The sequence below is a fragment of the Papio anubis genome, chromosome 6 (assembly GCF_008728515.1).
Source record: "Papio anubis isolate 15944 chromosome 6, Panubis1.0, whole genome shotgun sequence".
Lineage (NCBI taxonomy): Eukaryota > Metazoa > Chordata > Mammalia > Primates > Cercopithecidae > Papio > Papio anubis.
This window is the reverse complement of record NC_044981.1, coordinates 145,721,550-146,009,907: the sequence shown is the minus strand read 5'-3', so window position 1 is coordinate 146,009,907 and position 288,358 is coordinate 145,721,550. Positions and strand designations below refer to the sequence as shown.

At 38.0% G+C, this 288,358-nt stretch overlaps 2 protein-coding genes, 1 non-coding gene and 2 pseudogenes across 8 annotated transcripts; 3 read left to right on the top strand and 2 right to left on the bottom strand.

Annotated features, from left to right (window-relative positions):
- The first annotated feature begins 73,054 nt into the window (after positions 1 to 73,054).
- On the top strand, positions 73,055 to 81,156 carry VGLL2 (vestigial like family member 2). Its single transcript, XM_003898265.3, has 4 exons — positions 73,055 to 73,380; positions 75,682 to 75,991; positions 78,039 to 78,560; positions 80,036 to 81,156. The coding sequence occupies exons 1-4, from the start codon at positions 73,300 to 73,302 to the stop codon at positions 80,074 to 80,076; spliced, it is 954 nt and encodes a 317-aa protein (XP_003898314.1). The 5' UTR covers positions 73,055 to 73,299; the 3' UTR covers positions 80,077 to 81,156.
- Positions 81,157 to 95,817: 14,661 nt separating this feature from the next.
- On the bottom strand, positions 95,818 to 238,336 carry ROS1 (ROS proto-oncogene 1, receptor tyrosine kinase). 5 transcript variants are annotated; one of them, XM_017958385.3, is made up of 44 exons: positions 237,492 to 238,336; positions 230,652 to 230,696; positions 228,424 to 228,483; positions 226,683 to 226,709; positions 221,460 to 221,520; positions 217,794 to 217,942; positions 216,935 to 217,073; positions 210,693 to 210,894; positions 209,985 to 210,061; positions 208,395 to 208,517; positions 207,944 to 208,128; positions 206,981 to 207,078; positions 199,368 to 199,864; positions 197,795 to 198,049; positions 196,908 to 197,018; positions 195,686 to 195,864; positions 193,298 to 193,489; positions 189,002 to 189,102; positions 174,118 to 174,332; positions 173,623 to 173,783; positions 173,102 to 173,246; positions 170,450 to 170,712; positions 168,426 to 168,489; positions 167,897 to 168,099; positions 165,875 to 166,080; positions 164,699 to 164,985; positions 161,056 to 161,232; positions 152,363 to 152,565; positions 150,712 to 150,856; positions 149,703 to 149,935; positions 149,438 to 149,614; positions 145,470 to 145,638; positions 137,612 to 137,729; positions 134,532 to 134,719; positions 132,647 to 132,730; positions 129,554 to 129,689; positions 128,183 to 128,345; positions 126,515 to 126,579; positions 125,471 to 125,600; positions 119,356 to 119,453; positions 118,423 to 118,623; positions 117,497 to 117,631; positions 110,117 to 110,280; positions 95,818 to 96,735 (listed from the first exon to the last, which is right to left on the bottom strand). In XM_017958385.3, the coding sequence occupies exons 1-44, from the start codon at positions 237,612 to 237,614 to the stop codon at positions 96,425 to 96,427; spliced, it is 7,065 nt and encodes a 2,354-aa protein (XP_017813874.2). In that variant the 5' UTR covers positions 237,615 to 238,336; the 3' UTR covers positions 95,818 to 96,424. The 5 variants fall into 5 exon arrangements, with proteins under 5 accessions (XP_017813874.2, XP_009204479.2, XP_009204477.2 ...); XM_009206215.4 differs by having other exon boundaries at positions 174,118 to 174,335; positions 197,795 to 198,007; XM_009206213.3 differs by lacking the exon at positions 237,492 to 238,336 and having other exon boundaries at positions 174,118 to 174,335; positions 197,795 to 198,007; positions 230,652 to 231,114.
- Positions 238,337 to 243,665: 5,329 nt separating this feature from the next.
- LOC108585618 lies at positions 243,666 to 246,161 on the top strand (annotated as a pseudogene).
- Positions 246,162 to 246,249: 88 nt separating this feature from the next.
- On the top strand, positions 246,250 to 246,929 carry LOC101011635 (annotated as a pseudogene). Its single transcript, XR_004184432.1, has one exon. The product of XR_004184432.1 is annotated as a peptidyl-prolyl cis-trans isomerase A pseudogene (transcript).
- Positions 246,930 to 268,255: 21,326 nt separating this feature from the next.
- On the bottom strand, positions 268,256 to 268,364 carry LOC116275481. The gene has a single exon (XR_004184614.1). It is a non-coding gene; the product is annotated as a U6 spliceosomal RNA (small nuclear RNA).
- Positions 268,365 to 288,358: the final 19,994 nt, after the last annotated feature.

Below are 288,358 nucleotides of genomic sequence, written 5' to 3'. Positions count from 1 at the left end.
AAAAAAAAAAAAATTCCAGTATAGGGGCATCCTACACATTTTCTGACCCATAATCTTCAAAACTGTCAAAATCATCAATATCAAGAGAAATCTGAGAAACTGTCTCAGCCAAGAGGAGCCTAAGGAGACATAACTACTAAATGTAATGTAGTATCCTGGATGACATCCTAGAACAGAAAAAGGGCATTAAGTAAAGCCTAAGAGATCTAAATAAATTATGGACTTTGATTAATAATCATGTATTGATATTGGCACATTGTAGCAAATATACCATACTAGTGTAAGATGTTGATAATGGGGAAACTGGGTACAGGGTTAAGGGGCTCTATGTACTATCTTTGCAATGTATCTGTAAATCTAAAGCTGATCTAAAAATGAAGTTTATTTTTTAAAATTCTCATTGTATAGCAATAAATACTGAAGCATTTACATGTGAAAGAAAAACATGGTATCTTGGATTCACTTAAAACATATTCAGTCAAAAAAGTGTGGGTGTATTTGGTGATTAATTTCATGTGTCATCTTGACTGAATCATGAGGTGTCCAGACATGTGGTAAAATATTATTCTGGATATGTCTGTGAGGGTGTGACTAGATGAGATTAACATTTGAACCAGTAGACTGCGCAAAGCCAATTGCCCTCTTTCAGTGTGGGCCTAACCCAATCATTTGAAGTCCTAAATCGAACAGAAAGGCTGAGCAAGAGGAAACACCTCCCACATGACTGCTTGAACTGCTACATCGGTTTTTTCCTACTTTTGGACTCTTTATTATGAACCAAAGGACAATAAAAAGAAAATAAAAGAAACACAGAGAAAGTCACCAGCACTGATTTCTACAAAGCAGAGATTCACATTATTAGGTAACTACAATCTGGTCACAGACAAGCTGGTATAAAAATGCCTTACCTCAGGAGCAGCCCAGTCAGGGGCTTATAGATAAAACTCCCAACTCCCTGGGATAGAGCACCTGGGGGAAGGGGAGGCTGTGGGCACAACTTCAGCAGACTTAAATGTTCTTGGCTGCCAGCTCTGAAGAGAGCAGCAGATCTCCCAGCACAGCACTTGAGATCTGCTAAGGGACAGACTGCCCCCTCAAGTGGGTCCCTGACTCCCGTGCCTCCTGACTGGGAGACACCTCCCAGCAGGAGTCGACAGACACCTCATACAGGAGAGCTCAGCTGGTGTCTGGTGGGTTCCTCTCTGGGATGAAGCTTCCAAAGGAAAGGGCAGGCAGCAAACTTTCCTGTTCTGCAGCCTCTGCTATTGATACCTGGGCAACCAGGGTCTGGAGTAGACCTCCAGCAAACTCCAGTAGACCTGCAGCAGAGGGGCCTGAATGTTAGAAGGAAAACTAACAAGCAGAAAGCAAAAACATCAACATCCACAAAAATGACGTCCACGCAAAAACACCATCTGAAGGTCACCAACATCAAAGACCAAAGGGTAGATAAATCCACAAAGATGAGGAAAAACCAGAGCAAAAAGGTGGAAAATTCCAAAAACCAGAATGCCTCTTCTCCTCCAAAGGATCACAGCTCCTCACCAGCAAGGGAACAAAACCGGATGGAGAATGAGTTTCACGAACTGACAGAAGTAGGCTTCAAAGGGGGGTAATAACAAACTCCTTCTAGCTAAATGAGCATGTTCTAACCCAATGCAAGGAAGCTAAGAACACTGGTAAAAGGTTACAGGAACTGCTAGCAAGAATAACCAATTTGGAGAAGAACATAAATGACCTGATGGAGCTGAAAATCTCAACACAAGAACTTCGTGACGCATACACAAGTATAAATAGCCAAATCGATTGATCAAGCAGAGGAAAGGATATCAGAGAATGAAGATCAACTTAATGAAACAAAGCATGAAGAGAAGATTACAGAAAAAAGAATGAAAATGAACAAACTAAACCTCCAAGAAATATGGGACTATGTGGAAAGACCAAACTTATGTTTGATTTGTGTACCTGAAAGTGATGGGGAGAACACAACCAAGTTGGAAAACACTCTTCAGGTCATTATACAGAACTTCCCCAACCTAGCGTGACAGGCCAACATTCAAATTCAGGAAATACAGAGAACACCATAAAGATACTCCTCGAGTAGAGCAACCCCAAGACACATAATAATCAGATTCACCAAGGTTGAAATGAAGGAAAAAATGTTAAGGCAACCAGAGAGAAAGGTCAGGTTACCCACAAAGGGAAGCCCATCAGACTAACAGTGAATCTCTCAGCAGAAACCCCACAAGCCAGAAGATAGTGGGGGCCAATATTCAACATTCTTAAAGAAAAGAATTTTCAACCAAGAATTTCATAACCAGGAGAACTAAGCTTCATAAACGAAGGAGAAATAAAATCCTTTGCAGACAAGCAAATGCTGAGGGATTTTGTCACCACCAGGAGTGCATTATAAGAGCTCCTTAAGGAAGCACTAAACATGGAAAGGAAAAACCAGTATCAGCCACTGCAAAACCTTACCAAAATGTAAAGACCATTGACACCATGAAGAAACTACATCAACTAACGGGCAAAATAACCAGCTAACATCATAATGACAGGATCAAATTCATACATAACAATACTAACCTTAAATGTAAATGGGCTAAATGCCCCAATTAAAAGACACAGACTGGCAAATTGGATAAACAGTCAAGATCCATTGATGTGCTGTATTCAGGAGACACATCTCATGTGCAAAGACACACATAGGCTCAAAATAAAAGGAGGGAGGAATATTTACCAAGTCAATGGAAAGAAAAAAAAAAAAGCAGGGGCTGCAATCCTAGTCTATGAGAAAACAGACTTAAATCCAACAAAGATAAAAAAAAAAAAAAAACAAAGAAGGGCATTACATAATGGTGAAGATTTCAATGCAACAAGAAGAGCTAAATATCCTAAGTATATATGAACCCAATACAGGAACACCCAGATTCATAAAGCAAGTTCTTAGATACCTACAAAGAGACTTAGACTCCCACACAATAATAGTGAGAGATTTTAACACCCCACTGTCAATGCTGGACAGATCAACAAGACAGAAAATTAACAAAGATATTCAGGACTTGAACTCAGCTCTGGCCCCAGCAGACTCAACACGCATCTACAGAATTCTTCACCCCAAATCAACAGAATGTACATTCTTCTCAGCACCACATTACACTTATTCTAAAATTGATTATATAATTGAAGTAAAACACTCTGCAGAAAATGCAAAGAACAGAAATCATAACAGTCTCTCAGACCACAGTGCAATCAAATTAGAACTCAGGACTAGGAAACTCACTAAAAACCGCACAACTACATGGAAACTGAACAACCTGCTCCTGAATGACTACTGGATAAACAAGAAATTAAGGCAGAAATAAGTAAGTTATTTGAAACCAATGAGAACAAAGACACAACATACCAGAAACTGTGGGACACAGCTAAAGCAGTGTTTAGAGGGAAATTTATAGCACTAAATGCCCACAGAAGAAAGCAGGAAAGATCTAAAATCAATACTCTAACATCACAATTAAAAGAACTGGGGAAGCAAGAGCAAACAAATTCAAAAGCTAGCAGAAGACAAGAAATAACTAAGATCAGAGTAGAGCTGAAGGAGATAGAGACATGAAAAACCCTTCAAAACAATCAATGCATCCAGAAGCTGGTTTTTTGAAAAGAGTAACAAAATACATTGACCACTAACCAGACAAATAAAAAAGAAAAGAGAGAAGAATCAAGTAGACAAAATGATAAAGGGAATATCACTGTTCATCCAACAGAAATACGAACTACCATCAGAGAATACTATAAACACTTCTATGCAAATAAACTTGAAAATCTAGAAGAAATGGATGAATTCCTGGACACATACACTTTCACAAGACTAAACCAGGAAGAAGTCGAACCCCTGTACAGACCAATAACAAGTTCTGAAATTGAGCCAGTAATTAACAGCGTACCAACCAAAAAAAGTCCAGGACCAGACGGATTCACAGTCGAATTCTACCAAAGGTACAAAGAGGAGCTGGTACCATCCTTTCTGAAACTATTCCAAACAATAGAAAAAGAGAGACTCCTCCCTAACTCGTTTTTTGAGGCCAGCATCATCCTGATACCAAAACCTGGCAGTGACACAACAAAAAAAGAAAATTTCAGGCCAGTATCCCTGAAGAACATCCATGCAAATATCCTCAATAAAATACTGGCAAACTGAATCCAGTAGCACATCAAAAAGCTTATCCACCACGGTCGAGTCAGCTTCATACCTGGGATGCAAGGCTGGTTCAACATACACAAATCAATAAACATAATCAATCACATAATCAGAAACAATGACAAAAACCACATGATTATCTCAATAGATGCAGAAAAGGCCTTTGATAAAATTCAAGACTGTTTCATGCTGAAAACACTGAACTAGGTATTGATGGATCATATCTCAAAATAGTAAGAGCTATTTATGAAAAACCAGCAGCCAATATCATACTGAATGGGCAAAAGCTGGAAGCATTCCCTTTGAAAACTAGCAGAAGACAAGGGTGCCCTCACTTACCACTCTTTTTCAACATAGTGTTGGAAGTTCTGAGCAGGGTAGTTAGGCAAGAGAAAGAAATAAAGCCTATTCAAATAGGAAGAGAGGAAGTCTAATTGTCTCTGTTTTCAGATACTATGATTGTATATTTAGAAAATCCCATTGTCTCAGTGCAAAAACTCCTTAGGCTGATAAGCAACTTCAGCAAAGTCTCAGGATACAAAATTAATGTGCAAAATCACAGTCTTTCCTATACACCAGTAATAGACAAACAGAGAGTCAAATCATGAGTGAACTCCCATTCACAATTGCTACAAAGAGAATGAAATACCTAAGAATACAACTTACGAGAAATGTGAAGGACCTCTTCAAGAACTACAAACCACTGCTCAAGGAAATAAGAGAAGACACAAACAAATGAAAAAACATTCCATGCTCATGGATAGGGAGAATCAGTATCATGAAACTGGCCATACTGCCCAAAGTAATTTATAGATTTTTTGGTATATCAAGCTACCATTGACTTTCTTCACAAAATTAGAAGAAGCTAATTTAAATTTCATATGGAACCAAAAAAGAGCCTGTATAGCCAAGACAATCCTAAGCAAAAAGAACAAATCTGAAGGGATCATGCTACCTGACTTCAAACTATACTACAAGGCTACAGTAACCAAAACAGCATGATATTTGTAGCAAAACAGACATATAGACCAATGGAACAGAATAGAGGCCTCAGAAATAACACCACACATCTACAACCATCTGATCTTTGATAAACCTGACAAAAACAAGTAATGGGGAAAGGATTCCTTATTTAATAAACGGTTTTGGGAAAATTGGTAGCCATAGGCAGAAAACTGAAACTGGACCCCTTGCTTAAACCTTATACAAAAATTAACTCAAGATTGATTAAAGACTTAAACGTAAGACCTAAAATCATAAAAACCCTAAAAGAAAACCTAGGCAATACCATTCAGGACATAGGCATGGGCAAAAACTTCATGACTAACACACCAAAAGCAGTGGTAACAAAAGCCAGAAATGACAAATGAGATCTAATTAAACTAAATAGCTTCTGCCCAGCAAAAGAAACTATCAGAGTGAATAGGTAACCTACAGAATGGGAGAAAACTTTGCCATCTTTCCATTGGACAAACAGCTAATATCCAGAATCTATAAAAAACTTAAACAAATTTACAATTTAAAAAAACCATCAAAAAGTGGGTGAAGGATATGAACAGACAATTCTCAAAAGAAGACATTTATATGGCTAACAAGCATGTGAAAAAAAAGCTCATCATCACTAGTCATTAGAGAAATGCTAATCAAAACCACAATGAGATACCATTTCATGTCAGAATGACGATCATTAAAAAGTCAGGAAACAACAGATGCTGGAGAGGATGTGGAGAAATAGGAATGCTTTTAAACTGTTGGTGGGAATGTAAATTAGTCCAATCGTTGTGGAAGACATTGTGATGATTCCTCAAGGATCTAGAACCAGAAATACCATTTGACCCAGCAATCCCATTGCTGGGTATATATCCAAAGGATTATAAATCATTCTACTATAAAGACACATGCACACGTATGTTTAATGCAGCACTATTCACAATAGCAAAGACTTGGAACCAACCCAAATGCCCATCAATGATAGAGTGGATAAAGATAATGTGGCACATATACACCATGGAATGCTATGCAGTCATGAAAAATGATGAGTTCATGTCCTTTGCAGGGACATGGATGAAGCTGGAAACCATCATTCTCAGCAAACTAACACAGCAACAGACAACCAAACACTGCGTGTTCTCATTCGTGACAGTGGAACAATGAGAATATGTGGACACAAGGAGATGAACATTAACACCAGGGCCTGTCGGGGGTGAGGGGCTTGGGGAGGGATAACATTAGGAGAAATACCTAATGTAGATGACGGATTGATGGGTGCAGCAAACCCCCACAGCACATATATATCTATGTAACAAACCAGCACATTCTGCACGTGTATCCCAGAACTTAAAGTATAATAAAAAAATAAAAAGAAAAAAGAATCCCTTGCCTCATCCCATTCAAGTTATTCCCCCAAAGAATTTCCCCATCTCTTCCAATATTTGACACTTCTCCCTTACACATTTTTGTCATTTATGAATTCACTCAACAAACAGTTGAATGTCCACCCTGTTCTAGGCCTTGGAGAATCAACAGAAATCAAAAGCAGCCAATCCTTGACCAGTGAGACTTCTAAAAGGGAAAACAAACAATAAAACAATCTAAAAAGAAATGTAAAACTGTTATTGTGAATTATGCTACGAAAATAATACATATGGTGCTAACAAAGGAGTTACTTGGCCTAATGTGGAGTTCAAAACAAACAAATAAACAAACAAACAATGTCTACAGTCCAAAAATTAAAAAGTAGCAGTGAAAGTGTATCATTTAGAGTCTTGGTGGTAAATATCAAAGTAATCACCTAAAAGAAATGAAAATGGAAGAAGGAAATGGGAGAAAGGAGGCAGAGTACTACTGTTTTTTGAAAACTGGTTTTGTTTTTTTTTTTTAACTATTTTACTCTCTTAATTGCATACTCAAAAATTTTTGATAAAAAATTATTTTAAAGGAAGAAAACGAATATATACTTTGGCAACCTTTACCAAGGGGAAAGCAAACATCAAAATTACTTGTATGAAACACACTCCTACTAAAAAAGAAAACACAGCCACAGATACAGAAGAGATTAAAAAGATAAGAAACTACTACAAACAAATTTATTCCTATAAATTTGAAAGGTAAGATAAATGGCTAGATTTCTCTCTTGAAAAACTTATCAAAATCAACTCTGAAGAAAATCGAAGTCATAAGTAGGTATTTCACAAATGCCCGATAAGCATATAAAATATTTTCAACTTCAATTGAAATTAAAGAAATATATATAAGATCGCAATAGTATAACATTTTAAAGCCAATCAATTGGTAAAAGTTAAAGACATGGAAAAACCAAGCATTGGCAAGGTAGAACAACAGAAACTCTTGTTCACTCCTGGTACAAACATTGAAATAAAATTGGGATTGTTGTTTTAATGCAAGCACATGCATAATCTTCATTCCAAGGGATTCACGTTAACCTAGGGAAACTCCTGGGAATTTGCACCATACAACATTGAATGAAAATGTACACAGTATTCATTAAAAACAAAAGGAAAAAAGAAAATTTAAGTATAGGTAAGCAGAAGAACAAATGAATACCTGTGAAATAGCCAAAAATGGAATGTTACATAGCAGTGAAAATAACTATAGCTTCATGCACAACTTGAATGGATTTTGTAAACATAATATTGGGGAGGAAGGCTCAGAAGACTAAATAAAAGCAATTTTATAGAGCTCAATAATATTCTTTGAACACATACATATGTGATAAAATTATTATGTTTTTACAACCAATAATAAACACAAAATCCAGGATAGCGTTTACCTCTTGTTGAAGAGAAGGAGGTAGGAAGAGGGCATTTGGAAAATATACCTTTGTATTTCAAGAGTACTGGGAAAGTTGTGCCTATATTAGGAATTAGAATAAAAAAAGCTTTTTTATTACTATGCCTGATTAATTACAGATATGTTACATTTATTCATTTATATAAAATATTATATACTATAATAATGTTTTATAATATCATTACCTCTGTTTCTCCTATCATACTGAAATTCAAATTCTAACAATTCTCAGTTAAATAAATGCACAGAAGATTTCTTTCTGAAAATGTATACCTCCTTAGTCTCTAATCCACTGATAAGAGAATCTCACACACACACACACACACACCCTAAATTTTGTGGCAATGTAGAGTTGATGCTCTTTTTGATGCTTTTCTTTCCTCACTATGTAATATTGTTAATACACCTTTTGAAATGATCTTGAAAGAAGGTAATAACTGCCATTAAATTACTCACATTGATGGATATATAAAAGTGGATAAAATAGCCTATTAAAGAAAATACAGAAATCTTTGCCTCTTTTCAGCACCCCCATGTGGTCATTAGAGAAAAAGGCAAGCATTGTTGCTAATAACATAAATTATGGGTCCCCTGTATCAGTATCATGCTGTGTTTATTTGATATGTTAGCAAATGCCTTATTAACAAACTAAGAGAAAGTTTTTATTTTGCTTACATTTTAATAGAGTATCCAAGAAGAAAAAAAACAAAGCGTATTCTACAAGACCAAAAACCAGAAAGTAACACTCATGTAAAGCAGCAGTGCTACGTATGTTTCAGTGAACAGGAGTGCATAAGTTGTTCCTTGGGGGAGGAAAAAGTATATCGTGGTAAAATAACTAAGAAATTCAGTATGCTATCCCCACTGGGATATTAACAGTGATCATCAGCTTACTAACACTCTAAAAAGTCCTAGAGTAAAAAATCTGTTTAACTCTGTTTCACTTATCATTACTTTTAGTTCTGTGAAACTAAAATGAAATAGTTAGATATTTCATTTTAAGACATGCTGAAATAAAACTTTAAATTCTCATAGATTTTTTAAACTTACTTAGGAAATTCATAATGACTGGCATTGTAACAGCCATCACACAAGTATAGAATTATGTTGTTGATATGGTTTGGCTTTGTGTCCTCACTCAAATCTCACGTTGAATTATGATCTTCATTGTTGAAGGAGGGGCCTATTGGAGGTGACTGGACCATGGGAGTGGTTTCTAATGGTTTAGCACCATCCCCCGAGTGCTGTCTCATGCCAGAGTTCCCACGAGACCTGGTTGTTTAAAAGCGTGTGGCACCTTCCCCTTCACGCGCTCTCTCTCTCTCTCTTTCTCCACCATGCAAAGATTGTGCCTGTTTCCCCTTCACCTTCCACCATGTTTGTAAGTTTCCTGAGGCCTCCTGTACAGCCTGTGGAACTGTGAGTCAATTAAACCTCTTTTCTCCATGAATTACCCAGTCTCGAATATGTCTTTATAGCAATGTGACAATGGACTAATACAGCTGTTTATGAGTATTTGATATCAGGTGCTCAGTTGAGTGGATTGTGGTTAAATGAATAAATGAATGACTCAATCGAGTGCAGAGAATAATAAAAATTATTCATTAGAATCCAAGTTACTTTCAGACAGCATTTTTAATTGGTTGTGTTTGTTTTTGCTAAGAACAATATTTCAGTCTAGCCTCACCTCTGCTGTAGTAGTTATCAGTTAAGCACATCAATAGTGATCTATTTCAGATATTCTTTGGATTAGACGGAATGAGTGGCATCAAGGAAAGCTTATGTTTGCAATGATTGGGAGTTTCTATTTGTTCCTGACTGTCACTGTTTAAAACTGCTATCACACATATGCCAAAGAAATGATCATGCATCTATTAGTGACTTTTTGTAAGGACAAGCAATACAATGCCCGTCTTAGGCTCATCACTTTTCTCCCAAAGTCGTGCTTTCAAAATAGTCTCTGAGAGTCTTACTATTAAGAATTCTTCATTGGTGTGACCTGTGAGAGAGGTACTTATTCAAAAAGTACAGTGGATTTAGTTCCTGCCTTGATAAGTAAAATTTTAGTTATTAATAGCAAGAATTGGCCCTAGATCAATAACATCAAAGAATAGTAAGGAATAGTAATATTAGCAGCTTCTTACAAACCTACCTTCTTTTTTCGGGCATATGTAAATGTTCTCTCTCTCTATCTCTTTCTCTCTCTCTCTTTCTCCCTCTCTGTCTCTCCACAAACAGATGTTTCTCACCTTAGATAAGGTTATAACCCAACAGATTCATTATAAGTTCAAAATATCCTAACTTGAAAATGCATATAATAAACAGAAAACTATAGTTTAGCTTAGCCCTTAAACATGCTCAGACACTTGCATTAGCACTGCTAGCTGGGAGCTGCAGCTCACTGCCCCTGCTTGACTTTGCAAAAGCATTGTATAACGTATCTCTGGCCCAGAAGAAGACCAAAATTTAAAGTTTGGAGTACAGTTTCTACTGAACACATATTGTTTTTGCATCATAGTAAAACTGAAAAATCAGAAGTTGAAAAATCGTAAGTCAGAGACTTAGGGAGATACATATGTATATCTCCCACTAAAGGTTTTTGTTAGAGGATAAACATTCTCAATCATCACAACATTTCATAAGAGGTAATCCCACTCCAACCATTCTTTGGAAGTATGAACTTAAAGGTGTGTTGGCCACATTCAGACAGTGAGAAGTCAGTTACTGCATAAAACACTGACATTGCATTTTTTACATATTTTTAATGCACTAAAACTTATTTTTTATTGCTTTTAATGTCACAAAGTTACTGTATTAATTAGCATTCTCCAGAGAAACAGAACCAATAGGATATAAAGAGATATGTATACAAGAGATTTATTTTGAGAATTGGTTCACATGATTAGGGAAGCCAATAAGTCCCAGGATACGTCATCTGCAAGCTGGAGAACCAGCGGTATAATTCAGTCATAGTCTGGAGGCCCAAGAACCAGGAGCTCTGCTGCCCAAGGACAGAAGCTTGATATGTCAGCTCAGGAAGAGAGAGACGGTCTTCATCCTTTCTTTACCAAATCTACTGATTCAAGTGCTAATCTCTTCCAGAAACACCCTAACAGACACACCCATAAATGTTTTGCCAGCTATCTGGGCATCCTGTATGTAGCCTAGTCAAGTTGACACATAAAATTAACCATAATAATAATACAGACCTATTGTAGAAAGTTCAAATAAAAGTAAGCTTGAGAACTTAGCCCAGACAAGTAGGATACAACCCAACCAGCAGTTTCACCAGAACAGGCTGCCCTCACTCAAGGAATATATGTACACCTGACAACACATCTAGCTGTACCCAATAATCTGTTTTACACAGAACTAGGCTTCCTGTCCATATAAACGAGAATTTTCAAATACATATTTGAGTACAAAACAAGGAAGAAACAAGTGTCTGAAGAAAACAGAAAGAATTAATAACCAAAGAAGAAAGGTATTATAATAAATAGACTTTTAATAAAATAGGAAAATCATAAATAATGTAAAATAAGTATAACTGACATGCTCAAAGCGGTTCTCAAAAATAGGGCATCCTTGGGCCAGGCACAGTGGCTCACATCTGTAATCCCAGCACTTTGGGAGGCCGAGGTGGGTGGATCACTTGAGGTCAGGAGTTCAAGACCGGCCTGATCAACATAGTGAAACCCCATCTCTACTAAATATATATATATATATTTATTAATATATTAATTTATATATATAAATTAATAGCAATTCCCTAATGTTATCTAATACCCAGTCGATATTTAAAATTTCCCCAATTATCTTAAACGTTTTCTGTGTAGTTGGTGTGCCTTTGTACAGTTAACCCAAAGAAGTTCTTCATAATTTATATATGTATAAAAGCTGGACATGGTGGTGCACACCTGTAATACCAGGTATTTGGGAGGCTGAGGCAGGAGAATCGATTGAACCCAGGAGGCAGAGGTTGTAGTGAGCCTAGATTGTGCCACTGGGCAACAGAACAAGACTTCATCTCAAAAACAAACCAACAAAAAGAATAGGGCATCTTTGATAAAGAAATTACTAATGAGTTTGGAAATCTAAAATCAGATTGTTGCCCCTTAAAAATAGTCAATGCATAGTTGACGAGCAAAACAACTATACATGAAAAGCAAATCAGCAAGTTGGCCCATGAATCAGGATCATTATGCCAGAATAGCATGCAAAAATCAAAGAGAAATTAAAATAGAAGAAAAGAGATACAAAGACAGATCCAGAAGTTCCATTATCTGTAATTTTTAAATTAAAAATGTTTTCCTTCTTTTGAGACAGGGTCTCCCTCTGTGGTCCATGCTGGAGTGGAGTGGTGCGATCGGTTACATGCCTCCATTTTTTATGCAATTGCAAAGATAGATTAGATGATGGTGGTTATAATGAATTTAGATGACTGCTGGATAGATAGACTGATAGATAATAGAGATGGCTTTTCCTGTTTTTTCTTTTTTTCCTTCTAAAAAGCTTGATCTAGTGCTTTTTTAGAAATGCATTATGGAGATGTTCACACATTCTCTACTGAAGACAATGATATAAGAAATCCGTATACACCTATTACCCATCTCCAACAATTATCACCGTTTTGTCACTCTTGCTTTCTCTATCCTGCACCACATATTTTTTATTCTGGAGAATTTTTAAGCAAATCCTAAACCATTCACCATTTCACTTACACCCACCTCATTTTGCTTTTTCTCTAACTGATATGAACTTCGCTTTATAATATAAACCTGCATCATACCTAACAAAATTAATAGCAATTCCCTAATGTTATCTAATACTCAGTCTATATTTAAAATTTCCCCAATTATCTTAAAGATTTTCTGTATAGTTGGTGTGCCTTTGTACCGTTAACCCAAAGAAGTTCTTCATAATATATTTTGTTGTTTTTCCAGACCCTCTGCAACACTGGTGTATTAATGCTTGCCACACAACAGGCAAAAAATTGCCTTTTGTTTTTTATTGGAATTTCCACATGAGAGGAAACTTCAATTACCAGCGAGGTTAGACATATTTTAACATACTTATTTGCCTTTTAGTATGCTTTTGTGCTTGTGTGAATTATATGGCCATATTCTTTGTCCATTTTAGTGTTCTTTTCTTATGTATTTGTGGGAGCTTATTATTAGGTTGGTGCAAAAGTAATTGCAGTTTTTCCATTTATTTTAATAGAAAACCGCAATTACTTTTGCAGCAAACTAATAAATTCAGGTATCTTTTCTGTATTTTTGTTACATTGTAAGTGTTTTCTTTGAACCTGTTTTGTCATGTTGAGAACTTTTTAACTTTCATATGTTTGCCAATCTCTATAATGACCTCTGAAGTTTATATTCAATATTACATTCAATAGTTGTCTGAAACTTTTTCCTGAGTTTTGTCACCAGTTAGAATTAAAAATATTGATTAATAAACTCTCCCTAGTTTGGCGTTTAGCCTAATTTATAGCCTGAGCCTTAAGAAGATATTTTGCAAATGATCTCAGTTAGGCATACAAAGTTTTACCTTCTACAGAAAACATGAAAAAAATCATACAAATGAAAAAATTAAAATAGAATTCCTATCCCAACTTTCTATCTTCAAAATCACTAAAAGACTTTCTTTCCCAGAAAACTAGTTCACTTATTATGAGCAGGAATGGAAATGATAAAATTCCAGAACAGCCAAAAACAATTTTAAGCAGGTTATTGAATACTCTCCAAAATGGAATGTTGGTTTTTCAGGAATATTCACAATGACCTCATGCTCTTTTATCAGAATACCATTTCGAGGAGATTATTTTAAATGTATCCTTGAAATCTTACCTCATGAAACCTAGAGCTCTAAAACTAAGCTTGAGTACTCTCTAGCTATCAGTGTGAGCAGGAGGAAAATAGCATGACAATTTTGATGCATATTTGTAGAATACTCTTTTTATGCATATTATTTCCAGTGTGGGTAGAACAGCTGCAGGAGAGAGAGAGAGAATGCACACTGGGAAGTAGAGAGGAGAGGATCTTGTAGACCTTGTTATAAAAAATCAAAACTCATTTCAAAGTAATATAAATGAGAATTTATGTATTTGTCTTTTCTCTGGCTTTAAGGAATAATCTATTAGCATTTCTTCTTCTCATTTTTTTAAATGTTTTATAGATATTGGGGGTCTCAATATGTTGCCCAGGCTGGTCTTGAACTCCTGATCTCAAGTGATCCTCCTGCCTCAGCCTCCCAAAGCACTGGGATTACAAGCACAAACCACTATTCCTGGCCTTCTTCCTCTCTATTTACTCAATCATTCCATTGTTTTCCAGTCCCAATATATGTAGGTCAAGAGTTATATCCACACATCGTGGGATTTCAAGATAAAACATAACACTAATGAAAATGGCAGTGTCTCAAATTAGTAAGTGTCTGTCTGCTTTTTAGCCACCTTTGGTTTGTGCAGAAATCTCTCCACCTCTCTTTTTCTGCACATTCAGTGTCATAAGCCTTGAATCCTTGAAGCTACTCTCTCAATGCATGTCATATATCCCGTGTCCAAGTATGGCCAGTATGAGGTAGCTGTCACTGAGAGCCCTTGTGGAAAATTAATGGCTGACTACAGAGGGCAAAATGCTAGGACAGATGGCTCTGTCACCACAGCCAGCCTGGAGGCTGAAAGAAACTCAGAGTCTGGGCAAATACCACTGTGTTTCATACACTTGCTCCTTTGTTAATCCCGTCTCCCTGTCAGCAGCTGTCCTTCATTGTTTGGTTGAGTGGAAAGGTTGTTTCATTTTCTACAGGCGTTTTCTCCTTTTTTTCCCAATTTGTTAATGATTCAAAGAACACATTTCAGAAATTCTTTGAGACCCCCTCCACAGCAGAAAGGAGTCTTCTCTGTCATTTATTTAAAGAAAAGCAGTAAATTTATTTTGTACAATGCCAAGAAAATATTGGTCTGTATCCTGTTATGGATTGCTGAATTTAAATGCTTTTAAGACATTCTGGAAAAAAAAAAAAAATCAGCTAAGGACACTTAATATCCTAAGGTTACATCAAGCTAATACCAGCACATAATTAGGTTAATACAGAGAATGAGGGGAAAAGGTCAATATTGTAAAAGTTAGTCACATTAGCATGACTGGATGATTCATAAATTTTGCACTTTTCAACAATGTCTCAAAGTCATTAATTATTCTTTGTTTTCCAGTTGAACTTCCAGGCCAGAAAAAGTCAACATGAAATGAAGTTTCAAGAAGTTCACAAAACCTTTTCCCTTTTCCTCCATCGTCTTGGCCAGTCTTAAATCTCATTTTCCCTTTGTCAGGACACCTCTGGTGCTAACAGCTAGCTTCAGAAAAGAAGCAGAGTGGTTTAGCTTCTCCAGTGTCAAGGTCATTCCCAAATTGAGAAACTCAAGGCGATGACTCAGCTTACCTGCATTCTACTTCCTTTAAAAAGGCCAAATATGCATTCTGACCAAGGAAATTCTCTGACATGTAAATCCTTAAAAGTTCTCATCAGTGTCTAACACTTCTCCCCTTCTTCCCCTTCCTATTACTGATGTCTGATTTTTAACCAAAGAATTACAGTAACCCTGCACAAAAGCAGACCATCAATTTCACTGCAAACGTTATTGATGCCTTAGTCTTTCTCTTTAGTCTGTTCTGATGTTTTTCTAAAGAAACAGTCCTAAAGCTCTGAAGAGTCAATTGGTACTTTTATAGACTTTTTGAAGGTCTTCTTAAGGAAGATCTTTTCATTCACATGCCCTTCCTACAGACCAATCCATGACTTAAAGTTGTCACATACTCCATAAAATACTAAGGAACTTTTCATTCCTATTTATAGGAATTTAGGAAAAGTGCCCTCAAAGTAACCCATCCAGTTAGCAAGTCTTTCATCTGGCTTGTGAGAAGTTCATGTGGGAAATTTCTGGGCACAGCTCTTACAGTCAAATCTGTCATTTCCCTCTGATTATGTGATTCTCTTTTATTAACAAATCTGATTCATAAGCTCTTCTGCAAAGGCCATTTGTAAGAAGATTCAGGAGTACTCAATTACACAGCATCTCTATATCTTTTACTAAACTTTATTAGATATTATATCCATGCCATAAAAAGTCTGAAAGTACTTTAATAGCAAGCCAAGTCATTTGAGATTTATACATGATTAGAAAGAAAATTACTCTCTACAAGTTTCCATTCTAGCCTTGCAAGTGGGTTTTCCACAACCAATTAGATCTTGCAAACTCCCACTCCACACTCTTGAGCATTACTATCACATTGACTGAGCACTTCTTGTATTAACAGACCAAGCCCTGACCCCAAATCCACTCCTCTCTGTACCCTCTCAGGTTCCTGAAATTCCTGCAGTCCCAGCTTTCTCCCTTTGAAGTATGCAAGGCTATCCTCACATGACAATGCAATGTATGTGTTCCATATTTCCCCCATCCCTCCACATACATTGATCATTTCACAAAGTAAACCATAATAATTCTAAATTGGCTGGAAACTGATGGGTTTCTACATCTTCTTAAGTACAGGAATAACCAAATTACAAGCAGAAAAAATTAAACCACATTTTGATTTCTATAGGTAGCTAAGTACACACTGAGCATCTACTTTGGGCCCAACACTATGAGAGAAATCAGAAAAGTATGAGGAAATGGTTCTCAAAATGTGCTTCTGGTGACCCTAGGGCTCTCTGTAACATTTTAGGGGACTCCATGAAGCCAAAACTATTTTCATACTGTGACTAACATGCTATTTGTCTTTTTCGCTCTTACTCTTGTATGAATAAACAGTGGGGTTTGCTAGAGAGTGTACAACATGTGATATTAGAACAGATTGAATGCTGAAGCAGGCATGAGAATCCAGCTGTCCTTTGTTAAGTCAGGTACTAAAGAGACTTGGAAAAATGTAGAACAATCCCACTCTACTAAAATAATATTGTCTTGGAAAATCTAGTTATATTTTATAAAATATGTGACTTATATTAGTGTATAATGGATGAATTACTTTTAATAAATTAATAAATGAACATTTTATTTTGTCAGTGTTAATATCTAAAATGATAAATATCAGTAGATATAACTACATAAACAAAAGCTCTTTGGTGTTCTCAATAGCAATTGAGAATGTAAAGCCATCCTGATTCCAACACTTTTTGCTAGAGGTTGGCAAAACCAAGTTCTGCCTCCATGCTGGGATGGTAATATTGGATCCTGGTATTTCTCAGACTACAGAATCTGCCATATAAACACATCTTTATCTTCCATTGCTCCCTCCCAGAGTGTAACTTTGGTATAATTATGCTAGCTCTCTTTATCTCACCAGCTATGAGGATTAGAAGTGACAAGGAGTCAACAGGACAAAAGCTCCATCCTGATGCAGGGATGTAGGCAGCTGGTGGGATGGTGGTGCAATGTGCAGATTGAAGGTGCACTGGAAGAAGGGCAGAGATGGTAGCCAGTGGGGGTCTATAGCTAGGTGCTCGTGAAAATTCCAAACAGAATTTTGGATGTAGAGAGTAGACTTTTCGATGTAGAAGTAGAAAGTTGAATACATGAATGAATTATGTAAGGAAGTCATGGGCATAGAAAAGTTAATTTAAACAATGGAAACAGATGGATTTTTTCAAGGAGAGATTACAGAATTATAAGACAAAATGCACGGGCCACAACTCCAAATGATCCCAATATTTAAGGCACAGGTAATAGAAGAGAACCCTGCAAAGGACACTGAAAGAAAGGGGTCAAAGTGGAAGGAATACTGAGTGTGGTGTTATAGCTGCCAATGAAAAAGAACATTTCAGAAAGAAGAGAGTGTCATCACTGGAATGCTGCTAAGAGATCACATAAAATCAGCATCGAAGTGTGCCTGTTAGTTTTAACAACAAGGTCACTGCAATCTTGGCAAAAGCCATTTCATGGAATAAACATCTTTTTGTTTCAGTCTGGTTATAAAATCAAACTAAGAAATTTTGATTATGAAAGAGGCTTAGCAAAACCTTTTTCAATTTCCTATTTTCTTATTCGTACAAAAACATAGTACTTTTTAAAACATGATATCTTTTGAACCCAACATATTTAAATGTCTTTTGTCCTTGTTGGTCACTACTGAGAATGAATTAAATCTTCTAAATAGTGAAGTGTTGAAATAATTTATTATAGATAGGAAGTATCTCCAGCCTGAAAATTCCTGTGTAACAGAAGTGTTGGGCATCTACAGGAAGGTGCCCATTCTAGAAATCTAGTCATAAACTGTGTTTGAGCTCTGAAGGTGTCAAGAGAGATGGGATGGGTCACAGCTATAAACAAGGAAGGATGGATCCTTTAACTCTGAAGTGATTACATTTGGAGGGGAGGTGTTATTTGGTTGATTCTATTTAGTTTTTTGCTTATTTATGTTTTGGCTGTGATTTTAAGTATTGTGTGATGGAAAGAGTAGCAGCCTGAGTCTGGTTGCCCAGACTTGAGTTCCTTCCAGAGTTACAGCAAGCTCTCTGTCTTCAGGCTTCCTCTGGACTTAGCAAAGCTTAATCTCTCAAGTAAATATAAAGGTGCACACCTGCTATAGGCATGTCCAGTGTGAAGACAGCTAATTCCCTACGTAAGCTTCCATCAAAAGAATGTACCCACCATTATCTGCAACCTTTCTTCTAGTCTCCCTGTTTTCTTTGCATCATTATCTCCACAGATCTCTATATATTCTTGGAAATCCTTCCTCCATAATCAATGAAAACGGAAGTTATTATTTTCCTCTAAATTCCACTATGGAAGGCATGTGGCAGTTAAACGGTTAATGATTACTACTTTTTAAATAGCTCTTCTACTATGAGCTCAAATTGCCATTGAATTATTTTGTTGTGTTAAATTTTTCCTGCATTTATTTCTTGCCTCTAAAAACAGATCTTATGCTCCTTGATGGGAGAGAAAATGTTTGATTCATCTCTGATTTCTCCCATGATACCATTTATGGTAACACCCATAAAGTGGGCAATCAAAAGATATTTAGTGAGAAGTTTGAAAAACTAAGTGTAAAAATATTTTAAAAGGTAAAAATATTACACATATATAAAGAATTGTTGTTACTGTCCTTTGCTATAATTTCAACGACAATTCCACTTCTGTAAGACACCAGTCAAATGAAAAAGAATGCCTTGATTCTCAAGCCCCAACACATTCTTCCTATGATATAAAAGGTTTCCAAACTTTGAAATCATAAAATTACATTCATCTAAAATATATGGTTATATCTGCTTGCTCTGCTTTTCATCATTCATGTCAATAGTTCATTATTTTGCTTTTATTCCCTAAACTCTCCTACAGCGAGATAGGACCTTTAGCAACAGAATTGGGCTACTCTGGCAATATTAGATGGCTAAAAGCCAGAATGCAGCCACTCTAGTTAGCTGGTCTATTTTAATTTTGTTTCTGCACAATGCAAACAGTCTGCTAAGATGCATGTGACTTATATTGACCCACGGATAGATCCATTTTTTTAATAGACGTCTCTTCTTTATTGAAGACAAGTATGTCTTGTCACAATTTGACTGCCTAATTTTAGCTCCAGTGGGGTTTACTTAGCCACCAAGCTCCAAATCCAGGCCAGAAATAGGCAGAAGAGTGATGGTCATGTGTTTAACAAGATCCCAGGCAACGGGCCAACACCCATTGGAGCTAGGTCGGAATTTCTTGCCCTGTGAAAATGCAGTGCTAAATCTTCCTCTCCCTCTTCTCTCTTTCTCTACAAGTGGATCTCCCCTGTACAGTGAGCTGTCACCTGAAACTAACGAGGAGGATGTGACTCCCAGCAATCTGAGCTACAGTGAAAAGTGCATGACCTACCAGCCTTGACGTGCCAACTTGGACTATCATTTCTGGAATGGTTGAAAAAAAAATATTTTAATGTAGTTCACCTCGATATATGATTTCATTAAAAACTTCTAAAATTGGTACATCTTTACAGGCCTTTGACACTCTCAGCATGTAACACATAGTAGTTCTCTCTCTTTCTCTCTCTCTCTGTCTCTCTCTCACTGTAGAAAATTGCTGCTTATTCTTGTTTCACTCTTTCTTTCTCATTAGGGTTTTTAAAATAAATATATCTATAAAGAGTGAACTCCTACACTCCCCACTCTCATCCTTTTGATTATTATTTATAGTAGATTTACTGAGAAAATTATTTTTAAGCTTATAAGTACACCTTGTTGTTTTTAAGATATCTAAATTTGGTTGTATGTCCATGATTCCCCAACTTTATAGGGCCTTCATATCCTCTTTCATAGGAACTTTGCCATATGTTAAGATAGTCTATGGAGCCAAAAATAAAAGTAGCACATTTATAAATGTGTTTGTCTTTTCTATGACTGACTCTCTAGGATACCTAAGAAGGAACATATAAGAACGAAACAGTCTCTATCAGAAAAGATAGAGAAGCCTGCAACCTCAAACAGCATAAAATCTTTGGGTAATTTTCTGAAGATTTTTTGAACAGTTATTAGCTACTTACAGTTGCTAAAATCAAAGAATCAACATATATTACAACAAATCACCATATTTAAATATTTAATTAAAGTTCCGAACTCTAGTAAAACCATTTTACCCCAGGGAAACTCTTAGGGTGTATTAACTGTGTCCCACTCAAGGGGAAATGTGAGTTTCACATTGGAGCTAGAAAACCAGACTTGGGTTCCTCTTGGTATAAAGGGGGCATGGGCTTTAAGAAGTTTTTTTCCAGCAGTGGTAGAAATGGATATGCTGTGATCTTTCCTTCTTACCTATATCTTATTGTGACCTAAACATGGAAGGTAGGGAAACCATCTCTGATTATAGACCTAAGTCACACCCCCTACCACATACCCAGAAAAGAACATCTGTTACACCAGCTGATTAATTCAGTGAACTATCCAATAAGACCAACAGCATCACTGCTTAGCTAATGAGCTAATAGATGGAGATGAGCCAGGGACTTATATAATGATCCAAACTTTAATGATAAAGGAAAGTTCTAAGCATGATGTTAAATATTTTGTCTTTGAAATATCTCACTGTCATTATTATTGATCTAGAGATGGGTCTTAAAAAGCTTATTTGGAGGTCCTGGGAGGAAAAAACAGCTAACCCTATATTCTTAGACACAAAACCCTTCTGTCTGTCTCTGTGAAGACCTTCCTCTGGGAACAAGGATGCCCCTTGAGGAGGAAAACCCCTTCAGTTCCTGGGACTCACTGTGCTCTCTCCTGCTTCTGGGCCATTGCACTTGGCACCCCTTTTGATGCTGCACTCTTCTCGTCAGTCCCCCTTTGCTGACTAACAATGTATCCTTCAGGTCTTAGGTTCTTCTGTCACTTCTTCAGGAGTAAGGCAATAAGAGGACAGGGACACTTGCTAAGTCAACCAGACACACTGGAGAAACCCTGCTCAATGCCTTCGCCAACTTATCTGCATCTCCTCATTATCAGTTTTGTTGACTGTTGTTCTCCTCAATACTCTATACTTAATTGTATTCATTAAACTCCTAAAATAAGAAAAGCACAGTACTAAGGTACTAAGAAATAGTAACTATTAAAGAGGTAGAGTAATTGCTCTCAAAGAGGTCAAAGTCTAGCTAAAGGGAGAAACATACAAATAGATCATAATAGCACAAAACAGTAAGACTATACAGAATGTGTGGTCGAAGTGCTATAGCTTTTTTTTTTTTTTTTTTTTTTGTGATGGAGTCTCGCTCTGGTGCCCAGGTTGGAGTGCAACGGCAAGATCTCGGCTCACTGCAAGCTTCGCCTCCAGGGTTCACGCCATTCTCCTGCCTCAGCCTCCCCAGTAGGTGGGACCACAGCCGCCCGCCACCACGCCTGACTAATTTTTTGCATTTTTAATAGAGACGGGGTTTCACCGTATTAGCCAGGATGATCTTGATCTCCTGACCTCGTGATCCACCCGCCTCGGCCTCCCAATGTGCTGGGATTACAGGCATGAGTCACCGCGCCCTGCCATGGTATAGTATTTTTATAGGTGGAGCTGAATAGAAGGTTGAGATATATATAAGAATCCTACAGGTAAGGAGGCAGGAAGAACATAGTAAGCAGGATACAAAACATAACCAAAAGAAAGACATCACTGGCAGTAGAAAGGTGTGTATGAGGTGCCTACTTATAGGAGATGAGCTATGCTAGAGAGACTGGGCAGGATCAGTTATATAATTTGTAGGACCTGGTGCAAAATGAAAATGTGAAGCCTATGGTTCAAAAAGTAGGGGGAGAAGTTCAGTTAAAGATATACCGACATATAAAACTTTCTCCTTTTTAACAAAAAGGAATGGAGTGATTGTGATACAGGACTACAACATAAACTTGTAAACTGCAAAAAATATATATATTTTGGAGGGATCATCATTTTATGTAATATAGTGAATAATAATATCTTATTAACATGCTATCTTGGTTGATCATATGATTTTCTGGTCATTTTTCTACAAATCTATTTATAAGTTCAAAATATTGACATGTTTAGCAACTTCATTTTCAAACAATATAATTAAAAGCAAGTCACTATTGGCAAATGCAAAATTGCAAACAAATTTTGATTTGTTTTAAACTTGATTTTGAACTTCAGAGTGATCTTTCCACTGTTTCAAACTTAATAGAATTGTTAAGGTTATTTTGCAGGCTGTGGCAACATTGGGATACATTTCTGATAAATTGTTTCATAATATAAATGTTGGTATACCTAGAGGTGATGATCCTTGCAGAACCACTTTTTAAAGATTTGACTCTTCATACAAATCAATTTCATGTATGTCTTAATTTAACTTTTTAAATGTAATTTCAAATGTAAATGTATGCAATGACATTTTTGTTTTCTCTATCACTTCTTGAAACTTGTGGCAATTATACAAGAAACTGAAAGCAATTTCACAATTTACATATAATTCAAAATACTTGTTTATGCATTTCACCTCTGTATCGTCCATTATAAGGAAAAATTAATTTTAAAATTATCTTTCCAATTAATGGTTCACGTGCAGTTTCATATGAAAACATTAGTTTCTGTCAAATGTGACAATTATTTAATTTTTATTTCCAAGCCTGTGGATATTTGCTTTGCAATGTTGCAGCAGTTTTCAAAACCAGAAATTCAAAATTCTTTGGAGAATTCTAATAATTACCTGAGACACTTTTATCCTATGTCTTATGTATGCCTCTACTTTGTAATAATTTACTGACAGTGTTCCTAATCATTGATCTCCAGAGTTCCTGACCCTTCACTTAGGCCAGAGAATTCCTATTTGCACAGATGCACAGGGATGGACTCCGGGGATCAGCAGGCAAGCCTGGCACTGGCCTCATGCAAAACCCTTCTTCTCTACCAGAGCCATAGTCCCTGCTGCCATGGCAGCCACTGCTATTGCTTCTGCTTCTACTCTGCCATTGCCACCTCTAATCTGGGCCCAGGTTCTAGCCTTGGCCACCCCCTTGGGGCCAATGACTCCCAGGGTACCCCAGGCACATGTGTACCAGTAGGCCAGGCCAACTGCCCAACTGTTGCTGCCACAGACCTGAGCCCACACATGTACAGTCTGCTGCCTGGCATGCCACTGCTGCTCCTAGCTACACTCTGTTGTTTCATGTGACATCACTTACAAAACACAAAATCAAAGATAAAATCATTAAGAATTTCAAGAAGTCCATAGCAGAGGATTAAGTTGAGCATGGGGCCTCATCAGAGGGCAGGAACTCTGTGATTGCACTGCCATTTGCCCATAAAGCCTGCCTTGGGGATGGGGAATACCATCTAGGAAAGGGAGTTTTAAAGTGTTCTGGGGACAGGTTTTAAAGTTATTTCAATGACTTAAGGAAAGAGCTCGTGATGTCCTTTAGGTACAAAAGATTTTGACATGGGGAAGGACATTAAATTTGTTTTTTAAAAAGTTCACTCTGGTGTCTAATCATGTAGAAAGACTAGCAGATAAGTCAACTAAAAAACTGTTGGAGAGTCTAGGAAAGTGGTTTTGAAAGACTGAATTTAGGGACAGTAACAGATTCAAGAAATAACCATAGTATTTTGAGTAACAAATGTGTAGCAGGCACTTTAAAAACATTTCGGCCAGGCACAGTGGCTCACGCCTGTAATCCCAGCACTTTGGGAGGCCAAGGTGGGTGCATCATGAGATCAGGAGATCAAGACCAGCCTGGCCAACATGGTGAAACCCCATCTCTGCTAAAAATACAAAAATTACCCGGGCATGGTGGTGCTTGCCTGTAATCCCAGCTACTCAGGAGGTTGAGGCAGGAGAATCACTTGAACCCAGGAGGCGGAGGTTGCAGTGAGCTGAGATCTTGCCACTGTACTCCAGCCTGGGCGACAGAGCGAGACTCCGTCTCAAAAAGAAAAAATAACCCAAAACATTATTTCTCATCTTCAAACAACCCTCTAAGGGAGTTGTTATCCCTGATAATATCCCAGATAGTCAACTGAGGCAGTTGACAACCTCAGGGTGTAGTTTCTCAAGGTTACAAAGTAGGTAGAGCAGAGCCACCTTTAGGCCCTGGGCTTTCCCCCACTTCCCCCACCCCCACTGCATACCACTTCTTTTCAGCTCAAGGAAGACACCCCACAATGTGGTGACTGATCTATGCAAAGTGTCAGGGAGAAGAAAGAGTCTAAGGTTTCTTTAACATTTTCCCTCCCTGTCCTACCCCTCCAAAGTCCTTCAGCTTGTCCATATTTATTTCACTTGTATTTGTAAAATGAGTAAGTTCTGGAAGTATAATGTACAGCACGGTGACTACAGTTAACAATACTACATTGCACATATATTTAAAACTGGAGAAGAGGTTGAATCGTAAGTGTTCTCTCTACATCAATAAAAGAAAATGGTGATTATGTGAGGTGATCAATATGTTAATTAGCTTGATTGCGTTCATCACTAATGTGTACAAATATCAAAACATCAAGTTGTATACTTTAAATATATATAATTTTGTCAATTATCCCTCAATAAGGCTGGAAAAAATGTCCTTTGAGCTAAAAAGGGCCAAATTCTGAAAGGAGAAACACTGCAGTAGGCCCTTTCAAGGTCACATATGTACAGTCAACATTATATACACTCCTTTCCTTTCCTCACTACTTCTCTAGTCACGTCGCACAGTGCTCAAGTTTGATCTGGTTTGGTTTAGTTTTTATTTTTCTTCCCCTAAACTGATACCCCACCTATCCCCCTGCCCCAACTCCAATAATTGTAAATTGCCCAAAAGTCCACATGAAGTGTGTGTGTTTTCCAAGCTATGGAGACACTGCCCTCCCTCATTTAGTTCAGGAATAGTCCATGGGGAGTCTTGGTTGGGAGAAATGAAAGAGATAAGGATGTAAATGAGTGAGGTGATTAGCACCCAGGCAGCATCCGATAAATGTCAACAGCCCGTCAGCCACAAGAGAAAGATTTCTAATGGGCTCTTCTATTACCTACCACAGAGAAGTTGAGAATTCTTCCGCAATGAATGTCCCCAGGCTGCACACACAGGGCAGCAGAGTCCCAACCTCCATTCTGAAAATCACCATGCATTCATCATTCAACAAAATGTATTGAATGTCTACTATGATAAAGACATCATGCTTCGTATTTTAAAAAATCTGATCTTTCCTATTCATTTAACCAATAAGACCTTGGAAATTGATAGCATCAGCATATATTGTATTTGGTCAAAAGAGATAAAAACACAGAGAATTATTTCATCAGGTCTTGGGCCAACTTTCCACAACCAATTACATTCAGTTATCAGTTTGAGTAAATCAGAAATGATTTTAGAACACAAAGTTCCAAATGACCATTTCATTTCCCTTTGTGGCATAATTCCTTGTCGTATTGTCCTTAAGAAATGAGTATAAACTAATTTAGCCATTTTTCAAGATTGAAATGAAGTTCAACTATATACTCAAGTCCATGTAACACATATTTATTGGTGGGGCGAGTATTCACATTTACTAAGCAATTACTTTGTTGTATAAACTGAGAGGCCCCTTTGCATATATGTTCTCGTTTATGTTCATGTTGACTGTTACCACATCCATTTTACAGATGAAGAAATTAAAACTCAGGAAAGTGAAGCAACTAAGCATATATCACAGCACTAGTACAAGGTAAAACCAGAACGTGATTGTACCTCTATTTGATTTCAAGCCACCTCCATGTGTCAGAAGTCATAACTTGTACAGGCAAACACAGTTGATCTCAGGTCACTTGATTAAGTACTACAAAAAGCTGGCACCGGACAAACCTGCCCCAATCCATATCTGTGCCTTACTGTATAAGACAGTTCCAATGCCCTCTATTTCTTTTGTTACTTCCTACTACTCGGCAGAGCTAATCATTCTCCTGCAAATGTTATAGACTGAATATTATTTTGCATCTCAGAATTTTAGTAAAATTAAGGTCATAGAACATAGCTATCATTTTTACAGCAGGTCATCAAGGAACAACAGCTTGTGTAGTAAACTGAAAAATCATTGCTTCCTCGATTCATAATCCAGGCAAATGGAGAAATACCATGAATAGGCTTGAGTTAGACAGTTGGCTACAGTTGTGCCTTGTATATTCTGCCTAGCAACAACCGTCTGGTCTTCCAAAGATGACAGAGCCCTGGGAGCTGGGTACTGACCCCGTGGAATGTGTGGAGCGCTGGGTGTGCAGGTTGCTGGAAGGCAGGGATTAAGGGAGGGCTGGCAAGCATGGGCTGGACTCTGAGGGCAGCACTGAAAGATGTGTGTGTGTCCTATGTGTGGAAGAGAGTTGGACCACACAGAGGGAGCTGAAAAACCAAGCAGAGGCAAGGGAGACCTTGTTGACATTTTTAAAGGAAGACCAGAGGTTTTTGGGAGATATCCGACCCCCTAAACCACACATCCAGGTGCATACCTTCTTTTCACCTCTGCCCACTCCTCATTTCTCACCAGACTTTGTGAAACCTATACAGGGATCATGTTCTTGCATATTGGATGCCACGCGTCATTGTGTCATAATTATGCCTGCTGACGTGTTACTGCCCTAAAGAGCAACAGTCATCCCTTACCCTCTGCTCTTCTGTCTCCTTCCTTTCCTCTGTTTTCCTCATCTCTCCAACGTTTCCCTCAGTCACAGAGATACAGCTGACAGCAACAGGACTCAAGTAGGGCTTAAGAGGTGACCACAGGCAGCATTGGTGAGGCTTCATTTCAGAGGGTACTGTCTTCAAATCAGAGCCTGAAAAAAATGACCTCCTAACGCCAAGGAATGAGTTCAATGAAAAAGACTAAAAATTATCTGTAATCTCATCTCCAAAAGAGACAGCCACTCTTCATATTTTGGTAATTTCCTTCCAGCAGTTTTTACCTAGAACTTTTCTTTTATAAAATTGGCACTATATGTGTGTGTGTGTATATTTCTCAATAATTATATATAACCTATAATATTAATATATGATATATTGTTTATATTATAACCTATGGAAATCATCTTAATATATCATTGAGATTACAAATATAGTACATATGTATATATGTATGCAGATATAGATATTTGCTATAGATATAAATATAGAAACAGGTTTAGATATACATAAATAGTTCAATAGCATATTCTTTCATTTAAGATATAATCAGCATGTTCTCAAGTCAATGAATATTCTTTTTCTTTTAATTTTTGTGGGTACATGGTAGGTGTATATATTTATGGGGTACATGAGGTATTTTGATACAGGCATATAATACATAATAATCAAATCAGGATAAATGGGGTATTCATCACCTCAACCATTTATCCTTTCTTTGTGTTATAAACAATCTAATTATACACTTTGTTTTTAAATGTACAATAAATTATTTTACATATAAGCACCCTGTTGTGCTATCAAATACTAGATCTTATTCATTCAACATAATCATATTTTTGTACCCATTAACCATCCCCACTTTCAACTCCAGCCTTCTAACTACCTTTTCCAGCCTCTGGTAACCATCCTTCTACCCACCCCTCTAACCACCCTTTCCAGCCCTGGTAACCATCTTTCTACTCTCTATAACCATGAGTTCAATTGTTTTAATATTTTTAGCTCCCACAAATAAGTGAGAAAATGTGGTTTGTCTTTCTGTGTTTGGCTTATTTCACGTAACATGATGACCGTTTATCTATGTTGTTGCAAACGAAAGGATCTCATTTTTGTTTATGACTGAATAGTACTCCATTGTGTATATGTACCACATTTTCTTTATCCATTCACCTGCAGATGGAAACTTAAGTTGCCTCCAAATCTTAGCTATTGTGAATAGTGCTGCAATAAACATGAGAGTGCAGATATCTCTTCAATATACAAATTTCCTTTCCTTTGGGTAAATGCCTATTAGTGGGATGGCTAGATATATAGTAATTCTATTTTTGGTGTTTTGAGGAACCTCCAAACTGTTCTTCATAGTAGTTGTACTAATTTATGTTCCCACCAGCAGTGTACGAGCGTTTCCCTTTCTCCACATCCTCATCAGCATTTGTTATTGCCTATCTTTTGAATATAAGCTATTTTAATTGGCATTAGATTATATCTCATTGTAGTTCGGATTTACATTACTCTGATGATCAGTGATGTCAAGCACCTTTTCATATACCTGTCTGCCATTATATGTCTTCTTTTGAGAATTGTCTATTCAGGTTTTTTGCCCATTTTTTAAACAAATTATTAGATTTTTTTTCCCTATAGAGTCGTTTGAGCTCCTTATATATTTTGGTTATTAATCCTTTATCAGATAGTGAGTTTGCAAATATTTTCTCTCATTCTGTAGATTGCCTTTTCACTTTGTTGATTGTTCCCTTGGCCATGCAGAAGTTTTTTAACTCAACGTGATCCCATTTGTCTATTTTTGCTTTGGTTATTTGTGCTTGCGAGGTATTACTTGAGAAACCTTTGTCCATTACAATGTCCTGGAGGGTTTATTCAATGTTTTCTTGTAGTAGTTTCACAGTTTGAGGTCTTAGATTTAAGTCTTTAATACATTTTGACTTGATTTTTGTATACAGCAAAAGATAGGGGTCTAGTTTCATTCTTCTGCATATGGATTTCCAGCATTCTCTATTCTGTTCCATTGGTCTATGTGTCTGTTTTTATGCCAGTATAATGCTGCTTTGGTTACTATAGCTCTATAGCATAATTTGAAGTCAATTAATGTGATTCCTCCAGTTTTGTTACTTTTGCTCACGATAACTTTGGCTATTTTAGTTTTTTTATGATTCCATATGAATTTTAGAATTGCTTTTTCTATTTCTGTGAAGAATGTCATTAGTATTTTCATAGAGGTTGCACTGAGTCTGTAGACTGCTTTGGGTAGTATGGACAGTTTAACAATATTGATTCTTCCAATCCATGAATATGGAATATGTTTACATTTTTTGTATCGTTTTCATTTCTTGCATCAATGCTTTATACTTTTAATTCTAGAGATCTTTCACTTCTTTGGTTAATCTAATTCCTTGGTATTTAATTTATCTGTAGCATTATAAGTGGGATTAGTTTCTTGATTTTCATATTCTTCCCTGGTGGCATATAGAAATGCTACTGATTTTTGCTTGTTGGTTTTGTATCCTGCAACTTAACTGAATTCATTTATCAGTTCTAATACTTTTCTGTTAGAATCTTTAGGTTTATCCAAATATAAGATCAAACAAGGATAATTTGACTGCTTCTTTCCAATTTGGATGCCCTTTATTTTTTTCTCTTGTCTGATTGCTCTAGCTAGGACTTCCAGCACTGTTGAATAGCAGTGGTGACAGTGGTCATCCTTGTCGTGCTCCGTATCTTAGAGAAAAGGCTTTCAGTTTTCCCCTGTTTGGTATGGTGCTAGCTGTGGGTCTGTCATAGATTTTTTTTTTTATTACATTGAGGTATATTCCTTCTATATCCAGTTGTTGGAGGATTTTTATAATGAAGACATGTTTAATTTTATAAAATGCTTTTTCAGCATCAATTGAACTGATTATATGATTTTTTGTCCTTTTTTCTGTTGATATGATGCATCACAATGATTAATTTGCATATGTTGAACTATCCTTGCATCTCTGAGATGCATCCCACTTGGTCACCAAGGATGACCTTTTTAATGTGTGAATTTCAGTTGGTTAGTATTTTGTTAAGAATGTTTGCATCAATGTTCATCGAGAATATTGACCTGTATCTTTCTTTTTTTTGATGTGTCTTTGTCTGGTTTTGGTATCATGGTAATACTGGCCTTGCCAAATGAGTTTGGAAGTATTCCCTCTCCTCCTTTGTTTATTCAGAATAGGTTGAATAGAATTAGCATTAGTTCTCCTTTAATATTTGGTAAACTTCATCAGTGAAGCTATCAGGTCCTAGGGTTGTCTTTACTGGGAGATTTTTTTTTTTTTTTTTGAGACGGAGTCTTGGTCTGTCACCAGGCTGGAGTGCAGTGGCATAATCTCAGCCCACTGAAACCTCTGCCTCCCAGGTTCAAGTGATTCTCCTGTCTCAGCCTCTCAAGTAGCTGGGACTACAGGCACGCGCCACCATGCCCAGCTAATTTTTTGTATTTTTAGTGGAGACAGGGTTTCACCATGTTAACCAGGATGGTCTTGATCTCCTGACCTCATGGTCCACCCACCTTGGCCTCCCAAAGTGCTGGGATTACAGGCATAAGCCACTACACCCAGCCTGGGAGACTTTTAATTACAGGTCCAATCTCATGACTAATTGGTCTGTTCAGGTTTTGAATTTCTTCATGGTTCAATTTTTTTGTAGGTTGGATGTGTCCAGGAGTTTATCCATTTTTCTAAGTTTTCCAATTTATTGGCATATACTTGCTCATAGTAATCCTAATGATCCTTTGAATTTCTACAGTATCAGTTGTAATGCCTCATTTTTCATCTCTGATTTTAGTTACTGGGCCTTCCCTTTTTTACTTAGACTAAAGGTTTGTTATGTTGTTTATCTTTTCAAAACACCAACTATTTGTTTAATTGATCTTTTGTATTATTTTCTTCATTTCAATTTCATTTGTTTCTGCTCTGATCTTTCTTATTTTCCTCTACTAATTTTGGGTTTGGTTTACTCTTGCTTTTCTATTTCTTTAAGATGCATTGTTAGAATGTTTATTTGAAGTTTTTCTACTTTTTGATGTAGGCACTTATTTCTATAAACTTCCCTGTACTACCACTTTCACTGTGTGTTAGTCTTCTCTTGTGTTCCTATGAAGAAATACCTGAGACTAGCAATTTATAAACAAAAGAGGTTTAATTGGCTCACAGTTCTGCAGGCTGTACAGGAAGCATAATATCAGCATCTCCTAGGCTTCTAGGAAGGTCTAAGGGAACTTTAACTAATGGCAGAAGGCAAAGAAGGAACAAGCACATCACATGGCAAAAGCAAGAGCAAGGAGGAGGTGCCACACACTTTTAAGCTAGATCTTGTGAGAGCTCACCCACTATCACAAAGACAGCACCAAACTATCAGGGATTCACCTTCATCACCCAAACACCTTCCACCAGGTCCTATCTCCAACACTAGGGATTACAATTTAACATTAGATATGAGTGGGAACAAATATCCAAATGATATCACTCTGTATTATATAGGTTCTGGTATGTTGAGTTTCCATTTTCATTGGCTTCAAGAATTTTTAAAATTTCCTTCTTAATTTCTTCACTGACCCACTGGTCATTCAGAAGCAAACTGTTTAATTTCTATGTGTCTGTATAATTTCCAAAATTCTTGTTATTAGTTTCTAGTTTTATTCTATTGTAGTCAGAGAAGATACTTGACATAATTTCAATGTTTGTGAAAATTTAAAGACTTGTTTTGTGGCTAACATATGGTCTATTCTTGAAAATAATCCATGTACTAAAGAGAGTAACACGTATTCTGCAGCCATTGAATGAAATGTTTTGTAAATATCTATTAGGTCCATGTGGTATATGGTGCAGATTAAGTCCAATGTTTCTTTGTTGATTTTCTGTTTGGAAGATCTGTCCAATGCTGAAAGTGGGATATTGAACTCTCCAGCAATTATTGTGTTAGGGTCTATTTTCACATTAGCTGTAATCACATTTGCTTTATATGTCTAGGTTCTCCAGTGTTGGGTGCATTTATATTTACAATTGTTATATGTATGTTATATTTACAAATGTTATATGTATATACATGTTTTGCTGAATTGACCTCTTTATAATTATATTATGATCTTATTTGTCTCTTTTTATAGTTTTTGTCTTGAAATCTATTTTTTCTAAGAATTAGCTATCCTCGATCTTTTTATGGTTTTCATTTGCATGGAATATCTTTTTCCATTGTTTTATTTTTCAGTCTATGTCTGTCTTTATAGACAAAGTGTGTTTCTTGTAGGCAACAAATTTTTGGATGTTGTTTTTTATCCATTCAGTCACTCTGTGTCTTTTGATTGGAGAGTTTAGTCCACTTATATCCAATGCTATAAGTAAGGACTTACTCCTTCCATTTTAAAATTTGTTTTCTGGCTGTTTTTTGGTCTTCTCTTCCTTCTTTCCATCCTTCCTGTCTTCCTTTTAGTGTAGATGATTTTCTCAGGTGGTATGTTTTAATTTCTTGCTTTTTATTTTTTGTGTATCTATTGTATGTTTTTAGACTTGAGGTTACCATAGGGCTGGCAAATAATATCATATAACCCATTATTTTAAAATCATGATAACTTAACACTGATTGCATAAACAAACAAGAAAGCAAGCAAAGAGGAAACTAATAAAAGGTCTATACTTTAAGTTCATCCCTCTACTTCTTAACTTTTTGTTGTTTCTATTTATGTCTTATTTTACTATCTATGTCTTGAAAAGTTGTTGTAGCTATTATTTTTGATAGGCTCAGTGTTTAGCCTTTCTTCCAAGATGTGAGTAGTTTGCACATCACAATTACAGTGTTATAATATCCTGTGTTTTCCTGTGTGCTTATGATTACCAGTGAGTTTTGTGCCTGTAGATGATTTCTTACTGCTCATCAATGTCCTTTCCTTTCAGATTGAAGAACTCCCTTTAGAATTTATTGTAGAACAGGTCTGGTGCTGATGAAATCTCTCAGATTTTACTTTTCTGGGAAAGTTTTTATTTCCACTTCATGTTGAAGGATATTTTTGCTAGACATACTGTTCTAGGATAAAAGTATTTTCCTTCAGCACTTTAAATATGTTGTACCACCCTCCTCTGGCCTGTAAAGTTCCCACAGAGAAGTTTGATGCCAGATATATTGGAGCTCCATATGTCATTGAAGCTCTCTTTCTTTTCTCTCGCTGCTTTTAGGAACCTTTCTTTATCTTTGACATTTATAAGTCTGACTATTACATTCCTTGAGATAGTCTTCTTTGGATTAAATCTGCTTGTCTTCTAGAACATCATCTAGTACTTGAATATTAATAGCTTTCTCTAGGTTTGGGAAGTTCTCTTTTACTATCCCTTTGAATAACTTTGAATAAACTTTCACCCCAATCTCTTGCTCCCTATTCTTTAAGGCCAATGCCTCTTATATTTGCCCTTTTGAAGCTATTTTTGAGATCTTACAAGTGTGTTTTGTTCTTTTTTATTCTCTTTTCTTCCTCTCCTCTGACTGTGTATTTTCAAATAACCTGATTTCAAGTTCACAAATTCTTTCTTCTGCTGGATAAATTCTGCTCTTAGGAGAATCTGATGCATTCTTCAGTATATCAATTTCATTTTTCAGCGGCAGAATTTCTTCTTGATTCTTTTTAATTATTTCAATCTCTTCATTTAATTCATCTAATGGAGATCTGAATTCCTTCTCCATGTTATCCTGAGCTTCCTCAAAAGAGCTATTTTGAATTTTCTGTCTGAAAGAACACATACTTCTGTCTCTCCAGGATTGGTCCCTGGTACCTTATTTAGTTCATTTGGAGGTCATGTTTTCCTGGATGGCCCTGATGCTTGTGAATGTTCTTTGGTGTGTAGGCATTGAAGAGTCACATGCTTATTGTAATCGTCACAGTCTGGGCTTATTTGTACCAATCCTTTTTGGGGAGACTTTTCAAGTATTCAAAGGGACATAGGTGTTGTGATTTAAGTCTTTGGTCACTGTAGCTATATCTGCTGTAGGGGGCATCCCAAGTCTAATAATGCTATGGCTCTTGCAGACTCATAGAAATACCATCTTGATGGTCTTGGGTAAGATCTGGAAGAATTCCGTGGATTACCAGGTAGAGAGCCTTCTTCTCTTTCATTACTTCCCCTAAACAAATAAAGTCTCCCTTTCTGTGCTAAGCTGCCTGGAGCTGGGGAATGGGTGACACAAGGACCCCTGCGGCTACAACCACTGGGACTGCACTGGGCCAGATCCAAAGCTAGCACAGCACTGTGTCTCTCCCAAGACCCACAGTGACCACTGCCTGGCTACTGCCTATGTACAATGAAAAATAGTAACATTAGTTGAGGACAGAAGAACTTCATAGGAAGCAAGTTTATTAACAGAGTAATGTTGGGTATGTGGCTTCTGTTCCAAATTTAAACACATTTCCTCCATTTGAGAAAAGGAAATATGTGCATTGTGAACTTCCAAAATATCTCTGCCTAAAATATGTATGGAAGCCATGGGAAGAAGAAAGAAATGAAAAGCCATTGAGTGAGACTACCTGTAATTCTAATCGTTTGTACTTTTATACAATCATAGGTTGATTAGATGCATCTACCATTTGTACAGTTTTATTGCTCTGAGAAAGGGGAAAATTTAAAGAGGTAGGACTGAGAATGAAGAGAGTAACTCCAGTGCCTACATGGGCACATATCTGTTCTCCATTCATGAAAATTTCCATTTCTCCTAAGATATTAGTTAGGAGAAATTGGAAAGCACCCTTTTGATCCTAGAAGCAATCCTATTCTTCTTGTGGGGTTCTATATTTTTGTTGGCCCTGCTGTCATTTAAGTTTTCTGCAATCTTTTTTGAGATGGCCAAGCTATTTACAATAGAAGCAAATACCCCTTCTATCATTAGAAGGAGGAACCTGTCCTTTCTTAAAAGGCCTGGTTTGACAAATCAATTGTTATAGTTGTCAATTAATAATCTTTGAGGCCCTAGTGGTTTCTTCTTTCTGAATAGTTTTAGAAAGTTTATCTGCCAGACTTACTAACTCACAGGTTCGTATAGTCACTTTGTCTCTGGTTGCCCCCCGGAACTTCTATTTTCACAGTCTCTTTCAGGGTAAAACCCACAGCAAGAGGTGAGCCTGTTACTATATATTCCCCTTGGACAAAGATTGAACTTAAGAATACCATGAAAGACTTGCCAGGTCCATTCCAAGATCCTATAGGGTTTGCAAAAGAATTTTCTTTAATTGGCCGGGTGCGGTGGCTTGTATCTTTTAACTAAGATAACCAAGTCATCATTTAAGCCATCAAGGGAAGAAGAATTTATAAGGAAATCATTCTGATGATCTTGGAGGCTAGCAGCAGCCATTTGGAAAATTGTTTAAAGGTTTTTTCAAACTGTTCAAAATAATCAAGCATAGATTTGTCTGGCCTTTGAGTACGTTGTTGAATTCTTCTTTAATCTACGTATTTAGATTGCAGACCTGGAGAATGAAATCATAAAGAGCCTTGGCCAAAGTGTGGACCCTTTCAAGGTCAGTTTCAGTCTGTTTTTTGAAAATCCTCTAAAGGATTATTTTAGCTTCCTTTTTTCAATTGTTCAGTGGCCATGCCTTCTGATACCAGCATGTGAACTAATTGATAGATCTCAGAACATCCAGGCTCATAATTCCAGACAATTAAATCAAATTCTTTCTTTTTTTTTTTGAGACCGAGTTTTGCTCTTGTTGCCCAGGCTGGAGTGCAATGGCACGATCTTGGCTCACCACAACCTCCGCCTCCTGGGTTCAAGCAATTCTCCTGCCTCAGCCCCACAAGTAGCTGGGATTACAGGCATGCACCACCATGCCTGGCTAATTTTGTATTTTTAGCATTTTTAGCAGAAGTAGGGTTTCTCCATGTTTGGCAGGCTCGTCTCAAACTCCCGACCTCAGGTGATTCACCCACCTCGGCCTCCCAAAGTGCTGGGATTACAGGCATGAGCCACCGTGCCTGGCCGATGAAATCAAATTCTATTGCAAACCCTATGGGATCTTGGAATGGGTCTGGGAAGTCTTTCGTGGTATTCTTAAGTTCGGTCTTTGTCCAAAGGGTATATATAATAACAGGCTCACCTCTTGGTGTGGGTTTTACACTGAAAGAGACTGCAAAAATAAAAGTTTCAGGGAGGGAACCAGAGATCAGGGGAGTTTCCTCAAGTGATGGTAGTAGAAGGGGAGGTAAGTCAGGGCAGGAAGTTTGGATAAGACAGGATATAAAAGCGCAGGGTTAGGAGGAGGAGGAGGAGTTGGAGATGGAAGGGAGAAGACCTCCATCATCTTTTTAAATTCAGAAATAGTATCAGATATCCTTTTGTTTACCTCCTGAATGCAGGCAATTTTGTTACAATTTCTTTTAGAAGCTTCTAGGTGCTATTGAATGGGTGCTCCCATTCAATTTGTCGGGTTCTAAAACTAGTTTTTTTTTCAATTGTGCATACAAGTAAATTATTTTAGGACTTTCAAAGGACCTCTATTTCAGCCATTGCTGCTTATGACCATCCTGGATTACGTGGGTTCATTTTCTATAGGTATTTATAAGAAGATGCCCCGTAAGTGTTATACACAGAACCAACTTGTATTTCTAAAGGAGACTATCCTTTAAAAGAGTGCTCAGATTCTGAAGGCCGATTTCCTGTAATTTAGGAACTTTTCAAAAGTGACCAAGGCCAGAAATGTGTTTTGGGTCAAAGTGTGCTGCTTATGAGCATCACTCCTCCAAGTGTTATCAGAGAGTCTTGGATCACTCTCTTACGTGTGTCAAAACATCTGATTGCCGGCCGGGCGCGGTGGCTCACGCCTGTAATCCCAGCACTTTGGGAGGCCGAGGCGGGCGGATCACAAGGTCAGGAGATCGAGACCATGGTGAAACCCCGTCTCTACTAAAAATAGAAAAAATTAGCCGGGCGCAGTGGCGGGCGCCTGTAGTCCCAGCTACTCGGGAGGCTGAGGCAGGAGAATGGCGTGACCCCGGGAGGCGGAGCTTGCAGTGAGCCCAGATTGCGCCACTGCACTCCAGCCTGGGCGACAGAGCAAGACTCCGTCTCAAAAACAAAAAAAAACAAAAAAAAACAAAAAAAAAACATCTGATTGCCTTGTGGTGGCAGTGTGTTCAAAGTGCCAGGTGACCAACCCTTGTGTGCACCTTCTGGTTGAACTGAAAGTTGCAATAGGTGTTCTTGTGGGGAGGCCTTATAAAACCACTACATGTCATGGACAAACAACCTATAACCTTCAAAATCTCTCTTGCCACCAGATGCCAGTGGAATTAAATAGTTGATTAATTGGAGGGAGCAAGTGTCTTTTAATTTTGGGGTGAGAGAATTCACTCTCATGCACCTTTTGAGTTGAAACTAATAAAAATTGGTCGCAACTGAAAAGACACATTTGAATTATAATTAAGAGGAAGCAGCTGTAATTTTTAAAACATGCTATGTAATTTTAGACCAAAAGTAGTGCAACCACCAGTGCTAGACTGCAAATACTGTGACCCAGACCTTCTGCTATGAGACAGAGGCAGAGAAGGTAAAAGTTCTCTTTTACCCTGAAATCCAAATCTCCTGACCTTAGACAGAGATGGAAAATCCCATTCTTGGAAGGGAGATCTGAGAAAAACAGCTCACGCAAACACTAGACCTCAGCCTCAGGGTAGGAAGATCCGAATTCAGGACTCATATGCATGTGACAGTGCTCTTAGATCTGGAAAAACACAAGAGGCTCCAGCTGACCAGGTGCTGAATCCAAGAGGACTGTCAAATTGTGGGGGTCGGGGGTTGCTCTGAATTCTGCTCATACTGCCAGGAATGTTGACTTAAAGGAAAAAAAGTGAGGCACAAAGTATAATTTTAAAGAGTTTACTTGAGACAAAATGAGACAGCTGCATGGAAGACTCAGACCCAAGTAACCTTGGATATGAGCTCCATTTGGCCTTTGTTTTACAAGCAGGTTTTTAAAGGCAAAAATCAGGGACAAAGAGTTGGCTAATACAAAATTTTGTCAGGAATTCTCGTTGGTTTAAAGAAATAACACTGATTAATGATACTGGCTATATGTTGTATAAGTTATGGTGTCTAGCATTCATAGATTAATGTATAACTACTTGTGATTTTAACAAGTAGTTTCAAGAGCAGATTACTTAGCCTAAAAGGGATAATAGGACATGACCACTGTCTCATTCCAATGCCTCTCTGGCCTGATAATTTAGAGGAGCCTGGCATTCCTCAAATAAAAGAGGTTTTTTTTTTTTTTTTTTTCTCAATACTTCTGACACCAAACATGATGGGGAGATTTCTCCCACACCAACCAATTATATGACACGAGCTGAGTGTTCAAAAATTTAATTCAATTCTAACAAAAACTACCTGAGTTAGTGTCAGATTCACAAATTTAAGGGTTCAGTCCCACAAGACTGCCCCAACCTCAGATGCTAGTCACAAGTCCTGGGTCACCTGTACTTCTAAACAACTGGCTATATATTAGAGATTCTTATGACTCCCCTCTCAGGTTAATATTTTGCTAGAATGGCTCACTGAACTCAAGGAAATACTTTACTATTATAAAAGATAAAACTAAGGAACAACCAGATGAAAGAGGTGCTTAGGGCAATGTATGGGGAGGAGATGTGATGCTTCCATGCCTGCTCCAGGAGTACCACCCTCCCAGAACCTTGATATGTTCACCAACCTGGAAGCTTATCAAATCTCCTTGTTCAAGAGTTTTTGTAGAGTTCAATACTGAGCCTCCCCTATTCTCCTCTTCCAGAAAGTCAGTGGATGGGACATGAAGTTTCAACCCTTGAATTACTTGGGCTTTTCCTTAATTATTTGGGCTATAGCTCATAGTAAGGCTATTTAGTGGTCTCACTCTAAGTCACTAAGTTAGCATAAACTGAGGTATGATCAAAGGAACTTACTATGAATAACAAAAAAGACACTCCTATAACTCAGAAAATCCCAAGGGTTTTAGGAGCTCTGTGTCAGAAACAAGAGATGAAAACCAAATATATATTTGTTATATCACACTATCACATTCACTAATTGGGCTCCTCAGGAAGGAGCACTCTGATATGAAGATGAGTATGCAGAAAGTTTATCATAGAATGTTTGCTAGATGAACACCTGTGGAAGAGAAGTGAAGGAAAAGAAACTAGATAAGACAAAGAAAGAAATTAAAATGTGATGGATGCATCCCAACAAAGACCTTACTCAGCAAAGGCATGAGGAATTTATACACCCCATTTACAAGCATCGACTGTAGGATGTTCCAGAATCTGGGTGTTTTGACCCTGTACAAGGCAGCTTTTTTCAACCAGGAGCAAGTTCTAAGGAGGGATTCGGCTGAGTAATAATTTCAGTCACCAACACTCCTAGAATCTAGAAGAATGAGTGAATGGCACATTATGAGATCTACTACTGGCTATGCCTTACACTATTCACATCTACTTGTTTCACATAATGCTTTTTTTTCTTTCAGCCTGTTGACCAGGATTTTTTCCCCACATAATACATTTTAGAAGCAGCTACTCCAAAATTACATTGGGCCTCATTTCCTGGAAGAAGGTTACACATGGGAAGTTAGTGGGATAAGATACAATCTCCACTACTGCAACTGATGTCCAGGCTGAAACTGATCCTCATAATCCTCCTTCTTCACCATACACTTTAGATTCTCTTTCCCTTGGTTAACATTTCCCTTGGTGAACACTTCTATCTTTTCTAGTAATGTGACCTAGAACTTCATCCTTGAGGGATATAAGCTCCTTGTCACCATACCCTTATCAGACCATCTAAATAGAGCAGGGAAGTGCCAAGAAATGCAAATGTATTACTTGAGTGCCTACATATTCAGCCCTGTCCCCATTGTGTAACAGCAGCCCTATCTCCTGATGATCAGTGTCAGCCCTGTCAGTATGATGACCCTCTTCCATGCCTGTTGGCCTCTTTAACTACTACAGAGAATCTAAAGGGAACAGGAAACAGCCATAACTTGAAGTTCAAAGGGATTATAGTTATGTCTTCTTTTAGAAGTCTTACTGCTGCTATCTTCTGAATGTGTTTCCCAAAATTTGTGTGTTGGAAATTTAATCTTCAATGCAACACTGTTGGGAGGTGGTGCTGTTAGAGTAAACAGATAGCCAGACATGAGCAGGAGGCAGAGTTCTTGAGAAAGGAAAAGTCTGAGAAGTCTCAGGCCTGAGGGACCACCCAAAATTTGGGTGTTAATAGCATCTCTAATGCTGGAGTTGGTGGGCAATTAGTCAACTGTGAGTAGGAAGGAAGAAAGAAATTCCCTGAAACACCTCTTAAGATGGCCCAATAATCATTTACTCTGCAGTTACAGTATCAGAAAGTTGCTATGTACATCCTGATAAGGAAGAAAAGAGGACAAAAGGGAAAATTCCTAAAAGATATGCAGGCTTGATAAGTATAGATTTGACTGCTAGACAACCTTCCTTGGGTGGCAGTAATGAGCAATGCTTCCATTAGGCAAGATTTGTATTGATTGCTGGCCAGCACAATGCATTAATTAACACCAAGGGGCGGGGGAGGTGTGTGCCACAAGCCTGAGCAGGAATTAGGTGGGGACAAAGGCAGGAACCAAAGGCAGAAGCAGTAAAACTAGACAAAGAAAAATGGTGGAGACTTGAGACAAGAAGCAGGAACTTGAAGAGGGAGCTAACATGATAAAACTCACAGTCAGGACCCTCAGAGCTGTTTTCTTGCAGGATCAGCCCACTTCTCTCTTACAGTGTACTTGTTTTTTTTCCTACCATAAGCTCTTTTGTCCCTATCTCTCTTCAACAAAGCTCTCTGCTATCTTTGAAACTTCTCTTGACAGAAATCTTTTCCCCAAGTTAGACAAGAACTGGGGACTTCTGCACTTGACTGTAACAGTTCCTTTTGAAAGGTTTTTAGACCATGAGGGCCCTGCCCCTGTGAATGGGTTAATGCCATTATAAAAGAGTTTGACAGAAGGAGTTTCTCCTTTTTTGCCCTTCCACCATCTGCCATATGAGAACACAGCATTTCTCCCCTCTGGATGACCCAGCGGTCAAGGTGCCATCTTGGAAACACAGAGTGAACTCTCAACAGATGACAAACCTGCTGGTGCCTTGATCTTGGACATCCAGACTACAGATTGATGAGAAATAAATTTCTGTTCCTTATAAACTACCCAGTCTATTTTTTTCTACATCAACACAGATGCTAAAACAACCTCTCTAGGAAATGGGCCCTTAAACTTGCATAATTCAGAATCGTGGGGACAGAAAACACAAATTCCCCAAGTGGGTCACTAGAACTGATGATAGCTAGCTCACTCCTGTACCCATCACTTGGGTCCTGGATCAATATATTCTGCCTACTGGGGACAAATAGCCATAAAATGGCCATTGATTGAGGATGTATGCCTACTTCTGAAGTACAGTGCCACATGCTCATTGGGTATTCTCTCTAAGCCAGCATCTCAGGTGTCTTCAACAAGCTATTCCATTGTTATCTCAGTCCAGCAACTCCTGGATCATGCAATATGTGATTGCACCAGTGAATTCCTATATACTGCATCTCCTTTGTTGAAGAATGAGCTTCTTTGTTGCATTAGATGTTATAAAAGGTCCTGCTCCCTAGGCCCATTCACATGCTTCTTCTCAGAACTCCTGGCCTCTAATATTCCAGTCTTCCTCCTTTCAGGCACCTCACCAATGTGACCAAGCTACTCACCACTGCCCATAATTTCATATAAATACTAACCTTGGGTCACTTATGTTTCCGAAAGACAAAGTAGATGACCCAATGCTCTTCCCATTGAGATTTACCCTTACTGTTGTTTTTCATAACCACCTCTGAATAGAGCTACAGTGCAACTATGGTTCTTTTTTAGCTTGCACCCACATAGTCATGAACTAAGTCCAGCCATTTCTGAGTATCTGCCATCCAACTTCCAGCCATATTTGTGAACAAAAAGAAAGTTGAACCAGTGCGAAAATGTTGAATTATATGTACTTGGAGGCCACCTAGTTTGTGGCTTCTTTATGCCTTCTATCCCTGCTCGTGACCAATTCCAGATGTACGGGTTCATTTTACAATGAATTCTGCTAGGGATTTCAAACCGTATAATTTGGCAAATTTGGCAAAACTCAGATCATGGTAGGCAGTCCTGGGCACCTAGCCATTTAAAGTCCCATGGTCAGGTGCTCCATCTCTACCAGGTCTCAGTAGCCATCAGACGCTGTTTTTCAAAGATGCATAATTCTCCACTGCCAATGGCATGGTCTCATGCCAGAATGCTATGGGTCTGTGTTGTGATTCTCCTATTGAGCTTTGCCATAAACTGCACATGCTGTTTGTCATAATCCATTTTGTGCTGCCATAAACAGAGTATCACAGACTGGGTAACTTATAAAGAACAAAGCTTTATTCTCACAGCTCTGGAGGCTGAGAAGTTCTCAAGGCATAGGCAGGTTAAGGCCTGCGTTTCTCTTCTTGCAAGATGGTGCCTCGAACACTGCATCTTCCAGAGAAGAGAAACACTATATCCCCACATGGCAGAAGAGCAGAAAAAAGAGAAAACTTACTTCCACAAGCCGTCTTTATAGCAGCATTAATCCATTCATGACGATAGAGCCCTCATGAACAAACATTTCACATTAGATCTCACCCCCCAACACTGTTGCATTAGGGATTAAAATTTTAACACTTAAATTTTGAAGGACAGGTTCAGACTATCACAGTACTTTTACTTACTACAGATACATCTAATACCACAGAGTCTGCTAGGTCATATGTCCAAATAAGCAGAGCTTCTTGTAATATGGTCTGGACCTGCTGAAATATAATATGGTCTGGACCTACTGAAAGCCCTTTTCTGCTCTTGATCCCACTCAAATTTGGGAGCTTTTGTGTTGCCAATAGTGTTTTAGAGCAGTATTATCAAGTATGGAACACCTGAATTTCCATAAGGTTTATTGTTAACCAAATTCTGGGGTACATGTTACTTATTAATGCCTTCAGTGTGATTGCCACTGATGATCTGGCCTAAATTAACTTGGTATCACCAATATTGCAAACCAATGTGATATTCTGTGGGATTTTTAGATGGTACGGGTCTCCTCAAGCTATATAACAGAGAACAGAGAATTAACATAGTCCTGAGGTTAGACCATAAATATATATATACAGTTGTCTTTCCTAATCCTAAAGGTAGAAAAGTTCACACTTACCATATCAATGACCACATTCCTTGTACCTAAGGCTATGTTTATCTGCTCTGAGAAAGACATCACCTCTGATATTGCTGCTACAATGGAGACCACTAATTGGAGAAGTTTTAGGTAGTTCACTATCATCTTCCAGGATTCATGTGATTTTAGGAAAAAAGAAAAAAAAAAAAAAAAAAAACATGGCCTGTAAATTAAATGAGAACATTATGGATACCACCACCCTTTGAACTTTTAGGTCTTTAAGAGTGGCAATAATCTTTGCCATTTCCCCTAAATCCGATATTGGTTTTAATCCACCCTCTTGACCAGAGGTTTCTTCTTAGCCTGTTTCATTATGATAGCTCTTATTCCACAGGCCAGGGATCAATTTCACAATTGAATAGACAGATTAGTTGTATATCATGGGACTGGAGTTACTACTGGGCCTCCACTCTAACAAGAGATTCATGAGAGTGCTACTGGTTTCCTAGCATCAACGCCATCTTGGAACCTCTGCCAACAGTTCTGAGGAAATGTACGTACTTCTCTTTGCCCAGTGTATGGTTACGTAAGTAAATGGTCGTAGATTCCTTTAAGGAAGGACTGAGAAACCACTTGCTGTAATGTTGCAGTCTTTCCTCCTAGAGACTTGCCCTTTCCTTCAGTCTAAGGGATCCCAGTCTGTAACATGGCCCATGGCCAGAAAAAAAGGCAAAGGATCATGATATTTTATTGGGGCAGTTTCCCTACCTCATGATCATCCATCCTTGATTTATTTTTGTTGTATAAATTGAGCAATACTCTTGTTGGCTGTCCAACTATCTTGTGACTAGGAACACTGTGTTTTATTAACCATCTTCCTACTTCTCTGCATGTTGGCCCCCTCTGGCTGCCAGTGTGCACTTGTAGATCATTATAATAACTGCACTCACCTTATTTCTGATGACTAAGTGCTACCACCTGGCTTCTATCACTCTGGCATCCTGTTGTCTCCATTGTATCATTCTGATACAGCATCTTCTACTGTTCATGTTGGCCTACAAAGTACTGCCATAATTGACTTATCTTTAATGCTGGTGACCCTCTCACCAGTGCATGCCTTATAGTTTTGGTGGTATCTTACATTGGTCAATAAAAGAGTGTAAAAGACACAGCTCCTCCTCCAAAATTTGGAACAATTGTGAAGGGCTATCCTAGCTCCAGAGCTGCTCTAGAATTTGCTGAGGTCTTTATTACAACTGCATCCCTCCTCACTTTTTTTCTCTGCAGTCCTGCTTCCCTTACTCCCCTAAAGGCATTGACCCCAAGAGGCCTCCCCAGTAATTTCCTGAATGCATATATCTAGCTTAGAGTCTTCTTCCCAGAAATGGAGAGAGCAGGACCTAAAATGAGATTTTGGAGCTGAATCACCAGCTGATTGGCTAGCAAAGATGACCCCAATATGATTCTGGGCCAGGTGGCTCTCTTCAGCTAAGGCAAGGCTCAAAGAATAACTTAGCTGGGAGTTGTTGGCTGTCAACAATCCCAACAGCTGGAGGAATAAATGTTTCCATCCTAGAAGAAGGAACCTGGTCAGTGCACCAACAGTATCTACTGCAATTATGCTATCTGGTTACTCTTTTTTCATAGTAGCCTATTCTTTCTGTTGTTGTTGTTTGAGACAGGATCTCACTATGTTGCCCAGGCTAGAGTGAAGTGGCATGATCTTGACTCACTGCAACCTCTGCCTCTTGGGTTCAAGCAATTCTTGTGCCTCAGCCACCACACCATTGCATTACAGGTACATTACAGGTGTGCACCACCACACCCAGTTAATTTTTGTATTTCCAGTAGAGACAGGGTTTTGCCAATGACAATGTTGGCCAAGGCTGGTCTTGAACATCTGGCCTCACATGATCTGCCTGTTTTGGCCTCCCAAAGTGCTAGGATTACAGGTATGAGCCACTGTGCCCAGCCCATAATAGCCTATTCTTGTTTCATGTTGCAATATCTGCTTGAACTTTCTAATAGGATAATAAACTTTGTGAAACATTCTTGCTATTTCTTAAATCAACAGTTTTTTTAAGGTCAGTGATTCTATGATCCATTTTGATTTTTGGTTTTTCTGTATTGTTAGTTTCCCTCAAAATATCGTGCCTTTTGGTTGTTTGAGGATGAAAGGCTATGTTGATTATTATGGGAGTCTACTGATCTTCTACGGGTCTGTTTCCCCAACATGCTTTTCTCCTAATTGGGGGTGTTGACCACAAACCAGAGGTAGTATTAGCTGGCAGGCTTTTCTTCAAGGTGCTCTGGAAAAGTCCACACAGGCAGTCTGTATGCCTTTATCCTAAATGTCAAAATGAGAGAACTTCCTCTGAAACACTACCTCCCACTTTAAACCTTAAACTTTTTCATATATAGCAATCAGATCCTTTAAAGGACAGTCTTCTTTTTTTTAGCATGGGAGGTAAATGGTGTTGCTACTAGTCAATATATATGTGCAGGGGGGTGCCAAATATTTTTGAGGATTTTGGTGCTTACTGTTCAACTGTTGTGTTAGTCCATTCTCACACTGCTATAAATAGTGAGACTGGGCAATTTACAAGAAAAGAGGTTTAATTGGCTTATGGTTCTGCAAACCTGCCTGTACAGGAAACATGGCAGTATCTGTTTCTGAGGAGACATCAGAGAGCTTTTATTCATGGCAGAGGCAAAGCCAAAGCAGGCCTCTTCACATGGATGGAGCAGGAGGAAGACAGAGAGCAGGGAGGTTGCTACACACTTTTATTTTTAAATTTTTTTTACTTTTGTTTAACATTTGTGGGTACATTGCAGGCTTGTTATATGGGTAAACTTGTATCACAGGGGTTTGTTGTACAGTTTATTTCATCACACAGGTCCTAAGCCTGTACCCAATATTTTTTTTCTGCCCCCCTCTCTCCGCTCACCCTCCACCCTCAAGTCGGCCCCTGTGTCTGTTGTTCCCTTCTTTGTGTTCATGAATTCTCATCATTTAGCTCCCAACTATAAGTGGGAACATGTGGTATTTGGTTTTCCACTACTTTGTTAGTTTCTTAAGGATAATAGCCTCCAGCTCCATCCACATTCCCACAAAAGACATAATCTCATTCTTCTTATGGCCGTATAGTATTCCATGATGTATATGTACCACATTTGCTTTATCCAATCTATCACTAATGGGCATTTAAGTTGATTCTATGTCTTTGCTATTGGCTACACAATTTAAACCACCAGATCTCATGGTAACTCACTCACTCACTGTCACAAGAACAGCACTGAGAGGATGGTTTTAAACCATTTATGAAAAATCACCACCATGATCCAATCACCTCCCACCAGACCCCCACCCCCAGTACTGAGGATTACAATTGAACATGAGATTTGGGTGGCACACAGATCCAAACCATATCATTCTATTCTTAGCCCCTCCCAAAACTCATGTCCTTCTCAAGTTGCAAAATACAATCATGCTCTCCCAACAGTCCCCCAAAGTCTTAACTCACTCTGGAATTAACTCAAAAATCCGAAGTCCATTCTCGCACTCTATAAAGAAATGCCTGAGACTGGGTAATTTATAAGAAAAGAGGTTTAATTGGCTCACAGTTAAAGGCTGTACAGGAAGCATGGCAGCATCTGCTTCTGAGGGTACTTCAGGGAGCTTTTACTCACAGCAGAAGGCAAAGCCAGAACAGGCATGTTCATATGGCTGGAGCAGGAGGAAGAGAGGCAGGGAGGTGCTCCACACTTTTAAACAACTGAATCTCATCATAACTCACTTGCTCACTATCATAAGATATCATGAGAAACCACATCCATGATCCAATTGCCTCCCACCAGACTCCACTTTCAACATTGGAGATTACAATTGAACATTAAATTTGGATGAGAACATAAATCCAAACCATATCAGCCGTCCTACATACAAATTTTGGCAATTTATTCCCATCATTTCACCACACTCTTGAAAGTGCAAAGTATTATTGTTTTTAAAATGTTCGCCAGTTGTATAAGCAAAAATATTACATTATCATTTGCATTTTCATCAAACTTTGTTTCATGTATTTATGCTCATAATTTTTAAGCCTATAGGAAAAGTAAGAGAAGAAGACAAACAGAAATTCATGTCACTGCTTTTTTTTATTTACCTTTACATTCTAGAAAGGTTACTGCTTGAGAGGAAAAATGAAATGTTTTATTGCTATGCCATTTTAAAAATATTTACTTCTTAGACTTCTTATAATCTATTAAAGGATACATTAACTCTGTACTGTTTTTACCAGTTGGATTTAATTTGTAATAATCAATTTTTCAAATTTCAACTCCTCAACATTAATAATTTATTTAGACAGCCCTATGAGCTATGTCATTTTGCCCAAAATAACACACTCACCCTAAACCACGCGCTCAGATAATAAGTTAAGAAATTACTATGCAATAATACACTGTAAATAGACATTCTGAGTCTGAGAAGTATTTGACCTAACAAAGGACTGATATATTCATATATTCCATCATGACATTATGAGGTTTTCTTGCGAGCCTGAGTAATGATTACTTCATTTAACAGTTAGCAGTCAGCCTCTCCTACCCACAGGCAGGTCCTAGTACACTCTCCTTATTGGCCAGGGAGAGAGTGATGGATGGCAGCAGCTGCTGTCCTCAGTCAGTTGTGGGCTCTACCTTCAGTCTAAAAAGATCATTGACTGAAATGTATCAGAGACCACTCAGCTGTTCAGTGAAGAACCCACATATAGGGCTGGCGTCTTATGTACCTATGCATGAAATGAATCTATGTCCAGTTTATAGAATAAACAGTGTCCAGTCCCATCCTCACCTCCGCACAAGCCATAAACCTAAAGCACAAACTAGGTCCTAGTGCTGCATGGATTTGTATGCAAACTTGTAACTAGTAGGCCAGCCCTCATTTCTGGATGAAATTCTTTTGCTAGCTAGCAAAAGCTAGGCAAAATGGAAAGGGTTCAACTAGGCATCCTGTAACCAGGTCAATAATGTGAATAGTGTTGCACAAACTGGTGTTTACAACTCTTGCCAGGTGTGTCTTAGAAACACTGAATTCACTGAATCTGTGAAATAGAGTGTGAGTAATAAAGAAGAAGTGAGACAGGAAAGAGGCAACATCCCATTGGTGCTAGGACCTCTTAGAGTCTCTGGAACGGGGAGATGAATAAATTTTGCACAGCTGCTTTTCTGAGAGTGCAGACTTTTGGGGGCATACTTAGCCTCAAGTTTTGATTTGATTACTATGTGTACACCAACGTATTTTCCTGGATTTGGGACCCATGTTGACCCTAGGGCACCTCCACTGAGCAGCTGACTGGTCTCCAGTGGGTATCAATAATCTCCAGAGGTTGAGCAAAGGAGCTGGGCTGACAGCAGCATCTGCCGTTCATCCATCATCTCTTCTGGCCAATAGAAATAGGGCATGGCTGGTGTGGCCTGGGAAGGCCCTCATTCTCCCTCTTCAGTGGCTGTGCCGGATGAAGAAGTCATTTCTATTCAGGGCAGGAAAAGAAACGGAGGATGTCTGGAGGGAATAAAAGAATGAGAGAACAAGATACAGTCAGCCAGTTGGTCACCGAGACACATTACATCCTCTGGGCACTTTTTCCAGATGCCTTGCATTTTTCAGTGTGCAGCCACTTTCCCAGTCCCTTCACTAGGGGAGTTCAAGGTTTCAACATCCTTGCACAATGCAGTCTTTGGGAAAGTGATAGGGATGTCCTCAGAGAGGGAAATCAATGTGGCAGCCCTGGAAGAAATTCAGTTTCCTCATTTTCTTGAGATTAATGCTGAACACCCAGTGAGAAACACTGGCCCTCAGGAGCCCCAAAATGTCATTTAGAGAAAAAGAAAAATTGTGACACAAGCAAGCATTCAATGTTTTTTTCGTTTTGTTTTGTTTTGTTTTGTTTTTTTATGAAGTCTCACTCTGTCACCCAGGCTGGAGTACGGTAGTACAATCTCAGCTCACTGCAACCTCCGCCTCCCCCGGGTTCAAGTGATTCTTCTGCCTCAGCCTCCTGAGTAGCTGGGATTACAGGCATGCGCCACCACTCCCCGCTAATTTTTTGTATTTTTAGTAGAGACGGTGTTTCACCATGTTGGCCAGGCTGCTCTCGAACTCCTGACTTCGTGATCCGCCCGCCTCGGCCTCCCAAAGTGCTGGGATTACAGGAGTGAGGCACTGCACCCAGCCTCAATGCTTCTTAAAATGCTGTCAACCTTACCGCAATTCTCTCTGCACTCAGGATGTGTGGGTGTCTTTCAGGGTTGCTCCTCACCACTATTTTCATAGTCTTATTTCTCAAAAACCTGTGGTTATTAATAGTGATAATAATACTAACAATATCTTCCCTCTGAACCATGCACAGCATTTACATAGCATTTTCCACATTCACAACCACATCTGAAACTCTAGGAAATAAGAATAATATGCGGTGGCATCCCCATTTCAGAGATGAAAACACAGAAGGTCAAAAGAGGTCCCAGGTAGCAGAGCTGAAAAGAAGGCCAAGGTGAAACTTGTCCTGAGATGTTATGTTTCCAAGCCCAGGGTTCTTGCTATATTCATGGCTGATATTCAGCCCAGTCTGTAACTCAAGTGACACCAGTCAGCTGTGATCCAGAACTGGGGTCAAGGTGAAATACATAGAATGGGAGAAGTTCGTCTGGGGTGTCATGCCATCACTTCTGTGAAGGAAGTCACATCCATGTGCATGTGACTGTGTGTAACAAAATTATAATTATAATCTTTCTATTCATCAGCTCACTGACTACCGAAATAGGGTATCTGGAAAATCTCAGCCCTTTTATGAACAACATCCCTCGCACTTGAGACTTGGTGTCCTTTTCTCAGATCTTTCATAACTTGATTTATGCTGAGAAGATATGAAAGGTAGAGTTCTGTGCTTGCTCACACATGTGTGTGTGTGCGCGTGTGTGTGTGCGTTTGTGTGTGTGTTTTAAAAAGCAATAGAATTCACTTTACTAGACCATAGAGAACAATTCTTAACATTTAATAGTAGTATTATGGGAGAAAAGCATTAAATATGGCAAAGCAGAAAGAGCAGAAAGCTAGCTGTCCTCAAACTATTGCCAACTTCCAATAAATGCCATCTTTTCACTTTCCCTCCCTCAGGAGCCATACCTTTAAGTGATCCTTTTTAAAAACCTTTTTCTCTTTGTATAAAAATGGAATATCTGACAATAAAACATTTTCCCCACTCTCTCAAAAATATGCAAGATAAAAGGACTCCATTGCTAGCTTAAACCAAACAAAGTGAAACAACATGACTAAACAGTATCTCATTATTTTGAGGATAATTGTTTTGCTGTTTTACTTTCCACACCAATTAAGAGCTTTGGATTAGACACTGAAGCTTGGACAGTTTTGCAGGCACTCAGAGTAACTCTTAGTAAACTTTAATTCCTAAACCCAAGAGTGCATGATACACCATAAAAACCAACTCACAAAGCACACTAGTTAAGAAAGAATAATAATAATTCTTGATCTTTTTTAGATTAACTACCAGACAGATTAGGGATATTGAATGAGATCATTAAGAATGCATAAAATGGAAATTCCACTAAGATCCTAATTATTCTCCCTATGAGAAGGGCAATGGAAGCTTTGGTTCTTTCCCTAACTTGGCCCAGTTAATTAGTTCTTTCCCTAACTAATTAATATCACAGTTAATTAGTATTTCCTTGGTTCCGAATTATGTGAAGAATAAGAAAATAAATTTAGAGATCAATTTTTAAAGTTTTAGAGGGGAAGCCTAAGATAATGACACTAACGTTGCTGGTGAAAAAAATGTGTAGAAACCAGAATCTTAGCTGAAAATCAGAAAACATTCTTTCTGTCAGGTACAATGCATAGTTTGAATTTGTTACTAGGAGACATAAACTCTACTGTGAAGATAATAAATTTGGGGAATAGTTTTAACAACTACATACAATATTTTCTGGATCTGCTCAAAGATAGAACATATTGATTAAATGAATGTGACTTTTAAACCACTCTCAAATACATGACAGGAATTTTGACAAAATGTTGTTAAAGCAATTAAACTTAATTTAGCCAAGATATGAGATGCATGAGGAGAGGTAAGCCAAACCACAGAAGATCCTCAAAGAGTGAGTCATGGACATTGGCAGGAAGTGAAACTAATTTTGAATTTGTGATAGCCATAGCTATTGGTATGAACTGTTGCTTGCTATTAATAATATTAGCAAAATTTATCTTAAAAAAGATATAAATTTAGTAGATCCACTTTTTAATAAATTTTATTTTTTTAATTTAAAGGCAATTGTTAAATTTAAAAATATAAAATACGTTCCAAAAGTAATATTCCAATAAACTACAAGGAAATTCAAACATGGGGGAGTCTACGTGACTATGAAATTGATGATTCACATACAAATAATTCTGAAACAAATTTCTATTTGTACTATTTTCTGGCCAATATAGATCAAGTTATCGTTGATCAATGTACTGCTGTTTTTAAATTTTCTTTACAATATATTGCCATTAAAATTTCTTAAGGAAAAAGAACTTAGTAAGTAGAGTTTGAGATCTAGATACTGCCATAAGAGATGATGACTGTCACAATCTAAGTGCTAGCAATTCATGTGGTGAAATTAAAAGTATCATGTAATATTATCTGTAATAATTTTTCATATGCTAACCCATAACAATGTTTAACCTGATTCATAAAGTACATGGTTCATTTTCAAATCTAATTATTCTTTCAAGTTAAAACTAGTAAAAACTATGAAAGAACTACAATGACTTAAGAAAAGTTGTGTAGTTTGACATTATTAATAGAAAATAAATGACGTTAAAATCTTCATAACAACCTAATTAGCAATTTTACTGAAATAAAGGCAAGAAAAATCCATTTTGTCATTTTTGGCTATACTGTTACTCATCCGAACATCAACAGAGTTCTTAAATGTGTGCAATAACAATGAAACCCAGTTGTCTTTTATTTTTTGACAAATGTGAGTCCCATAAATATAGCTTCACATGTTGTGTTGTATTTATTGTTATGAAGTATATTTTCGAAGTAGGAAGTAGAACCTATTCTGTTGAGCAGTTTCTTAGCTTGATTTTTAATTGTGAAATATTCAGACAAACGGTCCATGGGCTGCCATTGGCACTCCCGTCCCAGTCCCCATACATGCTTTCACTCAACAGAGTGAGGAGACTCAGGCTTCAGATTCTTCCACCTCTGTAGTTGCTTTAGACTGAGGAATTTCATAACTAATCTTCCCAGGTCTTTGTATCCTTTTTGTCCTCCAGATGCTGCTTCTCAGATCATCTAACGCACATCCTTTCCTGTATTCCTACCAACACTCCAACTTATCCCAGGCCCTGGAGCTTTTAAGTCTCCACCAGCTGGCTGCCTGAGAGGGGAAGGCAGTCAGACAGGACAGTAATACAAAGTGATGACTCCTAGAAGATGGAGTACCACATGTTTCCAGGATGAAGGGAAGCAGTAAATAGAGGAAGAGGAGAAAAAAGAGAGAAAAAGAGAATATTGGCATGATTTATATGACAAGGTACTGAAGGATTTAGGGAGAGTGGTAAGAATGATAGTAAGGAGATTAGTAATAGTTACAGTGGTAGAATAGTAAGGGGTTAGCCATGAAGGAAATGATAGGCATTTCTTCTTCTAAGAAAAATATAAATAGACAGAGAGGCAGACAGATAGATAGAAGAAAGATAGATAAATGAATTATTTTGAGATGTGGAAGATGAGATGGACTCAGAAATGCACTAAGGGAAATAATTTGCTTAGACTAATAGTGTAAGCATTCATGCCTTCCACAAATACTTATTGAGAGCCTACTATGGGCTCTGTGTTGTGTAAGGTCCTAGGGTAATAGTGGTTGGTAAAAGGAGATAGGGCGTCCTTCCTATGGAGCTTAAAATCAATTGGGAAGTATAGAAATTGATCAAATATTCAAACCACTGAATATATTATTGTAACTTGAGTTCTGAGATAAGGTCATGCTTCCATGAGAGGAAGATCAGTGTGGAAAGGTTTGAAAATGCAGTTTCAAGCACGTCATAAGACAGAAACTCTAGAACTTAATAGGCAAGCAAAAGGAAAGCACAGGTAAGAGAAAGGATCAGCAGTGTATCTGAAGGCAGCACACATTCACTATGTGACTGGGAAATAACCTGTCACATACTTTTATTCATTTATAAATTGTGGCTTAATTTTAAATCTTAGAAAATGAAAAATATAATACAAAGGAAATATGCAAAAATCGAAAAAAAAAAACCAAATGTTCTTCATCTGGCAAATGGATAAGCAAATTGTGGCACATCATTACAATAGAATACTACTCAACAATAAAAAGGAAAAAACGGTTAATTCACACAACAACTTAAATGAATGTCAAATATATATTGCTAGTTGAAAGCAGCTACATCAAGAAAAGCTAGACATTGTATTCCATTTATATGGCATCCTAGAAAAAGCAAAACTACAATGACAGAGAATTGCCAAGGTGGTTGCCAAGGTCTGGGAATGAGAGGTGGTAGGTTTAACTACAGGCATACTTCATTTTATTGAACTTTGCTTTATTGTACTTTGCAGATATTACATTTTCTTTTAAACAAATTGAAGGTTTCTGGTGGCAACCCTGCATCAAGCAAATCTACCATTACCATTTTTCCAACAGCACGTGTCTCTGTGTCACATTTTTGTAATTCTCTCAGTATTTCAAACTTTTTTATTATTATTATATCTGTTAGGGAAATCTGTAATCAGTGATCTTTTTGATGTTGTTTTATTATTATTATATCTGTTAGGGAATCTTTTGTAATCAAAGATCCTTTTGATAAATGTTTTGCTGTCATTTCATGTTCTGTTGTGTCTGCAACCCCATCCCTTTATAAAGAAATATTTGTAACTGCTTTTGGGGTGCTACAACCATGCCTCTATACAATGGGTGCAAAACTTACTTAGTTAAAAGATGTTCTGATTCCGTTCTGAATGACTAGCCTATCTCCATCTCCTCCCTTTTCCTTTCAAGTCTCCTATTATCTGGAGACACAACAATATTGAATTAGGGTTAATTAATAAATCTTACATTAGTTCCCTTTGGCGTTCAAGTGAAAGGAGGAGTCACATGTCTTTCACTTTTAATCAAAAGCTAGAAATGATTAAGTTTAGTGAAAAAAACCCAAAAGACATCTAGGCCCTTTGCATCAAGCAGTTAGCCAAGTTATAAATGCAAAGGAAAAATTCCTCTAGGAATTTAAAAGTGCTAGTCCAGTGAACACATGAATGAGAACAAAAAGAAACAGCCTTACTGCAAAGATGGAGAAAGTTTTGGTGATCTGGATAGAAGATCAAACCAACCACAACTTTCCCTGAGGTCAAAGCCTAATCCAGAGCAAAGACCTAACTTTCTTCAGTTTTGTGAAAACTGAGAGAGGTGAAGAAAACACAGAAGAAAAGTTTTAAGCTATCAAAGAATGGTTCATGAGGTTTAAGAAAAGAATCTGTCTCCTTGTAACATAAAAGTACAAGGAGAAGCAGCAAGTGCTGATGCAAAAGATGCAGCGAGTTATCCAGAACATCTAGCTCAGATCATTGATAAAATGGCCGCATGAAACAACAGACTTTCATTGTAAACAAAACAGCCTTGTATTGGAAGAAAATGTCATCTAGGACTTTAATAGCTAGATGAGTCAATGCCTGGCTTTAAAGTTTCAAAGGACAGTCTGACTCCCTTGTTAGGTGCTAATGCAGCTGGTGGCTTTACGTTGAAGGCAATGTTCATTTACCATTCCAAAAATCCTGGAGCCCTTAAGAATTATGCTACATCTAGTCTGCCTGTGTCCTATAAGTGGAACAGCAAAGCCTCGATTACAGCATATCTGTTTACAGCATGGTTTACTGAATATGTTAGGCCCATTGATGAGACCTACTGCTCAGAAAAAAAAAAAAAAAAAAAATTCTTTCAAAATATTACTGCTCATTAACAATACATCTGGTCACCCAAGAGCTCTGATGAAGATGTACAAGGAGATTAATGCTGTTTACATGCCCACTAATACAACATCCATTCCATAGTCCATGAATCAAGGAATAATTGTGAGTTTCAAGTCATTAATTAAGAAAAACATTTTGTGGATAAGTGTGGTGGCTCACGCCTGTAATCTCAGCACTTTGGGAGGTCGAGGCAGGTGGATCACAAGGTCAGGAGATCGAGACCATCCTGGTTACCAAGGTGAAACCCCGTCTCTACTAAAAATACAAAAAATAAAATAAAATTAGCCAGGCGTGATGGCGGCCGCCCGTAGTCCCAGCGACTCGGGAGGCTGAGGCAGAAGAATGGCATGAACCCAGGAGACGGAGCTTGCAGTGAGCCGAGATCTTGCCACTGCACTCCAGCCTGAGTGAAAGAGCGAGACTCTGTCTAAAAAATAAATAAATAAATAAAAGTAAAACATTTTGTAAAGCTATAGCTACCATAGAGAGTGATTCCTCTGATGGATCTGGGCAAAGTAAATTCAAAACCTTCTAGAAAGGATTCACCATTCTAGATGCCATTAAGAACATCCATGAATCTAGGAACAGGTCAAAATGTGGTCAAAATAGGTGACTTTGAGGGGTTCAAGACTTCAATAGGAGAGGAAACCGAAGATGTGGTGGAAATAGCAAGGGAACTAGAATTAGAAGCGGAGCCTGAAGATGTTACTGAATTGCTGCAATGTCATGATGAAACTTGAATGGATTTGGAGTTGCTTCTTAAGTGTGAGAAAAGGATGTCTTGAGATGGAATGTTACTCCTGATGAAGATGCTGTGAACGTTGTTAAAGTGATAACAAAGGATTTTGAATATTACAGTCACCCAATGGATGAATCAGCAGCAGGGGTTGAGTGGGTTGACTCTAATTTTGAAAAAAGTTCTACTATGGGTAAAATGCTATCAACAGCATTGCATGCTATGGAGAAATCTTTTGTGAAAGAAAGAGTCAACTGATATGGCAAACTTCATTGTTTCCTTATTTTAAGAAATTGCCACAGATACCCCAAACCTTCATTAATCACTGCCTTGACCATTGAACAGCCATCAGCATCAAGGCAAGACTCTCTACCAGCAAAAAGATTAGATTATGATGGCTCAATAGATCATTAGCATTTTCAGCAACAAAATATTTTGAAATCAAGGCATGTACATTTTCTAGACATAATGTTATTGCACACTTTATAGTATAGTGTAAACATAACTTTTATATATACTGGGAAATCAGAAAATTTGTGTGACTCTCTTTATTGCAGTATTCATTTATTGCAGTGATCTGGAACCAAATCTATCATATCTCTGAATTATGCCTGTACAAAGGAGGGTGAGGGTTCTGTGTTTGTTTTGTTTTGTTTTGTTTTTTTGAGTGATGAAATTGTTCTACATCTTGATTGTGGTAAGGGTTATACTTTTGTATGGCTTTGTCAAAATTAACTATACACTGAAAAGAGCGAACTTTTCTGTATGCAAGCTATACCTTAATTTAAAAATTATTTTAATACACCAAAAGAAAAAGGGAGAGAAAGAAAATATTTTAAAATGTTGCAATACTACAACATGGTAGGTAATTTTTCTCCAACTTCTTACATCTTCTATTTTTGACACTCTATTCACTGCCTATATTTAGATAGGTCTTAACTGCAAGTTGGAAATCAAGAGTAGGTATCAGTAATTGGTGTATTTTCAGACTCTCCTGACAAACTTCAACAGTTAGTCTGAAAATGCAGATGCAGGTGAGGTCACTCTCACATGCTTCACTTATTTATTCTACTACATTTAAATTCTGAAGTGCACTTATGTCTCAAATTTAACCCAGACAAGAAAAGCATCTCACTTGAAGCCTATCTTGTTTATGTAGAGATGGAATGTGTTAAGTAAAATGTTTTGAAAGTCCTTGTTATGAGACTGAAGAACGTAAGTGAGCAGTTACTAGAAGCGGTAACCTAATCCTCTAACAATTGTAAAGGAGCTGAACTTTTACAATAATGGTTATATGGGAAATGTTTCTCTGAATTGGTTGCAATGATAATCCACTGGAATAAATTGGTATGGGGACCCAATCTAACAACTGTGAGCTTCAACCATGTAATAGTTAAACAAGGAACACTTGTTCCTGAAGAAGATGCTGCGTCCCCTGAGTTTCTGAGGACAATGTATTTGATGAGCTACTGTAAAGGAGATCTTCCTTTTCTATCAGCTGAGGATTGGAACACTTGAGGTATAATTGTAGTTCCCCTGCCTAAAACTTAAAAACCTAAAACCTCACCCTCCTCAGCAAGAAAATCCGAAAATTTTAACAAGCAGAATTTTTTTCTCAAATTGCTGGATACTTTCCGAGACTACTGATGAGTTAGAAAATGGTAAATTAATACCTCCCTTTTTCTCTGTATCTAACTGTTATAAGACTTCATACACAATCAGACCTCACTGTAAAGATGTGAATTACTTCCATCATAAAGAAGATTATAGGTGACAGAGGCTAGGAAAAGATGAATATACTTTCTCTGCTGCTATAATAACCCCAAAATCTAATCTCTTAAAATGCCAATATTTAAATTTCCTAAAAACAGGCAAATACAATGTCTTTAAAAATGACTCCAGGAATAGGATCAGCTGCTTTGGTGTTGACCCCTGCAAGCAATAGTGCTAGAACATCCATCATAAGCAACTTCTTTCAGAAAATAAGTAAGGGAAAACATTCCCAACTCTTTACTTGAGGCTTGCATTTGGGTAACAAAGCAATCTAAGGGTACTATAAGAAATGAGAATAACAATACAATTTCACTCATAAACATAGATGAAAAAAATCCTATAAAAGACATTAGCAACCAAATCAAAAATGTATGGAAACTACACTAATTAAGACAGTATGGCATTGGTAAAGGAAGAAATAATCAATGTAATTCTAATGAAAACTCATAAAGATACATTAGCAAACTAAATCAAAAACGTATGGAAACCACACCACCAATATTATCATACGGCATTGGTAAGGAAGAATTAATCAATGTAATCATTAGAAGATAGAGTCAGGAAACAAAACTCCATGCATATATAAAACTTGTACCGCTCAGAATTCCAGCATCTCTTTGGGAGGCCGAGATGTATGATCAATGCAGGTCAGGAGATCGAGACCATCCCGGATGTCAATAAGTGAACCCCGCCTCTACTAAGAAATACAAAAATAGCCGGGCGAGATGGCGGGCGCCTGCAGTCCCAGCTACTCGGGAGGCTGAGGCCGGAGAATGGCGTGAACCCGGGAGGCGGAGCTTGCAGTGAGCTGAGATCCGGCCACTGCACTCCAGCCTGGGCTACAGAGCGAGACTCCGTCTCAAAAAAAAAAAAAACAAAACAAAAAAAAAAAAAAAAAAAAACTTGGTTTTTCTCAGACAGTAAATCGCTGGGAAAAGAGTAAACTAGTCAATTAATGCTGGGATGATAGATTATATAGAAAAATATGAATCTCTACCTCACACTCTAATAAAAACCACTATAAATTAATTTCTGGTAAGTTAGAGAAATAAATGTGAAAGGGAAAATTTAAAATGTTTAAAAGACAACATATAACAATATTTTGTTTTGACTTCAGGAAGGCGAAGAATTTAATAAGCAAAACATGACAACAAAACAACAAAGGAATAAATGATAATTTTTCAACATTAAAATTAAGAGCTTCTGTTCATCAAAAGAAACCATGAAAGAGTGGAAAGGCGAGTCATCAGAGAAGATATTTACAGCACATATAACAAAAGATTAGTATCCAATATATATGTAAAACTCCTATAAATCTATAAGAAAAAGATAAGCAACCAATTAGAAAAAAAATGAGCAAAATAGATAACAGACATTTCACAGAAGTAGAAACATTAATGGCTTATTGTCATCAGGAATCAAGGAAATGAAAATGAAAATAAGATTTCAATATATATAACACATATTGGCCAATTTAAGAATTGACAAGGCAGTGTACTGGAAAAAAATACTTAGAAATAGGAATTCTCTCATCCTTTATCAGTAGAAATATAAATGAGTACAATCAGAAAAACATGGTGGTATTACTTAGTAAAGTTAAACCTGCATAAACCCTATGACTAGCAATTTCACTATCAGGTATATAATTTAGAGAACTTCTTGTACAAATATGTACCAGGAGACATATTCAAAGCTGCATTTTTTAATATCAAAAAATTAAATAGATCGAAAAACCTTAACTATAAAATGAATAAACTATAATGTTATTGATATGATTTGGCTCTGTGTCCCCACCAAAATCTCATCTTGTAGCTCCCATAATTCCCACGTGTTGTGGGAGGCCCCGTGGAAATGATTGAATCAAGGGGGTGGGTCTTTCCCGTGCTGTTCTCGTGACAGTGAATAAGTATGGTGAGATCTAATGGTTTTAAAAACGAGAGTTTCCCAGCGTAAGTTTTCTCTTTGCCTGGGGCCATCCACGTAAGATGTGACTTGCTCCTCCTTGCCTTCCACCATGATTGTGAGGCTTCCCAAGCCACATGGAACTCTGAGTTCTCCATTAAACCTGTTTCTTTTGTAAATTGCCCAGTCTCAGATATGTCTTTATCAGCAACATGAAAACGAACTAGTATTAGTATACAGTAAATTTTTGCAATAGACTATTAAACAGTAGCGAATAGAGTACAATTTATATATCAACACGGATAAATGTCAAAAACCCAAATTTGAGTGTAAGAAGCAGGTCACAGAACACCACATGCAGTATGAATCAATTTACATGTAATTAATAAAAGACAAAACTACACAATCTATTATTTAAGAATATTTATCACAAATGATAAAACTAGGAAAAATATGTAAGGTGATGTTCATTTAAAAATTCAGCTAGGCACAGTGACTCATACCCGTAATCCCAGCTGCTAAGGAAGCTGAGAAGGAGAGATTCCTTTAGCCCAGGACTTTGAGACCAGCCTGGGCAACATAACAAGACCCTGTCCTCTAGATAGTGAGTTCTGTCCTCACGATAGTGAGTGAGTTCTCAAGAGATCTAGCCATTTAAAAGTGTGTGGCACCTGCCCATCTCTCTCTCTTATTCTTGCTTTCGCCCTGAGATGTTCCTGCTGCCCCTTCACCTTCCGCCATGATTGTAACATTCCTGAAGCCTCCCTAGAAGCTGAGTAGGGGTCAGCGCCATGCTTTCTATGAAGCCTGCAGAACCGTGAATCAATTAAACCTCTTTTCCTTATAAATTACCCAGTCTCAGGTATTTTTTTCTAGCAATACAAGAGCAGAGTAATACGTGGGGTACATGTGATGTTTTGATACAAGCATAAATATGTAATCATCAAATGAGGGTAATTGAGATATCCACCACCTCAAATATTTATCATTTCTTTGTGTTAGGAGCATTCCAGTTCCACTCTCTTAATTATGTGGAAATACGCAGTAAGTTATTCTTAACCATAGTCACCCTATTGTGTTACCAAACACTAGACCTTATTCCTTCTACACAACTGTATTTTTGTGCCTCTTAGGCATCTCCTCTTTATCCTCCACCTCCACCACCCTTCTCAGCCTCTGGTAACCATCATTCTACTCTCTATCTCCATGAATTCCAATTTTTTTAATGCTTTCACAGGACAGTGAGAACATGGAATATATTTGGGTTTTGCTATTACAAATAATGCTTCAAAGGAATTTCTTGTACTTATTTTCCTATGCACATGTGTGTGAAATTCTCCAGAGTATATACTACCTAGAAATGAAATTGCTGGCTTGAAGAATATGTGAATCTTTGTAGTAATACTACACATTTTCAAAGTTCTTTCAAATTTGACTGTAACAATTTACATTTCTATCAAGTGTTTGAAATTTTCCTTTGCTCCATATCTTTGCCAAATTTTGGTATTGTTCAAATTCATGTCATTTTTTTCCAATCCAGTGGTTGTAAAAGTTATCTTATTGGTTTCACTTTCATTACTCTGGTTACCACTATTAGTAAGATTTTTATATTTAATAATTATCTAGTTTTTCTTCTGCAAATTAATGGTTCATATTCCTTACTATTTTTTCTAGTAGACTGTCTTTTTGATTTATCTATAGGAATTCTTATAAAGTCTGGATTCTAATTATTTATTGGCCATATGCTTCACAAATATCTTCTCACAACACAACTTGTATTTCCATTTTTGTTGTGTATTTTATTAAACTGAAGTTTTAATTTTAACAAAGTCAAATTTACTAATTTTTTCCAATATGGCTCACCCTTTCTCTGATGTATTTTTAAAAGTATGTTCTTTACTTTGGGAGGCTGATGCGGGTAGATCATGAGGTCAGGAGTTTGAGACAAGCCTGGCCAACATAGTGAAATCCCCGTCTCTGCTAAAAATACAAAAAAAGTTGGCCTGGTGTGGTGGCAGGCACCTGTAATCCCAGCTACTCGAGAGGCTGAGGCAGGATAATTGCTTGAACCTGGGAGGCAGGCTTGCAGTGAGCCAAGATCGCGACACTGCACTCCACCCTGGGCAACAGAGCAAGACTCCATCTCAGAAAAATAAAAAAACAAAAAGTATGTTCCTACAGCATGTTGATAAAGATATATCCTTTATTTTCTTCAAGGTTTCTTCAAGGTTTAATTTGCATTAAAATAAGTCTGATGAGTATATTTTTTGCACATGTTGTAAGTTAAACATCAAATTTTATTTTTAAATATGGAAAAGGAATCATCCTAGCACCATGTATTTGACAGCCTAACCTATTTCTGCATCTTTTAATATTACCTCTGCCATTTATTGTTTCTACATTTATACAGATCTGTTTCTAGGTTGTATATTCTTATTTCATTGGTCTATAATATGAATATCATTTTGTAAAAATTACTATGACTTTATAAATGTCTCAATCTCTTTGACTTTATAAATATCTCAATCTCTAAGACAATTAAGAAACACAAAGAAGATACTTCATGCTTCTTAATTGTCTTAATTATTCTTAAGTCTTTGTTCTACTAAAGAAATTTTAGAATCACCTTGTCAAATCTGACGAAAAACCTCTTGTTGGGATGTTGACTGAAATTAGATTGGATTTTTAAATTGTTGATGGAAAAATCGCTATTTTTATAATGTTAACTGTTTCCATCCATAATGTGATATCTGTTTATACTTATTCAGGTCATTTATGTGGCCCTATATAATATTTCATAATTCTACTTCATAATCTTGAACATATTTTATCTCTGCATACATTGTAGTATTTGATTGGGATCTTTTCCTATTACATTTTCTAAGTTATTATTACTTAGTATATTAAGGTTACTAATTGTTTTAAGTTGATCTCTTGAGTCTAGCAATCTTGCTGATCTCTGTTAGTAGTTTTATTTCAACGTCTACAAATTCTTTTAAGGTTTCTAAGTATATAATCATACGGCTAATAAATAAGTATATTTGGCCTCTTCCTTTCAAATGCTCATGACTTTTTCTCCCCTTTAGTCTTGTTAGATTGGCTAGGACCAACAAAATAATGTTTGTGAGGAGTAACTATAGTAGACATCTTTATCTTGTTTTAGTCTTCAGTGGGAAAGCTTCTAAAATTTATCCATTGTGTATGTTTATGCAGATTTTTGATGACTACACTTAATCAAATTAAGGAAGATTCCATCTATTTGGATTTTCTTTTTTTTTTTTCAATTATTTTACTTTAGGTTCCAGGTGCAAGTTCAGAACATGTAGGTTTGTTACATATGTACATGTGTCCATTGGTTATTTTGATTTTCACAATGAATGAGGGTGAAATTTTATTGAATGCTTTTTCTACATCCATTGAGATCATCATGTATTTTTTTTCTCCCTTTATCTGCTAAGGTGGTATGTTTTAATTGACAGACCTTAACTTCAATTCTAGGACAAATCCCTCCTACCTGTAACTTTTTTCTAAATTATACTGTGATATGGTTTGGCTCTGTGTCCCCACCCAAATCTCATCTCAAACTGTAATCCCCAAGTGTGGACGCACCTGGCAGGAGCTGACTGGAATATGGGGGCAGTTAGTTTCCCCTTTGTTGTTCTCATGATAGTGAGTGAATTCTTATGAGAGCTGATGGTTTAAAAGTGTGTGGCAGTTCCGCCCCCAACTCCTGCCGCCATGTTAAGACGTGCCTGGCTTCCTCTTCGCCTTCTGCCATGATTGTAAGTTACCTGAGGCTTCTCCAGTCATGTAGACTTGTGAGTCAATTAAACCTTTTTTCTTTGTAAATTACCCAATCTCAGTAGTTTCTTATAGCAGTATGCAAATGGACTAATATAGACTGAAATATATTGAAGATTTTTTTCATCTGTGTTTCCAAATGATCTGGTCAATAACCTCATTTTCTTATCATATCTTTGTCCAGTTTTGTTAGTAAGGTCATCTAGTCTCTCAAACACTCTGTTAAAAAAAGGATTTGATAAAATTTCTCCGTGGAACAATATGTATATGTTGTATTTTGAATGAAATACTATGATTTTTTAAATGCCTCATTATTTTGTATAAGATACTTCTAGTTGTCTACCCAATATCATTCTCCCTTCTTTCTTGTTGACAGAACCCTGATTTGACATATATTTGTTTTGGGAAGTATCCTGACTTCCATGGTGAATTCTGACTAAATAATAACAATGTATTTTAGTATATAAGCAATTACTCCCTTATCTTCCCTGCTAACACTTTTCCATTTGCACCTGTCCCTCCCATCACCACATGCACACGTCTCAGTCCACTGCCTGTTCTTGTGTGTTTCAGAGCTCCTGCTCTGCTGTGATAGCAGAGATTATGCAAATCCCAGTACAAAGTCAGAGGACCATCTAGCCCAGTTCTTGGTCATGAGTCTATAGCTTTTTCCTCCTGCTTGGTCAGGGCAAAAGCTTTAATAAAGTTATAATCAGGGCAGCAAGTCAACAGTAATCATTTTCACTTTCCTGTGTAGGCATGAGATCCGCAGACAAGCCTTTCACTAAGTGAGCCCAGCTCAGGACTTTTAGTCATATTCCCCTGTAAGAGTCCAAAGCCTTATGGCCATCTTCCAGCCCAGAGCCCAGCAAGCCCATGGTACCAGCTCTGCTTATCACTTTGTGTCTTTTTATTATGGTTTGAATGTGTTCATGTGTGTTGGAAACTTAATCCCCAAAGCAACAGTGCTGAGAGATGGGAACTCTGAAAGGTGATTAGGTCATGAGGGCTCTGTATGCCTCACACCATGTCATGCCTCCTACATGACATGGTGGGAGGCATCATATGGTGAGAAAACATGTGAGAGCTGAGCTCATCCTTCATAAGGACATTTCTTCCATAACAGACTAATGACATTAATCTATTCATGAGTGCAGAACCCCTGTGAATAGATTAATGCCATTATCAAGGGAGTAACGTCCTTACGAAGGAGGAGTTCAGCTCTCACATGTTTTCTCACCATGTGATGCCTCTTGCTATGTCATGACACAACAGGAAGGCCCTCACCAGATGTGTCCCCTCAACCTTGGACTTTCCAGCCTCCAGAACCATGAGCAAAATAAATTTCTGTTCATTATAAATTACTCAGTCTGTGTTACTCTGTTATAGCAGCCTAAAATGGGCTTTTAAACTTTTTGCCTCAAAATGCTTACCTAGTTTGGGGGGTCTAGTCATGTTTTCTAGTTGTCTCTTTCTACATTTTATTTATTTCCACAGGTTTGAAACAAAATGGGTGAGTCTAATAGTAAATTTACTGTCAGCTCTGCAAAAAGTGATTTTCAAATATTCTTTAGAATAAACAAAGTAACAACATTTTTGACTAAGCTAAGAACCCTAGCAAAATATGTATTATTGCTCATTTTCTTCCAGAAATCTATTATTTAAGCATTCACCTATCCTAGGCAGAAGGGTTTGGGGATCCTAATCACCAAAAAGGATGCTGTAATTAATAATGCTAGTAATCTCCTCTATTAAATAGGCTATTTATTACTGCACATTGAAATATACATGAACTATATAATAGATGAACATGAAAAAGTTCTAGTTTTGAAGCCCCAACTTTACTAAATATAAGAATGGGTATCTTTTGTTCTTAGTCTCATGAAAGTTAGAAAGGTTGAACTTTTATTTCTCAAGGAGCAGCCACTAGATATACATACCATGTTGACTCAAGCCCACATAAAACACATGGATACTTTGGCTTCTGAAAATGGATATGAGAGATCTCAACTTCATTCTCTGAAGCTTGGAAAACATGGCTCCTTTTTGAGTTACACTTCCCTGGAATTCTAAAGAATCTCTGGCTATTACTGCCAGGCCTTTAATAATATGCCCCACAGAATTACTGGTTTTCCAGTAAAGTTTATAATATGCTATTCTTCAAGAAAGATCTCAGGTTGAAAATATAGCTCATGTCAGAAATGTTTGCAAACATTATATTCCACTTTCAAATTTCCAGTTTCAGAGTCTGGTGCCATAAACATCTGTAGAGATCATCTAGTACTGTTTCCTTGTTGCACAGATGAATAAACTGAGGGCTAAAAGGGTGACTCCGCTTCTCACCATGGGTTCGAACCGAGGGTACTGATATCCAGTTCATCATACTTTCCACCGTACTCTTCAGGCTCCTACATTCTTAAGAAAGTAGCTGGCCGGGCGCGGTGGCTCAAGCCTGTAATCCCAGCACTTTGGGAGGCCGAGGCGGGTGGATCACGAGGTCAGGAGATCGAGACTATCCTGGCTAACATGGTGAAACCCCGTCTCTACTAAACATACAAAAAACTAGCTGGGCGTGGTGGCGGGCGCCTGTAGTCCCAGCTACTTGGGAGGCTGAGGCGGGAGAATGGCGTGAACCTGGGAGGCGGAGCTTGCAGTGAGCCCAGATCACGCCACTGCACTCCAGCCTGGGAGACACAGCGAGACTCCGTCTCAAAAAAAAAAAAAAAAAAAAAAAAAGAAACTAGCTAAGATAATTTCATCTGGTTGAAGCCGTAGGGCTTTCCCAGAGAAGGTAGGGCAATGTCCCATGAAATGAGACCAGTAGGCTGAGTTCCCAAAATATGTGACCTTTAGAGCTCTGGGCATCCAGGGATCAGGTCTGCCACTTTGTGTGCTTCAAAGGTGGCAATCAGCACCAGGTTTCCCTCTTTCCATTCCACTTTTAAAACCTGGGGGTTCTCTCCAGTTCTCCAGTTACTCGCCTACATAACTATTTGACAACATGTGCTTTGACACGTCTTCTTTTTAACACCTACTATTGGGACTTCCTTTCTGCTGAGGTAATTCTCCATAGCTTTGAGGTCTGCTACCCAAGGTAAAAAAGCGTAGTTGTTTCTTTTGAATTTGTTGGTACGGTTGCCTCAATTTAGCACTTCGTTTTATTATATTTTAATTACCAAATAAAAATTGTATATATTTATGTGTGTATACTAGTGGAATAACGAAGTCTAGCTAATTAACATATATATCAATCCCCTCACATGCTTATGAATTTTTTAGAGGGTGAAAACACTTAACATCCACTCCCTTAGCAATTTTTCAGTACAATTTATGAACTATAGTCACCATGACATACAATAGATTTCTTGAACTTATAGCTCCTGTCAGTGGATTTTTGTGTCCTTTGACCAACATTTCTCAATCTCCCACCCCCATAGCACTTCACTTTAAATGCACAGATACAGCCTGTTTTTCTAAAGACAATAGTTGTTTCATAATTGAGCTATTATGTTGTATTACTGAAAAGATGTTTTACCACATTCATTACCAAAAATAATAAAAGGCATTAATTGCCTGGTAATAGACACTCCCTCATAAACACAGGGGCAAAGTTGCATAAATTGATACAGATTACAGTGTTAATTTATTTTGCCACTGAATATCCACAGAGAAAAAGACAGCTCAGGGGTAAAAATATGTAGTCGTTTTGAAGCACTTGAGAATCACTGTCTTCTTAAAATATTTCCAAATACCAATAAACACGACTAAGGTCATGGCTATATTCTGAGCACATGTATGTTTGAAGAAAGAATTAGCTATGCTTAGGAGGATAGGCAATAATTTACTGAATGGGAAGAACTTTTCTTAGTGAAAGCCTACTCTGAGACCTGAGTTGTTCAGTATTATTTATTATATGGTCATATTTAGCTGTTTTGTTTTTCGAATTATCTGGACAACTGCCAAATTTCCACTCTGATTCACTGTGACAGTACACTGCATGAGCCATATAAAATGACATACAATTTTTTTAAATTTACATTGCAATATTTTAAATTTGTTGGATAATACTGTGAGTTTAATTACTTTAAAAATTGGTTGTCTCATCCTTCTCCTAAAGAAAGATGAAACAATAACACCACCTGGGGAGGTTTAATTTCATAGTCCACAACTGAACTTTCATCTTCAAATATGATGTGAAGCATTTATAGTATGAAGTTAAGAACAAAAACTAAAAGTACCTTAATTGACAACTACTATTTGCACTTCCTTTGTGCCGGGGTAACTCTCCATAGCTTTGAGGTCTGCTTTCCAATGTAAAAAGGACCTTTGTTTCTTTTTTTTTTTTAATTAATTAATTAATTTATTTATTTATTTGAGATGGAATCTTGCTCTGTCACCCAGGTTGGAGTGCAGTGGAGCGATCTCGGCTCACTGCATCCTCTGCCTCCCAGGTTCAAGCAATTCTCCTGCCTCAGCCTTTCTAATGTGTATGGTTGCCTCCATTCAGCACTTCTTTTTATTATGTTTTAAGTGCCAAATAAATAAAATAAACAATGACAGTGTAGCAGTCCATGCTAAAAATTATTCCATGCATGCAAAGAAAAACTTCCTATGAGAATTTTTCAAAAGCTGTTTTAAGAGCTTTTGATACAAGTAACAGGTCACCACACTCAGATGGATGTCTTCACCTTCGGTCTGTTATTGCTGTGGTCTCCTTTTAATCCCTTCAGCATCCTGCTGAAATCAAGTTTATAAACAGAAGTTTGAGAATGGATCAACACCAACACTGTCAAATATCTAAGTCAACAGTTTAAATCCTTTAGTCTACTTCAACTTTCTGAATCCATAAATTCCTCTATATCCCTATATTTTACAAAAGCAGTTTCACAGTATGTTAGTTATGCGGTTTTCTCCAAACTGTGTATCTTTAAAGAAAAGCAAATGATAGCATCAGAAATTATAAGCAATTAGAGTTACTTTTCCAGGCAAAGCAGAGATGAAAGGCAATTTCTTCCTATTAAGAAATAATTGATATGTGCTCTCAGACTTAGTTATGAATGTCCAAGTATATCTTATATAATGTAAATTTCCTTCTAATTTTTTCTCTCTTGTAAAAAATGACAAGGCAAAATATTTGACACACATCTATTTTAAGTGTCCCTTTTTTGCTATTTGTATGTTACCATTATTAAAGGATTAGGTCATATGAATTGAATTTGTACAATCTTATCTTTATATAACCATTTCATAAAGACTCATTAAAAAGAACTCATTTCTAAAAGATGAATATGGTTTTAGTCATATTCCCGTCTTAGAAATGGGCACAAATGTTAACGTGAACACAAGATAAACTAAATTCAAAAGATTGTAATTATTTCACCAAAGCTAAAGTTGACATGTACATAACATAAAAATAGGGTTTTAAATATGTAAAGAAGGAAAAGTTCAACATTCTTTTAATAATCATCTATATGTCAATAAAAGTAGCTTTATCTATTCATTTGAACTGACTATGGAAGATTTTTACCTGGAAGCACTGTTAAGACCTACTTAAAGTTGTATGAAAATAACTGAACCATCTTTTACTTATTTTTTTTCACTAAGTCAAATTGTAATTCCTCCCCACTTAGCTTTTTAGTGAGGCTTCAGGATATGTAGATTTCTCTATTTCCTCCTTTTTTTCTTTAAAATTAAATCACCATGCAGTCCATTACTAGAGTATTATTCCTAAGTAACAGATCATGCCTGAAAACCCCACCTTTTACAGAAATGTTTTTAACTAATATTATTAACAGCTTGAATCCACAAAATCTTCTCAGCTACTCTCCCAAATCCAAACACAACTCCTGTCAGTAAAACATGAAAAAATGAGTTTGTGGGGGAAAATCTCTGAGGTTACCATTGTGTTTATCCCCTTTGGTTGGCAGAATAAGGTAGCATGAAATGCCAACTCATGATTTAAATAAACCACTGGCAAGGAAAGCCCTGGCTGGCTGCAAGTCAGTTCTCCAAATCAGCTCTATTCATATATCCTTGCTAAGCAGTGTCTTTGCAGTTTTCAGAATAAGATGACACAAATGACAGATTCAGAGATAATGAAATCAGCTAGTTTACGAAAGTGACAGGTAAACCTTTCTGAAGAGAAAACAATTATTTCATTGAGATTCTATCTTGAAACATTTACTAGTGCTAAAGTGATTTAATTTCACTTATTAACTTCAAGACTAAAGGTGTCTTTATTTTCACAGTATAGATACTGTTAGAATTGCAGAATAAAACTAGGATATTAAAAAGAAATTTTGGTGGAATTTACTTTCATGCAGCTCCTTCCTAGCAGTTCAGTAAATTGCCATTAATCGATCATAAAGTGAAATTCATTTCAAAGAGAAGTTTTGATACTACCTCTGCCCAATTAAGGAGTTAAAAGCCAATTCCACGCAATTGGGAACAGTTTATCTCACTGGGGGCTTGGGGCCCAAATTCAGGGACATCTCACTGTTTTTTCAGCCTCTTCTTGAGGAAGAGGACTCCAGTGGGAAGGAAAGAGAATTTTCTCAACCTGTAGCCCATTCCCAAGGCTCTGAATCAAAATCTAACTTCTTCAACCTTGTTAATGTGCTGGTGGTTTGAATGGCCGGGAGAGTAAAGGGGATCAAATTTAGCTGTGTTTTACTTTCTGCTTCAGCGTAGAAACAAGAGGCAATCTCAGGCGATTGAGAAGTACCACCCTCCTGTAAATGACAACTTTTCAGACATAGAGAAAAGACAAAACATTCTCCAATCTTTGGAACGTGTTTTAAAACTCTGGGATGTTTGTTTTTCTTCCTTCACTGTGGATTTAGGGGGAATAAAATGGTTTCCTTCCTAAATTTTAGATTGATGCTCACCGACCCAATTCCTTGTGTTCCTTCCAACTCCTGTGCAGTCCATACCCTCGCTTAGTTTCAGTGAGATTTTTAAAATTGTTTCAAATAAGAGGAGATTGAGCAATGTGAATATAAAGCAGCCTTAGGCAACTAGAATAACATTCTCTTCAATTTGTTCGTCTAAAATATGCAAAATCATTCTTCCTGTAATCCTTTTCGAAAATAACTTTCTGCTGGACCTTGTTGGACTTGGAGAGGTTGTTGTGATTTTCTCTGGAAATTGGGGGGGGGAAAAAAAAGTGAAAGTCTTCCAGTACTATAGCCATAGTAAAATTTGAAAATGTCAAAGTGACCAGGTACAGGGAATAGGAGGTAGCTACTGGAAGGTGAGCGAGGACAAGAGCAAGGTTTCCATGCATTGGCTGGACATGCTAGTGGAGCTTGCCTCTGGCCGCTTTCCGCCCACCAACCCCCACTCCCCCCGCACAACACTGCCAAGCCCAGGCTGCTCGAAAAGGAGCGGGCTTCAGCGACGGATGCTCACGCCCAGAGATGCCCAAAGCGGAACCTCTATGTCCAAGGAGGTACTGCGGGACTTGCGCGAAAGTGGGGTAAGGGAACCCCCGGGGCCTCACCCACCCGCCGCGCGGCGTCCCTGGCGCGATGGTTGCGTTGGCACCTGTACTCCTGCGGGCCTGGGTGGAGCCGACCCAGCAGAAAGGGTGCGCAGCAGTGGCCAGCGAGACTGGGACCTGAAGTCCCCATCTCCCGCACACAGAAGAGAGCACCGTGGCTCTTCGGATAAGGGTTTCCCCTCTTGCCCCAAAGAAAATGCTCATAGGCGGTTGTACCTATCTTCAGAAACTCCTAGGGAGGGCGCATTGGGGTGGAGGTGGGATGGATGTTCTGCTTCACCCTTGCGCCTGGATAATCAGAAGCTAAAGAAGCCGGCGGAGTTCATCCAAGAGGCAGCTTGGCCCCTAAAAAGAGGTTTGCATGGAAATGTCTACACTACAAGAGTGTCTTTATTTTAACTTTTCATTGATTACATAACTTTACATAGATTATATTGTAGTTAATTAATGAAATTGTCGAATCTCTCAAGATGGCTCACCAGTTACACAGAGTCATTTCCCATCTATGAATTGGGCAAAATCAAAACTGCAACCCTAAAACAATTTGGCTTAAAATACTTACTTTTAAAACACAAATAGATCTTCAAGGGTTCATTTATTCACAGTCTTATAGCTTGACAATCTGTAAAGACTTTCTGTTGTATTTAAGGTGGGGAATAACTAAGGTTTGAAATCTATGCTGCCTTTTTCTTGAGTCTAGACTCTTAATACTCCCAACCTGTTCCCTTGGTCCCCTGAGTCTGGCCCGCCACTATTCTCGTAATGCCCCTACCGCCACCTGACCCAGCCATGGAGATAGCCTTGTCTCAATGCATTCCTAAACTTATAGAACTGAAGACTCCACTGTTACACCCCCCTTTCCAGAGGGCTTGGTGGGGAGTAGGCTTGAGAAGGATGGGGAGAGTCGCAGGAAGGAGGGCGAAGCCAGCAGAGCTCTCCAGGAGGGCCTGAGAGACAAAGGGGTGAAGGTTTTATAGTTGGAGTGCACATATTTCCAGCTCTCCAAAATGAAACATACCATCGCAGCTGGTATTACCGGCTGAATAGGCAGCAAAAGACCTCTCTCTGTGCGGGTCCTAGCGTGCTGCTTCTTAGCGCCAACGAGTCCTTGTCCCCAAAGTTGCCAAAACTTTAAAGGACGCCGGCCAAGGAGTCCCCAGCATGGAAAGCCAGGCGTCCGGGGCCGGGTAAAGCCTCCTGGACTCCTCGAAAGCAGCTCACACCTGGAGCAGCCGGAGGCGGGGCGAGATCTATGCGAAGCTAACGGGTTCGGGTGAAGAACATCAAAGAGAAAGGAGCAGGATCGAACTTTAGAGGGACTGAAGGGCATGGCCCAAGAGAGCAGAATTGGGCTGTGGGACAGGCTGCGGGAGGACCAGGTTAGAGGGAGCGAAAGGAAGTGGATTAGAGGACAGCGGTTACAGGTTTCAGTCACTGCCATTTCCCCGCAGAGGGAGCTGCTCCATGCCCTGGAGAAGTACCCGGACTCCCACATCCTGTCTGCAACGACCCGGACTCCCTAGGGGATTCCAAGGGACAGCACCGTCCTCCCCACAAATCATCAGGAACCGAAAGCAGAGAACTTGCCCTACCTGGGCACTTCTGGAAGCGCCCACTCAACTCTACAGTATGAGACAAAGGCTCTCCTAAGAGACCTTTCTCCAACTTTCTTTCTCTGCATGTATGAGCCCGGATCCCTCCGTCCCCGCCGCCTTCTCTCTCTCTCTTTCTCTCTGTCTCCTATTTTGTCCTGGGAGATTCCTACTCGAGGTGCGAAGCCTCGGATCCGCTGAGAACCGCATAGTCTCCTGCACCCTTGGCCTCATGCTTGTCAGAGGGGGGCCCCGGGAAACACACCGGCTGCCCCGCCAACAGGCGTCCCTGGCTCCCCATTGGCCCCCCGGTCCCCGCCCCCCACCACCCCCTCCAGCTCCGCGGCCCCCGAGTGGCGTCAGCACGCCCGCCGGGCGTGGGCTTTAAATGCCCACTAGCGGGAGCTCAGGCGCTTCTGCCCTGGAGCGCGGTCTGTAGTAAAATCGCTGTAGTGGGAGGGGAGTGAGCCAGCGGGATTTCGAGCCGCGGAGCGCGCTGACCTCGCTCCGCCTGATGACTCCGGAGCTCGGGTCCAAGCACCGCCCATGCAGCACCCCTGAGCTCCGGGGAAGGAGAGTTAATGAAAAAACACTTAACCTTCTCCGCTGCGGAGAGTCATGAGCTGTCTGGATGTTATGTACCAAGTCTATGGTCCTCCGCAGCCCTACTTCGCAGCCGCCTACACCCCCTACCACCAGGTACGTGTCTCCTCCGGGGATTTTGGGGAAGAGTGGCGCGCCCCTGACTTGCGGCGGCACGGCCTATACGGGAAGGTCCGCTGCGCCTCCGCGCGTCTCGGGCGTCCGACCAGGGCGGGCGCGGCCGGGATGCGGGGATTGCCGGAGCCGCCCCCAGTTGGTAGTGCAATTAGCTAACCCCTTTAGCTCGCCTGTTTGCTCTCGGGAAGCAGCTAAGCCCTGCTAATGTGAGCCTAGGTCTTCCCTGGAATAATCAGAGGAAGATGGCACGGGCTGGATTTTCTTCTTAGGGTCTGCCGGACTCCAGATTCTTCCAAGCCAGGTGCAGGTACCAGGAAATGCAGGCAAAGCCGACGCAAGGAAAACCAAACTTTGGTCCCAATGGTGAAAGTAACAACAAAACCAAAAGCAAAGGTCAGCCTCTTTCTGAGATGCAAGGGCCAGTGTTCTCATCCTTGCAAGTTCGTCTCAGGAATAATTTCTTCCGTTTCAATTCTCTGGCGACCAGGGCAATTAATTCCAGATCCAGCGAAATCGTTTCAAAGAGCACCACGCAGTTTTATAATTTTTCCTTTGCGAAGTTCTGGGAGTATTTTCCGGAGTGCGATTAACCCAGCAGAGGCGAGCTTGATAGACAATACTTTGCCTTTGTCCAGCCTGAGTAGCTGAATGGGGAAGTCCTGCTCCCAACTAACACTTTAAGAAGACCACTCAACCCGGCTTCTGCAAACTCTTCAAGTTCCATTTAATTCTGCCAATTTCTCTTTTCTTCAGGCAGCGTCTGTTTGAACCATTTTCCTTCCATTTCCTCAGCTGAGGTAGCAGAAACTGAGGACAGTAGTGCAGGAAAAGAATGAAATCATACACCTGGGAGGCAGTAGGGGGTCCCCTCAGGGTTGGAAACCTACTTTGGGGAAATTGAAATACACCCCAATGCCCCAGTGGATGCTTTTGCTAATTTTGTCTGCAAATTTAGAATGTCTATTCGGAAATTTCCCGATGAATTAATGATGGACCGGGTAGGGTTTTTTTTTTTTTTTTACCTCCTCTTCTCCTCTTTTAAACTTCACAACTTGCAGTTTGTTTTGCCTCCGTGTTAATTTTAGGAATCACCAGAGTTACTCATTGTAGGGAAAGATGGCATTTAGGAAGTGGTGATATTGCTAAATCTTACATCGTTTTGGCCCCAAATAACTCAAACGTTTTGGCTCCAGCTTCTGAAATGTACTTCTTCCCAGGGTGGGACTATGGCAAGCCAAGAGGAGAGAGGTGGATTGGTTTTCTGACTGACCCTTTCTCCTCCCAGACCCTGAACCAATCTATTGCATGAAGATCTCTGTTCATTTTTGTATGATTCGGGCCGCCTCTTCAAGGCCATCTCTGCCTGCAGAATGTTTTAACACTTCTTTCAGTCCGTTGCTCATTTCTAAGAAAATGTTCACAGAAGCTGCGCTTGCTTTTTAAAATCACTATCAGACCTGACGATTTACACCACCTCACAGCCAGGATCTTAACTTTCTTCTGTCTGCTCCTTTTTATCATTTCCTCAATGTGTATGGAGATGATGGGGTGGAAATACTCATAATCCACTGGTCTTTCCTTATTAAAGAGAAGATCTGTTTAAAAACTGATGTAGGGGTAATCAAACAAATATCAACTTGCATTTATTAAAATGACCCGTATTTCCCCAGTCATGTTACCCCAGATTTTTACCCCACACAATTCATTACTAAATGTAAAATTTCTTCCTTTATATTTCTGGTTGCCTTCCTTCACACATCCGCAGTTGCAGGGAGTGGATTTTGTCGGGGTAGGGGGTTGCCCCCGCTCCTGTTTCCTCAGGAGGATGTTTATCCTGTATCCTGTGCTTCTGCCCTGGATTCTCAGGCACGGAACAGTCAGGTTCTAACTGGACTTGGGTGCCCTTTACCCTTGGAGTCTGATTTTAAAAATATATCTGCCCTGAGCCCAGCTATGAGGTCAAACTCAGCTCCAAACCTATCTGCTTAGGCGTCTCCTGAGACCTTCACCCAGACATTTTAGGAGAAATTTTCCAGGAGTCAGAGGGACCAAGGACAGCAATCTTCCTTTAAGGAAGCTCGCCCTTGCTTGGGTGCAGGTTGGGAGGCCTGCTAACTAAGTTGCCCCACTATTGCTAGTTTTATACGAACAGCACAAGGCTTAGGCCCATATGCCAGTTTCCCCATGAATACCTTAGGGATTAGGTTGAGGGAGTTAGTCTGAACCGAATTTGCCATCGCTTTTGAAACTGACATCTCTGTTCATTCTCTCTCTGAACAGAAACTAGCCTATTACTCCAAAATGCAGGAAGCCCAGGAGTGCAATGCCAGCCCCGGCAGCAGTGGCAGCGGCAGCTCCTCATTTTCCAGCCAAACCCCAGCCAGTATAAAAGAGGAAGAAGGCAGCCCAGAGAAAGAGCGCCCACCAGAGGCAGAGTACATCAACTCCCGCTGCGTCCTCTTCACTTATTTCCAGGGTGACATCAGCTCCGTGGTAGATGAACATTTCAGCAGGGCCCTGAGTCAACCCAGCAGCTACTCTCCCAGCTGTACCAGCAGCAAAACACCAAGGAGCTCTGGGCCCTGGCGAGGTGAGTATGGGGCTCTGCTGGGAACGACCCATAGAGGGTCCTTTCAGCCTGGGGTTCACCTACAGGAGCCTAAAGATATGCAGCTGAAAGAATATTAGGTGTCAGCGAAGGTGTGCAGAGGAGCATTTGGAAAGGGTAAGGAAAACGCAGGGGTAAAGGGCATGGGTATAAGAAAAAAACTCCTTGAAGAAAACACTATGCTTGGAATTGGAACACCTAGGTTTGTGTGTTGGTTCCACCACTTCCTAGCAATATAACCTTGGACAAGTCTTTTAACCTCTTTGAGGTCACTTTATTTACTGCTTTCTTTAATTAGAATAACACTTACCCTCCTAACGATCCCCAGAGAAGGCTGTAAGACCAACAAGAAAATGGATGTAAATATGCTGTCAAAAATGTGAGGTTTCCAGCACCCTCCCAAACCAGTGAGCAAAGGAGCTTCATCGCCAAGAACACTTTCCCAATTTGCAAACATTTTCCCAGAGGAAACAGTTCTAGAGCTCCATACGGACAAAACCTGCTTGAGAATGTCTCCAAAAACCTACCTTTGCCTTTCACCAGGCTCCAATTACTTGAGAACTCTTGAAGCAGAAGCGTCTCAATAGCAAGTAAAATAACAAAGAAACAAAAATTTAGATACAGCCAAAACACTTCTAAGAGTTTTCCCAAAACACATCCCCTTTTTATTTTTCTACCTTCCCCCACAAAACACTGCTTTTTCTACCCTAGGACAATTATTTGTTGGACAACTCAACTAAATCTGCCTTCTATTCTGAAATCTCAACTTCCCTTTATTACCAACAAGACAAAGTGGGGGAACCATTAAGTAAACTTGGCTCACTAAGCGGTATTTGATGTGTACCAAGGGGAGAAAGGAGGACTTTGTTGTAAAAACCAAAACATTTTCATTTGTCTTTGGGAGGGAAATGACAACCTTCACCCTCTTTTTTTTTCCTTAGGAGACTCTGGCAGTTTGCATAAGCCTTGCCCTTAGACAAGATCCAAAAAGCATTCATTTTAAATACAGAACATTCTTTTTATTCTCTGTCTAAATATGTTTAACAGGAAGATTCTTCACTACTTAGAATGCATTTTCAAATCATTTAAATTCTCTAGTATATAGTGCAGATGCCTTCTACAGAGGAGGTGTTCCATAAAGGCTCCATGAATTACATATCTGTCTTTCTCTCCCTTCTTACTAATGGCAACAAATTTGATCTAAATGCTGTTCTCTTAAAATGCTATCACGGGCTAGGAACCAACAGTGAAACTGACAATAGTAATAATGATTATTATTATCCCTGGCGTCCTTGCTTTGATGCAGAGAGTTAATGAAAACTTAGGATAAAAGACCTGTCTATTCGTGTCCTTCTGTGCAAATAATAGAGCTGCCCTTTAAGGTGACTAGTTTACTCTTTTGCTTGAGTTCTTGGAGAAAAATATGTGAAAGAAGGTTTCTAGAAAGAAAACTAATAATAGCAGGACTTCAAAATATGTCGATAGACTTTCAGTCTGTCAGAGACGTTGTGGGGGGGGCACATTTTCTCGAGCAAGACGGCTGAAACGCGAGAGGGGGTAGTGAGATCACTAGGCGGCCGACCAAGAGTGGGAAGAGGTATCTTTAGCTTGAGGAGACGTTAAGGCTGGGAAAGGGAGACCGTGTCTGCGCTGAGTCTCGGGAAGCTCGTTGAGCTTCAAGGACTTGAGTCGGGGAAGGAGTCTCTCCTCTGTTACTACTCTCCCCGCCACTTGGTTTCCGCACTGAGGACCAGGCTGCGAAATGGGAGAAAGCAGGCCTCCTCCTCAGAGGGTTCCCAGAAGCCCCCATTTTGCAGTTCCCCCATCTCGCTTTCACAGGCTGCAGCCCCCTTAGAAAAATGCCGCTGCAGAGGCGGGGGCGGCCCATCCGCCCCCGACCATGGCTAGCTAGCCCTGTGCCCGCCTGGCGCCTTCGGCTCTCGGGCGGGGCGTGCAGGTCGGCCCTGATTCCAGCCGCAGTGACACGCACCTCTCTTCCTTTCCTCCAATCCGCCTCCCCGGCCTACAGACTGCTCCTTCCCGATGAGCCAGCGCAGCTTCCCTGCCTCCTTCTGGAACAGCGCGTACCAGGCGCCGGTGCCCGCGCCGCTGGGTAGCCCTCTGGCCACCGCGCACTCGGAGCTGCCCTTCGCCGCCGCCGACCCCTACTCGCCCGCCGCGCTGCATGGCCACCTGCACCAGGGCGCCACCGAGCCCTGGCACCACGCGCACCCGCACCACGCGCACCCGCATCACCCCTACGCCCTGGGCGGCGCCCTCGGCGCCCAGGCCGCCCCCTACCCGCGCCCCGCCGCGGTGCACGAAGTCTACGCGCCGCACTTCGACCCGCGCTATGGGCCGCTACTGATGCCAGCCGCCTCGGGGCGCCCGGCCCGCCTCGCACCCGCCCCAGCGCCCGCGCCCGGTAGTCCTCCCTGCGAGCTCTCCGGCAAGGGCGAGCCGGCGGGCGCCGCGTGGGCCGGGCCTGGGGGGCCCTTCTCGAGCTCCTCGGGGGACGTGGCCCAGGGTCTGGGCCTCAGCGTGGACTCAGGTAAGCAGAGGAAGAAGTTTGGTCTCCGCGGAGCCCCTCGGCCCCGTACCCGACCCTGGGCTGTACCTAGACCCCCTTAATCCTCCTTGGACACCTTTAATTCTGTGACTCAAGGATCTACATGCCACGGTCGTGTTTCCACTGATAGATGGCCGTGTGCCATGCGTGTAGTAGGACCCTACCCTAACCTGGCTGGTAAATGTTACAGAGTACTTTTAAAATAATAATAATAATAATAATAATAATAATAAAATTTAGTGGAAAAGTTCTAGCTCTGCGCTGTTCAATACTGTAGCCGCTAGCCACATGGGGCTACTGAGCACTTGGCACGTGGTGAGGCCGAATTAAGATGTGCTGTCAGTGTATGATACACACTGGATTTCCAAATCTTCGTGCAGAAAGAGAATGTAAGCTTCATCTCGTTAATACTTTTATGTTGATTACATGTTGAAATATTTTCGACACATTGCATATCGATTATAAAAATTAATTTTCATCTCTTTTTACTTTTTTTCCAATTGTGGCTACTAGAATATTTAGAATTATGCTTATGGCTCCCGTTGTATTTCTATTGGACAGCGCTGATCTAGAATAGCTGCTGAGAGTACAATTTAAAATCTTCTGTGTCTTGGGGGATCTTGTCACGTAGTGACAGTTGTAAGGAAAGAAAAATGCGATACTGATATCAAGTTAATTGCCAAATAAAATAGATCTCTTAAAAATGTAAATCTTAAAGAATATTTTTAAATGACAATCCTAAGTCTTTGGCTTAAAGTATTTGAAACGTACAGTCTAATAAGGGTTTGCTTTTTTGCTGTCCTTTCTTATTTTTAGGGCAAATGAAAGAAATAGTTATATAATAAGTGAGATCGCTGGGTTTATAGTCTGCCCACTGCCCCTTTCCTCACGTGATTTGACTTTTCTGTTTGCTTTGCTTTTACTTTCAGTCACCACCCGCCCATACAGGTGAAGTCTGTGACTTTCACAGTAAAACAGTGGTGTTTTGTCTTTCTTTCCTTAAATATCTTGTGCCTTCCCTCCCCCATTCCTTCTTTCTCCCTCCCTTTCTTCCTCCTCCTCCTCCTCCTCCTCCTCTTCTTCTTCTTCTTCTTCTTCTTCTTCTTCTTCTTCTTCTTCTTCTTCTTCTTCTTCTTCTTCTTCTTCTTTTTCTTCTTCTTCTTCTTCTTCTTCTTCTTTTCTTCTTCTTCTTCTTCTTCTTCCCTCCTCCTCCTCCTCCTTCTTCTTTCTCTCTCTCTCTCCCTCTCTCTCTCTCTCTCCCTCTCCTTCCCTCCCTCTCCACCTCCTCTCTCTATCTTCTCTCTGTTTTCAGGTTTGCAGCCTCAGGACAAAAGCAAGGATGTGTACTGGTTTTAGACCGCCCACCTTCTTCCCTGTAGGTCTCTGCATAGTGCAATTGATGGCACTCAGAGCTGAAATGGAGTGGGTTTGTAACAGCTTCTGATCTTGGTTTGCAGCTCGTCGTTATTCCCTCTGTGGTGCATCCCTCCTGAGCTGATCTGCTGACCCAGGGTTTCCCCTTCCCCTTCCCTTCTGACCAGACTTGGAGGCTCAGCATCTGTGCCTCTCACTCCGTGGATGAGGACATGGGGGAAGGCAGAGACTTCAGACTTCTCAGTGTATTGGGAAAACCAAAAACCACAATTACAGAAATTCATCTAAAAATAAGTCCTGCTGCTGAAAGAGCAAATCCAAAGACTCCGAGTTATGTTTAATGACTTTTGGCCGAATCACTGGAAATATCTGTGGTGAGATTGCTGAGTCAGGTGATATGATATCATAAGCTTTCTTGGAAAGGGGGAAAGAAAATGAAACTTTTTGGTGTGAATATTTTTTATGCTGATGTGAATTATTTGGTTAGGTAGTGTGATTATAGCACTACTACTGTCAGATTTTAAATTGTATGTGTACTTGCATTTAAGACTGTGGTAGAGAAGTAAAGAGAAGTCAATTCCTTCTTCCTCGCCTCTCAGCCTCCAGATCCCTTCCTGCCCATCCTTTCCCTACAATGCCCACTCCAGACGCAAAGATACATTTTTTTCCTTTGGACTGTGAACATGGAAGCCTCAGCCTGAATGTGAGTGGCAAGTGGCTTATCTGGAACCACCTGCCCAAGTCTTACTAAAATGCAGCTGTTGTTAGACAACTGTTTAAAACTCCAGAAATACATCACCCAAGGTGGCACTTCTCAGTATTTGGCAGAACAATTGCAATTGCACTGGATATATTATATATATATATATATATGTATGCATATATATCATGTTTTTTACAAGGAACATTTTACGATGAAAGAAGAAATGCTTCTCTGCCTTCTCTCCCACGAATTCTGTCCCTGTATCCTCTGGATGTAAAAAGCGAGGAAAGACCCCAACTGTCTCCATGGAGAAGAACTAGGAATCACCACAAGGGGAAGAAATGTACATGAAGTCTCCATTACCTCGAATTTTTTTCTCAGCCTCTCTGGTTGCGATTTGGTCACTTTAGTGTTGGGGCAGGGGAAAGGGTCTGTGCGTGGGCAAAGCTGAAGGTGATAAGGAAGAAGAGATGAACATTAAAGATGTCTATTTACTATGAGTTCACTGTGTTGTTTCATAAAAAGAAAGTAAATAACTTAGTTTTTTTCTAGTAGAATAAAATAACACAGTAGTATGATTTGATGTCAGCAGTATTACATATGTATAGATATAGATAGATGTAGATAGATAGATAGATAGATCTTTACGTGTTTCCATCGTGTTTGCTGTGCTATGAATATGTTAGCTGTTCCCATCTCACATCAACCTTGGAGAATGAGAAGTTAGGTACCCCTGTCTGTTTTACAGATAAGAAAATTGTGGCCTACAGAGGCCAAGGGCTTGCCTGTTAGCATTCAGAAGTTAGAAGCAAAGATGGTACAAAAAGCACTACCTGTAGACCATTCAGTCAAGTACAGATTTATTATTTTCCAGAAAAGAATTATTGTTACATGTTTAATTCTAGACTCAAGACAGTAGAGTCATCAGTTAAAAGTGTTTTTGAAATATTGGCTATTTTATATTTTAATAAACTAGGCTAAGAAACCAAATCTCTCACTAGGCAAAGAAGATGCTTAAGAAAGAAACTGGTAGTTTTTCCCCTTGTTTCCTCTTGATGCCAAAGTTCTTTCTGTTCTTTCACAAAAGTGTCTGGTAGAGAGATTTTGTGTGCTGCTCAAATTGCCCTTGTACCTCGTTAATGCATAAAAATATTAGTCCAAATCTTGATCTTCATTATAACATGAGAGGCAAATATAATTTATCTTGGATAAGTCTCAAGAATTGGAAGCAGTTAAGGGATCTAACTCACAGCATGAGCTTGGCAGAGCTCCCCATACCCTCTTTCTGTCATTTGGCTACCTGTGAAGTACACATGATCATTCCAGAAATATGGTTTGCACTCTGATGGAAGATACTCTATGATTACGTACATCACATGTGAAAGCAATAATCATAACTAATGTTAATTGTTTATTATGCACTGGGCACTGATCTCTATAGATTAACTCATTTAAACCTCACAACAATTCTATATGGTATTTATTGTGATGTTCTCCTTCTTACCTATTAGAAAACTAAGGCACACAGAGGAGAAATAATTTGCCTAGTTATGAAGCTCATCAGTGGCAAAGTTAGGCTGAAAACCCGGGTAGCCCCCGTGCAGGGCTGCACTGTTATTCACTGCATGACTGCTTGTCTAGTTCTGATTTGTCTCTTTGCTTTTCAACGTTGGGCTTATTTTCTCCACAATAGATGTATAAAGAAAGGAAAAAAGTCAGAGAAGCACAGATTGATGATGCTTTGGTAGAACTTACAGAATCCCAATTCTCAAAAGAACTGTCATAAGACATTGTCCAAACTCCATCAAATGACACTACTTAGACCATTCAGTAAGGTACAGCTCTCTGTTCTCCAGGAGGGAATTATTATTGCTTCTCTTATTCACTTCAGTGTTTAACAGCCTTCACCACTCTGAAATTCTTCACACCCAACCTGATCAAGCTGTGTAAGAGTTAGCCTGAGGTTTGGACATTGAAGCAATAACTAAAATTAACTTTGGACTTCTCTGTGGATTTTTTTAATCCATGTTCCACTGGCATGAATCCCTGGTATATACAAGTGTAAATAAAATGCATTAAGTCCCAGTGCGCTTTTCAGAATTTCCTACTAAATATACTGTTGAAGAAAGCATGGCAGTGCGTTATCTGCTGGATATCTCCATGTATTCCCCATTGGAAGAGGCTGTTTACCTGTACCCCACCTGCGTTAACACTCACAAGATCTGTGATCAGAACCCACAGGGAACATTTTCCCACCCACAAGGTTCTGATTACTGAAACTTCTCTCCTAAGCTACATCTGACCCGAATATCAGGTTGCTGGTGAGGAGACTCATTCACTGGAACTGGCCTTTGGGGCGGTCCTGAACAGACCGTCCAGACTGCTGAGCCAGTCCAGGCTCCAGCGACCTGGCACGTATGACACACGAACCACAGCATTTCTCTCCATTCCACACCTTCATAAGGTAGAAATGCAAGATGACCTAGATCCATAATGATTCGGTTCTGTGTGATAAGAGCATCAAAGAGAACTTTGGAGAAATGGTAGCCCCAACTGACATTCTTCGGGCTTACTTCAAGTCACACAAAATGTGTGTCATGAAGTCAAACCATGCAGATTCGATAACGTTCCAGCAGTTGAAAAAAGACATTCAAGGAAACGAGGGATGGCATAAGGAAAGGCAAACATGACTTTTTTACATATGTTATACCTGGTCAGGGGGCTCAGAGAAAGGTTACATTCTCCTCTAATCACCCGCTTTGGCACTAGTGTCCTCCTTGCCCACAGCTTTCTCTTTGCACTTGGCCTTGGTCGAAGGAGAGGTGATGAAAAGGAAAGAGACGGCTCTCCACCACCAAGTAATCCTTTTGCCGATTGCCCTCTGGCTGAGAATTTGGTCACCCAGCTACAGGGAATTCTATCTGTTCTATTCCTTCAGTGTAAAAAGAGTTGCTATCCCGTCTCATTTCCCCTTTGAAGTTCTATTTAAATGCATGGCAAATTCTAGCAATATCTTAAGATTGATTTGGGTCTGGATGGGAGATGGCGGATGTTGAGACTCAGAAACCCTGCTGAGCACTTCTGTTTTCGCTCTTTCTGGGTAAGTACTGTATTTTCTGTGCCCTTCTACATCTGGAAAAAACAACTCTTCAGGTAACTTTAATTTTCATTTTGCTTAGAATCAAAAAGCCTGCATTTCTGTGCAGGCGTGCACATATTCTGTCAAAATAAAGAAGCTCCTTTTTTAAGCACTTAGTGATCAATTACTTTGGAGTTGGAGGGGATAAAAAATAAATAGAATTAAACAAACTGCTTTCATGTAAATGCTATGTCCATACATTGAATTTATTAATGTAATTAATTAGGATGTCATCTAAACATGGAAGAAAAATGGAAAGATATGTGAAAATATTTTAAAAATAAATGAAACTGAAAAACCTAAGATCACTTTGTAAAATTGCTTTAACAGTTTGTTGACAATTCGCATGCAAATAGTTCACATTTTTATGGTACTCGCCAAGCTGTTTTCTCTGTATATTTCATTTTTTCTTACTAGATTTTTAGGATTTATTATATATTCCTAAAATCTGGAGTAAAGGAATAAATATAAAACAGTGTCATTATTACCGTTGCTGTCTGTATGTAACTGAAATTGTGACATTTATAAAAGCAGCAGGGTTAAGCAAACATAAATTTCACATTTCCTAAATACCAACTTTTGCTTATTGCCTATAAATATAAAGCTTTAGTAATACAAATATGGTGTCTGCACAATAGAATCTATCCACAAATATACACACACATGCGCGCGCGCGCGCACACACACACACACATACACACACACATACACACAGATGCAGACCTAAAGAGAAATCAGAGACATTATGCCCTCAGACAGGCACAGGCACAAATGATTATTCTCACTTGACAGACCAACTGTACTGCTCTTTCCTTGTATTTCACTCCAGCCCCAGAGGGCTGGATCAGGAAAGAGACACTTGATAGCTGCTGTTTCCGTGGTTGAAATATTTGTGAAGTTAACGCATAATCTGAAAGCAGAAGCTAATAAATTATAGGGTGCTAATTGGAGCTAGAATGGAGCTGTCAATCATGTTATCCTAAACACAGAGAGACCCTCATAACCTAAAAAGGCAATGTAGCCTCCAAAAACAGCTCCCATTTGTTTCCAGCCATGACCTCCAAATATCACGTCCAGGCAAGGAGCGGCCACTGACAAGTGTCAGCAGAGGTGATTCTGCTAATCCAATTTGACTTTAAGAGACAGGCAGATTTTCTTTTCTAGGGAAAAGAGTAAGATATTTTGCTGAATAATTAGCTTTTAATCTTTAGAGAAATACATACATTATGTATGTGTATGTATGTGTGTGTATATATATGTGTATATATATATACACACACCTTATTAGAATGTGTGTCTATATATGTACCTCACTAGAATAATTATTACTTTGGTAAAGCATGTGACCCTTCATTTGGAATTTTTCACTTTAAAATTACTGAGTTAACTCAGTAGGAGAAAACCTGAAGTTCTCCACAACACAGTGTCAGATCTACCTCAAATTATAGTATTTCTGTGAGTTTCTGGTGTATTCTTGTGAAACTAAGCTCCTCTAAAACAAAAATGGAGACATCCGAATTTGCTCTGTCTTACTGGAATTCAGTTATTTCACTTAGAAAAGCAGCAGCAGCACGTTTCCCATTCCTTTGTTTTGTCCTTAGACTCAGTAAGCTTTACTTCTGCTTATCTCCAAGTGTTTCAAAATGGCTACAATGGCTTTGCTCAAACTATCCTCTCATAATTGTTTCCACTTTCTATCAAAAATGTATAAATGAATAAATATATTATTATTACATGTAAGAAATTTAGGTTAAAGGTAAACTAAACTTTCAAAAATGAAATTAAAGAATTAGAACTTTTTTTATTCCTAATCAATATTTGCACCACTCTAAATGATCTAGTAGGCAATTAGAAACTTTTACTAATGTGTATTTTTGGAGTACATACTTTAATCTCTACTATATTTACAACTAGGAAAATATTCCATTTACATTGTAATTTGGAAGCTTCTTTAGAATACTTTAAATAAAAATTATTTTCACTCAGAAAAAAAATTAAGGATCTTAAAATTCTTAGCACGCACTTGCTAGAAACAACAATTATGATTGAGATCATTGATGGGAATGTCCCGAACTCATTTCTTTTCCTGCTAATTCTCAAACTATAGTGTTGCTCTTATTTTTGGCAACTATGTTATTGGCCCTTTGGCAATAATGGTATTATCAAGAAATTGGATTAAAAATGATTTATTTTTAAATTTATTTTTACCGGTACAATCCTATTTCATGTTTTCTTTTTCTAAGAGTATTTTACCCAATGTATAATCTGTTATTCCCAATGTATACAATGTATAAGCAATTGGATTTTTTCCCTCTAGTATCAAACGACTTTTTATTCATTGTAACAGCTTTTTGATGGGATTTTCTGATATCTTTAGAAGCACTACCTAAAGGTACTGTATTAGTAATATTCCAAGTAGTATTCCACCTTGCTTTGAAATCGAGCGTGAAATCCCATTTTTACCTCAGGCAGTTTCTTCTCTACACTCAGAAACTGACAAAGGTCGCTGATGGACAGATACTGGTAAGAAACGTAGAGAACAGGGCTTATGATGTTTGTTCTTCCTTGTTCAAATACTTCTTTTAAAAACATATTCTTCACTTATACTTTTTTAAAGACATAACAAATGATCCGGGGAAAAGGCCTACACCCTGAGGGAAAACAACTATGAGGTTATATTCAATTGGAATTGGTGAGATGAAGAATTATTCATAATTTTATACTTAACAGTTCCAAACTAGTTAATAAATTAAGACAGTAATACCAGACACCATCATCTCACATTGAAACTTGGGATGTCTGGTCATTCAATGTTTAAGGAATGGTATATAGATAAGACTAGAAATTTTATAAATTTATCATGGAATACTGCCATCTCTTAATTTTGCTTGAGATATAAAGTATTGAAACTAAAAAAGAAAAATAAACAATGTTTCACAATCATAATATATACTCATGCTGCCAATTAATGCAAGCATTGGGTCTTACAGATCCAAATGAGGCAGAAAGTACAAGTACCACTGAATCTTCCTGTGTCACAGAACAGCAACAAGGGCAACACATTAACTATTAAAATAAAATAAATTATACAATTTAACAGTATGTATTTTTCACATCATAAAATCTTCTGGCTACATTTTCTAGTGTTACTTTAGGGTGCATATTTAGTTTTTCTTCTTTATCAGAGGAAGTTCTAATTTGAACTCAATTACACACCCTTAATTCTCATTGTCCTTATTGTAAACAGAAAAACTCTAGAAGTGACACTAAAAAATGTTTCACATGATAGCTTTTAGTTTACTGATCTATTTATTGTGCTTGCCTATCCTGTGTCTCCATGTCAATTATCAGAATTAACTTAGCGTTATCTTGTCTAAGTTTTCAGGAGGATATCAAGGTCATCACTGGGAAAGAACTCAGCCCACGGGTACACAAGAAGTTACCAGAGTACCTAAACACAATTGTTCTGGTTGACTGTTCCCCTGAGTAGTCTGCAACATTTTCTCTTATATTCCACAGAAGGTCCTTGTGAATTCCTACCTCCCAGCAGGTTAGAAAACCTTCACCCTCACTGTCATCTTAATCAAATGCAATCTGTTCTTCAAGTCTAGATTAGTTCTGTCTCTTCTACGAAACCTTGTCTCCCCACCACACCACAGTATATGGTCTCACCCTTAGGGAACTCTTACCACCTAATGGCTACACCACTTATTTGGCACTTATGTAGCAATAACATTTCATGACACAAGTTTAGGAGTTCTGAGATTGCAGTAGTCCTACAGATCATTCTGTTGACCCTTGACTTACAATATTCATTAACCTTAGCTAGATATTAAGTACACTGAGCAAGTATCACCAATTATTATGAAAAAACAGTGTATTAAAATATTTTACTGTATTGAAACAAATTTTAAAATATAGGTTGATCTGAAGTTTGGAATACAAGTTAGAAAAAGAAAAACTGGCTGGAAGCCTGTTTCATTAAAGAAAATCCTCTTATTAAAAGGAGTGGAGAGAGATTCTATCACATTTCATAGGAGCCAATTAGTATCAGATATCCTTTTCCTGCCCTTATATCCTGAGCCTCAATCTCTGTCTTCTGCTCAAAGATATCATTTCAACAATTATCTTCTCTTCATCCTGCATCATTTCTTTTCCCTCTCTATTAAAGTACTCCCATTAATAAACACAAGCTGTAATATTTCCTGTCTTTAAAAACACACACAAACCCAAGACAAAACCTCCCTTGACCCATCTTCTTCCAATTGCTACCTCACTTCTCTGTTCCCTTTAAATGGAAAAATGCCTTAAATGAGTCATCTTTGTTCTCTCCATTTACTTTTTCATTTTCTCCTGCACCTATTTTAATTTAGCTTCCCCTACACACAAACTTGTCAAGGGCAACCATTAGCTCCATGTGTTTAAACTTTAAGAGCAGTTATCCTAAGTAGTCTTTTAAATTGTCCCATCAATAGGATGATATATAAGTTTGGATCCTCTAAGAAGCAAATGCCAAGACACATACCATGCACTTGAAGTTTTATTAATATGTTCTAGCAAATATACTACATAAGGCATAGCAACTGTAACTGAGGCCATTATTGGAGTTAACTTACGGTATTCTACACTCCTTCTCCAAGATCTATCCAGTTTTGGCAGGAGCCCTAGTGAATTAAATGGAGATATGATAGAAGCCATGAACCCTGAAACCTTTAGATCTTTAATAGTGGCACTAATCACTGTCATCCACCTGAGATTTGTGTTGTTTTTGATTTACAATTTGGGCTGAGGGAGGGGAAGGAAAAGGGGGCCAGTTTCAAAGGTTTCCACTTGGACTTCCACACTATGGTATCTTTTGTCACACAGGCCGTAGATTCAGTGAGGGGGTTACGCCAGCCACAAAATATGTTGATCCCAATTACACATTTAAAGAGTAGGAAAATGACCACTGGGTGGGGCTGTGGACCGAGTGGACACATCGTAAGTTAGATTTTAGCCAGAATGTAATTTAACACCTGCTCCCATAAGCCCCACTTTAACAGAAGGACTAAGATAATGCATCAGGTTTCTGGATACCCATATCAACTCAGACCCGGTATCCAACTGTCTGAAATGTCTGGGAATTCCCCCTTCCTTCAGTGTACAGTCACTGGAGCACATGGCCATAGTTCCCATTGCAGTATATGCCTGTGATGATGTTGCAGGGTCCTTCCACTGTCAGTTGACAAGTTGAAAACCCAAAAATTGCCTCAGGTCTGGGCATTGGGCAAGGATCACAATTTTTATCAGAAACACCACTATAGCCCCGTGTTTCTTCAATTTTGCTTTTGTGATCATTAACCTTAGGTGTCACATTTTTGCCTTTGTGATAGTTAATTTTAGGTGTCAACTTAACTGGATTAAGAGATACCCAGATAGCTGGTAACACATTGTTTCTGTATATGTCTGAAAGTGTGTTTCTGAAAGAAATTGACATTTGAATTAGTGGACTAAGTAAGAAACATCTTTCTGTATTGAATGTGGATAGGCATCATCTGGTTGGCTGGGTGCCTGGATAGAATAAAAAGGCAGAGGAAAAGCTAATTTGCTCTTATTCTTTCTTCTGCAGCTGAGACACCCATATTCTCCTTCCCTTGGCCGTTAGAACTCCAGGTTCGCTGGCCCTCAGATTCAGGAACTTGCACTAGTTGCTCCCTGCAGGTTCTCAGACTTTTGCCTTGGAAAGAGCATTACACCATTGGCTCCCCTGGTTCTCAGGCCTTCAGACTTGGACTGAGTCAGGCTACTAAATTCCCTGGATTTCCAGCTTGCAGGTGGCAAATCGCAGGACTTCTCTACCTCCATAATCATGAGAACCAATCCCCTTAGTAAGTCCCATCTCATCTATCTATCTATCTATCTATCTATCTATCTATCTATCTATCATATATCTATCTACCATCTATTTATATATCCCATCAGTTGTGTTTATCTTAAGAACCTGATTAATAAAGCCTTCTACTGATTTTGGATGTTAAGGACTGGCTGTTCATTTATTTTGCCCTACAGATAACATGCTTTGATACGGTTTGCCTGTATCCCCCACCCAGATCTCATCTTGAATTGTAGTTCCCATAATCCCCATGTGTCACGGAAGGGACTTGGTGGGAAGTAATTGAGTCATAGGGATGGTTATCCTAATGCTGTTCTCATGATAGTGAGTGAGTTCTCATGAGATCTGACAGTTTTATAAGGGACTTTTCCCCCTTTGCTCAGCACTTCTCCTTCCTGCCATTGTGTGAAGGACATGTTTTGTTTCCACTTCTGCCATGATTGTTAAGTTTCCTGAAGCCTCCCCAGCTCTGCAGAACTGTGAGTCAATTAAACCTCTTTCCTTTATAAATTACCCAGTCTCAGGTATTTCTTCATAGCAGTGTGAGAAGAAACTAACACATGCTTTATTAACTATCTCCACAATATCTAGGCTCAAGCCCCTTTGGTGTCCTCTCTGTCATTAGTGATGAGGGTCCCTGGCTTCTGGTGGTCAAGTGCAGCCATCTGGCCTCTATTACTTTAGGCCCACGTCATGACCATGGATGTTAACAAGCTCAGCTCTGGATCTGCCTCTCCTGCCAAAAGCTCTGCCTGCAGAGGAGACCATCACTGAGCTTCTTCATGATGCTTGTGAGGCCCCTTTCATCAGCACATTCCTGATGATCTTGATGAATGTTGCATCTTCTGGTGGGTCTTCTGGCTTCACATTATATGTCTACTTAAGCATTCCCACTCCTCAGCCTTTTGATTCCTTCCTCTACCTTTTGACAGGGAAACTCAAGGGTCTTTGTTTTCTCCCGGCTTCTGAAGCCACCCTAGCTACAAATTTGCCTCATCTCCATTGGTCTGTCCCAGAATGTTAAATCTCATGTCCCAGTAAAGTCTCACCCAGTGAATGAATTCTTGCTTACCCAGTCTTATCTTCCCATCTCCTTGACCTTCAGAATGCAATCCCAGCATTAGCCCCCTCACCCCTTCCAGTGCATGTTAGCTAATTCTTGGAACTCCTATGGGATGTAATCTCTTTCCTTCCTTATCAGACTCAGCATATCCCTAGTCAAGTTATACTGGGATTTATCCAGCATAGTTATCAACCTGGCTGTCAGGAAAGATGAATGTGGTTCCTGAGGGCACACCAGTTGCCTGGATGAGAAGAGGCCTCTGTCACATTTTCTCTACAGAGAAAGTGCTGGCTCTTACTTTGGAGGAGTGGGCCACCTCTACAAGCTCTGAGGGATCAGAAAGGTCTACTGAGCCAAAATCTTTGAGGTGTTTATCTAAATATCTTTATTCTGTGTTTCAGGGCACCAGCTTTTCTCAACAGACCCACCTTGAATGAGCACTTAAAAATCTCAAGCTCTGCAACACTATGGAATGCTGAGTTTGCTCCACACCTGTATGTGCATTTTTTATTTATTATGTCTCCTCCTCCAACTATAATGCTGGAATTGTAGCCTCCATCAAGACGGAGACTGCTTTATTTAATGCTCTATTTTTAGCACCTATAAGAATATTTTCTGCATTTTAGGTGCTCAATATTTATTAAATGAGTAAATGAATGAATGTGAAGATCTACAAAGGAGGCGTAAATGATAGTAGATCCACCCTAAGGGATTTTATGCAGTCATCAGAAACACTCCCAAAATATTTTTAATAATTAGAGGGAAAGCTTACGTAATAATGTTAAGTGAAAAAAACTAGGAGAGGTACAACTACAACTATTCCAGCCACGAAAATAAGCTCATATTGGGGAGAAAAAACTGGAAGGAAATATCCTAAGTTATTCACAATAGTGTTTGGGGGGTATATTTTGGCCCCTTAATTCTTCTGGTTGTGTGTGAAGAAGCCTGAAAGGATCAGGATAGGTCATCTGATTCAGGCTCCCTGCAACCCTGACCAGCTGCCAAAAGGAAAGTTGGACAGGCTTCCTTTCACCAAGGAGTATCAAAGAGAAGTCAAGGACACTCTAACACTCATCCTACATTCATAGGGGCTATTCTGAGGGTAAAAGGTGGGTTTGGGACAGGTTAGAAACTGAGAGTGATAAAATAAATGTTTGCTTCCTTTAGCGTGTGTTCACTATTACTTCAAGGGCTTCAAGAAGAAGTTTGGGCCTTACTTATGATTGAAATGAACTTCAAGGCAGTTCCCCAACTTCTATAATCTGTCTGGGTCTCAAATGATAACTCATTATTGAAAGAATCCTCATGAGTCCCCAGTGGCATTAGATCAATTTTCTGGTATCCCTGGTATGAGCCATAAGCAAGGACTTGTCCTGAAATAGGCTGGAAGAAGATGATGAGAAAATTAGTTTATCAATTCATTAAAAACAAATACCTACTTTGGCACAGAGACTACATAAAGGAATAAAATACACCATCCTATCTTTATAAAGCTTGCAATTTATTTGATTAGGTAAAATGCATAGAAATAGAATGGAAAAAACTTGCAGTTACTGCCAAATGAGATTTAAAGACAATAAGGGCAAGAGTCATTCTGAGAAGGGAGAGGATTAGGGGCAGGCCTTTCCAAAAAGTTGGAATATGAGCTGGTTATAAAGGTTGAGTGAGATTTAGTAAGCAGGAAAGAATAGGCCAGGAGAGTCCAATAGGAAAGTGAAAGCCAACATAGGTAAGCAATGTAGAGTGCATCTGGGTCCAGAAACAGACTTTTCTCAAGAACATTTGGAGTAAAGCATTTTCATCAGAATTATATCAACATATTAATTTTATCTAGATAAATGTTTCCTCAATTGTCAGTTGTAAACCACAAACAACATAGCATTTGCTTCCAACCCTATATTGCATTTCAACTTATTTAAATATTTTTCTTATGGATTATTTCTTTTCCTTGAACAATTTTAAATGAAGGTTAGATTCATTGATCAGCTTTTTCATATAAACTCTTTCCAGCTATAGCTTCTGTCTTTGTGAGTCATTACTTCTCTCAAGTCTTCCTAGATCACATTTGCAGATTTAAAAAAATTATCAGCAGGGTGCAGTGGCTCACGCCTGTAATCCTAGCACTTTTGGGAGGCCAAGGCAGGCAGATTACCTGAGGTTGGGATTTCGAGACCAGCCTGACCAACATGGAAAACCCCATCTCTACTAAAAATACAAAATTGCCAGGTGTAGCAGTGCACACCTGTAATCCCAGCAACTCAGGAGGCTGAGACAGGAGAGAATCGCTTGAATCCGGGGGGCGGAGGTAGCGTTGAGCCATGATCATGCCATTGCACTTCAGCCTGGGCAACAAGAATGAAACTCCGTCTCAAAAAAAAAATTATCAATAAGATTTTGTTCTTACGCTAATTTTTAGTGAATAACATATTTAAACAAGTGCCATTTTTAGCCACTGTCAATTTTTCCTTTTGATTTTAAGATCTAATTTTTCTGGAATTAACTTCCAATTGTAGTACTACAATTTCAGAATTAACCAACTAACTACACTTTATCAAATTATTTTTATCTATAATACATTTTACACACAACATTTTTAGCCACTATTTTATTTTGAATTAAATATTTCTACCACTGTTATTCATCTTGAATTATAAAAACTACTGCTGCTAATTTGCACTTATTTCTTAGCTGAAACATGAAAATTTTGTAGGCCCTTCCCCTCAGATATCCTATGCATTCTCTATTGCTCAAATTGTAATGCAAGTGTATTATACTGCAAATCTAATTCTTTTATACACTTCTGATGTCTTTTTGTACCTTCCCAAGTTAAAAGTCTATACCACTGTCAGAGCAAAAACCTTACTGCAAGCAACAGAAACTGACTCTGGCTGGTTTAAAAGGTAAGTGTTTATTAAAAGGATATGGAGGCCGGGCGCGGTGGCTCAAGCCTGTAATCCCAGCACTTTGGGAGGCCGAGACGGGCGGATCACGAGGTCAGGAGATCGAGACCATCCTGGCTAACACTGTGAAACTCCGTCTCTACTAAAAAATACAAAAAACTAGCCGGGCGAGGTGGCAGGCGCCTGTAGTCCCAGCTACTCGGGAGGCTGAGGCAGGAGAATGGCGGGAACCCGGGAGGCGGAGCTTGCAGTGAGCTGAGATCCGGCCACAGCACTCCAGCCTGGGCGACAGAGCGAGACTCAGTCTCAAAAAAAAATAAAAATAAAAATAAAAATAAATAAATAAATAAAAGCATATGGAGATAACTCTGAGAACCTTGGAGAGGACTTGAGAGCAGACAGCAGAATGGGTCTACCCTGGCTGCCCAAGCTATCTGAGGCACCAGGCTCCAGCCTAGCTCTGCTGACTCTCCTGGCCTTGGACTCTAGATGCCACCTCTAGCACCAGTGTCCCCTTTGTGCCAGGAGCCAGACTGATATGGGTTGGCTGTGTCCCCACCCAAATTTTATCTCAAATTGTAGCTGTCATAATCCCCATGTGTGTGGGAGGGACGAAGTGGGAGGTAATTGAATCAGGGTGGGTTTTCCTGTGCTGTTCTTGTGACAGTGAATAAGTCTCAGGAGATCTGCTGGTTTTATAAAGGGCAGTTCCGTTGCACATGCTCTCTGCCTGCTGCCATGTAAGACATGCCTTTACTCCTCCTCCATCTTCCACCATGATTGTGAGGCCTCGCCAGCCATGTGGAACTGTGATTCCATTAAACCTCTTTTTCTTTATAAATTACCCAGTCTCAGGTATTCCTTCATAGCAGTATGAAAATGGACTAACACACAGACTATTGCAGCTGGCACCATCACCAGAGAAGACTTCCCATGGTCTCTGATTCTTTGCATCCCTAGGTCTCAATTAGCAGCCTGGAGCAGGTGGGTGGGTGGGTCTTAGTGGTGAGGGCTGGGTCACATGCCTGCCTTCTTGCTGCAAGAGGCACTGGGGGAGCAAATGGAACACAGTTCCCACCCAGATTATAAAGGCAGAGTAATTACCCAGCACAGGAAGGGGCTTCATACCATGGCATAGCAAAAAGAATGGCAAATGCCCATTAGAGGGTGAGAAGATCAGAAACAAAATATCCTGCCTTATTCAGCAGCATATCAGACGTGGCAGAGTGACCACAAATCCTGGACTTTAACTTGGGGGCTGTTCATCATAGAACTAACACATTCACTTCTCTGTGTTCCTTGCCGATCATCTGTGCAGGCTCTCAGGTAGTAGGCAAATTACAAGATTAACTGAATTATCCAAGGTGGAAGTATCCAAGGATACATGACCTTCTTCCACAACAGATTTTAGCAAATGCTATAATCAAAATGTTCTTCTCTATATCTAGCAAACTTCCTAAATACTGCATCTGAATAACACAGAGAATGGCTTCATTGGTGTTACTGTTAGAGCAATTGTGGCTTTAAGATTTAAATGGACAACTGCAAAATATATATATTGGTTTTAAGGTGTTTTGCTGAACAGCTTTTTTAAATAATAGCTTTCATTTAGGTATTTATTTTTTCATGTGGCTGTTAAAAATCACACAGCTTGAATTAATATTGTATAATCACTTATATTTAATTTTAAGCATAATTCGATATAAAATGTAATCTTAAGTATTTTATGTATAAAATAGATATGGCAAATAGCAACCCTTATACTAGTTAATTTCCATAATAGCACACAAGTCAGAATGATTTTTATACAACTGAAGATTACAGGATGCAAAACTTCAGGACTTAAAGATCTTCATAGTCTTATTTTCAATATGACTGAATCTACTGTTGTAAGCCTCAAAGATACAAAATATTTTACAGTAGTGATTAAAGACAATATATATTGGCCAGGCGCAGTGGCTCACACCTGTAATCCCAGCACTTTGGGAGGCCAAGGTGGGTGGATCATGAGGTCAGGAGTTCTAGACCAGCCTGGCCAATATGGTGAGACCTCGTCTCTACTAAAAATACAAAAATTAGCTAGGTGTGGTGGCACACGCCTGTAATCCCAGCTACTTAGGAGGCTGAGGCACCAGAATTGCTTGATCCCAGGAGGCGGAGGTTGCAGTGAGCCGAGATCGTGCCTTTGAACTCCAGCCTGGGCAACACAGTGAGACTCCGTCTCAAAAATAAAAACATAAAAAATAAGAAAAAGATAATATATATCATTGCAGTAATAGCTTTCCAAGTGATTTCTCATGTCACAGGTGCTGGTTTCTTCTGTATGTGTCGAATTATTTCTCATTTCCTCGGTCCCATTTGAGATTATCTGTAGTTCAATTGACCCCCTGAGCCTACACTTAGCCTCTTCTTCAGATCCCTGAACACACCTATTCTGTCTCTAAACATGTGGCCAAGATAATTTTATTACAGCCCAAACTGAAAGGTGGGTAAGAATCTAAAGCACCTCAAGGGAGAGGGAGAGCAGTGTTTCCCTTCCAGACTTCTGAGTCTTCCTAAGCTTTCCACATGCTTAGTGTTCATCTCATAATTCTACTGAAAGTCAGGCAGCTGATATGGGGATTGCTACAACTGAAACCAAATGGCTCTCAGAACCAAGATAAGAACCCAGGAATGTTGCACTGTTTATTTGGAGTTATAGACCACCATGTCATTTATCATTCTAGTAGAGTTTTCTTTCAGTAACTACTGAATGAGAGTGTTTATCTCATCTCTGTATTTCCCAAACAACGCTATTAATCAGCCCCATCTCCATATCCAGTGTGAGAGAGACAGGCATAGTTCAGGCCTTCAGGCTTGCCAGGAGGGCAGTAAGCCACTTGTTTTTCTTGGCAGAAATCTTTGTCTGCATGTGGTTCCTTCTCTTCTTTCCTCAGACCACAAGATTTAGATTCCTGGGAGCCTAGGGGACCCTCAGACTTTTCTTCACCTTGGCCGCATTCTGTAGCAAGTACCATATAGTTTAACCCTTCTCGGTTCTTGGTTTCCATTAAAGCAACTGGCATAATGTCATCTGAATTCAAACAAATCACATCGCCATCTTCACCTGTGAAAAAAATATGAATGTTATTCTAGCATGTGTTTAAGTATTTATTGTAATAATATAAGGCTATATCAGAATTATAGCAACACCAACCTTATACATTTGTTCAGCAAACATTTATGAGAACTACTAAGTGTTGCGAATACAAAGATAAATAAAACATGCTTCTTGTCCTTGAGGCTGCTGCAGTCTAGTAGGGAAGCAGATCAATTACTATAGAAGGTGACATGCACTTTAATAAAGGAATATTTTAAAATGTAGTAGGAGCACAGGTGTGATCAACTCTGCCTTAATAAGCGGAGCAAGTCATGGTCTTTGTGATAGGACTTAATTGGCCCTAAGAGGGCCCTTTTTGTCTATTTACTTTTCATACTTCCACAGCAACTGAAATATCTACTTTTAAAGATTGGTTTTTTTAGATTTAGTAATTTTGCTAAATTAATTGCTTAATATAACATTTACTGATGACTACTATATTCCAAGCCTGTATTCTAGTTATTGATGGATATAGCAATGAATGAAACAACATTTCTATGTTCAGCCCTGACTCACACCCGGGTCTGATGTATTTGTAATGAACTTAAATTGAAATATGAGGAAAATAACATAATTTAAAAAGACTAAGGGAGGTACCAGTGTACCTATTTTTCCCAACAAAAATTTAATGGATCTACCTATTTATTAAGTTTAACTGAACTACAAAGCTTATTTTATAAGAGCATATGAACTACATCCCTTCTCCCCATATCATTAGGTATGCATTTCCTTTGTGCGGACCCTCCAAACTGCTGAAGAACAAGATAGCCAAGCTACAGGTATCATCTAATTTTCCTCTTCATTGTTCAAACATCATTATAGCATAGTTCAAAACACATGAATAGTTAGATGTGTTGTAAAATTATCTCCCTAATAGAAAGAACTTTACCAGATGCCAAGTTTGGTTAGTACCTGGGTATTGAACACCTGTGGAAGCTATTCAACACCTGTGGAAGGTATTCAACTGTTATGATTATTGCCAATATGCACTAATAGCCATTAAGATGCCCATAAGAATAACTTGGTATATGTAATAATAGCGATGGAAAATGTTTTTAAATGTTAGGAAAAAATAAGATATTTAACTTTAAGTAGTACACTAATCCAATAATTGGGGAAAGTAGGAGGTTCTTAACAGGCTTAAAGAAATCAGGCTAAAGGAAAGTTTAAAATTTCAACAAAAACTTAAATCTACAATATAGTCTACCCACTCATATCAGCTATTTCATTGTCATACCTTTAATCCATGAATAAGCATATTGGAAAACTTCCTACTAAAAAATGATTTTAATTTTTTAAACTTTTTGCTTGTTGAGTTGTCTGAAAAATAATATTTTATATGAGGCAAATAAATTCTTTTTGCAAATTCTGTTGTCATGTGGCAAAGAAAAATCATTAGCTAACTACTTTATTGGTTTATAGTACTTGTAGCAATATTTAGTAACTTGACCCTGGCAAGCTTTCAGCAATTAGTACATCTTCTTGTTGCAAAAAGAGCTTACAAGAGATTGCGATAGTAGAGATAAGTTGTCTTATTTGTTTGTTTTTGTTTAAAAATTATTTAATAAGTAGTCTATGGGTCAGATCTTAAAGCAGGTATCCTGAACAAAGATAGCATGCACTCGGCAACCTCTTTAAGAGAGAAATATTAAAATAAAGACTTCCAAGTAAGACGGGGTATTTACAGACTAGACATATGCCGGCTGACTGGCTATGTTTAGAACAGCAGAGGAGCATTTAGATTTGTTTCCTGTAGAACTCTCCGGGACTGATGAGGTGATGTTTACACAAATGTTTGGATGAAGTCACTGGGATATTTTTACTAGATGCCCAGATATGTTACTAATCTTCTCTCTCTATCCCCTTTCCACCCCATTAGGTCAGTAGGACCATAGGGTAGGCATGGTATTATTGCTCCCTGTTTTCCTAAGCACCCCCACTTTTTTGCTTAAAAAAGTCCTTTCAATAGCTTTTCTTATCTACTTACATATCTCCAACAACAACAATGAAGATACTCATTTTATTGCTTTGCTAAATATGCCCACCAGTCCACAAAGCAGTAAGCTATTATTAAACACATTCTTTTTTATTGAAAATATAATTAAGTTTAGGTTTGCCTTGAAGGGTCTGTTCCACTATTTCTATCCTTTGCAGATATGCAAACTCTGCTTTAGTTCAATTTCTTCTCTCTTCCCTGCCTCTCTTGTTCGGTCACAAACTCAATTATTAATTTAGTGATTTCCACATCTCTTTTCATTCCTTTTCTTCAGGATTTACATTCATTGTAAATAATACAATAGTAATTTCTCTTTTCCTAAAATTTTATTTCTGTCATGGCCCAGAAATGCTTCTTTCTAAATTGTAATAGTTCGATGATATTCCCTGTTAAATTCTTCCTGCATCATTACTTTTAATATTTGTCTGCTTCTCTATTGTTATGAATATTATTTAGAATTTTAATTCTTTCTGCCAACAAGTTGGTACCTAAATAGATTTGGTATAATCCTAAAAAATGGTGTATATTTTCTAGCAGGTCATAAGTAATCATTGCTTTCATTATACCTAGCTGTGCAGTACACTATTGATAACATAACTGGGGATATCATGTGGGTCATTTCCCTACTACAGCCAGGGATTTGTGAAGGCTGAGAGGAAAGGCTCAACAATGGAGACAAATTCTAGCCCTATTTCAGCAGTATGATTATGAGCAAGTTACTAAACCTCAGTTTTCTCATCTGTAAAATCGTGATACAGTAATACCCACTTCATAAGGCTTTCGTAAAGATTTAATGAGTTAACCTACATAGCACAGTGAGTGGCACATGGAAAAGTACTAAAATAAAATTAGCTACTATTCTAATTAAAAGCCTTTCACAGAGGTATTTTATTCTTTATATTGAGTGTGAGCATTGTTTATTACCTATCTCAGCCTCATAGATGAACTATGCAATGCAAAATGGTGAAAAGATTTTCTCAAGGGTCCGTGGAGACTTCAAGTAGAACCTACGGTGAAGCTAAGCTCTCAGGCCTGCTAATACCCATTATGGCAGCCTCTGTGATCTTTTTTTTTTTTTAGATGGAGTCTCACTCTGTCGCCCAGGCTAGAGTGCAGTGGCGCGATCTCGGCTCACTGCAAGCTCTGCCTCCTGAATTCACGCCATTCTCCTGCCTCAGTCTCCCCAGTAACTGGGACGACAAGCGCCTGCCACCATGCCTGGCTAATTTTTTCTATTTTTTAGTAGAGATGGGGTTTCACTACATTAGCCAGGATGGTCTGGATCTCCTGACCTCGTGATCCGCCTCCAAAGTGCTGGGATTACAGGCGTGAGCCACTGTGCCTGGCCCTCTGTGACTTTTATAATATGTCTTTGTACATTAGAAGGAAAGGATTCCAGGAGCAAAGAGTTGAATTTTAGAATATGAGTCAACTGCAAAATCTGTGCAACCCTCTGGATTGCTTTACCTCTCTGCAGCATTTGTTCACTCTCTCCTTTCTAAGTCTGTCTTCTCTGGGTTTCCATAACAACACTCCCTATGGCTTTCCTCTTCCCTTTCTGGCTGCTCCTCCCCATATCCACCATCTTTGTAAGCCCCTCCTATACTGGCTGTTCTCTGGGTTCCATCCACTTGTCACTCTCTTCTTATTTCATACACTCTAATTTAATGACTTCATCTGCACCCTGGAATTCAACCACCCCAGGACAGATCTTTCAACTGAGTATGACCCCATATCTTGACTGTGTCCTGGACTTACCCACTTAGATATGCCACAGCCAACTCAAACCAAACATATGCAAAACTATTCCTCTTCCTGTGTTCCTCATCTCCAGGAATATAGTGTTGGTTTTTACCAACTTCCTCCTTTCTCTTTTTCACCCACTTAGTTGCCAAGTCCAATAGCATCTACCTCTATGGTAACTCCAGACTCTCTTGTGTTCTCTCTACACCTGTTACCACTCATTAATTCAGCTTTCATTATTTTTCATACCTTACTTTTGATTAGTGTGACCAATAACCCTCCAATTTTATCACTTGCCACATTCTCATGTATAATAAACTAAGTGCAGTTCTATGAATATCTCATTCTCTATTATTCCCTGCTTTTCTACATGCTGCTCCTTTTATCCTAAAATACATAGGATTCCTCAGCTTCCTTTTTTCATATCTCAGCTTCTAAGTAGGTCTCAGCTTAGACGTAACCTCCTCCCCATGGCTTTTCTTGACTGTCCCTCTGCCATAGTGTAGACTTGGCATCCTTCCTCTGGACTCCCACAGAACATGGATTTCCTCTCAATAACAACATAGAATGCTCATTCTCCTGGATTCTGGCAGAAGATGTAATACAAAATCATCTTCTCACTAAATCCTTAAAAATAAGCCTATTGGTAAGAAAAAAATGCTGGAGAACCTATTACAGAATCTACAGCCCACCAATTCCTTTAGATTACCTAAATTTAATATCTGAATTCAGATAGTATATATACAAACATACATAAATGAGCATTTCTGTAAATGGCTATATATGCACATACAATATCTGCAAATGTATAACCAAATTGTTAGCTGTGGCTAGCACTGGGGACTGAGATAAGGATGAATTAGGAAACTTTTACTTTTTAGACTACTTAAATAATTTTATATTTTTTATAATAAACATAAATTACTTTTACAATAAAGATCTTTAAAACATAGATACAGTTATAAAATAATATAGCAAGAACAGTTACTGAGCTTAATTACTGGAAAAGTTACAAGAAAAACAAAAAGGAATCAGGAGTCATTTTTATGGTTGTTGTAAAATGACATAAAAATTATTTTTAAACATTTAAGAAGTTCATGATTGTGTTAATTAATAAAGTCTATAAAATTATAATCACAAAGAATTTGAGCCTTATCAGTCAAAAATGTTGAGCCTTGTTTGTTGCTTTCAATGATAAGAGCACACTAATATCCCTGATGAACACAGATGCAAAAATTCTCAACAAGATACTGGCAAACCAAACCCAAGAGCACATGAAAAAGATAGTACACTATGATCAAGTAAGATTTATCCCAGGTATGCAAGGATAGTTCAACATATGTGTATATGTTGAAGACACATGATACATTACATCAACAAAATGAAAGACAAAAACCATATGATCATATCAGCAGATGCAGAAAAGGCATTTGATAAAATTTAGCATCCTTTCATAATAAAAGCTTTCAACAAATTAGGCATGGAAGGAACATATCTCAAAATAATAAAAGCTATATATGACAAATCCACAGCCAACATTGTACTAAATGGGGGAAAGTTGAAAACATTTTCTCTAATAACTGGAACAAGACAAGGATGGCCACTTTCACCACTCTTATTCAACATAGTACTGTAAGTCCTAGCCAGAGCAACCAGGCAGGGGAAAGAAAATAAAAAGGCATCTCATAAAAGGCATTCACAGATGATACTATCTTATATGTAGAAAAACCTAAAGATTCCACAAAATGTGTCTCCAACATATACACATATGTTGAACTATCCTTGCATCCCTAGGATAAATCTTACTTGATCGTAGTATACTATCCTTTCCGTGTGCTCTTGGATTTGGCTTGCCAGTATTTTGTTGAGAATTTTTGCATCTGTGTTCATCAGGGATATTAGCGTGCTCTTATCATTGAAACTCTGAGATTTGATAAATAAATTCAGTAAAGTTTCAGGATACAAAATCAATGTACAAAAATTCAGTGCATTTCTATATACCAAAAATAATCTAGCTGAGAATTAAATCAAGAAGGCAATGCCACTTACAACAGCTACAAAAAGAATGAAATAACTAGGAATATGTTAACCAAGGAGATGAAAATTCTCCACAAGGGAAACTACAAAACACTGATGAAAGAAATTGTAGGAGGCACAAACAAATGGAAAAAGATTCCATGCTCAAGGATTGGAAGAATCAATATTGTTAAAATGACCATACTGCCCAAAGTAATCTACATATTCAATGCAATCCCTATCAAAATACCAATGACATTCTTCACAGAAATAGAAAAAATTCCTAAAATTTATGTAGAACCACAAAAGACTCAGAATAGCCAAGGCTATCCTAAGCAAAAGGAACAAAACTGTAAGAATCACATTACTGGATTAAAATTATACTACAGACCTATAGTAACCAAAACAGCATGGTACTGGCATAAAATCTGACACATAGATATATGTATGTATATATATATACACATAGATATATGTATGTATATACATATAGATATATGTATGTATATATGACAGACCTATATATATATGTATGTATATGTATATTGTACATATACAAAATGGAATACTATTTAGCCATTAAAAAGAACAGAATAAAGGAGACAGAAATAAATTTGCACACCTACAGTGAAATCATTTTTTACAAAGATGCCAAGAATGTATACTGGGGAAAAGACAGTCTCTTCAATAAATGCTGCTGGGAAAACTGGATATCCATATACAGAAGAATAAAACTAGACTCCCCTCTCTCTACATATACAAAAATCTAAAAATGCATTAAAGATTTGAATCTAAGACTTCAAACCATGAAAATACTACAAGAAAAGACTGAGGAAAATCTCCAGGACATTGGTTGGGGCAAAAATTTCTTGAGCAACACCCCACGAGCACAGGCAGTCAAAGCAAAAATGGACAAATGGGATCACATCAAATTTTAAAAGCTTCTTCACAGCAAAGGAAACAATCAACAAAATGAAGAGACAATCCACAGAATGGAAGAAAATGCTTGCAAACTACCCATCTGACAAGGGATTAATAACCAGAATACATAAAGAGCTCAAATAACTCAATAGGAAAAAAGTTAATAGTCTGATCAAAAAATGGGCAAAAGATTTGAATAGACATTTCTTTTCTTTTATATCTAGAATATACAAAACTTTATTTAATAATAAGGCAATGACAACCAAATAGAAAAATGGTCAAGAGACTTGAACAAGTACTTTGCCAAATAGGATTTCCCAGTGGCCAATAAAAAAGAAAAGAAAAAAAGAAAAAGTACTCAGTTTTTCTTATAATAGCACTGGGCTTATTCTCATTCTCAGCAGATTGTTTCTACACTTTGAATGAACATATTAATATTAACCATATCTTTTATTTTTTGTATTCTGATGTTTTGACATTCTGGTGTTTTGCTGACCCTAGAAGCACAGCCCCTCTCAGTGTTTGCCCATTTCTAGAGCTAGTAAACAACTGGCCTTGAAATGTACTTTTCAAATGCAGATCAACCAATCCAGACCCCACACCCCAACCACCTCCTTTTTTAAGCTCTTACTCTCCATACCACTATTTACCTGTGCTAATCACCCCAGAGATAGGTATCAGAAAACTAGGGTCAGCCCTTACGTCCCAGAGCTTCCTGAAATCGTGAATAGACATTTCTAATAAAAAGAAATACAAATGGCAAACAGCATGTGAAAAAAATGCTCAACATCATTGATCATCAGAGAAATGCAAACCAAAACTACATTGAGATATCAGCTCAGTCAAGTTAAAATGGCTTACATTGAAAAGACAGGCAACAACAAATGCTAGCAAGGATGTGGAGAAAGGGAATCCTCATACACTGTTGGTGGGAATGTAAATTAGTATGACCGCTATGAAGAACAGTTTGGAGGTTCCTCAAAAAACTGAAAATAGATCTACCATTTAATTCAGCAATCCCACTGCTGGACAGATGCCCAAAAGAAAGGAAATCAGTATATCAAAGAGATATCTGCACTCCTGTGTTTACTGCAGTACTGTTTACAATAGCTAAGATTTGGAAACAACCTAAGTGTCCATCTGTAGATAAATGGATAGGCCAGGTGCAGTGGCTCACGCCTGCAATCCCAGCACTTTGGGAGGCCAATGTGGGCGGATTACTTGAGATCAGGAGTTCTAGACTAGCCTGGCCAACATGGTGAAACCCAGTCTCTACTAAAAAAAATACAAAAATTAGCCAGGTATGGTGGTGTGTGCCTGTAGTCCCAGCTACTTGGAATGCTGAGGCATGAGAATCGCTTGAAACTGAAAGGGGCAAGTTCCAGTGAGCCAAGATCATGCCATTGCTTTCCAGCCTGAGTGACAGAGTGAGACTGTCTCAAAAAAAACAAAACAAAAAAAAGATAAATGGATAAAGAAAATGTGGTATATGCATATAGTACAGTGGAGTACTATTCAGCCATAAAAACAATGAGATCCTGTCATTTGCAAGAATGTGGATGGAACTGGAGATCATTATGTTAAGTGAAATAAGCCAGGCACAGAAAGATAAATATCTCGTGTTCTCACTTATTTGTGAAATATAAAAATCAAAACAATTGAACCCATGAAGACAGAGAGTAGAAGGACGGTTACCACAAGCTGGGAAGGGTAGTAAGGGACAGGGCGGGAGTTGGGGATGGTTATTGGGTACAAAAAAGAGAAAGAATGAATAAGACTAAATATTTGATACCACAATAGGGTAACTATAGTCAATAATAATTTAATTGTACATTTTAAAATAACTAAAAGTAAAAAATTGGTTCGTAACACAAAGGATAAATGCTTGAGGGTGGATACTCCATTCTCTATGATGTGATTATTACACATTACTTGCCTGTATCAAAACATCTCATGTGCCCTATAAATATATACATCTACTATGTACCCACAAAAATTAAAAAAAAATTTTTTTTTTTTTTGAGAGAGATTCTCGCTCTGTTGCCCAGGCTGGAGTGCAGTGGCACGATCTTGGCTCACTGCAAGTTCTGCCTCCCAGGTTCACGCCATTTTCCTGCCTCAGCCTCCTGAGTAGCTGGGACTACAGGAGCCTGCCACCATGCCCGGCTAATTTTTTTTTTTTTTTTTTGTACTTTTACTAGAGACAGGGTTTCACCGTGTTAGCCAGGATGGTCTCAATCTCCTGACCTCGTGATCCGCTCACCTTGGCCTCCCAAAGTGCTGGGATTACCTGCATGAACCACCACGCCCAGCCAAAAATAAATTAAAAAAAAAACAAATAATACTACACGGCTATAGTAATCAAACAGTATGGTACTGATATAAAAATAAACACATAGTTTAATGGAACAGAATCCAGAATCCAGAAATAAAGCCACATATTTACAGTCAACTGATCTTTGGCAAAGTCAACAAGAACACATACTGGGGAGAAAAACACCCCTTTCAATAAATGGTGCCAGGAAAATTGGATATATGCAAAAGAATGAAACTGGACCCTTACCCTCACCATATACAAAAATTAATTTACGATGAATTAGAAGACTTACGTGTAATACATGAAACTGTGAAAATACTTGCATGTAATACATGAAACTGGGAAAGAAAGCCTAAGGAAAACTCTTCTGGATATTGGTCTAGGCAAAGAATTCATGACTTAGACACTGAAAGCACAGGCAACATGAACAAAAATAGACAAATGTGACTTAATTAAGCTAAAAAGCTTGTGCAGAAAAAGAAATAATCAATGGAATAAACAGACAATCTGCAGAATGGGGGAAAATATTTGCAAAATATTCACTCAACAGGGGTCTAATATCCAGAATATACAAGGAATTCAAACACTCAACAACAACAAACAAGCAATCCCATTAAAAAGTGGGCAAAAGAGGCCGGGCGCGGTGGCTCAAACCTGTAATCCCAGCACTTTGGGAGGCCGAGGCGGGTGGATCACGAGGTCAGGAGATCGAGACTATCCTGGCTAACATGGTGAAACCCCGTCTCTACTAAAAATACAAAAAAAAAAACTAGCCGGGCGTGGTGGCGGGCGCCTGTAGTCTCAGCTACTTGGGAGGCTGAGGTGGGAGAATGGCGTGAACCCGGGAGGCGGAGCTTGCAGTGAGCTGAGATCCGGCCACTGCACACCAGCCTGGGAGACACAGCGAGACTCCGTCTCAAAAAAAAAAAAAAAAAAAAAAAAGTGGGCAAAAGACGTGAATAGGTGTTTTATCAAAAGAAGACATACAACTGACCAACAGGTATATAGAAAAATGCCCAACATCCCTAATCACCAAAGAAATGCATATTAAAATAATAAGATATCATCCTCCCCCAGTCAGAATGGCTATTATTAAAAAGTCAAAAATAATAGATATTGGCGAGGATGCAAAGAGGAACACTTACATGCTGTTGGTGGGAATGTAAATTAATACAACTTTTATGGGAAACAGTACGGAGATTTCTCAAAAAGCTAAAAATACAATCTAGCAACCAATCCAGCAATTCCATTACTAGGCATCTACCCAAAGGAAAAGAAATCATTATATCAAAAACATACTTAACACTCATATGTTTATCACAGTACTACTCATAATAGCAAAGGTATGGGATCAACCTAGTGTCTATCTATGGATGACTGGATAATGAAAATGTGGTATAGACAATGAAATACTATTCAGCCACTAAAAAGGAATGAAATCATGTATTTTGTAGCAACATGGATGAAACTGGAGGCAATTATCTTAAATGAAATAAGTCAAACACAGAAAGACAAATATCACATGTTCTCACTCATCAGTGGGGTTGAAACAACGTGTACACATAGAGGTAGAGTATGAAATGACAGACAATGAAAACTTGAAAGGGTAAGGTTGTGGGAGAGTGAATAAGAAATTACTTAGTGGGTACAAGGTACATTATTCAGGTGACAGATACCCTAAAAGCCCTGACTTCATTACTAAATAATCTTGTACCCCATAAATTTATAGAAAAAAATAAGAGGAGTGATATAGTCAAGAAAATGTGCTTTCAATGCCAAGCAAGCAAAACCATGTTCTGCCTGCCTTTCAGATATGTCTATATTCAATTCAACCCAGTTACTGTTATCTATCTTAGGAACAAAAGATTTAATTTTACATGTTGGCAAACCGCTCTGCATGATTGTTCCTCTAAAGTTTCCATAAGTGAAGTTATGACAAATAAGAACCAGGCCAGGCTGGAGCAGATTAAAATGGCTTGAGCAGAACAGTATTATTAAATAGTGAACTGGTGACACCAGTATTTCCTATGGATATATATATATAGTCTTATGACAAGGACAACTTTCAATATCACCAGTAAAAGCCAGTTTACTATTAAATTTGGCAAACAAAATTAAAGAAACTGATTCTAGCTTCCAAGAGAAAGAAACACTCTCACCTCTTGTTTTTCTTTAAAGCAGACAAATGAACACATTAAATACAGGTGCTTACACTATGCCTTGCCCCCAAATCAGTAAGTATCTGTTGAAATAATTTTTTTAATTATCAAAATTTTATTCAGAGAAATGTCTCATTAAGTAAATTCTTAGAAAATGACAAGGCCTTAATAGTGTCTAGAATGGCTTAAGGGTATGTTTGCCTAATCCTATGTGATCTTCATATAGGCAAGTATATATGTAGAGCCCCCCAAAGGATGGAGTTGCTGTGCCAGTTAAAATACCCAAGTGTTCTGCCATTGGCATTCTTAGAATCAGCTCTGTCCAGGGTGATAGTGAGTAGAAACAATGTGAGACTATTAACAAGGTTTACTTAATGAGGGTTATGACACATGGCCAAGGCATATGCAGCCCTTTCCAATCTGTCACTTAGCAGTTTGTGTTAAAGAAGTTACATGATCAGAGTTTTATGCTCATATAATGGATCCAAAGTCACCCAAAATATGTAGTAAGATGTATAGACAAGTAGATGTCTGTCCATAGGCTTCCTCTTTTTATCTGCTATTAGTCAAGTGCGTCACTCGAGGTGAAGGTCTCATGTGAGAGTGATCTGACTTCAACATCTGCCACCCACTGATCACCAGGGTTGATTCAGCTGATGTCTGGCTACACCGGTGTCCCCTTTCTCCACTGTTCCACGTGTAGCCCTCCTCAAGTTGAAAACTTGGTTGAGGAGGATGACCTTCCCTGATAGGAGAGGACCATTCTTTAATAAAGATGTGCAAGTAGCTCTGTAAGCTCTCAAGGTAAAGGTGTCTCCTGCACTCAGTCTTATAGTCAGTCACTGCAAATAGCAAGAAGCCTAATTTCTGAGAGATTCTAAGTTGTGATCCATCTCACCAGTTTAGTTTGTAAGCAAGGACATCTGCATTTAAATAAACAAAGGGCCTGGCAAACTTTTAATAACAAGAAGTTCTAGATCAGCTGAAGGAGAAATATTTTAAATTCATTTTTCTGCAGCCAATTAGGCACACATACAGTAAATGTGACTTTAGAAATGAATTAAGTGACTACTGTATTTTAAGTCTGTTTACATTTAACTAAAAGGCTTAGTCTGTCCATCATAGTAGAATGGTTCCAGAATTTATTTATTTATTTATTTATTTATTTTTGAGACAGAGTCTCGCTCTGTCACCCAGGCTGGAGTGCAGTGGTGCCATCTCAGCTCACTGCAAGCTCTGCCTCCCAGGTTCATGCCATTCTCCTGCCTCAGCCTCCCGAGTAGCTGGAACTACAGGTGCCTGCCATCACGACAGGCTAATTTTTTTTTTTATTTTTTATTTTTTTTGTATTTTTAGTAGAGATGGGGTTTCACTATGTTAGCCAGGATGCTCTCAAGCTCCTGACCTCATGATCCACCTGCCTCAGCCTCCCAAAGTACTGGGATTACAGGCTTGAGCCACCGTGCCCAGCCCAGAATATTATTATCTTAATCACCAAATACTAAAGTCATAGAATCAGACTAGATCTTAGCAAGACCTGATCCACTACAATAATCAGAGCAAAATAACTCATCAGTTAGAAGCAAAGGATTAGATATATACATAGCAACATGGATAGACCTTAAAAATACAGTGCTTAATGAAAACAGGAAGAAAAATGCATTCATTTCACAAAAAACAATGCACATTTTGCAGGAAAACATACAAATGAAAAGATACACACTAAAGACATTAGAATGGTTACCTGACGGGGAGGGAGGAAGTTGAAGAGGAGAGGAATATGGGGATAAAATGGCTAAACAAACGAACAAGATAGGAACTCTGCATAGGCCAATGATGATAATGTACCATAAGCAGAGTCTGTAATTAACTCTGTACTCAAGGTCCAAACTGGTGTGTAGGGGGAGAAGAGGAGAACAGACCTTATGAAAATATAGTCTAACATGTTAATTCTCCTCCTTACTATCTTAGATTATAAATCCAGGGGCCATAGTACTATCCTTTATTTTTTCAATTCAGTGCATAATACAAATAATTTTCACAGAGGAATGCAATAAACACTTAATTATGATAACAAAGGTGCCAGTATATTATTCTTTTTGCCTACCCCAAAATGCTTTCTGTGTACATTCCATTTTAACCTTGTTCAGTTCACAGTGCAGAGAAAACTAGAATATTCTGAAGAATCAAACTTACCTTCAAAGTTTTCATTTATGACTCCACTGGTGTTTGCTTCATCTCTGCACTGATAAATGCTATTTAAGAAAAAATTTCTGAATAACTGAAGTTGGTCCTGAATTCTATGAAAAGTAGGCCTTTGGTCAGGTTCTTGAGCCCAGCATTGGGTCATTAAATTCCACCTAAATATGTGGGGAAAGATGGGAAAGTAAATAGAAATTGGATATAATTACTGATAACCCCGGTAGGGTCATTTTAGAAAGGAAAGAATCCAAGTTATTGCCAGTTTTCCTTAATTAATATAAACGAATCATAACAAAGGCTTTGGTTTCTTATTTAACAGTGGCTTTTAACACCACTACGTTTATTAGACAACATCTTTCTTTTGAAAAGGTGACATTATCTTAACAGTTATTATTCCAAATAAATAGATGGATAAGTAGATGGTGGCAAAATGTCTACTCAACACTCAACTACTCAAGGTGAAGGTCTCATGTGAAGGTGATCTGGCTTCATCCTTGCCACCCACTGATCACCAGAGTTGATTCAGCTGATGTCTGGCTATACAGGTGTCCCCTTCCTCCAGTGTTCCATATGTAACCCTCCTCAAGTTGAAAACTTGGTTGAAGAGGATGACCTTCCTTGATAGAAGAGGACCATTCTTTAATCAAGGGTGTTTAAGTAGCTCTTTAAGCTTTCAAGGTAAAGGTCTCACCTGCACTGTCAGTCTTATAGTCAATCATAATGTATCAACACATAAAGAAACTAATAGCTATAAAAATTGTTGAAAGGCAAAATTCATCACGCCTCAACTCATATAAGCAGAAAAATTGTAAGTATTTTATATTGTTTATAATTAACTAGGTCTTTCTCAGAGTCCCTACCTAGCATAAGAAAAGAAACTTCATTTAGTACAATGTTGTTTATAACTTAGTCTCACTATTTTAAACAATCTTTTTAAGTATTATTCAGTCTTTTCTGGATAATAACCCAACCTCTCTTATTTTCAGGCCATCCCCACTCCTTCTGCTTTCCTTTCTAAGGTAGTGTCAGGATATATGTTGGGTACGAGGTTTATGTGACTTGTAGAGGCATGGTGAAGAATCCTTTGAACCCCACTGTGCCCTCCAGATCTTTACTAGTCTCAGTGACTAATCCAGAATTCATTAAGGAGTAACTGATCTGACCCAGCCTAGGCATCAGCCCCTGTTGGCAATCTGTGAATTCTTTACCTATTCTTTTGACGTTCCCCCACTAAAGTGGTCCACCCTTGTCTCTCTCTAGCTGTAGGATTCTCAGATGCTATGAAGCCCTATATATGCTCTCAAGGCCCAGGGAATCCATTCTTGTTTCTGCTGCAGGCCCACAGGGAGGTACTTGGCAGAATCTCTAGCTCTCAACAAAATGTTCACCCAATATAGGAAACAAAGGAAGTTTGGAAGCATAAGCTAGACATTTCTGTCTGGACAAGTCATTCTGCCTTCTCGACAATGCTGAGTCTCCCATGTCAAAGTGAAGGTCCTCCACTCAATGATCTATTTGTAATTCTCCCGAACTAGGGGTGAGTGAGCAGTTGGTTTTGGTGGCACCCATCTCTTCTAATTGAAGCCTACAGAGGAGGTTTCCAAACCCAGATATCCAGTATCTCACCTTCCCACCTCTATCAAGTTCTCTTCTTTCTTCACTTCCTCAGGGCTTGGAAGGAATGAGGGCTCTACTCACTACCTTTTTTAATTTGACTATCCTTATATAAAATTATATGTTTTTATAGAGACAACTAAAACCTAGTACTTAAAAAGGAGCTAAAGGACTTTAGATGCTCTGTATATTCCAAACCTGGTTTTCAAGCCTACTGACTTCTTATAAACAAGTACTTGCTCTCTTTTTTTTCTGGAGCTATATGGCAGATCGGATCAGGGAGAGAGAAGTGATAAAGAAACAGATTAGGAGGTACTTAAAGTATTAGTACTACTATATGAATAAATATACTCTTATAAATTATAAGTTCTTTGCAAAGTAATAAAGAAAACAAACGCGAGTTCTAACAGACATGAAACAGTTTTGGAAAGTTGCTTACAGAAGGCCCCTCTGCAGAGGTGACATTTAAGCCAAAGAACTTCGTAAGAAAATAAGATACTAGTCATGGGAATAGGGTGTGGATGGGAGTCAGGGAACACACTACAAGTGGGGAAAGCATGTGTAAAGTCCTAAATTTGGAAAGAGCTTGGCACATTTTAGTACCTGAAAGAAAGCCAGTGTCGCCGAAGTGCAGTCATTGAGGGGAAAGGATGAGATGAGATCAGAGGAGGGAAGCGAGATCATGCAGGTCTCACAGGGCAGGCAAAGAGTTGGGTTTTACAACACTACAAGGGGAAGCTTTTCAAGATTTTTAAGCAGACATAATCTTTACATTTTTAAAGGATTACTCTAGCAGATATGTGGACAATAAATTATAAAGGGGCAGGTTGGAAGCTATTAAAGAAGACTAGATGAGAGATAATGATGGTATGGACTGAGGTAATGCCTGTGGAGCTAGAACAAGATTATAATCACTAGGTAACGATGGCCCAGAAATCATTATAGGTATTGTATTTAAAATAGCTAGTATCCATTTGGGGAATTATAATGTAATCTCCATTCCATCATAATGTGGCAAGCAAACTCCACTTCATTTATTTCGTTTCCTGACAAGCACCTCAGGTCAGAGTTGGTACTCCATATCAGAATAAATGGTATCAGGAAAAACTAATATGGGACTGTTTCAATGTATTGATCTGATGACTTTACATGTATTTCAAGGAATTTACATACCGGGTATACAGTGCCAAGCTTGGCTCTATATTTTAAAATTAGAATCATATCTGAGAAATAACCAAAAGACAACCTAATCTTTTACATATTTCTCTATAACCCGTGCCATTTAGAAATGGGGATGATACAAAGATGTCAATGAAGAATCATTAGACTTCTAAATGTGATATTATAATCAATGTCAGATCACAGAATTTAAAAAATAGAGTTTTGATGATTAATCTAAGAGTTGTCCTCAGAGTATAGAGGAAAAATGAAGAATTATAATTATCCATAGGAAGCATTTTATTTTTGAAAATAAAGTTGTGATTCAAAAATATTGCCAAGGCATAGATGGAATCTCTCAAGGTTGGTCATATTTCAATTAGGAGGTTTCTACAGTTGTCCCTCCTTATCAGTTTTGCTTTTTATGGTTTCAGTTAGTTGAGGTTAACCATGGTCCAAAAATATTAAATGGAAAATTCCAGAACTGAACAGTTCATAAGTTTTAAATTGCATGCCATTCTGAGTAGTGTAATGAAACATGAAACTGAGACATGAAACTATCCCTTTGTCCAGCATATCTATGCTGTATATGTTACCTACCCATTAGTTGACTAAGCTGTCAGATCAAGAAAACATAGTGTATATAAGGTTGGGTACTGATATGATTTGGCTCTGTGTCCCCACCCAAATCTCATGAAGAATTGTATCACCAGTGTTGGAGGAGGGGCCTGGTGGGAGATGATTGAATCATGGGGGCAGATTTCCACCTTGCTGCTTTGGTGATAGAGTTCTTATGAGATCTGGTTGTTTAAAAGTGTGTAGCACCTCCTTCTTTCTTACTTTTGCTCCCTCTCTTCCTCCTGTTCTGGCCATGGAAAGACTATGCCTGCTTCCCCTTCACCCTCTGCTATGATTGTAAGCTTCCTGAGTCCTCCCGAGCCGTGCTTCCTGCAGAGCCTGTGGAACCATGAGCCAATTAAACCTCTTATAAATTACCCAGTTCTCTTTATAAATTACCTAGTTTCTTTGTAAATTACCAGTTCCTGATAGTAGTGTGAGAATGAACTAATACAGGTATTATTCTTGGTTTCAGGTATCCACTGGGGGCCTTGGAACATATCCCCCACAAAAAAAAAAGGCCATTGCCATACTTATTTATAACCTGATTTATTATGCAAAAAATCAAGATACTTAGTGAGATTATTTAGAAGGAGAGAAAGAAAAGGAAGAAGGAAGAGGAGGCCAGGGAAGAGGAAGGCAGGGGGAAAAAGAAACCATCCTTACAGCTGCCACTTAGCCACTTGTACATCACCCACTCATTCTACCTCCAAAAGTTCAGCCTCTTGTTTAATCTGTGAAATCCACTTAAGCAGAAATTCCTCTTTTTTTCATTTATGGAGGTTTTAATTTACATTTAATCCAATCATTACTCTGTACTTAATTTTCTGATGACAAACACATTTGGCCTGTTAATATATAAAACCTTCCTGTTCCACCATGCAGGGACAAATGAGGACTAAGAAAAGAGGAGCTATGTAAAGCAATAGTCATCTAAAAGTAAAGAATAAAACTTGTGTTCTCAAACAGCAATGAATTGGCAATGGAATGAAATGAAGAGGCTTTTAATAATCCTAAATGTATTTCTTATATCTTGTAAGTAATTTAACAATGAAAACTACAGCCTTGGCATAGAGGATCTTCCCTTACAAATATGTCCTTGTCACCATTCTATATCATGCAGTGTATACTTGCACCAAGTTATAGCTACAAATATTCAAACATATTACTCTAAACAAATTTGCAGGTCCTTCAAGTTTGTTAAAATTTACCTGGGCTGGTTGTTTTGGCTCCAGAAAAATACTCATTATACTTGAAGTATCTCATTTGGCTAAGTAGAGGTTCCAATTCCTCCACTCACCATGCAAACCCTTTACAACTCTTTTCCTCAAGTTTGTTTTTTGTTTGTTTGTTTTTGTTTTTGTTTTTTTTTAAATAGCACAGGACTCATTAGCTATATCCAGTGTTAGCCTCTATGAATATTAAAGACTTCAAATTCACAAAGCAGTTGAAGTTCAATACATGAAAACGTCATAGTATTTTTCAGTATTAAAAGGAAAAGTTTCTACAGTTATTTAAACAAAGTACATAAAATATAGACTTCAAAATTTTCCTTACTCATTATACCTAATCCTGGAGAGATCCAATTAGTATCCAGATGTACACAGTTTTTAAGATGTAAAAATAACATGGTGAACCCCTGTGTTCTCCCATGGTTGCCTCCTACACCTGAGGGACTCTCCAGTAATTCCAGTTGCTACTGTGATGTATCTATTATAAAACCCCAAAAAAGCTCACTTGAAGTAGATTGCCCTTTGATCCCATTTCTTCTCAGGAGTTGTGTGGTTGTTGTGCAAACTAAAAACTGAAGAGAATCCTGATGGCTGGGCTTTCTATCATACATCCCAGGATAGGAAGAGAAGGGTAGGAATGCTCTGAACCTGGCATTCCATTAATAGCTGAGTACAGCACAGCTATCTATGGGCTCCCCTGACCTAGAGTGCATCCAGGTGCTGAGTATTTAAGCAGTAAATGGAAGGTGTAGCAGGGCTCAGTGCAGACTTTCAACCCCCTAAGCTGGGCCTGTGATCTCAGAAAACTGTCTCAAATAAATATCAGTTCCCTCTGTACTCTAAGGAGAGTAGTTAATCTTTATCATGACAACTTAAGGCCATGGCCAGATTGAATGGTATTGCTGAGATCTCCATTTCCTAGCCCAGCTTGTTTTCCTGGTTGGCAATAGATCTTTAACCCTTCCCAGGGCTTGTTAGAGTCCTGCAGCACTTGGAGGTCTTGATGCAGGGCTTATTTGTATTAATGATGTTCAAATGAACTTCAAAACCAGAAAATGAAAATTTAAAATTTTCATTTCAAATGAACTATATTTTTATTAAAACAATGGCAATTCAATCAATAAATTATTCAAGATAATACATTTTCCCACTCATAATCAGGAATACTTTTGTAGCGCTCCTCCTTCCTCCTTCTAGTTGCATTTTTTATACCTTTAGCTAAAGTTCAACTTGTCTACATTTTTCTGCTCCACAATACAGCAATTTGTTATTAACTTCCCTGCCCCGAACAAAATAATCAAACACATCAGTCAAAACTGATAGTTTGGTGATCAATTTCTAAGCTGCCTATCCAAAAATATTGCATGATTGTGATGAGGCATGTTAACCCTTGGGGAGAGAGTGGAATAAGTGATTAGTTTGTAAATATTTACTTAAAATTTATTTTGTATTTAGGTATCCCGGGCTTTTTTCTTAAGCCCTACATGCAAGGTTTTCAAATTTTGTATCATTTCTTATCCTTAATTTATATAATTTTCACCACTTCTCCCCAAAATGATTATGAATCATTTTTTATGCACTATTATCTAATTTGGTCAGATGTGTGTGTATCTGATCTCCCTATAAATATCCCAGAGATTATTAAGCTAAATCAGAAGCAAGTAGTGATTCCAATCTTCTTCAAGCTGGAAGATTTAAATAATACAAAAATATGCACCAGTAGAACATCTAACCAAGGTGCCCAGCTCTTAATCATCTTTTGGCTCAAGTCTGCATAATCCTCTAAATAACACAGCATAGTCAAGGCAGTACAACCATGGTGTGCATCCGCATACTGCTAATTCCTTTTGCACTTGCCTGTACCACACAGTTTAGCACTTTATTACATGTTGGCTTGGCATCCAGCTGCTCCGTGTGGGTGTCTTTTCATTCAAAACACATTCTGAGATGCTGAAGAGCTGTGTCCCTGGTTTAAACACCTCTGTCATCCATACAATCCTTGGCATGTTATGGTGCACATAGAGAGTTCATACTTACTTGCTCTTTTAGAAACTTCTTGGGTAAGACAATTCTTGGAAAAAGTTGTCAAGACTTAAATTTCTGCTGAGACTTTCCACAAGGAGGCAGATTAATACTCAGAATAAAAGCTTTTTTCCTTATAATTTGACTAAAAGTCGCTCACTCTTCTGAGAAATCATTATTAGAATTCAGTAATGGCCAGGATTCGCTAAAGTTACAATACTTAGTCATTTTTTTGTTATGTTCATAAACAGATCACAACTTGTATAATTTTTAGTAGTACTATTTCTTATTAGTCAATGTCAGCTACATCAACAAAGGCAATCCAACTTTTTAACAATATATTCCTATTTAGTATAATCTTTTAATATGTAGATTAAGATACTAGACAGATCATATCTCCCAAAATAAAAGGCATACATGTGTGTATACTGTCTCTCTCTCTCACACACACACACAGAGTGCTTTTGTTAGAATTCACTTACCCAGAAGTATTTTACTCTCCAAAATTTTGTTTCTCAGTGAAATATCATTTGTATATAGAAATAAAAAGAAACCATAATGTATTCACAAATTGACACCATGAATTGATAATTGATATTTTATGTGGGATATACAATGTTTAAGTTCCAGTTTTTATTTTAACAATTTAACAAACTGTATCAAGAGGCCTAAGATTGATTAACCACATGTTTTTGTTTGGGGGTTGCTTATGTTAACATAATTAACTTACAGATCATCGGGACAATTTCTTGGTGGCTCCAGTCTCCCTCCTGTTTGCACATAGTTTAAAACATCAAGATTGGAATGAGCTGGATAAGGCTGATGACCAAGAGTTAAAATCTCCCAAATGAGAATTCCAAAAGACCTAAGAATAGTAGAGGGTTTGCTTTAATTATACTTATTACAAACACCAGGTTTACAGTAGTTTCTCCAACAACATTTTTCCTGGGGCTAGCAGGGTCTACTTTGTCAGGGTATTATTGGCCTCATAAAAGACAAATGGGAGATATAAAAGCAGGCTGACAAGAAAAACTAGAACAAGACACTGCGTATGAGCAAATACTTCAAAGGTGATAGGAAGGCTTGGAGGAGGCACACATGTGCACACACAGACAGAGACACAGACTCATATGCGTACTCACATGCATGCACATCCATGCACATATACACATATGCACACACAGAAACAGACACACATGCACATGCATGCACACACAGAAACACGTGCACACACACATGCATGCACACATACATACACGTATACACACACTCATACTCTGTTTCTCTCCCTGACTGAAACCCCATTGTAGGCCTCCATTATCTAAGAATTTCAGAGCATTGACATGCAGACACACCTAAGGGTGAGCACAAAAACACTTCAGCATTTTCCTCCCAAGTTTGCAGGGGATAAAGTGCCAGTAAACATTGAGAGGGAAGGCATGAATAAAAATTGGCAGCACTGAGAAATTTCATCTCATTCGTAATTTTGCCTAGGGCCAGCCCAACTAAAAAGTCATTGAACAAACCTTTACATTTTGAGCTGGTCTCTGGTCTTCTGTTTTCTCACATTAAAAAAGCAAGATTAGATGTCCTTTTAAAATCCCCTCTAATGTTTGATGATTCTGTCAGCATTACTCTGTGTCCTGTTAAACTTACCATACATCAGATTGCGTAGTGAAGATTCCATCCATCAAACTTTCTGGAGCCATCCACCGAACAGGGAGCAGGCCTTCCCCTCTCTTTCTGTAGTAATCATTTTTATAGATGTCTCTGGCGAGTCCAAAGTCCCCAATCTTCACTATCCGTGGACTGGTATAGTCTTTCACGGAAACAAGGCAATTTCGAGCTGCCAGATCCCTATGGCAGAAGTTATATTTAATAATAATAACAACAATAAAGTTCCAGAAATCAAACAAGTAACCCTAGTAGGTCTGTAAAGAAGAGAAACTTTTTTTTTTTTTTACTTTAAGTTCTGGAATACATGTGCTGAACGTGAAGTTTATTACATAGGTATACATGTGCCATGGTGGTTGCTGCACCTATCAACCCGTCATCTAGATTTTAAGTCCTGCTTGCATTAGGTATTTCTCCTAATGCTCTCCCTTCCCTTGCCCCCGACCCCGGACAGGCCCTGGTGTGTGTGATGTTCTCCTTCCTGTGTCCATGTGTTCTCATTGTTCAACTCCCACTTACGAGTGAGAACCTGCTTTGGTTTTCTGTTCCTGTGTTACTTTGCTGAGGATAATGGTTTCCAGCTTCATCCATGCTCCTGCAAAGGACACGAACTTATTCTTTTTTTATGGCTGCATAGTATTCCATGGTGTATATGTGCCACATTTTCCTTACCCAGTCTATCATTGATGGGCATTTGGGTTGGTTCCAAGTCTTTTCTATTGAAAATAGTGCTGCAATAGACATATGTGTGCATGTGTCTTTACAGTAGGATGATTTATAAGAGAGACTTTTAATAGAAATTATTCCTAGTTTGAAGGAATTAAAATGTTTAATTATCTTGTGTGCTGTACCTACACTTCAGGTGATTATTGTGCCAATATCCATAATAACCCTGTATCCAGAAAAGAAATGTACCTGTGAATGAAATGCATCTGTTCCAAGTAGACACAGCCTTTAGAAATATCTACACACAGGTCTACGAGGTCAGCCAAGGTGAGTAAAGGACCATAAAACTGTAAGAAATGAAGGAAAAATTACAGGTAGTTTTCTAGTTTGCATGAAATATATACATACATGTGTGAATATAAGTGGATACATGTATATGCATATACATGTATGTTTGTGATGTTTTAAAGGGATTTTTAGTTATGATTATAAGAATTCAAACAGAGGAAAACATAGATGTTTTCTATGCAAATATACGTTAAAAAAATGACAGCTATGTTTAGTAAGTAGAGGCAATATGGAATCTTTATTGGAAAGACCTCCGCGTGTCAGGCCAGATCGAGATGTGAATCCTAGTTCTGCTATTTACTAGTTGTGTGAACTTGCTTAAGTTACTTAACTCCCTTAGCAAATTTCTCACGTGTAAAATGGGCAATAATACTGACCTTGCAAAATTCAAGTAAGTTACATAATATGGCTGGTCAATAACAGGCACTTAATAAACATTTGTTGCTCTCATAAGTAGTCAAAATGATGACTTATTTAGTGCTAGCTGGTTTAATTATTGACCCAATGACACTCTGTCTTGCCAGTCATGACAATGGGCTTGTTTCCTGTATGAACCCCATATAAATTGTTAGCAATACCCTATTTCAAAGTTTCAAATTACTCCTCTCATCTAAGAGAGCGAGCACAAATATACACTTGAGCCTGTACTGGTTGCAATGATTTCTACATGGAAAAAAGCCAGTTGAAGTGTTTATTAGTACCATATTGGGAAAATTCAAAGATCCTGCCCTGAAGCTATATTATACTGTCTGTCCCTTTCCAGTGCTCTGCAATTACCCTGGTTCAAGCCTTTGTCATCCCTAATCTAATGCATTCAAAAATTTCCCATGTCTCCAGCCTCCTATGCTTTCATTAGCTTGCTTTGTTGTGACCCCCTTCCTGTAGAGTCTATTATGAATTCCTGAGCACCCCCAGGCTGCACAAGCCTCTCTACAAGTCTATTAATTTCCTACTGTTTCTCCTCTCTCAATCTGTGCTTCAGTTACACTGGTCCACTTGCAGTTCTTTATTCCTACTCTGCATTTCTCAGCCTCTCTTCTTTATTCCTGCTATGATTTTTTTCCCCTGGAATGTCCTCCTGTTTCTTGATTTCCATCCACAGCCTTAGCTGAGTATCTCAAATGATTCCCAACCTCCAAGTCCCTCAATTCCTTAAAAACAAATGCTCTTAAGTGCTGTTCTCCCTACCTCCTCTGACACATTTTATCTCTTGCCCCCAAACTAGGAATATTCTATGTTCTGGGGCTCACTATTGCTGTGGTTCTTCACAGCCACACCTAGGGCTAATAACTAGGCTCTGACCTTACTCCCAAATCAATCTTTCTCCAACCTAATTCAGGTCCACTGTCTCATGGCCCATATCTGAGTCCTTGCTGGGTGTCTTGAATGGTTCACTGGTTCCTGTGAACGGAACCCTGCTCTGCTCTCGGCAAAACCTACTCTACCTGTGAAGTCTTTCTCTAGGCCTAGGATCCTACTCCCTAATTTCAGCCTGGTGGCTAGTGCCCTGTTCCCTGCTGACAGATTTTCATAATGCTTGTGCCTGCTTGGATCTCTGACTACTCTCTCCTTCTGATATACCATGTATCAACCTGTCGGGATACCGCATCACCCCATGTTGGGTTTCCTTGACTCTAGATGCCACCCTGGACTGCCACCTGTCATCTCTTGTTAAAACCTTCAGACATATTAAACTTTGATCTCAGTCTATCCCCAGTCAAAGCCTTTCGTAACTCAGTGGCAAAGCACAGTTCAGCTACTGTTCTACCTCCTGCTTTGGTTGTGTCTGAATCAGTAGACCTCTTCCATGAAGCCCTCTCAGCTTTCCTCAGTTAGGAATCGCTCCTTCCTCTGGGCTTCTACAGTATATTCTCCACTGCACTCTAATGAGTCCACCCACTTCCTACTTTAAGTGGATTATTTAGGTATCTGTAGACTTTCATCTGTAGACTTACAACTCTACCATGTAACAAGTTCCTTGAGTGCAAGAACCACATCCTTCACCGTTGTATAAACACCCAGCAAAAATTTGGTGAATTGAATTTTATCTGGAAGGCAGCACGTTTACTACATATTCATATTACTTTGACAGTTTTTGTTTGTTTGTTTCACTTTTTTCTATGTTAATACAATCTTTTTAACAAAAGTTAAGGCCAGGTGTGTTATCTCACACCTGTAATCCCAGGACTTTGAGAGGCCAAGGCAGGCAGATTACTTGAGGTCAGGAGTTTGAGACCAGCCTGGCCAACATGGTGAAACCTTGTCTCTACTACAAAAAATATACAAAAATTAGCTGGGCATGGTAACGTGTGTCTGTAGTCCCAGCTACTCAGGAGGCTAAGGTAGGAGAATTACTTGAACCTGGGCGGCAGAGGTTGCAGTGAGCCGAGATCACGCCATTGTACTTCAACCTGGGCCACAGAGCAAGACTCTGCCAAAAAAAAAAAAAAAAAGTTAAAAGGAACCTTAGGAAGTTTTTGATTCAAAATTTCATTTTGTAGATAAAGAAGTTAGTCCTCAAAGCAAAGGACTAGACTAAGCTTTCTGGGCCTAGTTGCAGTCAATTCTTAGGCATCCAACCCAACAAAACAGTCCTTTGAATGCAGGGAGAGAGAGAGAAAGGCTTCTGCTGGTTCTTCTGCTATGGTGCCTCTGAGCACTCCACGTGGGGAGACGCTGGCCTCAAAAGAACTCAGCATGAGAGGGAGCAGCATTTGTGATGGTTCCCATAGGCCTCAGGCCTTCATTCTGCCTTCAGCACCTAACATGTCTCTATGGTTGCAGCGAAGGAGACAAAGCCCTGCAAGCTGTTTTTGGCAGCCACCAGGAAAGGCTGCGGAACAACTGAAGGGCATGTGAGAACCAATCTTTATAAGCATTAGGATCCTGGGTGAATCAAAATGATTTGGAAAAAGTAGATCCACGTTTTTTTCAGTCCATCCTTTTTCATCCTCTCTTCACTTTTCATACACTCAGCACCACCACAAAACAAGACAATCTACAAATAAAATGTATTGTTTAAGATGAGGGATTGAATGTGTGCATTTTTAGTTCCACTCTCTCCCCAAACCTTACTGACATGGCAGTAGAGTGAACATTTTCATAATTTCACAAGGGCAAAGCAACTGTCATGAGAACTGACATGGCAGACAAAGCATTCTGGAAGAGGGAAAGCAGATGGAGGAGTGGTCATTTAGCAGAGCCAAGAGGATGAAAGCTGACTGCCTACAGAAAGCAAAGGCAAGAATTAAGCTGTTTTTCATCATGGAAGGTCATAAAGTCTCCAGAATGGGAGGTAGCAGGTGTCCCTGAATACAGGGACAAGGAGAAGGACTGAAAGCAAAAAGAACGTTTCAGTTATTTAAGGCCCAACTAAATCATAGATTCTTCTACCACAGATGAAGGCTTCTGTCTATAGAAAACAAACAAATCAAAACAACAGAAACCTGAACCAGAACAACTCCAAGTTCGGAGACACTACCAGTCACACTGAGGCGCTGTACTGAAATGGAGAGAATTAAAATTAAATAAGAGTCCACATACTGAGCCTTGAGACCTCCAGCCCCCTCTAAATGCTCTGAGTTGATGCATCAGGCATTGACTGTCCAGAGGAGAAACGAGCAATTTCCTCCCTGGTTAAACTGGCATATGTCAGGGAAGAGATTCAGTTACTGACATTGGAGGATCCCCAGTGGAAGAGCAGGGTCCCACCTAACACCAAAAGGAAGCTTCCTTGGACACATAGGTTCCCATCGTTTTGTTAGGCCTCATGATTAAATATGAAACCAGCCAAGAATACTAGACATTTGAGAAAGATTCTCACATTGAATCAGATTCCAAAACAAAGAGGAACAAGGAAGCCAAGGCAATGCAGGAAGCAAATGAACAAAGTATAATGAATACCCTAAAAAAGATGAGTAAAATTTTGCATCTATGAAGAAAACCAGAATATCATTGTAAAAAGCAGTCAAAACACAAGAATAAGTATGTGAAAAATTAAAATAGGTTAACAAAAAAATTTTAATCCTACAAAAAGATTAGGGGACAAAGTTGAGGAAGTCTATCACAATGGAAAGCAAAATGACAAAAGCTAGAAAATAGGAGACAGCAGCTAATAGAATGAGAAGATGAAACAAAGCAGTCCATTGTAACAGGATTTTTAGAACAAAGAAATAGAGGGAATAAGGAATTCTCTTCATTATCAAAGAGACAATGAAAAAAATTCCTGACACTGAAGGGAATGATTAGCGAAGCCAGTGTTACTCTGCTGTGGGTAAAGAGTACCACAGGTAAAATTCTCCTCAAATTTTTGAAGCGGAGGAGGCAAAAGCAGACCACTGATAATAAGTTCAGGAATCAGAGTGGCATAAGAATTCTTCCTGGCAATTGTAGAAGTGAGGAAAGAAAGACGTAGTGGCTTTATCTGTTAGATAAAGAGTTTTCAACCTAAAAGTCCAACCAAATTATCAATCAAGTATAAGGGAAGAATAAAGGGCATTTTCTCAAAAATTAAAAAAAAAAAAGCAGATTTTTGCTGCACATGCATACTTTCTCATACTTTCTCTTTTCTAAAACAAACAAAAAGTCATGAGATACAAGGAAAAAGCCCCACATGGACAAGAGTTGAGGAAGATTCCCAGGTCTAATATGAAGGAAACCCCTACAACAGCAGCTGTGTAGCTAGCCTAGAGCACAAGCATCTACACGGCTTCCAGGAAGGAAGTGTCCAAGAAAAAATTAAGTACCAGATTATCTGATACTGTTAAACATATTGAGAAAAGTGTTACCATTCAGTTGGGGAGTTTACGTATATAAAAACTAAAATGAAAACAAGAGATATTTATTAAACTAGCCTCAGGAAAAATACTTACAATAATAACATTTGGATAATTCAGCTCCAAAAATAATAATAATAACTAAATAGTTCTAATAATGCAAAACCAGAAGGATGATTTATCTGCAAATTGTGATAACTGTCAGAGGATGAGGCAAGCAAAGTTTTCCTGTGTGTAGCGTGGTGGGGGATGGACAGGTATATTATGAAGAAGTCTAAGAGAGTTAAATCCTCCTCTTCCATACTGGGCAGTCAATTTACCCCAAATTGAAAAATCAACATGTGTCCGTATGAGCAGACTATTTAGGAACTTGGCGGTAAATACCAGAAGATATGTGCAGGCCTGAGAGGTAGGAATGAGGCAGTGCACAGGGCTCCTGTTTTTCACTATATGCTTTGTCACACATTTTAATTTTTTAGCCATATGATGTTTATTTTGATATAAAAAAAGTTTTTAATCCACCAGATTTAAACTTTGGTGACTTGTCTTATCTCACGTGTTCTCATCTAAGGTATAAAGTAGTTTCCTGCAGGTAGTCACCCCCAGTCCTGTCTGCCATTCCACAGTATTTCCAGGGTTCATAATGTGCTATGCCCTGCTCCAGGCACTGGGGATACAAGAGAAGAATGACTGCAGCTGTGTTTTGCAGGCAGAGCTTGTTAGCATGTATGTAGGGAAAGAGAAAGCAAGGAACTAGATGGGTGGAGTAGGAGAGGATGTACGAAATCAAGAGCTCTGTTTGGGGCAAAATATGTTTGAGATGCCTACTAAAATCCAAATAGATATGTCAACTAGAGAAGGACATACAAGTCTGGTACTCAGTAAAGACATTAAGACTGGAAATACAGTTTGGGACAGACAGGCATATAGATTAAGTACAGAGATATGCCTTTCCAACTCCACACGATCCCTGCGCTCCAGAAAAACATGATTCTGGCAATGAGGGTCATGTTCTCCCATTAAATACTAAAAACAGGCTCGGGTTCACATGACCAGAAAATGCCAGAATGTTAGCCCACGGTTCTGATTGTCAAAATCTAACATGAAGTAAATAGCATAATTCTTTCCATATAAGTCTTCTAAGGTTTTACCACTGCAGCCTATTAAATCTAAAGAAAATTAATGGGGAATTATAGGGCATTTGCATTATGAAACCAATATTACAGATCCCAACTGCCTACCGTTGCCATCCGGGCTTTACGCAAATAAGTAAGAAGGTCTCCTCCTTCCATCAGTTCCAGGATAATATACTGGGGTTCATTCAGCAGACAAACTCCAAGCTGTTTCAGAATGTTGGGATGATTAAATTTGCTGAAAGGTGGAAAGACACAGGCTGGATGACATGACAGAGGCAGGAGTCCTAGCCAAGGGTCTTTATGGAGTATAGCAATTCTTTATCAATAGTTTCCTTCAAAACCCCTGACTTAGTGTCTCTAATGCTTCCTTTTCCAACTACTGGTCTTTGTGCTTACCTTAAGGAGGTAATATGGCAACCCCTAGTGGCCATGAGTATGGATAACATAGGTTGGTTTTTAGAAGGAATAACATTTGTATTAAGCATATTTTGGAAAAGAAAGTAATTTTGACTAGTAGCCTCCTTGAAAAGATATTTTAAAACACTGTGTTTTGGGTCATTACAGGTATGAAATATATACTCTCCCTTTCAGGAAAACAACCCAGAAATGCAGGTTTGGCTACACAGTTTTCTCAAGACATCAAACCAAGCAAGTCCCAACCTAATAATTGGAACCCACAGCTTGAGACTCAATCAACCATTGCCTCAAGTTTTCCCATTAGGATGTGCTTGGGCAGTTTTTATGACCACAGACTCAAACTTGGAAACAAGTTTATGAAGACAAAGATATTTTCACTGACATTACAGCATTTGAGAGAACGCTCTCTTACTGGGTATACTTGACCATTATCCCATATTTAGATGAATACAAGTGTGTCAAAAGTCAAATAGCTTCAGAATTCACTTGCAAAACATGCTCCTTACTGAATATAAAAGAAAGGAGAACCTTTTGCCTGAGGAGTGCCTGTGCCCAGGCTCTGAAGATTGGCTTCTATAGACTACTTGCTCTGCAGATGTGGTTTCATTGAAACGTTTCAACCATGTTGTTTTAGGCATGATCTGTTACGTCAGGTCATTTTGGATGTTAAAAACAAGTCAAGCAGACTTAAAACTTCTTACCCATACCAAGAGAAAATTATTTCAGAGCTACCTCATCAGATGTGCCTCCTTCAGGAATTCAATCTTCTCCTGGTCGGTGGAACCCTTCTTCAAAGTCTGTACAACATAAAAACAAGTCAGGAATCAGTATAGCAGACATTTCTGTGAGCTCAGCGGGTTAATGGAGATTGTTGTTTGTTTTGTAATATCTACCCTGAAAGCTAGAAACAGATCATAGATAAGGCATGTGCATGTATTCTATAAACCCTTCAAATGTTACCTCCTGTTATTGCTAGTAGAATATGCAAAATAAAAGGTCTAGTAATGTTTATACAATGTTCCTCCAAAAGGTAGAATTTTAAGAGACCAAGTTTTGTTATTTAGGCTAATTTCTTAATTTTCAAAATTTTCCTCTTAATATGTTTTCTTTATCTCCTTGCTTTCAATCTATTTCTTGAAGGCAAAGTTCCCAGTCCCAAGCAATTGATCAAAGCTAATCATGAAAATTGTGTTCTGAAATTCTCCAGCCTCCCTTGGAAATTGGGGTGGTCACATAACTCGGTGATGGTCAATGGTATATAAGAGAAAAACTGCTAAGGCGGGGAGGGAACTTTGAAGAAGACGTTTGCCTTCCTGAACATGTACATCTGGCACCATCTTTCCTCCTTTCCCTGGTCCGAATGAAGATGTGATGCTTGCTTCTTTGTCAGCCATCTTGGAACAATGAGGCAGCAAGCATGAACAACAGCCAAGAAAATTTCAGAGATACTGGCTCTGACCTGACACACTATCCTGAAGCCAACAGTTATCTTGTTACATGAGAGAAATAAACATTTGTTTAAAACAGTCAAGGTGGGAGTAAGTTAAAGAACTTTTAAATGACATCATTTGGAAGCAGAGAGAATTTTGCCAACTTTTCTAGTTGTAGAGCTAACTCTCAAAGCAATAAATCTCTGATAAGCAGAGATCAGGATATTGCCCAAATACATAAAAGATTCATCCTCCCTTTATCAAAAGAAAGTTTTACAAAAATATGAGTATATCCAGTGCTTCCTTAAAAATATATTAAATATACCATGATAAATAATCATGTAGTCAGAGACTGACAAACTATAGCCTGTGGGCCAAATCCAGCCTGTCACCTCTTTTTGTATAGCCTATGATCTGAAAATGACTTTTCCATTTTTAAATGGTTGAAAAAGTCTAAAGAATACTACTATTTCATGACATATGAAAATAATATAAAATTCAAATTTCAGTGTTCATAAATAAAGTTTTATTGGTACACAGCCACACTCACTTATTTACATATTGTCTATGACAATACAACGGCAGAGTCTGTATGGCCAGCAAGCCTAAAATATTTACTATCTGCCCAGTTAAGAAAAGGTTTGCTGACCCTTGGTCTAGTACCTTAAGAATGTGTTTTACAACTCCAGTTCTCTCATGACATGTTTGAAGAAAAATTATTGTCTGATAGATCTTAGCTAATTAATAGCCTTAGAGGTAATGCAAATCCTGGAGATTGTTGATTACAAACAGTGTTCCTATGTAGGAAATGTTTTTTAAAATTGTGATTTCTATAGCTATGGATACGCTTCGACATTCAACCTGTCCTCTTTTCAACAAAGAGCACTCAACTTTTATTATAATTATATCCACGTCAGTCCTTGTAGATATGGTGATATAATGTGTCAAGGAGTTCGAAGATTCACATTACCTTCACTGCTACTTTGATTTCTCCACTTCCAGCTCCTAAGATGTCCACTGCTGTTCCTTCATACACTTCTCCAAAGGCTCCACTTCCCAGCAAGAGCCGCAGAGTCAGTTTTTCCCGAGGGAAGGCAGGAAGATTTTCAATCTCCTCTTGGGTTGGAAGAGTACTGTAAAATAGCAACATTTTTGTCTCCCCGCCCTCCACATATATAGGGTGTACAAGTTTGTGTTGGTATTGGTATTTGTGTTTGAGAAAGAAAGAAATATCTCATGGCTTTGCAGCATTGTGTGTTTTATGTGACATGGTGATGTGGAACTTTGTGTTCCTAATTACTTTACTATTCTACCACCTTTTACCCAGACAGAGCATGATGGTCCACTTCCAGGCAACTTAATTTTGATAAAAACGTATATGTGTATGTATTGCCTCAAGACTTTTATTGTAACTTGTTGTGTCAAAGTTAGTAGGTATTAACTTCTTCAGATGGCCAATTTGTGTAAAAAGCTACTGCAAATTAGTAATAAATGCATCTGGGTTTATCAGCTTTTCCTTTAGCTATTTCATACATGTGACATCTTATGTAAAACAAAATTTACTACGACCAAAAGGATCAACCCCATCACCATAAGGTTAACTTTTAGAAAGCCAAGTTTCTCACTTGGAATACTACAAGGGGGGAAAATGCTGCTATGTTGAAAATGCTTTCCATTTATAATAGGGAATCTTGAGTAGCAGATATGCGCAGTATTTGCTCAAAGGAAAGTCACCTCTAAACAGCTGATTTAGATCCCCTTTGTGTCTACTTCAAATCCTTTGCTTTTACACCTTGCATTATAAATTTCTGAAAGCAAGGCCTATGATCATTTAATTCCTTTTTGCATATATCCTAATATCATGAAGCTTTGCATAAGACACTTGAATATTTTCCTTAATTATGATGACAACAAAAGTTCAAAACTCATCTGTTTTAAGAAGGTTTTGTGGGCAATCATCATACAACTTCTGAAATGGAGTAAGATACTTAAAGCTGACCACATACACAAGGCTCTCAAAACTCTCCTCTCAAACACTGCCTCCAGGTCAACCAACCACGTTACCATCTATTCTCTTCAATGTAATATTTTTCTCTTTCTTTCATTTGTTTTTGAGCTACATGATAAAACACTGGAAAATAGTGTATTTTTGTGTATTTTTCTTATAACCGCATAATTTGCCATCCACATTTGAGAGTGGAAGAGGAAGTTTTCAATAATTCTGCCAGAAAAATGGGTATAAACCATTACTGTCCTGGGCAATGCAGAATTCATAGGTACTCTCACTGCTGTTGCCCACCCTTTGCCTAGGTGCTCCATAATGATGGCCCACGCTACGTACTGTATTGCATAGCAGGCATTAGCCAGGCCTACTCCGGCTGCCAGACCTCGCAGCTCAGCCAACTCTTTGTCTTCGTTTATAAGCACTGTCAGCCCCTCCTTGGCACTTTTTTGATTCTTTAGTCTTCTATGCCAGACTATAAAGGAAAAAAATGACATAATTTACAAAATAAAATATTGCTTCTTTTTCCCTTTAGGAAACGCTAACAATGCATTTTAAGTGTTTTTATGTAAGAACACTATCAGTAGAATAGTTATAGAAGTTTGCATAATTTGATTTTAAAATAGCTTTTAAAAAACTAATTAAATCCAGGTAAAGAGTCATATAAAAGTACACAAATCATACTACACCAGTTTTAATCTCACTTCTTAAAATTTAATGTATTTCTTACTGTTGTTATAAACAAATTAAAGTATCTTAATATTAAAACTTATTTGTCAAAATCACCCATAAACTAGAGTCAAAGTAAACCAAAACAAACATAATTATTAGTGAAACAAATTCATTTTTGAGTTCAGTCACATCCAGGTTATACTCCTCAGTAGAAAAGAAAATGCTTTCAGTATAATGGCAATTTTTCTTTTTTTTTTTTTTTTTGCAGAGTACAAGAGTGTTTATCATTGTTGTTCATACACACATACTCAAATATGTAGAAAAAGTATTGGAACGAAGCTTACCAAATGTTAGCAGTGGTCTGCCCTACCTGTAGAATCATGAGTAATTTGTATTGTCTTCTTTATATAATAAGGAGTATTAGTTTTATAATAAAAGAATTTTTTAAATATTAAAATACAATTATATGAATAAGATTGTCCATCTTTACTGGACTGTTGACTCAAAAGTTGAAAACAGCAAGCATGCTTTGAGAGATGATCATTAAAATTTGAACTTAATTTCACAGTACTTTCTATATTCAAGAAGTTAGAGTTTTACTCACATGAAATTCAATTTGAGGGGCTACACGGTGACAGATCACAAGTACCTTTTGCTAAATTAATTTTTCAAACTTGAAATGTTCTTACCACCTCTTTTTTAGGCTTCACTTTTAAAGGCCCAATGTAAGCCCACATCCTCAATGATGCCTTCTGAAACCTCAGCAATCTCTACTAATCTTTCATATCTGAACTTGAAAGACTAATTATGCCTCTCTGTGAGTGCTTATCCTATGCACTGTCTTGTTTATTTCATCTATTATTGTCTTTCGTTATTATTTAACACATATCTTGCTATTTATCTTTCCACACAGGCATGTCTTACCTCCCTCATTAAATGGCAAGCTCCTGACGTCAGCAGTTGTATTTTACAGGTTTATATTTTCCTCTACTCCCAGCAGAAGGCTAATGTTAGACATTAGATACGACCGCTCAGAAGCAAAGGCTGTCAACACTCATTTTAAAAACCTGTCTTAATTTTATGTTTATAACTGATGAGTGCCCTCAGCACAATACAAATTTTAAAATAATTGTGACTTTTTTGTTATTTTACTGAGTCAACCTTTTCTCATGCACGCACACACTCTTACTAGTAAAACCACATGCACTGCTGCTAAAAGCAAAGAACCGAATTAGCTTAGCTAGACTCAAAAACTCATGAATTTCAAACAGAATAAAGACCTTTTAAGTCCTGAGAAAGTCAGATATCCATAGGATGTCTTGGAAGCACAATAGGTTGTCTGAAATTATCTCATGTTCATCCACTAGAGTTATGGGTTTAAACAATGGTGATGTACAAGAAAGTAAGCAAAGGTCAGCTGAAGGATTCTTCATGTAATTCTCCTTCCCAGTAGGAAAGCAGACAAGCAGTCAAGCCTATATGCCAACTGCCAAATATACTGCAGTCATATGCGTAATTCTGGAGGGGCTGGCTTAGTGGCACAAACATCAGCTGTGCAATGCTTAGACTCTCTGGAACCACAGGTTAAAATCCTGGCAGGGTCAGCTGAAATTTTTAGCTTTCCAAGTTTGCTGAAGGAGTTTCACATATTGTCTGGGTGGAATCTTTGAAAAAAAATCTGAAATCAAGCTTCAAAGTGCTCTCATATAGATTGTGATTCCAATCACTTTGCAGAAAGAATAAAGATTTAGAACACAGTAAAGTGTTGGCTTTCTTTATCCTGAGAGTTCAACTTTATGTTTGTGACTTTTCCGTCAACTTTCCCTTGTAACTTACTCCTGTTTGTGAACAAAATAAGCTACAACTTTCTTAATATGTGTTTGAGTGTTCTTTTCTGGTAAGAATCATGCCCTTCTTTCAATGATTCACTGTGTTGGGGACTCTCAATATTAGCAATAGATAGGGGTCCATATATCTTATAAGCCAAACTCAAACAGTTTGGAGACTGAGAGAAAGTGCTATTATTATTTGTGCTGAAACAGAAATAAACAAGAATGTATGATCACTATGGTAACTCTAAAAGTTCAATCAATACTTGACCATTCCTTTTGAGGTTTTCACTGCATTTTATCATCATTAAAGTACACCTTCTTAGAAAAAAATAGCTTTCTATCTACCTAATCTAATTTTTCTGCTTTCCTGGTCATTTATAAATTAGCAGGGATTTGAAATAAGCAGATCAGATGTCTGAAAGCAAGAGTGGATCCCACAAGCCAGAAATGGATCTTCTGCAACAGTGGCCGTACTCATTCCAAACCAGCCTGTCTGCTTAGAAACCAAAACTATCCCAACCAAAGATTGTCACTGGCCTCCCATTAATTCTATACTTTTTTTCTGTACCCAGGGTTATTTTTCTTTTATTTATTTTAAACTATAAGCCACAAAACATTTGTATGCAGCCAATCAGAAACAAATACTGTTTTAAAGAAAGCTAAAAGTTGGTGCCCTTGCAAGTAGTTTTATCTAAAGTATAACATGAAATGTACATATTTATTTTCCATAAAATAGTTATGCCTAGATCAGAAAACAATTCACAGAAGTTAGTGGTTATAAATGTATAGTAGAAGGTAACAATGTAAATTTTATTAACTTAATCAGACAATATTTCATGTGGAAGATTAGATCAACTAAGAGATAAATCAATCCGATATGATTAAATAAACAATTTGTTGCCTATTTTTTAAATTCTATTATACTTACCAAAGGTCAGTGGGATTGTAATAACCAGAAATATTCCAACTATAATACTAAGTATGAAACTTGTTTCTGGTATCCAAAAATCATCTAATAATATAAATCAGAAAAAGAAATTAATTCATAGATAAAAGCTAAGTAGCCCCAGCTCTACCTAAGCACACAGAGTAATATAGCAGAGCTAGCTACTACTGGATTTTTGCAAGCCAGTTGTTTGCTAGACAGTTGGTAGCTTGAAAGCATCCATACGGAGAGTGTTTATGCCGTGTGAAATCAAAATCAAGGTGTTTTTGCTTTTTTTGCAGAGAGCTAGTTTACCAACAAACCACTGGAATATACCCACTCAGTCTTGTACTTTAAAATGACTGAGGAAACATGTATATCTTTTTAATAAATTTAGGACCAAGAAATCTCAGTCTTTGTATACTAAATAGTTGACACTATTATTTTGTATAATATCTTCATACATATTCAATTTCATGGATATTAAACTGAGGAACAAACATGGTAATTTCTCTTAGGAGTTTCAGTTGTGTAGAGGAAACAAACATGTAGGCCAGAGTCTGGCAAACTATGGCCTGAGGACCAAATCTGGCTATAGCCTGATTTTGTACCCCCTATTAGCTATGAATAAGTTTTACATTTTTAAAGTGTTATTTTTAAGAAGAAGGAGAAGGAAAAAGAAGAAGAGAAAAAGACGAAAAGAAGAACATGCTACAGAGATCATATGTAGCCTGCAAAGTCTAACATATTTACTATTTGCTTCTTTTCAGAAAAAGTTTGCTGAGCTGGGTAGCAAACTTTTGTACACAACTAACTAGATAACTAACTATAATATAAATAAGAATAATATAAGTTTCATGTAGCATGTGAGTGTATAAAATGCAGTAATTCATTTGACTAAGGAGCATCAGGTAAGCATTATGATGAGTTCATTTAAGTTAAGTCTTGAAGGATGAGAAGAATTTCAACTGGCAGAAAATAAAGAATAGGAAATCACAGCTAAGGGGCACAGGGTCGGTGGTGTGGACCTGTATTATAGGCTGAGGCAAACACAGGGCCAAAGACCAAGTGACATAAAAACTTTTTACTGGTCTGATATGGCTACAGCACAAACATAAATATTGGAAAAGATAAACCACAATTGTAGGATAAATTACGGAAGACCTTACATGTCACAAAGAAGTTTGTAGCTGATTCTGAAAGCAGTGAATGAAGAGCCATTGTGGGTATTTCAGAGAGGGGTTAAGTAATCCAGCTTGTGCTTCAAATAGATTAACTGTCAGCAGTATGCATAAGCCAAGGACACAGGCAATAAATGATACCTTAAATTAGGAAAGCCAAGGTAGAAAGAGGAAGATGAGAACTCATCAGAGAGAAATCAAGATGGTAAAATCAACAGGACCTGATGACTGAGTAGAGGGAAGAATCACATATGGCAGAGAGATTTCCTGCCTATGTGATAAGAAAGACAATATATCATAAACTAAAATAAAATACACAGTGGAAGAGGTAGATATTGGGGAAGAAACAAAGGTCTTAGGCCTGTTATGTATAATGTGAGAGTGGTCATAAGGCTGGTATAATGTGAATAGAATAATAAGGCTGGATAGAACAGATTGTGAACAGCCTTGGAAGCCTAATTAGGAGCATGGAATTGATGTGGTAGGAATTAAGAGGGTGGCTGATTATTATTGGGGAGAAAAATGACATGATGATAATGATGTTTTAGGAAGATCACATCACATGAATGGAATCATTTAATAGTTTGGATAATAAGAGATATATATATATAGCCACCGTTATCTATTGCTAATGTTAAGAATGTACTGATATTTATTACTGAAACTTTAGGTAATAAGCTAGTGTGTAGACAGACATGGTAACATACCTCCAACTAATATAGTATTCTCACTGATTCCACTATATTCACCAAACCCTAGATTATTTGCAGCTACTACTCTGAACTGAAATATTCCTTTCAGGTTTTTGGACTTCCATGTGCAAATGCTACTGCAGGATCCATTAAATGTCATCTTCCACCTTAAATTCTGGTTCTGCAAATTTGAAGTGCTCTTTCTGCAAAAAATAATAAATACAGAAAATATACGTGACAATATACCTGTTATTTCTAGTTGTTCATAGATCTTCTTAGTGACTGAACTCCTGAGAGTGTCCTTTGGCACGGTTTACCCTTGACCTCATTCCTCTCCCATAATCTGGCAACACAGATGCTAACAGCATGGTTTTACCATGATCCTAGTGAGGCATGGAGCCAATTAACTCAGCCCACCAAGAAAGCTGTGAGTAATCCGTGGTCAAGAGAGAGCTGAGTACCCTTTTCCTACTAATAGTAAGGGGAAACTTTCTCCAGAATTCCAAACCTATAAGAAAATTATTACATGATTTTTAACTGGGAAGTTTCCATTTTCTCAATTTCCAGTCTTTTACATTATTTGTAGTTTACTTATGCCATAGTTCAATAAAATACAGAATACAAAATTGATAAGGAAAAGTGTGACAGTTCAGCTACCAAAGTTATCATTATATCTGAGATTCTGAGGCTTGTTGCTTCTTTTTGTATTGACCTACATTCCACCTCAAAGTCAATCCAATTGTTTTTCATTTGAAACATGGAAAGAGCACAAGGGCTGGGTTCAAAAGACGTAACTGGAATGACTTTTCACAGAATCATCAAAGGCAAGCTCAAGGTCTTCCATTTATGTCTTCTCTAACAGTGAAGAACATTTCAGGTCTGAAACTTTTCAGACCGCAATAGTTTTAGGGCTTGGTGCCAATCCGCAGTAAGGTTAGGGGTATGTGGGAGAATCTGCTTCTGTTCCTGCTAATTGACTCAACCTTCTGAAGACCGACAGAGAGTGAGGGCTGGCCCTCATAAGAGGCAGGGAACGGGTAAGAACATCGGGAGCAGCAGGGCAGCAGAGTTGGTCACAGCTGTTCCCAGGAGCTGAGGGTCTCTTTAAGGACCATCCTGAGCAAAGCATTAGGACAGAGTGTTTTTACACATTTTGTGAAGTCTCACCTTTAGCACTGGCCATTTCATTGTTTAACCAAACAACTCTGATCCAAAAGAAAGAGGCCCTTGAGAATTTGTGAAGTGGCTCTACACAATGGCCATTGAGAAAAGAAGGAAGAATTCTGATGTTGGTTGAGCACCTTCTATTTACAACATACTGTACTGGGGCTTTACATAATGTTGTTTTCATTCACTGAGTCCACAATAGCCTAAAGAGGTGAGATAGATATTATCATCCTCATTTTACAGATGAGGAAACTTACGTTCAAAAAAGGAAAAGAACAAGGATTTAAACATGGTTTGTGTACTGGATTGAGTCATGTCCTCCCAAAATTCATGCCCATTCAGAATATTTTAAAGTGACCTTATTTGGAAATAAGATCTTGACAAATGTAATCGAGTTAAGATGAGGTCATAGTAGTTTAGGATGGACCCTAATCCAATGACTGGCACTTGCATAAGAAGAGGGAAATTTGGACACATAGAAAACCTTGTGATGCAGGAGGTGATGATGACAATGATGCATCTACAAGCCAAGGAATACCAAGGACTGCCAGCAAACGCCAGAAGCTAAGAGGCAAAGATGGACCTGCCCTAGAACCATCAGAACAAGCAGTCCTGCTGATACCTTGGTTTCAGACTTCTAACCTCTAGAGCTGTCTACTGTTTCAAGCCACCCAGTTGGTGGTCCTTTATTGTGGCAACCTTGGAAACTAATAAGGCTTGTTCAACTCCCAAGTTCATGCACTTTGCATTTCCACTACCCTGTCAGCGAGTACACAGAGTCTAACTAGTGTCCTGACTGAAGGACTTATTTTGAGATACTGAAGTTACAACAATGATTCAGTCATCTTACAGTCCATGTCCTGACAGTGGAGACCTGGAGCAAGGAGTATGCAAAGTATTTAGATGGAGTCATTTTAGTAGCACTTAAGGTGTTACTCAGGGTAACACATTAAAGAGGTCCTAGCAAAAACCTGATGTGTGACCTGACTGATGAACATCATTACAGTCACAAACCACCAAGACAGTTCTGCAGGTTAGAATGTATTTCACTCTGCATGAAAAGCAGTAACAGAAACTTCAAGGAGGTTTCAATTAGAAATAAGGGCCAAGGGAATTCTCTAGTATGAACAGGAACATTTTTTAAGGTTATGGGAATGCCAGAGACAGATGAAGCAAAAATAGATCAAAGATCAAGTTGCCAGGACTATAATTATGGAAGTGACTTTTGTCCTTGGAACTTCTTAAAAGATGGTTTCATAGTCCTGTGAGAGGAGTGTCTTTGGAATTTGGAATTCTCCCCTCAAGTTGGCATGAAATCAGTCCTTCTGAGCCAGTTATGGTTCACGCGCTCCCCATACTGGCCAGGTCTGAGGCTGTTCATCAGCGGCTGGTTTTCATCGATGGTGTGTTTTCAGTCCCTGGGAACACACTGCAAACTGTAATCTTCACAATGAATTGAGAATCCTGTGTGACCTCTATGCTTCAGACAATTTCAGAACCTGACCTAATTTTACAGTATGAAAAATACCTACTTCATCACCGATTCTCACTAGAGAGTATTCACCTTGCTAAAGCAAACTATCCTCAGGAATTTACACACCATCATCATTTAACATTAAACATCAGCTAAGCTTTTTAAACAAAACTGATATTAAGTAAATATTGGTTGCATGAGCCTATGATCAAACAATTTCCATAAAGTGTCAATGAGCAGTTAGAGATTTCTGAGAATGATGTGATCTGTTTTATAATTAGCATGCCAAGACCAACCTCTAGGAATTGAGCAAAGAACATAATGATGCATGTGAGTCCTTAAACTAAAGATCTTTGTGTTTATATGTAAATACATTTGCACAAATAGTGTTACTTTTTATTACTTTATCTTCTTAGTTCTTTGTCATTTACAAGTACTTTGCAAATACACATACCTTATCTCAAGGATATAGTATATAATTCTACATCCATTATCTTCAGCTTTCTCCCACTGTATTGAATTTTTACTCCCTTCCAGTAATTTGGGAATGCCTGGTTTACCTGGGACTCCAGCTTTGGGGGAAAAAAAAGAAAATATTGATTTGATATGTTTGAAGTATTAATCTTCTGCATTGAAATCTTCCTGTAGAATATATTAAGAGGAAAGATAAATAACATTAAAGAAATATTCAGAGAGGCAGGGCCAAGATGGCCGACTAGAAGCAACTGTGTTCAGAGGTTCCTGTTGAAAAAAACCATAATAAGTGTGTGAATCCTTCACTGGCAACCAAGGTATCTAGATTCGCTCATCAAAATTGACTAGAAGGCTGGCGTGACCCACAGAGCGAAGGAAGAGCAGTGAGCCCACCTGAGAACCACACGGTTCTTGGCTGGAACCCCCTCCCTCCAGCCAAGGGGAGCAGGGAGTTAGCATGCTACCCAGCCAGGGAAACTGTGCTTTTTCCACAGAACTGTGCAACCCATGGATTGGAAGATCCCACTCGCAAACCCACGCCACCAGGGCCTAGCGTTCCAACCCTAGAATATGCAGATTCTTATGGCCTCTCAGCTGGAATCTGCTTAAGCCTACTGAACTCCCTGGGGGAGGGATGACCAGCACAGGCTTCTGCTGCCTGCTGTCTAAGCCCTTTGAGCTCCTTGGGGGAGGGGCAGCAGCCAGCACTGGGACTCCCAGCTGCCTAACACGCTAATCTCCCTGGGAGGATCAGATGGATGACCTGACATTGTGCTTCTGTGCTTCAGAAGATGGGTAGTAATGCAGCATGGGGGAAATGCAGCATCCATTTCTATAGCTCCAGGCTGTGCTTTTCCCCTGCTGGAGTCAGCGAGGCTGGTCAGCTTGGTCCCAAGACTTGTCACAGCCTAACACACCATCTGTGGTAGTCAGCGGCCAGAGCCTCCTCAGGTCTAACACTGACCCATCCTTCCTCAGTGGGTGGGGCTTCCCTGCAGGATCTCTAATAACTCCAGCCAGAGGCTCAGGGACAGAATCCAGATCTCCCTGGGCCTGAGCCCTTAGGGGTAGGGGTGGCTGCAGTCTCTGCGGACCAGCAGACTTAGCCTCTCCTCCTGGTAGACAAGTGGGCTTCCCCGCAGCGAAACACACCCTCTCCACCAGGGGACAAAGTGCTTCGTTAAATGGGTCCTGCTCCTGGTGCCACACAACTGGGTGAGACCCTCCAGCAGGGATTGTCGGGACACTCTACACAGGAGCGATCCTACTGGCATCAGGATGGTGCCCCTTGAGGTCAGAGGTCCCAGAAGAAGGAGCAGACACCCATTTTTGCTGCTCTCTGGCCTCTTTGAGTTACATATCCAGGCGTGAGAGCAAATCAGATGAATAAGGCCTAAAGTGAACCCCAGAAAACTGCAGCAGCCCTACAGAAGAGGGATCTGACTATTGAAAGAAAAACAAACAAGCAGAAAGTGACAACAACTGCATCAACAACAACAACAACAAGAGCCCCCACAAAAAAACCATCTAAGGGTCAGCAGCCTCAAAGACCACAACTAGACAAACTCACAAAGATGAGAAAGAATCAATGAAAAAAATGCTGAAAACCGAAAAGACCAGAGTGCCTCTTCTCCTCCAAATGATCACAATGTCTCCATCAAGGGTGCAGAACTGGGTGGAGGATCAGGTGAATGAACTGACAGAAGTAGGCTTCAGAAAATGGGTAGTAAAAAACTGTAAAACTATGATGAGCTAAAGGAGCATGTTCTAACCTAACGCGAAGAAGCTAAGAACCTTGATTAAAAGTTGGAGGAATTGCTAACTAGAATAACCAGTTTAGAGAGGAACATAAACGGCCTGATGGAGCTGAAAAACACAGCACAAGAACTTCATGAAGCATACACAAGTGTCAACAGCTGAATTGACCAAGTGGAAGAAAAGATACCAGACTTTGAAGACCACCTTATTGAAATAAGACATGCTGACAAGAAGAGAGAAAAAAGAATGAAAAAAGCCTACAAGAAATATGAGACTTCATAAAAACTGAACCTATGGTAGCTTGGAGTACCAGAAGGAGATGGAGAAAATGGAAACAAACTGGAAAACACACTTCGGGATATTATCCAGGAGAACTTCCCCAACCTAGCAAGACAGGCCAACATGCAAATTTGGCAAACACAGAGAACACCATTAAGATACTCCATGAGAAGATCAACCCTAAGACACATAATCATCAGATTCTCCAAGGTTGAAATCAAGTAAAATTTGTTAAGGGCAGTCAGAGAGAAAGGCCAGGTCACCTACAAAGGGAAGCCCATCAGACTAACAGTGGACCTCTCAACATAAACCCTACAAGCCAGAAGAGACTGGAGGCAAATATTCAACATTCTAAAGAAAAGAATTTTCAACCCAGAATTTCATATCCAGCCAAACTAAGCTTCATAAGTGAAGGAGAAATAAAATCCTTTCCAGACAAAGAAATGCTGAGGGATTTTGTTACTACCAGGCCTGCCCTGCAAGAGCTCCTGAAATAATCACTAAATATAGAAAGGAAAAACCGTTACCAGCCATTGCAAAAACACACCAAAGTATAAAGATCAATGACACTACAAAGAAACTGCACCAACTAGCACGCAAAATAACAAAATAGCATCATGGTGACAGGATCAAACTCACATAACAATACCTACCTTAAATGTAAATGGGTTAAATGCCCCAATTAAAAGATACAGATTTGCAAATTGGATAAGGAGTCAAGACCCTTTGGTGTGTTGTATTCAGGAGATCCATCTTACATGCAAAGACACACACAGGCTCAAAATAAAGGGATTGAGGAAAATTTACCAAGCAAATGGAAAGGAAAAAAAAAAAAAGCAGGGGTTGCAATCCTAGTCTCTGACAAAACAGACTTTAAACCAACAAAGATCAAAAAAGACAAAGAAGGGCATCATATAATGGTGAAGGGAACAATTCAACAAGAAGAGCTAAGTATTCTGAATATATACACACCCAGTAAAAGAGCACCCAGACTCATAAAACAAGTTCTTAAAGACCTACAAAGAGACTTAGACTCCCACACAATAATAGTGGGAAACTTTAACACCCTACTGCCAGTATTAGACAGATCAACAAGACAGAAAATTAACAAGGATATTCAGGACTTGAACTTAGCTCTGGATCAAGTGGACCTAGTATATGTCTATAGAACGTTCTAGCCCAAATCAACAGAATCTACGTTCTTCTCATGCCACATGGTACTTATTCTAAAATCGACCACATAATTGGAAGTAAAACACTCCTCAGCAAATGCAAAAGAGCTGAAATCATGACAAACAGTCTCTCAGACCACAGTGCAATCAAACTGGAACCCAGGATTAAGAAACTCACTCAAAACCACACAATTTCATGGAAATTGAACAACCTGCTCCTGAATGGCTCCTGGGTAAATAATGAAACTAAGGCAGAAATAAATACATTCTTTGAAACAAATGAGAACAGAGACAATGTACCAGAATCTCTGGGACACAACTAAAGCAGTGTTAAGAGGAAAATTCATAGCGCTAAATGCCCACATTAGAAAGCCAGAAAGATCTAAAATCACCACCCTAACATCACAATTAAAAGAGCTAGAGAGGCAAGAGCCAACTATTCCAAAAGCTGGCAGAAGACAAGAAATAACTAAGATCAGAGAAGAATTGAAGGAGATAGAGACACAAAAAGCCCTCCAAAAAAATCAACGCATCCAGGAGGCATTTTTTAAAAAAAATAAAACAAATAACAAAATAGACCACTAGCTAGACTAATAACAAAGAAGACAGAGAAGAATCAAGTAGACACAATAAGAAATGATAAAGGGGATATCACCACTGACCCCACAGAAATACAAACTACCACCAGACAATTCAATAAACTCCTCTATGCAAATAATCTAGAAAATCTAGAAGAAATGGATAAATTCCTGGATGCATACACCAAGACTAAACCAGGAAGAAGTTGAATCCCTGACTAGACCAGCAGCCAGCTCTGGAATGGAGGCAGTAATGAATAGCCTATCAACCAAAAAAAGCCCAAGACCAGATGGATTCACAGCTGAATTCTGCCAGGAATACAAAGAGGAGCTGGTACCATTCCTTCTGAAACTATTCCAAACAATGCAAAAGGAGGAATTCCTTCCTAACTCATTTTATGAAGCCAGCATCATCCTGATACCAAAACTGGGAAGAGACACAAAAACAACAACAACAACAACAAACTTCAGGCCAATATACCTGATGAACATCGATGTAAAAATTCTCAATAAAATACTGGCAAACTGAATCCAGCAATACATCAAAAAACATATCCACCACGAACAAGTTGGCTTCATCCCTGGGATGCAAGGCTGGTTCAACATATGCAAATCAGTAAACATAATCCATCACATAAATAGAACCAAAGACAAAAATCACATGATTATCTCAATAGATGCAGAAAAGACCTTTGATAAAATTCAACATCAACATCTCTTTATGTTAAAAACTCTCAATAAACTAGGTACTGATGGAACATATCTCTAAATAATAAGAGCTATTTATGACAAACCTACAGCCAATATCATATTGAATGAGCAAAACTTGGAAAAAATCCCTTTGAAAACAAGGATGTCCACTCTCACCACTCCTATTCAACATAGTATTGGAAGTTCTGGCTAGGGCAATCAGGCAAGAGGAAGAAATAAAGGGTATTCAAATAGGAAGAGAGGAAGTCAAGTTATCTCTGTTTGCAGATGACATGATTTTGTATTTAGAAAACCTCATCATCTCAGCCCAAAAACTTCTTGAACTGATAAGCAACTTCAGCAAAATCTCAAGATAAAAAAATCAATGTGCAAAAATCACAAGCATTCCTTTACACCAACAATAGGCAAGCAGAGAGCCAAATCATGAATGAACTCTCATTCACAATAGCTACAAAGATAATAAAATACCTAGGAATACAGTTAACAAGCGATGTGAAGGACCTCTTCAAGGAAAACTACAAACCATTGCTCAAGGAAATAAGAAAGGACACAAACAGATGGAAAAACATTCCATCTCCACGGACAGGAATAATGAATATTGTGAAAATGGCCATTCTGCCCAGAGTAATTTATAAATTCAATGCTATTCTCATCTAACTACCACTGACATTCTACACAGAATTAGAAAAGCTACTTTAAATTTCACATGGAATCAAAGAAGACCCCATATAGCCAAGACAATCCTAAGCAAAAAGAACAAAGCTGGAGGCATCATGCTACCTGACTTCAAACTATACTACAAGGCTACAGTAACCAAAACAGCATGGTACTGGTACCAAAACAAATATATAGACCAATGGAGCAGAACAGAGACCTCAGAAATTACACCACACATCTACAACCATCTGATCTTCAACAAACCTGACAAAAACAAGCAATGAGAAAAGGATCTCCTATTTAGTAAATGGTGCTGGGAAAACTGGCTAGCCATATGTAGAAAGTTGAAACTGGGCCCATTCCTTACACCTTATACAAAATTTAACTCAAGATGGATTAAACCCTTAAATGTAAAACCCAAAATCATAAAAACCCTAGAAGAAAACCTAGGCAATACCATTCAGGACATAGGCATGGGCAAAGACTTCATGACTAAAACACCAAAAGCAATGGCAACAAAAGCCAAAATAAACAAATGGGACCTAACTAAACTAAAGAGCTTCTGCACAGCAAAAGAAACTATCATCAGAGTGAACAGACAACCTACAGAATGGGAGAAAATTTTTGCAATCTATCCATCTGACAAAGGGCTAATATCCAAAATGTACAAGGAACTTAAACATATTTACAAGAAAAAGACAAACAACTCCATCAAAAAGTCGGTAAAAGATATGAACAGACACTTCTCAAAAAACACATTTACGCAGCCAATAAACATATGAAAAAAGCTCAACATCACTGATCATCAGAGGAGTGCAAATCAAAACTACAATGAGATACCATCTCATGCCAATCAAAATGGCAATTATTAAAAAGTCAGGAAACAATAGATGCTGACGAGGCTGTGGAGAAATAGGAACACTTTTACACTGTCAGTGGGAAAGTAAATTATTTCAACCATTGTGGAAGACAGTATGGCGATTCCTCAAGGATCTAGAACCAGAAATACCACTTGACCCAGTAATCCCATTATTGAGTATATACCCAAAGGAATATAAATCATTGTGCTATAAAGACAAATGCACACATATGTTTATTGCAGCACTATTTGCAATAACAAAGACATGGAACAAGTCAATCCATCAGTGATACACCGGATAAAGAAAATGTGGTATATATACACCACGGAATACTATGCAGCCATAAGAAGGAATGAGATCATGTCCTTTGCAGGGACGTGGATGAAGCTGGAAACCATCATCCTCAGCAAACTAACACAGGAACAGAAAACCAAACACGGCATGTTCTCACTCATAAGTGGGAGTTGAACATTGAGAACACATGGATACAGAGAGGGGAACAACACACACCAGGGCTTGTTGAGGGATAGGAGCTGAGGGGAGGGAACTTAGAGGACAGGTCAATAGGTGCAGCAAACCACCATGGTACATGTATACCTATGTAATAAACCTACATGTTCTGCACATGTATCCCATTTTTTAAAAAGAAATTTTCAGAAATATTCTAATATGATTAAATATTTTTAAATGAGCATTTGAAGTTTTTATTAGTGATGGATTTCATGAATTAGTGATAAGATTAACAATATGTCTCAATTTGGCACAAAATAAGTGATAAATGAAAATAAAGAAAATTATTATAAGTTTTGGAGCATTTTCCCTCCATTCTTTTTTTTTAATTTTTAATTTTTAGTTCTGGGGTACATGTGCAGGACATGAAGTTTTGTTACATGGGCAAACATGTTCCATGGTGGTTTACTAAACCTAGCAATCCATCACCTAGGTATTAAGCCCACATGCATTAGCTATTTTTCTAATGCTCTCTCTCCCCCTACCTGGGGGAGAGGTCCCAGCGTGTGTTATTCCCCTCCTTGTGTCCATGCATTCTCATTTTTCAGCTCCCACTTGTAAGTAAGAACACGCAGTGTTTAGTTTTCTGTTCCTGCATTAGTTTGCTGAGGATAACGGCTTCCAGCTTCATCCATATCCCTGCAAAAGACATGATCTCACTCCTTTTTATGGCTGCATAGTATGCCATGATGTATATGTACCACATTTTCTTCATCCAGTCTAATGTTGATGGGCATTTGCATTGATTCCAAATGATTCCTTATTGTGAATAGTACTACAGTGAACATACGTGTGCATGTATATTTGTAATAGAATGATGTATATTCCTTTGGGTATATACCTAGTAATGTAATTTCTGGGTCAAATGGTATTTCTGGTTCTAGATCTTTGTTCCCTCCATTCTTATAGAGCTCAACTCAAAGTTAAGTTATATCTTTCAGAACACTAGTTAATTTTTAATGAACTTCGTATATTTTGCATTTTAGTATCTCAAATATAGTAGCCAATAAATATTTTTTGAACATACAGTAACACTATTTTCATACAGTTATCACCACAAAATTGTCATAGCTAGACATGAAATAACTAGAAATAATTTTGCCCAGTTCAGGATCCAGCCAAACCCAGCCAGCATTATTTCATTACTGCCTGCAAGGTCTCCTACATTTTCTCAATTTCTTCATTCAAGTTCTAGAAATAATAATGTACTGCTTTTAAAGAACAATTTCATGTATCTCTATGATTATTGAAATAAGTGATAAAAAAGGAACTGAAACACAGAGTTTCTGAGTGTTGAGTATGTTAGTACTTACCTTTTGTCTTAAAGCTTTCTGGAAGTGAGGTACTATTTTCTCCTGTCTTATAAACCACCACTACTCTGACATTATATGAAGTATGAGGTTGTAGATTTGTGATATTACAGACATAAGCAGGACCTTGGCTGCAGGAAGTTTTAACATGGTAAAACTCATTGTATTTCCACTAGAAAAAGAAGTTTCAATTAATATTTTTGTTTCTCTAAGAAAATATTCTCAAAACACAAAAATGTATAGGCTTATAGCAAGTGATTAAAATTCAAGCATTCTTTTCTATTAAAGAATAAGAACTTCTTTATGAATGGTCCCAAACATTACCCCACTGCCTATAGTCGTTTTGCTTTTTATGATAAGATATAACTGACTTACATGACCGTTCATGGGAGAAGCTCAAGGTGGGACATACACCTCTGACTATATATCATTGAGGAAGATTCAGAGCTACCGCTTCTTGTTATCCCAAAGGGTAGATACCTACATTTAATCAGGATGGCTAAGAATGCAAATCCACAGCTGTGGAACAACGATGGATCAAAACAACGGTACTTTCAGATCCCAGGGATTTGTTAATTTCCTAGCAATAATATTTTCACATGTTTTGATTACATGTAATCTTTGATAAAGAAGTCCACAGTGACTTACAAACTAAGACCTTTTTTTTCCTCCTAACACCCTCTTCAGACATGTAACCAGAATTCTTTATTTTTATACACTGGAAACCTACATAGCTAAAAGAAGAAAAATTTTGCCCACTATTATGAAGCTACTAAGTAGCAAAGCTAGAAACTAAATACAGAAAATCTTGTTTTCATGCCACTTTAGATATTGGGCCTCTAATTATACTTATCTGAACTTTCTTGCTCTGTGATATTGCGTTTTAAAAACTTGTATATTTGGATCCTTAGTATCATGATTTGAAAATGATAATTTCTTAACATACAAATAGGAAAAGACAAAAAGATATGGCACTTTGTCAAGGGTTCTTGATATATTTTCCCTCGTAGAGTTTCATGAAAAGGTCAGTTTCCATAAATAAACTTAAATTATATCTTCTTTTTCACTTAACACTCATGAGGTCACATCATTTCATTAAATGGACACTTTATATTAGTTTTCTATTCAGTAAGGAATGATTCTCTATAGCATTTTCACTCAGTAGACCGCTATGTACAATAAGAAAGGGGAATAAGGGAATGGAAGGAATTAAAACTTAAAAAATAGAACTGCTGATGTCAGGAACATTGCCTGCACTAAACTCATAAATGTATCAATCCCGCTGAGACATATAGCTTAATAGCTTAATGAAACAGGTGCATTGAATCCATAATATTTACTGTGAACCTCAGAGAGAGGGAAATTAATTCCTGGCCAAAAAAAAAAGATGGCTTAACTCTTTTTGGTTCTCTCTCCTTCATGATCTGGTGGAGAAATTACCTATAGTGAATAGTCTAGCTGACCCAACATTCCAAACCATCAAGAAATTTTCAGAGCTCCTTGAAGTGTCAGCAGATGTTTGACCAAGGGTACCGCTGGAAAACGGTAGAGTATTGGCATCACCATAGCAATGAATGTCTGGGCAGACCACCAACCTGGAGAGGTGCCACAGGATATCCCAGTAAATCACAAGGGTGTCAGGACTTTCCATTTGTCAGAGGCCGACAAGTGCAGGAATGGAGGCTACCACAGGGGGATTTTCAAATTATTTGGGTGGCAGTGAGAGGGAGCGTCAGCTAAGATGTCTGAGAGTTTGGAACTTCAGAAACTTGTGGTTCGATAGGGATTTGCCTGAACTGCTGCGAAAAACACAATTTTAATGGGCTTCCATGAAAAAATTACCAAACAAAATTACGTGTTTCCTCACCATTTTAAATATGTTCTTCTTCTGTACACTGTTGTGAGTTGCTTATATTATGTAGAATTTAAGATCTAGATCAAGCTTGTCCAACTTTCAGCTTGTGGACCACATGTGGCCCAGGACAATTTTGAATGTAGCCCAACCCAAATTCATAATATTTCTTTAAACATTATGATTTTTTTAAGGGAATTTTGTTGAGCTCATCAGCTATCATTAATGTTAGTGTATTTTACATGTGGCCCAAGACAGTTCTTTCAGTATGACCCAGGGAAGACAAAAGATTGGACACCCCTGGTCTAGATAGAAACTTCACCTTGTGCTCCAGTTCCCTCATTTTTCAGATAAGGAAATTTTGACAGAAATGACAGAGAGCAAGTTTATCATTTTCTTCCTGTTTCCTTTCTTTAAAAATTGCTAATTAAAAAGACAAATATTCCCTTTTATTGCCCACTCCTCAGAGTTTCAGTGTGGAGTTACGGTATCATTCCCAGCTGTCCTATCATTGTGAGATAGGTTCAAGTTGTTCAAAAGACACAGCACTTTCTGACTAGATAGCACTCATCAACCCTTGCAGAACCACAGACTTTCACTGTACTCATAGTTAGTGTTTCTAGATGGCCACTCATGTACAAATGACCCTATCTTGTATTTGCAGCTTCATCATTTTCTAAATGGTCTGCCTGGAACCTGTGTTGAGTAAGTGTGAAAACAGAGGAAGTTTAGAAATAAAAAACACTGCATGAAAGTCACGAGAACTGGACCAGGAGATCTCTGTCTGCTGTCCTTCTCCCCAAACTTTAAAGAGTGGGATGGATGACTTAATGACTCCTATTCCTTCCACAGACAACACCCTCATAGGACTGCTCTAGGGAGAAGTCAGCCCTAGGATTTTTCTCTGCCTGGCGACATCTGGCATCTGTCTAGGTCTCCATTTCTGATCAATAAAAGGGTAGGCTAGGGTGTCAATTATCTCTAAAGTCTTTTCCCATTCGATTTCTTTGATAATCTTGGAAATGAACTTTACATCCTTCCCCTTGACTTTAGACTGAACTGCGTTAAGTTTACTAAAATAGATGTCATTTTAAAAGGCACTCCTCCAATTTCTCCAATTTAACTGCATTTTTATAAGGTGGCAATTTTTTAAATAGGCAACAAATCATCAGAAACATGCTCAATGGAAAAAGTCCAATTAAACTATGGCCTTTGAGTTTATTAACCCAAGATTCAGTGTTGTTCCACAGTTTTCATAGTTTTTATTTATAAAGTATAAGATCACAAAAATACCTTACATAATAATTTTTAAACATCCTGGGGAATAACTGCATTTTTAAGAAGTAGTGAGGCTATGATTATACTTATTTGCTTTTTGAGTTACCACTGAACAAAACATTTCCAACTAATCTTTAAAAATATGTACACATACATAGGCCCAGAAATACACAAATATGCACATGCAAATATATAATAGTTAAAATAACAAGTAGCAATTATAAAAAATAATCAATTTTAAGTTTATCACCATAAAAGTCAATGTAGGCTTTCTCCATCAATGAATTAATCAGGTTAATTGATGCCTTAAAATTCAGTGGGTGGTTTCTTTTTGGTTAAAGCATGAAAAGTCTTGGATGAGGAATCATTTAAAGTTTGCCAGCCAACAACAAAACTACTTTAGAATAAGCTGGTTTTATGGTTTACTTCTGTCTTGTTACTGCACAGCCCTTAAATGATGAAAAGAACATTTCTAAACAAGGTTTTGGTTTTTTGTTTCTTCAGTTCTTTTTCATTTTGTTTTCATAGAAAACACCAAGTTACTATGGGCTTTAAACCAGAGAACCATGCTAACATCTAAACTAAGTAAAATATTATAAAATTAGTACACTATAACTTATATCCTTTTACATAACGTCTTTTAAAAGCAAATTAATCTCCCTGAGAATTCTTCCCACCAGAAATTAGTCTGGATAACTTACTGCTTCTGCATGCCAAACATAAATCAATGAAAGTTGTCAAATATATTGTTTATTTATACATGAGCATGTTCTTGATGTTTGAAAAAGGCCTTTCCAATTTATTCTATATCATAAAATAAAGATTTGCATTAAAAGTCTACCTTTTGTAGTTCAGCCCAAAACCTGATGAGGTTAACATTCGATGGAGCCTTCCAATTAAATTGCAAACTAGTGTTCTCTGGAACCAAGGAATAAGGTTTCTCTGGTGCATTAAACATTTCCACAGTGACAGGATGACTCTCTGTACACCACATTTCCTCAAAGTGGCAGGCAAGAACCTTTTGGTAAAAAAGAACAATTGCTTAACTTTTCGAGAGCCTTGCACTTGAGAATGACAATAAAGAGTGCCTAGTATACTTACTGTACCTTTAACACATAAATATTTCCACCTGACAGTCTAGTAACAAGGAGAGTGAGCCTTCCATTTGGAAATTCACTTTGTCTTAGAGGAGTTTCAGGAATTGGGGCCAGGTGTGAGATTGCCAACTGATAGCGGACTGATTCTTTAGGTCCATTTGGCTTGTGAGATTCTCTCCAAGATATAATGAGGCTGGTGTCTGACCGCACCGTTGTATTAATGAGCTGCACTGCCTCTGGTACTGAAATAAATAGCAAGGAATGATAAAGGATGCTGCAATAGCGCTGAAAGATGGAAAGAAGTAACGGAGTTTGGGTTGAAAAATAAGCATATGGTATGAGCAGAATAAATAACAGATGTCCAGAAAGAAAGCCAGCCTCTTCTGCAATGGTAGGTTAACAGGCTGCCTAAAGGGCTCCCACTTATTTCGGCCCAGTGACCAAATCATTCTCTGACTCCAGCTCAAGGATATGGCGAATGGGGAGTAACTCAATTTGGGTGAGTTTTTTGAATAACATCAGAGACATCTGAAATAAATGTCATCACCTCATAATAATCACCACCTCATCAGTTCTTAGAAAACCTTTTTTGACCTATTTTCTTTAAGGCAATACTGTTGTATAACTTTACACCTCAGGCCTCAGTAAAATTCACATAGAAAAAAGGCTTAGTTTTTCTGTAGCTCACCACATGCACAGAAACCTATGAGTATCTGGAAAAAGAGTGACACTGTGTGGTGAGACCAAATAATGTGTTTCTTAGTCAAACAATATTGATTTCAATGTTTTACCTCCTAGTTGCTTTCTATTTTGATAGAATATTATTAGTCAACTTCAGGGGTTAGAGTAAGGGTCAGCTCAAAGTTTTCTGCAAACACATTTTTCTTATTAAACGTAAGAAAGCTTACATACTAAAATTACTTCACATTCAGATTTTAAAAAATAAACATCGATGATGTACCCATCACATGTATCGCAATATTCTGCTTGAGAAACCCACACCAAGCCCATAACTCACCTCCATTTTTAGTTTTTCCCCAAATCTCTTTTCCTGGTGGTAAATGTTCCAAAGGATCTGAATAATAATTTTTTACAGCTATCTGTATCATGTATGTTGAAAATGGTTGTAAATCTTCAATAAGAGCTATACTGTCCTGAAATTCCTATAATAGATTTTTAAAAAATCAATATCTTATTCTTGACATTTTATACAAATTGGTAGAAATTATTTAATCAAAGAGAGAACAAAGTTAAAGGCTCAAAAAAGTTAATTTATTTTAGATTCTGGATTATTAATGATAATACCACTGTGCAATCTACCCAGACTCGAGTTGTTCAATATTTCCAAGAATAAATACAAAATGATTGGTAGCCCTCAGTAGGTTTTGTGGTATAAATCATTTCACAGGGGAAATTAAATTCCTAGAAGAGGACACTATTTCACTAACATTGTATTAGAAATTTAGCAAGATGATAGAAAACATGTGATACATATGTGAATACAATAAGAGGTTTTTATATTATCTAATCATTCTTAGAAATAAAGTTTAAAAGAGTAAAAAGATTTTCCTTAGACCAGTGGTTCTCAACTTTGTTTATACTTTGCTATCATCTGGGAAGCTTTAAGAAACTACTATCCCTGGGTTCTATTGCCAGAGATTCTGACTGAGTTATCTGGGGTGAAGCCTAGATGCAGAGTGTTTTTTTGTAAAGCTTCAATGTGCCGCCAAGGTTGAGAACCACTGTCTTAGATCACTGTTAATCAATGGGAAGGCAATAAGACAGATTAAATTTAATTACAGACGTGTCCAATGCTGCAAGTCCAATCTTGACCAGTCAAATGATCTAACCTATCTGAAATTACTCATTTTAGAAATGTGTAAAAATGGTTAATTAGACAAAATTAAGGAAGTAATGAAAAATCACATACACTTTATGGGAAAGCATATAGTGTTTAACGTCCAACAGTTAGTCAATTTCACCTTTTGAATAGGCTAAATAAAGCCAAGCACAAAGCAAAATATTGGATATATGTGATTCCATCACTAAGACAACTGAAATACTAATGAATATATTTCATCATTCAATGATTGAATGATAGTGCCAATTCATTCAAGAAATATCTAGTGAATGCCTGGACGGTGTCAATGACTGTGCTAGGTGCTAGGCATACAATAATGACTAAAAACAGTATCTGCATAGCAGTATATCTCTCTGCAAATAGGAAACAAAAGAAAAATATAATGTACAATTTTCCTATTAGATAAATGCTATGGAGAAGAGGTATAAGGCAATGTTCTTTCCGTCCAACTCATTTCTTACTCCTCAATCTTCAGTCTGCTCCATAGGCCACAAAAATAAGTCTCTATCATTCTCTCTGAGGATAATTAGATAATCAGGGAGGGGAATAAACCCAATTCTTTCTGGACACTCAGAAAACTGTTACCATGGCAATCCATCAATGGACAAGAGTTGATATACTTCCTTGAAGCTTAACTTACTCCCAGTCAAGAAAACTAGAACACAATGTTCTGATGAATCATTAGCTGTAAAAAAGTTGCATACTAGTCCACTTTAGAACATACAGGAAACACTTTACTATGGCTCATAAATTTGTATCAAAAAAGAACATCTTGTGAAAAGACAACGACCACTAGTTCCAATCTTACCAGAATTCTGTATTTCAAGTCAGAGTTGTTTTTCCTGTCATTAACTTCTGCATAACAAACCAGGTATGTTGGAGTAGGGCTGGTGATGCCATACCATGTGAGGGTAGTCTTGGCCAGAGGTAATCTGATTGTGAGACTAGTGTTAGTGGCATTAAGTATAGTTGGTTCCACAGTGTCTGAAGCTAGAGACAGAAACGCTTTATCTAAAATAAGAAGAAACGAAAAGATTAAATATCTATACATAAATATATGAGAGGAAAAGCAGATTTTTTAACAAGAATAATATCAAAGGTTAGAAAGAAATTTGTAGAGCACACATAACTTTTGCTTGAAAAGATAAATATGAAAATGATTTGAAATAACGTTCTCTTTGAAGAAACAAAACTGGCTGCATCTTGATGCTGTGTGTAGTATGTGTAGTATGTATTGCTACAGTCTACCCAACGTCCTCCTCCTTTTCTTCAAGTTCATATATATCTGATATTGTTCAGGGCAGCATGCTGGGAGGAAAAACTGTTTCTAAAGTTTGATTGCCACCCAGACAATCATGTGACACGGTCTGGTTAGTCAGATCTGCTTATCACTGTCACACACCTCTGTCCTTCACCCTCCCCCAACCCAGGAGGCGGACACTACGCAACAGGAGCAGCAGCCATCTTGTGAGAATTGAATAAAAGACTCACTAAGGAAGTTTGGGGAAAGATCAAGTCCAGATGCTTGATGGCACTGTGGAGCTCCCTAGCCACCACTTACAACCAAACACATTGCACGCTGCACAACTCCAGGGAGCCCCAGTCATGGAGGCTACAATGGGAATGGTCTGTTCTAGACCAGTGCAGTAGCACAATCATACTGCAGGCTTAAGCCTCAAAAAATCACGAATCTGTCACTTGCACCTGAACACAACTTCTTGACCTATTCAGTCTAAGTCTTGACGTAAAATATCACCTAAAAATGCAGCATAATTACATAATACGCAAATAACTCCAAATATGATTTTAATATGAAATCTAACAATCTTACACCAGTTAGCCAACTCTTTAACTCGTTGTGCATGGCACTGTGCTATCTGGCTCCTGCCCGCGTATCCAATCTCTGCTATGCAAAGCCATCCTTCACTCTAACCACAGTACACTATCTACACACTGCAGGACTTCTACCCCTCCAACCCTTCACATAGGTAGTCTCTTCAGGTTGGAATGATCTTCCCCATCTACCTAATCTTACTTAAGGCTCAGTTCATGCACATTTTTCCTGGGAAGCCCCTTCTGCCTTCCTATTCCAGGTAAAGGACATCTCCTCTCTGTCCTCATTCCACTTCACATGTTCTTCTACCAGTGCACTAGCCACATGTGATTTTGGTTTTGGTTTTCTTTTGCTGCTTTCTTTCTTCATCTAGCACTAGAATGTAAACATCTTTGGCTGAGACTGTGCTTGATTTGTCTTTGTTCCCCCAGAGCCCCAGGAGGGTGCCTGACATAATTAGGTATTTAGTAAGTGTTGTCGATCCTTACGGATTCATAGTAGCCACATATAAAATACATCCTTAGCATTCAACAAGTAAGAAAATTAGGGGGTAAATGTCTAAGTGGCAAATAACTTGATGGAGCCAGCTCCTTCACTTACTAACTTTTTGGTCTTGGGAAGGTTACTCCAGCTCTTCTGTAAACAGAGACAATGGCCTGCTTTACAGATATTTATATATTACTCTATCCCTAGCACATGGTGAGCACATTAAATAAACGTTAGCTATTATTATCATCATTACTGAGACTAAAATGAAAAATTAGAGAAAATAATGCTGGTCTGGTCTGGGAATTCCAAATATGAATTCCAAAATGCAGGGGAAAAAATGTTTAAAATTAGAAGTACATCTAAAATCTCCAACAACAGAGAATACTCAAGGACACTGTGAACCTAAGTTTGAGGACATTTGGAAAGTATGGGGGTTTGGAGATGGATAACTTTACTAAAGTTACAAGATGAACTATTCTCCAGTTCAACCAATATTTATCCAATAATATTCAGTTTGTACTGATTTCAGATCTGAACAGAGAATGGGATACACATGTGAGCAATGAGAGCAGTTATCTAATTCAAAGGTCATTGGGAATTTTGTCATTCTTTTATTTGACTAATATAATATGATATGTTGAAGTGTCAGAAACATTATTCAGGACAGAAAGACAGGTTTTTCCCTTACATTTTTTTTAATCCCATACATTTTGAAGATAATTGAATGCCTTCAGAAAAAAAGGACCAAGGTAACTTGTAATTGCTAAAATTTCCAGCAGATGGAGGTAAAGTACTCTTAATAACGTACCTAGACACTAGCAACATAAAATTGACTCCATTTTTTAAAGAAAATGAGTATTAATCATATTCTTAATGAGTTCCAGTTTAAAAAAAAAAAAAGCTCATGCTACTCTTAGGACTTCATTTTGGAGTGTGTTCGTATATGGGGCTGGGGGGAGGTTATGTGTGTGTCGTTCAACTTCAGATACTGCATGGACTTCTTTTTTTTTTTTTTTTTGGTAAGACTTTATTTTTTAGTGCAGTTTTAGATTCACAGCAAAATTGAGAGGAGTGTACCAAGATTTCACAGATGCTCCTTTTCTCGACACATGCATAACTTTTACCCCTACCAAAGTGGTACATTTGTTACAATCAGTGAGCCTACAATGACATCATTATCACCCAAAGTCCATAGTTTACTTTAGAGTTCAATGTTGTATTGTACATTTTACGGGTTTGGACAAATGTGTAATGACCTGTATCCACCATTATAGTATCACACAGAATAGTTCCACTGCATTCAAAGTCCTCTGTGCTGTATTCACCACTTATTCCCCCAGCCTTCTGGCAACTACTGATCTTGTGACTGTCTACATAGCTTTTACTTTCCCAGAATGTCATATAGTTGATATCAGCCTTCCCCAACTTTGTTCTTCTCTTTCAATACTGTGCTACCTATTCTAGGTCTTTTGCCTCTCCATATAAACTTTAGAATCAGATGTTAATATCTACAAAATCACTTTAGCTGGAATTTTCATTGGGATTTTATTGAATCTATAGATAAGTTGAGAAGAAATGACATCTTGACAACATTGAGTCTTCCTATCTATGAATGTGGAATATCTCTACACTTATTTAGTACTTTGACTTCTTTCATCAGAGTTTTGTAGTTTCTCTCATATAGATTTTTATGCATATGCTGTTAGATTTATACCTAAGTATTTCATTTTCTGTGGGTGTTAATCTAAATGATACTGTGTGTTTAATTTCAGATTCCACTTATCCATTGCTGGTATATAGGAAAGTGATTGACTTTTGTATATTAACCTCATGTCCTGCAAACTTGCTATAATCACTTATGAGTGTCAGGAGTCTTTCTGTCAATTCTTTCAGATTTTCTACATACATGATCATGTCATCGGTGAACAAAGATAGCATTATTTCTTCATTCCCAATCAGTATGCTTTGTATACCTTTTCTTGTATTGTTGCATGCTGTGACTTCCACTGCAATGTTGAAAAGAAATTGGGAGAGGGAACATCCTTACCTTGTTTCTGATTTAGTGGGAAAGCCTCTAATTTCTCACTATTAAGTAATGATGTTAACAAAGTTTTTATAGGTGTTCTTTCTCAAGGAAGTTACCCCTATTCTTAGTTTGCTGAAGTTTTTTTCATCATTAATTGGTGTTGAATTTTGTCAAAAGCATTTTCCGCATCTATCAATGTGGTCACCTGATTTTTCCTCTTTGGTCTGTTGATGTAGTGGACTATATTAATTGATTTTCAAATGTTGACTCAAACTTGCATAGCTGAGATAAATCCCACTTGACTGTAATATAAAATTATTTTAATATATTGCTCAATTTGATTTGCTAATATTTTGTTCAGGACTTTTGCAATTCTTGCAATATTCAAGCGAGATACTGGTCTAAAATTTTCTTTTCCTGTAATATATTTGTCTAGTTTTGGTTTTAGGGTAATTCTGGCCTAGAATAAATGCATTCATTGGCCTAATTGGAAGTAGCCCCTCTGGTTCAATTTTCTGAAAGACATTGTAGAGATGGTACAATTTTCCCATAAATGTCTGGTAGAATGCACCATTGAATCCATCTGGCCCAGGTGCTTTCTATTTCAGAAGGCTATAATTATTGATTCCATTTATTTAATAGATGTGGACATATTCAGATTGTCTATTTCTTCTTCTGTGAGTTTTGGCATACTGTGTCTGTAAAAGAATTGGTCCATTTCATCCAGGTTATTAAATTTGTGAGCATAGAATTGTTAATAGTATTCCTTGATTATCCTTTTAATCTCCATGGGTTTTATAGAGATGTCCCCGTCTTCATTTCTACTATTAGCAATTTGCATCCACTCTCTTTTTTTCTTAGCCTGGCTACAGGCTTATCAATTTTATTTATCTTTTCAAAGAACCAGCTTTTGGTTTCATTGATTTTTCTCTGTTGGTTTCTTGTTTTCAATTTCATTGATTTCTACTATACTTCATTTTTTTCTTTTGTTTTAATTTTGTTTCTTCTTATTATTTTGGATTTAATTTTTCTAGTTTCCTAAGGTAAAAGCTTAAATAATTTTAGATCATTTTGTCTAATGCATGCAGTCAGTGCTATAAACTTCCGTCTAAGCCCTGATTTTACTGATTCCCATAAGTTTTGATGTTTTGTTTTCATTTTTAGTTCAAAATATTTTTAATTTGAGATTTCTTCTTTTACCCATTTGTTATTTAGAAATATGTTGTTGAATCTCCAAGTGTTCTGAGATTTTCCAGCTATCTTTCAGTTATTGATTTCTAGTTAAATGGCATTGTAGTCTGAGGACAGATATTGTATGATTTCTATTCTTTTACATTTGTTAAAGTGTATTTTATGGTCTGTCTTGTTGAATGTTCCATGTGAGCTTGAGGAGAATGTTTATTCTGCTGTTGTTGGATAAATTATTATTAGTAGATAGATGTCCATTATAGCAAATTAATTGATGGTGTTATTGAGTTCATCAGTATATCCTTAGTGATTTTTTTTGGCTGGATTTGCCCATTTCTGACAGATAGACATTGCAAAGTCTTCAATGGTAATAGGGGCTTCATCTGTTTCTTGCAGTTCTATCAGTTGTTGCCTCATGTATTTTGATGCTGTGTTTTTAGGGACATATGCATTAAGGATTATGATGTCTTCTTGGAGAACTGATCCCTTTATCATTACATAATGTCCCTCTTTATCACTTATAACTTTCCTTACTCTGAAGTCTGCTCTGTCTGAAATTGTTTCTTCTTTCACTTGATTAGCAATAGCATGATCTACTATCTCCATCCCTTTATTTTTGATCTATATGATGTGTCTTTACACTTAAAGTGGGTTTCTTATAGACAATGTAGAGTTGAGTCTTATTTGTTGATCCACTCAAACAACCTCTGTATTTTAGTTGGTGTATTTAGACCATTGATGTTCAAAGTGACTACTGATATAGTTGAATTAGTATCTACCATATTTGTTATAATTTTCATTTGTTGCCCTTGTTCTTTGTTCCTACTTTTGTCTTCCACTTTTTTCTGACTTTGGTGGTTTTAACTGAGCAGTCTAAATGATTCTATTTTCTCTCCTTTCTTGGGAATCAGTTATACTTTTTTAAAAACACTTTTTAGTGATTTGTCCTTGAATTTGCAATGTATATTTACAACTAATTCAAGTCCACCTTCAAACAACACTATACCACTTCACAGGTGTGCAGTACCTTATAATAACAAAATAATACCAAGTCCTCTTTTCTATCCCTTGTGTCACTGTTGTGATTCATTTTGCTTAATATAAATATACACATATATATGCACACATACATGCATAAGTGGATATAATTGAATATATTATTGCTATTATTATTTTCAACAAACTATTATCCATTTGGTCAATTAAGAAAAAGAAAAACTTTTACTTTACCTTCACTTATTTGTTCTCTAATGCTCTTCCTTTCTTCATGTAGATCTGAATTTCTGACCTGTATCATTTTTCTTCTTTCTAAAGAACTTCTTTTAACATTTCTTCCAAAGCAGGTCTACTGATAACAAATTCTCTCAATTTTTGTCTGAGAATGTCCTTATTGCTCCTTCTCTTTTGAAGGATAATTTCACAGGGTACAGAATTCTAGGTTAGTGTTTTTTTCTCTCAACATTTTAAATATCTTACTTTTCTCTCTTCTTGCTTATATAGTTTCTGAGGAGAAGTTGGATATAATTCTTATCTTTGTTCCTCTATAGCTAAAGTAATTTTTCCTCTGGCTTCTTTCAGAATTTTTTTTTTATCTTTGGTTTTCTGCAGTTTGAATATGATAGGCCTGGTGTAGATTTTGGCATTTATCCTTCTTGGTATTGTTTGAGCTTCCCATGTCTGTAGTTTGGTATCTGACATTAATTTGGGGAAATTATCAGTCATTATTGTTTCAAATATTTATTTCAAATATTTCTTCTGTTCGTTTCTCTCTCTCATCTTTTTCTAGTATTCATATTATACCTATCTTACACCTTTTGTAGTTTCCCCACAGTTCTTGAATATTCTGTTCTGGCTTTTTTCCTTTTTTTTTTTTTTTTTTGCTTTACAGTTCTGCAGGTTTCTATTGAGATATTTTCAAGCTCAGAGATTCCTTCCTCAGCCACATCCAGTCTACTTTTAAGTCCATCAAACATTCCTCATGTGTTACAGTGTTTTTATCTCTAATTTTTTTTTTCCTCAAATATCCATGTCTTTGCTCACATTGACCATCTGTCCTTGTATACTGACTACTTTATTCATTAGAGCCCCTAGCATATTAATCATAGTTGTTTTAAATTCTCAGTCTGATAATTCTAACATCCCTGCCATATTGAAATCTGGTTGTGATAGTTCCTCTATCTCTTCAGTCTGTGTTTTATGCCCTTTAGTATGCCTTGTAATTTTTTCTTGACAGCCGAATATGCTGTACTGGGTGAAAGCAAGTGCTGTAAGTGGGCCTTTAGGAATGTGGTGGTAAGGTGTAGGGGGAGGGGAGGCATTTTATAGTCTTAGATTAGATCTCAGTCTTCAAGTGGGTTTTTGCTTTGCTTTTCGAATGTGAACTTCACAGGTTCTTTTCATTCCCCCACCCCGCTTGGGTGGGACACGATGGCTGGAATGGGTTGGGGTTGGGCACTTCTCTTTGCCCGGTCAATTAAGCTCTGATAAAACCCAAGCAGGTCCAGCTGTGGTTAGTGTAGCTTGAATGCAGACCTTGTTAAGAAGAACAAAATGCTCTGGTGCCTTTCAAAATTTTTCCTTTTTCCTTTCCTCCGTGGGAAGCACAAGGAGATTTTCTAAGAAAAAAACCAGTTAAAGCTCCTGGAGGTAAAACTTATAAAAGTGTGAAGCCCCCTATAACTGGATCCCCTTCGAGTTTCTAACTCTCAGAGTTACCCAACTGAGCCTCAAGCAATTCATCAATTACTGTTTAGATTTTTCTACCGCTAACACTGCTTTCTAAAAAGGTTTTAGCTCATGGGTTTCTGCTCTGGTAAATTATAATTCTCTGTATTTACCAATCTGTCTTTCCAACTGGGGACAGCAGTTTGCTCTGTGACCTCATTTCTCTTGTGGATCCAAGAAGAGCTATTAAGTTTTCAGTTTGCTCAGCCTTTTACTTGTTTTTGGATGGAGTGGCAATTTCTAAGCTCCTGGGCCAGAAACCAGATGCCACATGAACCTTTAAAATTTCTCAAATTTCTCAAAGTGAAAAATAAATTATTTACAAAAATACAAAGTAGGCTTTATTTATAAATTTTAACATTTTTCAATTTACATGTTTTATAACTGAAAACATTTAAACAAAGGGAGTTTATGTCATTCATATCTGTCCCTCTCCAGAGGACAGTTATATTTAATTTAGAATGACATTTGCACCTTAGTGGCAAACAAAGCCTTGACAAAATGCCAATGAGGCCATGCAATACTGTTTTTGTTTTTGTTTGTGTGTTTTTTAGATTTCAACAATGTTTTATGATGACTGTCAGTAGAAAATATATAGTCAGTTCTGCTATAACATAATACATGCCTTTCTAGGAATCATTGCAGTATACAAATCACACAATAAAATTCACAGTTTATAGGAAAAGTAGGATGAGGGGCATAACACTAAAAACAGTAACACTTTTTTAAAAAAGATAAAAACTCAATAAAAATGGTAGCACAGTCTTACGTTAAATAGTACTACATATTATAATAGTATATATTAATACTTAATGATTTGATACATAATACTGCATACTGCACAATAACACAAGTATGACCCGTTACCTTGAAAACGCGGTTGTATGTAATACTTTTTGACACTACTGGAAGGCCTAAAATATCAGTAAAGGAGAAAGAAGAGAAAGAAGAGAAATTATGGGACTGAGAAGAGAAAGAGGACAGGCAGACAGAACAACAGGACGTAGTTTTCCCATGACTAAAGTTGCCCACCACACCCTGAGCTGTGTTTACACATAGAGGTAATTTGTGATCCACGGCAAAAAGCAATCACAGTGCACACTAAAGACTGGTAGAGTTTGGAGCAAGGATGAGAGCACAACAGAGGGGCTAAAGGGACAGCTTTGGAGAAGGAGACATAATGAGATTTTTCGGACCCTAAATTGGGAGAACAAGCTGATTATGAATGTGACTTTATTACCTGGAAAAGGCTGCATAACTGAACTGTAAGCCAAGATATGCCTACTCCTTAGGGCCTTCACCTGGGAGACGATGGCCCCATTTCCTTTCTTTGCTTGATAAATCTGTGTGCTGTCCTTTGCTGTGATGATCCAATATATAAAATCTCCATCCACAGTTAAGCTAGCAAGGGTTTTTCCTGAGGTTAAAAACGTAAGGAATATAAAGAACAAAATAAATATCTTACATTTTTTACTCTAAATAATACATGAAATTATTTTCCTATATATAATTACTAACTTTTGAATCTATTATTTCAATATGAAAAAAAATCTTCATTTTATGTCATTTGGCTAAGGGTTTTAGAGGTGTTCTCTCATTTTAGCATCATATCAAGTCAATCAGGTAACTACTATTATTACCAACATCATTTTGTGGAAAGGCAAACTGAAGTTTAAAGGAGTTAAATAATCTGCTCAAGGCCACCAAAGGGCAGACCCAGGATTTAAAACCCACCTAGGTGACTCAAAATCAAATAATGCCAACCTGAGGGAAGTATTAAATGATAGGCATAGGGCTCAGCGCCTTTCTCAATATTTTTATCAATGGTTTGGAATGAATGCATAGCAAACACATTTATCATCTTTGCAGATATTATGTGATTATCACCATCACTAGCAGGTTCAGTTACAGCCTTGAAATTCAAAAATATCACAACAGAATCAGGAAATTGATTCCAATTTGATAGGAACAAATGTAAAATCCTAAATTTAAGTTTCATATCAATTCTGTAAATGAACAAATGAAAGGGATCTGGCTTAATAATAACGAATGTGGAAAAGACTATGGTCTTTCAATGGCAGGTATCCTAAAGATCTGATTCCACTTTTGGCTACAGCAAAAAGAAGACCTTCATAGTTAAGAGTCTCCCTTCACTGATGAGAACACATTGAGAGTGAAGTGTCTTTATGGGGGCAATATTTAAGAGAATATTAACTAGCTGAAATGAAATCATGGGAGGGTGACTAGGGCAAAGATTTAGATGCCACATTGCCTGGGGAGCAATTGCGGATACTTGAATTTTTCCTCCAAAGAAAATGCTTGATTCCAGCATGGTGGCTCATGCCTGTAATCTCAGCATTTTGGGAAGTCAAGGCAGGCAGATGGCTTGAGCCCAGGAGTTCAAGACTAGACTGGGCAGCATAGCAAGACCCTATCTCTACAAAAAATACTAAAATTAGTGAGGCATGGTAGTGTGCACCTGTACTCCCAGCTTACTTGGAAGGCTGAGGCAAGATGATCACCTGAGCCTGGGAGATGGAGGCTGCAGTGAGCCATGATTGCACTACTGCACTCCAGCCAGGGCAACAAAGTGAGATCCTGTCTCAAAAAAAAAAAAAAAAAAATGCTTACAATGAGCTACAACAGTTATCTCGACATAGTTGAATGGCTATCATGTGGAAAGTGATTAAATTATTCTTTGTAAATTTAGAGGTAAGAACTAAGACTAATGAATGGGAGAAATGAAGAAAAGACTGGCTAAATAAAAGAAAAAAATCCAATGTTCAGAATTGTCCAAAAGCTTAAACAGACTTCCTTATAAAGTAGCAGGGTTTTTTAAAGAAACAGTTGTTTAAGCATGACTATTTTTAAAGAAAAAAATTCTTACAACATCATAACATCTAAATGATCTCTAAAATCTTTCTAATTTTCTAATTTTAGGATTTTAATTACAGGTTTATGAAAAACTGACCATTTTTATACATATATAATGGTCTACTAGATAATTCTTCTGTCTTGTGTATCAAATGTTAAAGAAGAAAATTATTCTGACACTTGTTAAAATGATAAGAAAGACTTTGGTCAAGACAAGAGCAATAGTGCACTAGGAAAGACAAATATTGCAACGTAACAGATAGTTGGGGTTTTTATAGCCAAAAAACTGAGTGAGGAAGTCATTGGGTGGAGAAATATTAAGAGATGGCATCCAGGATAGGGCAATGCTTGTTAAATTAGCCTAATGGGATTCTTGTTAAAGGCAGGCCAAGAACCTAAACAGGATTCTTACTTAAGTCAGACCAATGTCCATCAAGGGTGGGCAATGAAGAACTTGATCGGGTATCAGTGGTAGGGGGTTCTCTCTAAACTGACTTTGTAGGATTCTTGCTAAAACTGAACTCAGCAAGGATGGACACATGAAGACCAAGGTTAAGGCGTAGTCAAGAAGAGGACTCAGAGGAGCATAACTACATTTTGATGAAGGAAAGGGTTTTTGTCACAGGTTTAACAGAAACAAGTAACATACCTAAGGAGGAATCATTCAAAACATTACCTCTATCATTAAATCTATTTAATGATAGGAATTATTTCTAAAAGGCCTTGTTTCTAAAAGGCCTCTAAACATAGGAATTGTTTCTAAAAGGCCTTGGTTGACATGCCAACAAAACCTATGTACAATTATAACACATACACACATATTTGCAATTTCAAAACTTTACTGTATAACCCAGCAATGACCAATAGAACTTTCAGTGATGATGCAAATGTTTTATACCTATGTTGTCCAACACAGTGGCCATTAGCTATTTGTGGCTTTTGAGCACTTGAAATTTAGCTAGTGTGACTGAGAGATTAAATGTTTAATTTTATTTAATTTTATTTTTTTGAGACAGAGTTTTACTCTGTCACCCAGGCTGGAGTGCAGTGGCACCATCTTGGCTCACTGCAACCTCCACCTCCTGAGTTCAAGCGAGTCTTCCTGCCTCAATCTCCTGAGTAGCTGGGATTACAGGCATGCACCACTATGCCCAGCTAATTTTTGTATTTTTAGTAGAAACAGGGTTTCCCCATGTTGGCCAGGCTGGTCTCGAACTCCTGACCTCAAGTGATCTACCCACCTCGGCCTTCCAAAGTGCTGGGATTACAGGCATGAGCCACTGCACTTGGCCTTAATTTCAATTAATTTAAACTTAAATAACCACATATGGCTAGTGATTACCACACTGGGCAATGAAGAGTAATTTTAAGAGTATATGAGCTATTTAGAGTATATATTTTTTTCTGTTGAATTACTCCTAATTAGGAGACTTCCAAATTGTACTCGACTTTCGAATATTTATTCTACAAGCATTTGAATTTCAACAGATAGACCCAAGTATTGACCAATTCATGTTGAAAGTGGAATCTATGAGATCATCAAAGTGGAAATAATTTAGGATAGCGGGAAGATCATGCATGTTGTAGTTAGACCCAGTTTCAACTTCTACTAACTGTGGCCCTTGGGAAAAGTTACCTTACTTTTCTCAGCCTCAGTTTCCTCATCTGTAAAATGAGGATATTAGTACCTACTTCACTGAGGCATTATGAAGATTAAATAAAATAATGCATTTAGTACATGCTAAGAACATACAGTTAAGATCATTAAATTGTAGCTCTATTATTAATTACAATTTTTTAAACACAGATTTAGAAAATTATGTGAATGCCTACATACAATTTTCCTGGAAACAACTTCATTTGAATTCTACAAGAACACTTGGCATGGTACAGAGCAAATATCATGTGTATATTCTTTTGAGTATATGGGGAATGCAAACCCTTTTTAAATGCAATTGAAGGAGCTGCTCTTGTTAACAAGTATCTGTGCACATACATCAGCATCTTACCGAGCATAGCAGGTACTGTGATAACTCTCCAACAATGACAGCCTTCCAGATCCATTGCCCAGATCTCTTGTGCTTTGGCAAAGTATATCAATGGTTTCTCTAGGTTAGAGGTATCAATAGCCATCGCTCCACTTAACTCAAATTCAGTCACATTGCATGAACATTGATTCCTTTTGTGTTGTTGGTTTGTAACTGTGGGCTGCAAAATTCGGTGCAAGGTGCAATTGATAATACTGTAGTAGAACATCTGGTAGCCAAAACTGGAAACTTCTGTCCAATACAAGCGACTATAGAGGAAAAAAAAGTCCCCCCAACTTAATGAGTAAAATACATCATTTCAAATAATGGTTTCTAATGCAGAACAACCATTCCTAATGACTGTGAGGGACAAATGGAGCCTTTGGAGAGAGCATGGTCACATTTTCAATAACCTTTTTCTGAGATGGAAGAAGTCACAAGAAGTCTAACTTGTAGCATTTCCAATGATTTCTCAATAGATGTGTTTACAACTAAAGTCTGGGAACATAATGACCTTAGGTGCTATATTAAAAGGCCCACTTAATAACTGAAATATAAAATGTATTTGCATAATTTTCATCAATGTCCATCTCTATTCCGCTCCTCTCATGTCTGTTTCTGCTTCTTAATACTAGTTAATGATCTAGTTTCAAAATAGCCTATCCCCATGCTTATGGCACAAACAGAAATGTATCTTTCCAGCCTGGGAAACTGCTACTTAGGTGCTAAAAGGAGACTTTAAAGCTCACCTTGTGAGGATATGAGTTAAACTAAGATGGATGAGCACAGAATAACTTTTGCTGTGCAAGACATGCTGCCCATCTGTTCCTGCTCATCTCTTGCCACCGTGTCAATCCTCTTCTTGTCCTTGCCAACTGATGATGCTATTGCATTCACTAGTATAAAAATCTGCTATTGTTTCCTGTTAGGTAATCAGCCTAACTTTGTTAGTCAAATTGTCAGTATGCATTAAGTTTACATAGTTGCGGTTGTGGCTCCTAATTTACCGGAAGAATTACTTACTAGAATATAGTGGACCAAGAGCCCTAAGCATCTTATTTTCCCATAATTGTCTTCTACTACTAAATCAAAGACATTCCATTAAATATGTCTCTATCTCTTTCATCACAATATAAAAAGATACTTGCATTTACATACCTTAAAAGAGGATATACAGAAAAAGAAATTATTGTTGAATTCCTATTGTGAATCTTCACCTCTCTGGGGTATTTCACCTTGTGTTCAAGATCAACATCAAATATTTGCATTCCATTTTGTGATTCTTTGAGTGCAAAGTAGAGGTGCCTTGAAATCCAGTCAATTGTAATAACTGTGATATCAAAAACCAGTGAATCTCGGAAAAGCTTAACAACAGGTAGAGAACACAGCCAAGAAGAGAGTGGTTATTTTTTTATTTGGAGACTTTTCTATATTCACCCATATCATTTGTTTACTGCACTTCTCATTTGTAATCCCAAACCTCAGTGATCTGGATAGTATACCATTGTAACATGGGTCCTCTTCTCACATTTTTCCTAAATGATTCTATCATGGCTTTAACTGCAATCTACAAACCAGTGCTACAAATTTATACCTTCAGACAAGATCTGTAATGAGTTACTGATTCAAATATTAAACTGCCAACTGAACATTTCCATATGAATTATCCCAGAAAACTGACTTCATCACCCACCCCAAAACCTCTTTTTCTCCTGCATTTTATATTTTTATGGATTTTCAACACCTACCCAAGGAGCTAATCCTGACAAATATGGTCCTCCTTGACTTCTTCTTCTCATTACTACCCATAGTAAATTAGTCCCTTTTTTTTTTCCCTGGAGATGGAGTCTGGCTCTTTCACCCAGGCTGGAGTGCAGTGGCATGATCTTGGTTCATTGCAACCTTCACCTCCTGGGTTCAAATGATTCTCCTGCCTCAGCCTCATGAGTAGCTGAGACTACAGGCACGCACCACCATGTCCAGCTAATTTTTATATTTTTAGTAGAGACAGGGTTTCACCATATTGGCCAGGCTGGTATCGAATTCCTGGCATCCAGTGATCCATCTGCCTTGGCCTCCCACAGTGTTGGGATTACAGGCGTGAGTCACTGCACCCAGCTTGAACTAGTCCCATTTTAAATGTCCAGTTTGTCATCTCCTTTCTCACCTCATGCTCATCCCCTCACTCAGGCCCATAACATTTTCTACCTGGATTTCTGTGACAGCCTCCTAATTGTCTCAGACTTAACCCTCTCTAAGTCACTATTCACACTGCTAACAGACAGGCCTTTCTAAAACACAACTTGACCATGTTAATGACCCACTAAATATCTTTACTGACTTGCTGTTGGCTTCTAGAATGACACCTGCCTCCTTAGCACAGTAAAGGAGACCCATTATGCTCAGGCTCCCACCTCTCCAGATTTCCCAGCTTCCTTTCACTCCACTCTCATCCAAACACTCTATGGCTCTTTGTTTTCCTGTCTTTGTACCCCCTCGGCCTTCACCTGGCTCATCTTTGTTTCCAGGATGTTTTCCCATTCTACCACCACCAAGCCAACCTAGACTACTTGTTCATTCTCTGTGATTCCATCATTCTCTGTGATTCCACCACATCCTGCTCTCAGCACAACAGTTATCTTAGTCTGTCTTCACTATCAGTTAACATTTGGTGAATGCCTACCACATGCCAGGCATTGTGCATTACATGGATTATCTCATTTAATCTTCATGGGAACCTTATGATGAGGTATTACTTAACCATAGAGGTTAAATAACTTGCCAGTGGTTACAAATCTAGTAAGCAATAGAGCCCAAATTGTATTCTAGGTGGTCAAATTCCAAAACTCACCTTCTTAATCACTAGGCAATACTGCCTTCCTAGTGTTAGACAAATACTAGACTGGGTTTAGTAAGAGCAAAGCCTATAAACTTTCACCTATAATATCCCAGGTTCTAACACAGCATCCTAAATCCAGTAACTATTTGCTAACTGAGTGCTGAATGACATTTGCCCAAAATGTGGTCTGTATTCATGTGTGGCTAAATGATTACACACTATCTGTCTTTTTCATTCTAATCTTAATGACTAAACCGTTTTCCAGTCATTTTAACTACTGAGTAGTGTCATATGCAAATACTTCACTTCCTTTATTTCAAAAGAATTACATAGTGAAATACCTCAGAGCTAGAACGATTGTGCAAGTTCAAAAGAAAGAGTGAGTCCCCTTCAGCATAATATCCCAGCTCATTATCCGCTGTGTAGCAAATGGCACTGATAACTCTTTCTGCTGAAAACGTCCACACAACTTGATTTTGATCCATATCTAAAAAAACTATCTCGTTACCAAGAAGAGTTATGAGGTGAGGAAATGGGTTGATTTCTGAAAGCAAAAAACATGTAGATAATATGCATGGGAAAACCAGCTTTAGCACAGTCTCTTGATTTAATATCAGGCAGTTTTGAAGTCCATGGGCTCCCTTTGGTTCCTCTAATACATCTGTCTCAGTGATAACCTTGTAGGCTCTCTACCACTAGATTTATTTAAACATATTTTGGTGATGTTTTGGGGTCAAAAACATGTTTTTGAGCTAAACTTTAGCTCAGAGACAGTGTTCATAACCCTAAAGATACCAATGGGGAAAAAAAAAACACACATACACACAAGCCTCTAAATTATTATTTGCACAGATTTTAGAAAACAAATACCTGATGTTGTAGACTTTACAACGTCAGCAAATGATCCTGGCCCTTTAGATGTAAAGGCCCGAACCTAAAGAAAAGGAAACAAAAACTGCATTCAATAGCGTTCTCAGTGGCAACAATTAAGTTCTGAGACTGGGAGATTACTGAATGTTTCATTTCACACTCCTGATACACAATATTAATAGTTTCAAATAGTTATTTACATTAATATACAGCAATGTAAATCACCAAGAGAAAAAATATTGCTCTATATTTATGTTGATAGATTTTTTATCTAGAAAACTGCAAGAATTGGAACAAATCTCTCTTTCTAAAAAATGAATTTCTAAAAATGTCTGGGAATTTAATGTACAGCATGGATGGTGATGAATGTCTAATTCAATCGTGATAATGACACCATGTATACATTTATCAAGTCATGTTGTACAGCTTGAATATATATATTTGTCAGTTGAATGCTTTTAAACAAAATAAGGTCATTATTTGCAAAATTAAGTTACATAGAACATTTAACAGAAATAAAACTGTGCAAATTATGATAAACTTCCATTTTTCTTGAATTCAACAACTAGAAGCTTCAAAACACTAAATTTCCATACTTTGTAAAAAGTAACTTTTAAAAATAATTAAACCTTACATTTGAAAATGATTGTGCATTTCAAACCAGTTTCACATACATTGTCTCTTTTGATCTGCACAACTACTAAGAGTAGAAACTGGACCAGGATACTAATAAAGGGAAGTAACTCATGCACAATGACATTTGTAGAAACTGGCATCAGAACCAAGTCTTCTGAAGTCTGCATACATTTTTTTCCCACTGGGCCATGTCACATTCTAACAATAAAGTTTATTTTTATTTTTTTAGATATTTTCTATTATGTAATAAATTATTTCCATTTCCAAACCTTGCATATGTACAATAGCCTGCAAAGAAAATTGACATCTATAATGGTGGACTCAAAATAGAAAGCCCCAAGTGCTTTATCAATAAAACATTGTATTATTTTTATTATACTTTTAGTATTAAACACATTTTACTATATTTTATATATTACTATCTGTGTATGATTTATAATGGTGCATATATATATATATAGTAGTGTTTACTTTTGTACAAAACTGTGTTAAATGAAACTCATATATATCCATGCATATCACTTTGCATGGTTCCAAGGTGACCAAACTTTGAAACTATATATCTATACACATATATACACTATATATTCCATATATATACTATATATTCCATATATACAGTATATATTCTATATACAGACACACTTAGCCAGAATATTTATTTTACCAAAACACTCCTAATTTTTACCAAACAGGAATGTGTATTATCTTTAACTTTCATGTATAACTTATTTGATTAGTATATGTGGACTTAATAAATTATCAAAATAATTATTAAATTAGAATTTTATGAAAAGTAAAACAAATCCTTAGGCAACTCAAATCTCCAAAACACTCCCCAAGATGTTATTTTCCCCAAAAAGAAATGGTGGAAAGCATTACAGCACAGTGCTTTTCAGCCACACAGCTTTAGTAATTGACTGATACTCTCAAGGACTTAACTTTTTCTTTATAGTATGATGATCAAATGAGATAATGAATACAAAGTACCTACTGTGGTGCAAGGCCTATAGTGATTTTATTGAAAAATAATTGTTTATCAAAGTAACACATGTACCCCAAATGTATGTACAACTATAATATATATCAATAAAAATGTAAAACAAATCGGTAATATGTAACACAGAAAAATTTAAATCGCGATACAGCTTCAAAAGAAAAGCAAAAAGAAAACGAATGACTTACTCTGAAATTGCAAAGTTCCCTGAATATGAGAAAGTTGTGAAAATGTCCTTTACCCGAGTAATCCCCTCTTGCCTCTCTACTTTTGCTGCCCAGTTGACCTCTTTGATCACAGTATACCTAAACTATTGACAGGGTGACAGAATTCTTAACATAGTCCTTTAAATCTGTTTGCACTCTCATATCTTCTGTTTTCTCTCTCATACCTGGAAGGCAATAAAGCATCTGGGACTCATGCCTTCAAGTTGAAAAGACATCACTGAGGGAGTGACATCGACAGCAATCCAGTCTTCAAATGTTTTGTTTGTAATACTTTGATTGGATATTTTGTAGAAAATTTCAAATTTTGTTAACACCCCATTTTCATGCTTAGGTTTGTTCCACCTAAATTCCACCACAACTTCATTCTTGTTACAGCATTTTCCACTTGGTAATATAAATATTCTGGGGTTCTCTGGTGCTGATGGAACTGAAAAGTAGAGGCACAGATAGAGCAGAAAAGAATACAAGACTGACTTTTACCACTTACAATGAGATTGTGAACAACTTAACAACATTTCTCATTCCAGGCAGTTGCAGTATATTTATTGCATTCTTTTTTTTGGGGGTATTTTCTTTTCTTTCTTTCTTTCTTTCTTTTATTTTTTATTATTTTATACTTTAAGTTCTAGGGTATATGTGCATAATGTGCAGGTTTGTTACATATGTATACTTGTGCCATGTTGCTGTGCTGCACCCATCAACTCGTCAGCACCCATCAACTCGTCATTTACATCAGGTATAACTCCCAATGCAATCCTCCCCCTCCCCCTCCCCATGATAGGCCCCGGTGTATTCTTAAAGATCTTCAGGAGAGAATATTCCATAGATTTCTTCAGGAACTCATCCTGATAATTTCAGCACATCTGACTGACAGGCAAGACTTCCTTACATTCAACTCAAATCCTTCCTACTACCATTTAAGCACACCTTTCTTGTCTGTGCCTTGTGTAGATAGAAGGTGTCTGGTTCTCCCTATAAAATGCAACATTCACTTTCATCCTGACAGAGTGATTTCAGTGAAGCTGAAAATGTTATCATAGGGATGTCTGGCAGTAAGTCCCACCAGCCTTCAGCCAGTTCAGGGTGTAAAATACAGCATAAATCAGAGACCTAGGCTCTGTCACCCTGAAGTCCCTAGGAAGCAGAAAGTTTTAGGGGAGGCTGATAGTACCCCAAGAGCAAGGTCTGGGAGTACTTATTTATTCTAGAGCCAAACCAAGCGGTTCAGTATCTCTCAGTCCTTTAATCAAGAGAAATGTCTCTGCCTGATTTCTAAGTATTTCTCTCTGAACGGCCCTCTCCTCTCTTAGGACTCCTCCACAAGGTCTTCATTCCCTCCCTCATTCCAATCACATTGCTATTTAATGTTTAACACTCACACTATTATTCAATCTCCAGGCCTTCTTACATTAGGCTTCTCTTCCTACATGGGATAGCTCTTCTTGCTCCATCTTTCAGGGTGCACTAAAGTTTCCATTTCCCAAAGGCATCTTCCCTCTTAAGAATGCCTGAGGCAGCTTGATATAGGTGAAGGTTTCATAGGCTTGTCTACTCACTCTATGCCACTGCTGCTCAGGAATAACTCTCTAGTATTTATTATCATTTGCTGTGCATGTGTTTATCTCTCCCCTGTTTTATGAGCTCCATCAGAGAAAGCATCTCTTCTTATTCCTTGTTAAATCCTCCCAAGTCTAGTATAAAATGAGCACACAGTAAGTGGTTAATAAATATTGGTCACTTTAGATAATTTCCTGGTTATATTGTAAATTTCCTGAAGGCAAAGGCCAAATCTTATCATCCTTTCTTATCGCCTCCAATATCCAGCAGAGTGCTGTTGACTCTTGCTCCCACTGGCTCCCCTGATGGATGCAGTCAAGTCCATTTCCACAGGACAATTCGACCAAGCTGATATCTCAAGGAAATCTCAAGCAGAACATGCCTGGATCCAATGCTAACTGCTCTGGAACCTGCCCAGGCCTCACTATGTTCCTGTTGTGTGATTCATAGATGAATATTGTTGAAATAATCTTAACAGTAAAAAAGGCAATGGGGAATGGATATCTATATTTATTAAGCTCTTACCACCTGCCAAATCCTGTATTAGCTTTACATAAATTCCTATCATTTACCAACATTTGTAAAAGTGACTGATTGGAGATTTGATTAAACTACTTACTAACTATTTTATTTGGGCAGCCACTAGGCTTTCGTTTTCTTTCTTGCATAATCAAGATAATAAGACTTTCTTACCCGTCTCAGAGCTATGTGAGGATCAAACGAAATGATGTTTCTGACAAATGATAGGTATGTAGTAAATATTTAATAAAGGAGTGATACATAAAAATGTGCTTTGTACACTTTAAGGTGATATACACATGTAATGATATGGCTAGTATCCTTTTTAAAATATCTTTCCCTCAAAAGATTAAATTTAGATATCAGTTATTCACCTACAGAAGATTCTGAGTTCTCGTCTATGAGGATAGTCTGCCTTCCAAGAAAACTGTCTCTGCCCTTAAATGCCCATTTTCCTTATAAAGGATTTTGCAAATTACCTGAAATATGCATCTGCATCTTCTACATCACTACAATCAAGTGAAATGGCTGTTAAGAAATCTTTGAAATACTCTTTTGGAATAAATTATGCATATTTATGTTAATGAAGCTATTCTAATCTCCAAAAAGTCATTGAAAGGATATTGAATCTAAAAACATCTATAAAACTGAAAGTTACTTTTAAATATCAACTACCCATTCCAGATCACGAAAAGTGAGATTCTGCTTTTTTTAAAAAAGAGAGATTTTAACCCCTGTACCTGTTTCAGGTGCTCGAAGGGACAGAGCTGTTTTGGGGCCCTTTCCCCAGTAGGTATAAGGAGTGACAGAAAGATTAAATAAGGCATAAGGTTCCAGTCCTTCCACAGTAAATACAGGTAAAGAGTGTCGTTCACTAGCCAAGAACTGAAATATAAACAGAAAACATTATTTTCTCAGGGAGAGAATTACAAAATCTTTCATTCCTGATTACCTAAAATCTCCAAACTTTGATTCACATGTAGAATCAAAATTTGCAATTTTGGAAGTGCTAATTTTGGCAAGTTCCATGTTGTGCCACACAGACCAGTTAAAGTGTGTCCAGCACAGCAGTCAGCACCAAGCAGTCGGAGACTGGCTGCAAACAAGTCTTCTGGGGAATACCCTTAATAATCAAATGTTATGGGAATGACAAAGAAGATGGGTTTGGCTAAGTCAAGATGGTACAGATCAGTGTGGGTAGGGCTGACACAGATGGTACAGTCTGTTTGGGAAATGAAAGTTACTGGAACCAACACCATACCTTAGAATGAGCACTAAATTCTACGCTGTAGAAAACTACACCCCAGTCTACCGCAGGGGGACCATTCCACAGGATTTGAAAACTTGAAGCATTTCCTTCAATCCTAAATGAAGACTCTTGAACAGAATCTGGAATAACCTTAGGGGTAAAGGAAAAGTTCCCTACAGGATGAAAGAAAAAAAAGAAATAGGAGAAAAAACTGGAGATTATTGATCAATATAGAAATCATAGAACATCAATAGCGATTACTAATAATTAGAACTGAAACAAAATTTTTCTTTTCTTTAACATATCGTGAAAAAAAATCATCTTTTTCTGACTTTTTCAGGCTGTAAATTAGGGTTAAGATTAAACTCACTGCAAGCAAATGAACTGAAATTACTGAAGCCTTGTTCCTCTTAAAACTTAATTATTAAGAAAAAGAAAATCTCAGCCTAAGTATTTATTTAACCAAAAGTATAATGGAGTAGGGTAAGCAGGAATGCAATACTGTACCTGGCAGAGGCTTAAGGGATGTCTGAATAATTGTGAACTGATTAAATTTGGCTGGTTCCAAAACAGAGACACTGGTTCTCTGACCTATTTCCTGAGTTGTGATAATCCTAAAGCCATTGATCCAGAACAGCCGACCGCTATAGTACATCAGTGCATTCTGGGAAATTTCAGAAGTACTCCAGGCCGCAAACTCTGTGATGGTGGTATCCCCAGTGCTGCTAAAACATAACGCCAATTAGTGTGTGTTTCTGGAGTGGTGGAAGGGCTAGTCCATGCAAGTACTCATGAGAATATGGGTTTGTGAGTATCTGTGCGTATTCGTGTACATTAAAATAAAGAAAATACTTTCTAACAATTATTGTCTTTTTTTGTTTCATATTAAGTTGGGTTTTTATTTCACATTTTTTAAAAGTAGTAGACCTAAAGTAAATTTTCTGGGGGCTTTTCTTGTTTCTTTGAGATGGAGTCTCACTCTGTTGCCCAGGCTGGAGTGCAGTGGCATGATCACAGCTCACTGCAACCTCTCCCTTCCAGCTTCAAGATATTCTCCTGCCTCACCCTCCCAAGTAGCTGGGATTACATGCACACATCACTATGCCTGGCTAATTTTTTTGTATTTTTAGTTGAGACAGGGTTTCACACGTTGGCCAGGCTGGTCTTGAACTCCTGACCTCAAGTGATCTGTCCGCCTCAGCTTCCCAAAGTCCTGGGATCACAGGCATGAGCACTGTGCTCCTCTCTGGGGGCTTTTCTTATTAATGTGATATTACAATATCAAGCGTGTTTAGATAGGTTGCAGCTTTTTAAAAAATACTTGTGATTTTGGTAATACTCTACAACAAAGGCACAACCTGGATTCTCATTACTTCATTAGTTCAGAGATTGCATCTTTGGTTTATTCTATGTGCTCTACAACACTTGCATTAGCATAAGAAAGACATGAGGCAAGGTTCTTACAGGACCTGGAAATAAGGTAATCATCCAGAAATGAGACCCATACAAACCAATGCCTGAAGTATAAATTTGCCATCTGTAGATGTGAAGCAGAAGGGCTTTGGGACCAACCAATGCAATCAAGTAGCTTATAGATGTGAAGTTAGCCTATGGATGTGAAGCAGAAGGGCTTTGAGACCAGCCGATGCAATAAATCATGATGGAGACAGCAAGTTAGGATTCAGGTACATGTTACTTTAAAAGGGAATGCTTATTGCATTGAGGGATTTGAAAAAAAGACACACCCAAAGCTCAAGAATTTCCAAGTATTTATCTGGAATTGACAGGAATGACAGCTCTTAAATGTGGTAGCCATGAGGACTCCAGTCCCTAGGCACACAGAATAACTCTGTTATGAGCAGATTTCATCACTGCTCTGACACTGGCCTGTGTGGGCAGCCTTCTAGTGTATCCAACAACGCTCACTCAGATTCCTTGTTCTTAAAGCAACCACTTCACATCTAACCCAGTTCACATGATGCCAAGAAGGCATGGCCTGCATGCCTACATGACTATTCTCATTTCTGAATGAGACTAGGCCCCACTGTGAATTAATGAATTTGCAACGTAGGGGATTCTTCAGAAACAGACAGAACTGCATGGAACTCCAGTTCAGCCAATTATTAAATGTTTGACTTCAGGCAAATAATTTAACCTCTCATTGAACCATCTATTAAATGTGGGTATAACACTAATAAGTCTGCATCTGGGTGAAGCCGATCACGTTTCATCATGGTTTTCTCAAGAAATAAAAAGATGGATTTTAAAAAATCAATTCCATGACCCCACAACCCCAAAATGAACAGCCAGGCATAACAAGATGAACAGAGGAAATCAATCCAGAAGGCATGATCTGTTGAATTGTTTCTTCCCATTGAACCATGCCTTCCTCCTACTCTTGGTTAGTCATCTGATTTACCTGCCATTTATTATTCTAGCATGCTGGGTCCTTCACTTTATACTGTTCACAACTGTCTGTTATTTCGAAGTGCTTATCAGTTTCAATAGTTTGATCAAAATGCTCCTTTTCAGACTAGGAAATTCAAGTAAAAAACCTGTTACTTAAATTGTGTTTAGAGGTTTTTTCCCTCAATGGAAGGAAATTTTGCAATTATTTTTACTTGAAAAATCTGCTTGTATCTAAAATTACAACACTTGTTTAGTACTCAAAAACAGAACTATCTCAGTTATCCTCAGCATTTTGGAGTGATTGATTGATTGTTTTTTCAGTGATTTCTGTAAATCATTTTAAAGCATTTCCTTTTCTCTCTTTAGAAAAATATAAATAAAAGTTTTGTTTTGAGAATTTCACAGTGCCTCAAATAGGTTGTATTTGTATCAACTAAAGGGAATGGATGTACATAGGAGAGGGAAGAGTAGTTTGAAGGGCAGTTCAATTGCAGTTCTTAAGTTCAGAATATGATGAGTGACAGCAATCAGTTTAACTCATCTCTACTACAGACTAGAGATGTACTGCTCAGTACAGCAGCAACTAGCTACATGTGACTACTGAGCCCTTGAAATGTGGTATGACCAAGGAACCAAAACTTAATGTTATTTAATTTTAATTAATTTGTGCTAAATTTTAAAACTAATATTTGATTCATATATTATGGATCATGTATAATATATTAAAATATTTTTGGGTATTTTAGAACAACGAGTATGTAAATCAACTATTTTGCCTGTAAATTTCATGAAATCTAAATACAGATCAAAGATTTTCTATGAAAACTCAGTTTGCAAATTAAGATATGCTATAAACATAAAATACATACAGGACATCCAAGAATTAATGTGAAAAAAGAATATAAAGTAACTTTATAAGTTTTATTCAGATTGCATATTGAAGTGACATTTTGATATGTTATCAAAATATTAAAACGTACTATTAAAGTTACATTTACTTGTTTTTACTTTTTTTTAAATGAGTCAAGTAGAATATTTACAATTACATATGTGACTTGCATTATATTTGTATTGGACAAAGCTGATCTAAACTAAAGGGAAGGAATTTTGATTATATGTTAGAAAATATTTTCTCCTTATAAGATGACTCTGGAATCCCAATCTCTATATGTAAAACTACTTTTTTTCCTGATAGGATTAAAAGGCAAGACTTACTTGGAGGGCAAAAGTGCCTGCCCTTTGTGTTATTTCACTGGGAGCTGCTGTACTCCACCATGCATACATACGAGAAAACATTACTAACCTTGAGATGAGGAAATATATTTTTTAAGAAAGAATTTCCTTCCTCTACTTTATGTTGCGTCTATGGATGCTTGAGGAGCTAGACTAAAGAAACCAGCATATACAGACACAGAGAATGCAGAGAATGGACTATGATCCTTCAGGACACTGTTGCTTTGAACATTGTCTATGTCTCACTTTAGACAACTTGTTTTGGCAATCAGATTGTCAGTACCTTAAGCTCCTAAGGAAAAGAATAATCAGTTTTCTCTGATTCACAGGTAGGAAACCAGCTGAGCTGTGTACCATACTTGATATGAAGTAATTGATCAATCAGATTTGTTGTGTTTATGTGCTTACATGCATTGTGTGTGTGTGTGTGTGTGTGTATATATGGATATATACATAAATATATACCTACATACATCCATGTGCATATACATATATACACATCCATATATATGCATATATGTATATGTACATCCATATACACTTCCATGTATACATATATTTATATACATATATGTATATGCATATAAATGTATGTGGATATATACGGATATATACATATGAATACATACTGATGTATGTGTATAAATCTATATCTATAGATAGATAGAAAGATAAATATACACATACGTACACTGCTTTTTCAGAGTCTCCATGACTTGGAGTTTTTCTATTTACCAAAAAAAGTAATTTTTATTCTAAAAATACTGTCAGCATTGTCTTCATAAAACAATTATTGAACTTTATGAGACTTTTTTGGAATTTTGATGAAAGATATGAATCCTCAATTTCAGAGCACTGACACATCCTAAAGCCTTCTATGAACCCTCTGGGGACCCAAGAACCTAATACCAGAAATCTTTCCTTTAGAGTATGACATTTTGCTTTAATCACTTCCTGACCGTTCCTCTGATTAACAATGTGATATTAGGAAAATGCATGAACATCTCTGGGCCTCAGTGTCCTCATCAATGAAATAAAATGATCTCTAAATTCTCCCTCTAAATGCTGGGTTCTAATGACTTTATGTTCTATATTTTAATTTTAGATGTGTAACTTCTCCCTTAAAAACTATTAGTTAAATATTTTTAAATTATTGGCTATTTACAAAAGAACATGGATTTTAAAGTATGAGTAGAACTAAAACATATAACACCAAGAACACTAAGAGTAGGGTGGTAAAAATTAGGTGTATATAGTTATAAAGTTTTTAAATCATTTATGAAGTGAAGGATATATTTGGATGTTGACTTGTAAGTTGAAAATGTATCATGTAAAAAATGCATATTTTAATTTCTAATGTAACCTAAAAAATACAAATAGACATACTTAAAATGTCATTAGAGGATATAAAATGGAATACTAAAAATTATTTTATTCACCCACAAAAATGGCAAAGAAGTAGAAACAGAGAAACAAAGAGCTAAGAGAAAAATGAAAGTCACACATCAAGATAATAGACTTAAATCCAAACATATCAATAATTATATTAAATGTAAATGAACCAAACACCTTAATTAAAATGCAGAAATTGTTAGATTGTGTAAAAATGCAAAATCCTGCATGTTGTTTACAAGAAAGACACTTTAAATGTAAAGACTCAGATCAATTCCCAAAATGCTGGATAGGAGGCGAGGACTAACTTGCAGCTCTCATTCAATGGACAGAGCAGCATGTGGAGACTCACATCATGAACTTCTGCTCCAAGAACTACCACAGGAACACACCAAGACAGCTGAGAGAATCCACAGACCCTTTGAAGGAAGAGGCTTGCTGCTGCAGGCTTTGTGAGACAGCCAAAACACTGAGTGCCCAAAGTGTGATATGGGGAGTGTCCGCCCCCAAACACACATCCTCTGTGGGAAACCTGAAGGTCCAGATCATGGGAAAAGGATTTGACCTCACCTGGAGCTGAGGCAAATTTAGAGCCAAGCAAAATATAGGGGTAGAGGAAGCAGCAGGAAGAGCCCTATGGGCACTCACAGTCCCCAGGGAAGCCATTCCTGACTTTGTCTTGCTGAGATCCTTGGGGAGGGCTGCCAGTGGAACTCGAGAAAGACCACAGAGAGAAGGAAAGTTCCAGCTGAACTTTGTAAAAATTTCAACCACATACAAAGTTTCCTGGACAGAACCTAGAAAAGAGGACAAACAGGGAGTGCAGATACGAACACAGAAACCATGACAGGTGGAAGGTATGAAACCTGAAAGCCCTGCTTGCTTTTTCAGCAGGGAGGCTTGTAACTTGCAGCAAGTTCTTAGCCCTACTCACTGGCTGCATAGGGGACACAGTGGGAGTGAGACTGGCCTTTCAGGATGTGTAGGAGTTGGGCGAAGCCTGTCACTGCTGGCTTTTCCTCACTTCCCTGGTGGCCTGTATAAGGCAGTAAAGGCAGCCATAATACCCCTGGGAACATAACTCCATCAATCTGAGAACTACACCCCCATCCCCCACAGCAGCCACAGCAAGCCCCACCCAAGGAGAGTCTGAGCTCAGTCATGCCTAACCCTGCCCCAACTGATGGTCTTTCTCTACCCATCCTGGTAGCTGAAGACAAAAGACATACTCTCTTGGGGGCTCTATGGCCCCACCCACTGCCTGAGAAACCTGAATACTTATCCAGGTGACTCTAGGGCAAGCTTGTATCTTCCCTATACTACTGCAACTAATGCTCTTTTGAAAGTGCTAGCTCCTGGCTGGAGGCCAACCAACACAAAACCAGTGCACTAAACAAAAGTACCACAAAGGACCCTCCCAGAGTCCACTTCAGTCCTCCGCTATCTCCACCAGAACAGGTGCTAGTATCCATGGCTGAGAGACCTGAAGATGAATCACATCATAAGAGCCTTTGCAGACACTTCCCAGTACCAGCCTGGAGCTGGGTAGCTCCACTGGGAGGCTAGACCCGGAACAGAAATAATAATCATCGCAGTTCAGCTCTTACGAAGCCCCATCCCTAGGGGAAGAGGGAGAGCACCACATCAAGGGAGCACCCCATGGGACAAAAGAATCTAAACAACAGCCTTTGAGCCCCAGATCTTCCTCTGACATAGTCCACCCAAATCCAGAAAAACAATTCCAGTAATATTACAAAACAAAGTTCTTTAACATCCCCAGAAGATCACACTAGCTCACCAGCAATGGATCCAAACCAAGAAATCTCTGAATTGCCAGAAAAAGAATTCAGAAAGTCAATTAATATGTTAATCAAGGAGGCACTAGAAAAAGGTAAATACCAACTTAAAGAAATTTAAAAAATGATACAGGATATGGATAGAAAAAATATCCAGAGAAATAGACAGCATAAATAAAAAACAATCACAACTTCTGGAAATGAAGGACATGCTTAGAGAAATGCAAAATACACTAGAAAGTCTCAGCAATAGAATCAAACAAGTAGAAAAAAGAACTTCAGAGCTTGAAGACAAGGCTTTTGAATTAACTCAGTCCAACAAGAACAAAAAAAGGAATAGTAACAAAAAAAAAAGAACAAAGCCTCTAAGAAGTTTGGGATCCTGTTAAATCACCAAACCTAAGAATAATTGGTGTTTCCAAGGAAGAAGAGAAATCTAAAAGTTTGGAAAACATATTTGAGAGAATAATTGAGGAAAACTTACCTGGTCTTGCTAGAGATCTAGACATTCAAATATAAGAAGCCCAAAGAACACCTGGGAAATTCATCACAAAAAGATCATTGCCTAGGCACATAGTCATCAGGTTATCTAAAGTCAAGATGGAGGAAAGGATCTTTAGAGCTGCGAGGCAAAAATATCAGGTAACCTATAAATGAAAACCTATCATATTAACAGCAGATTTCTCAGCAGAAACCCTACAAGCTAGAAAGGACTGGGGTCCTATCTTCAGCCTCCTTAAACAGAACAGTTACTGGCCAAGAATTTTGTATTCAGGAAAACTAAGCTTCACAAATGAAGGAAAGTCACAGTCTTTTTCAGACAAACAAAGGCTGAGAGAATTTGCCACTAACAAGCTAGCACTGCAAGAACTGCTAAAAGGAACTTTAAATCTTGAAACAAATACTTGAAATACACCAAAATAGAACTTCCTTAAAGCATAAATCTCAAAGAACCTGTAAAACAATAACACAATGAAAAAAAAAAACAAAAAAACCCAAGGCATTCAGGCAGTAACTAGCATAATGAATAGAATAGTACCGCACTTCTCAATACTAACATCGAATGTAAATGGCCTAAATGCACCTCTTTGAAGATACAGAATTGCAAAACGGGTAAGAATTCACCAACCAAATTTCTTCTGTCTTCAAGAGACTCACCTAACACGTAAGGAACTCACAGAAACTCAATGTAAAGGAGTGGAAAAAGATATTCCATGCAAATGGAAACCAAAAGTGAGCAGAAGTAGCTATTCTTATATCAGACAAAACAGACTTTAAAGCAGCAACAGTTTAAAAAGACAAAGAGGGACATTATATAATGATAAAAGGACTAGTCCAACAGGAAAATATAACAGTCCTAAATATATATGCACCTAACACTGGATCTCCCAAATTTATAAAACAATGACTCCTAGACCTAAGAAATGAGATAGGCCACAACACAATAGTAGGGGCTTCAATACTCCACTGACAGCACTAGACAGGTTGTGATGACAGAAAGTCAACAAAAAAAAAAATTGGACTTCAATTATACTCTAGAACAAATGGACTTAACAGATATTTACAGAACATTCTAGTCAACAACTGCAGAATATACATTCTATTCATCAACACATGGAAAACTCTTCAAGACAGGCCATGTGATAGCCAAATAAACAAGTCTCAACAAATTGAAGAAAATCGAAATTAATATATAAGTACACTCTCAGATCACAGTGGAAAAAAAATTGGAAATCAACTCCAAAAGCAACCCTCAAAACCATGCAAATACATGGAAATTAAATAACTTGCTCCTGAATGATCATTGGGTCAACAATGCAATCAAGAGGGAGATGTAATAATTATTTGAACTGAACAGTAACAGTGATATAACCTATCAAAACATCTGGGATACTGCAAAAAGCGGGGCTGAGAGGAAAGCTCATAGCATTGAATGCCTACATCAAAAAGTCTGAAAGCACACACACAGACAATCTAAGGTCACACCTCAGGAACTAGAAAAATAAGAACAAACCAAACTGAAACCCAACAGAAGAAAAGAAATAACAAAGATCAGAACAGAACTAAATGAAACCAATAGAAAAAGGCAATACAAAAGGTAAATGAAACAAAAAGCTGGTTCTTTAAAAGATAAACAAAACTGACAGACCATTAGGAAGATTAACAAAGAAAAAAAGAGAGAAGATCCAAACAAGCTCAATTAGAAACAAAATGTAAGACATTATAACCAATACTACAGAAACACAAAAGATCATTCAAGGCTACTATGAACACCTCTATATGCACACACTAGAAAACCTAGAGGAGATGGATAAATTCCTGAAAATATACAACCCCCCCCTAGATTAAACTAGGGACACATAGAAACTCTGAACAGACCAATAACAAGAAGCAAGACTGAAATGTTAATTTAAAAATTGCCAACAAAAAAAAGTCTAGGACTAGACAGATAATAAACAGCTGAATTTTATCAGAGCTTCAAAGAATTGGTACTAATTCTATTGACACTATTCCAAAAGATAAAGAGGGAATCCTCCCTAAATCATTCCATGAAACCAATATCACCCTAATTCCAAACGAGGAAACACATAACACAAAAAGAAAACTTCAGACAAACATCCCTGATGAATATAGATGCAAACATCGTTAACCAAATGCTAGTTAAATGAATCCAACAGCATATCAAAAAATAATCCATATAATCAAGTGGGTTTCATACCAAGGATGTAGGTATGGTTTAACATACACAAGTAAATAAGTGTGACACACCACACAAATAAATTAAAAACAAAAATCACATGATCATCTCAATAGATGCAGAAAAAGCACTTGACAAAATTCAGCATCCTTCTTTGATTAAAACTTCAGCAACACTGGCATAGAAGGGACATATCTTAATGTAACAAAAGCCATCTATGACAAACCCACAGCCAACATTATACTGAATAGGGAAAAGTTGAAAGCATTCCCTCTGAGAAATGGAACAAGACAAGGATGCCCAGTCTCACCAGTTCTGTTCAACATAGTACTGGAAGTCCTAGCTAGAGTAATCAGACAAGAGAAAGAAATAAAGGGCATCCAAATCAGTAAAGAGGAAGTCATACTATCACTATGTGCTGATGACATGATCATATATGTAGAAAACCCTAAATACTTCTCCATAAAGCTCCTAATACTGATTAATGAATTCAGCAAAATTTCCGAATACAAAATTAATGTACACAAATCAGTAGCACTGCTATGCACCAACAGTGATCAAGCTGAGGATCAAATCAATAATTCAACCCCTTTTACGAAAGCTGCAAAAATATACTCACAAATGTACCTAAGAAGATGAAAGACTTCTGCAAGGAAAACTATACAACACTGCTGAAAGAAATCATAGATGACCACACCAACATGGCACATGTATACATATGTAACAAACCTGCACATTGTGCACATGTATCCTAGAACTTAAAGTATAATTAAAAAAAAAAAAGAAAGAAGGAAAGATAAAAAATCATAGATGACATAAACAAATGGAAACATATCCCATGCTCATGAATGGGTAGACTCAATATTGTGAAAAATGACCATACTGCCAAAAGCAATCTACAAATTCAATGTAATTCACATCGAAATACCAGCATCATTCTTCACAGAACAAGAGAGAACAATCGTAAAATGCATGTGGAACCAAAAAAGAGCCCACATAGCCAAAGCAAGACTAAGCAAAAAGAACAAATCTGGAGGCATCACATTACCTGACTTCAAACTGTACTGTAAGGATATAGTCACCAAAACAGTATGACACTGGTATAAAAATAGGCACACATATCAATGTAACAGAATAGAGAACCTGGAAATAAAGCCAATTACTTACAGCCAACTGATCTTCGACAAAGCCAACAAAAACATAAAGTAGGGAAAGGATACCCTATTCAACAAATGGTGCTGGGATAATTGGAAAACCACATGTACAAGAATGAAACTGGATCCTCATCTCTCACTTTATACAAAAATCAACTCAAGATGGATCAAAGACTTAAATCTAAGACCTGAAACCTTAACAATTCTAGAAGATAACATTGAAGAAACCCTTCTAGACATTGGCTTAGGAAAAGACTTTATGACAAAAAACCCAGCATCAAATGCAACAGAAACAAAGATAAATAGATGGGACTTAATTGAACTAAAAAGTTTCTGCACAGCAAAATAATAAGCAGAGTAAACAGACAACCCACATAGTGGGAGAAAATATTCACAAACTATGTATCTGACAAAGGACTAATATCCAGAATCTACAAGGAATGCAAACAAATCAACAAGAAAAAAAAAACAAACCATCTCAAAAAATAGATGTTGGCATGGATGTGGTGAAAAGGGAACACTCTTACACTGCTGGTGGGAATGTAAACTAGTACAACCACTATGGAAAACAGTGTGAAAATTCCTTCAAGAACTAAAAGTAGATCTACCATTTGATCCAGCAATCCCACCATTGGGTATCCATTCAGCGAAAAGAAGTCATTATATGAAAAAGATACATGCACATGCATGTTTATAGCAGCACAATTCATGATTGCAAAAATATGGAACCAGCACAAACACCTATTAGTGAGTGAATAAAGAAAATGTGGTGTGTGTATATATATATATACACACATATATACACACACATATATACACATATATATACACACATATATACACATATATATGTGTGTGTATATATATACATATATATACACACATATATACACATATATATGTGTGTGTATATATATACATATATATATATTCATATATATACATGAATACTACCCAGTCATGAAAAGGAACAAAATAATGGCATTCATAGCAACCCAGATGGAATTGGAGACCATTATTCTAAGTGAAGTAACTCAGGAATGGAAAACCAAACATCGTACATTCCCACTCATAAGTGGGAGCTAAGCTATGAGGATGCAAAGGCATAAGAATGATACAATGGACTTTGGGGATTTGGAGTAAAGGGTGGGAGGAGGGTGAGGGATAAAAGACTACACACTGGGTACAGTGTACACCGCTCAGGTGATGGGTTTACCAAAATTTCAGAATTCACCACTAAAGAACTTATCCATGTAACCAAACACCACCTGTTCCCCAAAAACCTATTGAATTAAAAAATAAAATGTTTTAAAAAAGAGAAAATACCTATGGGGTAATATGCTTGTTACCTGGGTAACAATCTGTACCCCAAACCCCCAGGACAAACTATTTATCTATAGAACTTACCTGCACATGTACCCCTTAAACGAAAATAAAAATTTTAAAACCAACAATAAAACAATACAATAAATATAAATATTCAAAGCAGTTAAAAAGTAAATACATGGAAATAGTTTGCAAACACTAAGCAAAAGAAAGCTGATGTGGCCATAGTAATATCAGACAAAGGAATCTTTAAGATGAAGAATATTAGCATAGATGAATAGGAGTGTTTTATAATGATAAAAAGGCAATATAATCAAGTATATAGATAATCAACCTACTAAATATAAAGCACCCAAATACATTAACCAAAAAGAACTATAGGCAAATCTATAATCACAGTTGGAGACATACCAAAATCTGTTGACTACAACTAATATAGACCTTGAAAGAAACTCATAGTTTTAAATGCCAGTGAGTGGAATGATACAAAAACAATGACCTTTCTTTTCAATCTAAAAACCTAGAAAAATAACACAAAATTATGGCTAAAATAAATAGAAAAGGGAAAATAATAAAAATAAGATTAGAAATTAATGAAATCAAAAATTGACAAAACAGAAAAAAGTCAATAATACCAGAAACAGATTATTTGAAAAGATAAATAAATCTGACAAACTTTTAGCAGGAGTGATCAACAAAAAAAATGTACCAATAGCGGAAGTATAAAAGGATATCACTACAGACACTGTAGACATTAAAATTATAATAAGAGGATATTATTAAATTTGACAACCCATGGAAAATGACAAATTCTTGAAAGCATGAATTACCAAAACTGGCTCAAGAAGAAATACAAATAAATAGCCTTATATCTTTAAAAGATACTGAATTTGTAATCAAATAATTTTCCACAAGGAAAACTCCAGGTCCAGATGAATTTGCTTGTGGATTTTATCAAAACTAAAGAAGAATTAATAGCAATTCTATACAAATGCTTTCAGAAAATTGACAGAATGCTTCCTAAGTCATTTTTGAGACGACTAATTAGATACCTAGGCATTAAGCTAATAAAAGATATTTTAGACATCTACACTAAAAACTATAAAACACTGCTGAGAGATATTAAAGAAAACCTAAACAAATGGAGAGATACATCATTTTCATTGATTGGAAGATTCAAAATTTTAAGATATTCATTCTCCCTAAACTGAAAAGAGATTCAAATTTCCAGCAGGATTTATTCTAGAAATTAGTGAGATGATTTTAAAATCTATTTGGAAAGGCAGAAGATCAAGTATAGCCAAAATAAAAATATTGGAAAAGAAAAGCAAAGTAGAAGGACTGAATTTGCCTATCTTCAAGTTTTTCTCTGAATTTACAGTAATCAAGACAATGTAGCACTGGCAAAAAGAATAGATAAATATATCAAAGGAACAGAATAGAGAGTCCAGAAATAGATCCACACATACACACTCTTGTTGCCCAGGCTGGAGTGCAATGGCGCAATCTCTGCTCACTGCAACCTCTGCCTCCCAGGTTCAAGTGATTCTTATGCTGGGATGAGCATGAGAATCATCTCAGACTCCTTCTGAGTAGCTGGGATTACAGGCACCCATCACCACACTCGGCTACTTTTTGTATTTTTAGTAGAGATGGGGTTTCACCACGTTGGTCAGGCTGGTCTCAAACTCCTGACGTTAGGCTATCCACCGGCCTCGGCCTCCCAAAGTGCTGGGATTACAGGCGTGAGCCACTGTGCCCCGGCCCAAATTATTTTCAATAAAGGTCCCAAAGCAACTAAATAAAGAGAAAATCTCTTCAGCAAATGGTACTACAATAACTGGATATCCCTATAGAAAGGAAAAAAAGAAAACTTTAACTCATATCTCACACCATACCCCAAAATAAATTTAAGATGAATTACAGATCTAATCATGAAAGCTAAAACGATAAAGCTTCTAGAAAAAATACAGTATAAAATCTTCACAACTTTGGGATAGGCTAAGATTTCTTGTAGAAAACACAGAAAGCACAGAATATAGAAAATTCATAAATTGGACTTAATTAAAATGAAATTCTGCTCATCAAAGCACACCACCAAGAAAATAAGCAGATAAACTAAACACTGAGAGAAAATATTCACAACACATATTTTGACAAAGTGCTTATATGAAGAACAACTCAATAATGAAAAGATAACTCATTTAAAAATGAGAAGAATACTAGAACAGGCACGTCATAAAAGAAGATATATAAATGGCCGATACCAAATGCAAAAGTGACCAAAATTGACAGTCACCAGGGAAGTGCTGGTTAAAAGCACAACATGTACTGCTCCCCACACCAAAGAACAGTGAATATAAAAAAGATTGCCAAAGCCAACTGTTGAAAGGATATGGAAGAACGACAATTTTCATACATTTTTATGGGAATGTAAAATGGCACAAACATTTTGAAAAACTGGCAATTACTTAAGAATATAAACATCTATCTACCTTATCACCAGCAATTCTACTCCTAGGTATGTATCCAAGTATACATCCACAAAAAGGCTTGTATACAAATATTCAGTTTTATTCATAATAACCAAAATTGGGAAGCAATTAAAATGTCCATGAAGACAGGCATAGAATGGATACACAGACAGTGGTATCTTCACACAATGGAATATTACTCAGCAATAAAAAGGAAAAACTAATACACATAACGACATGTATCGCAAAAGATTTTATGCCAAGTAAAAGAAGCCAGACACAAAAAGTACGTATTTCTGGAGGGGTGCAGATTGATTGGGAAGAGGCACAGGAATTTTTGTGATGATAGATATGTTCTATGTCTCAAAATGCATTTGTCTAAACTGATGTAATGGAATACTTAAGATCTGAATATTTCATGTTATGTATATTTTAACTGATTTTTTAAAATAAAAGTGTAAAATTTATTTTTAAAATATCTCACAATGCTAATGTGGAAGATGTAGAGATGCCAACAAGAGCAGGACAGGGGGATAAGTTTGAGGACACAGATCAAGGAGGTAATTCATGTGGTCCCTTTCACTCTCTAGTTTTCATTTAAGACATCACAGGAAGAGTTCTGCCTTCATTCCATAATTCATACTCTATTTTGTGAAGAAGCAGAAAAGCTTATCCATACACTTCCTGGGCTCTTAAGCAGCATTCTCCTGAGTGCCTATACTCACAGCACTTACCATATTCTACTGTAACTAGTTATTTACAAACCCCTTTACCCTAAAAGCCCAATGCCTGCAACACAGTGGATAATCAGAAAATGTTTATTGAAAGAATAAATGAATTTTTATGCATTATCATTTATGACTGACAAGTATGCTTCTCAATCAATTGCCTTTGAGGGACTCTACTTACCTCTGCCCCCGAAGAACAGCTGTGTACAGGTGAATACATTGACTGTCTTGAACCAACCAATACAGGAGCCCATCACTGAGGTCTAAAGTTAGAGCAATCACCTAAATAGAAAGTAAGGTAAGAAAATAAGCCAAATACATGTTTGAAGCATATTTTGTGACCAGGTCACACTTATGCTATAGATTTCTCTTTAACATCCTCTTTGGAATAAAAAATTCAATAATGTTTACTTTTTTCTGAATATAAGAGTTATACGATCACACTTATTACTATGCTATTTGGATATAAACACTGGTGTCCTAAAATTTTACAAAAAGGCAACGAGTATATTATTCACTTTTATATACCTAGCTCCAGTAATTATCAAAGTACGATTCTCAGACCTGCAGCAACGGCATCACCTGGAAACTTGGAACAAACACAAATTATCAATCACACTCCAGAGCTACTGAATCTGAAGCGTTGAGCCTGCGCCAAGCTTGTCTAAAGATAGTGATAACTCTGGCCTCTTTAGCAACATGGGCCAGTGAATTTTGCTGTTGTTTAAACCTGTTGTTATCAAACATAGCTGCACATTAGAATGATCTGTGGAGTTTTCAAGAAATCTCAATTCCCAGGCTGCACTCTATTAAATTATGATCTCTGGGGATGGAACCTAGGCTCCAGTATGCTTTAAAACTTCACAGGTGATTCCAATATGGCAACAATGGTTTAAACCATTTTGAATTGTATTTTCTGTTAATTGCAACCCAAAACATTCTTATACACTTTAAGAAGATCATACACAAAGGATGTTTGTGAGTTAAAATTGAATAGTAATGTGTATATAAAGCCCTATTTCCAGATGACATATGAGAACCACTTCTTACTATTCTTTGCTTTCTTGTTGCAATGTATATCTTAAGTTTACATCCAGTCGACGAGGTGAGGCCTGAAGAAAGGCTGCTTTTCCTATGGCATAGAATCCAAAGATCCTGTTTTTGCTATCTTTGGCTTTCCGAAGATAGTTACTATCCAAAGATCTATCCAAAGATCCTGTTTTTGCTTTCTTTGGCTTTACAAATATTTTCCAAATAGGCTAAGATTGCCAGTAGCCTGATCTCAGAGCAGTGGAATCTCCCTGTAACATACCTAGAGGTTGTGAGGTATCCCCAGTAGAATTAAAGTTGATGACTATATCTTTAGCAAGATACAGCAGCATTTAGACAAAAATCATGAGCCAGTGAAAGATGTGAAAAGACTACAATAATAAGGTATCCAAGAGGTAAAAATTCTTCCTGAAAAGTTACCCTTCTACAAAGAAACAGTTACAAGGTATATGATGGCAAAAACCCTTCGGTTGTCATATAAATCACAGCCTTCTATCTTCAGGAAAATTCAACCAACTTATTCTCCAGAAGGTAAAAATGTATTCTGGCAATTCCCAGCCTTTTAGGAGTTGAATCAAGTCCTTGCTCCGTGCTGAGAGAAATTTACTGATTTTTTTTTTTTTTTTTCAGTTAAAGAGAAATCAGGTTAACCTTGTTTGGTTATTTACAACGAGATGCACTAGAGTTTCTACATTACAAATTAAGTCTATTTTATCTATTTTAAGAAGGAGATTCTACAATTTTTTGCTGGAATACAACAAACTATTCAAACTCTAAGTAAAATTCAGGTGCTGGGTCATCATCCCATTCCTCCGGGCAGTCAGCAGCTTCATATTTAAACAGTCAGAGGGTAATCCATACCTTGTATATAAACCTCTCTGATCTAAACTGAAATCTTTATGTTAAATTTTAATTCTATGGTAAAAATGTACCATATGCTGTAAGTTGAGCTCATCAGATGTGGCAAAAGGTATCTTTTTACCTTAGAAGAATCTCTTACTTTGTTCATTCTTTTTTTATCACACAAATAATTGGGCCTTTCTATAAATAATTGCCTGACTGTATTTCATTATATCTGCTGATTGCAAAATATATTATTACTGCATAATAAATCTGTACATGACATAAATGAGCTAGAGAGAGATGAAGAGCTTTGCTGGATGCAAAATGTGTTGCCTTCAGAGCATCCACTGGCACTAATGGAGTCAGACAGATTAGACATCAAACCATGGAACCGGAACACAGATTTGCAAAAGCAACAACAGCACTTCACAACCTGGGAGAGGATTTGGAGAGGAGTGTTTTTTTTAATTTCCATTCTTTTGCTCTCTCTATATATATATATATTTAATTTCAATAGCTTTTGGGGTACAGGTAGTTTTTGGTTACATGGAAGAATTGTACAGTTGTAAAGACTGAGATTTTAGTGCACCAGTCACCTGAGTAGTGTAAAAATGTACCCAATATGTAGGGTATTTTTATCCCCCACCCAACTTCCACCCTCCCTCCTTCTGAGTCTCCAAAGTCTATTATATTACTCTGTATGATTTTGCATACCTGTAGCTTAGCTCCCACTTATAAGTGAGAACATACAGTATTTGGTTTGCCATTCCTGAGTTACTTTACTTAGAATAATGGTCTCCAGCTCCATTCAAGTTGCTGCAAAAGACATTATTTCCTTCTTTTTTTTATGGCTGAGTATATTCCATGGTGTATTTATACCACATTTTCTTTATCCACTAATCAGTTGATGGGCACTTAGGTTGGTTCCCTGTCTTTACAATTGCAAATCGTGCTGCCATAAACATACGTGTGCAGGTGTCTTTTTGATATAGTGACTTCTTTTCCTTTGGGGAGATACCCTGTAGTGGGATTGCTGGATCGAATGATAGAAATATTATTAGTTCTTTAAGAAATCTCTGCACTGTTTTCCACAGATGTTGTATTAATTTACATTCCCATCTGCAGTGTATAAGCATTTGGAGGGGGGATTTAAAGAGGGGTAAGAAGGATGAATTTCCCCCAAACATGCTGAGATGACTCACTCATTTATGGGAAAGTCCCCAAGGTCACACCAGAGCTTTTTCCTGGCTAGTGAGAGTACTCAAACAACCATATCAGAATACTGGGAAGATTACTGACAAAGTCCCTGAGCTGGAGAAGAAGTTACTCTTGAGATAATATTATCAATATGTTTTTACAAAAATGAAAATGCTTTTCCCTAACAATTATATTTTTTGAAAAAAAAAAAACGCTTTCTTTGTATTCAGACTCAAGTGACTCCAAAATAGAATTAAGGGACCTTTTTGTTATTTGACAAGAATGATTAATCTTTGGATATGGTACATAAATTTCCATCTCTTTTAAATGCTTGTGTTATAATCCATGTAATGCAAATCAGGTCTCTTTAAATATCCTAGGAATTATGGCCCATATATGTTATTGGAATTGGAGATCAAGTGACTCAACTATTAGTTCATATATATACACATATATTTTTAAATGATCTGGTATTCTGTATTATGTATATTTTATCTCTGCAGAAAAAAATGACTTAAAATAAGAAATCTTAAGGGATGTATTAGGTAGAAATAGTGTGAATAATTTATTTATTCTTAACGCATTCCTGCAATTTTCAAGTTTTCTATAGTTGAAATATGTCACCATTATGATCAGAAAAAATTAAAATTTAGAAACTTAGATGGATACCTGGTGGGTAGCTAAACAGATTCAACAAAAATGGGTATTGCTGTAGAAGCTGAGGAAGTAAAAGTAACATTTGCTTTAGAAACATTCCTGTATCTGGCATATTTTGCAGGCTGAGTAATAATAATAAGAGCTTAACTACTGAGTATTTACTTTGTACCTGGACCTATTCCCACTCCTTCTCATGAATAATCTCATATAATCTTTATTTTAAAAAATCTAGGAGGTAGAATAATAGTTAATAGTCCCATTTTTCAGATAAGGAAAGAAACATGGAGAAGTCAAATAATTTGCCTAGTTTTTAGAAACAGTTTTTAGAACAGTCAGTACCCAAAACTGATTGAAAATAGTAAAAAGCCTAATCACCACCTGATTCAAAGATTCTAAAATATTCAACAGAAGTCCTTAAGACTATAAAAACAGTTATAAATTAAAATACTTTTAAGTTGGGTTCACTCAAAATAAAGCAACTAAAAAACATCTCCATAGTACATTTGAACTTATATAATCACTTATGACCATCAAATAAGGTTTTCAATTATGACCATCAAATAAGGCTTTTTTTTTCAAATAACAGAAATCTTGGTTAAATCAAGATCTTCCCAAAACAGTATTTCCTTTAGAAGTCTGCTTTAAGTACTCACAACAAGCGAGAGACAGTATTATCATAAATATAGAGCTATTTAGTATTACTAAATGATCAGATCTTTTATTTTGTCACCTTTTTCCCAGAAAACCAAGGCTGTGCCTGTAGTATAAGGGAACTTTCCCCATTTAGTCTGGTGCTTTCCACTGAATAGAGTGTGGTCCAGTAGAGATATCCACCAACTGAATCCACCGCCATGTCATTCACCAATAGCTTCACGTGAGTAACAATATCTGTGTGTCCTGTCAACACAGACTGCCTTTGTATCTAAAAAACATAATTGTATGGCCAGTTAATGGCTTTCAAATGACATTATTATTTCTGAATAGTTTATTGCAATCATTAATAAATTGCTTGATTAATCCATTCATTCATTCAACCACGAATAGTGATTGGCACTATGTGCTGGGTAGTATGATAAGCCTTGGAAACATAGCAACAGGCAAACAGACATGGCATCTGCTCTCACAGGGCTTATCTGTTTTCATGCCTCCAAAGAGAAGGGAAATAAATTTATTTCACATAAAAATAACTACTTTTCCTAATAATACATCCAGACAATGTGAACACTACTGGATAGGAATATATTTGATTATATGTAAAAAAAGATGTATGTGTCCTTATAAATGATGACATCTCTACTTGCTCCTCTCTATCAGTATATTTCCCTAATATTTCATGATTGAGTATCAATAATGTGCCAGGCGCTGTACTTTTTTATCTTTAAAATATAAACTCTTCTAATCCTCACATTAAGCTTATGAAGGATTTCTATTCCCTATTTTTTCACAGGTAAAGTGGGTTAAAGTTAAACAATTTGTCCTGAAGTTAAACACCTTTGTAAGAGATAGAGAAAATACTTAAAACTGGTTTTTATGTCCACTCTTCCATTTCCTTTTTCAAAAGCATTTTTAAACTAACCCATTTGAGGGAGTGTTTTCTGACTAACCCCACTCAATTCCATTCTGCTTGCACATCTTTGGCACTTATGAATTCAGATTGTACCATATTACTTTGTCTCTAAATACATTGCTTCACATGCTTCTTTATTTCATATATGTATTTTATCTCATCAGAAGAGCAGGGACAACTGATGGTGGCTGCACAACACTGGACACACAAAAAAATCTCTGAATTCTACACAATAAAAGAACGAATTTCGCGTTATGTGAATTATATCACAACAAAGCTGTTTTTTTAAAGAGCAGGGACATGTCGGCTATTTATTTTATATTCCCTACTTTGCCTTCTTTCAAGAATTTCAACGCATTGGTAGTAGATAAATGATCGCTGGACAAATAAATGAATGGACAGCAAGCACTTTCCTGATGAAAAATGATTTCAATAACATATTTCTTCATCTGTCAGGCCAATGTTCTTGTCATTAACCATCATCTTTCTCTTCAAAATATATCACTCCACAGGTGTGCTGGATGTCTTTATTTTGCCTCGAGGTCTAATCTCCAACCTTCTCCACCCTACTCTGTGCCCCCATAGGCCAACATCTATGGACTTTATCTGCTAGGCTAATGGGTTGTTGTCTGGCTTCTGGTGAGGTTCAGCCAATGGAAGCACTGGCAGATCAGAAGGCAGGAGGAAGGAGGGGTTGGAGTTCTTATTCCTTTAGCTGGCTCCTTGCCAGACCATACATCTTGATAGTGGCCAGCTTGTGTGCCTAAAGTCACAGTCCATATCAGCTACTCTCCCACAGCTACAGCCCTCACCAGGTTCTTCTACTTCTTCCCCTTGCCTCTTCACACCTAGACTTATATCTTCCCACACTTGTAAACCATGAGGATGCTTCACGATCTTTTGTTTATTTTCTCTAGCCCTGTGTACACCTTTGAAAATTGTCTCTTTATTTAGTTTCCTTGAATCATGCCTTTGGAGCATGCCATGTTCCTGCCAAGACACCAATGCTCAGGTGAGCATTTCCATGTATTTACTTTAAACTATTATTGGGGAAAAAATAGCTAATTCAACAAATAGCGATAACAAATTTAATTTATAAAAAAACACATTTTAAAAGTGAGATGGGGCTGGGTGCGGTGGCTCTTGCCTGTAATCCCAGCACTTTGGAAGGCTGAGGCAGGCAGATCTCTTGAGGTCAGGAGCTCGAGACCAGCCTGGCCAACATGGTGAAACCCCATCTCCACTGAAAATACAAGAACTAGCCAGGCATGGTGGCATGTGCCTGTAATCCCAGTTACTTGGGAGGCGGAGGCCAACATCACGCCACTGCACTCCAGCCTGAGAAGCAGGGTGAAACTGAGTCTCAAAAAAACAAACAAAAAAAATTTTAAGTGAGTTTGTTTAAAGATAAACATTAAATAAATAATAGCATAGGTGGTACACAAGTATTTAAAACAAAACAAAACAAAACAAAACATGAAATTGGTGTGCAAGTCACAGAAGTGGATAAGTATTGTTCCAGAGCACCCAGAATGCCATGCTTTAACTTACCACATACGTCTTTCCAGCCCAGTAGAGAAAGTGACCCAGCCACTCAAAAGCTAAAGCCCCTGCTCCTGCAATGCCGGGTAGGTGATAATTCTCTGAGATATCCATCCCATTCAGCAGCCACACAAAAACGTCACCTTTCGTGTCACTGTAGTAGAGGCTGTTGTTATACCAATCCATGTCTCAAAATAAAGTGAATGATTAGCAGTTATTTTTCAAACATACCAACAAAAACATAATGAGTCAACAAATCACATCTGCACCTCAACATAATTTTAAAGAACACACTGACACATATTCACTAGAACTTGATCTGTCAAGAATATTTCAACAATGTTTCCCAAAATCTTAACCTCTGGAACTAGAGAGAACAGTGGATACACATCAAGCATCTCTTCTTTGCCAAACATTGTCCCAGGCACTTTACAGATCTCACTTAGTTCCTAAAACAAAGATATGAAGAAGGAAGTATTCCCATTTTTGAGATGGTTAACCTGAGAGATGGTTAACCTGAGACAAGGTGAGATCATGTGTTCTGCCTGAGGGCTCACAGGTACATTAAGAGGAAGCCCAGACTCAGCCAATGCCAGAGTGGCATTCTCTCCATTGGTGCTACATTACCTACATCTGGCTCCTATGTTGGTTGGAAATGCTGTTGTACTTTTAATGGCCACATAAATCAATAAACAATTAGATAACTATAGAAGATGTCATCTTCAGGCAAGATCACTGTTAAAACACCCCAGAACGAAGACTTTTCTTCCTTCTAATGCCTTCCAGGCAAATTACCCATTCATTACTTAATAATCCTCTTTCTCAACCAATTATTCCTTACACCTTATTTAGAATTCTATGCAGCAGTTTCTGCTCCTGTCTTATAGCAAACACATAGTAAATTACTTAAGTATAACTGCCTTAGTGGAACAAGATAGGCTGTTAATGTGAGATGACATTGGTAGATTAATACATGAGCATTATATCAAAGCCATCCTGGTGGGCATAAAACTAGAAACAACCTCACATTTTGTGACTTAATAAATAGCATTCCTGTGTAAGAACTGACATTTTCTTAACAGAATCACTGGAAGTAGAGTCGAGTCAATATTTTTTCCTTTCACTATTGACCTAATACCAAAATACCCTATTCTTTTGATTCATTGAATGACATGGGAAGCCTTTTGAGGAGAAATCTTTCATTCAAGTGAACAGGGGACTTGGTGTTTACCTGACACATTTCCTATATCAGAGGATAAGAACTCTCCTGGGCCAAAGCTATTTAATGGTTTACTCCAAAGCCCATCTTCTTTCACAGCCATGATAAATGGTGGTTCACTAGCTGTTTAGTAAAAAAGAAATTAAAAGAATCAGGGAAAGCAAACTCTTTAAAGATATCTTATATACTTATATCTATGTCTTATATCTTATGATTTTCTTTATAAAGTAAAAGAATGTCAACACTTTGAAAAGTTCTATAAAAGGATATGAGTGATTGTTATCTGTGTAACAAGAACGATCCCATTAAACATACTTTCTGATTTTCACATAATTTTTTGAAATGTGAAGAAAAACGCACGGTGAGATTGCCCCTATGACAGTGTCTTGATCATTGTAGAATTATTTTTGAGGGGGCTTTGACTACTGTTTGTCATGGTCCCATTCAGAGCATCCAGAAGAGATTGTGATAACAATAGTAATGTGAATGGTATAGTCATTCTTCCATGTCTTTTCAGCCAAGAGGATGGAATTCAGCACAATTCACAGCCCCTCAACTTCTCTCAGCTAGACCCTCAGAGTTCAGGAATGCCACTGCTTAATATACCATGAGAAAGAAGAAAACTGTAAAGAATCAATTATAGTGTTTCCTTAAAAATATCTTGGAAAGTTTAAAATGGCAGGTTAGAAACACTAATTAAATATCACACGGCGCCTTATTTGCTTTCCTAATCTCAGAAAATAAATACAAACTCAATATGTGTTTACTCAAACACATACTCAAGAGGTCAGTACACCCTCATTCTCATTTCTTTACATCCAAGGCAAGGAAATTTAAAGGACACTCAGCTAGTCCTCTTTTTGTGAGAGCCACTCCCTAAATCCAGAACATTTTCTCACCTGGCACCAGGGTAGTACCCACTGAAGGCTCTGTCCAGGGGCCTGGCCTCTTTGGAGAACTTGCTCTCACAGAAACCTTGTATTTCGTAGCACTCTGCAGCTCAGGTACATTCAGCCTGGTTCCACTTATGTTCGGGAAAATACGAGTGACTTCAGGAGGGTCTTGGGTGGATACTTTCACCTCATAGGTCCAGTTCTGCCAAGCAGAAGGGCCTAATTCAAAGAGTTCAATAATATCACTGGTCAGGATGACATCTGCAAGGGCAAACCAAGAATTCTCAATAAATTCACCTACAGCCTCATCTCAAATGGGAGAGCAATTGGGCAATAATATCCACTACCTCGATAACCACCAGGGATAATTTGTTGATGAGGCTAGGACAGTGTTCATTCCTCATGCCACTCATTCAGCTGCATTGAAGGAGACAGCATTTCTGACAAATGGGACTGTACTTCAGTCAAAGCTACATGCTTGGTGCATACAATTGCCGGAGGGGTTCTCTACAACAATAACAGATATAATCAGGCTCTTGATAAAAAATGCTTAATGATGAATCTCTGATGTAATTACCACTGTTTGTATAGTACCTTCCTCCAAGAAGCCCAATCAATAAAAAAAAAAATAATTACCTATTCATTTTCAGCCATCTTTGAGACACGCAGCAAACAGACATAATTAACTTTGTTCTAAAGCAAAAAACAGCCGATGTTTTCTAGATACTTACTATTGCCTAGGGGACCAGGGGTTGGCAAACTCCACTCACAGGCCAAATCTGGCCCACTGTTTCTGTAAATAAAGTTGTAATGGAACACAGCCACAGTTACTCATTTACATATTATCTATGGCTGTCTTCACACTACAATGGCAGAGTTGAGTAGCTATGACAGGGACCATCTGACCCACAAAGGAAATAAAAATATTTACTATCTGGTCCTTCCTTTACAGAAAAAGTTTGCTGACCTCTGTGCTAGATACTGTTCTAAGTGCCCTACTTATGTATTTTAATTTTATCTGTACGACAGTTCCATTAAAAGATATAATAAATATTCCCCTTTTCCAGATGTGGAAATTGAGGCACAGAGTGGTTTAGTAACTTGCCCAGGGTCATTCTGTTAACAAATGGCAAGACAAGTATTTGAATCCATGCAGGCTGACTCCAGAGCCCACCTGCTTATCCACCCACATACTACCTCTCTCCAGAGATGGAGATTCGAGTTCCGAGAGTTTTAGGGAATTGCTGAAATTCATGCAAGCTTTCGACGGCACAAAAAATCTCAACCCAAGTACTCTATCTCCCTGGCTATTTGTTCAATGCCTGGATCTTAGCAGACACTCAATAAATGTTCAAATTATTCTATTGGGATATACATGAGAAGTATAGAGATTCTCCTACTGTAAAACTAATAAACATGGGACAAATGTATAAATTTTTTTTTTTAGCTAAGTAGCTGCTTCTGGTTGATGACTGGATAGCCACATGGGGTTCTCAAAATTGAATCACAACACCAAGCAGTTCAAACCTTCCTCTTATTCCAGCAAGGCCAGTAACCACCCTGGGGACAGAACACTCACTGGCTCCTATGGCAAGGGCAGGAGGCTTCCATTGAACAAAAGCCTGGTGAGAGCCAAACAGCACCGAAAGCTCCTGCGGGCGGCCTGGCAGAGGGTGCAGCTGGGAGGACGCGCCAAAGATGACCAAGTTACCAAACCCAAATTCTTCTATGTGACTCAGGTCACATCCCACGATGAACTCATTAAAAGACAAAGCATCCTGTTGGAAAATGACCTTGCCATCTGTGACAAGAAAGTCATTGTTTTCACAAGCAAAACTTTTCACATCAGCAAAGGGGATGCGAGGTAGGATGAGATGGGAAGCAGAGCCATCCAGAAATGTTGACATGAAGACTTGGGCGGTGTCATTGAAGTAAATGATTCGCTTGGATTGTGGCTTGATTGCAAAGTCCTTTAACGTGCAACTCTCCACAATACGCACAGTTTCTGCACATCGGCCAGATGGCACAGGAAGGTCTGCTCTATAAATGCCATCTCTTAGGAGGTAAAAGACATACCTGACATAGGAACAAAAGAAACCTCATGAGATTCAGTCCAAAGGTGGATGAGTAACCTCCTCGGCTAATTGCTTTATTCTGTTGCACAATCAGTATGTATCTCTGATGTTGCTAAGAACAGGGTTTTCCAAGGTGCAAAAAGGTAATTTCCTAAGATATACTCTATTCGTTTAAGTTACAGGTTGGAACATTAGAAAATTTCAGCCTCGCTTGTAATGCTTAGTCTCTTAATTATTATAAGTGACTTTTTAAAGAAATCAAAAAATTCAAAAACAGGAAGGGTCTTTTATTTTTTTGAGGCAAGGTCTTACTCTGTCACCCAGGCCGGAGTTCAGTGACCCAATCACAGCTCACTGCAGCCTCAACCTTCGGGGTTCAAGTGATCCTCCCATACCTCAGTCCCCCTTGTAGCTACGGCCACAGGTGTGCCACCATGCTCCGCTAATTTTTGTATTTTTTGCAGAGACAGGGTATGACTGTGTTGCCCAGGCTAGTCCTGAACTCCTGGGCTCCAGTGATCTGCACACCTTGGTTTCCCAAAGTGCTAGGATTACAGGTATGAGCCACCAAGCCTGGCCAGGAAGGGTTTTCCAAAATTTTAAAGGAAAACATACTATATAGAAATCACATGGCTAAATACGGTAATTACCATCAAACATTTTCCTCCAAAAAACATACATCCTTAAGTCTAATTTTGTCAGTAAATTTTCTCATGCATTCTGAGTGATAAATGGAAGAAAGTAAAACATTTAAACAATTTTTAATTGTACAGTTATCATTTTGCTATAACTGTCTAGCATGGCTACTTTGCATTTGCAGTGGACTAATTTTTTTTAATCTACAATTGATTCAGGCAATACAGCTACCATTTTATAAACCACAAAGAAATACCCTACACATGACTGAAGCAGGACAATCCAGCAATCAGGAGAAAGAAGCCAATGGAAGAATTAGAGAAGCACATCCAATTTATTTGTTTTTTGTACTTTAAGTTCTAGGGTACCTGTGTACAATATGCAGGTTTGTTACATATGTATGTATGTGCCCTGATGATGTGCTGCACCCATTAACTCATCATTTACATTAGGTATATCTCCTAATGCTATCCCTCCCCCTCCTGATCCCACAACAGGCCCCAGTGTGTGATGTTCCCCACTCCGTGTCCAAGTTTTCTCATTGTTCATTTCCCACCTATAAGTGAGAACATGTGGTGTTTGGTTTTTTGTCCTTGCAACAGTTTGCTGAGAATGATGGTTTCCAGCTTCATCCATGTCCCTACAAAGGAAATGAACTCATCCTTTTTTATGGCTGCATAGTATTCCATGGTGTATATGTGCCACATTTTCTTAATCCAGTCTATCATTGATGGACACTTGGGTTGGTTCCAAGTCTTTGCTATTGTGAATAGTGCCACAATAAACATACGTGTGCATGTGTCTTTATAGCAGCATGATTTATAATCCTTTGGGTATATACCCAGTAGTGGGATGGCTGGATCAAATGGTGTTTCTAGTTGTAGATCCTTGAGGAATCGCCACACTGTTTTCCACAATTGGTTGAACTAGTTTACAGTCCCACCAACAGTGTAAAAGTGTTCCTATTTCTTCACATCCTCTCCAACACCTGTTGTTTCATGACTATTTAATGATTGCCATTCTAACTGGTGTGAGATGATATCTCATTGTGGTTTTGATTTGCATTTCTCTGATGGGCAGTGATGACGAGCATTTTTTCATATGTCTGTTGGCCGCATAAATGTCTTCTTTTGAGAAGTGTCTGTTATATCCTTTGCCTACTTTTTGATGGGGTTGTTTTTTTCATGTAAATTTGTTTGAGTTCGTTGTAGATTCCGGATATTAGCCCTTTGTCAGACGGGTAAATTGCAAAAATTTTCTCCCATTCTGTAGGTTGTCTGTTCACTCTGATGGTAGTTTCTTTTGCTGTGCAGAAGCTCTTAAGTTAAATTAGATCCCATTTGTCAATTTTGGCTTTTGTTGCCATTGCTTTTGGTGTTTTAGACCTGAAGTCCTTGCCCATGCCTGTGGCCTGAATGGTATTGCCTAGGTTTTCTTCTAGGGTTTTTATGGTTTTAGGTCTAATATTTAAGTCTTTAATCCATCTTAAATTAATTTTTGTATAAGGTGTAAGGAAGGGATCCAGTTTCAGCTTTCTACATATGGCTAGCCAGTTTTCCCAGAACCATTTATTAAATAAGGAATCCTTTCCCCATTTCTTGTTTTTGTCAGGTTTGTCAAAGATCAGATGGTTGTAGACGTGTGGTATTATTTCTGAGGGCTCTGTTCTGTTCCATTGGTCTATATCTCTGTTTTGGTACCAGTACCATGCTGTTTTGGTTACTGTAGTCTTGTAGTATAGTTTGAAGTCAGGGAGCGTGATGCCTCCAGCTTTGTTCTTTTGGCTTAGGATTGTCTTGGCAATGCGGGCTCTTTTTTGGTTCCATATGAACTTTAAAGTAGTTTTTTCCAAATCTGTGAAGAAAGTCATTGGTAGCTTGATGGGGATGGTATTGAATCTATAAATTACCTTGGGCAGTATGGCCATTTTCACAATATTGATTCTTCCTATCCATGAGCATGGAATGTTCTTGCATTTGTTTTTGTCCTCTTTCATTTTGCTGAGCAGTGGTTTGTAATTCTCCTTGAAGAGGTCCTTCACATCACTTGTAAGTTGGATTCCTAGGTATTTTATTCTCTTTGAAGCAATTGTGAATGGGAGTTCACTCATGATTTAGCTCTCTGTTTGTCTGTTATTGGTGTATAAGAATGCTTGTGATTTCTGCACATTGATTTTGTATCCTGAGATTTTGCTAAAGTTGCTTATCAGCTTAAGGAGATTTTGGGTTGAGACGATGGGGTTTTCTAAATATACAATCATGTCATCTGCAAACAGGGATAATTTGACTTCTTCTTTTCCTAACTGAATACACTTTATTTCTTTCTCCTGCCCGATTGCCCTGGCCAGAACTTCCAACACTATGTTGAATGGGAGTGGTGAGAGAGGGCATCCCTGTCTTGTGCCAGTTTTCAAAGGGAATGCTTCCAGTTTTTGCCCATTCAGTATGATATTAGCTGTGGGTTTGTCATAAATAGCTCTTATTATTTTGAAGTACATCCCATCAACACCTAATTCATTGAGAGTTTTTAGCATGAAAGGCTATTGAATTTTGTCAAAGGCCTTTTCTGCATCTATTGAGATAATCGTGTGGTTTTTGTCTTTGGTTCTGTTTATATGCTGGATTACATTTATTGATTTGGGTATGTTGAACAAGGCTTGCATCCCAGGGATGAAGCCCACTTGATCATGGTGGATAAGCTTTTTGATGTGCTGCTGGATTCAGTTTGCCAGTATTTTATTGAGGGCTTTTGCATCGATGTTCATCAGGGATATTGATCTAAAATTCTCTTTTTTTGTTGTGTCTCTGCCAGACTTTGGTATCAGGATGATGCTGGCCTCATAAAATGAGTTAGGGAGGATTCCCTCTTTTTCTACAGATTGGAATAGTTTCAGAAGGAATGGTACCAACTCCTCCTTGTACCTCTGGTGGAATTCGGCTGTGAATCCGTCTGGTCCTGGACTTTTTTTGGTTGGTAGGCTATTATTGCCTCAATTTCAGAGTCTGTTATTGGTGTATTCAGGGATTCAACTTCTTCCTGGTTTAGTCTTGGGAGGATGTATGTGTCCAGGAATTTATCCATTTCTTCTAGATTCTCTAGTTTATTTGCGTAGATGTGTTTATAGTATTCTCTGATGGTAGTTTGTATTTCTGTGGGGTCGGTGGTGATATCCCCTTTATCATTTTTTATTGCGTCTATTTGAGTCTTCTCTTTTCTTCTTTATTAGTCTCGCTAGCAATCTATCAATTTTGTTGATCTTTTCAAAAAACCAACTCCTGGATTCATTGATTTTTTGAAGGGTTTTTTGTGTCTCTATCTCCTTCAGTTCTCCTCTGATCTTAGTTATTTCTTGCCTTCTGCTAGCTTCTGAATGTGTTTGCTCTTGCTTCTCTAATTCTTTTAATTGTGATGTTAGGGCGTCCATTTTAGATCTTTCCTGGTTTCTCTTGTGGGCATTTAGTGCTATAAATTTCCCTCTACACACTGCTTTAAATGTGTCCCAGAGATTCTGGTATGTTGTGTCTTTGTTCTCATTGGTTTTAAAGAACATCTTTATTTCTGCCTTCATTTCGTTATGTATCCAGTAGTCATTCAGGAGCAGGTTGTTCAGTTTCCATATAGTTGAGCGGTTTTGAGTGAGTTTCTTAATCCTGAGTTCTAGTTTGATTGCACTGTCGTCTGACGGACAGTTTGTTATAATTTTTGTTCTTTTACATTTGCTGAGGAGAAGCACATCCAATTTAAAATCAAACCTCACAGTAACGAAGCAGGTTATCTTAATAATGAAAAAGAAAATATACTGCCAAAATATTTCATTGACAATGAAATTTGTAAATAAACTTTTAACTAAAACATAAAACCATTAATGTGGATGTAGCTAATTTACAATTTGTGATTATGGAGAAAGGTGCTAACAGAAGTATACTTTGATAAATTCTTCTCATCCCAACCCCAAGAATGGGCAACATTCCAACCTCTCATCACAACTGTCAAATCATTTTCCTTGTCCTTATTTAGTTCTGCTCTAATTCGCCTTGATGACTATTCCAAATCTTCATCAATTTTCTCAAAACTCCTATGCTAGAATAATATCCTGAGATATAAGCTCCATTTTGAGATATGAAGCTATGTTATTTTCCCTGAGGATGGATTGTAGCAGGCAAAAAGCAAAAACAGCTTGGCTCTTAATTTTCTGCTTTTGTTTCCCGAATTCAAAATTGTTAATGGAATTTGGAGGAATTTCAAAGTAGGTAAAAGGAAAAACATATATGGTAAAGATTACAATTATTATATTGAAGCAGGAAGAGAAAGAAAAATAGAAAGAAAGTGAAGAGATCTGGTGCATAGGAAGAGGAGAACAGAGTGAGGAGGAGAAGCTGGGATGGAACAAGATGGGCAAGTGGTGGTAGGAAGTAGAGCAGAGGTTTTATAGTAAGTTTGAAGTCAATGAGAAGACAATTCAGCAGTGCAAAAAGAAAAATTTCTTTTTTTTTTTTTTTTGGAGACAGAGTCTTGCTCTGTCACCCAGGCTGGAGTGGTGCAGTGGCACCATCTCGAGTCACTGCAAGCTCCGCCTCCTGGGTTCAAGCCATTCTCCTGCCTCAGCCTCCTGAGTAGCTGGGACTACAGGCGACTGCCAACACGCCCGGCTAATTTTTTGTATTTTTAGTAGAGATGGCGTTTCACCGTGTTAGCCAGGATGGTCTCGATCTCCTAACCTCGTGATCCGCCCATCTCAGGCTCCCAAAGTACTGGGATTATAGGCGTGAGCCACCGCGCCCGGCGAAAATATGTCTAATACCAGGACAATACACTGTTTCACACATCTGATGTCCTTTAGGACTACTATACACAAACTGTTGCTGAAAGTTACATGCTGATTTTTATAGAAACTCTCCTATCATGGTACAGAGGGATGGTTAGAAGACAGGCTCTGGAGCTAGACGTCCTGGAGCAAGGCTTCTTGTTCCAGGGCCTGTCTGGTTCCACTGGTTCCACTGGTTCCATCGCAAAACAGCTGTATAATCTTGGACAATTACTGAATCAACCTGTGTTTCCTGTTCCTCACCTATAAAACTAGGATAATAAAAGTACTTATTTCATAGGTTGAATACAAATTAAATGAATTATTGGACATAATACACTTAGAAACACACATTCAGTATAAATACTAATTATCATTATCATTTCTAGTCACATTGCAAAATCTAAGCACAAATCCATTTTATCCTAATAGGAAAAAAAGAGCCACGGAAGACCTCACTGATCCCATTTGAATGATCAATTAGTGGGTAAAGTTCATTATCCTCAGAATGAGTCATTTTGTGTAAGTGTCAACAACAAAGTTACATTTCATAGGACCGTAGACCTTTACATATGAAAACAGTAAGATCCAGAGAATCCTTGTCCTACATCACAAAGCGTTTTGAAATATTCCATAATTCAGTAATTCATTCAAAACCAGAAGTTAAAATAAATCTTTAGTAAATTGTGAATGAATAGGAATAGAAAGTTTGATTTTAAAATCAATAATGAACAATCTTTTTTAAAAGGTTTTGTTTGTGAAAAACATGTTATGAGCTGTACTTTTTTTTTTCATTCAAAATGAAAGCAACTTTATTCCTACAGGAGAGAGAAAAGTTTAATCTTACAAACATGGGCTTTGCCTACTGGTTACTGATCTGTTATTATCTGGTCATATCTGAGAAATAATAACTCCAAAATAACTTTCTATGTGTTTATCCTTCATATTCACGTATATCTGGAGTTCACAAAAAGAAAATATTTCTTTTTTTTTTTTTTTTTCACAATCAACACCTCATTTTGTCTTCAAAATAACCCAACTGGGTAAGTTTTATTACCTTCCCTATATAGATTGATAAACCAATGCTCATAGACATGATATTACTTGCTTGAGGTACTACTGTAATTTAACAGCAAGACTGCGGTACAATGTGTCCGTATCATTTGTGGGTAGGAGGCAGAGTTATCAGTTAGCTCCTGTCTCCTAAGGTGGAAGCTAGCAGCTTTCTTATTAAAGAGCCTCTTGATAGATGTGAGAACCAGAACAGAGAAATGAACGAAAGTTGAATGGCTCAGCAAAAGGAACATGTGGAATGAAGGGGCTTTATCACAGGTAGTGTTGAAGCGGGCAGTGAGACTCTGAATTCCATGCTAAAGAAGTGGCAAATCCAGGACTACAACCGAGGCCCCTGACTCCCAGACAGGAGATCTTTCCCATATGTCCATATTTGGCTGTGAAGGAGAGAGGAATAACTACTTTAGAGGAGTTGATTTATGTTTGGAAAAAAATTCCCTCCTGGCTCTACAGAATGAAAACTTTGCCTGAATTTAATTAAATTTACCTAAAGTAAGATGCATAGATAGGCTCATCTGGTACCACAATGTTTCATTAACAAGTTTCTCAAAGATTATTTATTGTCGATGGAAGAGAATTCATCTTTACAAGGCTAACACTTACCCATTGTATGAATCAGCCACAATTTTTCGAGGTGCACTAATAGAGGGTGGAGTAATTTCCTCGATGTTTGAGCAGTTCTCTAAATCACAGACACATACCTAAACAAAATTAAAAATATACCGGTAGGATTAGCATCTGTCTATACAGCATTAAATTCAGTCAACAAGTATCCCTGAGAGTCTGTCCTGCTGGAATTGTACTAGGCAGTGAGCACTAACCAAGATAAATGAACAAAAAAGCCCTTAAATGGCAGTTTTATATCCTATATCCTAATGAGTTTATACATTATTGAGATCAATGCAATACAAGTGCCTATTTTCCTGACTTGTAGAGGCATTCGACTATTTTTAACATTTAAGCTATATCGAAGTTTATGGGCTTTCAACCATAGCAATGGCTGTTGCTTATTGTGATAAGCCTGTACCTTCCAAAGAAGTAGAATTTGAAACACGTCAAGACTGTGTCTTCATTAGGTCAAAATAATCCTTATGCAACAACAACAACAAAAATAAACCAACAAACACACAAACAAAAAAAAAAACAAAAAAATGATATTCCGAAAAGTTCAGTACTACTGTGTTTGTGGAGAACTACTAAATTTCCCTCTGGGTATGATATAATTTTAAAAGCTTGCAGCTAACTTTGATCATAACTGGTAGTGTTACCTAATAATAACACAGTTACTGCCACTATCTTATGGAAGATGAATTATTTTTAGTATAAACTCATGACTATAAAACAGTACAAATAAAGGTCATTTAATGCTATGTCGGAACTAGCACTAGGTGAAGTTTACACCCTCCTATAGGCCAGATCTATGATTCATTGATAACCTAGTATCTAAGGCATAGAAAATACTTGAGTATTTATTGAATAAGAGGATTGTGTTTAGTATTAAATATACCAAGATATGCATATCAGTATCACTGTCTATCACTATTTTCTTTAACTTCTCAGACTAACCAGTTCATCCATGATGAAATACATTCTTTGATAAAGCCAATCTACGGAGATAGAAGAAATTAATCCTGAACCTCTGTAAAAAATTTTCAGGTCAGATACATCAGACATGTTCACAGCCTTCTTCGCCCATATGAGAGTTCCTTCAGAGAAATAAACAATTTGCTGGTGGACATCAACTGATATTCCTAGAAGAGTCATGCAAGTGCACATACATTATTATATAACAACCAGAAGAAAAAACTTATATTAATGAGAATTTATTTATTTAATGCTTAATAAATTAAAATAGAAGGATTTTATTTTAAAAGAAATATTCTTCTAAATTATTCTAATATATTAGGATAGTAAGAGAATATGTTCTAGAAATATTCAGGATTTTTCTTTTATTCTAGAAGTGCTTCTTTTAGAATCTTTTTTTCACACAGAAATCATTTATCTTTGTCATACTGACCTGTAATATTATGGTATATAGCATCCAACCGAAGGCAATGTGCTTCATCTACCAAATGTTTTAAAGATCTCTTTCTTAGAGAAGTTTTTCTGGATAAAAAGAGCCACTGTTCCTCTTCTTGGACTGAAAAAATCAACATGATTTGCAGACAGGCAGACCAACCACAGGTACACTAACACATACGAAAAAAAAGATCAATACTACCCTTCAAAGCAAGGGGACTAGTGCTTGAAAGAGGCTGGTCAAATTTTCTCTAAGGGCACGGAGAATTGCATCTATGGTATAATTCATTTATTCTATGATTGGAGGTAGGAAGTACAGTAACAATCAAATAGGATTTATGTTCATATGCCCCTAAATAACCCAGAAATGACATCACATGATGTATCACTATCCTCAACAGCCTTGCCCCAGCTCAGCTCATTATTTTCAGTCATGAGAATTGGCTTGGTGGAGGTGGTCCACCCCAGGCCAGAGTGGGTTATGCATAACACACACATATTGTCAGACACTGGTTGGCTCTGTGTTGTCTTCAGTATCTTTCCCTTTGGGACAGAGGAAAGGTCCTTAGAGGAAAGACATTGGAAGGCTGCAGAACTCTGCTTGATGTCCTGTTCAAGAGGAGACTGATGCAACGTGCATGGGTGAACATTTTTAGTGTATTTAATGAATGTTATGCAATAATCACAGTAACAACAACCTTAACCCTGCTCTATATTTAACTCACCCTTTGGACATGCTTCTTACATAACAAAAATACCTCTCCTTTCCTAGAGTCTAGGAACAGCCAAAAAAACAAACACTGATGATAGATGACATTCAATACCCATTGGCATAGACAAGTACAGATTAGAGTAAGGGGCAGTCAAGTCAGCAAATAGGGTTCTAGTAAAAATAGAAAACAGGCTCCCAGAATTCTGAATCTTTGCATGTTCTCAAAAATCTTTTATTAGTTTCCCCTCAAATTCCCAGTACTTCTTAGAAAGCATTTTCATTTGTTATTTTGCTCACACATATATCATACAGTAAGCATTCAGTCTCTTGAGGTAATCAATAAAACACCAAAGCCAAAAAAAAAAAGGGTGCTTACAAAATGATAACAAGATACTTTCACAGATTGAATACTTATATAGTAAAATGCAAATTATTAAAGTCCAGATATATTTAAAAACAAAGATACTGGAAAAACAATGTCTGACATATATTAAATAATTACATACAATCTAAAATAGGGATTAGGACAGAAAAGTTATATGTATCCCTTAAGTGTGTAAATGTGAGTCAGAAACACTAGTGATTTCAACTGAAACCAAAGATTTGAGGCCATTTTTTTAAAACCCTGAATTTTTCATTCTGATTTTCAATTCCCAAATTCTAATATTAAAACTTTCAATCTAACCACTTACTTTAATTCATCAAATACTTGGGTTCATTTAAAATTGAAAACTTAACAAGTACCCAAAAGACAATATTCATCTGGGCAGAAGAGGTGGGTCTTGAAGTCTACCAGGTGACCCAGGGCCTCTGGCTCTGAAACCACCCTTGCCACCCTCATTCCTATGTAGCTAAAGGAGCAAGCCTGAGCCATACCTGCTGACGATGAAGTGGTAATACTAGATTCTGCTTCTGGCCCCTCACCAACTTCATTTACTGCTGCAGTAGAAAACCTATTCCAAAAACAATTTGGAGAGACATGTTTCACATGGCATGGTGTGAACATGAGATAAAAATAGAAGGAGCAATAACGTTTCTATTTAAAGCATGATGTGGCAATGCATGAGTCCAGTTACATGGTGCCACTGCTCAGCACTAAAATGACCATCAATCACATCCTTGTTTGCATCCCCTAGCACAGTTCAGGGTCATAAAGGTCAAAAGCCGAACTCTGCTATCTGCATGACCCCCATTCTTCTCTGAATTTAAAGAGGCCCTAGTAAATGCTAGAAAAGCTAACAGTAATAAAATAATTACCCTAATGGTTAATAAAAATACCTAAACAGAACTCTACCTCCTCACTTTTTTCATATTGGATTAAAAGAAAATTTGAAATTCATGGTGTTTACGATGTTTTTATTAGCCATATTTGTGAGTACCCTCTGAATATAATAGAAATACTTGAGAATGTTTCTGCTTAGGACGCTATAATCTAATAAGCATATAAGCTTGAGGAAAACCACAATGACTTCAACCCAACACCGTGGGTGTACATTTAAACTATTTGATAGCCATATTTCTTAAATAATTATCATGCCTGCAGCCATGCTGGTTACATTTCCCTCTGCATCGCTGAATTCTTACCTGTAGATAGTATTTGGTAAAGTGGAGTAAAACTGGAAACTGGTTCTCTGTGTCCCTGCATCTAATTTTTGATTTTTGCTGATCAGCCTTAAGTTATAACCCAAAATAGGTCCACCCGGGAATTGAGGTGGATCCCAGCTGACTTCCACAGTGTCGGGACTTGAGCTCTCAATATTCCTAATCAAAGGTGCAGTTTCAGGAACTGGAAGAGATAATGGTGACATAGTGAGCAGAAAAATGTGCAAGCGTGATGTTTTTAAAATAAGACGGAAAAAAGTATTGTTTTTTTTTTTTTGAAAACTTAATGGAAATGAAATAATTTTATTAATACTCAAAATATGTGATAGAGGAAAGGTGATAAGATGTCTAAACCAGTTCACTCCTTTCCCAAGAGGCTCTTTCAAATGTTACTTTCCTTACTTCTAATTAATGAAATAAAATTAAATATAGTGTATACGAATACAATAATGGTCCTTTAGAAACTGTCATCAGGAATCTCTGAGACTTAAATGAGTTGAAACATGGGATGGAACCAGTTTAGGAAGAAGAGGAGAGTCTGACCAAAACTGGAGTCAATGATCAACATGAGTTTAAATAAAAAGTCCATCCTGGGGCCTTTTCACTCATTTGAGTGGGGCAGCCTTGCTGGTTCCAGCTGGAGATGTGGGTTCAGATAAGCTGCAATTCGAAGAGTTGGCTTCACTTTTGTTGGCATCAGCTCTAATGACCCAGACTACACTTTCCTTACCCCGGCTCTCAGGTCCTGGAAATCCAGGCTGACTGAGCTTCAGCACCCCTGCCCTGGCAAAGGATTAAAGGAGCATATATGAAACGACTGAGCATTCACACACAGTCTCCAGCAGCTACTTGAGTGGAAAAACAAAGGACAACAAATGATCTGACAGCCTAGCTTCCATCTGTGTCTCCACCTGCCTTCAAACCAAACCCCTGAAACCACGCTCTTTTATTTCCTCTATCCATAGAAAGACACAATTAGAAGTTACTTTGCTCTTGAGTAGATTTCTCTCCCTCTGAACACTTTTGGTAAATGCTCTGCATCACCACTGACTTTTAAAAGCCCTTTTAATTGCTCTCTCAGCCTTTCTCTGATGCAATTCCTCTCTAACTCCTCTCAGACTAATTTTCAGCAAACACAGGCATCATTGCATCACTCCTCGGCTCCATGTAGTCAGTCACTATGATAAACAGAGAAGAAATAAATTTCTCCCACTGAATTATAATATAATTGGAATGTCAAAATTTAAGTCATTACGGTCAATGCCCAAATGTGATCTTCTACTGTTGAAGCAAGTTAAATGTCACCTACATGGCAGATGTGATCGTTGTCCAGGTCTTCTTCACCAAAAAAAAAAAACACACACACACACACAAATCTTCCCTGAAATGCTGGTATCCCTTGCCTGACAATCATTCCTTTTTGTTAAGAAATTATTTTCTGAAAGGACCCAGTTAAAAGGCAATAGCACCATTTAGGCCGGGTGCGGTGGTTTAAGCCTATAATCCCAGCACTTTGGGAGGCTGAGATGGACCAATCGCTTGAGGCCAGGAGTTCGAGATCAGCCTGGCCTACATGGCAAAAATCCATCTCTACTAAAATTACAAAAATTAGCCAGGCATGGTGGTGCATATCTGTAATCCCAGCTACTTGGGAGGCTGAGGCACAAGAATCACTTGAACCCAGGAGGCAGAAGTTGCAGTGAGCTGAGATCATGCCACTGCACTCCAACCTGGGTGATAGAGTGAGACCTTATCTAAAAAAAAAAAAAAAAAAAAAAAAAAGGGTCGGGTGCAGCGGCTCATGCCTGTAATCCCAGCACTTTGGGAGGCCAAGGTGGGCGGATCACGAGGTCAAGAGATCAAGACCACCCTGGCTAACACGGTGAAACCCTGTCTCTACTAAAAATACAAAAAGTAGCTGGGCGTGGTGGCAGGCGCCTGTAGTCCCAGCTACTCGGGAGGCTGAGGCAGGAGAATCACCAGAACCTGAGAGGCAGAGGTTGCAGTGAGCTGAGATCGTGCTACTGAACTCCAGCCTGGGCGACAGCGAGACTCTGTCTTTAAAAAAAAAAAAAAAAAAGAAAGGCAATAGCACCATCTAAAACCATGTCGTTCCCACAGCTAAAAGAGAATAGGACTATGAGGCAATTAACACAATACAGATAAGTTTCTAAGTTTTGATGTAGCTAGAAAAGTGAGAATCAGAAACATGAGATGAGATGCTATCCCTAAGGACACCCATGTAGGGTCCAGAAGACACAGAGGGTATGTGAGCTTGCTTATCCAGGAGAGAGGCCAAGAAATGGACAGCAAAATTTGCTTTCATTATTTTGATTTGCCCAGCCAATGTCTCTGCATGGTATTTCTGTAGCACCAGAAAATGTCCCAGCACTGTTGGATAACATATGGCATTGCTTGGAACAAGGAAAAATTCATTCTACTCTGATCTGGAAAATTTCAAACATGGTCCTAGGCCAGTGTTTGATCTGAGGCTATAAATAAGAACAGTCAGAATAATCAGCAGAGGTGGCCACACAAACCCTGAGATCTGACAAGCAAGGAGACAGCACCCATCAGGGAAGGGGAAAAATGCCCCAACCAACTTCATCAGCTACTCAGCTCTGCTGAGGTCCAAGGCCTAGTTCAGCCTGAGGCTCTCTGTACATAGGCACATCTCCAGAGCTGAGGGTTAGGGCATCCAGCCTGGAGCATGTCTTCCTGGGTTGCCTCAGCTAACTCTGAGGGTGAGGGGACCAGACAACTCTCCCTCAGTGTCTGCCCCAGCATTTGCCTTCCTCTAAGGCTTCTAGGCTTGAATCCTTTTCCTGGTATGGAAGTCACATCTTCAAAATAATGAGTCAGAGAATACCCCAATATATGTTGTTTTTAAAAAGCAGTTTTGATAAAATCTTAAAATAATATAGTAACCTCCCATCTGGTCTCTACCTCTGTACTTTCAAATCTCTCTCATTCTCTCAATCTATTCTATGTGCAGTTGCCAAAATTCTCTTTTTCAGAAGCATGTGAAGCAATTACTGCTCTGCTTTAAAATCTTCCATAACTCCTAAATGCATTGCAAATAAAGTACAAACTCCTTACCCAGGACATTTAAGATTCTTGGTAAGATGGACCTAGTCAGCCTTCCCAATGTTATTCTCACTATTTTTCTTCCTGTATTGCAAGCTTCCAGCAGACGGAATACGACTGTTTTCCCTCCATGCCTTAGAATCCAATCTTGGTGACCCTGGTCCCATAGACACCTGAACCTGCCCTTTTCTCTCCTCACCTCACGTCTAACTCAACAAATGAGACTTCCTCCAGAGAGATTTCTTTGGTATTTCATTTCAGAAATAATATTTCCCTCCTCTAAACGTCCATGGGAATTTGTCAGTACCTTTTCTATGTGTTTAATAAAGCTTTACCTTATTGTGAGGTTAGTTAGGCATATGCTTTATCTCTTCTACAAGACAGTAAGCTTCTTAAAGTCAGTATCCATGCATCTATAGATATCCCATGAATATATTTTGAACAAGAGAACAATAACATTTATTTAGAGCTAGAATTCTATTAGAACTAGAATTGCTCTAAGGATGTATTAGTATTCAGAGGACAGCAGCTCAGATAAAGTTATAGTCTGATAGGGCAACATTCTGTACAAAGGGTGGGAAAATGAGGAAGCAGGAATCTAGCAGACAAAAAGCTTTTTGTTGCTTTCCAGAGCTAACGTCACTGTGTCATACTCAATCATCTTCATTTTTGAAACACTTTCATCATTTGGCTTTGGGACACCACAAGCTCCCGAGTCTCTCCCTCTCTGTGTCTTTTGCTGTCCCTCCTCTTTTTCCTGGCCACCAAATATGAAGGCCCTTGGGCTGACACATTGAACTCCTTTTTTTCAACCACATTCAGTTTTAGCATGCTGCCTCCAGGCCCATTGCTTGAATCACATCTCTATGGTGATAACTCCTAAACTGGTAGTTTGGATACCTTCGACTTACCTCCTGAGTTCCCAATCCTTCCATTTAATTGCTTCCTCAGCAACTCCACTTGGATATCTAATAGACATCTCAAATTTTACATGGCTGAAACAGAACTGATGATTTTATCTAGGAAAGCTACTCCTCCTTTACCCTTGTCCCTGTCTCAGTAAATGATGACACTCAGGTGTTCAGACTGAAAGTCTAAGTTAGCAACTTTGATTTTTCCCTTCTTCCTCACCAAATCCATTCAGCAACCCCAACAGCTCAGTCTTCAAAATACATGACAAACATTTCCCCATTTTCCCATCATCACCCAAGTCAGAGCCATCACCAAATCAAGCCTGACTTACTTGGCCACCTAACAGCTCCCCCACTTCCCTGGCCTTCCTTCCACCCTCCCAGTCTATTCTCCACGCATCAGCCATACTGAGAGTTTTAAAACTTGAACCAGTGCCTCCCCTCCTTAGAACACTCCAAAGACATTCTGTTACACTTAGAATAAAATCTGTACTCTTTATCAGGGTCAGTATGGCCCTATGCAACCAAGCCTCTGTCTACCTGTCAGATCCCACCTCCTACTTTAAAATCTATCATCATTCAGTTTGGCCCTTATCAGAAATAATACTGACATTCCTGCAGCCATCTTCTGGCTGTTTTTGTTTTATCTTTTATTGGTTCAGAACTCAGACTAAGAAGAAGGGTGCTATTCATTGGGTCTTCTCATGACCCAACAAATACCTTTACTTAATTACTTATCCGACTGTCTTCCTTAGCTGGAATGCAACCCCATAAGTGTTAGGATTTTATCATCTTTGGTGTCTAGAACAATGTCTGGTATGTAATAGGTCCTTGATTAATACTCGAATGAACGAAAAAAGTGCCCAATCTTCCTTTCAATTATATTAAAAATATAATACAAAAAATAACCACCTTTCCAGTAAAAAAATAAAACAAAAAAGGAGGTGAACTTATTTACAGATGTTATTTTTCCACAGCCAAAGAATTTACAACCTAGGCTAAAAAGACTAAAATTATATGAAGAAATAAAAATAGAATTCAAACATATCTATACCACACCACTACCACTCCTGGGCCTCTCACCTGGGTCACCACATGGCTTCCTACCAGTTCTTCCTGCTTTCTCCCACACCCCAGGGTCCATTCTCCATACAGCAACCAGTTTTCCTTTTAATGTATAAAGCAAGTTGCATCAGATCATGTCACTCCTCTCCTCAAAACCTTACAGTGACTCTCCTTCCAGAATAACAGCCACATGCCTTACCAAGATCCCTGAGGTAGACTGAGATCTGGCCCCCATCTCTCTGACCTTAGCTGTTACTGCTCTGCCTCCTTCACTCTGGTTCAGCCACATGGGCCCCTTAGCTGCTCCTTGATCAGGCCAAGGATGTTCTTGCCTTAGGTCCTCCACATGAACCATCCCTCTGCCTGTAACTCTCTATCTGAGACAACTGCGTGGTTGACTTCCTCGCCTCCTTTAAGTCTTTGCTCAAACTTTACCCCACCAGCTCATCAAGGCTCATTCTGGCCACCTTATTTCATACTGCCACTGGCCTCTCCTTCCCTCCTCACTCTTTATTTCCAATCCCCTAAATGACAAACCCTGCTCAAAATATTCCTCTTACTATAGCACACAGCACCATCCCACTTACAATATACTTTATTTATTTCTTATGTTTATTGCAGAATATTCCTCTTCCACCAAAATGTGAGCTCCAGCTGGGCGAGGTGGCTCACGTCTATAATCCCAGCACTTTGGGAGGCCGAGGCGGGCAGATCACTTGAGGTCAGGAGTACAAGATCAGCCTGGCCAGCATGGCAAAACCCCATCTCTACTAAAAATACAAAAAATTAGCCAGGGATGGTGGTGCATGCCTGAGTCCCAGCTGCTCTGGGAGGCTGAGGCAGGGGAATCACTTGAACCCGGGAGGTGGAGGTTATAGTGAGCCAAGATCACACCACTGCATCCCAGCCTGGGCAACAGAGCAAGACTGTCTCGGAAAAAGAAAGGAAAGTGAGCACCACAAGAGCAAGGGTCATTGTCTCTTTTGATCTTAAAGGTATTGTGAGTACCTAGAATACTACCTAGCACATAGTTATGTACCCAATTGTTGAATGGATCGATTAATAGGAAGGATTATATTTATTTCATTGTTTAAAATAAAAACAAACTAAATCAAAGCTTTGCAATAATGTCCTTTTATAAGCAATGTGTGTACACCATACCTCCATGAGGATGAGTCCTGTAACTGGGACTTGGAGGGGAGTAGAGCTGAAGCTGCGCTGTGAAGATCCAAACCACTCGGAAAATGTACTCAGTAAAGGGGTGCAGGGGCTCGACCACATAGGACAGTTTGGACACGGTCTAGATCAAGGAGTGATCAATAATCAGCATGTATAGAATCACCACCCCACATTGGGACTCAAGAGCATAGATTAATTTGTGGAAGATGGATGGCTTGACAGAGATGAAATAGAGGCCTGGAGCTTAGTGCTAAGCCATTCAGACATCAGCATGCAGAATTCACTCAGAAATTCTCCCCTTCGAAATAGCAAAATTATGGACTCAATTATTTGGCATTTATAATCTCAAGGACTTAAATTTTTCTATGTTAGTACACATAGTATCTTGGGACTATTTTTTTTTCTAAACTTTCTCATGCTTCCCTAAAAGACACAGTCCTGGATGACCACCATAGACAGTACTTCTAAATTGCAACAACCCCCATGAGAATCTTTCTTCTGCCCTCCATCCTAGCTGGACTCATCTTAGCTGGGATGGGCAGATAATGACTAATGGGGTGAACGGTTATGTGATGCTGCACTGAAGGAATAGTATATACATCCAACATTATATTTTCCTTATAACATAAATATTATATTTTCCCTATAAAATAAGCCTTAATGTTAAGGCTTAGCATTAACATGTTACAGAGTAGCTGAGATTAAAATTCATCTAATCCAACTACCCATCTTACAGTTGAATCTTTTCTAGAAGGCCTTTATGCTTACTATAAGTAAAAATTTGGCGCTTTTAAAAATTGGGAAAGGGTCTGGGTTTAGGTACAAAGGCAGTCTTTCATACCTTAGTGTAAGTCCAGCTTCCCAGAAGTTGTGCATATTTCCACTGAATGATGTATTTTATGCCAGAGAAGTTGGCAGATTTCCATCGTAATGTCATATTGTGGCTTCCAATGGAAGAAGCAAAGGGCGCAGTTGGAAGGTCTGCATTTCCTGGGGAGAAAAGAAGATTTCACTCACCATGCACTCCTGTGCATCAGCACAAGAGAGTGTGTGCCTGTCTCATCTAGGGCTCTCCGTATTCTCTTGCTAAAACCATCTTGCCACAATAACTCACCTGAATAATCAATTATGCATATTCAATTTATTTTTAAAAATCAGTCAGTCAGTCTGTCAGTCTTTTTTCCACAGAATTTATTGTTATCTTTGAACATAATATTTTTTTGTTCAGGTTTTTGTTTTACAGGCAGATGACACAGAGGGTTCTGAGCTGTCCAGTTTTCTCTGACAATACTACTCTCTTACAGGCCGGGGGGCCCAGTGCTCAGAGCATGTCAGTGGCACAACAGAACCATTCATTATCCTGGGACGTGTACCCCAATATGTTTCTGAAATTTTATCCTCTAATTCTACTATTGCTGTGCATCTTAACAACAAATAATTTTTATATGTACAGAGCAATTGCCTTTACTCCAAAGGACGCTATGATCGGCTGTCTCACATTATAAAATATTTCAGGACGTTTAAACACTAGACATATTACAATTGGCAGCACGTATTTCCCAGGTGCTGCTTGCCAGGCACGGTACAAAGGGCTAGACTTCTGAATAGTATGTCACTGTGAAGAAATGATTTTACTTTACTTTTTATATTTTTCCAAAATTGTGATGAATTTAATGCTTCAGCTTTCTTTCATAGAAACAGAATCAGCACTCTGGTTGAGAAAGCATGGTAAATTTGGTAGGGAGCTTAAAATAGTTAAATACAAACTCCCAGGACCTCATTCTTTCTGATTAAGGGAAAATTGATACAATTCTCATCACTACAGATACCAGACATGGACCAATTAAAGTGCATACTCTGTAATCCAGAAAAATCAAAGCCATTGTCATCTGAGGACCTAGCTCACAAAATGGTCTAGCACAACCTTTCTCAGTGATTCTTCTTTTTATAGTTCATTTTTGACTATTATAACTGAATAAGCAAAGCACAGCTCCACTTTCCTTCCCTTTCTTGTTGTGAGACTCTCAATAGCAGGAATTAGGTATGCTGTGGACACCTTGAAGAGGACTCCAATGATGGAGTTATCAGCAGAGTGAGGAAAAATAACCAGGAGGCACCAGAAACGACAAAAGTTGAGAACTAGGCAGAAGTGATCAGTTATATAAGTACAAGTAAATGTAAATATCATAGCTAAACATAGACATATTTCAAAGCCGTGGTGATACATACGAAAAAAAAAAGGTAAAGTAGGTTTATGCTAAAATATCAAGGCAAAGAGAGAGCCAAATGAAAAAGGGAAGCTAGACTGAGCTCCGTCCTATTTTCAGTACATGGCAGAGTGGGTAAGAAAAGGCTCTGTTACCAGGCAGCTGGGTTATAATTTCAGAGATATCCCTTACCAGCTACGTGGCCTCAAGCAAGTATATAAACTTTGTGCCTCAATTTTCTTACCTGTAAAATGAGGTTAATAATAGTATGTATAACTCTGAGGACAAAAGGAGCTAACACATATTAATTAATGAGAAAAGTGGTCAACTCATAAATGCCTAATAAAAAATAGCTATTTTTGGACAGGCATGGTGACTCATGCCTAGCTACTCAGGAGGCTGAGGCAGGGGGATTGCTTGAGCTCAGGAGTTTGAGGTTACAGTGAGCTGTGATTGTGCCACTGGTGATAGAGCGAGACTCTCTCTCTCTGTCTCTCATGTGTGTGTGTGTGTGTGTGTGTGTGTGTGTGTATGCATTTATATTTTGTATAGGCAAATATATATGTTTATTTATTTATTTTAAGATGTTATTAGCTAGTATAATATTCCATCATGTGAAAAGAGACATGAGAGGTATCTAAAACGAACATAGCATACCCACTGATAAATGACCTAGAAATCAGATGAGTTAAATACAAATAAGGTCTTAGGATCATGGATGAAAGGATTAATTATAACAGACTACAGATATGGTCTTTAAGTACAAATGCTTTTATTTAGACTTGATACATCTCATTTGTTAGTGGTACATAGACATTGATCCATAGCCAATGAGAAAATAAAAATAAAGCATTGATTGCACTTGTATTCTAACAGAATTATATAATTAAGCTGGTAATATAATTTTAGAATATAATAAAGGAATGTAAATAAAAGATTACACACTTCCTCAGTTCTGGTGTCCTTAGTTTCTCAGAAATTTTTTATGGTTCTCTGAACTAAAAGAATTCTCTAACAGTTCCATTTTTTAAGTAGTATAACTTAATAAGTATGTGTTAATACCAGATTGACTAACAATTTGGTATCTAACAATTTGGTAGATGTTTGAAACAAATAAGAAATTGAAAGATGAAACTGTATATTTATTTCATCCTGAAATAAAAATAATTGCATACTAATGGGGCCTATGTACCTGTTGGTTACTGCACAACTCCTCCAATATTATGATCAGATTGGGTATCACCATCCAACAGATTTCTCATATCTCTGTGTTCCCCTTGAGTGTTTAAAATCTCCATGGCTCCCGCCTTGAGTGTTTAAAATACTCCATGGCCTGGAGCACATCAGTGCACAGCTTGGAAACCATAAAATATACATTTTATCCACAGCTAATTCCCATAACATAGAAAAAAAAATGTAGTATCACTACCTCTCCACAGAAATGTCTAGGGTGTCTTTTGTGGGACACTAAAGGGCAGAAGCAAATCAGAACAGCAAGACAAGATTCCCCTTCCGATTTCCATCAGCCACTGAGAGCAAGGAACAAGCCACTGAGTCAAGGACTACAACGTATGGAAGAGCCAAGCATCCTTCAGACTTAAGGGAACTGTCTACATCGCGGTGGGAGGATGCCCTAGGGAATTCTGGAAATGATATCTGCTGACATCGAAGCTATGACTTATCAAAGCATTGGACTTTTAGAAACTACTGGAGAATTAACACTCTAAGGCAAAGCTACTGTGACATGCCCAGCCTACTCCGAAATCAGGCAGAGGGAGCTGATAAACACCCAAGGCCCCTACTTGCTCAAAATCTAACACTGAGAAGTATAGCTTCTGTACATTTTACAAGTTCCTAGAGCCTTTTGAGGAGTCATACACATAGTAGGCACTCTATTGGATAACTGTTAGCTGAATAATGAAAGGTACATTCAGTACAATATGCGTATACTTTCCAGTCATTAAAACAGTGGCATTCTCTGACATCAAGTCTGCTCAGGATGTACATTTGTCTGTCATTAAGACAGAAGTGAGTGTATCTACTGAACTTGAGGGCAAAATCTGGTCCTAAACATTAGTCATGGACTGTTTCCTTTTTTTTGTTCTGAAAGAAGAATCTTGCTGAATCTTTATCAGAATGGCCTATACGTTTGAAATTACTGATTTCTCTAAGTAGATATTTTTGATCCTACTGAGATGTAGAAGTCAAGATGTTTTGAGAGGTGTTTCATTATCTTTACAAAAGTACAAGTCACTAGAGTGGTGCAGCCTATTTTTTAAAAGTCGTGTGTGTCTTCTTACCCAGTACTTCCTCTTCATATGCACCTTCCGCGCTGCTGCAGCCAACCTCACACGACTCCCGCTGTGGAAGACAGAGAGCATGACAGTCAGGGCAGCCTTGGTACTGGTTTTGCTGATAAGCTTCAACTAAATTTTGAAATCCAAATATCTAATATGCAAGTATATCTTTGCCCAATATGTGAGTAAATCTTTGAAATCTACTCTGAGTGCCTAACTTTGAGTGCCTAACACGCAAGTACATGTTTATGTCAACTATTTCCCCTGCAGTAAAATTCCCACTTGCTAGACTGGCGCTTCCCAAATTTTTGACCATGCTCCACAGCAAAAAATAACTTAACAAAACAACTTAGTACACACATACATGTTGAAAAAAGGATTCCTGAAATGATCTTTACTTTTTCCTCCATTTTTAGAAGTTTTATTGAAATACATTCACCTGCCGTAAACTCACTTATTTAAAGTACACAGTTCAGTGCTGTTCGAATATTCAGAGTTGTGCAATAATCACCACAATCTAATTTTAGAACATTTTCATTGTCCCCAAAAGAAACTCCTTTTCTGTGATGTGCTCTTATATGTACAATGATATTCTATTCTATTGTTTCATTTTGTTTAATGCGACTCTTGGTTGGCTGAATTGATTTGATGACCTTCTAATGTGGCACATCATATAGTTTGAAAAAACACTGAGCTTAGCAGTACAATCATCTGCTTGCCATCTTGGTCAATGTTTTAATGAGCTTAAAACCTAAAACTTTAGAGTAAAATGATGCTTAGGGATTAACTACTTATTTTATATATCCCGGTCTTCCTTGGAAAATTAAAAGTTGACTATAAATTTGTATAGTAGCTGAACATTTTAATGAATATCTTTATACCAATGTTGAGTTTTAAAATCGATGAAAACTTAATGATATTTACATTTTATCTCATTAATGAAAAATACAGTACATAACTTGATGACTGAAACACAAATTTCCTGCAACTCTTAACAGATGCATTAACATCAGCTACAAAACACATACACACACACATACTTGCAGAAAAGGCACATATTGTAAAACCACAACACAATCATGATCAATCTCCCTGCTGTCTTTCAATATGTAACTACAACACCTAGGACAACATGCTATAGTTTCTCATGGTAATAGCAGAAAGCAGGCACAATACATTTGCCCTAAAAAGAAGAACTATAACTTGCAAATATGAACAGTTCAACGTTTGATTTGCATACTGAAAGGAAGGGTGCCTGATAAACCCAGGTTTGCTTAGTTAAGGATTAATTTAAATACCTTAGTTTGGGTTTGGAATTATTTAATTTCAAGGTTTAGTATATGTTTCACATCCTGTTTACATATTTTAGTGAAGCATTCAACATATTTATTAACTGCAGAGAATAAACAAACCAATTTACAGCAAAATTATTATATAACATGAGGGGTTTTTTTTCCGTAAAAGAAAACTAAGGAGAAGAGAGGAGATGTATTTGGAAATACAGATTATTTTGAAATATAGCTAGTCCTGACAATCAGGGGAAATTGTGGTCCTGTTTTTTCTGACATGTTCAGGGGAAATAGATAATAAAATTCCCATCCTTCTGGGAGTTTAAAAGTTATCTCAAGTGGAGGTAAAGCTAACAACTACATTTCCTTCTCTCTCTCTCTCTCTCTCTCTCTCTCTCTCTCCTCCCCCACTCTAGCTCCCCACTCCTTTCACCTCCCTTCACCCCTCCCTGAACCATGGTGGCAATTTGACATTGGACTTCAAATAAAGTTATCCAGTGTTTCTCAAGCTTGAGTTGCCTGGAGAGAATCTAAAGATGGTTGGATTTAAGGAATTTACAGAATCTGAGCCTGAAGCCCCTGGATGGGACATTCATGTGGAACATTCCACATTACTGAGCTGCCATTTCCACAGTGGAGGCCAAGTTTACTCTTCCCAGGGGCTACCTCAGCTAGCTCTCTCTGTTCCCACCCACATTCCCATCTTCCTCATCGTAGTCAGTCCATCTTTATTGCCTCTCTGGCTCCACCCTTGGTTTCCCAGACTGGCACATAGGCTGCCAGTGCCCTTTCCAGCTTCTGTAACACAAGGAAGCCTCCGCCACTGCCCTCCATATGAATTAAGGCATTGTTCCCTTAAAAATTATTCATTCATTCATTCAGAATATTTGAACAATTGGCCTTTTCATGCCAAGCATGGTTGTGTGGTCTAAGAGTACGACAGTAAGCACGAAAGTTAAATTCCCTGCCTTATAGGACTTCCCTTAGAAGGAGGTAGATAATAACTGAGTGACAAATTTTTAACAAGAAAAAATAATTCTGATAATGAAAATTGCTGGGAAGAAAATAAGTCAAAGCCACAAGTATAGCTAGGTGGAGAAGGAGACTTTATTAGGGTGATCCAAGCCAAGACTTCAGTCATCAGGAGGAGCTGGGCTTGCAGAGATCTGGGTAAAAGCAGAAGCAACAATAGGATGAAAACTTTGAGGCAGGAATGTGTCTTCTATGTCAAGAAAGAGGGAAAGGTCAGTGTGGCCAGCACAGAGACCAAGGGGAGAATGTGAGATGAAGTCAAGACAGGCAGGCAGTGGAGCTGGTAGACCTTTGTAGTTTGTAATTCTTTCCAAAGAGCAGTAAAAAGCCATTGAAATGTTTCAGGTACAATAAGACCAATTGGCTATAATAAGATCTATTTTGACTATTGTATATTTTATTTATATATATATATATATTCTATTGTTTAATTCTATATATAGCTATATGGCCAAAGGCCAAGATGCGACGATAAGATCTAATTTGCATTTTAAATTATCAGGGATAAGCCATCTCACTACCTATCATCATTTTCCAAGTTCTGTTTCACTGAGCTATCACTTTCAAGATTATTCCTTCCAAGAAATACGAATTGCAAAAATGACAACCTTCCTATGTTCAAACACCAGTAAGGAGTCTGATTTCCTAAAGGTGTGGACAACTGAGGTGACAGAAAGATAGATAGATAGATAGATAGATAGATAGATAGATAGATAGATAGATAGATAGATAGATAGGATGGATAGATGATAGACTGATAGATACATGATAGATAGATATAGATAGTTAAACATATAGCACATATTCCTGTTCGGTTCTACTTTATTTAAAGTGAAACATTTTAAAGTGTAAAACAGCAAAGTATAAAGAGAAAGAATAGTTATACAAGTTATAACACTGAGAGGAAAGATTTATACTACATAAGCACAGAAAACTGAGCAGCATAATGATTAACAAAGAATTAGCACACTACAAATCTAATCCTGGATTTCTTCGATGCTTTAAAGGCTCTCTCTCCCTGATTTTTCTGACACTGGTACATTTATTCTAGGGACTATTCTTTGGGGTAATTTTGCTTTCATCACATAAAAGGATTCGCAGGCAATTTTTTTTTTCTATCTCAATCAGGAGAGACCTTTAATTGTCTCTTTACATATGGGTGATTTGTCTCCTCTGTTTTCTCTCTTCTTACCCAACCCTCACCTCCACCCACTCCCAAGAAAAATTGCTCAGATGTGATTTTTATAACCAACCAGTTATAACTGAGAAAACATGCCAATTTAATTTTTCGTTTGTATTTTTGCTGCCTATTAAGACGGAATTTTTCTGTTTTACTAATGAACAATAATTTATACTCCTTCCCCACGCTCTGGTTACCAGTTTCAAGGATATTTAAAAAGAATACATCATAGGTTTTAAAGTTTTTTTCTTTAGGGAACAGTCGTGTTATGTTTCCCAGGATGCTCTCAAGCTCCTGACCTCCAGCAACCCTCCTACTTCAGCCTCCCAAATAGCTGGGACTACAGGTGCACACCACCATACCCAGCGAACACAGGTTTTAAACTCATAAATAATGTAGCTTCTTCATATCACCTATTGTCAAATAACCTTATTTTGAAGGGATGAAATACAGGACAGATAAGCTCAGCTGAAGACTAAGTAGGAAACATCAAAACGTCAAGGTCTCTTTGAAAGAGAGAAAATCAAGTGCAGCAGAGGTTGCTTAGAGGACCGTAAGTACACCTGGGCAGGGCAATGTGAGACATCGCTTACCATTGGGAGAAGGGGTGGAGAGAAGCTGTGTTGCAAAATGTTGGCAAAGGATTTTGTTGCATAAGAAAGAAAATTGCGGCCAAGCTTAGGGGCTCATGCCTGTAATCCCAGCACTTTGGGAGGCTGAGGCAGGTGGATCACTTGAAATCAGGAGTTTGAGACCAGCCTGGCTAACGTGGTGAAACCCCATCTCTACTAAAAATACAAAGTTAGCCAGTCATGGTGGTGCGTGCCTGTAGCCCCAGCTACTCGGAAGGCTGAGGCAGGAGAATAACTTAAACCAGGGAGGCAGAGGTTGCAGTGAGCCAAGAATGCACCACTGCACTCCACTCTGGGTGATAGTGTGAGACTGTGGCAAGAAAGAAAGAGAGAGAGAAAGGAGGGAGAAAGAGTGGGAGAAAGCAAGAAAGCAAGAAAGAAAGCAATAGAGCAATAGAGCAAGAAAGAAAGAGAGAGAGAGAGAGAGAGAGAAAGAAAGAAAGAAAGAAAGAAAGAAAGAAAGAAAGAAAGAAAGAAAGAAAGAAAGAAAGAAAGAAAGAAAGAGAGAGAGAGAGAGAGGGAGGGAGGGAGGAAGGGAGGAAGGAAGGGAAAAGAAAAGAAAAAGAGAGAGAGAAAGAGAAAGAAAGAGAGAGAGAGAAAGAAAGAAAGAAAGAAAGAAAGAAAGAAAGAAAGAAAGTTGCAATTAAAGCATTCTCTTTTCATGTCCTATATTTAATGATAGAGCACTATACATTGTGGGGAAGAAAATGGAGTCAGCAGAGATATCTCTGAATGTGCCTCTTCCTTCTCTCCTCTCCATTACCCCAACTCCAACTCTGCCCAGAGTCCAGGGATTACAACCTCCCAAACCAGATTACAGTAATATACATATATACATATAGTGAATGTGTATATATGTACATAGGAACATATATATTATATACATGCACATAGATACACAAAACAGTAAATATTTGTGCCAAAATTGAATTTTACAGTCATTTGTATACTCAGAATAATAACACTTTCAGGAAGAATGTCTCAGTGCACTGAGAATACCTTAGGTTTCTTCACTCCTATTTTAAAAACTTTTTAGAGACCAGAGAAAAAGACATGTGGCTTAATGACATCTTTTTAGTGATTGCCAACTCACCTCACAAATGGTGGCATAAGTATCATTCTGCATAGAAAAACAAAAAAGACTACTTAAAATCTCGAAAGTTGTACATAATTTTAGTGACACTGAGCTGTACATTCATTTCAAATTAATTTATTGCCCCACCATTGATACAACCAAAAAGCCAACAAAAACAAAGGAGCCCAGAGCAAGACCTCCTGTCTAGGCAGGACACTGTATAAACAGGTCTAAAAATTAAGCTGTTTACATCACTGGAAAAACGGGAGAATATGATGTCCACCAGAAAAATCTCAGCAGGCTGAGGTAATCTGTGGTGGACCAAGTTAGAGAGTGAAAGAGTATTTGCAAATGCCAAAGGTAAACAGAACAGGAAATGAAACCACCAATAGCTCTTGCTAGCAAAGGACAGCAGATTCCTCTGCCTGTGCTGGCCCCTGCAGCAGCCACACGGCCTCCTGGATTGTTTCCCAGCAACAAATGGTGCTTTCCATTCATTCCTTCAGCAAATGTTGACTGAGCAGCTGCTATATGCCCCGCACTATATTCAGTGAGATAACAATCTAAAAAAGACGGAGAGCATCCTGCCCCAACAGAGCTTACATGTTGGGATAAAAGATATAAACACACAATAGACAAATTATTTGTCTGAGTTGCAATTTCTGAGAAATATTTAATAGCTACTACGTCCAGCTAACATATGCTGTACCTTTTGGTAACTTTCATTCTGTGAGGCACTCAGTCACAAATGTGAGAGTGGGCATAAGTAACTGCTATAATAGAAGTTTGCAAGGACACACTATATAAGAAAAACTATGAATATGCTCTAAAAACTATGCATATAAAAAGAGGTTAAAGCATTATTTAAATCTCATGTTATAATTTAACTCATTAATAGAAAACGGCATTAGGATTCCCCAGCATTACCACAATTCTTATTGATTTAACAACCCTGACGTGAACAACCTAAATAAGGGAACCCACTTTTAAAAGGCAAAATTCTTAATCATGTGATCAGAGTAGTTACAGCATGATAGGCTCTATCTTTAGGAGAAAGATTCTCTTATTATCCTAAAATGGATAAGGAATGTAAAGTACCAAGGGGTTAAGTGCCTTAAATTACACACTGAGTGACAAAAGCCAGGCTACATAATAAAATGAAAAATAAAGTATCTGGGGATGTATTTCCTACATAAAGTGGAATAAACCAGGTGTTTGTGGCCCTGAATTAGATACCTACCATATTTTCTACGTAGAAACTTTGAACATGACCTACGACCCTGGTATCCAAAATGTGGTCTGGGAACCACCAGCATTTCAACACTTGGGAGCTTGTTACAAGCGCAGCATCTCAGGGCCCACCCAAGACCTACTGAATCAGAATCAGCATTTTAATAAGATCCCAGATAATTGCACATTAAAATTTGAGAAGCATAGGCCTAGGAAATTTAACAAATACCGAACATTCCACTATGAGACATTTATAGTTTTGGAGCAATTGCGCATTCCTGGGTTCTGTGATTTGTGATAACCTTCCATGACCTCTAATTGCATTAAAAATGTTAATCTCTATCTCTTTTCCATTACTGTGTATTATCCAGGCTATCGGTTTTTCAGTTTTGTTTTGTTTTGTTTTGTTTTGTCTTGGGGTCAAGCAAACTAGTTGAAAGCCAATGGAAATGCAAATGGGAATTCTCTTACACAACTTTCCTCTTGAAAGAAACACCAGTATCAAAATAGAAACCTAATTAATACTTACACACTTTAAAGCACAGTTTTTCTGATCTACAGAGTTCCAAAAGTGACATCCTTGGATGCACTGCAAGAGACAATAACAGACAATGGTGAGTGATTGAAGAGATGTGACTTTTTCTTGTTACCTGAAAGTACAATGTAGTAACAAAAAGCATCACCCTGTGTTTTAGAAATAGAAATCTACCAAGAAACCTGAGGCCTCCAAAGGATCTGGAATTTTGGGATTCCAAACAGAGCTGTCATATCTACAGGTAGAACAAGGCTTGTGGCTCACTGCAGAGCAGCAGAGTTGCTGAGTGGAGTTAAGCCTGGCATGGGTATGTCTAGAAGCCAGAGAACAGCCAACCTTCAGGGAAGACACTGTACACTGGGTAGCTGTCAAAGGTAAAGCCCAGGACAATGTGGCATTGAGTATATCCTGGGTCCCTAAGGTGTCCTCACATATCAAGCAAAACTCAAAACTGGAGATTCAACCAGATGGTAGCATGTCAAAACCTAAATAGGTAGACAGTTTGGGGAGTAAGCTTCCTACTAGCAGCTTTCACCCCATAGCTGCCCTGAAAACCCTGAGTTGCCCTGACCTGCTATTGGACAGATTTGACACATTTTTTCTTACCTTACTTGATTCAGCTGTGCCTGTCTTGACCATTCCTTCCACAGGCCATGGTGGCACCTGGATTCCTTTTTCTTCCTGCTCAGTCTCCTTTGCCATCTCTTTTTGCCTCTCTCCACCCCTTTGGTGTTTGTGTTCTATCCTCAGCTTTTTCTCCCCTCACTCTTCTAGTTCTCCTGGAGCGAGTTCATCCCCTACCTCCGCTTCAAGTGATCTCGATGTTGATATCCCCCAAACTTCTAACTGCAGCTGAGGCTCCTTCCTGAGCCCCAGACCCAGATATCCACTGGTTCATTAGATGTCTCCATTGAAGTTCCTACAAGGACTTCAAATTCATCATGTGGAATTCCATTCCTCACCTTCCACCGTTAAATTTGCTCTTTCTCCTGTGTTTCCCATTAACATGCTACATTCTCCTGAGTTGTCCGAGCCAGGAACCAGGGCGTCTTCTTCTCTCACCCCTCTCCCCTCTCCCCTCTCATGGAAAACCCATCACCAAGTCCTATTGACTTATCTGGTCATTAACTAAAATCCATCTGGGTTCATCACTCACTGCCTCAATTTTCTGCTTTGCCATTTACCACTTGCCAAAAACCTTAGGGGGGACCCCTCTTGTTCCCACATTTGGAGTGACTTTTAAAAAAAAAAAAAAAAAAAAAAAAAAAAAAAAACCTGGCCACACTCTTCTCTTACCTAAAATTCTATATGTCTCTCCATCACCTTGTGAGTTAAGACCAACTTAGCAAGCATAGCAGACAAAGCCCTTCATGATCTGGCTCCATGTAACTTGGCAATTGGTCTTCCACCTCCCTACCCTCTATACATGTACCCCGTTTTCCAAGCAAGCTGAAATACTCAGTTTCCTTCACAACTTAGGCTACTTCACACCTTTGTGACACAAAGGGCTTTCTTGACACAAAGGGCCTTCTCTGATCAATATGCCTTTTCCCCTCTAGTCCATCTGGAAAACGCTTCCTCTTTCTAGTTTTAGTTTGAAGGCTTTGCAGGCAAGTGAGGTGCCTTTTACTCTTGTGTATTCTCTCTTCACTCCTCACTCACACCACAATTCTGGTTCTGATGATGCTGCCTGGCCCTAATTTTATGCATATGTCTATCTCTCTGGTTTCAAGTATGTATCTCAAAAAGGTTGAGAGTCCTTTTAAACAGAGGCCCTATTTTTTTCATTGTTAAATTTCTAGTTCCTGGCACAGTGCCTTGTGCATACTTATACCTTAAGTCACTAAACACTTGGTAAACAAATGAATACATGTGCAGAACAGTAATAAAACCATACAACGTAACTGTTAGAAGAAATATTAGAGATGATCTCAAATAACACATAATAAAACTAAATCTCAGAAAAATTAAGTAATTTGTCCAAAGCCACACAGTTATATAGAGACAAAATCATGCACTTGGATTGGTCCTGTGCTGTTTCCACTTCCACACACTTCATTTTTATATAAATTCGGACTTCTCATTATTTTCAATTGGTCTTCTTCCAGCAAGGATAAATGAGATTTTACTTAGCAATTCTTACTGTGATAAAACTTGATCATTGTCCCTTCATTATCAACACAAACATTGTAAAATTCTTGACAATTGAAGAAATTACTTACCGGTTCACTCAGATTATGTGGTGTGCCAAGGTCAAGCTGCTGGCCCTGAAATGAAGAAGGAGGTAGTAAACACCAGCTATCAATACTGGGTTCCGTGTAACTAACACACCTTTTTAAAAAGCTTCCTGAAATAACGTTCTCCTCAGCATTTTGTAACGTAAAGTAAGGAGCCAAATGTTTTACAGGCATTAAATTCATCACTACCAGACAAATTATAGATATAACGCAAATTATAGATACAATGTCTAAGAACTTTGCAGGAACCAAAAAGGTGGGAGTAAGAGTGTGGCTATAGAGAGAGAGTCTCACGCAGAATTAAATAATCCTGCGGCATTGGTCAGTTAATCTAGTCAAAGGACTCCTAGGTTAGTGATGAATTGTGTTCAGACTTTTCCTTTTTAAAATTAAGAGCAGAGAGAAAATGCAAATTGGTATAAATAAAACATAAGATTACTCTTTTATTGCTCACATACAAATTTTAAGAACTTTTTTATACTGGAGGAAAATAAAAGAAATGGGAACTAAGGACAAAGATCTATAAATTGCTCATTATCTCTCTGGTCATAATTTGAATAGAGTCCTTCATAAACAAGACAGTTTATAAAGGATGGCAATACTGGGCCATCACATAATCAGATAAGTACCCACATAGTGTTCCATGCTTGGTAGAGAGAAGAGAGCTGCATTCTGTCACTGAGCTCACCGAGCTCACTGAGCATGCTCCTCCTTTCCATCCATTTGTCTCTTCACTCCATCCTCAGCACCTAGAACACTGCCTGATAGAAATAGGTGTTCAATAAATACTGATATGCTAAAGGAGTAAATCCACTAATTCCAAGTGGTTTCCCACATAAGGATGCTTCAGAAGTCCCTTGGAAACATTATCCGATGGTTTAATATTGTGTGGGTTGACTTGAAAAGTAATCAGACTCAAGAACCAAAGAACAAATGTTGCCTATTTTTTTCTTTAATTTGAAGCATGAGTGAGGATTCCTTCAAACTCCATTCCCTAACTGGTCATATTTGTAGGAAAAGAAGAAGGATGATTATTTGCTTTTGTTTTTAGATAATAAACATTTAGATGGTAAGAATTCTATCTGTTGATGAATTTTGCAACCAAGTGCTTAATAGTACTTTGTTTTCATGATTTTGTTCAAAAGGTGGTTGAATCACAAATAAAAATCAGGTGAGAGACAATGAGTTCAAAATTGAATCTTTTCCTGTCCCTTCAGAAATGCATGTTAGCTCATAAAAGCAAAAGGGTGGATGCTGGGTAGTTTTTGTCTTCCATTTTAAACAGTAGGAGAGCAGAGATATTTCTTGATGATCATAGTCACATTGTAGCAGTAGTGAGTCCTTCCGATGGCTCTTCTCAGGAGGAAATTTAACGGGCTAAGTGAAATGACCATCAAGTGGTCTTGCACAAGGTAGCCTCCACAGTCAGGTCTAAGAGTTTCTGATAAGGCAGATTTTGTCAACACTCTTCCTTAATCTCCACTCATTCTCCATTCTTCTCCTCACAATTACAATAGCTAACATTTATTGAAGTATTGCTGTGTTCCAGGCACTCTTACAGGTGTTTTACACTAAATCTGATTGAATCATCTCAGCAACCCTATAAGGTAGGTGCCATAATTAACCTCATTTTACAGCTGAGGCACAGGGAAGTTTAGTAAATTACCTGGATTGGGATTTGAAGGGGGCAGAGTGATTGACTCCAGAACCTGTGCTCTTAACCAGATGCCTTCCATAATCTCCACCAAATCACATTTTTCATTTTGAACATTAGGATCCCCGCTGGTTTACCTTAGCTCCAACTGCTCCAATTATCTGCTTCCAAGAGTCAAATTCAGTCCCAGATCTCAAGCTTTCTTAACCTAATACCTACTTCTTGAGATAAGCTTTCCTATTCTGCCCACCTCAGCCAGAACTAATTTCATTCTGTACTTCCTGCCCTAATAAATGGAACAGAGCAGAATGATCTGTATTTTAATTTCACATGATATTTGCTCCCAATGTGATATTCTGAAAGTTACCTGTGCCATCTAAACTTAGTGTTCGCATCCAGGACATAAGTAGGATAATACTTAATTCATAAGCTTCTGTGAAGATTCAATTAAATGCATTAATTATTATAGTTCAGTGTAGGCACTTAGAAATGTATTAGTAGTATTATGTCCCAACTTGCTATTAACAGCCTTTTGCATACATATCTTTGGTTAGTTATGTAATAATATCCTCAGAAAAATTTGATGTATAAGATTAGAGGTATATTTTCTCTTTCAATTTTGACATTTAATAACCCATTCTTTTCTAGAAATGTATCCATTTACATCCAAACAACAATTCATGAAAATGGCAGTTTACTCATACTTTTTCCAACTATAAATGTTTTTATCTTTGCCAATTTGATAGAAGAAAAATTGATAATTTGCTTTTATTCTGCAATTCTGTGGTTGCTGTGAGGTTGCATATCTATCACATGCTTTTCAGCCATTTATTATATATATGTATGTATGTATGTCCAATACTTTTGGGAGTGCAAGTTACATAAATTGTATAGTGGTGAAGTCTGAGATCTTAGTGCACCTGTCACCCAAGTAGTATACATTGTACCCAACATGTAGTTTTTCATCCCTCACTCCTCTCCTTCCCTCCCTCTTCTGAGTCTCCAAAGTCCATTATACCAGTCTGTATGCTTTTGTGTACCCATAGCTTATAAGTGAGAATATATTGTATTCGGTTTTCTATTCCTGGCCTAATAATGGCCTCCACAGAATAATGACCTCCGGCTCCATCCAAGTTGCTGCAAAGACATTATTTCATTCCTTTTTATGGCTGAGTAGTATTCCATGGTGTGTATATATCACATTTTTTATCCACTCATTGGTTGATGGAAACTTACACTTCTTTTTTGAAGTGGCTGTTTATATTCTAAATTCATCTTACGTGCTTTTATGTGTATCAGGGATTTTTTCTTTAAAAACATTATTTATCATGTGTAATACTTTTTTCCACTTTTTGGCTTTGCTGTTATTGTATTCCGTTGTCATAAGAGTTTGAGTTTGAAAGTAGTCAAATTTATTGATAATTTCTTTTCTGGGAGTCTAAATTTTTTAATTAGGCTTTTTAAGGCATTTCCACTTCAAGATTACAGAAACAGTCACCCCTAATTTCTTCTAATATTTTTATGAGGTAAACTCTTGCTTTGTTTTGTTTCTGTTTGTATTTAAGTAAACTTTTCTGTTTTTGTTTTTTAGAAACAGAGTCACCCAGGCTGGAACACTGTGGTATGATCACAGCTGACTGCAGCCTCGACCTCCCGGCTCAATCAATCCTCCCACCTCAGCCTCCTGAATAGCTGGGACTACAGGTGCACGCCACCAAGCCCAGCTAATTTTTGTATTTGTTGTAGAGATGGGAGTCTCACCATGTTGCCCAGGGTGGTCTCAAACTCCTGGGCTGAAGGGATCTGTCCGCCTCAGCCTCCCATAGTGCTGGAATTACAGGCATGAGCCATTGCACTCAATCAAAAGTCATACCCTTTTACAAAATATATCCTGAAATTTATTTGAATCTGGCAGTTATGTAGAATATGTAGAATAATTTTTTATTCAGTTATGTAGAATATACAGTTATGTAGAATAATTTTTTATTCTAAATGGATAGCAACTCATTGGTTTGAATTATCATCTTTATCATATTTTACATTCCTTTATGTACATAGTTTTTTTGTTGTTGTATTCTGTTTTACTCATAGGTTTATTCCTGTATGAATAAAAACTATGTTAATTTGTGAATATCTTATAAAATGTCAGAATTATGATCTTATTATATTATTTTAATGTTATATATTGATATACAAGACAAGTTTTCATGTCTGTACATTAATTTTTTAAAAATCTTCCAAATCCTATTATTTCTACTAGTCTTTAAGTTGATTTTCAGTTTATTTCTTTGGAACTTGAGATACAAATCAGAAATAAATATATTGTCATCACCCTTTAATATTATAAAAACATGTCATGCTTGTAATAGCCTTTAACTGTCTATAGTGATAGAAACCTTGATACCTCAATATTTGATAACTTACTTTAGGGTATTGATTACATAATTTACTTCTTTTGTATTCCCAATTGCATCCACCACAGAGCTGAATATACATAGATACCTAGGAAAATGTATTGAATGGATTCCATTCAATAAATTGATATTGAATGAAATTTATTGAATGGAATTGATACTCCTGAGCCATTCTCAATGTTAGTCCCTCAGTTGTTGCGATTTGTTAATTCAAAAGAAAAGGGGGGTTGTGATGTAATTCAGGAATGGGAAACCAAACATCGTATGTTCTCACTGATAAGTGGGAGCTAAGCTATGAGAACACAAAGGCATAAGAATGATACAATGGGCTTTGGGGACTAAGGGGAAAGAGTGGGAGCGGGGTGAGGGATAAAAGACTACAAACATGGTGCAGTCTATACATGGCTGATGGGTGCACCAAAATCTCACAGATCACCACTAAAGAATTTACTCATGTAACCGATTACCACCTGTTACCCCAATAACTTATGGAAACACTAAAAAAGGGTTTTGTTGCTAAAGAAGATGGGAAAATTATGATTAAACAAAGCCTTTAATATGTTATTGTGGCCTGTGAATCTACAAAAAGAGGGCATAGCAAAATACACTTCCACAAATTATTCAACCATGAATTCTTTTTTTTTCTCATAAAAGATCTCACAACACTAGTGTTCTGAAGAGCATTAATTATTTGTTGTTTTCTGCAGCACATGGCATCTAGAATTCAAAAAAAATTTTCAGTTAATACTTCCAACTAGTACATGTAGATCTCTGTTAACATAAGCTAAAATTAATGTGAAATACCAATGCTCAAGCATAGAACTATGCTTTGTGCATTTTGGCCTGCAACTCTTAACATTTTTTTTTAGACAAGACATTCTTGTGTGTGTGTGTGTGTGTGTGTGTGTGTATAAGAAAGCATGTCTCAATATCAAGAATCACCCAAAAAATTATAGATGACCTTCAGAGTAAATGCCCATGTTTTTAAAATGATGCAGAAAATATAATAAACTTGAGCACTTTGTATATCCTCTCCTGTGAACCATGGTTACATTCAATTGTACATTCACTTCACTTTTGTCCCTCCAGGCTTTATGTCGGAACGTGTAGTACTTTCACTGGTCAAATTGGCAGACCGTGTCTCTCTTGCTGTTGCCACACATCAGCTGTGCCTTTCTCTGTAGGTGGTGAACGGAAGGCAACTCAACAAAGGAACAAACTGTCTATTCCTACTGCCAAACCCTGAAAGCAAGGAGCCCACACAAAAAGATAAGAATAAATAAAACTACAGTAAAATAAAATGGAGACTGCAATATTGGAAACAACTAAAATCAGTTTCAGTAGCAGAGAAATTAACAAGTAAATTATGGTGGTACATTCATATAATGGAATACTCTAAAGATATTAAAGATTCTGTTTCTAAAAACATTTTAGGGTCTAGGGGAAAACTCACAATATAATGTAATGAAAAAGCTGGATGCATAACTGTGTGTAAATTATAGATATATATGTACACATATATATATGAGGAAAAATACTAAGAGAAAATTCAATCTAAAGGTTACTAGGGGTGGAATTATACGTTTTTTATTATTCTCTAGTTCTTTATCTTATAAATATTTTATTTAAAATGTATATTCTTATTATAATTAGAAAAAAATTAAAATCTTTTTTAGAAAAGAAAATATTTAGTTTTCCATTTAGTAGTTGAAATATTTAGTAGTTCCATTCTTCCATTTTTATGTTTGGGTTACAAATATAAAAAACCAGAGCATGCAATTCTGTATTAAAAGCAATGAAGTCTTTGGCAAAGATTTATATAAAATACTAAACTTTTTAAAAAATGCTACTAACCATGGTAAGCCTAAGTAGTGTTTTAAACTACAGTTTAAATCAAAAGTGTATAAGCACAAGTTTCTTTTTTAATCTGTCACAGAATTCTGCCTCCAACATTGTAGCATAATATAATGAGTACTATATTTAGTACTTGTATTATGTTTAAAAGTATGGCTGTAGATAGGGGCATATGTAAACTATCATGATATATTATTTGTCTTTAGACAGGAAGAGTGCATTTCTCTGTCTATAGAGTATTTGGTTTTTAAAGTTAATTCAGTAACTGTTTCAAGCACAACTAAATTACAACTGAAGAGATGGTACAATAGTTAGAGAAGGGATGACACCCAGAAATGAGAATGAAAGCATAAATTTCCATATAAAAAACTCACTAACTAAAATTACAAATGCACAAACAGAAATAAAGAAATGTACAAATAAGTATTGCTTTAAAATATAATATTATTTTACATGGCATCTGTATCTGCTTCCTTTTTCATCCAGCTTCCTTCACAGCTGGAATTAGCAGGCATTATCCTATGGCCAAACCTATTTCATGTTTCAAGACAACTATTAATGACTTTGTAATAAATGAGTTTAAATAGAAATTTTCAAGTGTATAAAATTGGCAAAATTGATTCCATTTAAACTTCCTTTACCCAATCCTCTAGCCCAAAAAATATATGACCAGGTACCCTAAAGAAATAAAATAGCCGGCTTTATCTTCTGCAATTATAAGTGCTGCTAACTTATTTAAGAAAAACTAATCTATCTTGCGTTGTTGCTACCACTTCTCATAAGAAAACTCCTCATAAAGAGAAAACAATTATATCAGTTATAACAAGCTGAATTCTACATGTTCCAGTTCCTGCAAAGACAAATATTAGATTGTGAGACTTACCAGATTAGTTACAGACTTACCAGATTAGTTACACACGACTTTAGGCAGCTATTTAAAACTGTACACTGCACCACAGAAATCCATAGGCAGCCAAGAGTTGCAAAATTGACAAGTTTCGGAATAAGACAGTAAATGTTCTTCATCACTCCACCAATGGCAGATTTTTAGATGGCCGGTCTTCTAATTTTCTCCATTTTGCTGTATGAATTATTTGGGCTTCATCACTTCAATTGGAGGAGTAGCTGATGGATTTTGTTTTGTTTTGCTATATTAGGATATATTTGCCTTTTGAAATAACATTTAGCCTTTTTAGTTTAGACCTTTGAATCCTTGAAAGCTTGTAACAGTTCCATAAGAGTTATTTCATAATAGCTTCCTTTTACTCCCATAAAGAAAGTCACCCACTGATTAAAGGTTAGTTCTTAGAAGAGCACTTCACGTGGAAATTAAACAAAGAAAACGAATTGTATTTCAGCAAGGGTGTGACACATCCATAGTCTGAAACTGGAACATTTCAGTGGGTCGTCCACCACGTTACTTCTCTGAGCTCTTTTCAGCTCTGCAGGGAATTGGGTTTTGACCACGTACGCTTTAGCAAACAGTAGCACTACTATAATAAAGAATTATTGAAAAAATAGAGGCACCCAAATCAAGCAATGCAACTGAAAGAGAAAACAGAACTCAGAAGCCAAATACATGTTTTTAAATTTAAGAGCAAACAAAGCTGAAATTAATAGAAAAATAGCCTGGGAGTGAGTTAAAAACAAGGAAGTTTGTTAGAGCACTCTCAGAACTTTACTACATATTAACTAAAATACTGCCTTATCAGGTCTATTGAGAAAGCTGAAACTAGTTACCAGAAACCTAAGATATGTTCAAGTGTCTGCCTTGAGAAGGAAACATTGTACAAGATTTCTTTCCTTCCTTCCTTCCTTCCTTCCTTCCTTCCTTCCTTCCTTCCTTCCTTCCTTCCTTCCTCCCTCCCTCCCTCTCTCTCTCTCTCTCTTTCTCTCTTTCTTTCTTTCTTTCTTTCTTTCTTTCTTTCTTTCTTTCTTTCTGTCTGTCTGTCTGTCTGTCTGTCTGTCTCCCTCTGTCGCCCAGGCTAGAGTGCAGTGGCGTGATCACGGCTCACTGCAACCCCTGCCTCCCAGGTTCAAGCGATTCTCCTGCCTCAGCCTCCAAGTAGCTGGGACTACCAGGCACATGCCACCACGTCAAGCTAAGTTTTGTATTTTTAGTAGTGACGAGGTTTCACCATGTTGGCCAGAATGGTCTCTATCTCTTCATCTCGTGATCCGCCCACCTCTGCCTCCCAAAGTACTGCGATTACAGGCGTGAGTCACCGCGGTACACCAGGCCAACCTCCTTGTTTGCTTAAATAAATTATACTAAATGTAACTTAAACTTTTCTTAATGATATAAGGTTCTCATTATGAGTAACACATGCATGAGATTTTGTTTTGAGCTGAACGTCTTTTTGATTAGATTTTTGTTTGTTTTAATTTTGATGGGTACATAGTAGGTGCATGTATTTATGGGGCACAGGAGATGTTCTGAAACATCCATGTGCGATGTGAAATGAGCACATCATGAAGAATGGGGTGTCCATCCCCTCAAGCATTTATCCACTGAGTTGCAAACAATCCAAGTATGCTCTAAGTCATTTTAATATGTACAGTGATTATTGACTATAGTCACCCGTTGTGCTATCAAATAGTAGGTCTTATTTACTCTTTCTGCATTTTTTGTACCCGTTAACTGTCCCCATCTCCCATTCCCCACTCCACCCACCACTACCCGTCCCAGCCTCTGGCAACCATCCTTATACTCTCTTTGTCCATGAATTCAATTGTTTTGATTTTTAGATCCCACAAAAAAGTGAAAACATGCAATGTTTGCCTTTCGGTGCCTAGCTCAATTCACTTAACATAATAATCTGCAGTTCCATCCATGTTGTTGGAAATGACTGAATATGGCTGAGTAGTTCTCCGTTGTGTATATGTACTACATTTTCTTTATCCATTCATCTATTGATGCATACTTAGGTTGCTTCCAAATCTTAGCTATTGTAAACAGTGCTGCAATAAACATTGGCATGCAGGTATTTCTTTGATATACTGATTTTCTTTCTTTTAGGCATATACCCAGCAGTAGAATTGCTAGATCATACGGTAGCTTAATTTTTAGTTTTTTGAGGAACCTCCAAACTGTTCTCCATAGTGGTTATATTAATTTACATTCTCATCAAAAATGTACAAGGGTTTCCTTTTCTCCACATCACCACCAGCATTTGTTATAGCCTGTCTTTTGGATATAAGCCACTTTAACTGGGTAAGATGATATCCCATTGTAGTTTTGATTTGCATTTTCTGATGATTAATGATGTTAAACGCTTTTCATATGCCTGTTTGTCATTCGTATGTCTTCTTTTGAGAAATGTCTATTCAAATCTTTTGCCTATCCTTTGATTGGATCATTAGATTTTTTTCCTATAGAGTTGGTTGATCTCCTTATTTATTCTGGTTATTAATCCCTTGTCTGGTGGGTAGTTTGCAAATATTTTCTCCCATTCTGTGGATTTTCTCTTTACTTTGTTAATTGTATCCTTTGATGTACAGAAGATTTTTAACTTGATGTGATCTCGTCTGTCCATTTTTGCTTTGGTTGCCTGTGCTTGTTGGGTACTGCTCAAGAAATTTTTGCCCCAACCAATGTTCTGGAGATTTCCCCAATGTTTTTTGTAGTAGTTTCATGGTTTGAGGTCTTAGATTTAAGTCTTTAGTCCATTTTGATTTGAATTTTGTATAAGGAGAGAGATAGGAGTCTAGTTTTGTTCCTTTGTGTATGTATATCCAGTTTTCCCCACACCATTTATTGAAGAGACTGTCTTCTCCCCAGTGTATGTTCTTGGCATCTTTGTCAAAAATGAGTTTACTGTAGGTGTGTGGATTTGTTTCTGGGTTCCCTAGTCTGTTTCATTGGTCTATGTGTCTATTTTTATGCCAGTACCATGCTGTTTTGGTTACTATAGCTCTGTAGTATAATTTGAAGTCAGGTAATGTAATTCCTCCCATTTTGTTCTTTTGCTTAGGATAGCTTTAGCTATTCTTGGTCTCTTGTGGTTCAATATAAATCTTAGGACAGTTTTTTCTATTTCTGTTAAGAATGTCATTGGTATTTTGATAGGGTTTGCATTGAATCTGTAGATTGCTTTGGGGAGTATGGACATTTTAACAATATTGACTTTTCCAATTAACGAACATGGAATGCTTTTCCATTTTTTGTGTGTCCTAATCAATGTCTTTAATCAGTGTTTTATAGTTTTCATTATAGAGATCTTTCACTTCTTTGGTTAATTCCTAGATACTTAATTTTATCTGTAGCTATTGTAAATGGAATTACTTTCTTGATTTCTTTTTCAGATTATTCACTCTTGACATATAGAAATGCTACTACTGGTTTTTATATGTTAGTTTTGTATCCTGAAACTTTACTAAATTTGTTTATCAGTTCTACTACTTTTCTTGTGGAGTCTTCAGGTTTCTCAAAATGTAAGATATGTCATCTGCGAACAAGGATAATTTGACTTCCTCCTTTCCAATTTGGATGCCCTTAATATCCTTCTCTTGTCTGACTGCTCTAGGGGGGATGTCCAGTACTGTGTGGAATAACAGTGGTGAAGTGGGCATCTTTGTCATGTTCCAGACCATAGAGGAAAGGCTTTCAGTTTTTCCCCATTCAGTATAATACTAGTTGTGGGTAGGTTATATATGGCTTTTATTATGTTGAGGTATGTTCCTTCTATCCCCAGTTTTTTAATGGTTTTTATCATAAAAGGATGTTGAATTTTTTTTTTTTGAGACAGAGTCTCGTGTCTCACTCTGTGGCCCAGGCTGGAGTGCAGTGGTGCGATCTCTGCTCACTGCAAGCTCCACCTCCTGGGTTTACACCATTCTCCTGCCTCAGCCTCCCAAGTAGCTGGGACTACAGGCGCCTGCCACCTTGCCCGGCTAGTTTTTTGTATTTTTTAGTAGAGACGGAGTTTCACCGTGTTAGCCAGAATGGTCTGGATCTCCTGACCTCATGAACCGCCCGCCTCGGCCTCCCAAAGTGCTGGGATTACAGGCTTGAGCCACCGCGCCCGGCCTGGGACATTGAATTTTACCAAATCTTTTTCAGCATCAATTAAAATGATCATGTGCTTTTTATCCTTCAGTCTTTTGATATGATGTAGCATACTGATTGATTTGTATATGTTGAATCATCCTTCCATACCAGGGATAAATCCCACTTGGTCATGATGAATGATCTTTCTAATGTATTGTTGAATTCATTTTGCTAGTATTTGGTTGCAGAATTTTGCATCAGTATTCATCAAAGATTGCTGTAGTTTTCTTTTTTGGTGTGTCTTTACCTGGTTTTTGTATCAGAGAAATACTGACCTCATGGAATGAGTTTGGAAGTATTCCCTCCTGCTCTGTTTTTCAGAATAAGTTGAGTAGGATTGGTATTAGTTTTTCTTTAAATGTTTGCTAGAATTCAGCAGTGAAGCTATTAAGTCTCAGTCTCGTCTTTACTGGGAGACTTCAATCTCAGCTTCAATCTCATTACTTGTTATTGGTCTGCTCAGGTTTTGGATTTCTTCCTGGTTCAATCTTGGCAGGTTATATGTATCTAGGAACTTGTCCATTGCTTCTATATGTTTCCATTTATGAGCATGTAGTTGCTCATAGTAGCCACTAATGATCCTTGGAAAACCTGCAGATATCAGTTGTAATGTCTCTTTTTTCATTTCTGATTTTATTTATTTTGATCTTCTTTCTTTTTTTCTTAAACTGGCTAAAGGTTTGACAATTTTGTTTAACTTTTCAAAAAAAACTTGTTTCATTGATTTTTCTGTTTTTTCTGTTTTTTTCTGCTCTGATCTTTATTATTTCTTTTCTACTACTAATTCTGGGTTTGGCTTGCTCTTGCTTTTCTAGTTCTTTAAAATGCATCATTAGATTGTTCATTTGACGTTTTTCCTTTTTTTTTGATGTAGGCACTTAGAACTATAAAAATCTCTCTTAGTACGTCTTTTGCTGTATCCCATAGGTTTTGGTATATTGTGTTTTCATTATCATGTGTTTCAAGAAATTTTTCAATTTCCTTCTTAATTTCTTCATTGGCTCACTGATCATTCAGGAGCATATTGTTTAAATTCTATGTGTTTGAATAGTTTCCAAAATTTCTCTTGTTATTAATTTCTAGTTTTATTTTATTTTGGTCAGAAAAGGTGTTTGATATTATTTCAATTTTTTTAATGTTTTAAGATTAGTTTTTTGACCTAACATCTGGCCTATCCTTAAGAATGATTCATGTGCTGAGGAAAAGAATGTGTATTCTGGGCTGGGCGTGGTGGCTCAGGCCTGTAATCCCAGCACTTTGGGAGGCCGATGCGGGTGGATCATGAGGTCAGGAGATCGAGAGCATCCTGGTTAACATGGTGAAACCCCGTCTCTACTAAAAATACAAAAAAATTAGCCTAGCGTGGTGGTGGGCGCCTGTTGTCCCAGCTACTCGGGAGGCTGAGGCAGGAGAATGGCGTCAACCCGGGAGGCGGACGTTGCAGTGAGCCGAGATCACACCACTGCACTGCAGCCTGAGCGACCCAGCAAGACTCCCTCTCAAAAAAAAAAAAAAAAAAAAGGTGTATTCTGCAGCCCTTGGATGAAATGTTCTGTAAATTAGATCCATTTGGTCTATATTGCAGATTAAGTCTGATGTTTCTATGTTGGTTTTCCGTCTGAATGATCTGTCCAATGCAGAAAGTGGGGTGTGGAAGTCTCCAGCTATTATTGTATTAGAGTCTGTCTCTCTCCTTAGCTCTAATAATATTTGTTTTATATATGGGGTGCTCCAGTGTTGGGTGCATATATATATTTAAAATTGTTGTATCCTCTTGCTGAGTTGACCCCCTTTATCTTTATATAGTGACCTACTTTTCTTCTTATTGCTTTTGTCTTGAATTCTATTTTGTCTGATGTAAGTATATTCCTGCTCTTGGCATGGAATTTTTTTTTTACAACGCTTTATTTTCCATCTCTGTGTATCTTTATAGGTGAAGTGTGTTTCTTACAGGCAGAAGATCAACGGGTTTTTTGGTTTTTGTGGTTTTTTTGTTTTTTGTTTTTTGTTTTCATCCATTCAGCCAGTATATGTCTTTTGATTGGAGAGTTTAGCCCATTGACATTTAAGGTTATTATGGACAAGTAAGGACTTACACCTGTCATTTTGTTGTTTTCTTATTGTGTTTTGGCCTTCCTTCTTTCTTTCATTCTTGTCTTCCTCTACTGAAGATGATTTTCTCTGGTGATATGATTTCAATGTGAGGTTACCATGACGCTTGCAAATACTATTTTAAAACTCATTATTCAGGCATATAAACCAGCCAGAGTGGCAGTGGCAGAGGCAAGACCCCCATAGCACCAGCAGTAGCAACTCAGAGAAAGCACAGAGCAACACTGACTGCAGAGACCTGGTGACAGCATGAGAGGTACTAGGTTTTAAAAAATTTGTATCATGCTTGAGTATAAATTAGTCATTCTTGGCTCAGGAGGTGTTGGAAATTCTGCTTTGACTGTACAATTTGTACAAAGAACTTTTGTTGAAAAACATGATCCTACAATAAAAGATATTACAGAAAGCAAGTTGAAACAGATGCACAACTCTGTATGCTTGAAATATTGGATCCTGCAGGAACAGAACAATTTACAACAATAAAGCGTTTGTACATAAAAATGGAAAAGGCTTTGTATTAGCTTATACCATCCCAGCACAGTTCACATTTTATGATTTACAAGATCTGAGAGAACAGATTATTCAAGTTAAAGACACTGATATTGTCCCAATGATGGTTAGTAATAGGTGTGACTTGGAAAATAAAAGAGTTGTAGGGAAGGAACAAGGTCAAAATCTAGCAAGACAGTGGAACAACTGTGCATTCTTAGAATCTTTGGCAAAATAAAAAATAAATCTTAATAAGGCCAGGCATGGTGGCTCATGCCTGTAATCTCAGCATTCTGGGAGGCCGAGGCAGGTGGATCACCTGAGGGCAGGAGTTTGAGACCAGCCAGGCCAACATGATGAAACCCTGTTTCTACTGAAAACACAAAATTAGCCAGGCGTGGTGGCACATGCCTCTAATCCCAGCTACTCGAGAGGCTAAGGCAGGAGAATCGCTTGAACCCAGGAGGTGGAGGTTGCAGCAAGCTGAGATCATGCCATTGTTTTCCAGCCTGGGCAAAAAGAGTGAAACTCCATCTCAAAAATAAGGTAATGAAACTTTTATGACCTAGCGTGACAATTAACAGAAAACCTCCAGTGCCTGGGAAGGCTTGCAAAAAGTCATCATGTCAACTGCTTTAATATACTAAATGCACTGTAGCTCTGAGCCAGGTCTGAAGAATGTTGCCCAATTCAACAGTGCCTGAGCAATTCCAACTTTGTTAAACCTACCAACATCTTAAGTGGACTCTCTTGTGGTGGTACCCTTTAAGAGACAGATGAAAGATGCCATATCAATTTGCACATTCTAATAACTTTCCAGTAGCACAAGAGAGATTTTTACTCATCTAATAGTTGTAGAATATGCAGCTGGTAAAACCAGAAGCTACATCCAGTATTACTGCTAAGAGACATTCTTCATCCACCAATGTTGTACATGTATGAAAATGGTGTACTGTATACTTGAACATGCCCCATGCTTTGTATTGGAGAGTACAATAATGCAAATTCTAAAACCACCACTATTTTAGCATAATAAAAGAAAGTCCAAAGAGATCCTATACAGACTGCTCTAGATACCTTTGTTTTGTTGATACTTGTAGCTTATCATACTTTTTTTTAAAAAATTCAAGATCATTATCATTGTACAAAATATGCATTTTGATTAACACAGCTATATAGTTTTTTAATTTTTTAAAGAGAAACTATGAAGCAGTGATCTTGTCTTTAAAATATGATAGTCCTTTCAGTATAATATCTTAATTTGAAGATGTTGCCTTTAATATCTGTTGGGAAAGAAATGTTCAGACTTTTCAAATCTCTTATTATATTTTTCCTTTTTTGTTTACATAGGAAAAATGTTTATAGCTGTGTGTACAGTAAGAGTCTACAAGAAGTGGATATTTTCAAACAATTTTTTAATGATTTAACAATTTTTCTAAATCTTTCAGGCTTCTGCAGCTATGGATTCTCACTGTGAATCCCTTGCTTGCTCATGCATAGTGTATTTGCAATATGAAATATACAGGTTTAGTATTTTTGCCTGTTATTGATTCTTTCACATGTGTAACATTTTGGTTGACATGTTAAATGGTGGATGAGTACTGTGGACGTGAATGTGGGAAGTAATTTTAATCATGTGTAATTGGTCACAAGGGCTAATTTGTAGTACCTGTTGTTGTTTTACCTAACAATGCCTTGTTGACTTGTATGCATTAATGTTTGGATGTAAAGGCTGTATGTCTATCCAACAAAGAGCCACAATATTTAAATAGATCAACCTAATGTTACAACTACTTTGAAATGGCCAAATGTAAACTAAAAGCCCTAATTAAGGTGGTGCAACTTTCCATAACTTAGCATCAGTAGTTCAATAAATTTGGATTGCCATGCAAGGGTTTGCATTATTAAAAAAGCACACATACACACGCACTCATTATTTTAAACTGATAACAACTTAACACCATTTGCATAAATAAGCAAAAAGAAAGCTAATAAAAAGTCACCGGCTTTGCAGACACTGCCGCCAAGGAAAGTCCTGTACTACTAGCCATGGTCAACCCTACCGTGTTCTTCGACATTACCATCAACGGCGAGCCCTTGGGCCGCGTCTCCTTCGAGCTGTTTGCAGACAAGGTTCCAAAGACAGCAGAAAATTTTCGTGCTCTGAGCACTGGAGAGAAAGGATTTGGTTATAAGGGTTCCTGCTTTCACAGAATTATTCCAGGGTTTATGTGTCAGGGTGGTGACTTCACACGCCATAATGGCACTGGTGGCAAGTCCATCTATGGGGAGAAATTTGAAGATGAGAACTTCATCCTAAAGCATACAGGTCCTGGCATCTTGTCCATGGCAAATGCTGGACCCAACACAAATGGTTCCCAGTTTTTCATCTGCACTGCCAAAACTGAGTGGTTGGATGGCAAGCATGTGGTCTTTGGCAAAGTGAAAGAAGGCATGAATATTGTGGAGGCCATGGAGCGCTTTGGGTCCAGGAATGGCAAGACCAGCAAGAAGATCACCACTGCTGACTGTGGACAACTCGAATAAGTTTGACTTGTGTTTTATCTTAACCACCAGACCATTCCTTCTGTAGCTCAGGAGAGCACCCCTCCACCCCATTTGCTCGCAGTATCCTAGAATCTTTGTGCTCTCGCTGCAGTTCCCTTTGGGTTCCATGTTTTCCTTGTTCTCTCCCATGCCTAGCTGGATTGCAGAGTTAAGTTTATGATTACGAAATAAAAACTAAGTAACAAAAAAAAAAAAGTCACCTTAACTTTACTCCCCTGCTCTTTAACTTTTTGTTATTTCTATTTATATTTTATTGTACTATGTCTTGAAAAGTTGTAGTTATTACTTTTGATTGGTTTATTGTTCAGTCTTCTTTTTTTTTTTTTTTTTTTTTTTTTTTTATAGAGTGTTTCTCTTTTTCCCCGGCTGGAGTGCAATGGTGCAATCTCGGCTCACTGCAACCTCCACCTCCCAGGTTCAAGTGATTCTCCTGCCTCAGCCTCCCGAGTAGCTGGGATTACAGGCAGCCGCCCCCATGCCCAGCTAATTTTTGTATTTTTAGAAGAGATGGGATTTTACCAGTTTGGCCAGGCTGGTCTCGAACTCCTGACCTCAGGTGATCCACCCACCTCAGCCTCCCAAAGTGCTGGGATTGCAGGCATGAGCCACCGTGCCCAGCCCTGTTGTTCAGTCTTTTACTTAGGGTAAGAGTATTACATACCACAGTTACAGTGTTATAATATTCTGTGGTTACTATTATACTTACTATTAACAGTAAGTTTTGTACCTTCAGGTGATTATTTATTGCTCATTAATGTCTTTTTCTTTCTGATTGAAGTACTCCTTTTAACATTTCTTGTAGGATGGATCTGGTATTATCATAGGGTAAAAGGTTTTTTTCCTTCAGCACTTTAAATATATCACCCCACTCTCTCTTTGTAAGGTTTCCACCAAAAAGTTTGCTGCCAGACATACTGGAGCTCATTTTATGTTATTTGTTTCTTTTCTCTTGCTGCTTTTAGGATTCTGTCTTTGTTTTTTGTTTGTTTGTTTTTTTGTTTTTTTGTTGTTTGCCCGATTGCTCTGGCTTGCCATCATGTCTTCCTGCAGTATCAGGCCCACTACAAGCCTGGTCATGATCTACCATAGGTTGAACCTTGAAATTGGCCAAAACACAGATACACTGAACATCATCAGAGCAATAATTATTTCTCTCAGGGAATATTTTGTTTTATTAATATATAATATAATATTGATATATTAATCAATGATATCACAAGATATCACACCTGATATTGTCCTCATTTACGTTCCTTATACCCAGTGTATCTCATCTTTGTGCCTTAGGGAAGAGATGATGCCATAGAGTGCAAAGAACAAAAATATTAAATAATTAGTATTTGAGTTTTAAAAGCCAATGTCCCAGCCTAGAAGAACAGAATCTTATCTGAAAACAGATAAGTTTAGTTTCTGGACTGCAATTTGTTAATGCCATATAATTTTTAAATTAAAATGTTATTTTAGGCTAGGAACTTGGTTGTTGAAATGCAGAAGTGGGCTATTTGACATTCTTGTTCTCTGCATTCCATCCTTGAGGCTTGAAGATGAAAATGAAATCAATCACAGCATGCCTTTTGCATTATATGATAAAAATAAAATCACATTGTAAAAGGCATAATTTAGGGCCTTTTTTTTTTTTTTTACCGTCCTCAAATATTTACTTTGAGTGCTCAGGGGATGTTTTTATCATCGTCATTGTTATTATTATTCAGAACATTTTCCCCAGCCACTTCCAAGTCTGGAGCTTTTTCAGAAACCTAAAGTTCGAAAAGGCTGGATTTTAAGTGGTTGCTCTTTCTTTGAATGAGTATATTTAATAGTCATTAAAAATCAGTGCCTGGGAGGTTGAGTTAGGAGGATCACTTGAGCCCAGGAGGCAAAGGGTGCAGTGAGCACTCCAGCTTAGGTGACAAAGCGAGAACTTGTTTTTAAAAAAAAAAGTTTCATGAAGAATTTTTTATCACTTGAGGAAATTAATGCTATGATATTAGGTAAAAAGAAGTGCAGCCATAAGCCACCTAATGATGTTCCAGTCAATGACGGACCAGATATATGGAGGTGGTCCCATTGGCTGTAATGGAGGTGAAAAGTTCTTATTGCCTAGTGATGTTGTAGCTGTCATAACATCGTAGTGCAAAGTATTACTCATGTGTTTGTGGTGATGCTGGTGTAAATAAACCAACTGCACTGCTAGTTGTATAAAAGTATTACATATACAGTTATGTAGAGTACATAATACTTGATAATGATAATAAAGGACTATGTACTGGTTTATGTGTTTACTAAACTATATTATTTTAGAGTATGCTCCTTCTACTTATTAAAAAAAAAAAAAAAAAAAAAAAGGTTAACTATAAAATGGCTTTAGGTAGGTCCTTAGGCAGAAGGAATTCCAGAAGAAGGCCTTGTTAAAAGAGATGGCCACTTCATGTGTGTTATTACCACTGAAAACTTTTCAATGGGACAAGATCTGGAAGTAGAAGACAGAGATACTGATGATCCTGATCCTGTGTAAGCTGAGGCTAATGCGTTTGTGTTCTAGTTTTTAACAAGGAAGTTTTAAAAGTAAAAAATTAAAATAAAAAAATTAAATAGAAGAAAGCTAATAGAAAAAGGATATAAACAAAGAAGATATTTGTGCACAGCCGTTCATTGTGTGTGTTTAACTGTGTTATTACAAGAGTCAAACCTTTTTTATAAGTTTATATGGTAAGCTAAGGTTAATTTATTGTTGAAGAAAGAAAAATATTTTTATAAACTTAGTGCAGCTGAAGTATACAGTGTTTATAAAGTCTATTGTAGTGTACAATACCACCCTTTGCCTTTGTATTCACTCACTACTCACTCACTGAATTACCTAGATCCACTTTCAGTCCTGCAAACTCCACTCGTGGTAAGTGCCCTGTACAGGTGTACCACTTTTTATCTTGCATGCCATATATTACTGTACCTTTTCTATGTTTAAATATATTTAGATGCACAAATACTTATCATTGTGTTACAATTGCCTACATCTTCCAATATAGTAACATGCTATATAGGTTTGTGGCCAAGAAGCAATAGGCTATACCATACAGCCTAGGCATCTAGTTGGCTATACCATCTAAGTTTGTGAAGGTACACTCTATGATGTTCACACAAAATTGCCTAACAATGCACTTCTTAGAATGTACTTCATCATTAAGTGATGCATAACTGTATATAAAACCATATATTTTTTATGATAATGATCTTATCTATGTAAAATAAAATAGAAAAAATTGATAGAAATATACCAAAATATTTTTCTCTGAGTGGTTTAAAAAATGAAAACTTCTATGTCTTCACACGTTTCCCTAGTTTACATATTTTCTGCAAGACAAATGCTACAATAACAGCAGTAGTTTTATTACTTCCAGTATTATCTTTAGAGATTTGTTTATACAAATTTCATAAAATCTTTTGTCTGTTCCTCTGATTCCCAGCACTCATAGACCCCAGCTTCTCTCGAGTGACACCTCCAACAGGTAACTCATATGTGCCCCCAGGTTTAGGCTTTCACTGCTGCCATTGGTCAGAATTTAAGGCACCTTCACTCCATAGATGAAGATTGTATTGGGTCAATTTTGCTCAATTTCTCATTTTAGCCTTGTGACTCATTTCCAACTGTTGAGTCTCTGGCCAGAGTCAGGGCTCCATAAACTTCTGTTAGACACATCTAAATTTGTATCTTCACAAATAATCTGCATACTGATGACTGGCTCTCATTCACTGGCTACTAGCTGAATTTTCTGCATCAGAACCACTAGTCTCCAACAATATTACTTGTGCCTCATGCACTGATATCCCTATGGTTTATCTCAACCCTGCTGTCCATAGCTTCAGTGCAACCTACCACCGCTCCTTCTAGAGATCCATTGCCTTCTTAACTCCTCTTCTTAACAAAAGCATTGCCTTTTATTTAATTATCCCAAGTATTTGCATTTTTGAGCCTTTTAAATTTAATAGTAGACTAAAAGACATTGGGTGTCTTAATGGAAGCTATTTCTAGAAATTGAGCCCAGATATTGGATGATCCTCTACACATTTTACCTAAAGTAGCCCTGAAGTGAAAACTGCTTTAGTGGTAAAGGTAAGAGATTTTCAAAAGCAAAGCCAGGCTTCTGAGCCTTTTCTTTTTCTCCCAGGCTCCAGAGATACAGGAGCCAAAGTTGAAATAGGGTTTTCATTGTTCTTCTTCCTCGTGAATATCCCCAACCATGTCCTCTATGCAGTTTCTCCACTCCCAGTATACTGAGGCCCATGAATCCTACATGATACCATTGCAGCACCAGTCACCGCGCAGACTACCCACCTTGTGGAGGCTCATGGAGGAAGAGAACCTCAATGAGAGATGGGATTAGGTCAAGGGGGTGGGGACAGAAACTTTTACCCGCGAGAACCAATTCTTAGAAGAAGAAAAGGAAACACTACTAAATACATCACCTATTGTTGTTTACCATTTATGCTTAATTAGTCTGAGCAAAAAATCAACTCTGAATACTGAGTTCAGACTAAAAAACTATCCTTCCAAGTTACCTTAAAGTTCATTTAGGAACAAGAAGAATGAGAATCTTTCAGGTTTCTTTGCTTCAAAATTTATTGCAGTGTTAAAGTGAGGTTCTTGACAAATCAAGAAATGGTTCTTGAACTTTAACACGTATGGAGAGTTTATCAGGTGGTAGAACATGTTGTTAGATACTTTGATGCACTTTATTTCTCTTATCCCCTACATCAGGCCTGTGGCACTAAAGCCCTCACCGTTTCTATTGTTAAAAAAAAAAAAAAAAATTTTTTTTTTTTAAAAACTTAAGACAAATTAAACAAAGTTTATTTGAGCAAAGAATGATTCATGAATCAGACAGCACTCAGAACCAGGAGAGGCTGAGAGAGCTCCACCCAGCAGCATGAGCAATGAGCTTTTATAGGCTGAACACTGAAGAAAGTATATAAATCATCTGTTTGGCTACAGCTAGACAGTTGCCTTATTTGGGCATGGTGTGATGAGTCTTTTGACTTATTGGAGCATGGTCTGATCAGTTGCCAGCCCATGACTGGCTGAAGCTCACCTGTTTGTTACAAAAGTGTGCTTCTAAATTAAGTGTTTATTTATTTAAGTACTAAGCTATGCTGCAGTTTATTACATAAAAACTTAAAGAATAGAGATAGCCTCAGGGCAATGGCCTCCTGCTTATTTGATCTGACACCATCTCCTAGAAATAATACAGTAGTTACACCATGGACTCCCATATTAGTCAATGTTCAACCCTGATGTCACCACTTATAAGCTAAGTGACCCCAGGAGTTACTTAAGTTCTGTCTGCCTCAATTTTCTCATCTGCAAATGGAAGTAATAACTGATTCAACCTCAAAATTTTGGTACCCGCCACATGGGAAATTCCTAATAAATTACCTCACATGTTTTAAAATTTTGTACTTTTAGAAGTTCATGTTGTTTAAGTTAGAGGGTAAGTTAGTCATAATGATTTGTCACATAAAGATTTAACAGTTATTTAGTGCCTGCTATTTGCCAAAGACTATGCAAGGCACTATGAAGACAACAGTGAACTAAACAGATAAAAATCCCTGTCCTCATTGGGTAGGGCTGGGGGAGGAAAGGGCAGACATAAGCAAGTAAAACATGTAAGTTATTATATGGTGAAAAGTATTAAAGAGAAAAAAGGACAGGCTTGTAGGGATTGAGGGCCAGGTGTGCAGGCTGCTATTTTAAATATAACATTACTTACACCTTACACAATTTTATTTATTATTAGTCTGCATTCGCAAATACATTTCAGACAAAGTTTTCGATTGTACCCTTTGATACAAAATTTCCCAATGCAAAATGGTTGCAAAATTCCTCCAACATATAACAACACAATATTTACTTTACTCTCAAAGACTGGGCTTCGAAAACAGGTTAGTGCAAACCACAGGCATCAGAACATTAATAGGAGAGAGTCTAGAGAGTGGACCTCAGTGCAGAGCTGCAGTATCATCAAGAAAGCAGGCTTCTGTGCACATTGCCTGCCTAGTGAGTGGGAAGTAAACGGCTTCGGGAGCTTCTTTCAAGATTCCTATTTAAAAGGTCATTATAAAGGAAAGAAGAGTCTGCAGCAGGAATTTTGAAGATATGCTGTTGTATTAGTCTGTTTTCATGCTGGTGATAAAGACATACCTAAAACTGGGAAGAAAAAGAGGTTTAATGGACTTACAGTTCCACGTGGCTGGGGAGGCCTCACAATCATGGCGGAAGGCAAGGAGGACCAAGTCACATCTTACATGGATGGCAGCAGGCAAAAAGAGAGTTTGGGCAGGGAAACCCCCCCTTTTCAAAACCATCAGATCTCTTGAGACTTATGCGCTATCATGAAATCAGCATGGGAAAGATCCGGCCCTATGATTCAATTACTTCCCACCAGGTGCCTCCCACAACACGTGGGAATTCAAGATGAGATTTGGCTGTGGGGACACAGCCAAACCATATCAGCTATTTAAATGTTTACATAACATATCAAAGTTTAATTCCCTTGTTTTGAAATATACATGTAATTCAGAATGGTTCTGATGGTTTCTGCCTTTGACATAGAATCATAGCCATTTTGAAACAGACATGAGTCATGTTCTCTTAAACTTAATGAGTGTTTACTCCTCACTGGAGAATGGTTTATGAGCATTATCTTGTTCCATTCTCTTAAGATTCAATAAAATAATTGTTACCATATCCATCTACAGTTGAGAAAACTGAGGCATAACGAGGTTTAAAAGTTTCTCGGGTACAGGTAGATAGGAGGTAGCAGACTTGGAAATGAAACCCAAGTTTATGTGACCCTAAAGTTCATAACCTTGTAACCTTAACATCAAACTGCCATTAGCCAGATAATGTTTTAAATGAGTCATTAGTATTCTTTTCATTTTAGGAGGCTGGAATGTGTCATTTGAACGGTCCTGCTCCTTTTAAGGAGGAAATTTATTTTATGTATAACTATGACTTCAAAGTTTAGAATAACCCCTACCACCATAAAAAATAAAAACAAAAGCCAATGAACAAACACAGTGGAGAAACAATCCCTGAACTACAGGAAATTGCATTCTAAGGGTTGCTATAACTAAACATCTCTCGGTTTTGAAATGTGAATAAAGCTTTCAGGGGTAATGGTAATATTTTAAGTCTATTATTATCCATTGTAATAATAACACTTCTTAAATAAATATTTAATAATAGGCTTAGATTCCCAGAGTCACTGGCACATTTCTTGTTCTCTTCCTATAATCTAGTTTCTAATCTTTCTCTTCAAGTTTTAACCTTCTAGAGCTGCCCCTGTCCAGTATGGTAAGCCACTAGTCACACGTGGCAACTGAGCATTTGGCAGGTAGCTAGTGTGAACTGGGACATCCTGTAAGTGTAAGCTATCTCAATTGTTAATATTGATTACATATTTAATGATATTTTTGATATATTGGGTTAAATAAAATTAATTTTATTTAATTTACATTGTATTAGGTAATTCTCAGAATACATGAGATCTACTGCCTATATTTCAAAGGAGTTACTAAAACAGAGATCTAAGATAGAGTAGGTCTTGGTTAGTATGCTAAGCTTTGGTTTTTGGGGAACTAAAATTATCCCTATGATCTTGAATTGGGGCTTTCTTATTTACCTAAAAACATATCATTAGGTCAATCAGTTTAATCAGGCTATTCTTCCCTGATCTCTAGAATTCTGAAAAGTTAATCCTAACTAAATCACTTTAACATGTGTGAAAAACTAGACTTGAGTTGTCCATTTGAATCATGAAGACCACTGTGTTGACAGGATTATTGAGCACTGTGTCTTTGAATCTTCGCCCTGGGAGAACCCTGACAGTAGAAGAGCATTAAGGGTTAAGTGGAGGTGATGCCCATCTCTAGATGTGGGCTTTGAGTTTTGAGCTTTGAGTTTTTCAGGAGCTCAAATTTTCTTCATAGCTCCAGTTTTGGTTTTAAATTCATGCAAACTTAGGGTTTTACTCTATAACGTTTTTAATATAAAAATCAATTAAAATTAACACTGGATCCACTAACTTCCAGACTTCTTTAAGTGATCTCAGGTTTATGTTAAGACATTTTCAGTTTGTTATTTTAATTCTTAGTCAAGAAACTCTTAGTTGATATACTATAATAGAAGCAAGAAGAATATAAAATGTTAACAACAAAAGATGAAGCCTAACACCTTGGACGTAGTAAATATTCCAAAAATGTTCATGGATGATGAATATAACTATCAAATGAGAAAAGTTTTAATGTCAAAAATATCCCCAAAAAAGTATTTTTCTGGGAGCTTATTTCACTAACAAATGCAGGATGTATCCCAATTAAACGTCAGGAGCACATGGCCTTTATTTACCCGTAAAGTTTGTCCCAGATACAACAGTCTTGCTCAACTACAGTTTACTGTCCACAACCAAGACGCCTATATGTTCCCATAGTGTATGTAGTGTAGATGACACAGTTAGTGTAGGCATTTTTGTGCTTTTCTAGTTGCTTTTATATCTGCCCTGAATTCTTACTGTAATATTCACTCCGAAACCCTTGCTCAATTGATTTCAAGAGGATTTCTCAATAGCTGGTATACCCCAAGCCATTTATTTCAAGTTACAAGAAAACTATGTTCTCTTCCTAACCCCACTTGCCTCCTAAACCTCTACTTCTGTCTCTTCCTCTGGGACCTGAATAATCAGGGGTTCCCAGGGGAACAAGAGAGCCTGGAAACGGGCCTCAAGAGACCCAACTGTGAGGGCTGTGTTAAGATAACGGGCCTGCGGTCCCCAGGACAAGCACTGGCCTCATCAGGAGTGAATGCTCTATCTAGAAGGAGAGATACACATTTCTTTTGCTCTCCGAAGACTTGAGTTGCTGGATACCAACTCAAACTCTGGACATTTCATTCTCTTCGGATCTTACTGCAACACATGGAAATGTCAACATGGCAGTCTACCAAATCTAATTCTATACCAACACACTGTGTAAAGATCAGTTGTTCCCCTTCTTAAAACATTTTGGTTCCTTTCCATTTTCCTTAGAACAGTCTCTGAAATCTCTAAAGTTGATGTGGTGTACAAGGGCTTCCCCAGCCTACCTGGTCATCCTCTCCCTCTCTGACCTTCTTCTCCTACATCACCCTCCAACCAGCCAGACTCCTTCTGGTCCTTCCCTCCCCCATGAGACTTTCCCATAAATCTCCACTGCCTGGAAAGCCCACCCCCCTCCCCATCAGATTCATCCCACCCATCCCTCACATCACTTCCCCAGGAGCACCTTTTCCAACCCCCAGGACTAAGTTCTTTCTTCATTATATGGTCCCAGGGCTCCTTGCATGCTTTTTTTTGCCTACAGTTGCCACACTTATAATTATTTTGTTGTCTTATATAACTTTTGATTGTTTATTTAAAGGCTTTATTTCACATTAGATTGTAAATCCCCTGAGATTAGAGAAGGTTTCACTGCTGATTCCTTGAACAACAATTTTGGATGATAGATTCAACCATGTGAAATGGCTGATAGTCCAACATCTTGACCTTAAAAAAGTCAATTTTAGGCTGTGTGCAATGACTCATGCCTGTAATCCCAGCACTTTTGGAGGCAGAGGCAGGTGGATAACTTAAGCCCAGGAATTCAAGACCAGCCTGGGCAACACAGCAAGACCCTGTCTCTAGAAAAAATAGAAAACATTAGCCAGGCATGGTGGTGCATGCCTGTGGTCCTAGCTACTTGGGAGGCTGAGACAGGAGGATTACTTGAACGCAGGAAGTCAAGGCTGCAGTGAGCTGTGATCATCCCTCTGTACTCCAGCCTGGGTGGCAGAGTGAGATCCCGTCTCAAAAAAAAAAAAAAAAGAAAAGTCAATTTGATATGATCCAATTCAATAACCATTCAATAAATATTTATCAAATAAATATATTAATAAACCGTGCACTGTGGTTTTAGGTGTGTGTGAGTGCGTGCGTGTGTGTGTGTGTGTGTGTGTATGATCAGCTATTAATGTAAACTTTTAATTTTAAAAGAAACTCCTTAAGTTCTGCTAACTTTTTAAATGTATTTCATTGGGTTTCATAGATATTTCTCAAAGTTAAACACAACAACAAATTTCAAAAATGGTCCCTACTAGAAATACAAGTTTGGCAATTTCCCTCAGCTCCTTTGATCTTAGGTTAATTTTCTGTTCTCCTGAGTTTTCTTCATTCTGTGAGATTAAATTCAGCCTCCTGTTGAGCTCCCTGGATCCCTTGCAGGTGAGTTCTGCATGACTTCCTTCCGACCTGTAGAAGGAGGAACAAGGAACATTTCCAAACTTTGCACCGTCATCCCCTTCCCACCCTGAGCGTGAGGCTAGACAATAGTGGCCAGAAGCACTTCTTGATTCTCTCCTCCTGAAACTGATTCAGCCATTTAAGTCTATGACTGTTCTCCCACACAGAAACTCCTCTCCGGAAATGCTTGGCCCAAACTCCCCTAACATTTGTAACTTTGTATAACTCTTTTCATTCAAGCGCAACAAAAAATGAGTGGTATGGCGATGTCAGTTTTGAGGTATCATAGTTAAGCCATGCTAAGGCACTTTAAAAATATTCCATTTTATTCCTCCCACAGAGTCACCCCCTCAGAGACTCCGGATGAGGGGAATACTGAGGGAGGAAAACAACCAGAAGAACAGGAAAAGGCAGTGACGTAGGATTTGAAAAATACTGCACAGAATTCTGTCTTCACCCCAAAGGCTGGTTGTTATAAATTAAACAGTTTGCCTACCTCAAGCAAGCATTCAACAGGCACATCCTATGTGCCAGTCCTGTGATAATCAGCACCTTAGAGGCACTGGCATCCTGGCTCATGAAGCCCAAGGAAGGTAAAGAAGAGATGATTTTCCAGGCACGGTGGCTCACACCTGTAATCTCAACATTTTGGGAGGCTGAGGCAGGAGGATCACTTGAGCCCAGTAGTTCAAGGCCAGCCTGGCCAACATGGCAAAACCTCATCTGAACAGAATATTTAAAAAACTAGTCTGTCATGGTGGGTGCATGCTTGTAGTCCCAGCTACTTGGGAAGCTTAGGTGGGAGAAATGTTTGAGTCCAAGAGGTCGAGACTGCAGTGAGCCATGATCGCACCACTGGACTCCAGCCTGGGTGACAGAGGGAGACCATGTATCAAAAAAATAAAAATAATTTTAAATAAGAAGAAGAGATGATTTGATGATACAGAGAAAAATAGGAATGATCTAAAAGAAAGCAACTGAAATGGCTTGCTGCTAAAACTTAAAACCTTTGCTAAGTGCCCATGCTTTGGAGCACTAGAGAATGCTTGCTTTCCATATAGGACAAGAGAGGTGTGTGCATCATGAACTAAAATGATGCCTGGGGATAACCAGAAGAAAACAAAGATGAAGGAAGAACAAGTGGTATAAGAAGAAAGGAGCAAGTCCTTCAGAAGGAAGGTTCTTGAAAACATCACACCCTGTCCCTCATCCCACCTCAGGAGCTGCCTGCGATCCAGGACGCCTGAAACCCTGACTCTCCAGGGAGCTCAGGGTGGAAAGCTCTCCCAGTAACAATCTGCTGATCTGAATTTCTGATGAATAGCAGCTCTGTGGAACTTATCAACATAGCCAGACCACAGCCACTCTCCAAGGGACAAAGAGCCAACATCGCCTGAGAGGAGACGCTTTCTCTCCTTCACCCAGACTCAGCACTTGGTCTGTACCTGGCAACAATAGGAAACAACAGCAACAATAGGAAAAGGAGAGTGTGCACGCACCACAGTCACAGTAATCCTGCCTGGGAAGGCCAACCAGATCGCTCAAGATCCCCACTCCTTTAATCCTTAATGCTCAATTCGGTGAGCTCAATTATCAAATCTATTTTACAGGTGAGGAAACTGAAGCTTGATTGAGCGAGCCTGAGGTCCAACCCAGATGTGTCTGACACTACATCTCCAAATCTCTATATCTGCAAACATTGCATCTGAAATTCATGGCTTCCTTACTCTCTTAAATCATTTCTAAGTTAATTGATTCTACAGTTTATAGACCTGAAAGTAGTTAATCATGGAAATGTTGAGAAATAAAGTAGTTTTTCATATACTGTCTTTCTACTCATCATCCCTTTTGCTGACAGTCTGCTGCATTGAAAACATGACACCAAGGACCTATTTACTTTATTTTTAAACAGCTGTATTGTGATATAATTCATATACCATACAATTCACCTATTTAAAGTGTGCTATTCAGAGGCTTTTAGTATATTTACAGGGTTGTGCAAGCAGCACTGCTATCGAATTCCAGAGCATTTTCATCACCCAAAAAAGAAACCCCGACCCATTAACCATCACTCCTCATTCCCCCTCCCCACAGTCCCTGCTAACCACTAATCTACTTTCTGTCTTTACTGCCGACTTGGGACATTTCATATAAATGAATCATACAATATGTGGTCTTTTGTGTCTGGCTTCTTTACTTAGCACAATGTCTTCAGGGTATATCCAGGTTGTAGCATGTGTCAGTACTTCATTACATTTTATTTCTGAATAATACTCTATTATATGAATATGCCACATTTTCTTCACCCACTCAACAGTTGACATTCGGATTGTTCTCATTTTTTGACTATAATAAATAATATTCCTAATAACATTGGATCCATTTACTTTTAATTCATCAGACTTTCCTTTTACCCTAAGGGTTACTGTGAGTTCCCGTAAGTCTGTAACAAATTGCTAGAAACAAAAAAGGCTAAAATCCCTGGGCAAAACAGCCATATGTGTGTCATATGTACCAACTGTGCCCAGTTTGCCCACAACTTTCCCATTTTTAGGCTTAAAGTCCTGGGAAAACTTTGCCCCAGGAAAAATGGAACAGTTGATCATCCTAGACTGGGATTTAGCTCAGAAGACAATTCTAGAATATCTATTTCCTGGGATGTTTTCTGGTTTCTGATAAAGGTGTAGTTATATTTAAAGAAACTGGCTTATGCAGTAACCATCATTTTGCATACTTTCATTTAACAGGAAGCAATTATTTTAATTCTTGCATAGTGATCAATGCCTAACATTTTCATGTATACTCATTTTAGAGTTACAATCGATGAGGCTATGTGCCTTGCATATTTTTTAAGTGGAATATCCTAGTTACACATTCAAAGGCCTTGTTGGGGCTGAGCACAGTGCCTCACACCTGTAATTCCAACAGATGGGAGGCTGGGGTAGGTGGATCACTAGAGCCCAAGAGTTTCAGACCAGCCCGGCCAACACGGCAAAACCCTCCATCTCTACAAAAAATATAAAAATTAACCTGGGCTGTGGCACGGGCCTGTAGCCCTCTCGGGAGGCTGAGATGACAGGATCACTTGAGCCCAGAAGGCGGAGGTTGCACTGAGCAGAGATGGCACCACTTCACTACAGCCTGACAGAAGCAAGACCCTGTCTCAAAGAAAGAAAAAAAAAATGGGGGGGGGGGGGGGGGAAGCCTTGCCGGAAGCTGAAAACCTTATGTCCACAGGGTGGCAGTGTAACACTCTACAAACTCGGAATTGACGTAAAAGCTAGATTAATCAAACTTCATCTTTTATTTGAACTATGTGATTTTATGGGAAAATGGGTAAGAACAACCAACTGCTTGTGACACTAGAGGCTTTATTTTATATTGATAAACAGCCACAAATGGCTAACTATTGATATATCTGAACCACAGGGTAAAGACAAGAAATACAAATTGGATGCCTTTTTTGAGCTTGTTTTTAAAAATGCTTTTGACAGAATTATAGAATCATAGAAACCTTAGAAATCACACAACTCAGTATTTTCAGACATTTTCTCACCAAAAAAAACACAGGTCACATTTTCTAGTGCTATATACGCCTATAACATTTAATAGAATGCAACATCACCTCTTTCCCTTCACTTAAGAAAGAATATTCAAATTCACATGAGTGACTTTAAGGGGCATTATAAGGGTAATCTCAACTCTTTATTTTTAAATTAATTACTCCCTGGCTTCAATCCTTGATTTTTAGAAATAAATTACTTCTATATGGTTTACAGTCAATCCCAACACATGAGTGTGTCAAAGTCCTCAAAGTGAGAAAGTATGATCGTAGCACAACCTATCATTGAATGCTGGACCCACTCCTACAGCATCCTTAACAGATATCTACTCTCAGTGAAATGGGCATGAAGGCAATGACCTTTACTGTGCATTGGCTCCATTAGCATAAACCCAGTGTTTGCAAGCCGGACATTTATTTTGCATATTTTTTTCTTCTAAATTCTTTTTTCCTTTCTTCTCGACTCTTTTCCCTCCTGGGGAAATGTATACATTTTCTAGCAAGCAGCAACAGACTTGGAATTTAGAAGTTATTTTAGTTCATGTGATTAAAGGTAAGGGAAAATGTATGCACCAGCCACTTACATGATTCAAAAACAACACCGAAATCTCTGAGAAAAACAGCTTCTCTGTTATGGTTTGTAACTGGCATCCCAGATCAGCTTTCACCTTCTGTTAATAATGAAGCACTATAGGCTCAACAGTTGAGCAAAGATAATTTAGCAAAAGAAAGATAAACACAAACTAAATTTGAACTCAGTGATATATATTTGTATTTTCTTCCCTTTTTGTGTCAAATCATGATGTCCATGGAATAAAAAGCAATTTGATCTCTCAGGGCTAATTCTGCTATTATGTGTTTTCTTCTAGGAGTCTTCAGTTCGATCTTAGTGATATTTTCTTTTAGCCACGTTGATTCAGACATTTATGATGGCATTGCTGATATCCAAACATGTAGGCAATGAAAATCTAATCTAGGAGAGACTAAGATAGCACATGTTTAAATTATCACCCTGTTCTGTCTATGAACTTTTGTTTTGACAATCTAAATGCCTACTTCTATAACTCTTCTAAACAAAACTACTGGATAATAACAATTAGATTGATCTGAGTTGTTTTTGTTTGTTTTTAATATTAACAAGTGCCCTCCAGGACTGCAATCCTCTTGCTGCAGAGGATCTTTGAGGCATAAAATATATACCGAGGAGTGTGAAAACTCCTGTATTAGTCTGAGTTAAACAATCTTTTCTCTAAATAGTATTGCCTGGTATGTGTGAAGAGATCCTTCACTAATTAGTTAATACAATTACTCTCTTTTCCCCCAAGGCCAGGGACTTCCTACTTGGAGAGTTTCTCGATAGATCCTGAAGTTTGCATAATAACATCCTGTTTGGTAGAATAGGCAATACAAGCACTCTTCTGAGATGAATGATGCTTTTGAAAACTAAATCTTCAATGTTTCTTTTTGGGATGGTTGCTCACCTTCGTAACAGTTTTCAGAGGCCCATGAAGGCAACCTGTATGTTGTTGGTTGCTCCGGCATGCAAAACCAGCTTTCTGAGCTCATTAAGGTTTGTCCACAGGATCTTCCCCTAGAGTTGCCTGTGCTGACTTCTGAAAATCTGAGTTACTATTTTTGAGGTCCTGAAGTTCAAACTAGAACTACCTGACGGTGGCAATCACAATAGCTTCCACTGACTGAACTCCTTACTACCAAGGCGAGGTGTCTAATCCTCGCAACACCACACAGTGGTTTTTATCCACAGGTGCAAATGAATAAACAAACTGGAAAGCTCAGTGACCTACTCAGTGCAGAGCAAGGTTTGAACCTGGGCCTGATACTGACTGACCTTGACCTTTTTCCACCAAAGCATCCTGCTGTCCTGGGGCTCTTTTTTTTTTTTTTTTTTTTTGAGACGGAGTCTCGATCTGTCGCCCAGACTGGATTGCAGTGGCCGGATCTCAGCTCACTGCAAGCTCCGCCTCCAGGTTTACGCCATTCTCCTGCCTCAGCCTCCCGTGTAGCTGGGACTACAGGCGCCCGCCACCTCGCCCGGCTAGTTTTTTGTATTTTTTAGTAGAGATGTCCTGGGGCTCTTTACACAAAGGAGGACAGAGGCTTATACAGGAAATACCTGTAAGGCTAACCCAAGAAGCAGTAAGGCAGTGACTTGGGTCCTAATGCAAGTTAGAAAGCTGGACAGCTGTGGCCCCTGCCTTAGAACTACTGAGACAGAACCACTTGACCTCCATCAAAAGGTCATCAGTGGTTTTTTATTATGGATATCTCGACTCTTACCCTTCCCTAACCTTGCCTCATTTCAAGGCTTTTTCTGCTTTACTCATTTTTGTGTTGTTTGGAATTTCCATATATCTATTACTTTTGTAATTTTTAAGGCAATGAAGATACTCTTTTTGAGACAGTCTCTTCCAGGCAGGAGTGCAGGGACACCATCTCAGCTCACTGCAGCCTCCACCTCCCAGGCTCAAGTGATCCTTCTGTCTCAGCCTCCTGAGTAGCTGGGACTACAGGTGTGTGCTACCACACCTGGCTAACTTTTGGTGCTTTGTTTTCTGTAGAGACAGGGTTTTGCCATGTTGCCCAAGCTGGTCTTGAACTTCTGAGTTCAAGCAGTCCTCCTGCCTTGACCTCCCAAAGTGCTGGGATTGCAGGTATTGAGTCACCTGTGCCTGGCCGAAGATACAGTTGTAAAGTGTTGCAACAATGTTGTCCAAAACTAACATTATAGAGGTATTTGATAGCTTTAAGTGTGGTGTGTGATACAAAGTACTGAGAGAAGTTACAATTATAATTATAATAATTATGATTGTTATCTGAGACGGAGTCTCACTCTGTCATCCAGACTGGAGTGGGTTGGTACAATCATGGCTCACTTCAGCCTTGACCTCATGGGCTCAAGCAATCCTCCTGCCTCAGCATCCCAAGTAGCTGGGACTACAGGTGCATGCCAACACACCCGGCTACTTTTTTTATTTGTTGTAGAGACAGGATCTCACTATGTTGCCCAGGCTGCCCTTGAACTCCCGAGCTCAAGCAATCCTTCTACCCTGGCCTCCCAAAATGCTGGAACTATAGGCATGAGACGCCACACCCAGCAATGAGAGAAATTATGAAATTGAATCGCGGCTTTCTGAGCAGTTTGAAGTGAAGATGGGAATCAGCACATTGTGGTCCAAACATCCCTCCCACCATCACCTGTCTTATCTGTAATAGACATTTTTAGGTTTCCTAATAATGATTGAAGCAGGTATGGTGAACAAAGGACTGCTGGTTACACATGCTCTGGCAGCAAGTGTCTGTGCCTCACCCACCCCAGCCCCCTCCTTGATTCTAACACAAAGGTGATTTAGTTATATAGAGGATGACACTCAAGTCTGTTGCACGCATTAGTTAAAACTAAGAACAGATAAAATTCAATAACTTATTTTTTAGGACTCTAAAATGGTCCCATGTCAAAACAACTGTCAAATTATCATATGTTTCTGCCACTCACTATGTGACTTTGGGCAAGTCACTTAACATCGCTGCTATCATTTCTTCCTCCAAAAATGAAAGGGTTGGAATGGATAATGGTGCATTCTCTTGTAGAGTTAACATTCTAGAATTTTAAGGTGCACTTTCAAAATATCCATGGGCCCTCAGGTTGATTGAGAGAATCAGCTCCAGAATGATCGCCAGCACGAAACAATCTATGGTAAGGCCAGCTCTGTACAGCTACCACTCCACACCATCTCTCACTGCCCACTCCTGTTTTCTCACCCCACATTGCAGCACTTTCTATCTCTTCTGTCCACCCTTCCTCACTTCCAGCACTCCTTCCTATACTAGAATCAACTAGACCAAATATTTAGATATAGATTTATCTTGGCTTACCAACATTGACTAATTTTACATTGGAACAAAATATCATTAACGATCGTGCAAACACAATGGTTGCACAAAATAAGGAAAAGTGTTCTGTACTTCTGAAAATGTGTCTTTACCTCACTGAAATACCTGTAAGCTGGGCATGGTGGCTTACACCTATAATCCCAGCACTTTGGGAGGCCGAGGTGGGAGGTTCACTTGTATCCAGAAGTTTGAGACCAGCCTGGCAACATAGTGAGACCATGTCTCTACAAAACATCAAAAATGTGCCTGGGTGCGATGGCTCACACCTGTAATCCCAACACTTTGGGAGGCCAAGGCAAGCGGATTGCTTGAGCCCAAGAGTTCAAGACCAGCCTGGGCAACATGAAGAAACCGTGTCTCTACAAAATATACAAAAAATTAGCTGGGCGTGGTGGTGCATGCCAGTAGTCCCAGATCACCCGAGCCGAGGAGGTAGGGGCTGTGGCAAGTTAAGATTATACCACTTCATGCCTGAATGGGCAACAGAGGGAGACCTTGTTTCGAAAAGTGAAAGGAAGAAAGAAATGCCTGTAAAAGTGACCTTAGAACTGTACTACACTGTAGAATTACAAAGGCTTTCAAGTATAATATTTTAATATTCCTGATGAGTTTGAGAAGTAGGTTTCATTATCTCTCTATGACAGATGAGGAATCCAGCACTGAACAAAAAAACAATTTGATCAAGAACTCACAGTTAATAACTATGTATGCAAATCCAGTTCTATTAAATTGAGATCCTCCAGGGTAAGGTCATTAACTACAAATGTCTATCTTGAATTTTAATTTCCTAGACAATTTACTTCAGGCTTGTATAAATCAACTTTATGACTTTTTTCTTGAGAAATATTACCCCAAAATATCCACTTCAAGAATTGTAACTAGACTGTTGATGTTTACCTTCTTGGAGATGCCATTGGTGTTTTATGTTTTGTTTCATTTTGTCTTAATATCCTCTTACATGCCATGCGCAGAGAAGGTGTTTAAAAAGTATTTTTTAAAAGAAGGCATGGGTAGAAAGATGGATGGACAGGTGGACGGATAGATGGACAGTTGGGTGCACTAATCAAACATCAGATGAATGAGTGAATGAATGAATGAATGAACTTGGAATCATTTGTCTTTTCAATTATTGATGAGAAAATATTGCAACATTTTTATTAGAGCCACTTTTTGTTTCCATTTATTTAGTAAGCACTTTTATGCATTTATTTAGTATTTGCTCACTTTAACCAAGCATTGATAATTGAAAATGTAAAACTGAAAATTACTCCACTACTTACATTCATCCAACGCTTTTGATGTACTTAAAAGTGTGAAATGACAAATTGTTAAGCTTTTTATTTATTTAAGACCCAAAAAACTTGGCAATAACCATCTCCAAAGTATTCAGTCTGTCAGACGCAAAGTTCAAGCGACTATTGCCTATACTAGTCGACTTTTTTTCTACAAAGAAGAAAAGTAGGAAAGCAATTTATCCTACAATTATTAAAAGTTAAATATATAGATATTGCAAAAACAAGTTTTCACTGGGTGTATAAGAATTTGGGGTAAAGATGGATTGAGCCTGGAAGACTGTGGGAACCAGGAAAAACAGGCCTAACCAGCTCTTCCGGTACAAAAGAATTGAATTTGAAATGAGTCAGGTTTAACACTGTAAAATGATTCCTCAAAGTCCCTATTATAACTTTACCTATATAAAATCACATTTTATCTGCATTTAAAAACTTTATCTGTATGATGGTCAGTGTAGTCACAGTATAATAATTATATTTGAATAGCAACATTCCTGTGCCAAAAACAAAAGCCCAGTTTTGGAAGTTCTGAAGGGATACACACAAAATATAACAGTGGTTATCTGAGGAGGGTCAGGAAAGGGAATCGAGAAGACACAAACCTCACTCCATCCTATACTTTTTAAATGTTTACCTTTATAGAATAATCACATATTGCATTTTAAGCATAAAAATAGTTAACTTTTTTATGTTCAGTTTCTGGAGTATGTGATAAATAATTCTCAGCAGATTTCTACTCTGCAATGTAAAGATATCTACTCATATTTATATTGATTCCTTCTAATTCAGTGTGCATGAAGAGCTAAGCATTTGCGTGAATATAACAACTCCAGAGATCAGATGTGTGTTTCTAACGCACTGGAAGATGTGTGTTCGAATGATCTTAGAAGCATTACTGCCAGCCAAAGTTTTCAAACACACTCACAGTTTCCTCAAACTAGAATGGAAGAAATTAAAAGTTAAAGTCATTATTATCATTATAAGATGGAAAGAAGTTTTGCAAACATGGCTGTATATGTAATATAAATTTATTACGGATTACTATTTAACTATGTTTCACCTGATCAAAGTCTACCATTGCAAAATATAAAACACACATATTGCAAATCCACAGCATTCTATAAAGCCAGAGAGCATCCAGGATAATGGTTTAAATTGAAGATACTTCTTTGTTTAACACACTTACATGTTTAACTGGATTTAGAAAAGACCTTAGAAGTACAAAGCATTCATAATAATAAACTTGGCTTTATTATTTAGATCACTACAGAGAGGAATAAAGTGTACATTTTTAGAAGAGTATCAAAATTAGACTTTATAAATATATAATTATTTTAAGGCAGTAATATCAGACCATATCTCATTTATCAAATAAGACTGAGGGATGAGATATTGCACGTTACTGATGTTTCAAATAGCTGAAGTTAGCCATTTCAGATGCCTTTTTAAAAATGACAATCTATTGAAAATGGATTAGATATTTTCTCACCTAATGAGCAGAATATGGAGCAGAAATTTGCTTTGTCCTGAGGCTACGGATGTCGGTTGTTGTACTGGACAAGGCTCTCCTCCATGGCTAAGGTTTCTAAGTGCTGTTTGACTCTCTTGCTGCCTCCTGCCCATTGTTCCCAGCATGTCTGCAGCCCTATTTTCATTTTTCCTTCTAGAATACCCTACCCTAGTAACATAGTAATAATTGAAAATGTCCAGCGAAAGCCTGATAAGCAAGCTTGTTTAATCTGTGAATTTAATTTTACACACTAACCTGAGTCAACAGATTCTGATAGGAAGCTCCGATAACAGCTACACTCCTCTCTAGTGGTGAGAATAGTACCTTTACTCCTTAGCTCAATACGCTGCTTTTTGTTAAGTCCAGGCTGTACCTTGATCCAGGTGGATAAGATGATGGAAAAATTGGCTGGCAAATCATCATAATAACAAAGTTCAGGTTACTTGCGTGCCTGTGAAAGCTGTAGTCTCCAAGAAGGGCTCCCAATTAATAGCATCCCTCTTACCTACCCAGTGATGAGCAATTTGAGTAAGAAAGTAAGAATGGAAGTCTTTACTAATTAAGTTCAGCTGGAAGTGTGGAACCCAAATGGGCCTACTAGCTAAACCACAGAATTAAGATTTGCCCACTCAATCCTAGGAGGCCCAAACCTAAGCGAGACCTCACAATGGAGGCTAGCTCCCAAGAGAAAGATAAAGAGCTGAGCTATGCATGTTTCAGGTGTCTTTCTAAATTTACCAATACCTCTTTTTTTTTTTTTTTTTCCCAGTGGACAGGGAGAAGTTATCTACTAAATGAGTAAATGAATGTTTGCGTGAATGAAGAGTAAATTTGGCTCTTCCTGGTTGATGAGTGGGAAATTTAAAAAAATGTAGAACCCTTCACAAATTTGCATGTCATCCTTGCGCTGGGCCATGCTAATCTTCTCTGTATCACTCCAATTTTAGTATATGTGCTGCTGCCAAAACGAGCACTAAATTTACCAATACCTCTTAGCTGCTGTTTACATTCAATCTACCCAGCTTTCAACTCCAGATAACCAGCCCTTCCCTTACTTCTTCATCTCTTCCTCCTTTAATTACCCCAGGTGCCAGGATGGAGCTAACCATACTCATTTCAAGGCCCGGTATCATCAAGGTCCATACCCAGCTCATTTTTGTTTATTTACGTATATACTATTATCTTCCAACCCTGCTCTCTTTCCAGCTACAGGCAACAGTCATAATGTGGTTTATATGCTTTCTTGAATTTGTGTGCAACCTTGAAAAAAAAAAAGTATTGTTGTTTGTGTATGTTAAACCGTTATATGAAATTACATATAATGGTTCCGATCTGCATCTTACTTTTCTTACTCTATACTATGTTTTAAAGATCTGTCTGTGCTGTTACATGTACATCTAGTTCATTGCTTCTAAATGTGATATTGTGCTCCATGGTGTGCATCACCAAGTTTTACTTGCTTATTCCAAGTGATGGACATCCTAACTCCTCTACTTCCTTATTCATGTCCTGTTATGATCCCGGCAGGGGAGTAGAGCTATGGGTACCTAATGTGGCTGAAGACGGCAAAATCACTGTCCATAAACTATACTAGCCTACATTCCCTCCAGCAGTGCAGAAGGTTGCCTGTGACCCAACACCACCACCAAATGTTGTATTATCCAACTATTTTTGCCATTCTCATCAGTGTAAATTGGTGTCTCATTGCATTGAAAATTCACATTTCTCTTATTACTAAGAAATTTTGACAACTCTTTATACACTCGTCAGGCATTTGGATTTCTGTGAATGATTGTCATATTTATTTTGCTCATTTTAAGTAACATTTTCTGTATTTTTCTGAGGAATTTATAGATACAAACATGTTGCAAACATTGGTCCCTTGTGTGTTTAGGAGTTACAAATATCTTCTCCCAATCTTTCCATCCTTCTATAAATTTTGTCCATTGCATCCTTTGCAAAATAGAAAACTTTAATTTTTTTGCAAGAAAATTCTGAAATGATATTGCCTTATGGTTGCATTTTTGTTCTGATACCAAAATGAACCTATATTTCTTCCTATGACAGCTTAGGATAGGCTATTCAAGTTTATTTTTGCCCCTCACAATCAAGTTACATGATAAGTTTATGAACTAATTAATAAAAGATTCATATAACCTACATATCTACATACAAATAATACCTTTTTGCTTTTGATGAAAAAAAGGTTCGTTGGTTTTAGTATTAAGGTTGTGTGGGCAAACAGACTTGGTAACTGTACAGAATAGGAGTTGAACAAGAATCTCCTCCCCTAACTTCTTCAGTGGATATGAACCAAATTTCTCTAAGCAGTAGATTAATAAATGGGAGGAGACCTGTCCAGAAACCCATAAATCAAGCCAAGCCTAAATCAGGCCTGAGCCCAAATCTCAAGGGCACAAACTCAAACTAATTTAACATCTTTAGATTGACATGGAAATTGCAAGACCTTTCATTGTAGTCTTGCCTTGTGGTGCTCCAGCATAGTGTAGATCATCAACAACCTTTAAAAATTTTTTTAACTTTTAAATTTGAGATAATTTTAGATTCACATGCAGTTGTGAGAAATTATGTAGAGAGATCTAGTGGACACTCTTTACCCAATTTGTCCTACTGGTACCATCAACAAACAATTGGGCAGTATCACTACCAGGATATTGATATTGATACAGTCAAGACACAACCATTTCCATCACCACTAGGATCCCTCATGTTGCCCTCTTACAGCCATACCACTTCCTCACTGCTGCCCCCTACCCCTTACCACCTGGCAACCACCAATGTACTCTCCATTTCTACAACTCTGTCATTTCAGAAGTGTTATATAAACAGAAACATATAGCATATGACGTTTCGTTATTGGCTTTTTTCACTCAGTACAAAATGGAATGAATCTGGCAATTTACTCAAGCTGATGTGTATATCAATAGCTTCTTGCCTTTTTTGCTGAGCAGTATTCCATGATATGCATGTGGCACTGTTTAACCACTCATTCATTCATTGAAAGACATCCGAATTGTTTCCAGAATTTGGATATTATGAATAAAACTGCTATAAACATTTGTGTACAGGTTTTTATGTGAATATAAGTATTCCTTTCTCTGTGATAAACGCTCATGAGTGTGATTGCTGGTTTGTTTAGAGCTGTATGTTCAGTATTTTAAGAAACTGCCAAATTATTTTCCAGAGTGGCTGTACCATTTTATAATCCTACCAGGAATGAACGAGTGATCAGTTTCTCTATGTCTTCACCAGTATTTGGTGTTGTCACCATTTTATTTTAGCCATTATGATAAGTATTACTGATAATGTATACTCTTAACTTGCACTTCCCTAAGCGATAATGATGTTCAGCATCTTTACATGTGCTTGTTTACCATCCATATATCCTCTTATGTCATATGTTTCTTCATGTCTTCTTCCCATTTTCTAATGGGATTGCTCGAGTTTTTTACTGTTGAATATTGAGAGTTCTTTATATGCTGAAGATACCAGTCCTTTGTCAGACATGTGGTTGGAAAATAGTTTTCCACTCTGTAACACATTTTTTTATCCTCTTAGGCTTTTTTTTTCTTTGCAGAGCAAATTTTTATGTAGTTCCATTTATCAATTTTTCCTTTTATGGATTGTGCATTTTAAGTGCGAAGTTTAGGAATTTCTATCTAGCCCTACACACTGAAGATTTTCTCCCATGTTTTTTCTAAAATTTCATAGTTTTAACACTTAAGATATAATCCATATTGAGTTAATTTTTGGATAAATTGTGTTTGTTAAGGTTCTTGTTTGTTTTTGTTTTTATTTTGCCTGTGGATGTCCAGTTGCTTCAGCACCACTTGAAAAGCCTCTCTTCCCTCTATTGAAATTCTTTTGCACTTCTTTCACAAATAAGTTGGGCATATTTGTGTACGTCTATTTCTGGGTTATTTGTTTTGTTCCATTAGTCTATGTGTCTATCTTTCTACCAGTGCTATATTATGTAGCTACATATTAAGCGTTGATATGGGAAAGACCTATTCCTCTCACTTTACTGGTCTTTTTCATAATTGTTTTAGCTATTCTGGTTCCTTTGCCTTCCCATATATATTTTAAAATCATTTTATCTGTGTCTACAAAAAATATTTTTTGAGATTTTGATAGGAATTGCATTAAACCTATATAGCAATTTAGGCAAAGTGTACATCTTCAATATGTGGAGACTTCCAGTTCATCAACACAGTATGATTCTCCACTTAAATTCGATCTTTTTTGGTTTCTTCCATTTGGTTTATTTCATCAGCTTTCTGTAGTCATCAGCATGCAAGTCTTGTACACATTTTCATAGATTCACACCTAAATATTTTATATTTTTCACAGTTGAAAATGGTTTTATAGCTTCACTCTTGACATCTACCATTTACTGCTAGCATACAGAAATATTATTTTTGAATGCTTACATTATATTCATCAAATTTCTTGAGCTCACTTATGTGGCCTAGAAAATTTTTGGTCGGTTCCTTGGAATTTTCTACATAATCAATTATGTCATCTTCAAATAGAGACAGTCTTATTTTTTATTTATTCCTTTTCATATGCCTTTTATTTTTATTATTATTATTATTTTGCTTGTTTTGGTTATTTTTTTTTTTTTTCTTGTCTGCTTTGTTTCTGTTTTTGCCTTACTGAACTGGCTAGAACTTCCAGCACTCTGTTGAATAAGAATGGTAAGAGGAGAAAACATCCTTACCTTGTACCCAATCCTAGGGAAAAAAGCATCATGCTTTCACCATTAGGTATAATGTTAGCTGCAGATTTTTTTGTGGATTTTTTAATCAAGTTGAGAATGTTCCCCTTTATATCTATTTTTCTGAAAGTTTTTTTCATTAGTGGCTGCTGAATTTTGTCAAATGTCTGTCCTACATCAATTAATATGACCATGTAAATTTTTTCTTAAGTCTGCTGTTACGGTGAATTACATTGATTAATTTTCAAATATTGAACCAGCCTTGCATCCCTGGAATAAACATAGTTATGGTGTACATTTTTTATATATTGCTGAATTCTATTTGCTAGTATTTTGTTAAGGATTTTTGTATATATAGTCATGAGAAATATTGGCCTGAAAGTTGTTTGTTCTGTTTTGTTTTGTATTGTCTGTTTTGGTATGAGAGTAAAATTAGCTTTATAAAATCTCTAAAGGTTGTGTATAATTGATGTTACTTCTTCCTTAAATTCTCCAGTGAAACCTTCTGGGCCTACTGACTTCTTTTTGAAAGCTTTAAAATTATAAGTTCAATTTTCTTAATACCTAAAGGCTATTTAACTTATCTGTTTCACATTGGGTAAAATGTAGTAATTCCTGTTTTCCAAGGAAGGGATTCACTACATCTAAGTTGTCAAATTTATGTGTGTAGAGTTGTTTATAGTAATGCATTTCATCATTTTCCTGTTGATGTCTGCAAAATCTGTAATGATATCCCTTGTTTTATATACTGATACTGGTAATCTATATATTCTCTCTATTCTTTCTCTCAGTCTTGCTGAAGGTTTGTCAATTTTGTCGATCTTCTCAAAGATCCAAATCTATTTTACTTATTTTTTCTACCATTTTTCTGTTTTTAAATTTTTTTTCCTTTTTTGGGGGATGGAGTCTTGCTTTTGTCACCCAGGCTGGAGTGCAGTGGTGTGATCTCGGCTCACTGCAACCTCCGCCTCCTGGGTTCAAGGGATTCTCCTGCCTCAGCCTCCTGAGTAACTGGGATTACAGGCACCCACCACCACACCCACCTAATTTTTATACTTTTAGTAAAGACAAGGTTTTGCCATGTTAGCCAGGCTGGTCTCGAACCCCTGACCTCAGGTGATCTGCCTGCCTCGGCCTCCCAAAGTGCTGGGATTACAGGCGTGAGCCACTGCACCTGGCCTTCTGTTTTTAATTTCATTGACTTCTGTTCCTATCTTTATTCTTTTCTTCTTTCTATTGCGTTAATTTTAGTTTGCTCCTCTTTTTCTAAGTTCTTGAGATATTTCTGCTATTGATTTTTAGTTTGATTTCATGGTAACCAGAAAACACATTCTGTATGACTTCAATTATTTAAAGCTATTGAAGTTTGTTTTATGGCCCAGGATATTATCTATGTTGGTATATGTATTGTGAGCACTTGAAAACAATATGTGTTCTGCTGTTAGTTGGTAAAGCATTCTCTAAATATTAAATAGATGCTGTTGATTGATGGTGTCATTCAGTTCTTGTATGTAATTTCTGACTTTTTGTACAGTTGTTCTATCAATTGCTGAAAGAGGGGTGTTGAAATCTCTAATTATAATTATGTATTTGTCTATTTCTTCTTTCATTTCTATCAGTTTTTGCCTCACTCTTCTTATGACTCTGTTGTTGATGTACACATATTTTGGATTGCTACATCTTCCTGTTGGACTCACTTTTTTATCATTATATATGTACAATGTCTTTTTCTCTGATAATTTTCTTTGCTCTAAGTCACCTTATTAGATAAATGGCCACTCTTGCTTCTCATTGATTAATGTTTGCATGATATACTTTTTCCATCCTTTTACCTTCAGCCTGCCCATATCATTATATTTGAGGGGAGTTTCTTGTAAACAGCATATAGTTGGGTGATGGGGTGACTTAAGTTTACCATTATATTTTTTCTTTTCTATTTGTTCTTTCTGTTTTACATTTCTCTATTTTCTTTTCCCTGACTTTCCACGCATTACTTAAACATTTTCTAGAATTTCATTTGGATTTATCTATAATGTTTTTGAGTGTATCTCTCTACACCTTTTATTCAAGCTATGGAGAGAGAGCGATCTTAATCATAATCTACTGGTGCCATTATTTTTCCTGTTCAAGTGACGTATAAAAATGTTACCTCCTTTTACATCCTTTTACTTATTTCATTTATAATAAGATAGTCTTATACAGTATATTTCTTCCACATACATTTTTAAACACATCAGACTGTCTGAAATAATAATATTCTAACACTGTATTTTTGCTATACCTTTTTAATGTTCAGATATGTTTAGATACACAAATACTTACCATTGTGTTACAATTGCTTACAGAATTCAGTGCAGTAACATTTTGTACAAGCTTGTAGCCCAGGAGCAATAAGCTGTACCATGTAGCCTAGGTGTATAGTAGGCTATACCATCTAGGTTTGTGTAAGTACACTCTATAATTGTATTAGTTCATTTTCACCCTGCTATAAAGAGCTACCTAAGATTTGTGTAAGTACACTATACAATTGTATTAGTTCATTTTCACCCTGCTATAAAGAACTACCTAAGACTGGATAATTTATGAAGGAAAGAGGTTTAATTGACTCACAGTTCCACATGACTGGGGAGGCCTCAGGAAACTTACTATCATGGCAGAAGGCAAAGGGGAAGCAGGCATCTTCTTCACAAGGTGTCAGGAGAGAGAGCAGTGGGTGGGGAACTGCCAAACATTATTACACCATCAGATCTGAGAACTTACTCACTATCATAAAAATAGCATAGAGGAAAAGAGGAAAACACCCCCATGAGCCCAATGACCTCCCACTAGGTCCCTCCCTTGACGTGTGGGGATTATAATTTACGATGAGATTTGGGTGGGGACACAGAGCCAAACCATATCAAAAATGTTCAAACAATGATGAAATCACCTAACAATGCATTCCCCCAACATTAAGTAACACATGAATGAATTATGTTATGAGACCCAGGAGTTTATTTATACTTTCTCTTTTAGCTGGCTTTCTCTCTGATGCATCTCCAGCAAAAGAGTGATGTACTGACTCATGGAGCTCTCAGGTGGAGGTAGAAGTCCAGGTTCCCCACTTGACCTCCTTGACATTTGAGGTGGAGGGACATTTGTGGAGTCAGTGGAGACAAAGTGGAGGGGATGTTGGGATGCTTTGTTACGGCCTCAAGAGGGTGAAAGTCTAGGTGCCCCACTTTGCTGGTGTGAGTGACAGTAGGGCCACTTTTGACTGTGGTGTTTGAATGGATTAGAGCGGTTACTATCTAAAAGTTTTATCTCACGCTGTGCTGACCCTTTTCTGATCCTTTGACTGGAGAGGACTGGCTTTTGTTGCTTTTTATTTTGTTGTTTTTGTTTTGTCTGTGCCTGCTGGTGTTTGCCGGTTGCAGGCTTATTCAGCTCTAAGTCTGGTGTATGTAAAGCAAAAAGAAAACCCAGGTGACTCACCACTGTGTCACTTCTCAGGTCCCAATGTCTCTAGGCAGTCTGCCTTCTCTCTTCCTTCTGAAATCTTATGTTTGTATTATATATAATATTCTGCATTTTTAGTTATACTTAGTGGAAGGAATAAGGAAAACTGTGTCTACTCCATCTTCCCAGAAGCTGAAATCTAATAGCTTCTTTTTATATAACACATTTTTAGAACACAGCACATTGTACATTTCTAGAGCAGATTTCCCACAGAGCGAATTAAGAGGGTTATGGGATTTCTGTGATATGTGAACATACAGAAGAACAAGGGAGAAATAGGCTTCGCCATCATGAAAGACAGGAAGGCAGAAAGGAAACAGTTGTCTCTAAAATAATAATCGAGTCACTCTTGTGCACTAGCAGAAGAGAGCCAGTGACCTAGTATAGTGTGCAGAAGTATCTGGCTGAGACTCCAACAAAAGCTTCAATTCCTCAGCCTGCCATTCCCAGTGTTGTGCTTTTATTCTTTGAGCATAGAAGCTTTCTTTTAATACCTTAGTCAGACATGCATGAGAAGCATAATAGGGGCCTTACCATCCCACATGAGTAGATTTTTTTGTCCCCAAACCAGACTGTTCAGTTTGCTTGGCTCTGGAAAACCCAACCCTGATTCTACTTGCGGCCTAGTCTTGACATTTTTCTTGGTCTCAACAGTTTCCAGCGTTGTGCCATTTTGTCTTTGGCAGTTCCCTGTTATGTCTCTAACTGGAGATCAGGCAGACTAGCTCCTTCCAAGGAAAAGCAAGACCCTCTTAGTCTCCCAGGGAGGGTCTGGTGACTCCAGAAACCCTAAGCTTATGCTCTGAATCCCAGTTATACTCGATAACTAGAGAAAAAAAACTTAAGAATATAGGTACGAAGACGTCGTGGGTCCCAGGCCCCGAATCTGATGAACAGTACTTAATTCCAAGTCCCCTTGTTAGTGAGGAAGAATATCAAATGTGTCCCAGCACTCAGGGGAAGTCTTAGGAATAAAGCCAATTGGGTTCACCTTCAAGGAAGGACAGAAAACCTTGGCTGACGAAATGAGACAGGATTGATACTGTTAGTTTTCAATAGCTCCTCTTAAAATATAAATCTTTGGTAAGATGCGATCAGTTACCATCTCAAAGAGATCTCTGAGCTGCAACAAGAGAGCAAAGCTTTATAAAAAATGGATCATAGAATAAGCATGGAGCACCCTTTAAAACTGCAAAGAGGAGGCCGGGCGCGGGGGCTCAGGCCTGTAATCCCAGCACTTTGGAAGGCCGAGGCGGGCGGATCACAAGGTCAGGGGTCCCGAGACGTCTGGCTAACACGATGAGAAACGATACTACTAAAAACAAAAAAAAAAAAAAAAAATTAGCCCGGTGGCCTGAGGTCCAGCTACGGGAGGCTGAGGCAGGAGAATGGCGTAAACCAGGGGCCGGAGCTTGCAGTGAGCGAGATCTCAGCGCCACTGCACTCCCAGCCTGGGTGACAGAGAGACTCCGTCTCAAAAAAACATAGAGGAACAGTGTGGAAAGGAGGTGGAGGAAAACCTGTTTAGCTCATATTTTAACCACAGTCTGCTAAATTTGTCTCCTTAAAGATCTCATTTGGTAACTTTGAGAAGGCAGTAAAGAGCAGGGTGCCAAGACGGAGCAAGTGGTGGCACACAGTTGTGGTCCTAGCTACTCAGGAGGCTGAGATGGGAGGATTACTTGAGCCCAGATTGAGGCTGCAGTGAGCCAGGATCGCACCACTGCCCTCCAGCCTGAGAGAGAGAGCAAGAGCCTGTCTCAAAAAATAAAGAAAGACATAAAGACAGGGGGCAAGGAGAGGGGAAAAGGAAAGTGCCTGGGATCAGACTGCTTGGCTTCCAACAGGAGTTCTGCCAACCGAGTGTCAGAGCTTCTGGATCCCTTATAACCTGCCTCTCAATCTCCTAATTCTATACTCTCTATCCAAATAGAAGTTCCATTAACTAAGAGAATAGTTGTCTGACTAAAGACTTTGGAATTAAACTTCATAAAGGATTCCCTATTTACTTAGAAATCTCTGCTAAGAAAGATTATTCAACTTCTTGATTTCAAGATTTTTATCTCTCTTGTTTTTCTCTGAACTTTGATCATCTTCATTTGGTCTGGAATCAGGAAAATGTTTAAATCACATGACGCAACATTAACATTTTCAGAGAAAATGGAAAAAAAATCTCTTTGAAAGGCAAAGCCTCTCTGCTCTCAAACATGCTGAAATTCAATGTATTTAACTAAATGAGGACCTTTTCTCAGGATACAACTTGTAAATGTAGGAGACAAAATGCTTTAGAAAAGCGGATGATAGGTTTTTTTTAATTAGTAAAATTTACTTTTAGAGCAATTTTAGGTTCACAGCAAAACTGGGTGGAAAGTACAGAGTTCCCATATGCTCCCTTTCCCCACACACTAACGACCCCCACATTAGCAACATCGGCACCAAAGTGACTTCTCAACGGATACTCTCATTTGTCCCACGCTTCATACCTTTCCTCTCTGTGGGCACTGCAGTGTTCGTGGATGTTCTATTCTTGCCCCATCCATGTCAGATACCTGTATTTGGGAACTCTCAGATCTCAGGTCTGAACATCTGAGAGTCACAGTGGGAGGCCAGGGGATGGGAACCGCATTTTTATTGTTTCTGTTATTTTTTAAGCTTCCGGTAATACTTCCCAGAGATCCCAAGAGATTGCCTCCACTTCCTCGGAGTCTCACAGCATCCTGACAGCCACACAGGAGGTGATCCAGGTCATCCATGCCTCCTTCTTGTATAGATGAATGAACTGAGGCTGAAAGATGGGGAGGGGTTTGCACCAGGTCGTGGAGTTGTGGAACCAGGGCTAGGACCAAGTTTTCTTTGACTGCCTGTCCAGCACCTTCTCACTGTGTCATATATCACATGAGCATAGCAGTTGAGGGCAGGAGCAAGGCTGTGCTCAGGGCTCTTCAGTTCTCCTACTCCCTCCTCTCAGCCTCCCCTGCTCTGACCATATTGATTTTAATTTCTCAGAGGTTTTAATCTCTCAGTTCAGCCTAAAGGCTGAAGGTCAGTATCGGGTTCAGTATGGGAAGACCCTCCAGCCCTCTACCAAACCAATGGTATCCTCTGCCTCCCGCTGCCCTCTCCCTGTTAATCACTTGCTCTCCAGGGTTCCTCTCCAGCTCTTCCTACTTTGGTTCCTGGCTCAGATGGAGGGGCCCAGAGCAAAAAGGGTGAGGCACTGGAGCCTATTAGCTGAGCCGCCTGAGACTCAGCTTCTGGGTCTGATTCCAACGCTCAGGTCAATAGTTTGTGGCTATTACGAGTGAAACGGAGAGTTTTCCATCTTTATCTTGTGGGCTCTGAATGATGGTTGTACTGTTATACATGTGCATGACTCCAGGAGAATTTTCCCAGAGTACAAGGACCCTAGCTCTGCCTGACACGTGGATGTTGAGCCTCCACGTTCCCCTCCTCTCCACATTACCCAGGTGAATGCCCCAAGGCACAGTGGAATCCTAGCCTCTGAGTAAGAAATAGAAACTCTGAAGACAGTAAAGCCTGGAATTCTCCTCCGGCTTGCTTTATCAAGCACTGCACACTTGTCTGTCCCTTCAGTTTCAATTTCTTTTTCTTTTTTCCACTTATCGATTTATTATAAAGGACATTGCAGAGGATGCAGATGAAGAGACACATAGGGTGAGTTATGGGGGAAGAGATGCAGAATTTCCATGTCCTCCCTGGCATGCCACCGTCCAGGAAGCTCCACATGCTCAGCTATCCAGAAGCTCACTGAACTTTCTCTTCTTGGGTTTTTATGGAAGCTTCGTGATATCAGCATTCCTTCCTCCAGAGTATAGGGGGGACCCTCTCATGGGAGGGCCTTAAGACCCACAATCAGAAAAGTGGGGGGACATTAGAGTAAAAGGAGGGCAGAGAAAGGTCAGAGGCCTGCCCCTGAAGCCTGACAAACCCAATATTATAACAAAAGATTGCAACAAGGACGATGGAAGTTGTGAGCCAGGAACCATGGATATAAACCAATACATATCATAACACCACAGCCTTCCCACAGTGATTTTTTTGCAATAGTTTTTGGGGAACAGGTGGTGTTTGGTTGCATGGGAAAGTTCTTTGGTAGTGATTTCTGAGATTTTGGTGCATCCATCACCAGAGTAGTGTACACTGTACCCAATGTGTAGTCTTTTATTCTTCATCCCCCTCCCACCCTTCCCCCGAGTGCCCAAAGTCCAATTTATCATTCTTATGCCTTTGTGTCCTCATGGCTTAGTTCCCACTTATACGGGAGAACATACAATGTTTGGTTTTCCATTCCTGAGTTACTTCACTTAAAATAATGGTCTCCAACTCCATCCAGGTTGCTGTGAATGCCATTATTTAGTTCCTTTTTATGGTTGAGTAGTATTCCATGGTATATATATATACTACATTTTCTTTATCCATTCATTAGTTGATGGTCATTTGGGCAGGTTCCATATTTTTGCAACTGAAAATTGTGCTGCTGTAAACATGCATGTGAAATATATATTACACACAATCATTAATAATTAATCCAGTTCATCAGATTGTATGAATGTCTCCCAGGATGAGGCCACTCAGGTTTGCAGGCTTCCTCTCAATCTTGTCAGCTTCCAAAAGCAAAAGTGATCATGCGCCCTTTCAGGCATCTGGGATAATTGAACTAAGAGACAACATCGTCTCTTGCTCTGAGACTATTTTGCCTTGTTAATATAAAATTAAATTTTTCTCAGCAACTCATTTATCCATTTCTTTACTCTCAGCTACGATTTCTCCTTCTCTCCATTATTACCCAAACTTTTGCCTTTGGAGGGGACACTAGAATCACCACTGTGCTGGTCTAGATTGTAGGGAGCAATACAAATCAATCAACTAGCTCCTCCTCAGTTCATTCTCATTCAGACAGGGTAAGGTCACATAGGTGCAGAACTAGTGAACTATTTTTACCACCAGGCAATATAGCTGCATTCACTCCTAGCCCCAATATTGCTAGAGGGAGTAAAGGCACAACCTACTCCCATTATGCCCTTAGGAATTTTGACATAAGGTTTAAAAACATAGTTACAGTTTTTTTGCTTAGAAATCATCCCTGCTGTTGCAATTTGTAGTTGCAGCCCTGGTCTTAGGACCTCAGCATCAGGTAGAGGGGAAAAACTAATCTTTTTTCAAGGTGACCAGGAAGAAAGAAAAAATTATAGTCGTTATACCAATGTACTCCTCTCTTGGCAAGAATTGCAACATCATACCAGCATCTTCCCCACCTCCTCTTCCCCAGGTCAATCAGAAAAACAGAGAAAAAAATCTTGCAGCACACTCTAGTCCCATTCATGTTGCGTGTGAGCACCCACTTGTGAAGATGTGGAAGCCAGCCCTTCATGCTTTTATTTCCCCTTGTTTTAGACAATCAATGTTTCAATTGCCCATTCTACTTTTCTATCAAACTATTACTCCAACATGGATAACTCTCTGTTCATTGTTAGACTTTATGGGTTGTACAGTGAGTTCATCAGTCTGAAGAAATGATGGTCAGCCATCCAAACAGCCTAGCGATATCTTCTCTTCCGGTTTTTTTTAACGGCACTCTGAGCATTTTCATTTTTCATTGAATAAGCAAAACTTACTCCAGAGGCACTGTCTATTCCTGTAAAGACCCATCTGTAGCCCCACAAGGTTACCAGGATCAGTCTTACCTGCCTACTGTGTTCAGGGCCTTCCCACCAGAGAATGTGCCTCATAGCCATCAGCAGTCTCTGTCACTCTTGCTGAGAAACAGAATAGTTCTTCCTGGCATTTTGTGCCTGAGAGGGTGCAAAAGGAACATGACTAGACTCAGCCCATATCTGCGCTGCTGCAGTAACCACTCATGTCACGGACCCAGGTAGCTACCTCAAGGGAAAACATGGGAATATCTGCTTGTCGATTCTAGTCACCTTCTGAACCTGGAAGTTCATTATTCTTATGGTCATTGATTTGTTCTACATTAGTACACCCCTCACATTTCCACAGGGCTTGTTCCATATGGGCATCCTTTTAATAGGCCAGGTTTCCATTGCCCTCTTCCATGAGTATGGCCAAGCTATCGGTAACTGCCAATGAGTCAGTAAAAACTCAAATTCGGGGGCTTTTACCACTGCTCAATTCGTCCATCACTGTTAGAAAAACAGCGTGCAATTTAGCCCACCAAGCAGATCTGTTTCCACCTTTTTTGTCAAAGTGGTGACCTCTCAGACAGGATGGTGTCCATTTGTCTTTGAATTACCATCCACACACCAAGCAGCTCTTGGTCGGTCAACTGAGAGCTGTTTATTGGGCACTGTAGAATCCAGCAGTTTCTTACACAGTTTCAGAGTCAGTCCTAGGAGAAAAGAAACTCCCTGCTGGAGAGTATCTCCTCCTTGCATTCCCTAAGTAGCAAGATCCTCTGCAAACCATGTCCATTTTATTATGGAACTCCTCTGGGGACTGCCATCCCCATCAGAATGTTTCTCTGACATCACTCAAGATGGCACGGGTATTTCAGGTGTCATAGAGTAGCTTCAGTTAGCGTTTCATAGCAAAGCAGTAAATGCTTCTCATGTGGAAATTCTCTAGTCCAGTCTCTCCGTAGGTGTCGTTGGGAGGAGCTCAGAGGCTTTTGCCATAAGCTCCAGGAAATGCTCCACAGAGGGTTATCAAGTGGAGAATTTGTCCCTACCAGCACTCTACGTTCTGCTATGCATTGTGTGCGCTTGGGCAATCTCCCTGGTTCCCATTAAACAGATTATGGTGGTTTTTACCCTGTCCACCAGGCCAGCTGTTCTCTCAGGAATAACCTCCTGTGTGTCTGCATCATATATTCATCTGCAGTTGTTCAGTGGTGATCTGATCCCAGCCCAGCCACATGGGCTGCTTAAAGGGCAGATTTACATGCCTTCCGTTTCATGGTACCTGGTATGGGAAACATTCCCCAATCAGATACAGTGTTCATTCCCACAACACAATCAGGTAAAAGAGATGCAACCACTTCTCTTGAAGTGTATTAAAATATACCAACTTTTTCTTTTTTTTAAGACGGAGTCTTGCTCTGTCACCCAGGCTGGAGTGCAGTGGTGTGATCTCGGCTCACTGCAAGTTCTGCCTTCCAGGTTCATGCCATTCTCCTGCCTCAGCCTCCCGAGTAGCTGGGACTACAGGCACCCACCACCACGCCTGGCTAATTTTTTGTATTTTTAGTAGAGACGGGGTTTCACCGTATTAGCCAGGTTGGTCTCCATCTCCTGACCTCATGATCCGTCCGCCTTGGCCCCTCAAAGTGCTGGGATTACAGGCTTGAGCCACCGTGCCTGGCCGACTCAAATATACTAACTTTCATAATCTGTCAACCCTTACATTTTTATATCCTAGTTTCAGGAACATCTCTTCTCTACCCCCAGACCAATTTACCCTCTCTTGTGCAAAAGGCTTTGAGTCCTCAGCTAAGGGGGACTCAAAGGGCTGAACCAAAGGACCCTGGCCCTTTTGTCCATCTTTCTTGATTAGTGGGCCTGACTATTGCCCTAGGCAGTTTCAGATGAGATTTTTCATTATAATCTCTGTCTTCCAGGTTTTAAAGTTTCTCCAACTGGGAGAAATACAACAAGGTGGTTTGGGGCCCTTTAAAGATGGTGGACAAGATGGGGCTCCCTTTGGTCCACCAAACTTTCAGTGTGTTGTAAGTCCTTTGTTCTAACCCATCAATTTCCATTTTATTCATTTCATTTCTTAATAACCATCTAGAGATCTCCATCCTGCTAAGGTGAGACCCATGATTCTCCCTTTCTTTTTCTTCTTAGTTTTACCCCATCACTACTTTCTTTATTCAGCTTATTTCTTAATAACCGTTTAAAAATTTCCACCTTCCTGAATGAGTTTTGACCCTCCTTTTTGCCTTTCCCAATTCTCTTGTTAATTAACTTAATGTTTTTCTTAGCATTTGTAAGACTTGGCAAGCTGAGATAGCAAATTTGACAAGGCTTCTTGAACTTCTTGAACTTCTAGTCCTTCAATTCTGCAGGACTAACAACACATAGGGTACCCATGTAGAAGGGGCCCCTTTAACCACAGCGTTAACCATGACTTGGGTAATAGACATATTCAGCAGGTGAACATTCCCATCATCATAAAGCCAGTCCCACATGGCTTGCATACAAAGCATATCAGCTACCTCATCTGGGGTGTTCTACTTGGCATTTTTAGGTGGTCTTGGATAATCCCTCCCTCAGGGTAAACAGACTTTAAGTTGGCTTTTACCCTGTCCACCAGGCTGGCTGTTCCCTTAGGAATAACCTCCTGTGTGTCTGCATCATATATTCTTCCGCAGTTGTTCAATGGTGAGCCGTGGGTCTGGCATCAACCCAAACACACTCTTCCACTCTGCAGCATTTAAAACCGAAAATACTGCCCCTACATTAGTCACTCTCATAATCCATTTCATTATAGCATAGGTTCCACAGGAAATTAATGATACCAATCTGCAAAACAATTCCTTCATACTGTGTCCTCTGGTTTCAATAGTTACCTGGTTTTGCCCTTCTCTCACATTGACTGCCCTCTTGGTAACCACAGGTCTTAGAGGTACTTTCTGTTGTTCCTGCCTAATTCTGCCCTTGGGGGGCATCTTTGAGGCGGGTGGCCTAAGCCCAGATGGAAATCCAACACAGCATTCTCTTTTAATTTAATTTTAGCTGTTATAGATAACAATAACCAAGAGATTGAAGATTTCATTTTTTCATTGTTAGTTTGTATTTCCTTATACATCTAGTGAACCAACTCCTGGGAAGTTGGACCCTCTCTAAATTCCTCTGGTAACTTTTGCCTTTATCAACTGATCTCAACACATTGCAGCTTCATGCCACTGTTACTGGAAAGGGTCCTGGATCCAGACCCCAAGAGAGGGTTCTTGGATCTCACCCAAGAAAGAAATCAAGGCGAATCCATAAAGTGAAACCAAATTTATTACAGAAGCAAAGAAATAAAAGAATGGCTACTCGATTGGCAGAGCAGTGGCATGGGCTTCTCAGCTAAAGATACTTATAGTTATTTCTTGATTATATGCTTAAAAAGAGGTAGATTATTGATGAGTTTTCTGGGAAAGGAATGGGCAATCCCTGGAACTGAGGGTTTCTCCTCCTTTTAAACTATATAGGGTAACTTCCTGATGTTGCCATGGCATTTGTAAGCTGCCATGGCACTGGCGGGAGTGTCTTTGGCATGCTGTCGTATTATAACTAGTGCAAAATGGTGTAATAAGCAGTGAGGACAACCAGAGATCACTTTCATTGCTATCTTGGTTTTGGTGGGTTTTGGCTGGCTTCTTTACCACGACCTATTTTATCAGCAAGGTCTTTGTGACCTGTATCTTGTGCTGACCTCCTGTGTCATTCTGTGACTAAGAATGCCTAACCTCCTGGGAATACAGCCCAGTAGGTCCCAGTCTTATTTTACCAGCCTCTATACAATATGGAGTTGCTGTGGTTCAAACGCCTCTGACATATTTCTCCCTTCCCTTTTACAAGGGAACCCTTCATCCTAAGAGTTCTGGAGAGATGAAGATTCATTTTCCGTAACTTCTTCAGACTGAATGGGGCAATTATATTCCTGTCTAACTATTAGGGTCTCTTGTATTCAGGGTAGAGAGGAGATCAGTCAGAAAGCATTGGTATGTCAAGGGCCACTCATAACTCTTGAGCTGAAAGTAATATCAGGAAGATTAATAAGTGTTTAATTTAAGAGAACATTGATTAAGCTTATCCTGCATTCCTACATATAGAGTACAATAACAATATATTCCGCAAGAGTAAGGCTAAATAAGTAATACTATCCCAAGTAAACTAAATAAGAAGGCTTTCCATGAACTGGGCAATTGCTGAAACCAAGCTAATACGGAGTCACCAGATGATTCCAGTACATGCCCAGAATTACAATACTAATCCAGATTTTTACATTACCCATCTCTTTTGTTTCTTCTGGGCAGCCAGAGATCACTTGTTGGTTCACAAGAATAAGCAGGGTTAATCTGAATTGCAGGAAAAAAAAAAAAAAAAAACAACTCAAAAACAACTGATGACACTAGAATCTAATAACAGGTGTACCACAGTTTTTGAAACATAATTTTTCTCTATCCAGACTCCCATTTTTACTAAAGACAAATCATGGTAAGATCAATATACTTTGTTCTCACTCATAGGTGGGAATTGATCAATGAGAACACTTGGACACAGGGTGGGGAACATCACACACCAGGGCCTGTCGTGGGGTGGGGAGAGAAGGAGGGATAGCATTAGGAGATATACCTAATGTAAATGACGAGTTAACGGGTGCAGCACACCAACGTGGCACATGTATACATATGTAACAAACCTGCACGTTGTGCACATGAACCCTAGAACTTAAAGTACATATATATATATATATATAAAAGACCGGTATGCTTTTTTACACTTGGCCTGATTATTTGTACACAGTACAGCAAGAATAATTATTTTTCACATAGGCTTTTTCAATTGACTTTGGTGGAACTCATTTCATAAGGAATCTCAGAAAATACTTTTTTTTAAAGCCAAGCCCAGCCATGGGTTTGTACCCTCAAATACCTATGAGTTGGGTAACTTCCTCTCCTCTTGAGGTCCCAAGATAACCTGAAGTTCCTGGGCCTGTCACAAAGTGATATTCTTTACCTACCACACATCAGGAATCCTGAACAGGGACTGTGTAGACAAGGTATGGGGCCAGTCTTCCCAAGGGAGTTTTATTGACTCTGGAAGTCAAGTTAGATTCCTTAAAGGAAAACACACAATTCCAGTCAAAGCCTTGGAAAAATAATCAGTTTCTCCAATTGTGTCCTGTTGCAAAATAAAACATTCTTATTGCACTTATGCAAACAATTATATTTCCATAAGTTAAAGCTATTCACAAATAGTCTTCAAATTCTGGAAAAATCAGGTACAAAGAAATAAATATGCTCCAAATTTTGTTCATGGGAGTATACTTCATTCAATTGTTAAAAGCTGCCAATAGCTCAAAAGTTCTCTCGACTCTGAAAAACAAAACCAAGCATCTACAATATTTTAAGAAAAAGTAAAAAAAAAAAAAAAAAAAAAAAATACTTCAGCCTTCTAATTGGTTCAGTCCATGCAGTTAACTCCTGTTCTGATGGATATTCATGAACATTCCAGCTCTCCCTGAAAGTCCTGAATGATTTTCCTCCATTCTAATGTCACAATGTCCAAAATTATTAGAAACCTGCATTCAAGAGCACCCGTCAAAGTCCTACAGCTGACTATAAACTATCGTTTGAAGAGAATCTAAACAAGATAATAACTGTCTGTGGATGACAAAAAGTCCTAGGACAGCCATTATTAAAACCACAACTGACTAGAAATTTTGGTTACTTCTGTGGCATAAGACAATTTTACATAACAATGATAATTATTAATAACATAGACGAAGTCGTATCAGAATTATAGGAGTTTCCCATAATTTTGGAACACATAGTGATAACATATTTATACAATACAACCCAAAGAAAGTCAAACACCATTTCATATTTAACAATGCTTCCTGTATGATTTTTATACCAAATAAGCCAAATGTCATTTTTGGACAGGGACCCCCTAATATCTAAATGATTAATTTAGGTCAGAAAAACTCACAATTTATAATTTGATTTTGGAAAGTTTGTCAAATATCAAATCCTAGGTTACCATAAGTCATTAATTTAGCCAAAATGGGAGCTCAAAAAATTTTTTTCTTTTTTGAGATGGAGTTTCACTTTTGTTGCCCAGGCTGGAGGGCAGTGGCAAGATCTCAGCTTACTGCAACCTCCGCCTCCCAGGTTCAAGCAATTCTGCTGCCTCAGCCTCCCGAGTAGCTGGGATTACAGGTGTCTGCCACCATGCCTGGCTAATTTTTGTATTTGTAGTAGAGATGGGTTTCACCACGTTGGCCAGAACTCCTGATGTCAGGTGATCTGCCTGCCTCTGCCTCCCAAAGTGCTGGGATTACAGGCCTGAGCCACTGCGCCAGGCCACAAAAATTTTTAAAACACAAAACGTTTACTCATCAATAGAGGGAAGACTTAGCTTTCCAAACAATCTGTCATTTTCCTTTTTTTTTTTTCTACAGTTTATTCAAAAGGGTAGGCAAAAAACTTTCATTTTTTAAAACATTACATGAAAATCTTGTTCAAGAGAGAAAGCCAAATTTTCCCTTGCCTTAGTGCATTATTGATGTCAAACCTAATTCTTAATAAAACCTTATAGACAAATCTGTCCAATCTTAATCATTATGACCATACGCTAAGATTCTTATAAATCTTTTGTAACCCTTTACAATTTTTGTGACAGAGCAGACCAGTGTTGTAAGAAAAAGCCTGTTGTACTTTTATTCCAATGTTCAATTTATGAAAAATACTAAATAATACTCCTTTAACTTTAGCTAATATGTTCATATACCGAATTTCTTTTACAAGATTAATTTTTCACAAACATTCCACAACTTGCCCAAACCTTCAGCTTTTTCGTATCTAACTTAAAACAATCCTTTAACCTTTTTATCTAGGCAAAAATCCACATTCCCATGATTTCTTATATAATCTTTAACAAAAACACATTTCACTTTCCTTACACAACTTGCATGTAAAACCGTTTTAATTTCCCAAAGATTACTTAAGTTATGTGAACTAAAAGGCATTACACTTCT

What these genes read in the sequence shown, in the direction of transcription:
- ROS1 (XM_017958385.3), bottom strand. Translation starts at nt 237,614, where the DNA reads ATGAAGAACATTTACTGTCTTATTCCGAAACTTGTCAATTTTGCAACT. An exon ending in ATTTCATCATGGATGAACTG is followed by an intron (nt 207,079 to 207,943) that starts GTTAGTCTGAGA and finishes AATTTTGTTTAG; the next exon opens with GTATGTGTCTGTGATTTAGA. An exon ending in AATGCCTGCTATGCAATACA is followed by an intron (nt 128,346 to 129,553) that starts GTACGTAGCGTG and finishes GCTATTTTACAG; the next exon opens with TACTCTTCCAACCCAAGAGG.
- VGLL2 (XM_003898265.3), top strand. Translation starts at nt 73,300, where the DNA reads ATGAGCTGTCTGGATGTTATGTACCAAGTCTATGGTCCTCCGCAGCCC. An exon ending in CCTACACCCCCTACCACCAG is followed by an intron (nt 73,381 to 75,681) that starts GTACGTGTCTCC and finishes CTCTCTGAACAG; the next exon opens with AAACTAGCCTATTACTCCAA. An exon ending in GGGCCTCAGCGTGGACTCAG is followed by an intron (nt 78,561 to 80,035) that starts GTAAGCAGAGGA and finishes CTTGGTTTGCAG; the next exon opens with CTCGTCGTTATTCCCTCTGT.